At 36.3% G+C, this 243,793-nt stretch overlaps 1 protein-coding gene and 2 long non-coding RNA genes across 10 annotated transcripts; 2 read left to right on the forward strand and 1 right to left on the reverse strand.

Moving 5' to 3' along the window:
- The first annotated feature begins 17,443 nt into the window (after positions 1-17,443).
- On the forward strand, positions 17,444-191,225 carry ASXL3 (ASXL transcriptional regulator 3). 8 transcript variants are annotated; one of them, XM_009192585.3, is made up of 14 exons: positions 17,573-17,626; positions 46,763-46,845; positions 66,259-66,467; positions 66,715-66,717; positions 84,170-84,278; positions 85,552-85,660; positions 101,184-101,305; positions 110,275-110,392; positions 111,328-111,447; positions 122,648-122,811; positions 171,634-171,730; positions 173,927-174,032; positions 178,224-180,180; positions 182,893-191,225. In XM_009192585.3, exons 5-14 carry the CDS (start codon positions 84,201-84,203, stop codon positions 186,604-186,606), a joined length of 6,585 nt encoding a protein of 2,194 aa, XP_009190849.1. In that variant the 5' UTR covers positions 17,573-17,626; positions 46,763-46,845; positions 66,259-66,467; positions 66,715-66,717; positions 84,170-84,200; the 3' UTR covers positions 186,607-191,225. The 8 variants fall into 8 exon arrangements, with proteins under 8 accessions (XP_009190846.1, XP_017807145.1, XP_009190849.1 ...); XM_009192587.3 differs by having other exon boundaries at positions 17,576-17,626; positions 66,270-66,467; XM_009192584.4 differs by lacking the exon at positions 17,573-17,626 and adding an exon at positions 41,131-44,827.
- On the reverse strand, positions 189,080-197,551 carry LOC116271462. Its single transcript, XR_004180043.1, has 2 exons — positions 196,944-197,551; positions 189,080-190,314 (listed from the first exon to the last, which is right to left on the reverse strand). It is a non-coding gene; the product is annotated as an uncharacterized LOC116271462 (long non-coding RNA).
- Positions 197,552-224,863: 27,312 nt separating this feature from the next.
- On the forward strand, positions 224,864-242,472 carry LOC103879657. The gene is made up of 3 exons (XR_001897309.3): positions 224,864-228,797; positions 230,370-231,915; positions 241,123-242,472. It is a non-coding gene; the product is annotated as an uncharacterized LOC103879657 (long non-coding RNA).
- Positions 242,473-243,793: the final 1,321 nt, after the last annotated feature.

Here is a 243,793-nt window from a genome sequence, read left to right on the forward strand (position 1 = left end):
TATAGTAGAAAATTGTATTCTGTTGTGTGAAGGTGTAGTTTCTCAGAATAGGTGCAAGTAACAAACTTTGACTCGCATCACATCAAGTTTTATCTCAGCTCTGTCATTTGCAAGTTGTATGACCTTCTGCAATTTACATATCTGCAGCTTAGCTTTCTCCTCCCTAAAACAGGAAGAAAAACAGCGTTGCAGAATTTTGCTCCTTAGCTCAGCTAAAACTGAGTTTTTGTCACACAACCAGGAAAATTTAGGCACACAGACACACTGAAGAGTGAGTGGAGCAGGATTTTATTGGGCAAAAAGGGGAAAAAAAGAAAAAAACTCAGCAAAGTGAGATGGAGTCCTGCTTACAGGTCCCGCATCTCACAAATAGATTCCAGGCCACAACACAGGAACGTGCCTATGGCTCCACCTTGTTTCCCCAGTGTGCATGTGGCATGTTCAGACAAGACCCTGGGCAGTTCCCCCATCTGCACAAAAGCATCTGATGTAAACACTTGTGGGGTGGGTGAGAGATTCTCCAGGAACTTATTTTTATCTGCCTAGGAATTTGGCCGTCTCATTCCCCCCTTGAAAGATGTACATCTAACTGCTGTTGGATAAGGATAAGGACAAGGACAAGGATAAGGATAAGGATAAGGACAAAGACTGATCTTAACTGCTCCCTGCCAACAGGGGGTTCTGTTTTGGGAAAACGGCAGTTAGAGCTCCCTGAGAGGCCTATCTAAGGGTCCCCAAGAGAAGGGGCCATCGTCTGAGGCTCCAGTTGCATGACTGTTTGGAGTTTCATGGCCTGAAGGTGACAAGAGACAAACCAGGTTATTAGAAAACATGTATCAAAACAAAGTAAGTGTGGGGCAAGTACAACTCAAAAATCCTGATGCCTTTTACCGGTTTGCACAATGAAATGGAAGCCAAAAGCATGACTGGTAGAAACTAAACAAAACAAAACCATTTACCCTTTTTCTGGCATGTCAGTCTTCTGAGTTCCTTTCTCCTGAGCCCAATCCTAAGCCAATCAGTGTAAGCTTTGGGAAATTAACTCTTCCCAGTTTGGAGGATGCATTTGAGTGAAGTTTTCCATAGTACAGAGACACAATTACTTATTAGTGAAGAGGGGACAGAGGAGGAAAAAGGAAAAAAGAAGGCTTTTTTTTCAGAGGAGTCTCAGGGGTTCAGGACACATTTGAAAGTGGTACAGACTGCAGATGCATGGCTACTTATCTGGAAAGTGGGGAGCAGGCATCTCTGGTTTCATTCTCTTCCTAGCAAATACCCAGGGTACTCGAAGGAGAGAAAATGAGGCAATCTTCTTCCTTTCCTACATCCTTGTATCCCCAAGTCCTGGTGACCACAACAGGGTGCCACCCAGGGTGTCAAAGCCGATTTCACCTATGTTAACAGAAGGTACAGGGACAAGAATATCTGCTCTTACCCACATACACCCCATCTCCCCTGCTGTCAGTAGCCTTTGAATTCCCTAGACCTCATTTATGCCATGGATACTGGCATGACTTTTATCCATGAAACAGGAAGCTTGGCTTAATCGGCAGGAATTAGTCATGCTCACCTGCTATATGCCTTTTAATTTCCACTATCATCTACTTCTGGATCCCTCAAATCCAATTCTCTTTCCTAGGGCTTTCACTTGAAGCTTGGAATTCAGTTTGGGAGAAAAACGTGTTTTGCAGGTGTTGTATGGACTCCTCATAAGCTAAATGCTAAGGTGAAGCTGTGGAATTGAGTCATCCCCCAACAAGGGAGAGAAAAGGATCTCTTGTGACATGCTCAGTTAACTGGTAGCTATAGTCATGTTGTTAAGATTTGCGTGCATGGAGCTTGACTTTGGTTAGCTCCCTTGGTCTTACTTTCCCAAACAGGAAAGCTCCAGGTAATGTGCATCCTATTTATATCCATAAACCAGCAAGATTTGCAGGATAGTTGCTCAGAACTAGAATGTTGATCCAGATTTTTACATTAACAATCCCTCTTGTTCCTTTCGAGCTGCAGCTGGAAATTGCTGGTTGGTTTACAGGAATAAGCACAGTTAGTTTAAAATGTAGGCAAACATTTAAAAAACAGCTAATGAGTCTAGAATTTAATGACAAATGTATGACAAGTTGTGCAACATAATTTCTCTCTCTCTAGTCCTCATTTGTGTTAAAAACAGATCATGATAGGACTGCATTGTTTGCAAAATATAATTTAGTCTTATACTTGGCCTTTTTATTTACACAATGTGCAGCAAGAATAATTATTTCTACATAGGTCTTTTAGGTTGGCTTTGTTCTGTTCCCCAAGGAATCTCAGATAAGACCTTTTAAAGCCTAGCCCAGCCATGGGTTTGTATCTGCAAATACCTGTGTGTTCTGTAAACTCCTCTCTTCTTGAGATTCAAAGAGCATGTGGTTTCTGGGCATGTCGAAAAGTGACAATCTTTACTCACAGCAAGTTAGGAACCCTGTACAGGGACTGTGTAAACAAAGGTAGGAGGCCACTTTTTCCAATAGGCTCTTATTGGCTCTGAAAGTTGAGCTTGTCTCCTTAAAGGGAAGTATACTCTTCCAGTCAAAGCCTTGGTAAAACACCAGTTCCTCCAAATGTGCCTTGTTGCAAAAGAAAATGCATTCTTATTGCACTGCAGCAAACAACTATATTGCCATAAGTTAAAAATACTCACAGATAGTTTCCACATTCTAGAGGAACCAGGCAGAGAGAAACAAACATGCTCCAAATTTTGTTAACATAGGAGTATAGCTTTCTTAATTATTAAAGGCTATAAATAGCCCAAAATAAGTTTCCTTGACTTACTGAAAAACAAAACAAGGATCAGCAATATTCCAAGCAAAAGTCAAAAAGATTAAGTCAGTTTTCTATTAGTTCAGTCCACTCAGTTAATTCTTATTTTGATTGATATTTGTGAACATTTCAGCTCTTCATGAGTTGAGTCTGGTAGGTTTTTCCTTTATTCTAGTGTTACAGTCTCCAAAATTATCAGAAATCTGCATTTGAGAGCATCTGTAAAAGTACTATAGTTGATTACAAACCATGTTTTGAAGAGGATCAAAACAAGACAGCAATTACCTCTGAAGCATAAAATGTCCAGGGTGGTTATAGTCAGAATCACAACTGGCAAATAAATTCGTTTATCTCTATGGTATACAATAACTTAACAACCTTGCAATTTATAGCATATACTCAGCCATTAGAATTTTAGAAATGTCATTAAATTTTGGAACATATATTAGTATTATTCACCCAAAATGTAACCAAAATAAGATTGAACATCATTATGGCAATCCCATGTAACTAAACATGTCAAATAATCCTGTTTACCTCTCTTTTGGAAACTCCAGGGGTGCTCTGTAGCATCCAAAAGCCAGACATTAGGAAAGACAATTTTGAAACTGAAGTTTGATATTGAGAAACCTGTTAAATACGTGAGAAGTTTAAGTCACTTGATACTATGAAATAGAATTTCTGATGACTATAAATTATTTATTTTGCCAAAATGATGATTCAGAAATATTAAAAAGCAAAAAAACCAAAAAAAAAAACTCTTTACAAATTTTGCTAAAGAGCAGATTAGTGCCTTAAAAGTACCTAGTTGTGGCCAGGCATGGTGGCTCACGCCTGTAATCCCAGCACTTTGGGAGGCCGAGGCAGGCGGATCACGAGGTCAGGAGATCAAGACCATCCTGGTTAACACGGTGAAACCCTGTCTCTACTAAAAATACAAAAAATTAGCTGGGCATGGTGGCGGGTGCCTGTAGTCCCAGCTACTTGGGAGGCTGAGGCATGAGAATGGTGTGAACCTGGGAGGTGGAGCTTGCGGTGAGTGGAGATTGCACCACTGCACTCCAGCCTGGGTGACAGAGCGAGACTCCATCTCAAAAAAAAAAAAAAAAAAAAAACTAGTTGTGCTTTTCTTTCAATGCTCAATTTACAGAAAACCCATATTATACACTTTTAAATGTAGTCAATATATTCACAAATGGAATTTTTGCAAGATTAATTTTTACAGTCCTTCCATCACTTCTTAAACCCTCAGCTTCAACTTATGTAATTCAAAACAATCCTTCAACCAACCCAAGGCAGGAATTTACATCTTCATGCCTTCTTATAATCTTTTACTAAATACACACTTTACTGTTCTTACACACTTTATATGTAAATATGTTTCCAGTAGTCTCAATTACATATTATAATGGTAACTCCTAGCAATTTTTAACTTTAATGTAAAACCTGGTAAGTTGTTTTAATTATGTACAAGGTACAGCCAAGGTTTTACTCCTTCCAGAACAATTAAGGGTGTTGTTAATTCCATATGTCCCAGGCCTTACCAATTGTTAAGCAGGCAAGTTGAACAGTTCTCAAAAACCAAAAAAGCAGTTTATAACCTTAAACAATTTATCAAACCTAGTATCTAACCTACATAATTTAGTCCACCTATTTACATTTTGGTGACATTTGCATTTTACCAATGATCTTTAAGGTTGTTTTTATTTTTCAAAGATTAAAGTCACAGGAACTGAAAGTTACCACAGCTTTTATCTTCCCTCTAAAAATATTTGATCCAAGCACTTGTCTTCCTTTAGGCCAATTAATTAGAGCTCTTTTTATAGACATCACACACACAACACATATATAACTACACAAACAGGCAGAAAAAACACCAGTAGCCATGAGATTTTTCATTTGCCGATCTCCTGATTGGATTTTTGTCTTCTCACGCATGCATTAAGAGTGGCAAGACACAACAGAGAAAAAGAATTCAGTTGACTGAGAAAAAACCCTTTTGCCAGCAAAACAAGATTCAAGAAAAGAAAACATAAAGGCCTTTTAAATATACCTATAACTTGGATATCCACTTTTAATTAAGCTGCATGCTTCTTAAGAAAATCCTTTTAAATCCCTCGTTCCCGACATTAGCCACACCAAGTGGACAATATTTCTGGTTTTACCAAAGGTGACTCCCAGGGGCTCAGAGAAAGGAAAATGCAAAGTGGTTCATGGAGGGGAAGAGAGTAAACAGCAAAAATTATGCAGATATCAAACCAGAAAGGACTCATTCCCTGAGCCAGGATTGAACTTGGTCGCCATTGTAAAATGGTGGAGGCTAAACAAAACATTGCCACGTGTTTACGGGTCACATTCCCAAGAACATAAAACTAGATGGGAACCTGCAGCAAAGTTAACTCCTGACCATACAGAAAGTCATGCAAAGCACATCAGATTGGCTACAGCTTAAGGCCAACCTCACAAATCCATTTTCATAACTAAAATTTTACAGATAATGTCAACAGTGATTCTTATCATTCCTAGACTAGTAAAACATCTTCTAAAAGGAAAAAAAAGAAAACAAAAAACAAAAAACAAAACCCTCTCTCTTAAAAGTTAACTCCTGGCTAGGTGCAGTGGCTCACACCTGTAATCCTAGCACTTTGGGAAGCTGAGGTGGGTGGATCAAGAGGTCAGGAGATCGAGACCAGCCTGGCTAACCAGGTGAAACCCCATCTCTACTAAAAATCCAAAAACTAGCCGGGTGTGGTGGCACGCACCTGTAATCTCAGCTACTCGGGAGGCTGAGGCAGGAGAATTGTTTGAACCCAGGAGGTGGAGGTTACAGTGAGCCGAGATTGCGCCACTGCACTCCAGCCTGGTGACTGAGCAAGACTCCGTCTCAAAAAAAAAAAAAAAGTTCACTTCTGACCTGGTGTAGGAAAAAAGAAAAGCTTAAAGTGTAGGACTGTGTTAACTGCTTTCAGGGTTAGAGGAAAGGAAGAAAAAAGTGTAAAGTGCAGCCTTGAGCCTGGGGGAAGTACCTCTTATTCTTATACAAAGGGCTTCCTAGCCCCAGCTGGGAGGGGGATGGGGGAGCTGCAGGTGCCTGCAGTTATTGGGGTGGGGTGGTACACTGTTTCTTCTACCCTCAGAAGAAGTCAGAGGACAAAAAGGCTTAGAAGCAAATGAGCAAAAGATATTTTGGTTCACATTTTACTCACCCTTCCTCAAGCCCCACATTGGGCGCCAAAATGTTGCAAAATTTTTCTCCTTAGTTCAGCTAAAATCAGGTTCTTGTCACATGACCAGCAAATTTAGACACATAAACACACTGAAGGGTTAGAAGAACAGGATTTTATTGGGCAAAAAGAAGAAAAAAATAATAATACCTCAGCAAAACGAGATGGAATCCTGCTGCTAGGTCCCCCACCTCACAGATTTATTCCAGGCCACCACACAGGAACTGAAGAAGCCAGTCTCCTCTTCTAGCTTGTGGCTCCACCTCAATGGGTGCACTCCACTGCAGTGCACATGTGGGCATGCTCAGACAAGGCCCTGGGCTGGTTCCCTCATGTACACAAAAGCACCTGGTGTTAACACATGCAGGGTGGATTGGAGACTCTCTGGGGGCCCCTTTTCATCTGCCAAAGCATTTGGTTGTCTCAATAGTACATAATTTATAATATTCTTGCAAATAATAAGTAAATCAAGTACTTGTTACCATGTCAGTGGTATAGTAAGTGATCAATAAATGTTAGCTAGTATTGTTAATATAATCAGTACATTCCCAAGAAGCATCTATTTCTACATGTGTATTGTCCTTAACATGAACAAATATTTGACTATTTTGATACATAAAAATGTTAATACAATTTCTCTAAGTGTGGTATTGCAAATAATATGAAAGTCAGAAAATTTTATATTGATCATAAAAGCATTGAAAGGAAGAGTCCAACTGAATCTCCCCTCTCCTCCTTTCTCTTTACTTCTTTTTCTCTCACTTCTTCCTTTTCTGCCATGATCCTTTTATATATAGGAGTGACAATGACTTTAAAGAAATACAAGGATAAATGGAGAAGTCACATTGTAGTGTCCTGGACTGAGATGTTTGGATTTAATTTGCAAATGACTGATAATTATATTAATCCAAACTGGTGACATATAATCACTTAATTGTGTCTAACCAAAGATAGTAATATTCAGATATACACTGCCTAAGCAAAATGAGTGAGTAAAACAAATGTTATCTTTATTGCTTGGAAATGCATATATTAGTTTATTCAGATAATGGTCGACAAGTCATATGTACTAGGCTTTGGGTTAATCATGGTGTTACAGTGCTGCAATAAAGATATAATTCCTTTTCTTAGAAGGTATCCAGTTACTGGGGAGGATTGTGAGGATTAACTACTAAAAAGAAAAGACATTTGAAGAAATAATGGCTGAAACATTTCCAAATTTGGGGAGAATTATAAATTCATAGATGCAAGAAGCTCAATGAACCAAAAGCAAAAGAAACAGAAAGCAAACTATACCAAAGATTTTAAAATAAAATTGCTCAAAACTACTGATAAATAAAAAATCCCAAAAGCAGTCAGGGAGAAAAAAGACTGGTTAGGAACACAGGGACAAAGATGAGGATGACAACAGATTTCTCATCATAAATAATGCAAGTGAGAAGACAGTGGAAGGATTTGATACAGATTATATACCAGCAGCTTCACCATTCCCCTTTTTGGGTAGAAATCAATTGGCAAGTGGATTCTGACATTGATGTGAAAAATCAGTGAATCCTAAAAAGCTAAAACAACTTCAAAAAAAATAACAAAGCTCAAGATCTTATACTACCTGATTTCAATATTTATAATAATACTATACTAATTGAAATGATATGATATTGGCATAAAGAAAGTCACATATAAGAATGTAACCCAATAAACAGTACCAAAAAACACCCATATAATCATGGTTGATCAAGTTTTTGACAAATGTGCCATGATAAATCAATCAAGAAAAGGATTTTCTTTTCAACAAATGATTATGGAATAATTGGATATTCATATATTAAAACAATAAACTGATACCTGTAGCTCACAGCACACATAAAATCCAAACCCTAACTCAAAGTAAGTCATATACATAAGTTTATGAGCTAAACCTAAAAAATCTCTAGAAGAAAACATGAGAAAAAATATGTGACCTTTGGTAAGGTAAAAATTTCTTAGATACGATACTATAAACATACTCTATACACGCACACACACACATACACACAGACACACACACACAAATTTGGCTAATTGAGTTTCATCAAAATTGAGATCTTCTGCTCTTCAAAAGATACCATTAGGAAAATTAAAAGATAAGTCATATACAGGGATAAACTAGCTATAAATCACATATATGGTAAAATACTTATATGCAGTATATATGAAGAAGTCTTGAAAATCAATAGTAAGTAGATGAAAGACACAGTTTTAAAATGGATAAAATATTTGAATACACATTTCACCAAAAATACTGTGTCACTTTGTAAACACATTTAAAATAAGATAGAGCAATTTAAAAATTTGCTCATGTATTTACCATACAATACAACAATTCCATTTGTAGGCATTTACCAAGAAAAATGAAATCATGCCCACAGAAAGACTTGTACACAAATGTTCATGGCACTATTATTTATAATTGCCAAGAGCTGTAGACATTCTAAATATACTTCAGTTTGTGAATGGATAAACAAAATGTTGCTTATCCATAAAGTAGCATACTATGAAAAAGAAAGAGACAAACTACTGATAAATGCAACAAAAATGGATAAATGTAAAATAGATTTGTTAAGTGAAAGAAGCCGAACTTACAAGATTGCACATTATGTGATTCCACGTCCTGGAATTAGAAACTGGATTTCACTTCAAATGAGCATGAAGGCATTTTTGGGGGATGGTCAAACAGTTGTAAAATTAGTTTAAGGTTGTGGTTGCATAAACGTATATATTTACACAAATAAAACCTCAAATTATAAAATTACATTGGCTAAATGCAAGGCATGCAAGTTGTATAAATTTATAAATTTCAGTAAAGTTTATGAAACTTTAATAAATATAATTCAGAGAAACAAAAGAGAAAATCAATAAATAGCCTATCATACATCATAGAAATTGAATTTGCTGTAAAACCCTTTACACACTTACACACACGTGTGTACACACACAATTATAACTTCAGTCCTATGTGGTTTCAGGAATGAATTCTACAAAACATTTAAGGAAGAAATAATACTAATCTAACAACTATTCTTTCAGCATTTTGGCATACAAAGAAGGAACAAACTTTCCGATTTATTTTATGAGTTTACCAATACTATAGTAAGATATCTAGAAGATATTAAAAAATCAATAATAAAGGATTAAAATTCTTCATGAGCATAAAGACAGACATCATAACAAAATATTAGAAAAAATAAATCCAGTAATATCTAAAAGTAAACTTAAAAGGAATAAGAGTGGTATATTATAGAAATATAAGGTGTAACATGAGAAAATGAATCCATGTAACATACTACATCAGCAGAATAAAAATATCTTATGATCATATGAATAAATACAGTAAAGTGCCTATAATCCCAGCACTTTGGGAGGGTGAGGTGGGCAGATCATGAGGTTAGGAGATCGAGATCATCCTGGCTAACATGGTGAAACCCCATCTCTACTAAAAATACAAAAACAAAATTAGCCGGGCGTGGTCGCAGGCACCTGTAGTTCCAGCTACTTGGGAGGCTGAGGCGGGAGAATAGCATGAACCCAGGAGGTGGAGCTTGCTGTAAGCTGAGATCGTGCCACCGCACTGCAGCCTGGGCTACCGAGCAAGACTCCGTCTCAAAAAAAAAAAAAAAAAAAAAACCCACCGGAAAAGCTTTTGACAAAATTTAAGACCTATTCAGAAAACAGGGAAGGAACTGTGAGCTTTTTAGGAAAGGAGGAGAATTTTCTGAATCAGATAGATTGTATCTGCAAAAGTCATGTAGCCCATATGATACTTAACTGAAACATGTATCTCTTTACTTCAACTTTAAGGATGTAAATACGTAAGTGTGTTTACTCTCACCACTTGTGCTCAGAATTGCTCCTTAAGACCTAGTCAGTGCAATAAAGCAAGAAAAATAAACAAAATTTATTAAATCAGAAAGGAAATATAACTTCCCTTATTCATAGACAACATAATGATTCTACATATACATATAAAATACTACTTGAATCTATAACACCAAAAGTGAATTTAACACCATAGTATATAAGATCAACATTGAAATATCAATTTTATTTCTATATATTATTAGCTAATAAACCAAGAATCAAATTTAAATACTATTTTGAATAGCATAGAAAATATCAAAACTTGGGAATAAATGTAACAAACATGTCCCAGAGTACTACATCAAACATTTTAAAACATGGCTGATATAAATTCAAGAAATCCCTCAAAAATGAATTCAACTTTATGGATATACCAATTTTGATCCTGTGAATGTCTTTCTAAATTAGTCTACAAATTCAATGTCATCCATATAAAAATGGCTGATTCTTTAAATTTATTGTATACAGAAATGCAATAATCTAGAAAGTCCATAACAATCTTGAAAAAGAAAAATAAAATTTTAGGATTTATGTATCTCATTTCAAGGTCACTATAAAGCTACTGACATCAAAGCAGTTTGTTATTGGTATAAGTGTAACCAAACAGGTTAATACGATAAAATATAAAGGCCGGAAATAGAGTCATACATATATGGTCAATTAACATTTGATCACAGTGCCAAGTCAATTCAATTAGTAAAAGTAATAATGATAAACTGTATAGAAACATCTGGATAGCCATGTGAAAAACATTAGATCCCTGTCTCATCCTATACACAAAATTAGTTACAGTTAGATCATAGATATGAATGTAAAACCTAGACCATAGAGCTTCTAGAATAAAAGAAAGGAGAATGGCTTCTTAAATTTGGAGTAGGCAAAGATTTCTTGGGTAACACTCAAAAATCCTAACCATAAAAGAAAAAAATATATATAAATTGGACTTCATCAAATACACCTGACACCATTACAGAAATAAATAGATGGAGCTACCAATAGGGGAAATTACTAACAGTCTATTAACAGGCCAAACTTATCTACGGTGATTGAAGTCTGAGAGTGGTTGTTTCTGTAGGCATGAGGAGTGACTGGAAATGGCATAAGGAAACATTTGGGGTGATGAGAATGCTCTGTATCTTGTTTTGGATGATAGTTACTAGGTAATATACAATTATTAAAAGTTATCAGACCAAACATTTGAGACCTATACCTTTTATTTTATGTTAATTATACTTCCAGTAAAAAACAAAAGAATAGAAAATTTTCAAAACTTTAGAAATTTTATTAAAGTGAAACGCTCCTTGACTACATAGAGAACTTAGCAATAAGCCCACAAATAGAAAGGGGAGATGAGTTTTATAAAATAGAAATTAACTAGATGATTATAGGTTAGGTAGAAAAGTGATCTAGACAATCTACTATGGAGTTAATCACCTCTTGGTCTGAAAAAGGGGAGGGTCTCGAGAGAAAAGAATTTTCTACTAAAAAATGCGCATTGATTAAAATTCCTACCAGCAACTCAATCCAGATATTGTTAAAAGGCATGATTCATTATTTTGACATCTAAATGTCATAACTATATTTGATCCTTTTCCTCGGGGATACCTTGCCTAAATGTGATAGAGTGGTAGAAAGTCACGGGGAGTGGGTGAGCAAGAATCTCTTTTTCTGGATCTCTCTATTCCCACACAGAAGATAAATAGGCTTAGTTCTATCCTCACTCCCAGCCTCACTGGGGCTATGAAAATGCTGAACAGATTTCTGCCACTGCAGGGTCATTGTTCTCTTTTTTCTTAAATATAGTCCTACTGCTTTACTCACTAATAGGTGGGCCTCAGTGGGGGTGGCAATTCCTGCGCTCCCCCCCACCTTTATTTCTTTCCCCATATAAGCCAATGAACAATTGGATGACATTTCCTTGGCCACAATGGGCTCCTAAGAGATCTTCCAGTTATTCCTGCTATTTAGCTAATCAATCATGTCACCCGTTGGTTACTGGAAGTGTGTTGGCTGAGATGATCAGCCGTGTCCCCTGCAATAAAACTCAACGGGAAAGCAATAAGAATTCTTCAGTTACAAAAGGAGCCCTATCTCCCCATCACTTCAATCCATCCTTTTAAAAGTTGCAGAATAGCTTTATATCTTCCTTTGAGCTTTTGGTGCTATGCATAGAATGGAGAGGACGTTCCAGTATCAGGTTACTATCTAACGGGTATACTTCCTATGTTTTACTGTACAATTTAAAATAGCAGTTAGGTACAAAATTACTGGAATAAATTACTTGTTAATGATCCTTCTGAAGTTCTTTTTTGGGGGTCTCCATCACAAAATTTACTCCTTTGGTAAACATGAAAACGGAGGGAAACATCATAGCAGTAAATGACCAAGATTCCATTATGTCTGAGACAGTAGCTGTAATTAGAATTCTAGTCTTTAGGAACTAAGAAATTCTTTCTACATAAAGATGAATTTAGCAGCATGTAATTTTCCTTCTTATCCACTAAATGTGGGATTGAATTAGAGTTTACCTAGAAAAATCTAATTTGTAGTTTTGAAAATAAGCAAAAAGCTGTTAGACTGCAATGTTGAAATTCTGATCACATTATATATGCATAAGATAGTATCATGCAAAGCTTTATTTACATTTGCTCAGTGTGTGTGTGTTTTCATCTTGTATAAACTAATGAGTGGTGTTGTTAGGGAATATGTGTATCCCTCTTTGTGTAATGGATTAAGTGTGAGTCCTGTTAAACGCTAGGCCATAAATCAGACTGTGTTCTCTATGGCTAATTAAGGGTTTAAAGGGGAAAAAGGTAAATTCTTGAATGAAGGGCTCTACTCAGAAGGAGAGTTTGTTGTTGCACAAAGAAAGGAGAGAGATAAAACAGAAAAAAAGAGCAACTTAAGAAAGTGAAAAAGAAAACTACGGAAATACTTTTAGTTACTTTTTTCTATTTTTCCTCAGATTTAAGAACACTTTAGCTGCCAAGGGTCTGGATATATGATGAAAAATTTTATGTTTCAACTAGTGCACTGAAATATACCAACAATACAAATTGGCCAGAGAATTAAAAATGAGTCTCAAAATAGTTCTAATTTGTCTTTTTAATGATATGCTTTGACAATATAAATGAAATAACCTAAAGAAAAATTTTGAAGAAAATAAAATTTTAATTTTCTTTATAGCTACACATATCTTCATAATTAAAATATGCTGAAATCTTAAAGTATTAAACTGTTATAGATTGCAAGTAAAAATAAAAAGATCACAGTTATCCTACTCATGTCATAGTGGAAGAATTGTCCCAAGTTTAGATAAACTTACTTTCAGATAATATTTTTAAGACTTCTACATGTTCCTGAAGTGAAGCTAATTTGTTTATATTCATAGGATAAACTGACTTTAAATAGATATAATGAGGGACTCAAAAAGTAAAGGATATGTAGGAGTAGAATGAAAGGGACAAGGTCAAAATTCATTTGCCCTTAGGAGCATCACTCAGTAATACTTGACTACACATAATGAATAATAGTGATACTTAGCTTTATTTTACTTTACATTTCCTAAACTGTTCAGTAAACTACAAATAGGACAGGAAAAAATGATACTAAGTAAAATGATGAAACTCTATCTTGATTTGCTGGATGTTTGTTGTATTAAAAATAAAAGAGATCATTTTCCTTTATTTCTAGTGGTTTATTTTTTATTCAGTAAATATTTATTGCACCTTAGAGTATGACAGGGAATTTGCTTAGCACTTGAAATTTAGTGAATTGAGCAGTGGACAAAGAAGACAAGGGGATCACCTTCATGGATTTTCCAGACCAGTTAGATTCTAAATGATCATTAACAAAAGATGTTTAGAAAAATTAAAATTACTAAATGTTATTATTTGAAAATTCAGAGATTCTAAGCTTACGCACAGTCAACAAACTTACTTCAGAAATAAAACCCATGGGGCATGGCCATCAGACCAACAAAGACCTCTTCCACCTCCCCTACCACCCTGGCTTCTATTCTCATCCCTCATCTTTTATTACCCCTTCCCCACTCCAACTACTGCTCTGTGTTGTTCCTGCTGGTGGGATTTTGTGGGAGAGGAATGGAAGATATTTCTATTTAATCCAGACTTCCTCCCACAACATTCGACAGGCATGTGGATGGTAGCCCTGTACACAAGGAGTCTGAATCCGAAGGAATCCCAGCCCCCTATCCCTGCCTGAAACACCTAAAGTTTCCCATATTTGGTGAAGTCTTTGATTAGGATTCATCGTGAAAGTCTGTATCTCCTGAGGGACCACAGAAATGAATAAACAACTTCTGTCCTCAAATCCTTAGGTGTCTCTTTTCTGCTCTTGGAGCCTCACATTAACTTAGCCCATTTTCCAGTAAACCTCCATTTTGTCCAGTAAACCATTTTCCAAGGCCTCTATTTTGTCATATGTAAATTAATATTTCTTACTCTGGGTTATATACCTATTGTTTATTGATTGTTAAACATGTTGCAATAAACATTACAGGAAATGAAAAAAATCTGCTGGAATTGATGAGAGGAGATATGCACAAAAGTTTACATTGTTGAATTCAGAACTATTAGTAGGAGTGGAAATGAAGAAAGCGGTGGAAGGCAGAGAAGGTGATGCTACATGCCAATTGAACTCTGGAGGGATCTTCATTACTGTATAATTGGGACGGGGACTCAGACAATGGAGGATTTACAGACAATTCTAACTGGAGCATGTTCCCTGAGTTACTACTCTCTACTCATTTAAAACAAGAGTTCTTGAAATATATGTGATCTGATATGAATTTAATTGAATGTAAGCAGTGCTTGGTAGATGTCATCTATCTAATTTAATATTTTCCTAGGTTTCAATTGTCCTGACTGGCCTGTACTGCATTTGTGTGTGAAAAAGCTTTTCTCCATTCCTACAAATGTGAATATTCAAATCCTACCCATTCCTCAAATCCCACCTGAAAACTTCTTTATTAAAGCTTTATTTAATCTCCCCAGCAGAGTTATTTCTCCCATTAATTTTCACAGAAATTTACTTGTACATTTCTTATAATGTATTTCACTTTATGTTGAAAAGCTATTCATATAATTAACCAAATTATAAAACATCTGTAATTGATTAATCTATTCCCTGCCCCCTGCCACAAAGTCAATGTAGAAGAAAGAAATCTAACAATGGTCTCTTTGAAATGGTGGCCTACTCCTCTTCTTGTGCTCTGTAAAATACGTTATTTTGACATAGACTATTCACCAAGTCTTTAACCAGACTTACCTGCTATGGACTATTTATATTCAAGTACCCAAAAGGTGAGGTAGAATCTAAGAGTGAGTTCATAATATTGGTTCTTATACTCAACTCTCTGTCAGAGAATGAATGCATAAACAATAGCTTTTTTTAAAAAAAAAACCATCAATTTACATCTGTTTAAGTAGGACAATATATTTTCTCTTCTTTAATAACCAGAAATTGGCCTTTCTGTGAAATAACTGAATATGTATTTTTCCTTTAGCTGGCTCCAAAACTTCTTATTAGGTACTATTTCACAGAAAATAACAAATTATATGTTATGGTCTGATTGCTTAAAATGGGTATTTCTGAGTAGAAGAAAAAACAGAATGAAAATACTTTGAAAATATATCAATTACGTTAGCCATAAAGAGAATTCTGGAAAATAAAAGCAGATGTGAACGTGATTCAAATTTAATATATTTGAAATGTAAAGTAAAAATATAATACACCTGGATAGAATTATGCAAATTGCATGGATAAAATTTTCCCCTAGGGATAACTTCAGCGCGTTCTCTAAATCCATTTTAGAAAAAGAAAAAGTGGAGATAATCTTTTGATATTTTCTAAAACTGATGCATAGCCTTTTCCTCAGTCTAATCAATTAATAAAACAAATATTCTAAAAGAATTATATGCAGCTCTATATGATTATGAACTGTCTCCGCTTAAATTTTGGTAATCAAACATTTTTATTACTTCAGTCATTTGACAGTGCTCTCAAAGGAATCACCTTACTCTAATTGTTCTCATTCTCAGACATAAATCTTTTCATTAGATGTAAGCGTTCATTTTCTAGACATGAGTAGTTTTAAACAGGCAGTATGGAATTGAATAAACAACATGAGATTAGGGTCAAAAGACTTGAGTTCTTAAAAATGATTTAGCAAGAGATCTTGGATACGTTGTCATGTTTTTGAGTTTCATTTCCTCATTTGTACAGCAGAAGGGAAAATATATGTTTAACTGAGCTGTTTTGTGGATCAAACGAGATAATGTGTACGAAAAAACACAAAGTACTATTTATATGCCATTAATACCCTATTCAGGAAATAACTTCAGAAAAATAAGCCGGTAGAAGTGACCTTTTTGTTTTCAGATACTCAAGACAAATACACATAATTACTGTGTGGGTCACAGCGTCATTTTTTTCTTTGCTTAACAATAACTCTACCAACCCAAACTAGAGATGTATGAAGTTCAAAAGATTACCATCAACTTTTAAGTCTTAACATATTTTTTGGTAGTTCGCTAATAAGGATAACAATCCAACACTTCATGTATCTCAGACCTGAAAATTATAAATAATTTTAATACACAAGCGTTAGCTTTTCAGTTTTTCCCATGTGCATCATGTTTTACTCTACAGAATGTTGACTACACGCTGTTTAAAAATAATTAGCGCTACGGTACGACATTGCGTGGATCCACGATCTCGGCTCTTTGGTCCTGCATTGTTTGAGATGCTGTAGGTGGTTCAACATTGTGTTAAGTTGCACGTACATTATTAGTTCTGTATCCGAAGACATTGGCTCTGTACCCTTTCAATAAGGCTCTGGGAGTTCCCCCAACCAAGCAGAGACAGGGTTCAGGGAGTCCAACAGAGTAGAGTAGTGGGGAGTGTGTATGAGTGAGAGTGCACGCGTGAGCGCACAGGACAGAGGCGTCGAGGTGCGGGGCGGACTCCTACACAAGTTCCAAAGGCCACCGTGTCCGCGGCTTTCGGCCCGAGCGGGACAGGGGGAAGCGGGTGGAACGGCCTGCACCAAGTGGGCAGCGCCCCGGGAATTTGGCGGCAGGGTTGGAGGGAGAGGGGTCTCGCGAGGGTTTCAGGGCGTGGCTGGAGTAGGGGGCGCGCGGCGAGTGTGCGCGGGTGTGCGCGCGCGAGAGGGCGAGTGTGAGCGCGGCGAGTGTGAGCGCGGCGAGTGTGCGGCCGCGTCGCCATTCCCCGTGACGTCAGAGTGTATTGTTGTGAGCGGGGCCGAGCGGAGCATCCCCGGAGCTGTCACCGCGGCGGCCGCGGCGGTGGCGCAGCGCGAGCCCCGCACGAGCGAGCCCGGCCGGCGCCGCCCGCCCTGCCAGGCCGCAGCCGCCGCCCCGCCCGCCCCGCCCGCCCCGCTCCCGGCCCGCCCGCCGCCGCCTGCTTCGCCGCCGCCGCCGCTGCCACTCACCCACCCCTCGCTCCATCCTCCCACCGCCGCCGCCGCCGCCGCCGCCGCCGCCCGCGCACCTCCCCCCGCGGAGCGAGTGCGGGTCACCGGGTCACTGGGTCGTTGTCTCCGCGCCCGAACCCCGAGCACCCCGTGGAATCCCCCACGTCATCATCAGAACCATCAATGAGATGCAAACATGAAAGACAAGAGGAAGAAGAAGGACCGCACCTGGGCCGAGGCTGCCCGCCTGGTACGTACCGCCCCCCACCCGCCGCCCGCGCCTCCCGCCGGCCCCGCAGTTCGCCCCGCGCCGCTCCGCGGCGGCGGAGACGGCCACTTCCAGCCCGAGCCGCCGCCCGCTCGCCGGGCTCCTGCTCTTTGTTATTCTGCGGGAGTGGGCTCGCCCGGGGGCCCCTGTGTATGTGCGTGCGCGCGCGGAGGGGCGCAGCGATTATCTACGGGAGCCCCGCGTCCGGGACCGCCCGGGACACTTCTCCCGGTACTTCGCTCTCGGGGCTCGGCTGTGCCTTCTCCACGGGTGAATTTCCGAGCGCTCGGCGCCGCTAGACTTCCCTCTCTGCCGCTCCGGAGACCTTTGTGTGGCAATTACCACTCCCTCCCGGCCCCTCCACCCCCCGGAATTTCATCAATAACTCTGTGCACAGTCTGTGTGTATGTTCGGCGTTTGTGAGTTCAAACATTTTACACGTGCATGCACGGTGTGTGTCCGATACGGACTTGTGGGGCGTGTGCATGTGGGCTAGGTGGTTGCGTGTCTGTGTGCCGTGTCGTGTGCATTATGTGTGCACACTGATACGTGTATGTTTTGTGTGGTTCCAGTTCGTTTGTGTTTGTAGGTATTGTGCTCTGCTCGATGTTTGTGTGTACATTCTGTGCACGTGTGTGCAATTTGTGCGTGTGTGTCTGTGTGTATGTGTGTTTGGTGAAGTTGGGTCAGTGTCATTTATAGTGGGAGGTTATTAAGAGTGTACAGCTAGGTGTATTTTACTGCTGGCTTCCTGGGCGGTGTTACTTGGCTGCTTTTCCTTTTCTTTAACCTTTCGGAGCTTACGTTTTAATCATCGAAAGAATGTCTCTGTAGAAATGCCGGTTGGCAGAGGGGCGTCGGCGTCTTTGGTTTGATGCATGTATATGTGTGGGTTTTTCTTTTCTTTCTTTCTTTTTTCTCCCTATCTTCTTCTTTTAAAGGACAGCTGTGAAAGGATTTTTCAAAAGGATATTTCTGTACAGTGTGTCTCGGGAATGCCAGGCATTACATTTGAAGCTAAGCCTTTCAGGGTTTTGGCTGCATAAATTAAATATTTATTCACCAACTTACTATCTGGTATAAATTGGCCAAAAGAAAGCAGACTGCGTGCAGCGGGGGTTTTGGGAGGGGGGAGCAGGACGTGTTATTGGGTTGACTTTGTAAAGATTGTTTTACTGTAACTGTAGTCATTTTGAAAAGCATTTGAGTAACTACATTATGCTCAAGGAGAACATTTGTCAAAAGTAATTATCTGAGTTTGGTTGAAGGGCCTTGCTCTGGTATGTATCTGGATTCTAGCAAAGGGTTTTAGATAATTGGCCCTATTACCCAGCGAAGAAGTGACAAAGTCCTTTTTAATTGCAATCTAGTTATTGGTAGCTGGAGTGCCCAGGTCCCTTTACTTAATCTCTTAATTTCGTAGTGTTATTTCTCCCCTTATCTGTGATTATGTTAATCGCTAAATCTCTCACTCTGTGGATGAATGGGCAGGTGATAGTGATTCTTTAATGAACTGCATCTGGAAGAGGAAACTAAGTTGTCGAGAAAATGTGAGAAGTAAGCAGTAAGTGTTAAGTAGATGCCAGATTGATGTTATCACTGAGTTTTTGCTGGAGCATAGTACATTACTTATTGTTTGCTCGGCCATTAATTCAGAATTGTGTGGGGATGTGCAAAAGGCTTCTGCAAATGCATTATTCAGGTTCCGTGGAGTGGCAATCAAGTACTATTAGAGAGCTTCAGTGTGTATTTTAAGCAAGTGAGCAATGAGTTGATTTATAAATATTTAAAAATAATGATTCATGAATTAGCCATATCTGCCTGCAGAGAATTATTTAATAAATAACATTACTCTGATGGAATTTAAAGCTAGCCATTTGTATTCAATCAGTATATGTTACTGTTCTTGAAGATACTGTGTTTTATTTGATCTAATAATGATATTTCTGTATTGATAGAATTTGAAAGAGATTTCTAAGTCACAGGTTTTTGTTAAAAGTTGGGTTTTCCTCTCGAAAAGTTCATTGATGGGAAAAGACACACTAGGAGTCATCAACACAAAAGAACGATAGACCAGATGTCTCTATTTTAACCAGACATATTGAACTAGTAGTTATGGTAATTTTTCAATTTGGTTCAAGTTATTTTTCCCCTGGTAGTTGTATAAATGTGTATGTGTTCAAAATGTGACAGTTAAAATCAAATACTGAATAAAATTGCAAGGAATTGTACTGGAAATGTCATTTTCAGAAATTTATGATTTATGTAAGTAACTTATCTGATTATTATTTTGTGAAGAAAGGGGAAATTGATCCATTTGGTTAATGGTGATAACTGGTCACCATTAACCAAATTAATATTTGGTTAATTTTCATTTTCTCTTTATGATTACATGAATGCGTATGGACTTGAACTCTCTTCTAAACTTGCATGATAAATTTTACTTTTATAATTGATAGCATTTCTTTATACTCAATTAAAAGAAGATATTTTAAGCATTTCTGTGATATAGATACTATCATTTTGTATTTTACAATGCTCCTGATGATTTTGCTGTTGTTGTTAGGGACTTTTAGCCTTTTCTTCATCAAATGTTAAATGAGGTGCCTGATTTTAAAAGTAAAGACTCAGGATGGATAGAAATATATAACTCAATATGTGGTTTTTGCAATAAATGAACTAAAGAGAGAGTACTGAAATTAACATTAAGAATGATGATCTTCCAATTCATGCAGAATATGTTATATCTCTCTTGCTGGAGTGAGTGTGTGTATGTGCGCGCGCATGTGTGTGATTTTCTTGAAAGATAGGACATCAGGGGAGAGGAAATGCAAAATAGATATTTTGAACCATGACCAAAAGCTTATGTATAAATGTAGCTTTGCCTTCACTTACAGAAATATATGTGGAAGAGAATATTCCTTTCTACTGTAACTAAGACTTTCCAGTTCACAACAGAATTTCTGTTTTCTTTCTTTGTGAGAAAAAGTATATGGTTTCCAAATTTGTAAACTCTTGAGTGGCAACTCTAGGGATTTTGTTTTAGATATAGATGCAGCTATCAAGCTGTATCATTTTCCTCAAAGAAGTATGTAATGCTTATATGGGTTAGGCTTGCTTACTCTATGAAAGAAGGAGTGGTGGTATAATTTGCCTGTGTTTCAGGAATGCAGTGATTATTAACAGGCTGCCATTTTACAACAGTAATACCACATCTTTTTTTCCCCTTCTTTTTTTCTTCTGCCCTGCATCAGTTGCAGAAATTTCAGCCTTTAGCCTCCTCCCCTCCCCCACAGCCTTCTGCAGTTGTAGTTGTTACTTTGCGCATTGCCATTTAATATGGAGTCGGCTCCCAAACCAGATGCATTTTCATCTGTTTTATCTGCTCTTCTAAGGTTGTAGAGTCTCAGAGGATGCCACAATCACATGGAAGTATCTTCTGTCTTAATATTTGTAGACCACAATAAGAATAAAAATCAAAATCATAACTCATGTCGAGCTGGGGCTTTGACTTTAATCCTTTTGACTTTTATCTCAAGTCTTCACTCTGTTACTATAAATACAGTTTAAACCATTGTGAAACGATCTTCATGCTTCTTTGTAAAAAATGGGGATTTGACAGGACTTTGTTTTACTGCACTAAGGGGTTTCTTTGTTACTGGCTTAACACAGAACATACTGTTATTTATATATTTATTCTAGGTTAATTCTTTTTTTGACATGCAAAAATATTGCTTTGAGAAGTGCTTTTTGATATCTTCATCACTTTGTTCTATAGGGAATGCTGCTTTTAAGATAATAGTTTAATGTATTAATTTGTTCCCTGAGTTTCCTTTTATTTGTTTTATTCCTTACAATCTTTGTTTAGTCTCAGTGACACCTGAAAATAAATCTTAACTATTTCAATAGCTTTGTGCTTGGTAACATGGCTGATTCATTTACTTGTAGTTTAGATACATTCACACAGATAATGAACATTAGTTTGTTGGTTGGTTTCTCTCTCTCTCTCTCTCTCTCTGTGTGTGTGTGTGTGTGTGTGTGTGTGTGTTTCTTGGTAGTTCAAGGTGACCTTTGGGTAAAACATTTTTAATGACAAATTCACCTCATTGTTGGAAGAAGACAGGCACATAACCTTTTACAACACAGCAGGGTTACTGAAGGTTTTAAATCAATTAAAATTTGGTGAATCATATTGTGTTAAAAATTAATCTACACTGTGCAAAACATTCACACAGATTTCGTTTAATTAATAAAGCAAATCTATGTGAATGTTTTGCACAGTGTAGATTGTTTTGCATAATGCTTTACATTCTAAATAAACTGTTAGGGTTTCTATAAAATAAAGCTGAATGGTATTGGTAGTTGTTAAAATTTTTAAAAGGCAATTCGTAATTGTGTAATTTACTGGTTGCCTTACCTTTCGTCTTTGTATTTGAGAGATAAATACAATTTTTCAGGAGTGATAAGCATGGTGATAGGGGAGAGGGTGTGTACTGCCATTGACATTTTCTCACTGTGTTAATGGTATTTTGATTTTAGGTTATAATCAGGCATTCAAGAGCTGAAAAATTTTGGCGTGTGATTTGGGTCACCCCAAAGGTACACAAGAGCATAATTGACAATGCAGTTGGATCATGAACCTGGCGAATACAGTTTTGCAAGTGTAGTTTTATTTTTAATCACTAAAATTTCAGTGGGTTTGATTCAGCTGTTTTCTGTGGTCTGCACATAGCATCATTTCTTTATATCTATACTTCATCATCTCTTCTTTCAAACATGGAACCTAAATTTCTGTTTTACAGTTTGAAAGATAAAAAAGAGTTTAACGATCATCTCTATGCCTATTTAGAAAGAATATGAGTTTCAAGCTGAATAAAAATGTACTTGAAAGAATGAGTAATGGGAACTTCGACCTGGTGTTTAGGTTGTTAATTTTTTGTTTCCTGCTGACATGAAAGTGAATTTTAAGGATTGATTATTTCTTAAGTTTTTCTATTTTTTATTTTTATTTTTGACAAATTCCTGGGTAACAGATGATTTCTTAGATGCCAGAAATGGGCTATTTTCTAGGTGTACTGTGGTTTTTAGACTTGTAGAGTTGTACCTGGAAGGGAATTTCACTACAGAAAAGTTAACTGATAAAGGAATTGAATTCAACATTTAATAATGTATTGATTTTTAAACTTCACTGAAATGCATTGGAGAAGTGAAATATAGCCCCTAAACACGTTGCAGGCTCCTACATATATGATTCAGATGCTGTAGAGGATAAAAAGATATATCCTTAAGCAGTATAAAGTTTGGTAGAGGAACAAGAAAAAGTGGAGGATGACTGAGCTGACACCATCTGTAGGTGACACATGAATGATCAAGCAGGTGCTCATTTACAGATTTACAGAAGGCAGAAGCTATGTGGTGTGTGGTGATCGTGGAATGCTCAATGGATTAGATTAAACTTGGTTTGGCCTTGAAATATGAGTAAGTTTAAACAGGTGAAGAGAGAGCATTCTAAGAAGAGAGAATGACATGGACAGAGGTGAGGTGCAGGCAAGAGGATAGGGGTGACGAGTGGAGGGATCTAGAAATACCAGAAGACCTGGGGGCATAGGCACTGGGATAGAATTGAAAATGTAATTGTGATTAGATGGGGAGGGATTTAAAGCCATTTTAATATTCAGTGAGTTTTACTATGGGGCTGTTGTAGTTAGGTGGTGATAGAAAGGGAATTAAAGACTCACTCCCCGTTCCCCCCCCCCCCACACACACACAAAGAAGCACAAAACAAAATGAATATCACTTATGTCATAAGTCTTACGACATACATTTGTACAGTGATGGAGGGTGCACCAGTGGTCTGAGGGTGTTTCTGAGTGTTTTCATTACTTGGTACTAAAGAGTCTGAAAACAAAATTAGATGATACAATTTAATTCTGTCTCATGTCCTTTACCAAATGAGGCAAAGTGAAAAAAAAAATCAGTAAATTATATACATTACATTTGTGTAAGACTTCTTAGAGCACTCTGTTCCCTAAAATACCCTGTTGAGATTAGTCAGTAGCTAGGACTATCCCAGTAACTGTTTCTGAGAGTGGTTTAATGATATCCCCAATATCATCATCCTGTCTGTAAAAAGCAAGGCTGGGACAATATATATATGTGTGTCTGTGCATGCACACACATACACATATATACACATTTTATGTTTATATGTGTGTGTGTATGTATGTGTGTGTGTATGTGTGTCTCTGTGTGTGTACGTATGTATAATTTTCTATGTAACCTCTCATTTAAAAAAAAACAATATGGGTGTTTAAACTGATGTGAATTTAATTGATCTGTTGCATGGAAGCGTAGGGAGGGCCCAAGTCTATGTCATACTTATTCCCTGCCTTTCGGGTTGCCTACATATGTATTCTCCTCCCTCAGTCCCTTCCTCTCACTCTCTCTCCCTCCTTCCTTCCCTCTTTTCCTTCTGACATTCTGCTTGAAATTATTATCTTCCTTTACATTTTGAACTTTTCCTTTAAAGTTCATCAGTGGCAGATCCTGGCTCCTTCCTGATAGGGCCAGGAGGAGGGGCATCTGTATACAACCACTTTCAGCTATTTGCCAGCACTGAGTGCCTTGATTGTTCTGCTTTTGTCCCTGCACAGTTGGTAGCTGCCAAAATCTAGCCCTGATGGAAACTTTCCCTGAAGAGCCCTTGTGGAACAAATAGAAACATTATATGATTAGCCACATTGTTTTCATTATTAAACAAATCTACATAAAGGGGTAGCAATTAATAGCTTTATCAATCTGAACTTAGACACCTACCTCTCCTCTTCCCTCAGTATTCCCACTTGAAGTAGTAACAATTAACTGTTGCTGGTTTTAATGTCAGCAACTGACAACACTAAATTGGGAATAGGCACTTCTCCTGGTTGATTGACATATAGCCCTCTGACACATTCTTTTGTAGTTTTAAGGCAAATTTATGCCCTGGGGTTAGCGCCAAAGGGCTTGTCAGAACATTGCCTTTAATAGCTGAAATATATAACTTAAATGACATCCAAGACCTTAGCTTTGGTGGAACTTTTAGAATCTGAGGAATTCTCCAAGGCAGTGCAATTTAGACTCAGTGGACAGGCTTAGGAATTGTAAGATTTTCCTAAATATATACATGTATAATTTATGATACAATTATTTATCATTGCTTTATTTTGCATATCTGTAGCGTAAATTAGTCCAGAGAAAACTAGATTATGATTTTTTAAAACAATTGCACAATTGGTATTTTTGGCAGGTACGTGTATTCCATTTTTCCTCATGCATCTGTTTATTTAAAAAATAAAAGTCAATCATCGTAATTATTTATGACTTATAGAAGGGAACAGGATGGACCATCCTTTATTCAGAAGGTGAATGACATTTCTAAGATACTATTAACCATAATGTATTAGAACCTATTTTAATAATTTTCAGGAACTAGAAATTGAAATTGGATCTTTGGGTTTGTTTTCCAGCTCAGTCATAGAGTCATGATACAGTGAGGCTGTTGTTTATTCTTCATTTTTTTAACGTCAAAAATAAATTACTACATATGTAATCTGCACATGCATCAAATCCTTGTTGACATAGCCACAGAACTAAGTCACTGCCTGGAACATCAGGACTCTGTGACCCTCCACTCCCACCACCACCCCAAATGTCCACACAACAAATAAACCCTTATTTTCACAAGTATATATAATAAATTGCCTTCTTTTTTAAAAAAATGTATTATGTCTTCAAAACCTTGCAATTAGAAATTGTTGTAATATTTTTCTTTTCATTTCTTGTCCCTCTCATTTGTAAATCTTAGAAATTTAATTAATTTTTAAAAATCAGATTTCTTGATGGTTTTCTTGATGGTTTCATTGCTCTCTTTCCATCACTTTTAACTCTTTCCTGCTCACTTGAGTGTCCCCTTCTCTCAGTTGCCCCTTGAGTGTTGGTATATTTCAGGATGTCTCCTCCCCCTCCTCTTTGCCCCACACCCTTGGTCAGCTTGCCTAGCCCAATGGCAAGTCTCCTCTGATGAGGATGTCAGCCCTGATCTTTCCCCTGAATTTTAGGATTTTGTTAATAATTTCTTTTGTCTATCTTCATGTATTGTAGATATTTCAAATGAAATTTATCCAGTTCATTTAAACATTTATTGGATACTTTCAACAATTGTGTCATGCGTTGGGCAAAGAAGAATGTGACAGCATTCCTGTCTATTAGGGGGTTATCTATGTGTTCCTAAGCACATGGTGTCCAGAGAAAGTAGTAGATTCTGTCTTCTGAATATAGCTCACATATAACTCCTCCTCTTTTCATTCACTACATCTTACTTAGTTCTGACCTTCCAAATAGTTGTGTCTCTGGTCTCTTTTCCAAATCTTACTTACTGAAGCTGTAGTTATTTTTTAAGAACAGTTATAATCTTACCGAGTCATTCCTGTTTAAAACGTTTGTGATTACCTTTAACTGAAAGTACCTGAGGCCATAAGAAGCCCTTTTCAGTAATGACAACACTGTTTTAAAGTGATAAATCATTGCATTTTCTAATAATATACAGAATTTAGCATGTTTTATTTATTATACACCACACCACCCCTCCCATCTTGTAGCAATTTCTACAGACTTAGATTTATGTTCTATTCTTTTAAAACACATCAAATTAGTTATTTTTAACACTAGTTAATTGATTACATTTATCAGCTTATTTAATCAACTTCTATGTTCAACTTTCTTATATCACACTCCCTCTTTCTAAATTGCTTTTAACAGCTTTATAATTTTTATGTGAAAGTCTTTGGGTAGCAAACATTCTTAGTTTTTGTGTGGTGAAATGTTTTTGTTTTGCATTCACCTTTAAAAATATTTTTTATTAAACTTTTTAACTTTGAGATACAGACTCACATGAAGTTATAAAAATTAGAAAATAAAAGGATGAGTAGATGGTCACATATCCTCTCCCTGTCATTCTTCCTCTCTCCTGAAATCCTTCCTATCCTCAAAATATTGAATCTGAATACAGTCAAGATTGGGTACAAAAGTAATTAAAAGCCACCCTTTTGAAGCATTATCCCCTGAATTTGTGGATTACAATTAAAAAAATAAAAGGAGAAACTTAGTAGGAAAAAACAAAAAGATCTCATGTTACCCCCACCTTTGAATGATAATTTAGCTAGTTATAAAAGTTGGCTGATAATTTTTTATCCTTAGTACTTTGGAAATGTTCATTTGTCATGTTCATGCATCAATGGATGTGATGTCTGCTCTACTGTGAGTTAAATTGTTATTCTTAAAGAGGTATAATATACATTCTGTATCTGATAGTTGCTACAGGTTCTCTTATTTTTGAAGTTGTACAGTTTTATTACTCTGTCTTAATGTTTATGGGTGGACTTGCCTTTATTCTACTTAGTGTCTATGTGTGTGTATATATATATTTGCTTTAAAATGTGGATCATGCTGTGGTATATAACTTATTGATTGCATTTTGTCACTGTCAGTCTATGAATTATTTGAAGTATTTTAAGATTCCCCTTACTATCTAGCAAATTGTTATCTAGCTTATGGGTTGGGGATGATGCAAGAACAATGGGGAAAGGACTCCCTTAATTCTGTACATGATACAGTGATGAATGTATTGGTTTTATTATTCAGAATTGTGGATTGCAAGCAACAGAACACAACTCCTCCTAATTTGAGTAGAAAAGGAGCAGGTTTTTTGTTTTGTTTTGTTTTTTTGGAGGTCATAAAGTATATCATATAATCAAAAAGGATCTGGAGAATGAGGCCTGACAAATAGGGATCACTAGAGGCTGGGCAGTAAAAACACACAGACAAGGTCATGCTTCAAGAATAGTCTAGTTGGAATATTGCTGTGGGCACTAATACCATCAATAATAATCACCACCATGACTCCATGCTTATTGCATGAGACACTGCCAGTGTTCCCCATATGTCATGAATAGTCTCATAATTTGCTGTCTTTGCATCCCATGTTGAATATTAAAATACACATTGAGGAGAATCAAATTGGCGGACTCTAGGTCCCATGTCTGTACCTTAGCTGCTAGAGAGCGATGAGAAAGTATATATGGCCCCTTCAACTCCTGTAGTGAAATATCTCCATTCGAATTTTCATAGCAACAATAAAGTCCACAAAATTAAGGCTGAATGCCTTATCCCTTTCCCACTCCCATCAAGTTTTCTCCTCCTGTCTTTCATTTCCCAGTAAAGCCACCACCATTTCTACATTTGTTCAAGCCACAAACCCTCTTGTCAGTGTTATACCTTATTATGTTTTTTTTATACCCAGTAAATCACAGACTTCTGCCACCTTCATCTTTTTGCTTCTACTCTGAAGTCAGATCCTTGTTTTTAAATACTACACTTATATATCCATTTCCACTGTCATTTACCTTAATTCAGGCTGTATATGGGTTGTGGAGACAGTGTAGATTAATGATGGTCCTAAGAGTCAGGCAGATTTGAGTTTGAGTCCAAATTCTGCCACTTACTATGTGTTTGACCTTGAGAAAGTTACATAACATCTCTCAATTTTATTTTCATTGTGTAATAAAGTAATAATAATATCTACCTTAAAGAGTAGTTGGAGTATTTAAATAAGATAATGTGTGTAGTGTAGTTTTGTGTCTGACGTTAAAGATGCCAGTTAATGTTAGTATCTGGTAGCTTCCATCTTGCGAAGTTCCTGCAACAACTTTGTAATTAGTTTCACTGACTCTAGAGTTGCCTCCACTGAGAATGATTCTTTTTGCATTTACAATCACTTATTTAAAAGTGAAACTGGTTCATGGTACCCGCTTTGAGTCTAAGTACTGTAGGAAATAGATGGTATTACTCTGAAGGGGTGATTGAAGAAAGTTAGGGTACAGTAAGAGAAAAGAACAGGATATAGTGAGAGAAAAAAGGCTTGCTCTGACTTTCAAATCAAGATAACTGTTTTCTAGTACATTGATTACAACACAGATTGGAAATGTTTGCAAAGTAAATAATCTCCTTTATACGTGCTAGTAAACTATTCTTAAACTTAGTGTTGTAGCCTCCTTTTAAGAGTATAGGAATTCTATATGATGGAATAACCTTAGTATATCAATCATAATAACATTTTTACTAAAGGACAGTAATACCTTTATCATGAATTAATAATAGCAATAAGAACTAGTAATGATTGGGTACTTATGTGCTTGATGCTGAACTAAACTTGTTATATGCATTATATTGCTTAATCCTATGAGTAAACCTAGGAGACATTTTATAATATTATTCACATTTTTCAAATGAAGAAATTGAGATTTAGAGTGTGTGTTAGTTGAGTTTCTCCCAGTTACAAGTGGAACAAATTTAACTCAAATTAGTTTAAGGAAAAAGGCTCACATAATGGAGAAATCCAGGAATGAACTTCAGTTCTAGGTGATGTAGGGACTTAGAGAATGTCATCAAGGTATTTGCTTTCTATGGTTTTTTTTTTTTTTTTGGCTTTGTTTTTTTCTTGGCTTCATGGTGTAGGCAGGATTCTATTCAGGTATTGGACAAGATAAGATGGCCACTGGCACCACCTACGTATGTTGTCAAACCTTAACCAGGACAGCCTAAAGACAATCTCAGTCTCTTTTCCTCTCCCAAGCCCATATCTCTCTCTTATTTTTTAAATGCCAATCCCAAAGAAGATTTTACTTTATCCTTGCTTGGCTGATATGCCCATTCCTGCACCAACAGCAATGGCCAAGATCAGGTATCATGATTGATTGCTATATAAGGATCACATAGAGAAGACAAAAATTACACAAAAGAACCAATAAAAGGCAGATGGAAAGTATGCTGGAAAAACAAATTATAAATGACATTGCTTTTGCTGTATAGATGGTGAATTAACTTGCTTAGCTTGTAAGTTGTGGATGAATGATTCTAATCTAGGTTTGCCTGACTTTAGACCTTAAGTGTTCTAATGTAGGTACTCTTCGTTCATTACTTCTGGTATTATTTTTATGATATTTGTTTTATGCTAAATATATGTTAAAGCTCAGGCAGCCATTATAAAGAACCTAAATATCTCTTTGGTCTGTTTCTACTGAAGCCTACTTTCCTGATTTAGAGGCTAGAAGTTACCATGAATGATTTCTGTTCTATTTTCCCCCACAGACAAGTGTCTTTATGGTTATATAGGAATAGTCTATATATAATATTTATAATATAGTTTGACACAATTTAGAATCCAAGTACTATTTAGATCTTAACACACTAAAATATACATTTCTTCGTGGAGCTTCCAGGTACTTTCTGGATGCAAGTAAATATTTTCATTCACTATCTAAAATGCCCAAGAAGAACCTTTATTGATCATAATCCTTAGATGATATTAACTTACCAAAGAGAACAAATGTTTCTTCTCCATTGAATGAATCCTCACTCATTTTCTGAATATTGAGATTAGGTCAGCATCAGATAATGATTCCTTATTTCATGTAGAAATTTGTGGACATCAGTCTTATTGCTGCCATTTTCTGTTTATTCATTTGACATTTCTCCTTCCCTAGAGCCCAAGTGAATCAAATGTAGTGTTTCAGAAAATTTTTTTTCTCTCCTTCTACCTCTTTATAACACATTTTACTTAGCTTTGTGGAAATTTATCTCTACTTTTTCAGCTTGGAAAGTGGATGGTTCTGAGAATTGATGTTTTTCATGCTCAGTCCTGGGCAGAGTTGCTACTATTTAAAGAGAAAACACATTTAGTCTGGATCCACCAGGATCTTTAATGAGAGAATGCGAAAAAGAAACATGCTGTTGAATGTAAACAAAAATATTATCTCCTATTCTCATCCTTTCTCCAATTTTTATTTCTTTGTCATTTTTTGCTAATGCTCTGTTTACACACCACGTTCCAGTAACTAAATAGGAATAGATGGTCTGTCAGCAGGAAAAAAAAAATGAATGCATAAATCTAGATATTGCATTTCCTTTCAATCTTCTAATGACACTTTTTTTGTTTTTTTTTTGAGACAGAGTCTGGCTATGTCACCCAGACTGGAGTGCAGTGGCAGGATCTTGGCTCACTGCAAGCTCCACCTACTGGGTTCACGTCATTCTCCTGCCTCAGCCTCCTGAGTAGCTCAAGCAACAGGTACCTGCCACCTCGCCTGGCTAATTTTTTGTATTTTTAGTAGAGACGGGGTTTCACTGTGTTAGCCAGGATGGTCTCGATCTCCTGATCTCGTTGTCCGCCTGCCTCAGCCTCCCAAAGTGCTGGGATTACAGGCGACACTACTTATTTTTTTTTTGGAATTCACTGTTTTCTGAGCTCAGCTTCGTAGTAGGAAATGCACTCATGAAAGTTAAATGCATTTTTCCATTGGTTAAAAGCTTTAGTGGAGAATGAAGCCCTTAATCCGGGGAGTCTGCCCTCTCCTATCTTTGTATGAAATTTTATCTTTTATCTTCTTGGTGCTAGGTGCTAGTGGTAGGCAGTTCATTTGCTTCAGTTCAAAAGCAAATCTAAGCACATGAAAGGTATCATCTAGAGAAATGGGTAATGGGGAAACAAATAATGGGACGTTAATAAAACAGTGTTTGAAGTTTTTTCATGTGTGTTTGTACATGTTTATATTAAATAGAATCCACAACGGAAAAAAGGTATTTTAAGTTATTGAAATAAAAATCTTTCTCTGTCTTTAATACGTGAGCAAGTAGATATTACCTTATAAGCATTAGATTGATGACAGTTTTTTTCATTTTTCCTCCTTAGGGGACATGTGGTGGCATCATAGTTCTTTGCTGCCTTGAATTAGGCATAACCATTTTTGTTTTGTTACCTCTGACTTGCAGCTTTTACGGGTCAGTATTTTATTCACTTCATTGCTTTTCTGGTTGTATTGATCACAGAAGCTGGTGACAAGATGGAATTTCAGTTAACTTGGTTCTTGGCTGGAAATGTAGATGTCAGTGAGAAATAAGCATTTGTTTCACTCTGCTGAGATTTTGGGGTTGATTTTTACTGTTGCGTATCTCTGCCTATCCTGACAGAGTCAATCTTTATAAGAAAAACAGGTGTTTTTATTCCAGGCCACCCTTTACTTTTGTTTATGAGGCACTAAAATATATAATTACATGCTTCAGAGATCTGTTAGGAAAACAAAGTTAAGTCCCTTTGTTTTTTTTTCCTTCTCCATTACATTAAATTGATTTGTAAAATCTTCCTTTCCAGTATTTATGTTTTGTTATTTTAAACTTGTAAAACCAGTAAAAAAATTTTTCATTACAAGGGAAATCTTTTTGTATTCTGTCTTAAGATAATCTTGTTTATATTTTTGCCTTATAAAATAACTGTCTTTCCTCCCATTTGTCTACTGAGGAGGAAAGTTTTCTAACCGGAGAGAGTAGAACAATCATGGTTAATAAGGAATTGAATTCCAAGATTGTTGAAAAGATAGAGAAAGGGCACCTGGACATTTTAAATGAGTTTAAGTTCCCAAGTTGAGACAAATTGTGTTTCATTGAAAAGGTATGGCCAGATTTCCACACCACTGAGAAGGGGAAAGCAGACACTGTAACAATACTTCTTTCTTTCTTCCTTTCTTTTCTTTTCTTTATCCCCCTATGCCACTTTTTTTTTTTTTTTTTTTTTTTTTGACCTAGGGGAGTGCTGGGAGAGAAGTACCCCCACCAGCAGATTATATTTCCCAGCCTGTCTGTCTCAGAGATTCCAGTCTATGTTTCCCATCCATTGAGGGCTCAGTTACCCTCGGGCTGTTTCCCACCAGTTTCCACTCTTCCCTAGATATCCCATACAGAAACTCCTGGCAGCTCACAGACTCCCCATTGAGCCCAACCCCTTCATGTAGGAAAAGGGGGGAAAAATGAAGAAAACTGGTCTTGAAAGCCTGCAGACTTTCATACCACAAGGAATGTGTTGACCACATGCATCTTAAACCAGACGAATGATGTTTGTTCAATCCTTCAACTTACTGATATTCAGCCATATCTGTTTCATGCTGTAAACTAAAACCTCAAAACCAGGAGGTTTTCCCCAGTCCTTCTCACAAACAGGGATTAAGTTGTAAATACACAGTCCCTTACATACTAAATCGTAATTTTGTTTATGGCATAATTTATCTGCAGGAGGCATTGATTTTCACAGCAAATTCCTTTATCTTTAAAAATTTCAGCCTTTATATGGGTATGCAGCCACTGAAATATTATTATAGGTGAGGCTATTTCTGAATTGCTAAGGTCACAAAACTAAATCTCGCATATTTTTGTTTTAATTTCCCATAATATGGAGCTGATGTATTTTACATTTATATCCCCTATGACTGGAACACCTACAGATTATCCAGATGTTTGTATTATTATGTGTCCTCCATACCTGATGGCAGGCATAGTTATCTTTTAAACCTGAATGCAAGCGTAATTAACAGCGCTCTCAAAACTTTTTCTATAGATAACTTACATTGAGGAGACGGATTCCTTGTGAGCCTAAATCCTACTGTCTGTAGCTGAGCGAATATAAGAGAACAACATCTGGCCTAATTTATCTTTAGGCAAAATTTAATAATGCTGAATGGCAACCTCTGGGAAAAAATCTAAGCAAGACTTGATTTAGAGTTGGCTAATAGGTAACTCTTACTTTGTATTTCTTTTTTCAAAGGGATGATTGTTTTGATCACATCAGAGTTAATAATTTTTCTTCCTTCTGTCATCAAAATGAATGTGATATTATAGTATAATGAGCTCCCAGCCTGGTTGTAAGCAGAACTCAGCTTGTAAAATCAGGACTAAGGAAGGCTAGGAAGCAACAGGGACTATCTGATTTCATGCAGAATCTTTTGTTGGCAAAGGCAAGTTTTAATACTCCATTGACTTCTCAAAGAGATCCAACCCCTATTTCATACCAACAAATGCTGGCTGATTGAAACCAGTCCTGCTTGCTTATAAATATACCTTAATTCCTCTAGCACATAGTTTAAGAAGACCAGAAATGAGGGTTTGTAAACTGGGGAGGGTTGGAAAACTTGGCTCATATTAAGGTAGGTAGTACATCAAGAAGCATGTAGAAATATTTGCCCTGAATTCATTTAACATAAATCTTAAAAAAATATATATATATATATATATGGGGTCTCACTATGTTGACCAGGCCGGTCTCTCAAACTCCTGACTTCAAGTGATCTTCCATCTTGGCCTCCCAAAGTGCTGGGATTACAGGCATGAACCACCATGCCTGACCTATTTAGCACAAATCTTGATGCAGATATTTTAATTATATCATAATTGAGTATAGTAAATCAGGGTGGGAGTTCTTTGACTCGGTTTGTGGTATAAACCATTATGGTAAATATTTATGCATGACTCAAATTGGAAACAGGAACACACATTTTGCTTAAGTCTACTGGTCTGTAGAAAGCCTGTGGTCTAAAATCTAAACTCTTAGGACACCTGCTTCATATTTTTAAAATGTTAGTCCTGTTTTTGAAGGCTTGGAATCAGGAATTTCTTCACCTATTACTCATCAAAGTTCTAGGTAAAGAACTTTTACCACTAGAATTATTTATAACTTTGCCCATGGACTCCCACTGTTGTAAAATGTTTAATTTTTTAGATATTACTTCTGGATGGATCAAGTACATATTTAACAAAGAACTACAACCCGCTTCTCAGAATTTTTGTTTATTAAGAATTTGCGTTGCCAGTGATGAGGTTTTAGGAATTGCTATGGTTTTATTAATCTAAAGGAAGCGGATAAGTTAGCATCTGACTTAAAAGCATTTGTTGTATGTCCTGTATCTTTTAAAAATATCCTATGGAAGGAATCAACTATGGGCTCAATAATTAGTATAATGAGCACATTGGTTATGAACCTTTGGTCATCTAACCAATTTAATGAAAAGGAGAATTTATTGGAAGACTCATAAGTTATAAGCCATTGCGGCAAAGTGGGAGATTCTAGGTAATACTTGGAAAGTAAGAATGAAAGTAGCTAGGACTCTCCCATCCTCTCTCTGCACAGTATGCTTATTTTCTGAGCCTGGCTCACATGCCTACGAACATAGCTTCCAGCAAATTGCAGGCTCTCCTCACATGGTATCCTTACCAAAAAGTAATCAAGATGTGTTTTCTTGAGTTTTAGGGTTGTACATCCTGGAGAAGATTAATGATTGGCTCTCTTTGTGTCCCCAACTCCAGCCATCCCTCCTTCCCATCTTTAATAGGCAGCTCTTCAAGAGTTGCTTATTCCTGAAGGAATATGACAGGAATATGTGAACTGTCAGCAATATAACAGCTTCCATTGAAACCAAAATGAGAAAGGGCATTCTTCGGAAGAAGGAAGTAGGGAATTGTGCACAGACAACAATAAGCTGAGTACATCAATTCTTTCTTGTCTCCTTTTTTTTTCGTTAGGCAAGTGTTACACACCTACCACGTGCTAGTTACTAGAAATATAGCAGCAAACACATATCAAGATGATAACAATTCCATGGAATCTGAATTATAATACCACTACTAGAAACAGAGTAAGCAGGGGTCATTTCTATGTAGAGTAGATGAGCATTTTGAATGAATATGAAAGAAGACATATAGTTTAGTTCCTTCCTTTCATTTTAAATCTATTTCTAAGTAAATTAGATGCTTGCCACTCTCCCTTCCCCCGCTGTAGTAAGCCAGAGAATAAGTGTCTCTAGCGATGGTAATGGCAAATTTTATTGTATTTCATTTTGTGTATGTGTGTGCTTGGTGAGTATTTGTTAAATGAATGGATTATTGAGGTGGTGGTGCTGTTGTCCATCAATAGTCAGGAGAAAATAATTACTGTTAACTGTGACAAAATAAACATCATTGTCATTCTTCAACATTTAAGTGGACAGAATCAAATAATTTCACATAACAAAGTCATTTTATACGATTATCTAAAGATATATTTTACAACTAATTTCTTCTGGCAGATACATCTGAATGCTGTGTCATTTCAGACTAGTTTGTGGGAATAACATTGAATAATTTTTCTGACTCAGATTGAATGATGAGTAATGTTTGCTTTGGAATAATTTCAGTCTTCCTGTATTTTATTTTCTTCACTGTAATTACAGTATAAGGCACGTAACTGTTTCTGTTGTTGGTTGAGTATTCATATTTGTTTTGTTTTTGAGCTGACCTTCATTCTCTATTTCATTCATTCATTCATTCGTTTATTCATTCATTCATTCATTTGTTCATTTTGAGACAGCGTCTGGCTCTGTCACCCAGGCTGGAGTGCAGTGGCATGATCTTGACTCACTGCAATCTCCACCTCTCAGACTGAAGAGATCCTTCCACCTTAGCCTCCCAAGTAGCTGGGACTTGAGCACGTGCCACCACACCTGGCTACCTTCTGTATTTTTTGTAGAGACCAGGGTTTCACCATGTTGACCAGGCTGGTCTTGAACTCCTGAGCTCAAGCAGTCCGCCCGCCTTGGCCTCCCAGTGTGCTGGGATTAAAGACATGAGCCACTGCGCCTAGCCTTGAGCTGACTTTTAAATCAGCTGTTAACAACTATATAACTTATATAATACATGCATAAGTCATATAAATTACATAATATGTAGAGTCTCCAGGGTTACAATTGTTAACGCTAATGTTTTTATATGGTGGGGATGTGTGTGGGACTTTATGGGAACATGTATATGTATACCACAGACACTGGAATATATGCATCCTCTCTATATATTGTTCTTCAACATGTTTATTTTTACTTACCACTTTCTCATGGACATCCTCCCATGTCATTACATATTTTCTTGTTCCTTACCTTATTCTTTCTATTATTTTATGGTATGTATGTACTCTCATTTATTTAACCAGCTGCCTCTTAGACTATGTCTCATTATTTTGGAGTCATAATCTCATATAGTGCTTCATTGTATATGCAAGATAGGCTGTGGATTTTTGTAAGAAAAATACCTAAAAGTAGATGAGGTTCAGTAAGTGAGAGTGCCTGCCTTTTACATTTTAATAATACTGTTAAATTATTCTCCAAGTGAGCTTTTACCATTTGATTCAAGACAGTATATTGTGATGGTGAAACACTTGGACAAGGAGGCATGGATTTGAATCCCAGTTCTGCTTCTTACCTGGGAATAACCTGATATAAGTGAATTAAAAGTGAATTAATGTGTTGGTGTCTCAGTTCTCTCATCTACAAAACAAAAAGGAAAACAAAAAACAAACAAACAAACAGAAAACAAATCTGCCTAATTGGGTGACTGTGAAATTAAATGTCTTAATGTAAGTCAAGTTCTTAGAAAAATGCCTAGCTTATTTTGAATGCTTTCTAGCATTATGCATTAGCTGCTCTTATTAACACCAGCATCTTATAAGGATTCCCAAGATTTAAAACTTTAGGGTCTTGACTGATTGCTGCTTTTCATGTTATCCTGCAGGGAATGCTGGGTATCCCTGTTGTCTGTTTCCATAAGGACAGGGGTTTAGTATTCATATGTAGGCAAAAGTATACACTAAGCACATTAATTTTCATAATATTGTATTAATCCTGCATCTACAAATAGTTTTCAGAGTTATTATATATCTATCTATATTACTAGTAGTAAAATATAAATAAACCCCAAATTGTTAGAGTATATAATCTTGATTTAATCATATTAGATCTTGGGAAGATTGTCTACTTTAATTGTTTCATCTGATGTTCTCATTTATATTTTTGTCTTATGTTTAGATTTTTATGGGAGGTTCTATAACAAAACACCATGTGTCCTATGTTTGCTTTTACTTAACCCTCCTTGTAAATGTTGTCCATCGCCCCCCAGTGCTTCTGTATAAAAATGTCTATGTGAGACACTTCTCTTAGTTTAGAAATGAGAAAACATTTATCTGATCTGACAAACTCATGTTTCTTTCATTCAGCTAATGAGAGTTAACTAATGTCTGCCCCTACGTTTTAACTGCCATAAAATTGGGACAATGTTCAAGATCAAAGTCACAGTAACTATCGTCGGGCATGATTTCTCATTTTTGAAACATTTTGCTGGATTAGTCTCTTTTAAACTAGTGCAAGTTTCTTTCAAGGAGATGTGATAAGAAAAGTTACGAGAGAAGTTATATGGGATAAGAAATGATGACGTATGAGCCTCGATGACAAGACACTGAAAGAATCTGCAGGTATGACCAGGAAGTGTTGTGGATAACCATGGGAATAATCACAAAGAACAGGAGAGCAGTTGTCCAAAGGCCTGGGTTCGGATCTTCATTCTCCCACTTTCTAGCTGTGTAACACTGGGCAAATTAAATTAACTCCTGCGTATCTTCATTAATTCATCTATAATCTATAAAATGAGGGGGACAATAGGCCTTATGTGAGAGGGTTGTTAAAAGTATTAAATGAGCTCATATGCATGTTAGAATAATGCTTAATGCAGAATAACTGCATTTTTAAAAAGGGTAAACTTTTTAATTATAGACTATTGAGCTTCACCTCAACCTTCAATAAAATACATTGTTGAAGAGATGACTGTGAGCATATAGAAGCGGATGATCATATCCCTGCAAGGCATTATGGATTCTCTAAGTTAATTCATGTCAAACTAAATTAATTTAGTTTTGATAGGATTATTAGACTTATACATCAGGAAGATGCACATATTAGAGCTAAATTTTAGCCAGTCATTTGATGTAAGTCTATTTATTGTAAAACTCGTTTAGAAGTGATGGACATTTATAAACTGGGTGATAGTATAATTAAATGAATTTGTTTTGGATTGAACATGTATAGATAAAGTGTATAGATTGAGTAATCAGTATCAGTCTGAAAGGAGATCCTAATGGCAGCCATAACAGTTTGTTTTCCAATTGCTCAGTTCTCCTTATTTTTTTGGCCACCTATTTGACAAGCATGATTTTGATGTATTCCTCCAAGTTATTCATGACAGAGCTAAACAAAGCAATGGAAAACAATGGGGGTTACAAAAGAACTGTGTAAGCTTGAGAAAATAATGTGTAACTAAAAAGATAAAATTCACTTGAGATCACAGTGTCCTTTTATGCAGCAAGTTTTTTGGGGGCATGTAGAAATCCAGTGGAGGACGTTTCTGGGATGAGTTTAACTGTCGCTTTCAATAATCAACTGTTTGGCACTAATAGGATTTCGAGCCTAAACTACTGGATTTAAACAAACACTAGTGTATTAAAACAAATATATGCTTATGTCTGGCAGGTTTGGAAAACACACTACAGAGCTGTGGGTGCAATTTCAGAAGCAAATATTGAAAGATCTAGAACTTTTAGTTGAGTGACAATGTGAGGTGGCTGCTGGAAAAGAGCATGTGTCATATTAGGTGAATGTAGTTCTTGCAGATAGAAAAAAATGATTTCCCCATATTGTATTTGGATCAAGCTACAGTTAAAATATTTATCAGTTTTTTAGCTCATTTATTTAAATGAGTATAATTCTTAAATGTGTTTTAAAAGTGACACTGGAAAACTCAAGAATGTTCAGAGAAGGATGATTTGGGTGATTGTGTCTGCAAATTATTTTACATGAAGATTGATGAAGAAACTTAGGGATCTGTTAGTCTGGAAACAAAGGGAGACTTGGCCTGAATAGTGTTTGAAAACATGTGGCAATGTATCTTGTGTATAACTTGCTGAATCCCATAATTGTAAACTTATATAACACAATTGCCTTTTGACCTTACGTGATAAAACAGTGTTTGTAATTTAACACTAAATAATTATTGTTATATTCAAAGGCAAAAAGTAGGATAACTTGATAGAAATGAAAGGAAAGCACAATTTTTACTTGAAGTACTGAAAAAACTTTTTAATCATTACTGAGCTCTTAAGAGAATAGACTGCCTGCAAATTTCTGTAATAGAAAGATTTCCCTGTTTTTCGTTAAAGAGAAGTTTTACTTTGTAAAACAAGTTTTACATATCATTATTTAAACAATTATTCTTTTTTTGCTTTATTTTAGAACACTGTGTAAATTCTGTGTGTCTGCCACTTTGTTTTCTTTCTGTGTGAAAAAGGAATGCGAAGTGTTTTAAATGATTAGAAACTTACTGAGGTCCAAAAAAGTTGCCAAAATCCCGCAGGAAATTAGAATTCACTTCTCTATTACATAGAATTTCATCTGCAAATTCAGGGAATGACCGCTTTGTTTGAAACTCCAAAAATCATTTCTTTCAGCTGTGCTCAGGTTTTATGACCCTGGGCAACTAAAATATGTTGCTATAAAACAGAATTTCCTTCTCATGAATATTCTGTGATACCATATATCATAATTGCTTGAAAGTTTCAGTATATGTTGTTGGAAGTAAGTTGTTACTGTTGGTATTCTATATTTTTGATTTGTAACAAGCATAACAAGATAATTGGTCCTTTAGTATGCTCTTCTTCCTAGTCATCTGAACAGTATCTAAAAGCATGCCATGAGGAAACCAGGCACAGTATGGTGCAGGCTTTCCTGTGCATCATTGGTGGAATACGTTTGGAAGTGGTCAGGCAATGAGGGATGAGAATATGTGGCTAGCCTGATTTGTAGTAACTAGTGAAGTTTACTTAGGAAATCTTAGAGAGACCATTTTTAATTCCTGTGATTTTTTGGTAGCGCTCTTCTTGGTATTGAAAAAAATCTGCGTTTCTAGGCTGTGTTCAAAGGGGGCCAGTCTTTTTTTTTTCAGCCAATAATATTAGCTACTGTTTATTAGCACTCATTACTGTAGGCAGTCATTTGGCTCATTGGAATAATAAGTCCTTTACATTCATTATCTCATTTAGTCCTCACAATATTTTTATGACTAAGGAAGAGAAGAAATTATGACTCAGAGATTTCTGATGTCTTACCTAACATCAGACAGCTAGTGAGTAGGGGTTCCTGGTTCATCTGCCTCCAGAGCTCACAACCTTCATTATTATTCTATGAAAAGTTCCAAATATAGAATGACTCAAAATATTTCCCCAAATTAACTTCGTCTTTGTTTATTGGAGCCTATTTAGTAGTGCTACAATCTGGAGATATAGATGTGAATCAGGACCAAGGCCTGGGAATACATGAGGTTTAAAGTGAGCAGGAAGATCATTAAACAAGGTAACACTCATTAATGATAATTTTGACAGGTGCTATACCAAGGGAATGTATAGTTTAAACCATTATCTGAGAATTTAATATCTGATTGTTAATATATATACACACACACACACATATATACACACATACACACACACACACACATATATTTCTGTTGAGACAGGATGTTGCACTGTCATCCAGGCTGGAGTGCAGTGTTGCAATCACTACTCACTGCAGCCTCAATTTCCTAGGCTGAAGCAATCCTTCTGCTTCAGTCTACCAAGTAGCTGGGACTATAGGTATACACCACTATGCCTTGCTTATTTTTATTTATTTACTTTTAAGTTTTTAGAGACAGGGTCTCGCCATGTTGCCCCGGTTGGTCTCAAACTCCTGGGCTCAAATGATCTGCATACCTCAGCCTCCCAAATTGTTGAGATTACAGGCATGAGCCACCATGTCTGGGCTGATTGTTCTTAAGTGTGAAATTCCTGAACTGGGGTTTGTGAGAGCAATGATACCTTGACTTATGATAATGTAATGCCTGATTGTTTGAGGTGGAAGAGTTTCATCCAGAAACTATTCCCCCCTGCCATTCTGTGGAAAAATTGTCTTCTGTGAAACCGGTCCCTGGTGCCATAAAGGTGGGGGACTGCTATACAATAGCATATAATTTTACTATAAAGAACATTTAAATAGAATAGAAAATTGTTAGTATCATCTTTAACCCTTCAACCAGCAGCCACATATGCTGGGAGTGAAGAACAACCTAATTGAGCTGTGAATACTGGGCATTTGCTGAGGTGCTGTCACTTTTGATGTAATTTATTTTCTCATCTGAAGGCTATCAGTAACCCAAGTTCACGTCTCATCAAAATGACATGGACCTTTGAGGCTTTTCAAGAGTAGTAGAAATAGGGAATGTTAAATATATTAACTCTAGAGTCTTTTGTAACAATGGAAGGCCCCCAGAGAGGACTTAACATGTAGGAGTTGTCTAATAAATATTAGCTGCTCTTATTATACTTAAACATTGTCATCAGTATCATCATGCCTACAAGTCCTGTTCATCTACTCACTAGCTTTATGACCTTGAGCCAATTCAGCTTTGCACATCTCAGAGAATGTTAATAATACTTCTGTATGCATCTCACTGAATTGTTTTGAGGATCAAATAAATTAATGTATATTGTATGAAGCAAATAAAATAAAATACATTGTATAAAAGTCGTTTGTAATTGTAAAGAGGTATATAATGGTTTATTGTTGTTATAACCCCAAAATCGTTTACCTCGGACTTGAGGCCTTAAACATCTGAACACTTTAATGAACTGCCAGTATTGATTAAGGGAAGATGGCATATTAATGTTAGAAAAAGGGAAAAAGCCTGGTCACTGATACCCACGTAGAATTCCACAAATGTAAACATCTATCGTTGAAATGATACTTAAATTGTAGGGATTATTTTTTGTTTCACCATCAAATAAGTAAGCTCTCTCAGAAAGTTTTATTTAGGGCCAGAAGGGCCAAAATTTTAACCTTTAAAGGAACACTAATCTAATGTGTTTATCTTAGAGATACTTAGAATGAGTTTTCTCTTTGAGAGACACCAAGGAATTCTTGAGTAAGCCTTAATATGCTTGAGCCAGTATTCCTGGACCAAAAAGGTACTTAAGGACCAAACCTAACACACATAAAATTGCATTCTTAACTTGGCGCTAAATGATTTGGCCAATCGTCTCTCTCTTTCCTTTAACTATATTGCAGGTATTACAGGTCCTTTTTTGTATTTATTTTTTCTCCCCATCCTAGGACATGTAGAAGTCTATGGGGGGTGGAGGAATTTCTGGAATGAGACTCTTGCCTCAAAACTGTATGAATGTATAAGTCTTTGAGATAGGCCCTGATAGAGTTAGTTAGATAAGAAGGTGGCATGTAATGGTATATTTGGCAGCTCTGTACATCTGTTTACCTCCTGTGAAAAACAGATCCACAACCAGGAACGCAGCTAGTAGTGTGTATGCTTTGTGCGCCAGGCATGGAGAGTCCCGTTTGTGGAGAGCAATGTTGAATTTGAAACCTTTCATGGAGTAGAAGTGAAGAAGAAAGAAAGTAACTAGGAATTGAAAAGACTTCAGTATATGAGAGATGCAAGACATCTCAGAGATTGAGTATAGTAAGATCACAAATATAGCTTTAACACGAGAACAATTTGTTTCACAAAGAAAGAAAGGACATTTTATGTAAAGACTGAGCACTGTGACAGACTCTGATTTGTGAAGAGACAGTGATATGTGGCCAGTGGTTTGTAATTCCAATCTTCCTGGCAGTGCTAGTTCTAATAATTCTAGCTACAGATATTCTTAGTGAAACTCAGCAGTTTTAGGGGCCTGTTTTTGAGGAAATGAATTGTAAAGTGCTCAAATTTTCAGCAAAAATTTTTTGAAATGGACTAAGAAAGATTAGTTAGCCAATATAAATAATGTAGAAAAGATAAATAAAGCGTACAGCTATTATAAAGGAGAAGCAATTCACAATATTTGTAGAAAACATGATTGTATACTGTGTGCTATTAAAACTGTTAACTCAATTAACTATTCATATAGATAATAATTACCCTGATTCAGTGACTTTTATATGTATTAGCAATAGAATGTGGGAAATATTAGTTGAAAAAAGTATATTCGAAGTTGCAACTGAAAATATAAAATAATAAAATGTTTATTACAGGTTACAAAGTAAATCTTAATTGGAATGATGTATAAAATTCGTCAGAGTTTAATTAGATGTAATTAGATGTTTCGTTGAATTCCAATCTCAATTTCATCTGGAAAAAATAAAGTGGATATTTAGAAACTTAAGAAGGAATAATCAAAGCAGTGTCCTGTTCAGCGACCGAAGTGTATTATAATATTACAGCAGTTAAAACAGTGTAGTGTTGACTCAGCAATTAATGGAAAGATCAGTGGGACCTAGTGGGACCCCTGGACAAGCCCCCCAAGGACAGCGTTATGCAGTTTCCTCTGGAGACTCTTAAAAGTCCCAGAAGTGCCGTCAGCCATTAGCGGGAGTAAGTGTGGGGGTCCGAACTCTCTCATCTCCAGCTCAACTTGAACAGCTCTGCATTTGTGTGTTTTATATATTGGGTTCCCACAATTATATTTAGGTTTCACATTTTGAAACGTTTTCATTGCCCTACTCTTAACATATGGTAGAGGATGCCTCACTAGCCATGTGTGGCGTATGAAACAAATTATGTTGGGGAAGTGAGGCTTACTATGGGAGGAGGGGGCAGATGTTAATATTTCACCTTGGCAAAAAATATAAATTCCAGATGAATTAAGAAACAACTACTTGAAAGAAACACTTGTAGGTATTTGCATGCTCTCTGGATAAAAGGAATTTCTAAACATTAAAGTAGTAGAAGTTAATGGAAAAGCCTGATGAATAGTTGCTTGTGTAACAATAGAAAAAACAAAAAACAAAACAAAACAAAAAAACACAAAAAAACAGATCTCCCACCAAACATCCAAAATGTAAGCAACAACAAGACGAGGCAGTGCCTTATGGTCAAGAGATTGCTGGGGCAATGGACAGTTAGTCTAAGGTTTGGGTCTGGTAGCTTAAGATGCCATTGTGCTCTGACTGTGGCTTGCCCCACTCAGTGTATTAGAGTATGGCTGTCTGTGAGTCTGATTCATGTCTCTGCCATGTGTCACATTATTTTGATGGCATCAATGTTTTGTTCTGTGAAGATAATTTCTCCTTATCTTTTGTTCTATTAATGTTTACACAGCTCAATCAATAAAGCTTGTTCGCACCCAGGAACCTCTCCTTCTCTGTCTCTGTTCTCTGTCTTGCAGGAATTGAGGGTGGCTTCTGGTGTTTTGTGTGGCTTCATCATTTCCTTCCTGCCTCTCATCCACTTCATGATGTAATTCTTGGCACTTTTACTTCCTTTGTAGAGTAGGATGTGATGTCATAGAGAAGGGGACAGGGCTATCCAAATTCTCTCAATTGCTGGGAGGAGCTGTCCAGGTGTGCTGAGGGGCCTGTACTCAGGAAGAGAAACAGGGAATCCTCCACAGTGAGTAACCCCAATTTCAAGTGCACCCAAATTTCCGTTAAAACATTGTCCAGTACACTGGAGTTTCTTCTTTGGCCCTTTCTAGATTTAATCAGTTTGCCTTTAGACATTCCCAGTTCAGCTCAATTTTCCTCCTTTCTCACCCTCCTCCTATCTTTCTCTTCTTTCCCCATCGTATGCCTTTCCCTCCAGTTGCCCTCTTCCTTGCTTGCTTCCTGTGTGTCTGTGTCTATTGACCTCCTGCCCATATCTTTTATGAGAGACCCGTTGCCTTTCATTTGAGGCAGTGCTCACCCTATATATAGTCCATGTGAACACAGCATCTCCTTTCAGTAATTCATAATTATGTACTGTTCTACTTACAGTTCTTATTTTAAAACTTCTGTCAGCTTTTTGTTTTCATATCGGCTTCTTCCTCTTTCCCCTGTGCTCTATTTTTTCCCCCTTTTCAGCTCTATTGTGCAGTTTCCTTATTGCCTTTTTTTCCAATATATATATACTCCTCTTCCCTAAACAACTTCGCCTATGTTTCTGTTTCCCCTTTTCCAGTGTTCAGTTCAGCTCTACAGTGTCCTCCTCTGCGAGGACCACTTTCCTTCTTTCCCTTTCACGTACTTGTTGCTATACCCTTGTTGTAGTGTGGCTCATATTTCTGTATTCTTTAAAGAATTTACAACTATGAGTAAGGACGGGGCTGATCAGGATTGGGAAAAGGGGGAATTTCCTGGGAACTAGAAAGGAGAGAATAGGAAAGTATCTGAAAAGTTAGGATGGGCAGGCTGCGTGCAACACACTGAAGGGCCTCGATGAACAGAGCCTTCACTTGTGAATCAGTTGAAATTTGGTTATTGACAGTATAAGAGATCACAGAGCCGTTTTGAACAGATTTGGAAGCCTTTTCAAGTTTACATTTTCAGAATGACCCTGTTAATTCTTAATAATTATGATTCTTCGAATAATAATAGATTGGAACTCTAGTGTTTCTAAGTTACAAGAGGCCATGACTTGAGCATGAAGCTCCTGCATAGCATCTTTAATTAGGTGTCATCTACCCTTGGAGTAGGTCATTGTGAAGATGTGTGTAACTTGTTTCTTGTACCCAGATGTGGTCCCTGTAGTTCATGTTGGTGCACAGTAGGGGCACTACTGTTTATTGTTTCTACCACATGGGGTTAAGTCCCTGGAAAAATAAAGGAACCTGATTTCCAGGGCTGATGGTCTAAGACCTGTGGAAATAATCAGCTATGTCCTGTGTATTCCACACCCTTTGTTTAAAAGAACCCCTTTCACAAAAGATAGGTAGGGCAGAAGAGGAGAGAAAGAGAATGGGACTGAGTTCATATGACTGAGATAGGCTAAATGGGAAGAGGAAAGGGCTTACTTGAAATTAATTGGAAAAGGCAAAGGAAAGGAAACTGAGCTGAACTGGAAAACACACTGTAATGAGTTACTTGGGTTCCTGTATGCTTCTTTCAATATTTTGGGCATGAATCCAGTGAGGCTGTTTGTGACCACACTCTGTTCTCTTCTATTGGTAGTATTCAGGCTCCATGTTTCCAAGGACCTGGAATCTTAGGAAACATTTTAACAGCCTGAAAACATGACTTTCACCATAAAATATTAGAAACTTTTTAAATAAAGGAAATTATATACATTTGTTAACTTGTTTTCTTTAGGGTTCACATTTCTTTCTTGGTGTGTATGCCTTTGTGACATGTTTGAAGGATGGCCCCTTTTTGTTGCAGAAATTTCCGATTTAAATGTCCAAAAAAATTACGTTCTCCCTTTGGGCACCTGACCTGTATGATGGACTCTTACTTTGATGTAAAAGCCCCTTCCCCTGTAGTAAAATAAGCAGAGAATGCATGATTCACATACATTTTCATTTTGTATGCTGCCGTGCAATAATCTCGGAATCTTATGTTTATATTTTAGGCACTAGAAAAACACCCCAACTCACCAATGACAGCAAAGCAGATATTGGAAGTCATTCAGAAAGAAGGGTTAAAAGAAACAAGGTCAGTATCCATATTTAAAACATTTTCTGTTTTCATTAAATAATAATTGCCACTCGTTGCTAAGCAGTAGGTGTATCTAGATTTTGATATTGTAGTTGATTGTGAATTGGGTAACTACCCACAAATTCTTTTCTAATTGAGAAGTAGTTGGATGGTTTAAGATTTCCTTGGACTTGCCTGTTACCTTAATACATTACATTAGATGGATTGATACAGGAGGTACTTTCTTAACAAAGAACAGCACTGTGTGACTTAGCCCCTCCTTGAAGTTATTCCTGTTTCTTTTTCTTGTAAGAGGAGATCGTGTTTCTGAAACCAGGTGGTGAAAGAGAAACACTTTTACAGGTTTAATAGGTAGATCCCAGGATATAAAGATGAGCTCACTTTGATAAAATTCAGTGCCAGTAAATCTGGTTGAAAATCTAGTCCTCTTATGTTTAAGAAACTCTACTTGGTGCATCCTGTAATAACTGTTGAGCCTAATATTTACCCTTTTAAAATGTACAGTTTAGTGGATTATGTTATATTCACAAAGTTCTGCATCATCAACGTTATCAAACTTTAGAACATTTTCATCACCCTAAAATGAAACCCTACACCCATTAGCGGTCACTCCATATCCCAACTATTGCCTCTGGCAGCTGCTAGTCCACTTTCTGTCTCTATGGACTTGCTATTCTAGACATTTAATATAAGTGGAATATAGATATGTAGCCTTTTGTGAAAGGCTTATTGGACTTAGCATATAATGTTTTCAGGGTTTCCTCATGTTGTAGCATATAACAGGAATTCCTTTGGTTGCCAGATAATATTTCAGTGATGATTCTTTATTCTTAGGTATTAATTTTATGGTTTTAGATAGCAAGTTAGGGCCGTATAGATGATATTACTCAAGGAGAAAAAGGTTCACTATAGGATAAAACAACTATGATGTTGTCATATGTGTATGTAATCAGCCTTGTTACATAGAATAGATTTGTGTACATGAGTTGTCCATCTGTAAGCCACTGAGCATACAGTAATCACAACTTGATGAAATTAAACCTACCGAACTACCTTTTGAATGTTTTCATTTGATGTGGATATAGAAACTGCTAAGATAAATAAATATCCTTCTGAGGCTGAATTTTTGTGAAAAGTAGGTTTCAGCTATAACTCCTATAACTTTAACGTGTGGGTAACATCAGCCTTTAGCTGTTTAAAATGTATCTTTTGCAAGGTAGGTCCATAGACATCACAATTTACTGGGGTACAGGAAACCTATGCTCAAATTTTCATTTTTTATTTTGGAGACTTTTTTTCTGCCTGCTCTGTAGAAGTAGCCTAAGATAATATAACCACATTGTGTTTGCACTAATTGTTCCCCCACAAAGTGGAGGCAGCAGTGGGCAGGTTAGTTGCTAACAGTACCTAACAACTCTGTTAAAGGAGATCCTATTTTAACCCAGATGTCAGTTTAAGGAGTTAGGGAACAAAATCAGGAAAACAGGAGATTAATTTTCTTCTTGCCACCTGTCAGTAACCCTGGAAATATTTATGACAATTAGAAAGCACTGAAAATATTTGTGCCATAGTCAAAAGAAAAGAAGGGCTAAAAATCTAAGGATGTCAACTGTCTTATGTGGGCGTTGTTGCCAGAGGAATCTGCCAATGTGGACATAAAAAGCACCTCCTAAAAGCAGACATTTGAAATTCGTTCATTAAGATATTCTTCTCCACAGGAGTGACTCTGCTGTTATCAGTTGTTATGAAGCTGGAGATATAAAAATCCCTGTACTGTGACTCACAACAACATTTTAATTACACTTGTTATATTATAGCATTATTTCACAATTTTCAAAATGCTGGTCCTCCCAGAATGGTATATAAGAGGGCTTTCAGCATGCGTAGTTAACAAAGACAAACAAATTTTAAAAACCAACTTCTTCAAAGAGTAATTAAAGAACGCTGAAATGGGGAATGTAACTCCTTAGTCCTCTAAATTGAATCTGTCTCCCCACTTCACCCTCTGCGTCACTATTTGTCCTTCTGTAAGGAAGAAAAAAGTCCTTTGTTACAAATACTCATGAACCAGTATAGTATTAGTGAAGTACCTGCACACAGTTACCGGTTTGAATAGGAAAAGGAAAAGCAAAGAAAGAGAACACAGTTAAAGTTTTCTTCTGTAAAATCTGCTCTGCATCAAGTGGCCTCAGACTATGCATTTTGTGCTCCCATTTGTTTTTTCATTCTATTTCTTTAAATTTCCCCCTTCTTGTCAATGGTAATCCATTACTTACGACTCATGCATCTGTGCTCACTGTTCCCTTGTTTTCTAGTTCTAATTTTCTTGTTAGAGTCATCTCTAAAATAAACATACCTAGCTTTTGAGTGAGTTTAGGACTGTCTTGTATGGATGGATGTTGTTTCAAGGAGCAGATATGGACACTTATTTTGCCTCCTTAATGTACTGTTTTGCTACTTTCCAAGTTCTTAAATGTTTTCCAAATATTTAAGGTAGTTGAGTAAATGAAATGTAACTGTATGTGTTTTTCTTAAGTAAAGTTTACAAATTCCACCTTCATGAGGTCAAACATAGCTGATTGATTTCTAGGTATTTACTAATGATGTGTTTCAAGAAATGCACATTAGTAATATGCGTGATTAAATACAGGGAAGTGCTTGTAAAGTTACTAATACGGCCATAACCCTCTGGTGGTCTTTTCTATGGATGAGAGGTAATGTTTTAATGGTCCTCCCCCAAACAGTCCTCTACTGTACCTAGCATTTCTAGACAATAGAAGATAAGGTCTTCAGCCACCATCATCATTCCAACCTGTACTCAAAGCAAGGCCATTTGTGTCAGGTACTATGGGGGTCCTTCATTCTGTATGTGTCAGGCAGGTCTCCGACAGCGCTTACCTCGCTGTACTTTAATTTTGTCTTTGTATGTCTTCCCTGCCTATGTGTGAGCTCCTTAAGGGCAGGGTACCTAACGCTTCTGGCTCTCGGCAGACACTCAATAAATAGTTGTTTAGTCAATAATCTTCATTCTCAAGATGTTAATTTGCTGGTGCTTAGTAATGACTTTGGCTTGCATTCAGAGTTAGAAACTTCTTTTTAACATGTTGTGTTTTTAATGATATGTAATAGTAGTTATTTTTAACATCAAAAGAAACTTAACAGGTTTGTGGAAATCCCATTAAATATATGTATGCTGATAGTTTCCAGCAGATTATCTGTGAACAACTGAAGTTATCGTGCTGTTGCTTGTTTTCAAACACTGTGAAAGCTACTAGTTTAAACTTGTAACTTATAATAGAAAAACTACATTAGTAATTTTGGCAAAACTAATGAGGATATTTGAATGTGTTCAGTATATATGTTACTGTTATTTGAGGTGAAATTTGACATTGTATGCTGTGTTTTCCTCTTTACAAGTGACACTTTAAGTCATATAATGTTCATGTAGACATGATAAAAATAGGACTTTTTACATCATGTTCTGTGTCTCCATATTATTGATGAAATGTGTACAGTAGGATTAAATTCTATTTGGAAAAGCCGGAATGAAATAAGTACCTTCCATGTGGGCAAAAAGAAGTATGAAATATGAATATAATAAATTAGCAGAAGGACATGTGGTTTTGTTGAAAAAAAAATAGAATGATTTTTTAAGACCTGGTTTTCTTTCTTATGAAAATACTCTTGGTAATTTTTACTTCCCCTCTGTATAATAGGATAGAAGATTTTATTAATGTCATTTTATTCTGGTCCCTCTGTGTACTTGCTTCACTGATTCTGAGTGTTTTTAGGGCTTCTGTTCCTTTATGTTTATTAATTGTCAACAGTTGATCAATCAAAGTATTGGAAGGCTTTTCAGATGATTGGAATCATATAATCAAATAGCCATGCTGCTTCTATAAACGGGATTAAAATGTGAATACTCCAGTCTGCTGCTTTTGTGGATGGATATTTGATATCCCTCTTTGGACTTCTCAGCTAAACATCCCCACTTCCTTCCTCAGGGAGTTAGGGTGCTGCCGTGGAGTATGTTCTCGTCTGCAGTAAGTGAAAATATTTGTTTAGAAAAGAGGAGTAAGTCTAGTTACAGTGTTGCTTTGGATGATTTTGGGGGTCATTCCAATTCTGATTTTCTGTTTTTGATTTGCTTGTTCAGAAGTTATCATTCCTTTACCAAGAGGACTGTGGGATTTTTGATGCCTGAGGATGTGTTTTTTGATGCCATGTCTCACATAATTTTTCAAGTGATGCTTCCAAAGAAATGTGTGCTCTGTTATAGTAACATATCCAGGGGTTGCAAGGTCATGGAGTAAGGCTTACCTGACTTATGTAGTGAGAGCAAAACAACCATTCATCAGTGAGGAATAATTTTTGTATGTGCTGGACATTATCATTATAAGATACCTGTTACTAATGTAGCAGGAACTGTGATTTAGTTTTATATTATTTGGTAATAGGCAAATAGTTTATAATGAGCCTGAAGTGGTCATAAAATTAAAATATATATACACACACAAACCACACAAGGCAATTAAGAAAACCTCTGTTGGGTTGAGGGCAAGACAGTATTTATGAGGTACATTTTAACAATATTAGAGATGCCATACTTTAGATTTAAAAACTATGTTAAATTTCATCAACTGTTTACAGAGAAGCAACCTATAATTATATATTTCAGTAGGGACATTTTAAAAAGTTTTATAAACAGTATCTGTCATGTTTAGTGTTCCTCAGAATAATGGACATATTTTAGATTTTGTGATGTAGAACATGCATTGACATCCCAGATTTTGTCATTATTCTAGTATCAATGAGAATTTTTTATTCCACTGATAATTCCGGAATCTATTTTTACCTCGTTTTGTTTAAGACTTTTTATGTTTTCTGTTTTGCAATCTCTGTTATGATATGCTGAAATTAGAATCTCCACTTTGTACTGTGGTTTATTAAAGATGTTGCATTTCTTTAGGGGGATAACATGTCAGAAATTCTATTACCATGTATAGTGACAAACAATAAAATTTCTTGGCATTGCTCTTGGTGAGATTTATGTTGCTAATTAGTGCTTTAGGAGATGATTCTTTCTTGCCGCTGCAATGTTTTGCCTAGAGATAAGAAATAAACGCAAGTAATTTCTACTGCAAAATCAATTCTTATCTGCAGACTCCATGTTGGCGCCCTTCCTTTAATACTGAAATGGTGGTCTAGTTTGTTTGTGTTGGGCATTTTAGAATTACAGTGTTAGCTCACAGTGTCATCCCTGCCATTTGTTAACATCTAATTCTCTCATTGTGTAAATGGTGTGCACAGTCAGCTACTTAGAGAGGGATGTATGAGACAATGGTGTTATTAAACAGAAACACAGGGCAATTTGCATATATTTATGTGTGTACATGTGTATAAGCAAGCTTCGAGAATAATCTAGTTCTTAGTTGACATAAAATTTTACTTGTCATCATTACTCAGATTAGAAATCTCAATCAGTGCCATTCTTAACTCCCCGGACGTCATGGCCAGATGGTTCTGGGTAGTGTTAGTTTTACTTCCTAAGCACGTCTTTCTTTCTGTGTACCATACTTTTTGCAATTCTTCAGATACTTTTCATTTCTTACCTGGATTATTGCACTATCTTCTTATCTGGTCATCTTATCCCAAGTCTTCCTTCTCCCTTTACAAATCTGTTTTTTTTTTTTTTTTTCCTCAAAACTGACTTCAGTTTATAGTAGCATTTCTTAATAAGGAATCCATAATGCAGGCATTCATTGAGGATATTGCAGGTTTGATTCCAGACCATCACAATAAGCAGAATATTGCATAAAAGGGAGTCACACAAATTGGTTTCCCAGCGCATATAAAAGTCGTGTTTATATACTGTAGTCTATTGGGTGTGCAGTAGCATTATGTCTGAAAAACACTATGCATACCTTAATTAAAAAAATACTTTATGCTGGACATGGTGGCTCATGCGTGTTATCCCAGCACTTTGGGAGGCCAAGGAAGGAGGACTACTTGAGCCCAGGAGTTTGAGACCAGCCTGGACAACAACAGAAACAGTGAGACCCTGTTTCTACAAAAAATAGAATATTAGCCAGACTTGGTGGTACATACCTATAGTTCCAGATATTAATTAGGGAGGCTGAAGCAGGAGGATCACTTGAGCCGATGTGGTCAGGCTGTAGTGAGCTGAGATGGTGCCACTCCACTCCAACCTGGGTGACTGAATGAGACCCTATCTAAAAAAAATGATAACAATCATCTGAACCTTCAACAAGTCATAATCACTTTGCTGGTGGAGAGAGCCTTGTCTTGATGTTGATAGCTGCTGACTGATCAGGATAGTGGTTGCTGAAGGATGGAATGGCTGTGGCAGTTGCTTAAAGTAAGACAACAGTGAAGTATTCTGTATTGATTGACACTTCCTGTCCTGAAATATTTCTGTGGTATGCAATGCTATTTGACAATATTTTACCCATAGTAGAACTTATTTTAAAGCTGGAGTCAGCCCATGCTGTTGCTTTGTATCAACTAAATTAATGTAATATTCTAAATCATTTATTTGTATTTCAACAGTGTTCACAGTATCTTCACCAGAAGTAGATTTTATCTCAAGAAATTATCTTCATTACACATCTATAAGAAGCACCTCCCGACCTGTGAAAGTTTTATCATGATATTGAAATAATTCAGTCACAACTTTGGGCTCCACTTCAAATTCTGGTTCTCTTGTCATTTCTACCACATCTGCAGTTACTTCCTCCACTGAAGTGTTGAAGTTGATCAGAATCCACTTCTTCCATACTCTTGTTAATGTTGCTATTGTGACCACCTTCCGTGGATCATGAATGTTCTCAATGGCATCTAGAAGGGTGAACTCTTTTCTGAAGATTTTCAGTTCACTTTGCTCAGATTCATCAGAGGAATTGCTATCTATGGCTGTTATAGCCTTAGGAAATATATATATATATATATAGCCTTAGGAAATATATATATATATTTATAATATATTTATATATATTATAAATATATATATATATATATTTTTTTTTTTTTGAGATGGAGTCTTACTCTGTCGCCCAGGCTGGAGTTCAGTGGCCGGATCTCAGCTCACTGCAAGCTCCGCCTCCCGGGTTTATGCCATTCTCCTGCCTCAGCCTCCTGAGTAGCTGGGACTACAGGTGCCCACCACCACGCCCGGCTAGTTTTTTGTATTTTTTAGTAGAGACGGGGTTTTACCATGTTAGCCAGGATGGTCTCGATCTGCTGACCTCGTGATCCACCGGTCTCGGCCTCCCAAAGTGCTGGGATTACAGGCTTGAGTCACCGCACCCGGCCGGAAATATATTTCTTAAATAAGAAGACTTGAAAATCAAAATTATTCCTTGATTTATGGACTGCAGAATAGATGTTGTCTTAGCAGGTATGAAAGCAACGTTAGTCTCTTTGTGCATCTCCCTCATCTCTTGGGTGACTAGATACATTGTCAGTGAACAGTAGTATTTTGAAAGGAATCTTTTTTTTTTTTTTTTTTTTTTTTTAGCAGTAAGTCTTAACAGCTTAAAATATTCAGTAAACCATTTTGTAAACAGATGTGGTGTCATGCATGCTTTGTTTTTTCATTTATAGAGTACAGGTATAGCAGATGTAACATAATGTTTAAGTGCTCTGGGATTTCCGAAATGCTAAATGATCATTGGCTTCAACATAAAGTCATCAGTGACATTAGCCCCAAACAGGAGAGTGAGCCTGTTTTTTGAAGCATTGAACGCAAACGTTGACTTCACCTCTCTACCTATGAAAGTCCTAGATGGCATTTTCTTTCAGTAATGAATGTAGGCTGTTTTGTCTACATAGAAAATCTAGTTCGTATAGCCACCTTTGTCAATGATCTTAGCTAGATATTTTGGACAACTTGCTGGGGCTTGTACATTAGTAATTGCTGCTTCACTTTGCACTTCTATGTTATAGAGATGGCCTTTTTCCTTAAGCCTCATGAACCAAACTTTGCCAGCTTCTAACTTTTCTTCTGCAGCTTCCTCACCTCTCCTAGCCTTCATAGAATTTTGAAGCAAGTTTACCATTTTATATGGGCACTGTTCATGACACTCCAAACAATTACAGTAGTAACATCAGAGATAACTGATTACAGAACACCATAACAGATATAACAATGACAAAGTTTCAAATAGTGTGTGAATTACCAAACTGTGACATAGACAGGAAATGAGCAAATGCTGTTGGGAAAATGGCACCAATAGACTTGCTTGATGCAGGGTTGCCTCAAACTTGCAATTTGTAAAAAATGCAGTATCTGTGAAGCATAATAAAGTGAAACACACAAAACATGAGGTATCCCTAAATTCAAGAGACTGTATCACACATATTAATCACTTAAAGTGATTAATCAAAAGCTACAGCCTTTTGTATGTTTGATGATTGTTTGATTAAATTAAATATGGTACTTTTTTCTAGTTAGATGGTATCTGGATAAATCTATTATATAATATTCTGATACTATAGGGCTTATGTATGAATGGTAAAGCCTACATTACACCTTACATTTAGATAAAATTTTGAATTTCTAATCTGGCCAATTTTGTATACATTTGGTTTTACCCAAAATACGTCACTTAAAATGTTTTGGGGCATTGTATATTTTCTGTACATATTTAATTAGTTTTGAGTTAAATGGTGTAACTTGATTAAATAAGAAGTCATAGTTTGCACATGAATATCACTAATTGTTTAAAATAACTCTGTAGTATCTAATAAGTTAGGCTTCTTTTAACTTAAACTTTTTAAATGTAGGGACAAAATAAAGTAATTCTTGAGGAGAATGATAAGATTATATATTACTGTGGCAGCATTTTCTGAGTAGAAAATCATTATGTGAAATGCGACCCAGCAAGATCAGGTTTCAAGTTTTCAGCACAATTGTAATCGACTTGGGCTTGGGTAACTGTAAAGCCTTTATAATCAAACATCTGATATTGCAGCCATAGTTGAGTATTTGTGGTTCATTGTGAAATGTCTCCTGTTACTTTTTTCGTGATTTGAAAAGTAGAAGTCGAGCCCCACAAGAATTCAAATAAGTGTGTGTGTGTGTGTGTGTGCGCGCGCACATGTGCATGCACAGGCACTCACATTTCTGGTAGTTATCCCATTGTTGATGTAAGATTGGATTGCTGAATGGGAAGGAAATACTTTTTATACAGAATGCCTCAGTAATGCAGTGAGTTTGGAAGATGACTCTTAATCACTATTAAGTCCTCCCAGACTTAATTGTGATTGTCTTAGTCAGCTTAAGCTGCCATAACAAAATACCATAGAGTGGATGGCTTAAATAACAGAAATTTATTTTCTCACAGTTCTGGAAGGCAGAAAGCCCAGATTAAGGCTGGCAGTGTCCGTTTCTGGTAAGGACTTTCTTCCTGGCTTATAGTGGCTGCCTTGTTGCGTGTCATCACATTGGCCTTTCTTCCATATGTCTGCACAGAGACACAGCAAGCTGTCTACTGTTTCTTCTTATAAGGACACCAATCCTATTGGATCAGGGCTCCATCCTTAGGACCTCATTTATCCTTAATCACTTCGCTCTAGGGCCCATCTTCAAATGCAGATACACTGAGGGTTATAGTTTCAATGTATGAATTTTGAAAGTACAAAGACATTCAGTCCATAACCGTGATTCAGAATTTGGAAGATTTTTAGAATTCATAGTATAACATAATATTTGTAGAATTTTTTCGTATTTCATTTTGGAAGTTATTTATAACAATATGCTTAACACAGTACCATGCTTCCATTTTTGCCTACTCATATGTGTTTTCATATGTTATTCCTAACATATAAACCAATAAAATTAAGAAGTTTTATATTCAAATATTGGCTGGGTGCAGTGGCTCACGCCTGTATCCCTGTACTTTGGGAGGCCAGGGTGGGCGTATTGCCTAAGGTCAGGCGACCAAGACCAGCCTGGCCAACATGGTGAAATCCATCTCTACTAAAAATACAAAAATCAGCCTGAAGTGGTGACCTGCACCTGTAATCCCAGCTAATTGGGAGGCTGAGGCAGGAGAATTTCTTGAACCTGGGAGGTAGGGGTTGCAGTGAGCCGAGATCATGCCACTGCATGCCAGCCTGGACGACAGAGCGAGACTCCGTCTCGAACAAAACAAAATAAAACAAAACAAATATAATGTGTGTATTCACGTAACATAAACTTACTTGCATTTTATTTGAAGCCTTTGGTAAAAATAGCTGTGGTGACTGCATATATATCGATGCCTCAGGGCATCAATAACCACTAAGCTATGCAATTATAGCTACGAAATGGCCATTTCTTAATATATCTTTTTATGCTGTCAAACTTTCTTTCTCCATTCTTCCATATAATTGAGCAAAAAAAGGTAATTTCAGTGATTTCAGCTTTATCAAGATCTAGGTATAATTTACTCCAGAAACACTGAACACTCTATAAATATTTCAGTGCAGAAATAGGACCCAAAATGGATGTAAAATTACATTGTGTGTGAGTCTTTCAAGTATCCTATGCAGGTGAAAATCTTTGAAGAGGAATAGGCATTTAACTGGGATGATTTTATTTAATTATTTTTTCTAAGTGGTGCTCTTCATCTCTTATTTTATTGCTTGTGCCCTTAATTGCCACTCGCCAAAATGATTTTAGTTTTGCTTCATTGTTTTGAACTTGACAACATAATTCAAATGCAAAACAGTTGTTATGCTCACATGGGGACTTCTTTTTATAGTTGATTTGTTTTCAGAAGGAATAAAAATTTTATTTTTGTTGAGCCAGGTTTTCTAAAAGCAATAGCACTTAATTCCTAAAAATAAATCCTAGTTCTTTTAGGACGATGAAAAGACTATTTATCCTATGCCTTCTCACACACCCAAGCAAAAATGAAATTGGTAATTGTTGACTGGAGTTCAGGTCGTTATTCTATTGAGTTTCTTTTTTTAATAAGTTATGGACTGTGCTGGTGCAGTGCGAGATGTCTATATGATCTCTGGACTCTCTCTAGTCTGCTAGTATGCATCTCCTGGGCCTGTTCTTAGTACTTAGGTATATATATGCGGGGTGGTTAGTTGTCAAATTAGAGGAACATCACAGAAATTAGAGGACCTCAGAGAAATTAAGATAAAGTTGTGGAGATGTAGCTATTACCGTTAAGTTAATTAAATACCTACTAAGTGCCTACTCAGTGTTTACTGTGTAAGATCCTGATTACTTTTTGGAAGTTTTAAGGCATGTGTTCATTCCGTTAACATTTATTCAGCACATGCTGTGTTCTTGAGACTGTAGAAGTTGTGGGGGTTAATAGATGAATAAAATACCATTTCTGCCTTTGAGTATTTCAGACCATTTTCTGTGTTATTTAATGAGGTCTTTCAGCCTCTTCTCTGTGAAGATGTCTTAAGCCTCATACTTAATGTTATTTTTTTATTTTAAAGTTGAGAATTTCTAAATTCTCTCTTGAATTATTCATGTATATGATATTCCAACATGTTAAAAAGTGTTGTCTTTCCAACACAAATATAAGCTCTTAAAGGTAAGGAACTCATTCCTTTGTACCATTAATTTTCTTGGCATAGTGCTGAAATGCTGTGCTTTATGTAGTATGTCAAGCAAATTAATAAATAGGGACACAATAATAAAAATAATACCTAACATCTATTGATCCTTTACATTAAGCTTAATGCCAAGGACTTCACATAAATTACCTTGAAACAAAAGATTTGAGATGGGTAGATACTATATTCCCCATTTTACCGGTGAAGAATCAGAGGCAGATGAGGGTGAGTAATTTGAAAAAGTTCGTCGAGCTAGAAAATGATAAACCTGGGATTTGATGTCTGACTTAAAACCAATCGCTCTTAACCTTCTTAAACATTTGTAGCCTAAGTCTAATGAAACTGTGATTTAAAAAAGTATTGATTATAAGATTCTATTGAGTGAACACTCTCCCATTGCTGTTGGCAGTTTTTCTGCCTGATTGTTGCTGTCCTATATGATTACTCACCAAAATGAAAGTCTGGCTTGTCAAAGACAGGTATGTTGAAACTCTTTCAGTTTATAGGCTAGTTGTAAATAGTTTTGAAGAATGGAAAAAAAAAAAAAAAAAAAAAAACATTTCCACAACCCACTTACATTTGGAGGATGCAAAACCTCACACTGTTTTTGCTTGTCTAACATGAGGAGGATCATTTTGGGTAAAGATTTAGGCTTATGGACAGCAGCATGACATATTTTAAATGTAACTTTGTAGTGTTTGTTTTTAGAAGACGGTGCCTTGAGAGCGGGAAACATACTGTGGGTAATGGGAGAACTAAAGACTTCATGAGACTCTCAAGGTTTTATTGTTGATCTTGGACTTATAGATTGAAATTCTTGTTTCTTGCTAACTGTTACTAGTCAAATCATAATTGCTAACAAAATGTAGATAATCCAATGTTTGGGTGGAGGTAGAGGGAGGCTAAGTTATTAACATCATTTTTCCTTTTCTGATACGTGTCTAGGCAAAGAAAAGGAGGCCTGAATGAATGAATACCCCAGTATAGTTTCCGAAGCAGCATGACTGCATCCTTTAGGAAATGTTCTTAAGCAGAGAATAAGCAGAATATTTATCATGACCACTTGCTCAACCACTCTCCTATCACCCATTTGTTACACTCCCACTGGGAAGTCTGAAAACATCACCCTTTTCTTTTTATTTTTACAAAAGACATACGCATAATTGCCAAGCAGAGCATGTTGCAGGCCACTGTGGCTGTCTTAAATTCATAATGTAGTTATTCTCTAGCATATCTGCATGAAATACAACAATTCACACAATGATTATTCAGTTTATAGCTTAATTTGTGTTCATTGAAGATGACCTGATGCTTGCCAGAAATAGAAAATTGGCATTAATTAAGATTTGTTGGAACAGGTTGTTGTCAGTGAGGTGGTTTAAAGAATAGCTCAGATCTTAATTTCTTAAATGTTAAGATTAGCAAGGCTCACTTTGAAGCCTCCCCTCCCACTCTCCCCTACTACAAGAAGGAAAGTACTAAACAAGAATACAGGGAGTACTAGTAGGAATTGCCAAAGTTTTTATGGCTTACTCTGTTTTTATTTAACTTTTCGAAATTTTAACTTGATTGCTAAGATGAGAATTATTTATTATTTTTCAATTCTGTTCTTTTTTTATTGTATTACCAAAAATAAGTCATCCAATTATAACTTAATTCCCAAAGTTTTATAAATTACTTTTTATAGCAGGTAGAGTGGTAAAGTCTTCTCTCCTTATAAGAAGGTGATGGGGGATTATGAAATAGTCTCTGAAGCATTTTGAGTAACTTGGAGCAGATAGTTACTTAAAGTTTTAAATCCGGTCTTCCGCATACCCAACTTCCAACCACCTAGTTTCCCCAGCAATTTCTCGTCTTTATTAAAAGTGTACCTTTGTGATAAGAGGATAGGGGGATACATAATTTTTAATAGCTAAGGAGTTGTGTCCTTTGGCAAAAAGAAGGCCAGGACTAGTTTCTACATGGACCATTTACTGTTGTTTATTACTATCCCAATTTAGCTTGTGAGAATTGATCTGAGAGCAAACTTCCTTTTCAAAACAGATCATTCAAAACAGCCCCTACCGCATTAGGATGCAAACTAAGACATGAATGAGGTTTATCTGATAATTATATTTTGTTTCTGGTAAGGACATTTTAGATCATATACTTTTAGACTTTTGTTTCACAAATCAATAAACTAAGGCTTAGAAAAAGTAAGTGAGTTGTCCACAACGATAGGACTAGTGAATATCTGACTCATCTTTAAACTTAGAAGAGGCTTATTGTTTCAAAATTTAAGAAGAATGTACAAAAGCATATTCAAAAGTAAGTGAAGGCTGAACCCTGTGTAAAGAAAGAAGGATCAATGTTCTGTTCTTAGGTACTATTGAAATGGAACTATTGAAATAGTTCTCAGGTACTATTCAGTGGGTTTGGGTATTGAAAGGAATGGCAAAAACCACAATTTCTTTTGCACCTACCTAATAGTAAATAGTTGTAAAACTGTTGGCGGGAGTTAGGGATGCAAGAGAGATTGTACTATATACTTCAAATAGTGATCTAAAATGTTTGATTCTGGTCTCATTGGCTTCCTGTTGCCACCAAGACCTCACCCAAAGGAAGACTGAAAAGAACAAGGAAAGGGCTGTGACTGCCTCATATTTCCGCCATGCGTTGATGGAGAGAGCCATTGAGTTCAGTAAGGCATGGTGAGCCAATGAAGACCTCGCAGGAAGAAATCATTGAATTGAGTATTATTTTTCAGTTTTTGTTTGGAATGCATTTAACTATGGGATATGTGAGGCAAGGGCCAGTAGATTTGTCTGTAGACAATTTGATTAAGAGGGTTTGTCCAACAGCTACTCTCTTTTCAGATTTTCCCCATGGACTTACAACCTACTCTGTTTCTTTACTTACATTATATTTTATGTTTTCGGATTGAATTTCTCTTCTGTTCTCTGTAAATAATAAAATGGATAGCAATTAAATATTTAAATATAATCACAGTAAAACATAGTGGTCTGAAAAGTCCAATCAGTAAATGAAAACATTGTGAAGTAATGTGAAGTGACAGTGAAAATCAAGTTTTCATTTACTGATTATTTTTTCTGGCATTAGTAACATTTAAATTTTCTTCATGAATGGATCTTTAGTGTATCAAATGCAGTATATAATATATGTAATGATTATTTTACTGATTAAAAGTGGCTAAATCCAATATAATTCATAGTATCAAATACTTTGTGTAATTAATTCACTATGTGTTGTCTTACTCATCACATGTAAAATGGTGATATTGATCCCTGACCTTCCTATTGTCTAGGCTTGCTATGTAGACTAAAATTAAAACATGCATTTGATAGCCTGTTACAAGTGTATGCTGCTGATTTTATTAAACCCTTTGCAGTTAATTTAAATATTTTCAGATTGTTTTTCTTAGGTTTGGAGAATCGAGATCCAATAAATTAGCTATTCACTTTATAGCACAGTCTATTCTATAAGCTGATGTGTAAGTTTGCACTGGTATCATGGAGTCCCAAAATTTAAGTGACATAATCAAATAGAAGTTCACTTTGCATGTTGGAGTCTGAAGGTGGGTAGTCCTATGAGTTATGAGATAGCTGTTACTCCAGGATATCAAGGAAGCTAGGTCCTTCTATCTTGTTGCTTTGCTGTCTCTAGGATTTTGTTCTTATCTCAGTGGTCTGAGATAGCTTGCAGCTGGAAGAAAGGGCATGCATAGTCCCTTTAAAGACATGTTCTGAAAGTTGAATAAACAGTTCTCCTCATGTCCCATTGGTCAGGCATACACTTGCACTGAGCTGAAAGGTAGGCTAGAGAATAAATCTTTATTTGAGGAGGCATGTTCCAAGATAAAAAGTGGAGGAGCTTAACTGTGGGGAAGGGTCCTTCTTGGAGAACAACTACCAGCCTCTGCCATATCTGTTTTTTCATTAAATACCATGTGTGGGCTTGATTTCTATTAAAGATATATTATCACTTTTTCATTTGAAAAAAATTACCTATATAGTTTACACAGACACTCCTTATATTTTTAGGTCTCTGTGACAATGCTGAGCCTATAATGGCCTTCATCAATTTTTGCTCTCCACCCCCACCTTCAAGGCCTAATTCAAATCCACCTCCTTGTGAAGAATTCTTTCACTCCTTTAGCTTCATTACTTTATCCTTGCAATTTCATTTTAACATAATATGTGTGTTCCTCTGTTGCAGTATCTAATAAACTGTCTCAATTTTTCTTGTAATAGGACTGCAGTTTCCTTAATTGGTAGAGTTCACGTCTCATTGATCCTTCTCTTCCCCATGGTGTCCTTGTTAATACTAGACTTGTGATATTTTCAGATTGAATGAATGGAAAATTGAATTCTAGCTCTGTTTCTGCTTTGAACGTAATGTGTTATCTTGGATAAGTCACCTAGACTATTTTTCTTGTCTTTCCAGTAAAACAGGGGAAATCATAATTCTTGCATCAAACTGCTGTTATAAAAACAGAATAATTTGCAAAAACTTGAAAAAATGTTCTGTCAATTGTAAGATATTTAGTTTATGAGATGTCACTGTTTGTTGCCATTGTTAGAAATTTGGAGAAAGCTAATCAAGATAGAATGAAATCCAATTTATATTCTAAGGTATTTTATAGTAGTATTTTGGCCTACTGGTACCAAATGCTTCATGTTTCCATAAGACGTATTAAAATATATAATATTAATTCTTTATCTAAAATTTCATCAGTAGTTAGAAGAGGGAGGCTAGTTAGTGTTCTTTATTCAGATTCTATGACAAAATATAAAACTGTTACTTAATGAAGCAGAGCCTGAGTTGTTTTTAATATACATTAATGACTAATGTTGGGGCCGGGTGTGCTGGCTCATGCCTGTAGTCTCAGCACATTAGGAGGCCATGGTAGGAGGATCGCTTGAGGCCAGGAGTTTAAGACTATCCTTGGAAATATAGCAAGACCCCTTATGTACAAAATAAAAAGAAATCAACCACGTGTGATGTGCATACCTGTGGTTCTAGCTACTCGGGAGACTAAGGTGAGAGGATGGCTTGAGCCCAGGAGATGGAGGCTGCAGTGAGCTGTGATTGTGCCACTGCACTCTAGCCTAGGTGACAGAGTGAGGCCTTGTCTCAAAAATAAAATTAAAAAAAAAACTAATGTTGGGACTCCAATATCAGGGATTGGGATTTTCCTGATGTACACTCTACCTGTAAGTAAATTATCCTTTATTAACTGAGATGCTTTATTTGGATCTTATTTGTAACTCAGAGGGCATTTTTTTTTTTTACTGTAACATTAAAACTTTATTTAGCAAATTATACCTATTGATATTTCCTAATTTGCCATGTTTGGTATAATGACAGTTCATTTACAATAAATCCTAATTCATTTAACATTAGTTCTCAGGTTTGTTGTTGTTGTTGTTGTTGTATTTTGGTGGGGGCAGTGGTGTATTTCTTTAGCTGCTTAGGTCACTTCAGTCTCCTGAATGTATATCAATGTAGAATTTCCTTTACTTTCCCACCCTCCGTACTCATAAGTGTTAACAGTAGTATCCCGACAGTATCTCTGCCCATTATCTGATGGGTGTGTTTTGGGGGAAAAGGGATGTGTCTTAAAGTCCTGTGTCTGCACCGTCATCCAAATTTTGTTTGAAATGTGATTATGAAGCTTCATATACACAAGATGGAAATTTGGAGAAGAGACTTTAGGGAACAAAACAAATTTGCTGTCTCTTAGGAGGTGCATATGTATGTAGGAAATAATTCTTTGGAAAATCTGTGTCATTATTTGTGTGCTTCTGTCTGAGATCCTCAGTTTAATATTTATTGAACATTCATTGTGTGCTAGGATTTTTTCCATTATACTGCAATAACTTGCTGCCTACTAAACTAAATACAGCATATAATATATTTTAATTATGAATAGTAATCTGGTTTCTGATATCCCTGTAAATTGCACATACATACACTAATGCTTTAGCCTCTGTTGGTTATTAGGATCACTGCCACCTTAATACTCATTTATCACTTAAGATACAGATTGTTGGTGCTCCCCAAAGAAATATGGTTTCTTCTTTTGTATTCCTTGGGGGAATTTCTAGTGTATCACTATCACTTTTTTTTAATAACTCTCTCAACTAAACTATGAATTCCAAGATAGCTGGTGGTATACCTTACTCATTTGCACATCCTGTATGATTCCTAGATCATAGTGGCCATCACAGCAAATGTTTATTTGACTGAACATATATTACTTAGACAGCCAATATTTGTATAACGAATGGTTTGCGAAGATTCTTATACTTGACTGTGGTTGGAACTTCAGGTTATGCAACAAGAAGTCAGTATGTCAAACATGAGAATTTAAAATTTTAGGAAGAAAACTACATCATATTACTAAGCAACCAAGTGAACTCTCTCTTGCAAAATAATGTTTTCCGAGTTTTATGCCTAGGTGAGTCAATTCTTTGCATTATCCTTAGTGAGAGACTTATTATTCTTTATGATATACAGTAAAGTTAGTAAAGATGTCCAGAAAAACATAATGAGTATTATGTTTGCTATCTCAGGTCCAAATCTATCTAAAAGATTTCTAGGTATTTGACATCAGCAGAATAATTGACATAGGAACCAAAATATATACCAAGTAGGTAGGGGAGGCAGTATACCAAATGGGTATTTCCAAGTTTTCTTTGTTTTAATATAGATAGAAAATAACTGACAAGGATGGAATGAGTCTGGCTAGTAGAGCAAGTTAAATGGAGATAAGAAGACAGAATTCTATTAACCTTAAATGCAATTATATGTGATGAGCATTTTTATAGATAGCAGTTTGACTCAAAAATAATTTAGGATAAGTACATAGAAAATAATACTGCAGTGATTTACCCCACTTAATTTTGTTTTAGATGATTCTGGAACTAGAGGAAGTTGGTAAAATTTGGCAGTAGGACTAAAAGTTTCAGTAGTCACTATTATATTAGTTTAGGTGAAAGGGGCAAGCAAAAAGGAAATAGTCCTCAATCTTATAATAAAGGACCCAAGGGGGGGAAAAACAGTGAATTATCTGGTTAAACTTTAAATACTCTATGTAACGTCTATTACTTTGTTTCTTAAAAGCCTATTCATTAAGGAGAAGGAAAACTGAAATTCTTTTAGTTGGGTTGGATTCTTTTTGCTTTTTATGATAGCTGTTGGAGCTCCATTGATCATTTAAAAAAAAAAAAAATTCTTACCATTTCAAGTTGTTGTTCTTTCTAAGGTTCCTGGCCCTGCTCCATCATAAGCAAGTGCAATCAGTCTAGCGCTCTTTGATCAGGAGGGAGTTGGATAATGCTGTCAGGGTGATGGTAGTTAGGATTATGAAAGTGGTGGGATTCAGGAGGAGTAAAGACACATTTGATAATATCAAACAGACCTTCAAGGGTTAATCTGGCATTGCTATTCTATCTGCTGAGTCAAGGCTTTTTTTTTTTTTTTTTTTTCTCACTCTCTTTTGAATACTGATTTCTGTCCACCCTGTTTAGATTAGCCTTGGAAACCAATATTGTGTTTTCTTTCTTCCCTTCAGGACAAACTATTTTCCATTTGGGATCACCTCAACTACCTTAACAGGCAGCACCAGGTCTTCATATGCTTTAAGTTTACCTTCTGCTATGGAAAGGATCTTTCCTTAAATGTTCATATTTTCATCGTGAGAAGGCAATATATATAGGATTGGTTAAGCAGCTGTAAATAAATATGACAAAGTAGAAGAGTCATAGAAAGTGGTTTGTGGGAGTTTTACTATATATACACATATATAATATTTTCCAGTCTGGTTTCAGACCCCGGCATGGCTTGGAGACAGCGTTGGTGTGTATGAAGGATCTTCCTCCAATGAAGGATTTGGGACAACTTTCCATGATGATTATATTAGAGCCTCAGCTGCTTTCGTGTTGGTCATGAGGTGATGCTGAACCGAATGCTTGAACTAGCAGGAGTGGCTGGGATTGCATTGGAGTGGTTCCGTTCATTCCTTCCGGGTAGGTACCAGCTAGTGACGTTGGGTGAAAATGGACATTGAGGGTCTTCCCGTATGGAACCCCATAAGAGTCACTCATTCCCCTGTCATTTAGTGGGCATGAGAGGACAAATGGACACCTGAAGGCCAGGCAGTGCGATTTGAATGACTGGGTAGAAGGTTATGAGAGTGATTCCCAGATTGGTGTCGCTCACATATGTTATTTCTGTTTTGTCAGTGTGACAGTGCAGACTAGAATGGAAAGTGAGAAAGTGTGAATTGTTGGAAAGTGAAAATTCGAGAGACTCTGGTGTGCTTTCTAATTTCTCTGTCTGAATTACAGTTTGTGTAAACTGTGGCCATATTATAACCACAAATTTATCTAAACGTGAAAATCCTATGTAATACTAGATAGAAGTGTTTTATTTTCCTTTCTTGTATATATCCAGAGCCTTTTTCCCTGTGAACATTGACTGCATCTCCATGATCTTTCTTGCTGAAGTTGTAGTCTCCTTGTTCACTCTTTTGCTTGGGACCCTTCTAAACGAAGTAGCATGATGACATTAATAAATATTCTTGAGGCTGATTTTTCCCAGTGACTGTTTTATCTTCACTGAAAGCACTTCATTATTCTGATTCTGCTTTACTAAGAATCAAATTGGGTTGCAGTTTTAAGGAATTTGCAGCATAAATACTGCCTCTACTTTGCCTTAAACTGCTCATGCATTTTAAATTATTACAAGAAATATACTAGAGTTTCTCCAATTTTGAACATGTTGCTTAGAAATGTGGTGCTTCTTCTTGGTTATTTATTTATATAATATGATTTCAGTATTTTCCTTTAGAGTAATGAAAAGCTTGCTGAGTGTTGAACATGGAAGAAGTTTATTAGGTCTAAGAGTAGAATACAGGTAAAGAACTGAAAAGAAAACCCAGATGTATGTATCCGTAAATATCATTAGAACTGTCTGTTCAATGTCATTTTGGCAAAAAGGCAGGAAACTAACATTTATGTAGTAACTGATCAGTGTCAGGCACTGAGCCAAGCAGTTTCTATTTTTTTTAGCTCATTTATTCCTCATGGTAACATTGAGAAGTGGGCGCTGTTTCTTCATTTTACAGATGAGGAAATTGGTGCTGAGAGAAGCTAGGTATCTTGCCTAACTTCACACAGTGATAAGTGGAAAGATCTGTTATCTGAGCCTGAGTCTCGCCCATTCCAAAGCTCAGTGTTTCCGTCACTGTGGGCCACAGGCAAGCGTTAGACTTGAAGTGAGGTCCCTAGAGAAAAGATTTTGAAAAGAAGAAGAAAATGATGGTTAGGAGACATGAACAAACCAAGGAGGAAATGAGAGACGTAGGAATGTATTAAGATAATGTTTATTTTGAAAATTTCCAGAGTTTTCCTCACACTTAGTTTGAAAAGCCAAGTGATAAAAGGAACAATTTTAAGATTATCAAATGAACAAGTTTAGAATTTTGGATTTTCTGTCTTTGTTCTGACATTTCTTCACTGTCTGTGCTGAAAATGAAGTAAACATACCCCACGTCAGATCCTAGAAACTTACTCTAAGGATCTGTGCATGGAAGGCAATCAGGTGGTTAGTAATTATCTGAGGAAAGATAGCATTTGAAGACAAATATCAGGTGTTTGCTGTGTATAAAAGCTTTTTTGTTTTTAATGTGTCTGCAAAAATTTTTCTATGTGGAACTTTGGCTTACCACTGCTTTTAAGTACAATATGGTACATATGACAGAGATATGGTGAATTATTGTGTTCTACTTAAAGAGTAACTTGTCTGGATTTCAGTAAATAGTTGTTTTCATCTTTGGATGAAGTTTGAACTCATTCTAGTAGTTTTCATTTTATGTTGATGATCGCTGTCTCTCATCATTACAATAGATTTATTTCAGGTATAGTCAGAGAGAATGTTGTTTCTGTGCTTATAAACCGATGTTGACACTAGAAAGGTTAAAGCTGTTACTGTTATCCTAACATCATGTTGTCTTTACTGATTGTTACTGGTATCTTAGAAAACAATCCCCCTACACCCCCAAAAGACAAAGCCCTTTAACTGTAATGATTTTCAGTGTCAATGCTACATTTTATCTACTGTCAACTCCTGAAGTAACATTTATAATTGAATTCAGCACCTTAAGATTTCCTGACTTAGCTTTAGTGAAATATTGATTTCATGAAATTAGGTGGCAGGTGTATCCAGGAACTATTTCCTGAAAGCTTTAAGTGGCAATATAAAAGACCAAGAACATTAATTCAAGTTAAATGAGTTGGTTGGAGTTGTGCTTACTTAAATAAGATGCTTGCCAAATGGCCAGAAGCTGTGATATCCCAAGTTGTGTTTTTAGGAAGATTGAAAAATGAAGGGAAACAGAAGAATATTTCTCCTTTTGTTACATAAACATAGGTAGTTCTCGATAATTTTAGCAATGGTTTAATCAGTTGCCATTTCGTTAGTTGATTAAATAGGGGCCCAGGTTTAAGATAATTTTTTCTTGAACTATTACCTTGGCTCTCCAATTCTCTTTTCTACCCCGATTACATTTACATATTCTCCTTTTTCGTTATTGGAATTGTTCTCTGGAGAGTCTCTGTGTCTGGTTGGAGCATTGATATTGCTGTCAAATAATGCACAGGAAATCTTATTTTGTTTATAGATACATTTCTCCTCATGGGCAATCAAAATGCACATTTTTTCCTAAGGAAGGTATTTCTGTAAAACAAAGGTAATATTTATATAACTGATTAGTAGCATTGCTTGTGGAATTTATTAATATGTATGTATAATTTTATAAATTGTAAAAACCATTAGCTTGCAACATTGTTATTTATTCTCTTTAAACATTTACATTGATCCTAGTCATCTTGACCTTTATTTTACTGGTTTTAATGTATGGAAGAAGAGTATTAATATTGGCTTGTAGCAAGTATAAGCATTTCTGCGACCCCCTGCTCTGAACTTATGTTTCTCATGAATCATATTTCCCTGAGGGTGAAATTAAAACAAGAACTGGGTGTATTGAATTTCTTTTAGGCCTACTACTGTATTCTTAAGATGTATTTTTAAGTGTTGCATACTAAGTTTGGGGAAGGGAAGGGTGCTTAAATTCACTGCTCTTTCTATTTATACATCCTTTCCAAAGCCTCTTGTTTCCATGAGAGGACTTACTTTGAAATTGGTCCTTTTGTAAAGTTTATTTTTACTTCATAATTCTATCTGTATTTTACATATATATATTTCATACCACCTTAAATAATTATGATGTTTGAATTTCACAAAACTTACAGTTTGTTATAGAAACCTACGGCTTTTTTTTTCTAGAAAGCTATGTTTTAAAAAATATATTTCTATGGTAGCACTTCTAATCAAAATGGAAACCACCAGTGGACAAAGCACCTTGAGAATATAGGTGGATAAAGAAAGAGGAGGAAGGGACAGGAGAAAGAAGCTAAATTAAATTGGCACTTGTCTTGTGTTATGAATGCCAGTCTTAACACTAGTGGTTAGGTTAGTTATTTTTAGACATTTCCTTTATCAAACATTTAAAGGTAAAATTTTTCCCATAGCCAGAAAAAATGCTGACCTGAATTCTTTTGACATTCTGCTGATCAAGGAATTTCAGATGAGTAGTACCAGAATTTTCTGGAGAGAAAGGGGTAGGAGGGTGAATCAAAAATTAGGTAATGAACAAGGGAACTGTGCTGTTTTTTTCCTGAACCATAGAAAACAATTACAAATGATAACTTTTTCTTCAACATGTAATATGCTTTTCTTCAACATGTGATTTTTTTACACGTTGAAAATAATTTTTTCTTTAACATGTACTATGTGTTTTATGTTGAGAAAGATAGAGACGCAATTGAAATGTAAATAGGAAAAGTCATACCATTAGAAAAAAATTAGAAAAAATTTAAATGTAACATTTAAATCCACCTCTGACAGGGAAATAACTTTTCACAGTTAGAAGCTGTAAAATAAGCCACAAAGGAAAAGATGGAGATAATTGACTATATAACATTTTATATGTCTGCATATGAAAAACAAAACTTTAAGTCACAATCAAACCACAGAGAAAATATTTTTAGTTAATATGCTAGAGGTATTATATAAAGAGATTATTAAAACAACAAGAAAAAACAATAATCCTCTAGCATCATGGTCAAAGGACATGAACAGCAGAGGATCTCCAATGCATAAAACTAAGGAATAAACAAATATGTGGATAAGCATTCAGTCTTACTAATAATCCTAAAAATCAGAGTTAAAGCAACCCTTGAGAATTGTTTTATGGTTCCCTAATAAATTAATCAGTCTTTGCATTTCATTCTTGACTCCAAGTGATGCGTCTTGCTTATATACTGCTGGTGAGAATGTAAACCAAAACAACACATTGAAAAGTCAGTTGGCATTATTCACAAAGGTCATTGAATAACCCATATCTCATAAATTAATAATGCCACTCTACAAACCTAACATGAAGTATTCTTGATTATAAGAAAAGAATATAATATGCATTAAGATATTCATATCAGTACTGTTTTAATTGTAATTAAAGGACAGTTTAAATGTTCCCTACTGATATCAGTGACTCTCAAATTTGGTTGCACATTTGAATCATTTGGAATGATTTAGGAAAACACTGACACCTCAACCCCACCCAGATATTTTTACTTAATAAGTGTAAAGTTGGCCCTGAAATTTGCATTTTTAAAAATTTCCCTAAAATTGTAACATACAGCCAGGTTGAGGACCACTAACTTGAAACAAGTTCACAGAATATTTTAAACCGTTTGATGTGATATTTTTGATAGGTTTGTGATAGTATGTAAAAGGATATAATAAATATTGTTATTCAGCATTTAAATAAATTATAACTTTAGAATGGAAAGAATTAGACTGGAAGAAAGTTTACATAGTGCTTAGAGTTATATTCAGGAGTTGGTATTTTGAGTGATTTTTCTCATCTTTTCTTCAGTTTGCGTTTAGTAATGTTCTTGTTTTACCAAGAAAAAACTGTATTTAAAGGAATGGTTCCTTCTGGCCAGATCTCCCAGATAGCTTCCTACTTACAGGTTATTTCTACCTATGAGTAGAGAGATTTATTCTGGCTTATAAAACAATTATATACTGATGCTAGAGTATACATCATATTATAATAAAATTCTTATAGGATTTTTTTCCTTTCTTTGATCTTATTAATATTTTCTCATATAGTTTTCTGAAGTTTGGAATATAATGAACTCACATCAGTCATTTTTCTCTTATTACTCTACAACTGTGTTAATCACTTGTCACCATTTTCTTAATACTGTCTATACTGGTAGCTGCCCCAGTGTTTATCCTGAATACCACCATTAACTCTCTGATGCATGTACATATCTGAATTTTGGATGCATGCTTTTAAATCACTGAGTCCAGAACTAAATTCATCATACCGTCAAGCTAATCTCTTCTGTATTATCCATCTTAATTATACCACCATTCATCTCTAGTTCTCAGTCCTAAGCTCCTTCTCCTTTTATCTCACACATTTTGTCAGTGTCTTTGTCCAAAAAACAACAAGAAAAAACAGCCTACTGTTTTGTTTTGCTTTTGTCTTAGCATGTATTTCTTGATTTTATTCACATTGCTGCCTACCATTAGTTCTCTGACAAAGCTTGCTCCATCTTCCCTGCAGGCCAGTCCTGCAGACTTCTAACTGGTCTGTCTTCTAGGTGTATCTCAGTTTAAATCTATCTTTGTGCTAGTAAATGGACAAGAGCACTTTCCTTGTTAAAGTCCTCTGGGGCTGTCTGTCATCTCCTGCATGAAGAATAAGCTCTTTGCCATGGCATTTAAACTGTGGAACCAAATGTCATGCGCCATGAAGTGGTGTGGACCTTCCCTTTGGAATCTGATTCCTATCCTATTCTCTCTTTTACTCCCCACTCTGGAATCATGTTCCTGCACACCACATTCATTTCTGTCCGTTTGTGCTGCCCTCATGCTGCTCCTCCCACGTGGAATGGCCTCTTCATCTCCACCCCTCGAGTGAATTAGCAAAAATTTAAAGATTGATACTCTCCATCATTAAGTAGTTACTCTCATTAGAAGGTAATTTGGAAGTAGCTATTAAAATTTTCAAAGCACTCTTCCAACTGGAAGTACAATCTTTTTATCTATTGTAGGGAGATGGTTGTACATATACAAAGGGAACACTATATAAAAGTCTTAATTGTAGCACTTTTTTCATGGATGAAATTAAATGCAAACTAAGTGTTCTGTAATAAGGAAATACTTATACAAAATTATGATAGAGTACATATATTTTATAGACTCTTAAGAACATTACATGAATATTAAAAACATCCAAAATCTTATAATTAAACTAATTGGCATTTTTGATATGTTACTTTTTGGTAATGTCAAATTACATTAATGCCTTATACATCTTATCAATTTTCCACTATTTGTAAGCAGAATATACACTTACAAAAAAATTCATGCAGGGCGTGGTGGCTCATGCCTGTAATCCCAGCACTTTGAGAGACTGAGGAGGGTGGATCATGTGGTCAGGAGATTGGGACCATCCTGGCCAACATAGTGAAACCCCGTCTCTACTAAAATGCAAAAAAAATTAAAAAAAAAAAAAAATTAACTGGGCATGGTGGCGTGCGCCTGTAGTCCTGGCTACTCGGGAGGCTGAGGCAGGTGAATCACTTGAATCTGGGAGGCAGAGGTTGCAGTGAGCTAGGATCACGCCACTGCTTTCCAGCCTGATGACAGAGCAAGACTCCATCTCAAAAAAAAAAAAAAAAAAATTCAAGTAACAATAAAGTAAAATGTTAAAACACTAAATTCTATAGAATATTAAGAGCAAAAATTGTTTTCATTTGTATTGAAAATAAATGTAAAAATCTAAACCATAAAGTTGAGTATATGCATAGATAGGAATGTAAATACAAAAATATCTGGAAGAAATCATGATTGACCTTCTGAGGCAGTGGATGGGATTGAGGGGAGTTAGGAGGACTTTTAACTGGGTATAATGATGTACTTTTACACTTTCCATGTAATTACATTTGCTTGCATGAAAACATTAATTGAATCAAGGGAAGTATCTGATAGAATTAGAAAAAACTCACATTGTGAGGAAAAAAACAATGAAGCTTTTTTTTTCTGCTTTGAAAATACAGCAGAGTACCCATGTTCCAACAAACAGTAGCTGGAATTAGCAGTTGTGGACTGCTTGTGGCATAGTTGCTTCTTTTTTTATATATATAAAGTCTAACAGAAAAAGCTGAAGTTGCTTTGATTTCCTCTTCTTTCTCCTCAGAAGCAACAATGTCATAGATTTGCTGGGTATAGTCATAGTTCAGGATTTATACTTTTATTACAATCTATAGGAGAAGTATATCTAAATCTGTAGCCATAACCTATTGAACATTTAAGTTATTTACAGTTTATTTTTCCTATAACTAATAATGTCTTTTTGTGAAAGTATGTGTTTTTCTAGGGTCTGTACCAAAAAGTGGATTGCTGATCTGTAGAGCATGCACAGTTTTTTTAAAAACTGGATCTTGCCAAATGCCTTTCCAAATTGGTTATATCAGTTTATGCTCTCACTGGAGTATTTAATATTTCCCATTTCTGGATGTCCTCAGCCAACACATGGAATTGTCAAGCTTGAAATTTTGTTTTCTGTAAATGGTAAAATGTTAGCTTGTCAACAAGCCCCTGAATGTGTTCTGAGTGCTCAAATCTCACAAGGCACTATGAGGTGAACACAAAGAATCTTTATTTAAGTCAGAGTCCTCAAGGAGCTTGTTGCTGTCAAGCAGTGTGGTGGTAGACTGCAAAGAACTAAATGCTACAATAGTAGCATGGGCTATAATGCCTTTGGAAGTGCAGAGAACGTCATTGTGGACTGCAGAGGTGATTAGTAGCTTTTAGGAGGTGAAGGTGAGGGGATCTTGACAAATGAGTAGGAAGAGAGGAGAGCTGTGGGCATTGAGGGAGAGAGAAACATGCTGAGAGGCAGCCTGATTGGAATGGACTTCAGAAAGCTAATAGTCAAACTATTACTAATTGCCCTTAAAACCTTAACCAGAAATGGATTAATAGAGCCTCAAAACGCATGTATTTTAAACTCATTATTTTATGGCTAAGTAAATGAGGCCTAGAAAAATAGTCAGCTTGTACAAGTCATATAAGCTCTCTCTTCGGCGTCCAAAATAAAACTAGTTAGAGACTTATTGGCTTATTTAACTTGGACGTCTATCAGGTTGATCTTCAACATGACCAGACAATGCAGGAGTTCCCATGATCTTTTCTCCTGTTTTCTTTCCCTGCTTTACTCTGCTTTCCTCTGGTTAGCTTTATCCCCTTCAGACCCTGGCCTTGTGGAGGCAGAGATAGGCACCAGCTTTTCCCTTTTATGTCTTTATAGCTAATGTTATTACTGAAAGATAATTTATATTCTTTCCTTTTTTTTCTGTATCTGTTTTTGAAAAGATACTCAAACTTCCACCAGCTTACCAGTTTCTGTGACCAAGTAGATAGTTTAATCTGGCCAGCCTTACTGGTGGGGAAATCAATCCTATTTTTTCGATGGATACTGGAATCACATCATTATGAAAGGGAGAGTCCCTAAAAGAAAAGAATGCAGGGTGTGCGAATGTAAGATGGCCACTGCAGCCTTTTGGTGTGTAGAGTCCTTCACAGACATGATTGCATCTGTGAATTTAGAAAGAATTTTGGTGATGCTCATTGCATGTCTTTTATGTCTACACATCCATGATTGTAATAGCTTTTATTGCAGTGATTAAATTTATTTCAAGAAACAACTTTCGAGTACATTGGTATTGCTTGTCAGGCAATATAAAAATAAATATGTCTATCTCCTGTGGAATTTTCAAACTTATTGGAAGTAGTAAGGGCAGGAAAGTTAAAGATGTAAACAATTTTCAAAGAAAATAAACCATGAAAGATATGAAAAGTATTGTGATTGTTCTAGAGGAATGGGGATATCCTAGGTTGTAAAAGGCTTCCCCATACAGATGGTAGCCAGAGCAGACATGGGAAACTGTAGAAGCTTGGTGATTTACTGAGTTGGATTGGATTATAGGAGAGTGTTCTGAGAGTTGGAGAAGATGAAAATGAGGTAGATGGCAACTGTGTTTTTGATGACCCTAATGCTGGCCTGAGGACTTTGTGCCTCCTTTGGTGGGCAGTGAAAACCACTGATTCAACAATAGTGAATGGCATGGCTAAGAAGCAATCTGAGCAGTGTTTCTGTTGTTGTTTTAAAATAAGAAAATTATCTGGCACCGGTGTATAGGATGAATTGGACTTGGGAGTTGAAGCAGGGAGACCAGTTAGAGATTATAGAATTGTCTTGTGAATGAGGTAAATATTTTTTGAAATAGAATGTAATAAAGTAAACATGTAAGGTTTCAGGTGAACTTAGTTGGGGCTTTGTGATGCATCAGTCATGGGATGGGTACTGGAGGAGGAAGATGATACCCATGGCTGAGTGAGGCTGGTGGGGATCGGGAGGAAGATCTGCTCTGAGGAGATGTGTGAGATGATTTTCATGTTATACATGGCATCTGTTGGGTAATATAATGCAGGTTGAGTTTCCCTTATTCAGAATGTTTGGGACCAGAAGTTTCTTGGATTTTTGACTTTTTAAAATTTTTGAATATTTGTATTATACCAGTTGAGCATCCCAAACCTAAAAATTTGAAATCCTAAAAGGTCCCATGTCTGTTTCCTTTGAGCATCATGTCGATGCTCAAAAAGTTTCAGATTCTGGAGCATTTCCAATTTTCAGATTTGGGCTGCTCAACCTGTATTGCAAATACATAGTATTTTTAAGTACATAGAGATACTGTTTGTAAATTTTCAATACTATTTACACTTCCTGGATGTGTTTTTCAATTTTATACACTTATACAGGGAATATAATAATCACACTGTATTTTTCACAGAAAAAAAGAGAGCTTTTGCACACTTTTGAAGTAATCTTTTAACATTTGCTTAGTAAAATTAAACATTCCTGGGAGTGCTGACTGCTAGGCGCTTTATTCCTAGTTATCCTAATCATGTAAATATGGTATAACATTTCTCTATATTTTTTGGCATGCCATGATAGGAGATGTTGTTTAATCCTATGGTGGAGAGGATTCTTTTATTGTATATAATCAGGAAACACAGAATTAAATAGGATTTTTCAGAGACTTCAATAATACTTATTAACGTATTTGATGAGTTTGCAAAAGGAGAATGCAACATACATTTCCCAAACACATTTGAGAATGTTTCTGAGCAACACTTGGGACAGATATCCCACAGAACAGATTCTGGAAATGGTAGAGTATTAGCTATTGCTAATACAATGGGTGAGAATGAGTAGCTGCAGGTTGAATATAGAAACTTACATTTTGGTATGAAACTACCTCATACCAGATATAATTACAGTGTCTATTCTTTTAATATATGAAATTTACTGTTTTATTTTGTAAGATATAGTTTTTGACCTAATTGGAAATAACTTTTTTGAGCTTGCAGGGCTAGGGAAATAGGATAAAAGTCCTGAAGAGCCACCTATGGCCGTGGGTTGACTGCCTCTGCATAGGAGTCAATGACATGATATATTTGTACATGATCACATCTCAGTCATCTCCTTGGAATAAACTAAGGATAACATTTAAATTCCAAATGGTTTTCTCTTGTTTGGAACATGCCTCAAGGCTGCCTTTCTGCTGAGTCCCCTGTCATTTCATATGTATTCAGAAAATTTAGTTCAGTTCAGTCTACATTTCTATTATGTGCAAAACACTGTTGGAGTACAAATTTATTTCAAGATCAGCTTGACATACATACATAGTGTGCTCAATAAATGTTTGCTCAGTAGAAGGATTGTGTTTTCTCTTAATGACACAGTTTGATAAAGAGGCATCTCAATTATGGATCTGAATTCTCTACCACACATATATGTATATATGTGCATGCGTATTGTGTGTGTGTGTGTGTACCTCTTGTGTGTGTATATATCTTATTTATGGTTTATATATATATATATGTATATATATTTATCAAATACACAGATACATATATTTGTGGAGATAGGGTCTCACCGTGTTGCCCAGACTAGTCTCAAATTCCTGACCTCAAGTCAGTCTTTTTGCCTTTGCCACACATAATGTTGGGATTACGGGCATCAGCCACCATGCCCGGCCTCTATCATATTTTCTTTAAGTTTCTTCTTCCTTTGTTTTCATTGGTGACATTATCAGAGGAAGATAGTCAACAGTGTCATCTTCTGCAGCCTAGTTCTTTATATTTGAAATCTACTCTGGATAAGTCATTGCTATATGCAGTATTGAGAATGAAGTAGGTCACCTTATCATTTAGCAGCATCTGGCTTTAAAAATGTATTTCCTCAAAGTGCTAAATATTTGTGTAAGTGTTTAAGTTAGATTAAATGGAGGAGGCAGTTCTATGGAGAGAGAATGTGAGATAGTGGAAAGAGCACGGACTTTGGAATCAGATTATAATTTAGATTTCAGCTGTATCACTTAGTTGTTATCTGACTTCAGTAAGATTCCTCATCTCTGAATCTCAGTCATGTCTGTAAAACTGGGAATCATGCTTACATTTTGGGGTGGGCATGAGGAATATAGATAATAGTTGTGAAAGCCCAGGCACATTATAGATGCCCAATAAATGGTAACTATAGTGATAGATGTGTTGCTATCATTCTTCTCCCTGTCCCCTTACTAAGTTATCAGTTACTTTTAATACTATCCACATGTGAGAGACTATGGACGAGCTGTGTACACATGCCCATGTCTTCACTTATTTTTGATACTGAGATGAAAATGAAATTAGAAATTAAAATCTTTTTAAAAATTAAAATATTACCTGAGCCAATTCTTTAAACAAGCTGTGAAATATTAATTTCTTTCCATTTGTCATTCTTTTTACATTTAGATGTTGGTTACTATGGTTAGTAGTGGTAGTATTAAGAAAATAAGACACAATTTTTGAACACTTACCACATACCAGACACAGTTCTAAGTGCTTTATATGTTTTAACTCATTTAATCTTCGGATTAGTTCTCTAGGACAGAGTGAGTTTTATTCTCCACATTTTAGAGTCGAGGGACCTGTGACCTAGAGAAGTTAAGTCCAACATGACTCAGCTCGTTGAACTCAGGCTGACTGGTTCCAGAGCCTGCAGTCTTCCTCGCTGTTCGCCACTGCCTTCCCCAGCACAGGGGTGGTAATACAGCATGTCATGACATACGTCGTTGTAGAAGAACAGCTGTCAGTGTCTAGGTGTGTATGTGGCATGTTCTTTACTAGATGTCTATAATTAAAGATAACCACCTCACCTCCTATTTTAGTTAGGGTCTTTGAAAATTATGATATAGATCATATGTTTTGGTTTATACTTACATAGGGATATTTCTTAATTTCCCTCTAGATCCTGCTTTACTACTAAGCAAATTTTTGTCCTTGTATTAATGTTTTGGAATTTTTGATTCCTAAAACAGTAGGTCCATTTAGTGAGTGTGACTGTATGAATCGCTATAGTCTATCTAATGATATCTTGATGGTTTTTTAATAGGATAAGGGTTCTAAATTCAAATGTCTATCTCTTATTTGTTGTACAGAGAGACATGTTCATGCCAACCAGAGATACACACTGAGGTCTGGAGTTCAAAGTTCTTTCTCTAAATTTTTAAAGTGTACAGCATATATTATTTGATAATTATTTTTTGTCTCAACCCCTCCTGATAAAAAGAGTAACAAGGCCGCATTTGAACGTTACTCTAGAGACCTATTGAATATCGAAAACCACATGGATATCCTCACATAGCAAATCACAAAATATCTTCCTTTGAAATGTGACCCATCTCTGATTTGATGGGTTATTCCCATTTATGTTTATATTTTCTGAGTCTTTGTTATTCCTCTGTTAGTGCACAATAAAAGCTTTCATTAGTGATTGTAGAGAGACCATGAAGTCTGCGACACTGTTTCTTCACTATCCAATTTGAGGCTTAGTATAGAACATTTTGTATTGGAATTATTCAGATAACTTATATAACTACATATATTACATACATATAGATATCATTCAGGTAACATATATAAAGGACTCTAAATTTTAAAGTTTTATTTTCAGTCATTTTAGAGAGTTTCTTATTGATAGTAATATTTCCCAAGAGTAATAAGTTCATTTGGCCTTGATTTTTCTAGGGTAGTTTGTTATCATCTAGGTTACTGAGTTGTCAGTTGACATACGCTGGGTTACTATGTCTGTTTAGGAACCATCCCCATTCTTCTCCACTAGTAGGGACATGCCCATTAAATAAATAAATCTAAGGGTACATTATTAATTTTTTAATATCTAAAAAACATTTTTTGAAGTATATACAGAATTTAGTCTACAAATTCTAAATAGTTTTCACAAAGTGAACACAGATACTGTATCGAGAATTAGAATATTACCTGCACCCGAGACCCACCTAACTTACTCTTAAAATATCTTCTTTATATTTTCTCAAAGCTAACGTTGGAAGTGCTTGAAAGAAGCGATTATTAATTTTTTTGAAAGAATGAGCATATAATTGTTTATATTAATTTGTATTAATAGTACTTAGCACAGTAACTAATTATGATGTTTAATAACTGCTTGAGTTTGTTGAGTTTTTATGCTTTTGTTGCACTGGACTAATTTTTTTACATTCCCATATTTTAAAAATGAGATTAAAAGAAATGTTTGCAGGAAATAGATTACATCTGAAATTTTTATTAAGACATAACATTAATAAAATAGTTTAATATTTGTATTACTTAAATATTATAAATCATTATGTTATATGTAAAGGAATAATGGCTCACAATTATATTTTCTTTGTCATGCCTGCAAATAGTCTTCCAATTGCATTCCCCAGGTATTCTGTCTGGTTTTTAAAATTATTTAATAGATAGGCCTTTCATTCCTTTCACTAAGTATTCACAATCGGTAAAATTGTGTGTGTTTCATCAGCAATTTGATAATATAAAGCAATAGTTTTTCTGTATTTCACACAGCACTGGGCTCTGTAAAGCATCTCTAGGGGTTCTTTGATGTCTAGACAGTTTAAATTATGCCTGCTCCCTTGCCTCCAAATTCCACCCCTGTTCTGCTTCAGGGGTTGTGGGAAATGAAAACAAACCAGAAGGGTCCACAGCTTTAGAGTCCAGGGGGAAAAACAAACAAGTAGAATAAGCTGTATATCTACCCTGGCAGGTGTGTAGGAAAGGGCCCAATTATAGGGGATGGGATAAAGAAAAGAATTGGGGACAAATATTGTCCTGCTTATTTATTTCTAGTTATATTTATTATATGGAAATACATGGGCTTTGTGAACAAAATGAAAACATCATAGAAGTATTAGGGAAAAAAAATCAAAGTCACCTTTCAGCCCAGTGCCCCAGTTTTTTTTTTTTCCCAACCTCCCCATAGGCAGCCAAATTTGACTTTGGTGGGTTTCCTGTGCATTGTCCTATTTGTTGAAATGGTGAGATGAAGAATTGTGTTTTAAGTTGGAAAACTAACTTTTTGTTTTCTTCCTTTTTGTTTTCCTTCTATAAATCGGGATATCGCGGTTTTTCCAATTCATCTTGTTAGAAAGTAAGTAAATTTGAAATTTCAGAGATTTTTACATTAAAACTTTGATGTTTTATTATTGCATATATACACACATATAGTTACAGGATTTCAGACCTCTGAATTCCGACTGAGGTGATGAGCGTTTGCATTAACTGTGAAGAAAATTTTGTTGAATAAATTAAAAATAAGAACCATTACATAGAAGGCGATCAGTTCTAAGAATACAAACTTTTAAAGCATGTACATCTGCCTTGTTTTTTTACCCACAGTTTATGTTTAAGATATATATGTATATACAATATATAGTATACATGCCAGTTCTATTTTTTCTGAATATAAAAATAATAAAATGACATGAGACTTTTATTTCTGTTCAATAGCAGTTAAGACATTTCTGCAGAAAATGTAGTCTAAGTTTTCTGTAGTTTATGGAATTGCTGAGGATAACAGCAGTAAGGAAATGGTGTGAAATGTTTCTGAAATACATTTTCCTGTGTATATTTTACACTGGATGAATCAGTTACCTTTTAGCAAGCATTTAGCTCTTTTGATGTGTATTTTTCATTGTTTTTAAATAAAATGGACCTGAATAACTAGTTTTTCCATCGTAAAGTGTGCTTAAAGCTAAGTGACTAATCAGTGAGTGATTTTAGTTGTGAAATTTGCATTTGATTACAAATTGTTTTCTAATGCAAATGTATAGTTTTGAAATAAAACAAGTTTCTTTTGGGAAAGATTTATAGAAATTGCAAGTCATTGAGACTTTGGAGATGTTGTGATTGTGAATTACGTATTTTTAAATTTTTCCATAGTAAATCTTGTGTTTATTGAGTTACTAAAAAGTATCATTTAATAATGTATTCATGCTTAATAGAGCTTATTATTTGTAGAAAACTGGGTGCTTATCACATATGTTTGCAGCAAGCACAGCATTAAATTGCTATTTAATAGCCAATTTATCTTCTACAATTATCTTTAGCTTGCTATACCTTAAAAAGGAAATGTAAATTATAGTCATGTTACATTTGTTTTGTACTTAGTCGTTGCCTTTAAATCTGTATTATTATTTAACGTGCTGAATCTGAGTTCTTGGAATCATGTGCATTAGGGCCTTAGGAATAAAGAGAAGAAACAGCATTGTGAGGTTTCATATTAGGTGAACAGTTTTATTAAGTTATATTTTAAAATTCTACATTGTGTCATTTTTATGTATTGGATTCTGTTTTACTTGCCGTGTTAACATCATCTTGCCAAGTCCCTACGGAAAGTCTGTATTTCTGACAGTTCCACTAAATTAAAACTCCAAAAATCTGGCATAATCATTCTTAGCTTCAAATTTTCTATGCTTTTGTCTGAAGAGTATAATGTAAAAATATGTATTTGCAGTGTGCAGTATAACATGTATTGCGTGATTTATTTGGAATTGATTCATTTGGAATTTATTTGGAAAGACATTTCTGGGGAGATGAATATATTTTACTTTATAGGTGTATGCCTGGGCCCACTCTAAATGTGAGAAAAATCTTTTGTGAGAGAAAATAAAGAAATGAGGTCTGCAAACTTGTAGGAGCTTCATGAGGAAAGATATTACCTAAACACAACATTATTTCCATGTGTACTTTAATGTTACAACTGCATTGTTCTGTGACTGAATTTATATTGATTCTTGTTTCCTGTCAAATTCAATGGAGTCATATTTATATGTTGGCAAAGAGAAGCTGCTTCCTAAAATAATTGTCTTTGTAGGATGATAATACTTAAAAATTCTTATGACCATGATGCATATGTATGCTGCCTTGCTATTAAGTGTGTTCTGGCAATTCGGCATATTTGACTTTTGCATTTTACTGGTGAGTTTTCATATAAGAGGTTTGATAGTCTTGGTCTTTAGAAAACTTTTAATTAGGAGCACAAATTATGTTTTTACCCTCAAAATTTAAAGTTAGAATTCGGAACTTATTAATTCAAAGTTTGAAAGCTTCATATCCTAAAGGCTGTATTGTCTCAGAATATGAATTAAATACCCATAATTCCTCAGAAGCATGTGAGGGTAGTGGGGGTAGGGCTTTTAACTAAAGTTGGTTTGACCAGATATTGATGTTTTGGCATTTTAGGAAGTAAAATGCATATAGGTGTATAATTTAAAAAGGCAATAATTGTAGCTCTAAATTCTAGCTTCTAAATAATTAGTTTGCAATCAAAAATTTGTTCTGAATTCTACCCCAGGAAATATATATGTACTTTATATTTTATAAGCATCATTCAAGTATATGAACTCATTCTAATAATGTTTATACATATGTCCTTTGATATTTAGTTTAATGCTGTTTGATTTCTTTAAAAAGTGATCTTATATTTCAATCACTTGCATGTTTACTACAGAATTCTGTTAGCTGGACAGAATTTCCCAATACATATTTCTTTGACATATCTAACTGAGAAAAGGATGTCATTATAGAGGCTGTATCAGAGATCTAAACACATATGTACATTCTTATTTTGCCATGTGAGAAATGCAGTCCTGTGAGTAACTTAAATACTTATAATTTCAAATCAGTTCTTCCCTGGTTTATTATTCTTTTGTTGCTTTTAAACCTATGGGATGGAGCTGCTCTTGAACTTGGTGGGGTTTTTTTTTTTTTTTTTTTTTTTTTGATCATTCAAGTGCAACCATCAAGTTGTCTGTAATATTTAAAAGCTAAGGCCTCATGGTGTTATTTGTAAAATAACACCACGTAAGTATTTGGGCTTTGGTGTCTGTAAAATACAGTATTGGTTACTCTATGAATAAAAGCATAATTTCAATTCAAGAGACTTTTGCCTGAAGCCTTATAAGACAGATGCATCTGATTAACTTTGGTAAAACTGGACTGGCCCTTTATTGTAATGTAGATGTTTTCAGGGTTGGGAGGGTATTTTTAAAAGGCATGCAAAGAGGTCTTTTTTTTTTTTTTTTTTTTTTTTTTTGAGAGAGAGAGAGAGACTCAAGAGAACAGTTTTGCAATAGAAGCTGTACCTCAAACTGCTTCATTTTTGCACACTTTTATTTTCTAGTGGAACCTCTCCATTAGCCTGTCTGAATGCAATGCTTCACACTAACACTCGAATAGGGGATGGAACATTCTTCAAAATCCCTGGAAAGTCAGGCCTGTATGCTCTCAAAGTAAGTTGCATTGTTCTGCATATTGTTATTACTATATATCATGCATTTTTTCAGACATGTGAAGGTAAACAAAATTAGATTTGGATGAAGAGTAGAAGAATGACTCCTATGCCTTTTAAATGTTTACAGATGTCTTAAAAATGATTTCATATTAAGAATAAACAATGACATTTTTCTTTAAGTAAAGCATATCTGTGGTTTCACTCCATGACATATGGTAATGGTGAATAGTTGTGGCTTCCTTAAAATTCTTGATTCCTTAAAATTTATGGGGAGGAGTGTCATGGGTCATCGGCCAGGAGTTTAAGATGATCAGAGTTACCATGGACTCTTTGACTTAATGACCGTCAGTTGATACACAGGCTTCACACCTGTATACCCTTATCGTTTATAAAAATAAGACATTTATTCATTTTGCTTGAAAACATTGAATTGAATCTAATATTCAATTTTAAATGGGGATCTCAAGGAAGTTTTACTAATGCACACTTGTATGAGAAGAAGAGAGAAATAAAAGCTTCAGATAACTGAGTCTTAATTATTTTAGTATAATTTTTTTAAAGGCATTCCCATTTTTATCTAGGGGAAATGCCACCTGAAATGCAAAATTCCAGAAGACAAAAGCTTATAGTCTACAAATCGTTGTGTAACTTGGAATAAGTAAATTCGTTGTGTTATTTCTTAGAAATTAGAAAGAAGTTTCTGCCTTAATAAGTCATGGATTATATTTAAAGTTCATTAACTACATATAAGGTGTTTTTTTGTTTTGTTTTGTTTTGTTTTTTATGTCAAAAGTTATACCTAGACAACAAAGCAGGGATTCTTCTTTAGCTACTAAGCATCAGGCTGTGGTCCACCGTGTGTGTTTCAGAAAATAACACCGGTTAGTTAATCAGAAAGACTTGTAATTTTTCCATTGCTCTTTGTAGCAAGTTGGGTATTTAAGTAACTGATTAAAATTCTGAGTTGGTAAGCCATTTCTTTACATGAGGAAAAATGTAGAATTGAAAAAAAAATGGAAACAACATATGTCAAAAGGAAACTTTTTTTGGGTATAGATTTTAAAAGTTTATCCAAAAAAAAAATCAACAGTAGCAATGGGCTTTACCCATTTTTTTTTTAACCCAAGAATGATTTTACATTAAAAGATAAATTAGTATGGAAATGTTAAATCACAAATAACTGATCATACTTAGGATTCTGCAAGTATTTTGAATGTTTTTAGTTGCTAATACATCTTCTCCATAAATCATCACTTTTCAAAATAATATAGAAAGAGGAGTCGTCATGCCCAGCAGATGGCACGTTGGATTTAGTCTGTGAATCTGAATTGGATGGTACAGATATGGCCGAGGCAAATGCCCGTGGAGAAGAAAATGGAGGTAAGTGTGATGAATTCCAAAATATAATCCCTTGTTCTCTTAAAAATTATATAGAATGCCAATGATTCATTAATTGAATTGCCCACCGTTATCAATACAGTTGTCTTCCAAATTTTTACCCCTGAGATTTATCAAGGTGTTTTGATTCAAAAAGGATAGCATCTAAAAGAAGTATATAGTTCTTTGCTTTTGTTGTTTTTTAACAGTACATATTTCCCTGAATAATTTTCTTAAATACTTCTTTAAGTATCCGCATATTTCTCCTGCAAAGTGAGAGGGTTACTGGGGGTATCTAGTGGTTTCATTCTTACGGGAGGATTGAGAATGCTAATGTTTTATTTCTGATTGTGCTGATTTTTTCCTGTAATCACAAGTAGTTTTATAATAGCTTTGTTCCTTGGTTTGTCTTTTGCAAATGAAGCTCAGTGTTACCATTCCTCACAGTGAAAAGAGGGCCAAATAAGATATTTTCTTGTTAGACACTTTTGAGAAGCCAGTGACCCTTCCAGAATTTTAAGGGGGGGTATTTTCCACCTCTGAATTTTATCCTCTGAATTTTACATGTGAACTTATTTTTATCTTCCTCAAGACAATTATATTGTGATTCTTTTGGTGTACATAATTCTGCACTGCAATTTTGGCAAATCTTTGTCCCACAATAGCTGCAGTGCTTTCTTCTACTGTACCCACTGGTTCCACAAAGGGACCCAGATCATGATTTGAGAGAAAACTGTGTAATTAAAGTCTCTGTCGGTAGACTCATAGGAATCAGTAAATTACCTTTAAACAAACAAACCTTAAAGGATGTTTGCAGAAATATCGTATTTCAGTAATAACCCAAAGTCATTCATTTTATTAATGGCCATGGAGTCCCTTTGTTTGTCCTCTGCATGCTCACTGAATGCTCTTGCTATTTAAACTTGTGTGCTGATAGACCCTGTAAGACTGATACTGCTTCAGTTCCTTTCTGATCTGTAGCAAAGCTTGTGAATTTAATATAGGAAAAACACAGCTTATTGTCCTAAGGAAATTACAAGAATGGCTGCAGACTGCTTTATGGATGTTTTACTTTTCATCTGACTTGTTGTCCCTATTCCCAGGCTTTTTGAGCATCCCCCCAATTGTTGTGGTAATGGTGTGAACCCTGGCTGGTCCTTGTGATTAGAGAGGGGAAAAGGCAGAGAATCACAGTAATTTCTGGCTTTCAAAAAGGGGAGGTGAGTGGGGCATACTTTTCCTTTTCAGGAGGGTGAAGGAGAATCTTATTACAGTTGCTCCTAGTGTGGCGCTCTTGCCTGGGTGAGTGCTCGTGTGCTCTCTCAACATATATACGGAGCTTCTTTCACGTGCCAAGTACTATTCTTGACATTGCAGTTACAGTGGTGAAAAACAAAAGCAAATCTCTCATGAAGCTTATTTTCTTTGAGAGAGAGAAAATAAGCAAAATCAATATCTAAAATGTATAGCTTATTCAGTGGTGACAAGTGATATAGGGCAAAATAAGGGAGTGGGGGAGGAGGGGAGAGGGTTACATTTAGGAAACACCTGAGGAGCATGAGAGAACAGGCGTTCAGGGGAGAGAACTCCAGGTAGAGGGAACAGCAATATAAAGGCATTGAGGCAGGAGACTGTCTGAAATATTCCAGAGACAGCAAGAGGCTGGTGTGGCTGTGAGGCCAAAATGAACAAGGGAGAGTATGGTAAGAAACAAAGCCAGGGAAGTTATGGGGGCCAAGTTATATGGTGCCTTGATGCTGGCTTTTGTTTTGAGTGAGAAATTAAGCCATTTTAAGAGTTTTGAGCTAGAAAGGCAATGGCCACATGTAGGTTTTAGCAGGATCACTAACTATGAAAAAGATACGAGAACAAGGAAAAAAACAAGGACACCCATTAGAAAGCTATTGTCATAATCTAGAGGAGAGATGTTATTGATTTGAAGGCAGGTAGTAGCAGTGGATGAGATGAAAAGTGATTGGATTCTGGTAGATCCGACAGAAGCTGCTGACAGATAAATGTGAGTGTGAGATAGAGAAAGGAGTTGGGGATGACTCCAGAGTTTGAGTATGTGAGCAGGTTGAACAATAGCATCGTCCTTAGTTTAGATGGAAGAATCTTCAAGGGAACCAGTTAAGGGCAGGGGTGTTGTTGATCAGGAGCTCAGTTCTGGACATGAGATTATTTTTCAATATCTAGATGGATGTCTTAAGTAACTGATTTTATCTGTCTGAAATTTATGGGAAAGATCCTTGTTGGAGATACTGATTTGGAAGTGGCCAGTTTATAGATGGTAGTTAAAGACGGGAAACTGGATGACATTACCAAGGAACTGAAGGTAAATAGAAAAGAAAAAAAGCCCAAAGACTGAGCTCAGGGGCAGTTGAATTTTAAGAGCTTGGAGAGAGTGTAGAAAACAGTGAGACTGAAGGTAAATGGACACGGTAAGATTTTCTGTCCTGGAAACCGAATGAAGAAAGTATTTCTGAGGGTGAAGCGACTCAAATGTGTCAATGCTTTTGATAATGTGAATTCATGATGAAGATTAGGAAATTATCACTGGATTTACCTTTATGAGGGTATTGATGAACTTGACAATGGTAATTTTTTGTGGAATCGTAAGACCATAGCTTGAATAAAGTGGGTTCAAGAGAATGGGAGGAGATAAATTAGAGACCCCAAGTGTAGACAATTCTTTCAAGGAATTTTGAGGTCAAGGGAAGGAATGGGAAAATGACTGGAAAGGAAAGGATCAAGAGACAGTTTAAAAAATGGGAAATGATTATTAGAAAATTATTCACTAATGGGAACATTTTAGTTGAGGAAAATTGATAATGTGGCAGGGGTGTTCTGTTGTCATGCCTTGCTTAGATGTTGGAGAATGGGACCTATTCAGCAAATGGAAAGATTGGTCTTAGCAAGAGATGTAGACAGGTGCTCTAAAGGAGGCAGTAGGAAAAGCGAGGGTATTTCAGTAGAAGTGAAGGTAGGTGAGTACATGTGGAAGGGGCTTGTAGAAGTGTGCTGCTGTGTGTGTTATTTTTCTCAGCGAAATAGAAAACAAGTCCATCAGTTAAGGGTGAGAATAGGGGAGGTAGTTTTGTAGACTTAAGGAGAAGATACAAAATATTTGTCTGAGAGAGTCTGACAGCATTAAGGACATTCTTAAGGTTATTCATCCTGAATTTACTAAGAGACCAGCCTACATGGTTGTCCATTTTTCTCCAGTCATGTTCAGGACCACTCTACAAGCGCAGAGGAGGTGTATAGTGACTGATGCTGGGATTTTGCCAAATGTGAATGATGAAGCAAGAAAGAAAGAAAGGAGTTAAGGGTATATGAAGTGGAGTAATGAAGGCAAATGTCCATAGAATTTTTTTTTTTTTTTTTTGAGACAGAGTCTCGCTCTGTCACCCAGGCTGGAGTGCAGTGGCCGGATCTCAGCTCACTGCAAGCTCCGCCTCCCGGGTTTACGCCATTCTCCCGTCTCACCCTCCTGAGTAGCTGGGACTACAGGCGCCCGCCACCTCGCCCGGCTAGATTTTTGTGTTTTTTTAGTAGACATGGGGTTTCACCGTGTTAGTCAGGATGGTCTCGATCTCCTGATCTCGTGATCCGCCTGTCTCGGCCTCCCAAAGTGCTGGGATTACAGGCTTGAGCCACCGCGCCCGGCCGTCCATAGAATTTAAGCCGATGTGGAGGTGACTGAAGGATAGTGTGAAGAAGGAAGTCTCATTGGTGTGAAAAGGTTGTTTGATTTGGTGTGCTAAAGGAAGTGAGTTGGAAGTGTAAGTGATGTGAGAGTAGAATGCATGGATTGAATTTAGGATACTATTATGGGATGTATTTTCTGAGCTGATAAGAAAGAAGGGGGCTAGGTTTCAGGCTATCAAGAGAGTGTAGGCCATGTGTGCACTCAAGAGTTGCCTGGATGAGGTGGCATCAGTGGTTGAAATTCAGCACCCCTCCATTTGCCCAGCCTAGTGCTGTGGGATGGGACTGGGTCCACCTGGAAAAAAGATTGCCTTTTCCTTTTTGCACAAAGATGTTTTAAAGGCTAGTGGTGACCCTTGCATAAGATATTAGAGAATCATCAGCATGGATATTGAAACAGACAATTATAGTAGAACTAACATTGACAGGATGTCATATTAGCAGCTAACATATTCAAAAAATGAAAAATAATCAAGAATTGGCAGATAAGTACAGTAGGTTGAATAGTTAGTAATATAGTCTGATGACATGAGATACAATGCTGGGGGCATCATAGGAACCAGGGAGGGAGAATGTTTTGGAGGGAACAGTGAGGGGAATATAGGTCACTTATTCTATTTCTAGGCCCAGTGGTACAAGAGGTGTAGAAAAGAAAAAGGCTACCACCTGAGAGCATTCCAGAGGAGCCAGTGTCCTGGCTGGGAAGACAGCCAGATTTTATATATTAAGAAGTAAAGGGAGTTTTCAGAGAAAATATGGAGGCTGCAGGAGATTTTGATAATGACTAATCCTAAATTCCAGAGGAAACCATGGCAGTTTAGTAGCTGAGAAAGGGTGACAGATAGCATGAGAGCACTCAGCCAATAGTGAAGCCAAAGCAGGGATAAGCAAACTTCCCTCGTGTAAAATGTGAGTAGGCGCTTCACCAAATAACACATACCCAAACATTTCCAGCTAATGTGACACAAATTAGATTTCCTGACCTCTTCTTTGAAGTTGCATTCAGGAAATAACTTTGGGAAATCACTGAAAGAATAGTAAATAGCTTATTTCCTTGAGTATTCCTTGACTTGCTCACTTTTGCATCTTATTGCAAACCACAATTGCATCTCCATGTAAGTACCCTGTACCTCTGGGTATAGCTTATTAATCTAGCCTCAGGACACATTTTCAAACCTAGATATTGAAAATGTATTGAGTACTTTTATTTTTACGTGTGAGGGAACAAACTTAGATTAAATGTGCCATCCAAATTGCAAGCCCAGGTGTGACACCAAAGGCCAGGCTCTCCTTACTCTGATACCTTGCCTGGAACCACAGGGAACGCTTACTAGCCAGTCATCACTGGTACAGTTTGCCTTTCCAACGTTAGTACACATCTATTATGATCCTAAAATTAAGACATTGACAAAGAGGAACCCCTGGCTTATCCCAATAAAGTAGTGGCATACCACATGATTTCTTGCAATTCAGTGATAAATGTCAGGAAACTCTGCTTTAGGTGATTTCCTTGCTTACTCTGTTTCTAATATATATTTGAACCAAAAGTTAGAATGAATATACTTTCCACACTTCCCTACAGCTGTACAAATAAACTTTGAAAATGTGATCAGAGAGAGGAGGTCGGATATATGAGTGGATGTGTGTGTGAGGGAACAAGAGAGAGGGGTGTGGGAGGGAAAAGTAGGGAAGGAGGGAGAAAGGGAGTGGGGGATGACTACATCATCTGTTTTGCTATTTTGTTCATCTTTCCTTCTTATATTCATCCTTTGGGATGAAAGACTGGGGAGTATTGAGAAGAATATTAACCATCAATTTGTAACATACCCTTGATGCGTTGAAAGAATAAGCCTCTGCTACCATAGTGTTATATCAGATTGACAACTATTGGCACTTGCTGTACCATTTAGGGGATAAGCATAGAAGTATTTGAGAAGAAAGTATTTTGTAAAAACTGATAAGAAAGAAATTTTAGCAGTTCGATTCCAGTCATTAACACTTGAGTCCTTAGGCAGAATTAAGATAATGATTATAATACTTTAGTCCTCTTCTTGGAATCAAATGGGCAGGGAAATATTCTTTTAAAATGGGAGATGTGTTGCCAAGGTACTTTGTTACAAGGTTTTGTTGCAAAATTTTTCAATGTAGGAAAAGTGGTATATTATTAATTGTGGAATTTACAAGACAGAGAACTATGTTTATGTGTTTCTTTGACTTCTGAATAGTTTCTCAAGTTAATAAGAATTAGACTTGAGAATGTAAACTGTTGACATTTTAAAAGCTAAGCTTTAGAGATCAGAGAATGATTTAGGTGAATTACTTGATATATCTGTGTTGACAACCCATGACCATTTATGCCTGTATAAGTATAAATCTGTGTCACCCAAATAAAATATTATAAATTTTATGGTCTATTTTAGTCAGAGATTTATGGGTATGTTTGTGTCTGAGTTGTTTTCTGAGCATAATACATTGATATATCATGAGTTTCCTAACACATATTAAGTTGACCCACAATGTGTTGCTGGTCTGCAGAATTCATACATATTTTATGTGAAATGAACCATCAATAGGCAGTCTTCACCCTCTTCATCCTCTATAAATTGTTATTAACAATTTATTAAGTTTCTCTTTTTGTGGCCCTAATATAGTTCACGCTTAAAATCAACAGTAACCATCCTATATATTTCTTTTTAAATGAGGAAACTAGAGATTGTACACATTTCATTCACAGAGATCAAAAAAGGTTCTGCTTGCTCTTAACCCTAATGACTTTCAGGGAGGAAGCAGCACTCTAGCAAGAGAATTAGTATTTTAAAAGTCTCTGTTGGGGGGAAAAAGAAAAAAAAAGAATCTTATGTTTTAGACTTTAAATCCCAGGGCAAATAATGATTCCAACATTTGAAGAATTTTATGGAGTCCTTTTTCATTATTCTTTATGGCCAGTTTTATAAGTGGGTTTCTGATTGTGTGATTCTTGGCAGAGTTGTGTTAACTTAATGAAACGTTACTCAGCTCACTCTTTGTTTTCATTGGCTCAGAGGCTACAGTTTGAGGGGTCTTTTATCAAAAGTGAAAAGTGTGTTAAGGAGGCCTGAAGTGTGAATATAATCTCAATTGAGACATCAGTTACATGCAGATGAGAAGCTTCATGGAGAAATTGGGGCATACATTAAAAAGGTCCAGACACCCTGGGGAGTAGTCACACTGACAGCTCATGAAGCGGTTTTATACAAGACTACAAAAAAGGAAAATGAGGGTGACCGTGGAGTGGTGCAGGGAGTGTTTTGAGTAACTTTGGAAGATGTTGCTCACCTACCCAGTGTCGGTTGGTATTCCTGGTCTCGTTTTGCTGGAGGTTTTACAGTAACTTGCCTGTGAATGCTCCAGTGTAGTTTCACATTGGATGGTGTGTGTCTGCATCTTTGTGTTCAGGAGGTTGGGGGTAGGAGAGTGTCAACAGGCTTCTACATGATCGTGGAGAAACGTAACACAGCGTAACCAGCTACCCGGCAGCCATTCCTAAGAATCTTGCAGGTGACAGGAAGGATATTCCTTCTATGCCTTAACCAGTTCCCCTAATTTTGGGGGGTTAAGCTAATTTGTCTTTCATTCAACAGCTCTGCATTTTAGGCAACAGCTTTGTTAGCTCGTGGAGACACCTGCTCTACATTGGTGGTCTAGAGAAACTTAAGTGTGTGAAAATTATGTTGTTTTAGTTACACATTGAAGAAAACACAGAGGAAAGCGAATAATCTTCAGAGTCAGAAATGACCACTGGCAGGATATAGAACTTCCACTGCCCCCTCTTTCTCCTTCTCCTTTCTTTTATCCCAGCCCCCAGATTATACAGTTCACAAGAAGCATGAGGAACTTCAAAAGATCCTGAAGCCCTGGTTCCTCTCTCCTACCAGTGTTTTTCTTAAACAAGTCAATTGAAGTAGACAGTGTTCTACTAGTATATGATCAGGAAGATAGAAATCACACAGTCACCTTTATACTTCTCCCTGTGTTCTTGATAACTTTTATAGAGAAGAATTTTTTCTTTATGTTGAAATCTTTTATGCTTTTAATTAAACTAATTTCCTTCTTTTTTATTTTTTCTGTGCTCTCATGATAAACAACAGATGGTCACCCCTTCATCTTAACTTCTCTAAACGACTTATCCCAACTCTTTCAAACATTATTTACAGATACTTTTCATTTCTTTTATCTTTTAGAGACCTCTTTTTCTTACGTATTTCCTCTTGAACTGTGAACTTCATTCTTGTCTAAATGGATTTTGGTCAGTTTTAACAGTCCAGAGTCATGTAGGAAAAAGTTTTCTTTTTAAGTGCGACAAAGTGACCCATTTAAGCATACTTTCACCTCTCTTCTTGAATTGTGAGAGAAATATTTCATAATATACAGATCGAGAACAGAATATGATCTCATAATAAAACAACAAACTCCTCAAATAAAAACAGAATTGAAGGTATTCCCTCAATTATCCATCTTAACTAGCCAATACTCTGTTTGATTTATATAATCTGTCACTGTACATATGAACAAAACACTCATGTTCTTTAAAAAAAGTACTTTTTCATTGATGCCAGATAATTCACTCTCACTTTTCTTTACAGTTATATTGTATAAACATTTCTCAAACTGCCTTCTGGATAGCTAACCTGATTCCCCTTTATCGTACATTGGAGTTCATAGTTTATATGGTAAAGTATGAAGTAATTAGTAGTGATGCCCATGAATGAAACACTTCATCTTGACCTGTACCAACCTTTTGCTGATCTCCTTCCTGTCCACTTTTTTCTGTTTCTCATTTTCTAGGCTGATTGCTTTATTTCTCTGCAGATGTTTCAGAAACCTGATGCAGTGTGGAAGATCACAGGGGTTATATCAGTATAAAATAAGTAGCCTCTGATGTTATTTTTCCCACACAAACAGCATATAGTATTATTAATCTCCATTACCCTGTGAGCGAAATCCTTGTTGGTTCTATGGTAGGAGGAGGTTAGGTGGCTAAAGACTGATAACTACAATATATGCTTTTCCTACTAAATGTATTTATTTTTTGGTTTGAGTTTTCTCTCTTCTGTGTTTAAGGAGGTATTTTTATGAATATCCAGAGATAACAGTATAACTAAATTGGCCTGGCTGGTAAATTGAGTGCTTGTAGAAGAGATTCTTATAGCTACATCTTTAGTGTATACAATGGTCTTCATAGTTACCTTTGGAGCTTCAGTGTTCCAATCAAAATGTTTGTGAACCATTTGTAGCCATTGTAATGAGATGGTGGCATATCCCTTTCTGTGGCAGGTGAATGGCATTTGCACCATATGATATCAGCCACCCAAATCACTAAGGTCTCTGGCATGATGACATTTTGCAGCAGCATGTTCTCACTGATATATAGTTGGTATAATTATTATCTGATTCAACATTCCTCTTGGTTTATTTTGCTCTTTTTTTCTGAAAATCTCTTCTGAAGAAGAAGAGGCTTCATTGGGCTAATGAAGTAGGTTATAAAATATAGTAATCATTCCAGTTATATTAGGTATATTTCATTATAGAAGATATTGTTCTAAATATTATCAAGAGCATCAGTGCTTATAATTTTTAGACTCCTTGTCCCCTGAAAGGGTCTTAGGAAAAAGTTGCTGTTCCCATTATTTTATTGCTAGTATTACTAGCAATTTATTAATCTATTTAATTACTGACTTTTCTTGGCAACGTATATCCTTTGGATTTTCTTTTAATGTAACAAGGAAATTTGCTTAAACCCAAATACCTATACCTGTATTGAAACAAATGTTTTTAGAAAAGGCAATTCTACGTAGGCCGAATGCAAAAAGGATTTTTAAAATGGAGTTCAGGAATGATTTAATTGGAGTCAGATAGTTTTCCCTGCTCAAGTCTTTTTAACAATTTGTAGAATGTATTTTCTGGCTGTATATATCCGAAATATATGATTTACACAATTTCAAATGTAAATACTGTACATAAAACAAAGCATAACCCAAGCATAAACTTTTGTGATTATTTGCCATTTGGGGATATTTCTGAATTGCCTGCTTGTTGATCTTTCAAAACAAATTTGTTATTGTTTAGTTTTCATCCGTAGTTTTCCTCAGGTAGAATTACTGGTCTATTGTTCATTGAAAACAGTTTTTAAAAATTCTTATGGCCTCCAACTCAGGTATTGGATCTTTTTCACTGTTTTTCCCCCAGCATCTTATACAGTGATTGGCATGAGGGAAAGTACTCAATAAGAGTTGTGCAATTGAACGAATGATTAATCAATAAACCAATAAACTTCCTCTAAGACCCAGCCCTCTGTTCAGATTTTATTGACTTCTAACAGTGTACCACAGTGTTATTCCTAATATACTATGTATCCTTTGAGTTAAATTTTTTATTCATGTAACTTTTTTAAAGCCTATAGTGTATGTCAAGATCATTCATACAGAAAGCTGTTGTGATTTGAGAACATCTAGTCTGATTATTCACAAGAATGAAAGAGAGTGTTTGGAAAGAGAACTTACAGAAATGAAATTGGTAAAAGACTGCTCCCCTCCTTGTCTTTATTAGGTCTTTGAGCACCAGTTTCCTCAGATAGCTTGTTACTTATTGGGTGGCTCAGTGGGACAGAGAGCAATTAATAGTACACAATACCTATTTTGCAGCGACTATATAATGTGCAGATCCTGGTCTGTGTTGTGGTTCTGCACCCACACAGCTTCTGCCATTTTATGTAAGCATTGTGATTTCTAATTTTGACTTTAAATTTTATTTTTATTTCCCCATGCAAAAGCACAAAACTGTGACTTTACTCGTTAAATAAGGCAATGAGTAAAGATGGCAAAGAGAAATCTATCTATAATTAGTGGCAGGTCGTGCAACTTCCTACTGTCTTTCATAGGACATTCTGTCATTTGGCTTTCATATTATCCCTAATTGACTGTAGAATAATTTGGGAAAATAATTTAAGAAGGCTTCTATTTTCAAGTTTACAACAATTCATTTTATACATACTTTTTCATAAAAAAGAGCTCTGCTGACCTCCACTTTCATGAATTATTTTTAAAAATCATAGTGGAAAGTTAACTTCAAAAATACTGTAAACAAAATTTTTGAATTTGATATTTTAAAATTTGATTTTTAAAAAATTCAGTGAACACTAATAGATCGACTGCTCTGTGCCAATCTTTGCATATAAGCCCCTGAGTTTCTGAGCCTGTGGCTGCTGAGGCAGACAACAGCACCAGCACTGCAGGGACTGTCATGAATTCGTACACTAAATTCCAAGACAGCATGGCTAGGGGAGGAGCAAGTCTACCTCAGAAGCTGGGATAGTCAGAGAAGCTTTGGGGGAAGCTGTTTAGAATTTGGACTGCCAAGATGAGTTTGCCAGGCAGAGTGCTGGGAAAGGATATTTGGAGAAGGGACAATCAGACCAAGTACAACAAACACAGCAAGTAGATGTGTTCAGAAGACACTGAAGAGTCTCCAGATTGGCTGGATTATAGAGGGTGAGAATCGGGAGGTAGGCAGGATGTGAGACAAGAGAGACATATCAGGTTTGCCTTCTGATTGCTCCTTTATATCCTGGGTTGTAGGTCACAGTTACAATTGTGGGTGTCCTCTTGTACATCTGTCAGTGGATTAGTACTTACATTAGGAGGGAATACCAGCCATATCCCCTCCCTAGCTTGCAGCTTTAAAAATAGGAACTCTAATCTACATTTTCTAGTTCAATAGTATTTTCAAATTGAATGGTAAATTAAAAGGAGAGAGAGACAGCTTGGAGACACTGAAGCCCACAGGTTTGCTGGAGCAGTTACCACTTCTCTAGCCTTCAAGGCTGTCTCATGGTTACGTATAATCTCCCACCTCCTTTTGCTCCCAGGTCTTCTAAATAGAGTATTATGAGGGAGGGTTTGGGGAGTAAGAGTGGAGGTATTGAGAGGCAAATTTAAAATCAGCAGATTAGCTTTTAACTATCCTTTTGGCTTGCCTGTTTTTGGTAGGCAAGCAAAATGTAGACAGAAATAGTATTTTTTATACCTTTTAAAAAATGTGGAATGATAAAAATTCTAGGGAGAACTAGTCTCATTTTGTTTCCTCATCTTCAATTTGAAAAGGACAGGCTGTATTGTGTGATTTCAAGGTATAAGGTCCTGGCATTAGTTTTGTGATCATGCCAGTACACAGTTAGAAAAGATAGCTCCTGTTCTGTTCTCAATGCCAAGAAGATATCACTTTCTAAACTGCATGTCAGTGTTTGATATTTATTGGATAAAACATCTGTCCTAATTCTTCAGTTTCCTGGCTCCTGTTGTAATTTTACATGCAAGGGATTTTCCCTGATCCTTTCTTTAACATTAATTTTCCTTTGGCTTGTATTTCAGAGGCCAAAGTCAGTCTGTTAGATAAATATTCAGGCAACTGTTTAAAATGAGTCCTTCATTATTTATTTATCACATCTATTATTAAGAAAGCTGCAAGAATAAGTAGAAGTGAAAACCTTGCATTTTGTCAGAATATGAATCTGCATGAACCTGTACAGGCCAGCTGCACTCAGTGAATTAGTGTTTTTAGATTCAGCTATTTTCACGTCATATGCATGGAAAACGAATGAATAAAGCAACTTAAATGTCCATGAAAAAAGGTCCATATTTGTCAGTATTTTAAAAATGTATATGAGCACACTGAGTGAAGCCTATGCGTGAATTGCAAATATGTCCCACCCATTTTTTCTTTCCTGATTTTTTTTTTCTTAAAAATAAATTATTCAACCCAAAGGAACAATCGCATATTTTTTTTTCTGTTACATTTTGCTTTTCTTTAAGGTTCTATAGTTATTGTGTCAATAAATAATTAGGGAAGTAAATAATTAGGGAAATATGCTTTGATCTGGGGAAATAAAGTCAGGAACAACTTCCAGAAAGAGGGATTAGGGAGAAAATTGACTACCTCAGACAGGTATTCTTGATGTTTTTCTTGGGTCTAGAATGGAGTGTAAGATAAAGCAGTGAGTTAAGGAAAATGAATCATTTTTAGAACAAACTGCATGGTATTCCTTAATGCAGTTTCAGCTGTTGTCCTGCCCTCCGTCTGAAGTTCTGGGCTCTAAGTTGAATAGAATCTTTCTTTTGGATACAACATATATAAATAGATGTCAGTCACTATCAACATAGTGCCATAATAAATTTAACCGAAATTATGCAGTGTATATGCTGATACTGAAATAGGTATCCCAATTATCTGATGGTTTCTTAGGTCAGAAATAGAGCAACTGGTGAGCTATATAACAGTTACCCTCAGGAAGGACAGGTGATTGCATATTGCTTATTTTCTTATTCAGAAAATAAGAGAGATGCGAGGCCTCAGTTACATGTACACTGGGTCAGAATTTGTTATTGTTTAATCCTGCTGAAGTGAAGTTTACCTTTGAAAGACATGGGAATAATAGCATTTTCTAAACAAATTGGAAGTATATTTAGACGCCCAGTATGCAGAAGCTTTCTCATATTTTCCCTAAGTTCCTTAATATCTTTGGACTGCATTTAGTTCTCCTTTAAACGAACTAACCTGTAAGTTTCCAGTTTTCTAGGTGTAAATGCCATTATAAGAATGTGAAAGTAATAAAACATATTCACTAATGCACACTTTACATTTGGCTGGGCGTACATGGGATCTGTTCATTTGGGATCATATATTCTATCTGCCATCTCTCTGTCACCTCCTCAGTTGGTCACATTTCATAGAGACTTCAGAACATTGAAAAGACTACCTGTGTTATCAGTAAATACTATAAATTTATGTTTAGACTATAAACTGATGATTATTTATAATATTTCTTGATAAATAATAAGCTTTGGCAAGGTGTTACAAATTATTCTAGTGATTATTTTAAGGAGAGAAGCCTAGGAACCGTAGTTTATGTGATCAATGTAATAAACTGTTTCTTAACTAGAACATTTAGACAATCTTAAGGAAAAAAATCATATTAAGTGAAAAAAGTCATCTGATCTTTAATTCAGTGACTTTTCTCACTATATTCATCCACAAATCTTTTTGCTACTTCAACCATAGTATTTCCTAGACCCGTCACTTACTCACAATTCTCAATTTTTCCTTGTCGGTGGCTGAGTGACTTGTTTCCCCCTGCCTTTGTTAACTTCTAGTTTCAGTATCACGCAACTAAATTATGCTTCTTTCGATATGATATTTTCTGTATCAGATCTTGACTTTTGAAACCAAATATTGTAAGTGGAAAAATCATAGGTTCTGAAGCTAGACTAAGTTGGCCTTGAATCCCATCTCTGCAGTTTCATTGGCCCTATGACCATGGGCAAGTTATTTCACCTTTCTGAGCTCTAGTTTTCTTTCTCGAATATAGAAATATGTACCTTATTGTGTTACAAGAAAGCTGCAAGGATTAAATCAGATCACGTGCCGGAAGTGTCTGGCATTAATAACTAACAGTTATTTTAGTTTCCTAAATTTGTTCATTTGTCTGATTACTTTCTGTATTAACAAAAAAATTGATTATTTTTTTCCCAAAATTGTCTCTCACGGGCCACATGATTATTTCTAGGCAAGGTGTGTTTGAGTCTATCAAAAGCTACTTGAGTGTTCTCAAGGTGCATATGCCTGTGCTTCCCACTTTTTGCTGCAATAATTTTTACTTCTTCACCTTCTTTTAAAACTCAGGTCAGAAACCTCTCAAGTTGCCATCACTTGAAAAGTTTTCTTGAATTAGCATTAACCCTGGTGCCCTTAAAAAGTCATGTTTTGAGCTTTTTTACAATATGTTCTCAAGTTATTTTCTTCTGACTTCCTCTTGCCTCCTGCCTTTGACATATGCCTCCATTCTGTCGCTAATCATAGTACTTCCTCATTTTGATTTTCCAAACTCCTTCTCCCCCAGTGTATACAGAAAAGGGCCTGCATCTGTGCTCCTACTCAAACCATTTCAGTGTTAAAGTCTCTCAGTTTGAGGAGGAGTCAAATGAGGACTCAGAAGTCTCTCAGTTTGAGGAGAACTAAAGGTAGAGTTCTGGCTCGAACATGGGTTTCAGAGAGCAGACACTGCCTGTGGGCTCTGCTTGGTCACCCAAGTCAGTGAGACGTTGATTCTCCTAAAAAGCAGTCTTTTGGAAGAAAAAGTCTTCTATAGAATAGACAACATGCAAGCCTGACTCTGATAAAAATGGGCAGTTGTATTGTAGTCTGTGAGAGCACCCTTTTCCTCAAAATAATTATCTTGAGTTGGTAACAAGCATCTCAGATTTCTTTTTTCCTTACCCATGCTTTATGACTCAGCCCATAGGAGAAAATAAACATGTCCCATAGGTCACAGATTCTATAGTAGTAAGGCTGTGAAGTAGAAGAATCGTAATACCTGTGAGGCTGGGTAGATTTAAAACAATTGCATTAATTTAGATTTTTTTTTTTCAGAATAATGTGCATTACCCAATCTTCATATTCAAATTCAGATAGTACCTACTGACTCCCAACTCCTGAGGCAGATATTGTCTATTTTTCATGTCCATACAATAGTTCAGTGACATAGAAATTATCATCAATTTGCGGGTAAGGACAGGAAGGCTTAAAAAGGTTAAATGGAACTGTGGCCACACAGTTATTAAATGATTCCGTTTCTTCATATCTAGATACTCTTCTTTTTGCTGTGCTATTTTGCTTTATTTTAGGTATCCATTTTCAATTGGAGAAAAGCTCCAAGTGTGTAATTACAGTGGATATAAAAAAAGGAATTCAAATTAGTAATATCATTATCTCTTTCTGTTTCTAGTTTGTTCAAAGCAGGTAACTGATGAAGCATCTTCCACTCGAGATTCAAGCCTTACTAACACAGCAGTGCAAAGCAAGTTAGTGTCTTCCTTCCAGCAGCACACCAAAAAGGCTCTTAAACAGGTAAGATAGCTGCCATTTATTCTTTGTCCTTCAGTTCTGTGCACTTAAGGTAATGTTCGTTTTGCTGATCAAGTAGGTAGGAACCTAGGAATCAGAAAGCAGAATTTTCCTGAATTCAACCCCATCCGTGATATTCAGTTCAATAATTTTAATCTTTGATAAAAGAAAAAACTAGGAGAGACTTGACTGAAAATTTTAATGTAAAATAGAAGAAGGAATATGCATCCACTGAAAATACATAAAAATTTGTATTAAGATTTTGTGTGTCTATGTGTGATTTATAGTAGTAAATCTGTTGGGTTCATAAATGCATTGCATATTTGAAAAATAGCATCTCTATGTTTTTTTGTGCTTATCTGATAGTATAAAAATAAATGATAATGTATTTGTTGTTACTGAGATACATTAAGTTACAAATAAGAAAAATAGTGAGTGTTGCTTACTTATATCTGGAGTATTCATTAATGAGTGTTGTTTGGTGCTGAATGGCAGTTAAAGTTGCCATATTATTCTGCTGTCACAGAGGCAGTACGGGCCTTTGTGGCCTTGCACTGAGATGGTGCAAGGAGGGGATATTTACAAGGTTGGGCTCTGGGCGCTGACATACCCTGGTTTAAATTCTTGCTACTCACTTGCTGTCTCTAGGCAAGCTACTTCTCCTCTCTGAATCTTAAATTCCTTATATAGAAAATGTGGAAAATAATAGTATCTTGCTCCTGGGATTGATCTGAGAATTAACTGAGGTAATAGGATGAAAGCACATGGTAGAGTGAGTGGCTCATAGAAATAATAGTGACTTCTGTTATACTGGCAAATGCTAAATTGTGCAGAGAAGAAAAGGAGGAGATGTTATGGTTAGATGGAGCCATCGTATGATGATAACACAAAGAGTGTCAGTAAATGGAAGGTTCACGTATTTAGCCCTGAATTCATAGTTTCCCCTTAAGTGCTTTCCTCTTGTACATTCTATTTTGATCCTTCTATAGCAACTCCCCCTTCAGCCACCCATTGATGACCTTTACCAGATCCAGGATTAGAGGTATCAGTCTAGTGATATATTTATCACAAGGAAAAGAAAAATTGTGTTTTCTAAAATAGAGTTTTTTAAGTTCCACCAACCCCTAAAGCTTCTTAATGTGCACATCCAAACTTCTAGACTTAGAACGTTTCTACCTATCTTCTCCTGTACCTCAGACAAGAAAACACAGGAAAGAAACTTAGCATGTTTATGCTGAATTATGTCACCTTCCTATTTCATATTATTGACACTGCAGCATTGCCATTCATTGGTTATTATATTGAAGGTAGTAACAGTATATTTCACCCTGCATAGGTCAAGTACACTTTGGAGAGCTTGCCACTTACTGCATTTGAAATGTTTTAGATGCCAGAGACCAAAACTGAAATCGGTGTTGAGATCCCTTTTTAATTGATGAAATAAAAAATGGATGTAGGTAGCAAAGCCTGGGCGACTCATTCAGACAGCAAATAAGATGCAGGTAATAAAATACTAACCAGAATAGAAGAAAAGATACAAAAATGGACACTTGTGGCTGTGGCATTTAAGAAACATAAATGGGATCATAAATGAAACATACTTGTGAGGTTCAGTGACTTGAAAAATGTGCACACCATGAAATCTTCCTGTATATGAATAGAAATATAAAGGTACAACTTTCTGGATTGTTCTATATCATTAATTTGTACTTTCATCATTTTGGTTTCGTGTTATTGGAACATTTTTTGCAATTACTAAAACATTACACAATTTTAAGTGATTTTTTTTGTGTGTTTTTTGTGGAGCATATTTTCATGGGAACTGCCACTGCTTGCTTAGAGTCTAAGCTTTGTTTTAAGAATCCTGTCTTGAAAGCTTCTTAATGTCCTGAAAGAGTTATTAATTCATTTCTTAAAACTTCTATTTTATAACCTATAGCAAATTAGTAACTAGGAGAATATGGCTCAATATAGAGCAAATATGCTAATATTTGATTAATAATCAAACTTATATTGGAAAGATATTTAGAAGAAAAGCTGTTCTTGCAGAATTTTGCCCAGATTCCATGTAATTGCTGAATTTCTTAAGACAGCATTGCAAAAATTGACTGAACATGCAGCATTTTAAACTGTAGCAACCTCAGCAAATCTACAGCTTTCTTTTCTTTTGGATAACTGAATGGCTATGACCATGCAGAATTCTTTGAAAGTGTGTTATATACATATATATGTATATATTTCCATATACATGTGATCTGTGTTTGTGAATATATGTTTCACGTGTGTGTATACATGCACAAATCATAATCATATGAACCTAGGGCCAGGAGAATGATCTTAAAAATAATTACATTAGCTGATAATTAACTGTTATGGTTTCTAGACCCTGTACTCTCCATTTTACATGGGATATATTATTTAATTCTCATGCAAATGCTTGGAAGTATGTACTTATATCTCCATTTTTCAAAGAAAGAAACTAAGACCCAAGTTAGGTAACTTGCCCAAGATCACCCCGCAAGCAAGTAAATCTTAGAGATGACGTGTGAATCCAGAACCGTAGTTTAGATTCTGCCCTCTTCACAAATGCTGCCTTTCAGCATATGCTATGTAATAGTATAGATGAATTTTTGATACTATCCAAGAAAATCTACATACTTGAGTTGTTATATAGCATATGGAAAGCAATACAGCATACTTATTAAAAATAGCATTTCTGAATAGAGGCTGCTTATCTTCAGTGCCAGCCCATACTGATAACACACACTCAAATATATGTCATTATTATTTTATTAGAAATATGTTGTGATTCAGTAGGACTTTAGTAGTCTATACACTAACCAGTGTAGACTCTTAGAAAGAAGTAGATTTAAACAAATTCCTAAAACCAAATAGCTTTATAATCATAAGTGGAGTTAAAAAAAATAATTTAAAACAAACTGTCTTACAAAATATGCCAGGCATAATTTCTTAAGTCTGAAGGCACCCAGTTTCTACCCCTGCCTGAAGCACGTTGCTACAGAAAGTGGGCTCTTTGATGTCATAGCACTGTTGATTGCAGTGTAACTGTAAGCTGGACAATCTGGAAGCTATAATGTCCCTTGACTGTTGACATAGAATACTTTTATTGCTCCCAAATATTTGAGTCCCTTTTACTTTCTAATCCTCAAAATGTTAGTTAACATCATATGTGGGGTATAATTGCATGAATAATATAGTGTTATTTCAGTAGTTGTCTTTTTTTTTTTCTGCATAAGCATATTCAGAAGCCTCTGGAGAGCAGCAGATTGCTGATTATTACCTTGTTCCCTGTCTTCTTTCTGCCTGGGTATTTTAGTTATGATCCTAAAAAGTGTGAAAAGATTAGATTCTGCATTTTAAAATATAATTCAGGAAGATTAAATTTTAGAAATTTTAAACAGCCACAAGATAATGAAAGGTTAAAGAAGGATGAGTTCTCTTACGGCAAGTGACATGGTAGTGAACATAACCTTTCTATGTTGTTTGTGTTGGTTTATTTGACTTCCTTCATTATTTATTTAGGGTGGTATAGTTTATTCATAAAGTTGCAGATGCATTTTCTTTTTGATATTGCAAAGCAGATCTATTCTTGGTATTTTGCTTTAGCTTTATATGTTTGACCAATACTGTGAAATTCCAAAGGTTATATTACATGATAATAGTTTCCGAACATGGGCATTGACATTTATCACACTAGCGGCAGTGCAAGTTGTTGGTGCCTGAAACAGCCCACTGTTTTCTATATGTATTTCTAATCATTTAACTTTTAGCATTCACAGCATGTGATGTTTTCAGATTTTCAGTGGAAGAGTACTGCATTCAGTGCATTCTTAAGCTACATTGCTTGTGTTTTTGCGTTGTTAAAATAAAGCAGGCATTACTTGCTTAAAATTCCAAGTTAACACAAAAGCCTCTGATTTGAAGTTTTATTTTATTTTTCCATTAGGATAGGAATGAAAACGAATCCATATTTTTAGAACTATCTAACAGGCTTTCTGTCTGAAAAATCAAATGTTTATTTAAAGGGTTTTTTTCTCTCTCTCTCTTTTTGCAAGAAAGTATTGCAATATGTCACTGGAGAAAAGCATGCACAGTCAGCATCTTTTGATTTCTTTCCTTGCACTTAGAGCCAGAATTGAATTGATGTGAGTGTGATATGATCTTTGCTTTTCCTAGACTGGGTTAGCTATGTTGTATGTGTTTCCTTTGAAAAGTGCGTTCATTTCCAGGGTTAAGCTTGTAAATTTCTTTCATATTAAATAATGCCTGAAAGCATTAAACTTGATAAATCCAATTATACTCCTTCTCAGAACACCATCAATATTGAAATTGTACTCTGCGTGGTTTGGACAGTGGAACATTATACATGTGACTGGCTTGAAGGTACATTTCTTCATAGTAGACTGCATTTACACTCACCATCTGCTTGTTTATTTTGATTTTGATATTGCTTCTTTCTGGATTTGAAAGGACAGGATTTAAAGTTGTTCTACAAGATAGTCCATTAGCATTCCTCAGTACAGCTAAGGCTTGAGACAGTTGGAGGTGTCTCATTTATATCCTCCCCTAAAATGAATCTAGACTCAGATAGACTGATTATGTAATATCTGTCAAAATAAATCACATTATAGACAAATCAACAGGGCCACCACTAGCTAATTAAGACTCTAATGTGTAATAGAAAAAGCTGTCCCTTCTAAGTTGTCACAACAGAAAATAACATCCCCTCTTTTAGGGTACCCCTGTATAGGACACAGCATCCATAACAATCTAAAGTGATCCTCTTAATCCTATTTTCTTAATCTATTCCATGAATTTATAATATCCAGGCTGTGAGATACCCAAATACAGATAATCACAAGTTAATTTGCAGATGATTTCTATTATATATGTAGCATAATGTATAATAGGAATTTTCTTGTTTTCCTAGAATTTCAGCAAAAGCTCAAAGCTGCAGACAGTATGATACCAGTAACCCTGTTTGGAAGAGAGGTGTTAGACATAGCCGCAAAGGACTAAGAGGAGACCAGATGGTCGATTGAACAACCCCCAACAGATGTATAAAAAATAACTCAAGATTTGGGGGTGTGTGTTCTAAACCTTGTATTTTGAAGGATTATGAGATTTGTTAAATCAGAGGGCTGACCATAATGGCTCGGCTACACATTGTACAGTGGGACAAGGATGCTGACTGTGCTTGTATCCTGAGCAGGTGCTGAACAGCTAGTCAAGCATGGGGAATTTGTAAATTCCTTGCCTAGGAAAGCTGCCTACTTAGATGAGAGGAACCCGGTACGTAGAGCCTGCACTGAGGGGAAGTGCGGAGGTCAGCTAGAGAGAGCGTGGTTTATGTCAGTGTTGACCGTAGTTTCAAAGGCCTCCCAGCAAAAGCCTCTTATGTATCCACTAATGCAGGCCATACAAATCTAGCAGTTGGCCCTCTGCCTCCCAAAAGGTTATGATGTCATGGCTGTGACAACACTGGTTAAGACAACTTTGCTCTAGTCTTTCATTCCTATTCTCAATCCTAATCCTGGGGAACTCAGGAGAAAAAGAAAGAGGAAACAAAGGAATAACAAAACCAGAAAACCCTTCCCCAGTGACATTCCTGATTTGAGACATAGGCATGGTATGGGGAGGGTAGAAGGGAAGCTTTGTGTTTGACCTCATGTTTTTCATCCTGAATATAAGTCCTCCGATCTTTATAAAGCCTTGGCAACCATTTTGGAGTTCTTTGCTTTCTCTGTAAACTCCCTACTCCTTTTTTTCCATCTACTTTGTTTTGTTTTTGTTTTTGTTTTAATTTCTGTAGTAATCAAAAGTTATCCCTGCTAGTGGATATGATACCATTTTTTTTACTTATTGGAGACCCCACAATTTTCACACAACCAGTTTCTTCTTGTCATTTATGTCTCACCTCCTTTGTTGCCTCCAGAGAGGCCATTTCTGACATCCCACTCTAGATTGGTTCTCCCCACCCAAGTTACTCTACTTCCTCTTTCTGGCATAATTTTCTTAGCACTTGTATGTGAGTGAAACACTTATATTATTTCATGTATTTCCTTGTCAGTCCTTCACTAAAATGTGGAATAATGAAAACTACTCTCATGTTCACCACTATGGATCAGCAGCACTTATGCTATCGTACAGCTGAATAGGGTCTCAAAAATGCATTGGTTGCAGAAAGGATAAGTTATATAAATAACAAAAAATGACATTTGTTGAGTATTCACTATGTGAGGTAAACTCTGATAACCACTGTTGTGCAGATTTTCTGTTTAAAGCATCTTCCCTGCGCTGCTGCCTCTGTTTTGTAGGGAGATTGACCCAAGTCATTTACCCAGCAGCTAGTTAGTTAAATCTTTCTCTGACTCGACAACTCCTTAACCACTGCATCACACTGCCAATTTTTCAGAAAATTCTGAAATTCTGTAAAATTCTTCTGTAATCCCAGTACTTTGGGAGGGAGGCAGGGAGATCGCTTGAGGTCAGGAGTTCAAGACTTGCCTGGCCAACATAGTGAAACCTGTCTCTACCAAAAACAAACAAACAAAAAACTAGCCAGGGGTGGTGGTGCAAACCTGTTATCCTTGCTACTTGGGAGGATGAGGTGGGAGGATTGCTTGAACCCAGGAGGCGGAGGTTGCAGTGAGCTGAGATTGCACCATTGCACTCCAGCCTGGGCATCAGAGCGAGACTCCATCTCAAAAAAAAAAAAAAAAAAAAGGAAAAAGAAAATCTTTTTATACAGTAGGCATTTAGTTTTGTTTGCCTACAGACACATAGTGTGTGTCAGGGCTTTTAAAAAATATTGTACTGAGAAACAGTCAGGTGGTCTGATCAGGAAACATATATTCAAAAAACATCATACAAACAGACTCAGTGTTGGTCACCTTCCTTTATCCTTGCCTTGTCTTTTTAAAATTAAAAATTGCTACGGGTTTTTATTCTTACATTATTTTTATTATGGCTTTCTTCTGATTACTAATTTTTCTATAGCAGAGTCCTCTCAGCTCTAGAAATTGAGGTCAAAATTTTCGTTGCTTTAATTATTATTTACCACAAATGCTCTAAAAAGACATGCCAGCTTTGACTTAATGATTCCAGCTTCTAGTTAGTTCATCTTTTTTTCCCTAAATATTTTCTAAAATAAACTCTCTAACCACACACACACACACACACACACACACACACACACACACACACAGTATTTTTTAAATGCCTAATTTTTTTCTCCATGAGAAGTAGTTTAAATATGTGCTATAAAGGCTCCTAAAAATTGATCACTCTTTGTGCAGGCTTAATTGTTTTGTGAAGTCTTACATAATGGGGAGAGATGGACTTAATTGTAATTTAAATTGCTATGTTGCTGTGTTCTGTTTTATTATTGGATTGTTAGGTTAATTTCTATAAAGTACTTTGAATCCTTATACAGTGCTAGACAGATTGATTCAATTATGTGCAAAATTTATGTGCAATTATGTATACATCTTGAAGAAAGAGTAAATGTCTTAAATATTTTATAACACATATGTCCTCATTAAATGTATTATTGACAGCAGGCTAAAGGTGAGAAAGAAGGCATATTATTAATCTTTGTATTTTTTGCCCCTCTCCCATGTATAGTAGCTGGGTACTTTATGAAAACTTAGTAAATGTAAGAATCAAAGAAAAGATGTCTTATGTTATCATTAACAACCATATCATTTGTAATAGATTTCCCAAGCTTTTACTTTCTCATCAGGCTTTAAATCTTATCTGAATAAGTTGTATGCATAATTTAAATGCTTTCTCTCATTTAAATGGTATTTAATTTTCACTTCTGTAATTATTTGGTTGCTAAATCTTATGGTTGACAAGTTGGACATTGGCTAATACCCTTTGCAAATAAAAGGACATCGTTTTTTGACAGCAAGGGAAAATACAGTCAAGGCAGTCTTTCAGGAGATTCTGACAACTCTCAGTCGAAGAACATTAATCAAGTAACTGGGATGTTGTAAAATTGGTAGAAATTACACAGAAACTAGGAATAAAAAGGATTGAGACCATATGAAGCCAACCTTTTAACCTTTTGAGGAGTTTTAGCATTCCTATGGCTGTGAATTTAATGGCTTTTCAGTTTCGTGTGCTTAAGACCCTTTTTATTACAGGTAATTTTCTATATAAAGTGATCAGCTAGATAAGCTGTATTTCAAAACTTTTAAATGTCTTTTATTACATTATCATCACCGTGGTCGATTCATTTATGAAACACAAAGTGCTACCATTTGGAGAGATTTATTCTCATATTCATTTTTTCCTGGATTTGCTAGAACCTGTCATGTTCGTGTTCTGAAGGTTAATGCCCAAAGTCAAGCAGACAGAAGCCAAGTGCTGCAAGGTTTCCAAGATTAGGACTGATTCCCTTCACAGAAATAAATGATTCCTGCCATGTTCAGTGATTTTGTGCAGTGCTCCCCACGGCTGAGTGAGTGCATCAATACTGTAGTCCTTACATGCTGTACATACTGATGACACTCAGTGTTAACTTGATTGACTGAGCGGTGCGCTGGAGAGGACGCACCTGTGAGAGAAGTGCAGACACATATATTTTTATCCTGGTTTCGAAACATTTATTTTACATTCATTTGACTTGGGAGCCATAGTTTCAAATTCCATGGACTCTCAAGCCACAGTGCTAAGGTAGAAGAAACCATTAAGTGCTGCTTTGTTGTTAGAATTATACCGAAAATGGTCTCGGGCTTATACCCTTTGCCAAAGCCTGATTTTATGCTTTTAAGGGAAAATGACATGAAGGTAACTATTAAGAATCCTGAGAAATTAAGGGCTCTGTGGAATTTAAGTCTCTTAAGAGGTTCTGTCTAATGATGGGCAAATGAGTCATTTAATTCAATTATGAGCACTTATTTTGGCTATATTTTTATGTCATATCTTTTGATTATGTTTTGTAGGCTTTGAGGCAGCAGCAGAAAAGAAGAAATGGAGTCTCAATGATGGTAAACAAGACTGTTCCTCGTGTTGTTTTGACACCGTTGAAGGTGTCTGATGAGCAGTCGGATTCGCCTTCAGGTAAAGAGCTGAAATACCATATGCTTGGCCAGTTTCTTCCTGGAGGAGACTTCCTCACTGAGAGAGATGTCATGATTTTTTTCTGAAACTGAATAATACTTCCACTTAAGGTTTGGCTTAATTTTTTTATACCTTTGACTCAGTGATTCAAAAATATAGACTATTTCCAGTTTAGAAAAGAAAAATGTACCAGCTTCTCGTCATCAGCAAATGAAGACAGTAGGTGTAAGAAAATGTGTAGGTGAATTTTGTTGTTTCTGTTGCTTTGGCTTTTGTTTGAATGTTGAACTTTAAGGGTGGACCACATGCTGATGTATAATACCATCAAAAGCAGTTCTTTGTGAGTGTGAATTTGTTCTTCAGTCCTGTGCTGCAAAATCAGAAATCCTTTATTAGTTTTTGTGTTCTGGCAGCATTCTTCTCACCCCAGTGCAGCCCTGACCTTTTCTTCTAATTTACCTTCTGTCACTTTATCAGTTATGTACTATTCTATTTATTGTAGATTAACGTTTGTATTTTCTGTTCCTACTTCAACATAAAGTTATTTATAAAGGTATAATCTCTCCCTCTCTTCAAGATTCCTTTCTTCTTCATCTTCCTGTCTCTGTCTTGTATTGTCTCAAAATGGCATAGTATTGTTCAAGCTTATTCGTGTATTTTACAAAAGACCTGACTCTATTTCTTTTAAAAGCTATCAGATCAGTGAACGTAGTTTTGACTCCACTATTAGGCCATCTGTTCTTGCTTTTTGTTCTGTTTGATTGATTTATTGGGCTTCTTTTTTATATCCAGTAGGGGAATCAGATTGTGGCCAAAGGTAGTATATTAACTCTTAGAAAAGGAGATTATATCTACAGTTCCTCAAACAATTTTAGATTTTTCTTTTCGAGGACAGCTAGAGAAGATAATGACATAATAACTATTTCCTTTTTTAGGATCCGAATCTAAAAATGGTGAAGCAGACAGTTCAGATAAAGAAATGAAACATGGGCAAAAATCTCCCACTGGAAAACAAACAAGTCAGCACTTAAAACGATTAAAAAAGTCTGGTTTAGGTGAGTGTTTAATAGACTATGCCATTTCACATTTTAGAAATTTATGTTTCTTCAAATAAATTATCTAAAATTCTCAGAACATTTTTTTAATGATTAAACAAGGAAATTAAAATTTCCCTCCATTTATCAAAACCAAAAAGGGTGCTAAATAAGGAAACATTGTAGTTACAACTGAATGGTCTTAAGCCAATTACTAAATTTGTGAATGATAGTATTGGATGAAGCAGAGGGTAAAGATAAGAGACTTAAAATTGATACATGTAAAATAATTATCTGCCGGGTCGTGATTCTATCTAATGTGTAGTGCTTTGTCTGTGCAACGAGGTTATACTTTATTGGAATATGCTGTATTGGAAGAAAAAAATGCAACCTTTATAAAGGGTTCACTGAACTGGAGAGTACATTGTCAGTGGCGTCTGCTGCAGTAAAATTGCTCTTCCTTGCTTTTTGTCTATGCTTCTTAAAATATTTAGTAGTGGCTCTCTGAAAAAATAATGTAAAATTGCTGAGAAATGTGGGAGGCACAGGCCACAGGTCTTTCAAGTCAGCACCAGGTTTTCTTCGACATACTTCTTTCCTGATAACTTTTCATCAGGAACCCCCAACAGCATTCAGGCAGAAAAGAGCATGAGAATTAAGACAAAAATAAACCTATCCTGGTTTGAACACTAGAATTCTCAACTGCCACTGCCTTGTTGCTGCACCTGGATCCTGATGGCTTCATTTCTCTCTCTCAGTTGTTTTACCTGTGAATAGGGTCATGATAATAACCTGGATCATTATAATATTTTGTAAAATGTTTGGCAGAAACTACAGATTTATTGATGTGAACTTTATTACCTGTTCGGCCACTTACTTTCTTGGCAGCTTGAGATAATTCTTATTTGCAGAGTGTATCTGTTTATAAAATTCAAGATTTTATCTGATTTTTTTTAGTAAAGTTTTTTCAGTTGTTACTATATGACAGACATTTTGCTAAATCTTGGGACATACTTCCAATAAAAAGACTTTAAATAGGATTTATTTATATTTAAATAAGAGACCTTTAGGAAAGCAGAATCCTTTTTATTTAAAATCTTTAAATGCAGCATAATTCTCTGTTTTGCATTATTTTCAAGGCTAAATAATTTTAGTTATTCTCTAGCCCAAAATATGTGTGTTTGTGTATAACCATACTTACCTATACATTGACATATTCTTTCCTAGTACTCTGGGTGTTGTAAAGTAAGTATTTTAATGTAAGTAGCTTCTGAAATAGAAAACTATAGTGGGAGAATGATATATAAAGAATATACCAAAAATCCAAAACAGTACCACATTATCATACACTAAGGAATTTAAACGTCAGTGACCTTTAGTTAAAAAAGTCGGCTGCCAACCTTCATAAAGTTAGTGCCATGTAATGAGTGTATGAAAATTTAAGGCACAGGGGCATCCCCATTTATTTCCTTAGTTACTTCAGTACTGAAAGTTACTAAGGTGTGCCATTATCAGGATCCTCTCAGGGGCTCAGATCTTTAGTCATTCTTTTTTTATTTTTTTTTTCTTTTTTGAGACGGGGTTTTGCTCTTGTTGCCCAGGCTAGAGTACAGTGGCACCATCTCAGCTCACTGCAACCTCTGCCTCCCGGGTTCAAGTGATTCTCCTGCCTCAGCCTCCTGAATAGCTGGGATTACAGGCACTGCCACCATGCCCAGCTGATTTTTGTATTTCTGGTAGAGACAGGGTTTCACCATGTTGGCCAGGCTGGTCTCAAACTCCTGACCTCAGGTGATCCGCCTGCCTCTGCCTCTCAAAGTGCTGGGATTGGGGAGTGGGCCACCATGCCCGGCCCAGGATCTCTTGTATGCTGATTTTTGTATCTTGAAGTCCATGCTCAATGAATTAGAGAATCAGAATTTGTTTTAATACTGAAAGTCAACTGAAAGATATAAAGACTGATACACAAGTCTGCTCTTAGGAAATCCTGCATGCCACTAAACGTCTTATATGTTAGATATCGTGTTGCTGAAGGATTTTGGCAAATTGTTAGCAAATTAAAAGGTAATGAGGGAGTGCCCCCTGATATTTCAAACCTACTTTGTTCTAGACTATAAAGTAATGGAGATAATGAAACTAATGGAGGAATGGAGAAGTGAAGTCACATTCACTGGCCATATGTAATGGAATGATCTAGGTATTTTAACATAAGTTATGTCTTTTAATTTTACTTCAATTTTGTACAGTAGAATGACGTCTGTTTTACAGCCAAAGGAACTGAGATCCTGAAGGTTTAAGGAGGTTGCATGAAAATGACACAACTAAGTGATACAGGCCAAGACATATCTAACTCCAAAGTCTAAGCCGTTCATTCTGGATAGAATCTGAATGTTAAATCATCTAACCTATATTTTAGACCTGTAGGCGCCACTGAGGGAAACACAAGAAATGACATGGTGAGACTACCATAGGTGTTAAAGTGCAGGTCTAACTACACATGGAAGGAGAGCTAGCAATTGTAAGATTTCTCACCCTATTCTGCATCAAACACAAGGAGGAAGAAGGTGGGATTTAAAATAAGCCAGCTGAAGTACAATTCTGTCAAAGGTAAACTGCAGGTGTTTACTGGGTAGGAACTGTGACTGGCTGACTAACCTATCCAGCAGCTGAATGGAATGGCTTATTTTGTGTAAATGAAGTCAGTAGTATTTTCGAAGTTTCCAATAAATGCCCAGCAGTAGAAAATGAAAAAGCATGGAATGAAAGGACGGTCCTTAAATATAACCATCTCCAGAAAATAACCCTTTTTTTTGAGACGGAGTCTCGCTCTGTGGCCCCAGACTGGAATACAGTAGCACAATCTCGGCCCACTGCAAGCTCTGCCTCCCGGGCTTCACCCCGTTCTTCTGCCTCAACCTCCCGATTAGCTGGCATTACAGGCACCCGCCACCACGCCTGGCTAATTTTTTGTATTTCTAGTAGAGACAGGGTTTCACGGTGTTAGCCAGGATGGTCTCAATCTCCTGACCTCGTGGTCCGCCCACTTTGGCCTCCCAAAGTGGTGGGATTACAGGCGTGAGCCACCGTGCCTGGCCACCCGTGTCTTTTTTAGACAGTAATGTTTTTAATGCCCTGTTAGAATCAGACTGATATTTAATACTCTGTAAGGCATACTTACATACATTCTGCTCTTTGCCATTAAGTTGTTAACTCCTTGGAACAGTGGCCTTTCTGTCCTCATCTGTAGTCCTTACTACAACCATCATAGCCCTTCTGTTTAGTAGGTTCTCAATGAGTTTGGAATGAATGACTGATTCTAATTAACTGAATGACCTAGAAGTTTGGATGAATGAATGACACATTCTAGGGGGTCCAGCATAGTGAAGTTCCTCCTATCTTCTTGAATAAAAATGGTCCTGTGTTTGTGGAGAAGGTCATTCTTTGTATACCAGCGTGTAGCAGATCCAATGCAAAGGAGTGATCCCCCCTCATATCCTTTAGCCAGCCAGATAGAGACAGCCTGTATTCCCTATTCCATTTTTTTTCCACCTGAGTTAGACATCTACTTCATATGGTCTTGAAATGAGGTTTTTTACTTTACTTGCCTTCTCTAGGTAGTAATGGGTATGTATAAGTCCTAACCCGTTGAAACCATGCTGAATTAAAACAAATGCTGTAAGTCTGTTCTAATTTAAGTTAATAGTTCTGAAACAAAATCCAGTGAAAACCAGAGTTCAGGGTATAAATGTACAGTTTTTTTCTCATTGTGATATTTTCCTAAAAGGATACAAAGTTCTTCTAATTGTCCCCTAAGTGCCTCCTCTTGATTTCTAGCAATCAGTTGCTTTATCAGATTGCAAGATATTCACTCTGTGCAAGGCATGGGTTTCACTTGGGCCTTACATCTAAGGAGTGTAGCCCAAGACACAATGGACCCCAGTATGTTCTCTCAACGCTCTTCAGTACAGGAGGCACCATAGGCCCCCTCAGACTCTCTCATGCTCAGCTTCCCTAGAGAGGGTTAGAAGCACACAATAAAACAAGGCTAATAATAAGAAGCTTCAAAATTTCTCAACCTCAGTTTTAAATCTTAAGTTGAAAATAAAAGAAAAAAATTTCCTCAGTCATTCTAATTCTGATGGTAATCTCGAAGTTCTCCTGAGAAATATACCACCCAGCTTGGGAAGCTACAACTGTTGATGTAGGTTTTTGGTTTTGTTCTGTTTGTTTGCCCACGGCCAGGGTTATGCATGAAAACTATGATGATATTTCTTTGAGTAGCCCACTGATTGAATAGACTTGGTCACGGGGTGAGTGCAGTTGAAAAATATAGTGCTTCTAAAATGGTATGTATTTCTCTGATGAGGTTATAAAGAAACAAAACAAAACTTTGGTGGTCCCTTTCCTATTTCTTAATCAAGTACAGTAGAAAACACTGTTCTGATATGCATAAAACAAATGCTAACAATGTCTACAAGGACTCCTTTATTATAGACCTTGAAAATTATTATAACAGTAAATGTTAAACTACCAAATAACCAGGCAGTAGAAACTTCATCTGCTGGGATGAAGGGTAGGTGCCAGCTGCAAATGCGGTTAGAAGCATATGTTTTTCTTGCCTAATCAGTTGTTTTAATAATACCCTCTCTCCTTGCCTTACCAAAGGATAAACCACTTAAAACCCTCTCCCATGAAGATTTCTGAGACAATCCTAGTACATTATCATTTCACTGTCTTCATGGCACTTAGAACACAGATTTGTGAATACTTTAAACTTTCTTTAGTAATATACTCTTACCACTTGTTTTCTATATCTTGATATCTTACAATTTTCCCTAACTAAAATGTAAGTTCCTTGAATTCAAGGTCATTGACCTAAAGTAGTTTTAATTATACTTCTTCCTACGCAATCACGCAATCACATGGAAAGAGTTTAAAAAGTGCTTGCTAAACAAATGTAAGCTTCTAATGGATGTCTCCAAGGGGGGTTTAATACATGTCGGTGGTGGGCTTAACTTCTGGGATTCATTCCAATGTATTTTATTTGGTTTAATGTTTTCGGAGTGAAGAATTATAGCTTTGTTGGTTTTATAAAATGGTACATACTCTTCAAATAAACCAAAGCATAAATATAAAAATAAAGTTTGAATAATAACCGCACATCTTTTCATCCAAAATAATTATCTCCAGTGCATTATAAACGTTATTTGACATTTCTTACTGTGTATCTATAGCCAGAGATATTAGAAAACCTGTATTACACCATTTTAATTAAAAGTACAAAATTTAATTAATTTTATATTAAATAATAAAAAAGTAAAAGTAAAAAACAAAATTGTTAAATATTGCCACAAAAAAAGTTTTCTCCAGAGTTACTACAAATATGAGAAACTGAAATAAGAATGATTACCTTTTTAACTACTCATTTCAACTTTGGACAATATATTATAAAAAGATAGGGAAATAATTACACTACAGAGCTTCCTACCTGCGTGTTTTTGTTACAATATTTTTTGAATATCGAAGTTGATAACATTTATGTTCTATTTGTTTAACCATAATTCCTATAGTTCATTAACCCTGGTACTATATTTTAATGGACTCAGTGCTCCATGTAGACTTTTTACACAATTTCTTCATTTATGAAGACTACATTGATTCATGTTGTATATTGATTAGATTTTGCCCTCTGATAGATATTTTTCCCATTAGATTTTATTCCTTGGAAGCTGATTTTTCTTCTCTGAGCGCCACTTAATTTAATTTCATTTTAGAGACATAGTTTCGCTCTGATGTGCAAGCTGAAGTGCAATGATACCATCATAGCTTACTGCAGCCTCAAACTCCTGAGCTCAAGAAATCCTTCTGCCTCATCTTCCCAAGTAACTGGGACTACAGGCATGCGCCATTATGCTAGTGTGTGTTTGTTTGTTTGTTTGTTTTAGATACAGGGTCTTGCTGTTTTTCAGGCTAGTCTGGATCTCCTGGCCTCAAACAGTCCTCCCACCTCAGACTTTTGAGTAGCTAGGATTACAGGCGTGAGCCACTACACCTAGCAGACCTGTTTGTCAGAATCGTTCCTCTCTAATTTCTTGAGATCGTGAGGAACTCTTTGGTTTCGAACTCTGTGTTTGAGCAGTGCTTCTTGTCTGCCTGGTCTGCCTTTTGCGTGTGCTTCTCTATGTGAGTGTGTCTGTGTCGCTGTGTGTGCACACTTCATGCATAATCCTCGTATGGGCTCCCTTCTGGGAAATGTGAGTCCGGAAGCCAGCAGACTACCCAGTGATCAACAAGTGTTCTGGAGCCTGCAACTTTCACAGGTTGGTGGTCTTCGAACTCCCTGTGGCCAAATAGAGAATTTCCCTCACCCTAGTGGAACACATTCCCCATGATTTTTATCATGAGATCAGTCGGGTGTCTTCTTGGATAGCATAGATTGTGGCAATGTAGCAATTGTTGCTTCTTTTCTCCTTTGCCCTACCTCAGACCCTCTAGGCCAAGTGTCTGGGAATTAAATGCTAAAATGACTACATCTTTTTTCCTTCTCTGGGTACTGTTGGGAGATATGAGGTACCAACTTTAATGAGATAAGACAATCATATATAATTGGATTGTTCTTAAGCCAATTAAGAGTACACGTGTAAGGATAATTAAAATGGAATTAAACATCCTTTGTGGCAAGAAATTTAGTTCATCTTCTCTGTCTTTGTTCCAAAATCATAAAACATATTTTTGCTTAGGTGGACATCTTTGAAATAGTTCTTCTTTTGACTTTGTCGTAAAAGACTATGTGCCTCTCTGAAGCGTCTTTATTCTGATATTCTTAAACATTTCGAACCATACTAAATAATAGCAGTGTAAGTTCCTATTTCTCACATTGCTCATAACATGTTTCAGAAGTAGAAAATAAAAAGTTTTACATTTTTCTCAGTTTTCTAACGTTTCCTCCAATCAGAGTCACTCTCGATAAATGACCTCAACTCTGTTACATGAGAATATTTATGCCATTTAATAAGAATTAAGCAAAATTTTTTTCATATATATGTATTTTTTAACATTTTTGCCTCTAGGTTTGGCCTTTGCCTCTACTTCTGAGAAGAGAAGCTTCTTCCTAATTCTGGTGTAAGGTTTTTATTGTGAAATATTTCAGACATATAGAAAAATACACATGCTAGTAGAACAGACACCTGCGTACCCGACATCTCAACTTAACAAATATTAGATTTTTTTGAATAGAAACAACTTGTAAAATTTTATGTATTTGTGAGATTGGCTAGTACAGTCTCTCTCATATTGTCCTGCTTCTCTTTCTTTTGTAATAAATGTTATATTATTTTTATAAAGTCAGTTGAAGAGGTTTTTTTCTTTTTTTCTGAAATATGTATGTAATGAAATAGGGAGTTCCAGAGTCAAGAAAGTAAGTCTCCCTCCCCACATACAATTTATCTTTAGAGCCGTTTATAATTTGTATAATTTGTGCTTTGTGTATTTGTGGGAAAGAGGGCACAAATTCAGTTTTTAAAAAGTTTTTACACATTTAGCTTTCTCTTTTCAGGTTAAATTTGGAAATGTATAAAACTTAAAATAATTTGTCTTCAATGACATTGCAAAGAGTCATAATAATATGCTTTTTAAAATCTACTTTTAATTATAATTACATCTACCTTTAAATATGTACTCTATGAAGTATTGTGTCCTTACCTTTCATTCCTCTTCACATTTGTTTATACCATCTCAGGCCAGAGATGTCTTTTAAGAGCTTAATAAAAAATATTTTTTATTGTTGATGGTTTTCATTATTGTTTTCTGTTTAATGAATGTCTGCTTTTTTCTTTTCATCTTTCCTTCTTTCTAATTATTCTTTAGTTCATTCATTAACTTCATTATTTTTACATGTAAACTTTCAATTTTCAGTTTTTTTCTACCCTCTAATATATGCAATTTACCTTGAAAATCAGTTGAGTGGCATTTTAAAAAATTTGGTACCATTAAAAATTCAAATACTTTATAATTTCCATTACAGTTTTTTTTTTTTCTGTAACGTGTAAAGTACATACAAGTGTGCTTTTGAATGTCTAAACATATAATGGAAGTGTGGGGTATTAGATAATTGATACCTTTGTAATATGGTACTGTATTTAATTTCTTTTGGGGCAGAAAGATGAGGCTTTAGATTATTCTTCAGTATCTGTTGAGACTCACTGGACAGTTGTGTTATGTTTTGTTTTCTTGTTGCTTTTGAATGCTGGGGAAAAAACTCCTTTCTCTAATGGCTCAGTACAATGCCCTGTGTTAAATTTGTTGGTTCAAGATTGATTATTGAGTTGTAAAAGTCCTCTGTAACCGTAAGACAATTTTTTTTTGATCCAGTCTATCAGGTTTTGGTAATATGTGTTAAGACTTTCTGGTAACATTATGTGATGTTAATTTCTTTGTTATTACCTGAGTTTGACATTTTGAGGCTGTGCTATTTAAATGAATGTAGGTTCAAGGTCACTATATATTTGCAGTAGATTAATCCTTATACACTTAGGGAATGATCTTTCTCATCCCTAATAATATATTTTTTTACCTTTGTTTGTCTGGTCTGGTGTTAGTATTGCAGTTGGCTTTTTTGTTGTTTTGAATTTCTGATTAGTAGTTTTTAGTTTATTGTTCATTTTCTAATTATTATTCTTTCCATATAATTTTTATTTTAAGTGTATTTCTTCTAAGCAGCAAGTAAATGGATGTTATTTTTAAAATCTAATGTGAAAATCCAGCTACCTTTATTGTGATTGTTTTGTGCTTAATTTTATTTAATTTTTTTCCTCCTTTTCTGCCTTCCATTTGATTGAGTTTTTCCATCTATCCATTTATTTGGAAATTATAATTCTTTTTTTTTCTTCCAATAGCTATATACAGTTTTAACAAAATAAAGAACTAGTTCATATGGCTGTTCCCAAAGCATATCAGAGTTTTATAGTGCTCTCATTTCAATTACATCTTACCATGTTGCATATAGTTATTGTGAAGTATTTTATTTCCACTTTGTTTGATTCCTCCATAAGTCATTAGTATTATTTTTTACAATGAATGTTTGTTTGGATTTACTCATGTCTATTATTAGTCTCTTTGCTTATCCTTGCCTCTGCAACCATTGCATTTCTTCTTTGATAAAATTTCTTTATTTGTTAAGAACATACACTAGTGATTATTTTAGCAAGATTCTCTAAGGGATAGAGTTTCGGTTTAGGATACCAAAAACATTCTTATAATTGCCATCATTGTCATTTTTTAGAGACTTAGTTATAAATGCAATTCTAAATTGACACAATTTCTCTTGCCCTTTTGAAGAGATTTAACTGTCTTCTTTATTGATTTATTGATAATATTTCTGTTCATCTCATTGTAATTTCTTGGAGATAATCAAGTTTTTGTTAAAAATGGTTTTAAGATATTCCTTTTATTATTGATGTTTGGAGATTTCAACACTAGATGGAGGAATGGGTATTTATCTCTCTTGAGATTTGGTATGTAGCTTTTATTTAAGAACTTTAATCATTATTTCAATTCTGAAAAATATTTAGCTATTCAAATATTGCCTCTCTGCAATCTATTTTTTTAAAATTCAGAACCTTCTATAAATATGCATTTTGACTTCTTATTACATTCTTTGTATTTCTTCCCTATCACATTTTGACTCATCATTTTTACACTACCCTCTAATTATTTCCTTAAGTTTGTATCTTACTCAATAATTTTTTTCTCCACTGAAACATTTTTAAATGTCTTAATTAAATTTGTATTTCTAGAAGTATTATTTGGTTCTCTTTAAAGGTTGACTGTTTTTTATTATAGTATCCTATTTTTTCATAATTAAAAAAATTCACTCTTTTATCTTTAGTTATTTAAAACAAGGATTGGCAAACTGTTTCCGTCAAGGGCCAGTGAGTAAATGCTGTAGGCTTTACAGGCCAGATGATTTCTGTAACAACTCTTCAGCTCCACATTGTAGTGCAAAAGCAGACATACACAATATATAAACAATTGGACATGATGTTGTTCTAGTAAAACTTTATTTGGTAAAACAAGCGTTGGACCAGATAGAAATCATGAGCCATAACTTTTCTGACCTCTGATTTAAAACACACTCTTTATAATCACATTCAAGTAGTTATCGTAGCTCAAGTAATGGAATGATAATTCTTCTGTCTGTGTTTGATGCCTCAGTTGATTGTCCCTTATAGTATGTTATTTTCTTGTGTGTCATGATTTTGAGATGTGAACTCTACATTCAGCTTTCTGTTGGAGGTCAGTGTGCCTTGAGTTGTGGAATTATCCTGCAGAGCATATTTGCATTTCAGACATAGTGGCTAATTTATTTTTATTTTTTATTTTTTGAGAGTTTCACTCTGTCATTGAGGTTGAGTGCAGTGGCACAATCATGGCTCACTGCACTCCTACCTCCTGGGCTTAAGCGATCCTCCCACCTCAGATTCTGGGGTAGCTGGGAACACAGGTGCATGCCACTACACCTAGCTAATTTTTAAAAAATATTTTTTGTGGAGATGTGGTCTCACCATTTTGCCCAAACAGGCCTTAAACTCCTGAGTTCAAACAAGACTTCTGCCTCAGCCTCCCAAAGTGATGGGATTATAAGCTTGAACCACTGCGCCCAACCTAATTTTTTTTTTAAAAAAATGCTTTTTAAATTATCACCCGTGGAAATGCCTTAAATAGGAACCTTCTGAAATAATCCAGTGCTTAGTGCATTGCCTGACACATAAGGAACACACAGCTATTTTTGCTATAATTATCCCTATTAAAATTAACAGTACTGTTGTTTCTGTTATCACTAATCCTAGGTCTTATAGAACTTACATGAATGGTAGTTGTTACTGTTCATGCATTTGGAGTTTTTGAAAACTCTGATTAACTGGAAACTCACAACTAATTTTTTTTTTTTTATTGGAACCTGGTGCTACTTTGAGCTAAAAATATAGAAGATATTGAGTGAAGTATACATTATGAAAACTAAAGATAACTGAAGCCAGACAGAAACATAATGGAAGAAGCTTTGGGAATTTCTCTTCTGAAATGCCATTTGTAAAAGGGATAGAAAAAAACATATAATTGAATATACATGTTCACTAGATATACATGGCTGTATTTGTGTGTACGTACATACACATTTCCCTCTACCTGTAGTAAATTCATGCCTCTTGCTTGTTCATCACAGGGCACTTGAAATGGACCAAAGCTGAGGACATTGACATAGAAACCCCAGGATCTATTCTTGTCAACACTAACTTGAGGGCATTAATAAATAAACATACGTTTGCTTCTTTACCTCAGCATTTTCAACAATACCTCCTGCTTTTGCTCCCAGAAGTGGATAGGCAGGTAAGTAGAAGTTTTAGACATTTGATATCAGCCACTAGTTACATTATGATGAAGAGGCAGGGCTGTTATCAAAGATGACTAATATACAGATATAGTATATTTCTGTTATTTATGTGTATCTATTTATTGCTGTCATTAGCTTATTTAATCTGCTAAAACAGAACCATTTTTATTCTTAATAGTGAGCCAATTCACATTTTAAAATACGGTACATTGTGGTAGAGTGAAAACTATAAACTTACATTGGAAAGGGAAAACAAAGAAATCAAGCATTCCATTATCAAATAAATCTTTAGAGTAGCTGCTCCTTTGCCCAGAGGGAATATTGAAATGCAGCAATAAAAAGCCAGGGTTTCTAAGAAATTATGTAAATGTTTTCATCCTCAACTATTTCCAAAAGGCATTTAAAATTTATGTTTGCAATTGCTCTCTGAGAGTCTTATCAGTATGAATATGATTGCCTATAAATAATCACCTTTTACCATTTTTAAAATATATCTGGAAATGCTTTAAGTGTATTTTTATATTTTTGAAAAGCTTCTAAAATAAGGAAATACAAATATAGATGCATAATAGCAGGCATCAATCATCTTTTAAGGCTGTTTGCTTAGGAAGGAAAAGGAAAAAAATTTCATCACATAAACTTTTATTAAATTTCACAAAATTTATTAACTGCTGTCTATGAAACATTCCCTTATGATTCTTATTTCAGTAAATTCTGAAACTGTGTATCATTTTCAATTGATGGACTTAATGCATGTATATTTATGAATTTGTGTCTTGAGATGATAGGTACATCCATGAATTGAAGTGGACAAAATTCATTCAATATTTCCATATTACTTTGAATAAGTTTTCTTAGCTTTTTATTTGATTCTGTTTTCTACTGACTTACCCATCTTCTTTCATACATATTTAAATATGATAAGCAACATATATGTATCTCTTTGGTGGTGATTATTGTTCATATTTGGAAAGAGATTATTTTGATTTTGGGTACATTTTCATTTCAATAGGAGATTTTTCTCTTTCAATAACATTTACTTAATATCTACCCTGAATATGATATGTTCTGGGTGCTTTGGAGTAATAGCAAGACAGTAAATGCTTATTGAATGAGTGATTAAATGCACTGTAGTTGGATACATAAACTGTGTTTGTAAATAACCAAAATATGAGTTAGAAACAGGTAAGCTTGAGGGGAAAAGTACAAAGTATATTGCACTTTTATATGCAGAAGGGAAATATCAGAGTCAAATTTAAAATTCTTGAATTGGGCCTTGAGATACAGAGGTAGAATTTGAATTAAATGAATGGAAAAGTGCCAAGTGAGAGTCCAAGGGTACAAAATCAAAAGCTAATTTGGTGGAAGTCTGGATTGTAGGAAGAATGGTGCAAGTGATTTTGGAAGGACAGATTGGAAGTTGACTTTGGAATGTTGCTTGAATATGAAGCTGAGGAGTCTGAATGGTGTTCTCCCTGCATCTGTAATACAAAGCCATTGAGGGATTTTGAATGGAGCTATGATGTAATAAGACCATTACTTTTTAAGGAAATTATTCTAACAGTACTGAAAGAGAATGACAGGCATGGGAAACATGAAAGTAGAATAGTTTTAAAGGAATTTTAGTTGTTCCCAAAAGGTATAATGAGGGCTTGATTTTGGAGGATTGAGTTGAAATTAAAGAGGAGGAGAAAAATGCAGCTGTCATCATCCTTATCCTCATTCTCCTTCACCACCTCGTCCTCCAGTAGTAACAATTTTACATTTTGTCAGATAACACTTGAAGCAGGTATAGGAAGGAGCCACTGATGACTCTTCAGTTACAAGCTTGTGTGACTTAGAATTTAGGGGTTAGAAACTTTTGGGGGAGAGATCTGATTTATTAGCTTATACAACAACTTCCTCCACTTCAACACAGGTGTAGTTTACAAATCTGTCTCCTGCTTTAGAAATAAGGTTTGGCATCTACAGCTGTGTTAGTCCATTTGCATTGTTATAAGAATGCCTGAGGCTGGGTAATTTACAAAGAAAAAAGATTTATTTGGCTCATGGTTTTGCAGGCTATACACAAAGCATACTGTTGGCATCTGCTGATGAGGACCTCAGGAAGCTTATTCTCATGGTGGAAAGTGAAGTCATGTCATATGGCAGGGAAGGGAGCAAGAGAGAGAGGAAGGAAGTGCCAGACTCTTGTAAACAACTAGATCTCTCTTGAACTCACAGAGGGAGAACTAACTCACTGCTATGAGGACAGCACCAAGACATTCATGAGAGAGGTGCCCCCAGGAGCCAAACACCTCCCACTAGGCCCACCCCCAGTATTGGAGGTCACATTTCAACATGAGGCTTGGAGGGGACACAACCCCCAAAACATACCAACAGTGTACTCAATACATATTTTTGTAATGACGAAAGAACGGATTGTCCTAGTTTTAGTAAAATATTGGTGGCCAGAGTCTAAGCCTAATATTTTCTTCAACCTCTAGCAGTTTGTGTTACTCAGCTTTTTCTAGTCACTGTGAGAAATATAATTGAATAAGGCACGATGCTCGTCCTTGAATAACACTTAGTCCATTGAGAAACTTATTTTATTCAAAAAATATTTACAGAGCATATATTGTGTGCTGTATGCAGGAATGGATCTTGTGGAGGATACAAGAATAAATCTTGTGGAAGAATAACAGAAGGGAGGAAAACAACTTCATATGGAAATGTAATACTCTGTTCACTACTAGAAAAGAAGTTTAATAAATGGATAAGTGTTTTACCAAGTTTAGTATAAAACCAGTTAGAATCTCATAAATGTCATAATAGAAGTATAAAGAAAGTCTTTTGAAGATGTAGAGGATGAAGAAGTTTAATCTGAATGTAGTACTGGAGAAGATTTTTATAGTAGAGAGGATGGTTAAGTTGAACCTTAAAGGACTGGTAGGTGTTTCTTAAGTAGAGCCAAAGAAAAGTGAATTTTACAAAGGAAAGGCCTGCTATCTACAAAGACATATTGCTTGTGTGTTCCAGAAGATTTAGTATCTCCGTATGACTGGAGCCACCTAAAGGAGAAAATGGGGGGCTATTCTGCTGAAGGGGAATATGGTCTACAACCTTGATGGCCTGATTGTAGGCTAAACTCTTTGAACTTTTTCTGACACCAGTAGGTACCATCAAAAACTTGTCAAATGGGAAATGACATGCAAGAAATAGTTTAAACATGTATTCTCATGCCTGGGCATAGGAGAAGGGAAGAGAATCCAAAGGATACATAAAATGCAGTCCTTATTTTCTTTTTTGGGAGCAAGTATCTCTGTGAATGATGGGTTGGACAGCAAAAAGATAAGACACAGGCTGGTTAGGAGACAGTTGCAGTAGTTGAGGTATGAGATAAATGTTTGACCTTGGTATTGGAGTTGGAAATGGAAGGAATGAATTCCAGACATATTTTCTACCAGGATGAATAGGAATAAATGACAGCTATAAAATGGGATTGTTAAAGATCTAGAAGGCAACTAGAGATTTTTTCTAGAGTGACTTAAGAAAGAGAAGCTCTGTGGGCCTGTCAGCATTTTATAGCAAGAAATTTAGAGCTAGTATGCTCTTTCTGTCAAAGGTGGACTCAACCTTCTTTTCTAGCAGAAAGGGATAGATGACTTGGTTCAACAAACTAGCAAAACTGCTGCTGTTTTAGTCTAACTTATTGCAAATGTCCAAATGAAGATGAACACCATTATTTCATGGCCATAATGAGTGGAGATGGCATGGGAATGGGAATTTGATTACATAGATTTATTAGAGCCAGTGGAAGGTCCTACAATTATGGGAAATACCTAAAATTTCAATTATGTCTTCACATAGTTTACAAAATCTGAAACTCTTCGCTTTCTTGTTTTCCTCCTTTGACTACCCCAAGTTTCTCCTGTTTTCTAGTATGAAGTAGTCCTAAAAGGACCTCCTACTCTGGACCCATGTGAAACGGGTTCATTCCAGTATTACATCTTCAAAATATGGGAACTGAGTTTCACATTTATCTTGACAATGCCGGCTGTTAAGGCAGTCTTTCTGAGTGTTTTGTTTTCCTATATTTGTACTTCTCATTCTGTTTTTTAAAGTTCTGTTTATCTTAGATTATATTTTAAATTTACCCCAGTTTTATCACATTGCTGTATCTAGTTTTATACTTAAGTTTATTCTTCATACATTATACTGCAAGTAAAAGAAAGTCCAACTCAAAGATTTTTAAGTCATAAAAGGACATTTGTTGGCTCAGTTAATTAGAAGATGGAAATTTGAGTGGGCTTCTTGTTGTTGGTCCTAGGTCTCAGTTATTATTGAAGGTCTATTTAATTATTTAAATAGATACTTCCTAAAATCTTCTGCCTTGCTGATATTTTCTAAACCCAAATCTCTTTGTGTAGGATGGCTACCTGAATCAAGATGTGAGCACTTGCCTCAGTGCATGGGGAGAATACTAGTATTTCAAGCAAAAGACCTAAGATTCACACTATTGGTACCATTTAGATCACATGATCATTTCTTAAACAATGACTGTAGCCAAGGGAATGGAATATACAAATTGGCCTAAACCAAATATGCCTGTCCTTGGAGCTTAGAGAGTGTGTTCATCATCTCCTGAAGTAAAATGGTGCACTTATGGTAGAGGTCAGAGATACTGTAAAAATATGTTTTTTTACAAGTTTTACCAGGGGATATGTGGGTTGGGGTAGATGCTTGGTAGGCAATTAACAGCACCTGTTGAAGAGGAGTCGAAATTAAGTTTTATTTTTGACATGTTGGATTGAAATGCTTCCACTATTTGAAATGTCCAGAAAGTCATTATGTATGCAGGTTTTAAGACAGTAGAAGATGGAGTTAATGATAATATATTCATAGATTATTGTGTCTGCTATGGGATTTGATGAGATTGGGAGATAGCATAGTCATCACAGAGAATTACATGTATTTGTGGAGAGTGTGGATAAGAACGAGGATGGGAAAGAGCCAGAGAATAGATAGAAAATAACAAATCCATGAGAGATCATCAATGTGTCAATCATATACAAGCAATAGTGTCAAATGTACAAAGGGAAGTCACTGGAGACTAAGTAAGATATCTTTCATTTGTTCCTTCACACCCACACTTCAGTCTTTGTGCTGCTTTTCTCCAGAAGGCTAGCCTGTGTGTGGACTACTGCATCAGGAGGGCCTGTGCCCTCCATCATCTTTTTTAAAAAAATGTTGAAATAATCATAAACTTTTAGAAAATGTGAAGGCGTTTGAGAATAAGTTTATTTATTTTTTATTTGAGAATAAGTCTGCAGCCAGATGATCCAGTGTCACTTTCTCTCCCAATATATGATGACTTGAAAGGTGTATTTTCTTTTCTTTTCTTTTCTTTTTTTTTTTTTTTTTTTGACAGAGTCTTACCCTTACATCCAGATGTGCAGTGGAGTGATCTCAGCTCACTGCAACGTCCACCTCCCAAGTTCAAGCCATTCTCCTTCCTTAGCCTCCTGAGTAGCTAGGACTATGGCTGCCTGCCCCCACACGTGGCTAATTTTTTGTATTTTTAGTAGAAGTGGGATTTCGCCATGTTGGCCGTACTGGTTTTGGACTCCTGACCTCAGGTGATCCACCCGCCTCGGCCTCCCAGAGTTCTGGGATTACAGGCATTAGCCACAGCACTTGGCCGAAAGGTGTATTTTCTATAAACAAGGACGTGTTGTCTTACATAAGCACAGTGTAACCAGTGAAAATCAGGAAATTAACAGTGATGATTATCATGTAATTCTTAGATTCTATCCAAATTTAGCCAGTTGTCCCAGTAGTGTCACGTTTAGCAACAGCATCCAGTACTAAATCTGTCACTGCATTGAGTTGTTATGTCTCTGTAGTCTCCTTCATTTGGATGAGTTCTTTAGTCTTTCCATGATATTCATGACCTTGACACTTTTGAACATTATAAAGCAATTTGAGTTTGCATAATGTCTCCTACTCAGATTCAGATTATGTACCTTTGGGAGCAATAAAATAAATTATGCTGCGTTCTTCTTGCGTCCTGTTAGGTGGCACACAACTTTGATCTGACTCAATACTGGTGCTGTTCACTTGATCATTGTATTAAAGTGTATTTGCCAAGCTTTTCCAGTGTAAACTTGCTCCTTTCCCTTTTGTAATTAAATAGTATTTTGTGAGGAAGTTCTTTTAAACTGTGTAAATATCCTGTTCCTCTTCAAATTTTCAGTGTATTAATTCATATACAAACACACACAGGCACACACGTGTGTGTGCATCTATATGTATGCCTTCATTATTTCCTTTTTTCACTAGGCTATTATGCTTAAATTGTCCCACATTTGGTCCACAAGAGCCCATTAAAGCTGGCTGCTGTGCCCTCTGACATGTCTCCATTATTATTTATTTTCTTTAATTTTTTTTTAAGAGATAGGGTCTCACTATCTTGCCAAGGGTTGTCTTAAACTCCTGTCCTCAAGTGGTCCCCCCAAATTCACCTCCCAAAGCGCTGGGATTACAGGTGTGAGCCACCATGCCCAACATCAGTCATTCTTTGATCACTTCCTTATTTTGAAGCATGTTAAAGTGTTCTGATCTTATAGTATTACTTTCTCTGCCCCAGTCCAGGAATGAACCCTTTCTTCAGGAAGCCGTGGTTCCCATTAGTGGAAGATGTCTTGAAAGGTGTGCTCTTTTTTGTTAAGGATGTTGCTGCTCCTAGATCTAAGAGAGATCTCAGAAAAGTACATTTTTATATATGTATGAATACCCATGTACATGCACCTGTATATGTGTGTGTGAATGCTTCCTTAACTTCTCTGTCTTGGAGACAAGGAACATCATGTAGAAGAAAGTGTGTGAGCCTATTTACATAATATATAAACATAACACAATTTATATCTACATTTATTTCCAGATATCTCTATCTTATAATCCTGAGTTCACTAATACCTCCAATCCTAATCTAATAACCCGAATCCTAATCTAATACCCCATGGTCCATTCTAGTTTCCTCTTTCCATAGATGTCTGTTACTTCTCTGACAGTGAGAAACCAGCTTATCTTACTCTTAATATATCTAGATATTTGATTATTGCCTTCTAGGTAGCCAGTCTTCCATTTTGGCTACCATACCGCCCCCATGTGGATGATCTCCTCATTGCACACAGGCTGTGACTCGATGACAGGCCACCCACCTTGCTTGGACATTTTCTTCTTCCTGTTAGACTTCTGACACTGCACATCAGGCTACTCCTCAGTGCAGGTTCCCTCCTCACTGTGGTTGGACTCTAAAACTCCTCTCCAGGCCACCTCTCCATGCTACCTCACCCCACTTTGTTCTGTGATCCCCTCCTGGACTGTCATGATCATGGCTGCACCCCTCTCCCCTTCTCTAAACACTTACAGTGCTTTAAGCATCATACCTAAATGTTCAGAAGAGGGAAGAGAAGGCTGTCTGGATTCTAATTCGGTTCAGCTATTGGGAAGTCACAGCAATGGATTGAATAGAGAAAGAAAAGTGAGATTGAGCATCATATCCTCCCTGCAATGACAGCATAGTCTTCATTCATTGGCCAGCTCCTACCAGGATGTCCTCTCCATACAGTTCTCTCTCTGCCTGTGGTCTGATAAGCTCTGCCTCCCCTCACAATTCATGTCAAACACTAGCTCCCATTATTAGTTCTAGTTTACTGCACTGTCCTCTGGTGTTGCAGCCCCTGGGCCATACCTTTTTAAGTCATCACTTTACTCTCCTCAAATGATTCCAACTTGAAGGAGCTGTTTGTGCCTGCTGGGACTCTTGACTAGCAGACCTTGTGAGGAAGTTGAGTAATAGAGGTGTAAGAAAATTATACTGGTTTGGGGTAGGAATGGGATGTATATTTCATTTCATTTATTCAACCAAAGCGTATTTAATGCCTACAATTCACCAGAGTCTGCTAGCTCTGATGATGTAACTGCTAATAAGTTACAGTTCCTGTCCTGAAAGAGAGAATTGTTCTAGAGGGGAGAAAGAGATGTAAAAGCCTATAATTACACAACAGTGCTCTGATTGTAGTATATGTATCATGCTATGGGAACATAGAGGAGATAATTACATTGTCCGTAAGGTGGCCGGGCGCGGTGGCTCACGCCTGTAATCCCAGCACTTTGGGAGGCCGAGGCGGGTGGATCAAGAGGTCAGGAGATCGAGACCATCCTGACTAACACGGTGAAACCCCGTCTCTACTAAAAATACAAAAAATTAGCAGGGCCTGGTGGCGGCGCCTGTAGTCCCAGCTGCTACTCAGGAGGCTGAGACAGGAGAATGGCATGAACCCAGGAGGCGGAGCTTGCAGTGAGCCGAGACCACGCCACTGCACTCCAGCCTGGGCGACAGAGCGAGACTCTGTCTCAAAAAAAAAAAAAAAAAGATTTAGAGAAGGCTTGAAAGGGGAGGTGTCATTTGGGCTGGGTCTGGAAAGATACAGGAAGGTTATCAGGTAAAGAAATGTGGAGGGATTCCAGTAGAGGATATGTGCCAGTAATGATGATGAGGTATAATGCTGGGTCTTCTGCATATATTATCAGCAGTTTTTACCATAATGTTCTAAACAGTATTATCAACCCCACTTTCTATATGTAGAAGCTGAGGGTTGGGGAGGAAAAAGGTCTAACCCAACTTTCTCCAAGTAAAACCATGGGAGTGAGAATGGAAACACAGGTTTGTCCAACTCCAAGCTCATCCTTTTTCTCCACATGATGTTCCTTGTCCCCACGATGCAAAGGCAGAAAAGTACTTTTTGTCTGTCAACACATAATTTGAAATGGCTGGGATATAATGTGAATAAATTGAGGCTGCAAAGGTAGGTTAGAACAAGCGTTTTTCTAAAAGGCTTCAAATGTCAGTAAGCTATGTAGAACATACCAGGATTTTACATTGGTACATGGCATACATATATTTATGTGTTTGAAAAAGAGCTGTGATGAGGGACTGAAGCGTAGAGCAGAGGAGGAGGAGTCCCAGACTCCCCACCTTGCTCTGGGAGTTAGCCATACCCTCCTTCCTCTTTCTCAAACCCAAGCCTTTTCTGTGTCTTAGCTTCTCTGCTTCCTAATAGTTCTGCAGGGATGCTTTCCTGACAGGGATGCCTTTGGCAAGACCAGCTCCTTCTCATCCCCCGCAAGCTTTTCACAAAAAGCTTTTCTTGCCTCCCCTCCCACCTAAAACACCTTATTTAGTAGTTTCTTGACTTATTTTTCTGTTTATTTCCTTCCTGGCACTCCCTATAGTCTCTAATTAACTTGTTCATGTGTTTGTTTCCTCATTGGAATAATGGCCTCAGGACAGTCCTTTGTTTCTCCTCCTCATTTTGCCTAGCACATAGTAGGTGCTCAGTAAAGGTTTCCCAAAGTGGTGATTGAGTGAATATAGACTGGGAAATTACTTAGCAAGCTAATTTAACTTGTCTAATAAATGTAAGAACCTTAGCCACAGATACTATAGAATAGAAAATAACTGTTTATCAGTCTACTCACACTGCCATTACAAAATTCTACAGCCCCAGTGGCTTACAACAGAAGTTTATTTTCTCACAGTTCTTGAGGCTTGAAGTTTAAGATAAAGGTGCCAGTATGGTGGGATTCTCCTGAGGCCTCTCTACTTGGCCTCTTGGCCTAGGGCCTTGCTATTATGACTTCATTTAACCTTATTTACCTCTTTAAGAGCCTTATCTCCAAAGAAAATCATGTTGAGGTTAAGGCTTCAATATGTGAATTTTGTGGAGGCACAATTCAGTCCATATTGGACATTTTGGAAGTAGTCATCCAAACTTGGCAATTGAATTTGGGGGAGAAGGAGGTGCTGAATACATGTTTTTGGCATTATGTTTATTGTGCATTTGAGAATAGCAAAAGATTGGTAATATTTTAAAGCTGGGGTAGACTTAAACATGCTTTTGGCTTAAAATTGAGGCAGTTAATTGGAGAAATTTAAGATGGAAGAGAGACGATTTGATTTACTGCAAAAAGTTTTAGAATACATAAGAAAGAATTGACTTAAATTGGACATAAAGCTTATTTAAGAAAAAGAAAAAGGGTATTGATTTCTGAGATCAGAGGGAAGCAGGAAAGAAAGAGTAAAAAATAAGTAAATATGGAAAATGCAGTAGGAAGTGAAAGTTTTCACCTGCATGGTGCTGTATCTAAGCGTCTGCTAAGAAACTAGAGGATCAGGGATTTCAGGAGAGTAAAAAGGTCATGAAAAGTGGCTTGGTGGATTTTCATAGAGAATTTCATCCTGCAGAAAAAAGTGGTTGCTGAGAATCATTGAGGGCACATTTGAGAAGAGATGGCAGTGGACACAGTTGGTCTATTTATATGTTTTTCACCCCAGCAATGCTAAATCTTTATGCATTTATCTTGGCTACACATGTGCCAGAAGTTAGATTTTGCAAAAGTAGAGATTTACAAAGGCTCAAATTTGAAGGAGTTGAAGGATTTTAGGAGACTTGTAAGGTTCTTGTTGACTGATTAGATGTGGTTGATTATGAGTTTCAGGCAGCATAGGAAGGAAAGTAAGGTTGGAGGAGCTGGGCCGACTGAGCGGAGAGGAAAATATAGGTTGGAAGGAAGGAAAGTGTGTTGATAAATGAAGTGTTACGGGGTACTAGAGTAACACACTTTGGATATGATCAGGTTTAGGCAAACACATGGGTCAAAGTCATCTTCTTGACCACAGACAGCATTTTGGTTCAGTGATGAAATACAGAGAAACCAAGAAGTCAGAGCAGGATTGGTCAGTGGTAGCAGATAGGTAGAATTACAAGTGGTTCTTCCCTCAATCCCCCATATGGGAATATTGGCTTAATAAATTCACTGCTCGGGTTTGTAGCCAGACATGCCTTTGTGCATAGCTCTCTGCAAGATGTGCTTGGAGAATTTTTAGAACCTCCTCGATTATACATAGCAGATCTCTCCTTTCTTTAAGAATTTGTACTTTATAAACTGTGTCTACATAGAACAATGTTGTGACCTTTTAAAAAATATATGGCAGCTGGTGGAATAAATGTCAACTAAAGTGGAGTCCTATTAAAGTTTTTATTACACTTTCAAATTGAACCTCACTGATGAATAGGTTGTTGTCATTTCTGTCATCGATACCATTTTTGCTTGATGTTCTTCTCTGACTCCCTCTATTTGGTGCTATCAGGGCTGACGGGGCTATCTCTGGAAATATTTATAAGACTGTCCCCCACCTGCTTCTGAATAAGTTATGCCTACTATTTTTTTTTTGTCCAAATGGTAATTGCAGCATTTTAGTCAATTTTTACTAAACTCTCAATTCTTTTCGCATTTATATCTATGTTGTCTATGGTCTGTTAAATAGCCACTGAAGGGTAGGTACTGTGTAGGCTCTTTAAAATCCTATCTAGCTTTGTGTTCCTCCGATTCTGCACTCACTGGCAATAATGCACATGATTTTAACTGTGGAGAATGTCATTAAACTAAAATGGAACATTTACACAGTCCCTTTTGCGGAGAATTTTGGACTAGGAAAATGGATGTATGTGTCAGACGTTTTACAGCACAGGAGAATGTGATTTATTGATTTCTGATGGCTCTGTTGGCGTCAGTGTATATATTTAAAGAAGTCTTGCAGCCTTTATAAATGCAAATGCGAAAGGGCTTTCCGTCTTTTTCCTCTGTGGAAATAGCTCATACATTTTCGATAACTCAGGCTCCTCTTAGAGATTGCTCTATGTACTGTATATATTGATTTAAAAATTATACTGTTATTTTATTCTACCAATAGTTTATATAATGAAATGTCAATTTACTTAAAAGATTATAAAATTCAAAAGTATTAAATATATGAAAAATACTAGTATCTTAAGCCTTTAGGTAAAAGTAAGTGTGTGTTTGAAATGTAATTATTTTAATGGAGCTGACACTTTGGCTTTTTCGCTGAGTCTGAAAGCATATCTTAAAGTACTTAGAAGATCCATTATTTCTTCTTGCCTAAGTCATTTACTGGTGATAGTAAATGATACATAGCCAAAGATATTCTGGCCAATCATGCTTGGATATTTTCATTCTCACCATTGGGCTTCATGGAGGGTATGGAGGTATATATAATTTATTTAATAAGATGGAATTTCTTTATGGAGGAAAGTAATTTTACCTATATATTATTCATTTCTTAGCTAACTGATATTTAACATCAAATCCTGTTCATGGGTATCTGCTTCAGTGTGTGTAAAATAACTATAGACTCAATTAATTAGAGAGTTTCGAGTAATTGCACATAATAGGCAATCCAGCAAACAGAGCCGATTCTAGTCCATGCATAAGGCAGTTAATAGAGAAACACAAAATCACTTAACCTGAATAACATACTGTTCTGTGCATTAAACCACTTTCTTTCTCTTTTGTACAGGCTACTAAGCAGCAGCTTCATAGCCTGGAAGGGTATCTTTGGCCATGTATAATCCACTACCACTAGCATATTGGATTACTAAATACTTAATATTGCCCTCTAATATTTACATAATTCTCTTTTTGTTCTCTTACATAATTTACTTAATAATATATGTATGTGTAATTCTTAGCTGCCTGTTTATCCAGGAATGATAAATGACTTAACATTTGCTTTGTCCTAAATATGAAAGAGAGACAGTTTGAGGGAGAGAATCATGCATGTGGTAGATTACACATTAGTGCCTGTTCTTTTAGTAAGGAGCATTCTAAGGCCAGGGTCACCACTGATCATTATGAACAGGTGTCATACAGTAAGTCTTCCCTAAATTAGGGTCAAAGTTAGAGAAAAGAAAACTGATTTCACTTATAAAGTCATTTTTAGAACTCCCAGTATTTATTAAACCCTATTCAAAAAATATAGTTGCCCCAGAAAATACTGTGATTCCAGTTGTAAAATTTGTTAAAGTTCATTGTAAAGGAATAAAAGAATCAATTCTAAGCAGGAAATCAACAGTGTAATGACGTTTGAACCTCTGGATTAAAGCGTTAGTATAAATATGCATATTTAATTCCCCTCACCACTTCCAATTCCTCATTCAAGTGACATTGGCTTTTCCCCATTAATATATTTCTTTATCAGTCATGGAACCTAGGGTAAGAATGCCATCCAGATGCCAAAAACTGTGAGGAGTTTCTGCAGGAGATAATGAAGGTGAGATTAGATTAACCAGAGGGATGATGGGTGGGAGTGACTGTCTCAGGAGGAAACTCTGTGGGATCTGACTAGAAGGGACTGCTGATTTTTCCTGCCCAGAACTAGCTCTGAGTGATGGGGGCTAGAGGCAAGGGTGGAGCAGTCGGGAGGAGCACATCTCAATATCATTCTTGCTTTCTGGGAGTGTTCATCAGGATTTAGTCTCTATAACAGCAAGATCCCATTGCAGAAAATGTTTCCAGGCTGAGCTTGCTATGGAGTTGTCTTGCATTCTAGCTAAAGCCTAGCTGACCTGCTAGCCGAAGAAAGGCTCCACCTCAATGACGTATCACCAAATACATGGGTAAAATGTTATTTGTTGAAGAATCAATCTCTGCTTCTCACAACTGCCAACCTCAACTTGGACAAGTGTCATCTAGAGTAAACATAAACATGTACTTTTTCCTGATTGTTTATTTGCGAATGAAAGATTTGTGCAGGATCCAACAGAGTTTCTGATGGAAGCCGTCTCAATGTCTATGAGTCACCCAACACCTACTGACTTCACCCTCTTAGAAGGAAAGGACAGAAATCAATAACTAGACATAGGAAAGATTTGGCAGTTTAAAAAAAGAGACCCCCGTGTGACAGTTCAGAGAACATGACTCTTTATGTGTTACTAAAATAGGATGAAAATGATCGGAACAGTATCTGTTAATAAAGTTGAGTTGATTCAAAAGAATATACTTATTTTACAAATATCAATTGAAATTGTATGATGGGCTATGTCAGGTTCTAGACATTGGAGATACTATGTTACATGAGATTGTCGTGAGTCCTGCCTTCTCTGAGCTTATAGTCTAGCAAGAGAAACAACATTAGAAGTAGTGAACATGCACAAAGCTCCCTGGAAATACAAATTTGAAGAACAGAAAAAAGAGCTTCTGAGCTGGCACATGAATGAATTTGATGCAGTTGAAGTTTTGGAAACGGTTTGATACTTTGGAATCTTACGATATCTTAGACAGAACCAGATTAGTGCTCAGTCTATAGTGAAGTCTTCCCCACCACTGAGGCATGTGATTTTCCAATCTGACTAATGAGAACAGGCGCTGTTCCTGGCCTTGTATAAGCACAGGACACTGTTACCTCTATTCATTTCAGGTGGTTATTGCCCAACCTCTGGTAATTTTCTCACACTTGTGGGCTGATCAGCATTCAGCTGATGGCCCAGCACAGTGGCTCGTGCCTGTAATCCTAGCACTTTGGGAGGCCAAGGGGAAAGGATGACTTGAGCCCCATAGTTGGAGACCAGCCTGGGCAACATAATGAGACTCTGTCTCTCAAAAAAATCATAATAATTTTAAAAAACATTCAGCTTAAGAACTCCAGAATTTTCTCTCTATGATACTCTATTCTCCTATTCCCTTCCTGTGAACTATAACTACATTGTTTTCCCTGACTCAGCTTCAGTGTATTGCTAGCCCAGGAGATGGATAGTGGTGCCATTAACTGAGATAGGTAAAGCTGGAAGAATATGTACTATGGTTTGAATGTAAGTATCCCTCCAGGATTTAAATGTTGGAACTTGAACTCCAGGCTGATGTTACTAAGAGGTGTGGGGCCTTTTGACAAGTGATTAAGTCCTGAGGACTTTGCCCTTGTGAATGGGATTAAACCCTTATAGAAGAGATTTCAGAGACCTGCCTGGACTTTCTCTCTCTTATAACAAGTGAGGACACAGCAACATGGTGCCATTTTGGAATCATAGAATATCCTTTACCAGATATCAACTCTACTGGTGCCTTGATCTTGGATCTCACAGCCCCTAGAACTGTGAGAAAATATGTTTCTGTTCTCTATAAATTGCCCAGTCTTGAGTGTTTTGTTTTAGTAGCACAAATGGAGAAGACAGCATGTTTTCCATTTTGGACATGCTGGATCTGAGGTGCATTTGAGAAATCTATGTGGAAATAATGAATAAGTAATTGGCTCTACAGGTCTGGAGGTTAAACTTCTAAGGTGGAGTTAAAAGGAATTGGGAACCATTGATGTAAGCCTGTTAATTAAAACCGTGGATTTTTATAAACACAAAGGGCTATAGAATAGATTTAGAAGAGGGCTTAAGTCTGAGATTTCCAAATTTTAATGGCTGAATAAAAGAGAATGAGCTTACAGAAGAATCAGAAAAGTAATCATCAGTGAAGTGGGGTAGCATAAAACTAGAATTGTATCATTGAATACACTTCCAATGCTATTTAGGAACTGAGTATTTAGGAAGGAGGGCATGGTTTATTTTTTAGGAGAGGAAAGGAATACTCTCTGTCTCTGAGGAAAATATACTTTAAGTAATTACTACACTTCACTTAGCTATTCATAATAGTTTAACAGAGGGATCAGGGAAAAGGGGAGTTCCAGGGTGACTGTGCTCATGGCCAAGGCTGTGCCTCTTTGTGCTGTAGGGAAAGTTGTTTCACTAAAATAATATAGCCAAATCTCTAACCAAGTTAATAAAAAGACAACCATAAAACTAAGACTTGAAGAAGGCAGGGGAGGGTAACAGTATATAGAAATGCTACAAAATATAGTCTAAGATATCCACTTTTCAAAAGAGAGACAGAGAGAGGGAGAGGTACATATATATGCCAAGAAATAGGAAAGAATGACTCAGGAGTCTAGAAAACAGTCAGGCAAGAAAATCTTCTATGAAATGCTCTAATGTTAGATTGAACAGAAAAAGACTACAAAGCAGGCATTATAATTATCTTCATATATCTAAAGGAAACCATGCTTACATAAATTAAGGAATGTATAATGACAGTGTCACACCAAATACACATCATCAATAAAGAATAGTGACAATGAGAAGGAATCAAATGGAAATTCTGGGTTGAAGAGTAGAATAAAATGAAAATTTCATTAGAGCCGCAGTAATAAATTTGAACTGGCAAATGAAAGAATAGGCAAATTTGAAGATGGAGTGATAGAGATTATTGAGTATTACTCATGTATTGAGTAAGATGGTGATTGCAGGTTTACTGTCAATTTCACCTATGTGATTCACTGGTGATCTTGACAGGCACAATTTTGGTACCATTCTCGGGGTGAAAAGCTAGTTTGGAGTGGTTTCAGAATAGACTGGAAGGAGAATATTTCATAGAACTCTTTCACATTCCCCTACAAAGAACATGAAAATGTAACGTGTGACATGAACAACGAAATGGAGCATTAGATCTCAATTTTTTTGCTGAGTATTTTGACGCCACTGTTCTTTTTAAAATTGCTATAATACATGGGGTATTTTATTTTGTAATATCCTTGTGTTTTGTGTATGTGAAAGCTATTTTTTTCTTAGACCATTTTACTCAATTTTTTATAATTGTAAGTTTTTATTTGATATTATTGAGTTTTTCAGATAAATATATCACTTGTAAGAATGATAATTTTATCTCCTTTATAATTAGCCTATTTTTTGAGAACCATTTCATTTATTTGTTCAGGAGAAATCTAGGCTGGAGTTAAATAAGATGTAAGTTAGAGAAGAAAGAAGTTGAGAATGCAGACTTGTCTTTTTAGTAAATTTGCCTGAAAGTGGAGCAGGCATAGGGGTAACTGGAACAACATGTTAAGGAGAGAGATGAGGTTTTGTTTGGTTTATTTTTTCATGTGGCAAAGGATTTAATATGTTTAGAGATCAAAGTGATAGAGGCCCTATGAGAGGGAGCAATTAAGTAATTAAGATAAAAATAGAAATTGGTGGCTTACTGTAATGATCCCTGAAGGCAGGGGTGGAATAGATGGTTATTGAGGCACTGGTGGAGATATTTTTTCGTGGAAAGGAGACAGAGGACTGCTTCCAGAAAAACTGGAAGAGAGGAAGAAAGTGGGTAAATGTATGTGAAGTTTCCTAGTGCAAAATCTAGGGCATTCCTGTCTCATCACCACAGGTTCTTTTTTTTCCCCCCCACGAAAATAGATATCAGGATCATGTACTGGTAGTGATAGGTAGGATGAGGGTAGGGAGGAAGGTAAGAAGCTTGAGCAGAAGAGAATAAAGTTTGAAATAGCAACTGAGAAGAGAGTGAAGGTTGAAATAGCAACTGAAGAGTGAGAAAGCAGGTTCACTGAAAGAAGCACATCAGGCTACCTTAGAGAGTGATAAGGGCCCTGAAATTGAATGCTTTATTAACAAACCTCTCTGCTTAAATTTTTCCAAAAAATGTTGGCTGTAGAATGGAACCATCCACGACAGATTGAGCTTTAGCCATATGGATGTATTCAAAAGACAGGAAGGGCAAGAATCTTGTTGACGTGATGGACCAGAAAAGCTGAACTTGAAAAGGAGGGGAATGAAGAAAGAACAATGGACTGGGTAAAAGTAAAGGGTTGAGTAGACACAGCGGGTCACAAGTTCAAGAATGGTCATGGTAGGAGCAAGTTAACATGCTAGCGAGGTCAGAGAGAAGAGCACGATGAGGGTTAAAAGTTACAGTAATAAAGCAGTTTGGGGCATTTTACACGGTATTTTCCAAAAGGTTGTTGTCGTTTGTCTTTTTTTGAAGTTATTAGCAGCTATACAAAAAAAAAAAGTGAGCTTTTTCTTTATGATTTGGGTTTTTCAGTCTAAAGAATATATTCCCTACATTAATAATATATGAATATCCTCCAAAGTATTCTAATCTTTTTATATTTAAAATTTTTCCCTTCAGATTTTTATAAGTGTGAGTTTTGCAATTTGGCTTTTCTTTTTCAAGATGGTTTTGTCTATTCTGGGTCCCTGAATTTCCATAAGAATTTTAAGATAAGTGTGCCAATTTTTATCAAGAAGCCAGATGGAATTTTGATAGGAATTGCCTTGAATCTATAAATCTCTTTAAGGAGTATCATCATTGCTTAACAATACCAAGTCCTCTGATCTGTCCACAGAGGATGAGTTTCCACTTATTTAGATCTTTAATTTCTTTCAATAGTGGTTTTTAGTTTTCAGAGTATAAGTGTTATATTTTTATTAAATTTATTCCTTACTATTTTGTTCTTTTAATGTTATCGTATATGATTTTTTTCTTCACTGATTTTTGGGTTGATGAGAAGCAAGCTGTTAATATTATTATAGTTCTCTTATACATGATAAGTCATTTTTCTCTTGTTGTTTTCAGAATTTTCTCCTTGGCTTTCAGCATTTTTACCAGAATGTGTCTGGGTATGAATCACTTTGCATTTATCCTGCTTAACATTTGTTGAACTTTGTAGGTAGTTTTTCATCAAATTTAGAAAGTTAAACATTTTTTATTACTATTTTATTCTCCTTTTCCTCTCTCTTATCACTTCTACTACCCATAGTAGTACTTGTACCCCACATATCTATGATGTCTGTTCCTTATTTAAATTATTTCTTCCCTTCTTTGGAATGCATAATCTCTATTACTGTATATTAAAGTTTACTGATACCTTCATCTGCTAGTTCAAATTTACTGTTGTGCCCCTCTTAATGAAATTTTCAGTTTCGTTATTTTACCTTTCAATGCAGAATTTCCATCTCATTCTTTTTCGTTGTCACTCTCTCTTTATTGATGTTCTGTATTTGATGAGACACTGTCATTATACCTTCCTTAATATATGTAAACATGGTTTACTTTAGATATTTAAAGATATTTAAAATGCCTACTTCAAAAACTTTTTCTGTTAAATCCAACATCAAACATTTCATAGAAGATTTTCTTGTCTGATTGTTTTCTAGACTGAGTCATTCTTTCCAGTTTCTTTGCCTATCTGTATCTCTCTCTCTCTCATTCTTTTTGCAAGTGGGTGTTATAGGTTATATCTTATGGCATCCATGTATACTGCTACTCTCTTCCTTCAGGAATTGTTTTTATTGTTGTCTTTTTACTAACTTGGTTAGCGATTTGACTGTATTATTTTAGTGAAGCTACTTTCTCTGCAGCATGAAGAGGCACAGCCTTGGTCATCAGCACAGTCACCATGGACCTTCCCTTTTCCCTGATCTCTCTCTGTTAAGCTATTATGAATGGCTAAGTGAAATGTGGTAATTACTTAAAGTATATTTTCCTCAGAGATGGAGAGTATTTCTTTTAATTGTACCTTTATTTTATCATTATATACTATAATTTTTAGGAGTTTGTTTATATTTGGTTTGGGGAATGGGATAATTAATTTATATTAGGTTTTCAGTGGTCACAGTAAAATTACATTTGCCAGTCATAAATTAATTTATATTAGGTTTTCAGTGGTCACAGTAAAATTTCATTTGCCATTTATGAATTAGGTTTTCAATGGTCACAGTAAAATTACATTTGCCATTCACAGTAAAATTACATTTGCCATTGTGAACCTGTTTCTAAGTCTACTATTTCCTTGATAAGCAATGAGGATAAAATTATTAAGATAATAATCACTGCTCAAGATTTTATAATCTGCTTTCCTATCACACCCAGACCTTAGGTTCATTAATTGCTGCCTGATTGCTTTATTGTTTTCAACAATGTGCTGGGCATAAATTGCTCCATAGTCTGATAAAATTAAATTTCAGTTCCTTTGCAGTGTGTTTTTTAGGCCAGTTTTTGAGGTGGTTCAGGTCCCAAGGGAGCCCCTCTTATTTATCTCTTTTCCTGGTTCTCTCTGGTACGTTAGTTGATTTACTTTTTAGCTTGTTACGTTCATAAAGCTACCAGTCTCCTCTAAATTGCTCATGACCAAAATCTCCATTGGTTTCAAGATCACTCTTAGGCACAAACTTCCCTATACTCTATACTAAATGGTTGCTTTAGGGAGACTGTAGAAACTCTGTTCTTACGGTCTTCCTCTGCCTATACAAAATCTAGAGTCACTGCTCCAGATGGGGACAGAAGTAACATTTTTGCTTTAGTAGCAGAGCACTGGGTGGGGTTACTCAGCTTGCCTCTTCTGGAATGAAACATCCACCCTATGAATGAGCTGGGGCAAGGGCCCTAGTATTCTTGGCCTGTCACTTATAGGGTGGAGCCACCACCCTAGAGTGGCCACTGCCCAAAAGAAAGGAGCCCTTGACCTCTTGGTTGTACTTGCCAGGTATTTAGCCTTTGGAATTCGAAGCTGGAAGGAATGAGAAATGCTGCAGACCTGCCTTTGCCTCTCCCATTGATTACTGTGTCAATTAACTGGGAATTGAGAGAGGAGAAATCATGCCCCCACAACTCCCACTCCTGTCCCTCTCCATACTTTGTGGCCAAAATTGCCTGGAGAGGAGCTTCCCTCACATGAATCTATAGGATGGAATGTATGGATCAGAACCTAAGTGACACGGATTCTTGCAGTAGTTTCCAAGATTTAGCAGAATTTTTGAATAACTGTTTCTTCATTTGTTATATGCCCTTGGGGCGAATTTCCAGATACTCTTACCTGGGTAATTTTTAAAATATTTTTTGCCATTATGATTGATTCTCCAGGGAACAGTTGCACAGAGCTCCCCACACCACCATTCTGTAAGAATAACTATTACCTTTAGATTTTTTTATGTAACTTTTTTATATGGTAATAAATTTTTGTTTAAAGTTGTTTTCTTCTGCTAGATTTCCAAGTATGCCAAAGGCACTTGTTAAATAAACTGCTCTTTTCCAAAAAGTGACATAGTAGTAGTGTATGTATATTTCAATATGTGCTATAATGTAGTAGGTACTCAATAACTGTTTTTAAATGAAATTCATATTAACATCTTATTTCTGTTAGTAAAAACACCTCATAGAAACTCCTTTATATTCTTTCCTATTATCTTAAGTTACACTTCACATTCAAGAAAAGTTGCAGTTTGCCAAGCTTTTTGATATTACAGATGCCTCTAAAGAGAGTATTATATTACATGTTGTCATTAACACAGGGAGGTTGACAGTTTCTGTTATAAATACCTATTTTAATAAGTAATTGTTTAAAGTACTGTTTCCTCAAAGAAGACCATTTCTTTGATTTTTACCTTTATTTTGTCATTATTTTGGTAGGTTTTCAGTGATCACAATAACATAAATTGCATTTTGCTACTCGTAAGTGTCCCATTTCTTTGACAGCCATTGGGGATAAAAATGAGTAGATACAGTGCCTGTGCTCAACATTTTATAATCTAGAAGCAGTCAGATACACAAACTTAGAAAATGGTACAGTACTTTAAAACAGAAGCATTGCCATTGATAATGTGTGAAGTCAAAGGTGTTAATGATATTTATAATATGATTTCCTTGCCTAGAGCAATGTTGTATTAAGCCTTTACGGATTAGTTTTTATTCATTGATACTTTAGTACCAAAATCCTGATTATTCAAATACTGTATTTTATACATTAGAAATATCATTAAATAAATGGTGAATATAGAAAGTCTGTTTCAATGGAGGGTTGAGGAAATGTTTTAAGTGATTCAGTTTACCCAGTTTCTTTAATCTCCTTTTGGGATAGTTTCCAGAGTGTTACTTTCTGTCATCTGTGTTCTTAAATTTTTCTTCTAATATTTTATCCATTCAGAAATTCTGTTGACAGGAAAGGAACAAAGCCAAGAAAAATTGGTTAAAATTGAATATGCTATTATTTTCAGATATTATTTGACATATTTAATAGCTTAGGTATATTTATCATGTTAATATATTTTAATACTTCAATATACAGTTGATTCTTAAGAGATAAATATTTTTGTTTTCTGGATATCTTAAAATGTACATGCATAAAATTTATATTACAGAAGATAGCATAACGATGAAGCTACCATTTATTATGTTTTCAATATCTACTACATATTTATTTCACTGGGGAAGAATAAGTACTGGGATACCAGCCCACCAATTTTATATAGACTCATTTCCAAATGAGGATATTATGTTTTTTTTAAATTTAACTGAAAATATTTTCCTTATATCTAATGTGTGTGACAGTTTATTAAATTTTAAAGCATGATCAGTTAACTACTACAAACTTCTAATTTATATCAAAAGAGACATTTTCAGCAGCAAAATCAAGTATGAACTCTATTTTTTTTTTTATTTTTAAATACATACCAAGCTGCAGGTAACTGCAGAAAAATATTAGACCCACATTATATTCAACAAGCTCCAAATTTTCCCACCAAATATCCCTCCATGATACTATGGATGCCAGATGTTCCTCAACTACTGTATTTATCTTTCTTGTTCTACAGATCAGTTATAAAATTGAAGAAATTATGGAAGGAAAAATATTCATTAATTTTTGTGTGAAAGTTTTATTGGAACGCAGCATGCATACAGATAAGTGCCCACCTGATAGCTGTACAGCTTAATGATTTTTTCTAAAAAGGGAGCATAGCCTTATAATGCATCCAGATTTTTTAAAAAGAGAGAACATACCCTAGCATCTTGGAAACTCCTGTTGCCCTTTTGGTTAATACCCACACAAAATGACCTACTTTCCTGACTTTTTTCACCATCAGCTACTTTTGTCTGTGTTTGAACTTTATATACTGGAATCATTCGGTATGTACTCTGTTGTATTTAGCTAATTTTGTTGTATGTAGCAACAGTTCTCATTGCTGTGTAGTATTTCCATTGAGTGACATCATAATTCCTTATTCTCTTGATGGACATTTTTGTTTTTGTTTTTGTCTTTTTCATTTTGGAGTTACTTTTAATAGCTGTACTTTTAGGAACATTGATATTATTATTCTAAAATTTCTATGAAAATACAAAGGGCTTCTAATAACCAAGGAAAAAGATCAAAGATAGTGAGCTACCTCTACAAGTTATCAAGCTACCAATAATCAAGATAACATGGGCATTTTGGTATCTATGATTTTGCTTCTATGGACATTTTAGTATCTATGATTTTGGTCCACCTAAATATAAAATTTTTTGAGATACATGCCTACAAGTCTAATTGTTGAGTCATAGAGTATGCATAGATTCAGCTTTTGAAGATACTATGAAACTAAAACAGTTTCTCAAAATAATTACACCAGTTCACATTGCCACCAGTGATATGTGAACATTCATGGTATTCAGCATCCTTACCAGGACTGGATATTATCAAACTTTACAATTGTTCACAGTGGTTTAGTTTGCATTTATCTGATGACTAATGAGGTTGAGCAACACTTGACGCATTTTTGGATACTTGGATATTCCAGTCTTTAGTGTGCTTTTTTTTATTGGGTCACCTTTTTCTTGTTGATTTGTGTCAGTTCTTATAAATTCAGAGTATAAGTCCTTTGTCAAATATATTGTGGATATCTTCTTACATTGTGGTTTGTCTTTTGATTCTCTTAAGTGTTGTCATTTGATGAAGAGAAGTTCTTAATTTTAATGTACTCCAATTTGCTTATTTGTCTTAATATATTAAGTCTATTTGCATCTTGTAAAGAGATGTACTTCTGCTACATTTAGATTTATATCTCCAAACCACCTGAGAATGACATGAGATAGAGATTAATTTGTTTTAGGTGCATATCCAGTTGACCAAACATATCTTATTAAAAAAGCCATTCTTTCCCCCGCCCACAGTGTAATGTTACATTTGTCATAACAACTGACCTGATATGTGAGCAACTATTTATAGACACTGTTCCTTTGCATTGGTCTTTTTGTCTGTCTTACACCAAAACCATGTTATCTTGATCATTGGTGGCTTGATATCTTGTAGAGATAGCTCACTATCTTTGTTCTTTTTCCTTGTTTAGAAGCCCTTTGTATTTTCATAGAAATTTTAGAATAATAATATCAATGTTCCTAAAAGCACAGGAATTTTGGTTATGGATTGCATCTAATATATAGAACAATTTAAGGAAGAATTGAAACTTTCACCACATTGAATCTTCTAAGCCATGACCGTAACTTGTCTTTCCATTTATTTAGGTCTTCCTTAATTTCTCTCAATATTTCATAGTTCCCTTAGGAAAGGTAATACATCATTTGATCAATTTGTTCCTGTGTCTTTGCTCATTTTTGCTGGTATTATAAATTGTTGCTATTTTTGTTAATATACAAATCAATTTTTACATATTGATTTTTTCCAGTGAATGTGCTAATTTACTTATTAATTTTAATAGTGTATAGTTTTTTATCCTCTCAGTCAATACCCAGAGTTATGTTGTTTATAATAATTACAGTTTTACTTATTATTTTTAAATGCTTATACCTTTCTTACCTTACTTCACTGGATAACATCTTTGGTATAGTGTTGAAGAGAAGTGATAGGTGGCATCTATATCTTGTTTTTAAACTTGGGTTTAAAGATTTTATTTCATCTTTATGCAAGATGCTTAAAACAGATATATTTTGTAGATGCTTTTTGTCATATTAAGGAAATTTCCTTCCATTCCTAGTTTTCTCAGTTTTAATCACAAACAATACTTTCTGTATCTATTAGGATGATTATTTTCTTCTTTATTATGTTAATGTGATAGATGACCAATTGTTTTAGATATTAAGTGATCCTTTTATTCCTAGAATGAACTTATATACACATGCCCGTGCGTGCACATGTAAATGCAGTTTGCTAATATTTTGTTGTTTACAGTTTTGATCAAGTGGAGATTGGCCTGTAAAATTCCTTTTTAAAAATGTCCTTGACAGTTTTTGGTAATACAATTAATGATGCTCTGTTAAAATTAGCTAGTGAATATTCTATTTGATGCCAAAGTTTCTGTAAGATTTATATTATGTCTTTTCAACATGTTAGAAAAACTATACTTGTAAAGTTAACTGAACTAGAGATCTTGTTGGGAAAACTTTTAATTACAGACTCAATTTGTTTAATAGTTGTAGAACTTTTCTGTCATCTCAGTTTTCATAAGTTGTTTCTGAGAATAAAAAAATTAACAGCTCTATTGATGTAAAATAACACTCATATTGAACATGTACATGTTGATAAACTTTGACATATAAACACACCGATGGAACCATAATCAAAATCAAAATAATGAACATTATCTTTCACCCCAGAGAGTTTCTGTGTACACTCTGACATGTATACAATATTGAGTCTTCCAGTCCGTAAGTTCTATATAACACTGTCTCCCATCTACTGATTTTGTACTGGATAATCCTCTGTCGTGGGGGATGGACTTGGGGATGGTTACCTCTCCTTATAGGATATTTACCTGCATACCTGGCCTCTATCTACTAGATATACCTAGCATCCCCTGCCTACAGTCCCTAACAATCAAAAGTATTCTCTAGAAATTGCCAAATGGTTCCAGGAGGACAAATTCCCCAAGGCTAAGAGATTGAAGAACCACTTATGTGGAGTGGTTCTCCACATCATTCATTTGAATTTGTTTATTCCAAGGTATTTTTCATGTGGTTATGTATAATTTTCCAAAATTTAATTTTATATTTGGTGCTAACATTTAGCAATGACATTGACTTTAATCAATCAGTGATATTTTGATTCAACAATTTTGCTGCAGTTGCTCATTAATGCTAATAATTCCTATCAGTTGGGAAAACATACATGAGGTAGCTCTTCATATAATGTCTAAATGGCCGATAAACATATGAAAATTTGCTTAGCTTCATTAGTCATCAAATAAACATAAATGAAATCACAGTGTAATACAACTGCTTGACCAGGAGGATGAAAAACACACATTCATAAATATAAAAAGCAAATATTGACAATAACAAATGTTGATGAGGAAGTGAAATAGAACTCTTATATTGGTGGGAGTGAACTGCTTCTTTGAAAAATGGTTTGACAGTATTAATTAAAGTTGGCCTAGCATATGAACTCTTCCCTATGTTTATACCTAATGGAAATCATTGATATGTTTACAAAAAAAAAAAAAAAAGAGCAAAAAAGTTATAGCTATAGTGTTGACAATGGCCAAAACCTGGAAACTACCAAAATGCCTATCAACAGCATAATGGATAAGTAAATTGCTGTATAGTATTCCAGTGTTTGAATTTACAATGAGAATGAATAAATGACGTCTACATGCAACACCAGGGATGAATCTCACAATATTGAGCATAACTGCCCAATACAAAATATATGTACTGTGTAATTCCATTTTTGTAAAGGTCAAAAAAAGCAAAACTAATCTGTGGTGTTAGATTACCCTTAGTGATTAGTACCTGGGAGGGAGCACTTCTGAGTGTTGTTAATGTTCTGTTTCTTAATCTGGTTGCTGATAACAAAAAAGTATTCATTTTGTAAAAGTGATTCGAGCTATGCTTATGATTCATTTGCTTTCTATATATGTTACACTTCAAGTAAAATATGTCGCATGTGCAGAAATTAAAGAAAATGACTATTCTTCCGCCCTAACTTGTTTGGCTCTGCAGTGAACTGTCTGTTCTGTCACACATGCAACTGGAGTTATGTTTCTCCCCACTCTGACCACCGCTTCCTAATCACTTCCACTCCCACCATGACATCTAGCTCCTTGTCAGGACGTACAGTAAGTCTAACTTAAAAGCTGACTGATGGGCTGGGTGCAGTGGCTCACACCTGTCACCCCAGCACTTTGGGAGGCTGAGGTGGGTGGATCACCTGAGGTTGGGAGTTTGAGACCAGCCTAACCAGCATGGAGAAACCCTGGCTCTACTAAAAATACAAAAATTAGCCAGGCGTAGTGGCACATGCCTGTAATCCCAGCTACTCAGGAGGCTGAGGCAGGAGAATTGCTTGAACCTGGGAGGTGGAGGTTGCGGTGAGCTGAGATAGCACCACTGCACGCCAGCCTGGGCAACAAGAGCGAAACTCTGTCTCAAACAAAACAAAACTGACTGATGGTCACTGATCAATGTGTTATTTTTCCCCCACTTGTACCTTATTTCTTTGGCACTTTACTAAGGCTAGCTAGGAAACTGTAATTAGCAATAGTTTTAGCTTAAGAAACTATGACAGCAGAATGTATGGGCTAGAAATAATTGTCCATAATTAACTTCATTTTTCCATTTGAGTTTTCTCTTTCAGTGGATCATAGTTCACGTAAAGGAATGCTTTCTGAACATGTTCTTCTGAATGTGTGCTTCTGAATATGCTCAAAGACATAAAAATTAGACCATTTCTTTTTATCTTATTAAAGACATATATCTTTCTGGGCACTCTTTTAAATAGGATCGATTCCAACCAATATCAATTTTTTCTTGAATTTTTGTCCTTAATGATCTAATTTAAAATTTCCTACTTATTTAGATGTAAATCTATTGGTGAAGATGAACAGTTTTTACTTTCTCTTCTTTCAAACAAGAAAGAAGTGTACATCAAGCTATCATCTTTAAACATATAGTTAAAATATATGCATTTTCATTTCACTTGGTCGTATTAAACTTCTAATTTTATTTCTTTACTGAATTTTTATGAGTTTTTGTTCGGGGGAAAAACAAGGCCTTTATTTTATACAATGCTTGAAAAATGTTATGATAAAATAAATTTGCATACAAAACACTGTTGTCTTATGAATATAATTGTACTCTTTTCTCTAAGGTTGATTTTAAAATGTTATCACTTTTTTATTTTGCCAGATTAATTATTTCATTTAGATTTTCTATTTAGTTTCCTATACTTTAGCCCCAGAGTCCAATTTTGTCATTTTAGAATGAATGTAGATACCATGGTTATTCTTGCATTGATTTCAAAATAACCAAATTACATCTTCCTTTGTAAACAGATGTTTGTATTTGTTTTATTGCCATAATTTCTCTCTTCCTTTTGGTGAAATAGACAATTTTTTATTTTTAATGTCCATGGCATTCACATTTGCTGTCTCTTTTTTATGCCTTTATGTGCAAATTTGATGAATGTTCTTCTCATTTAATTTTATATTTGATTTTGTGCAATATGCCTTAAACTTGCTTTCAAAATATATGTGATCTTCTTCCAAAATTTGGTTGGACTCCTCTTGTCCACATTTTTACAACATTTATATTAACTGCATTTTATTCCTCTTTATGAGGTGGGAATCATATTATGGAAAATCTAAATTCCCAAATGACTAATTGTTAACTTCTCAGTGTATGGTTATTATTTAATTAAATGGAAACATTTTTCAGTTATGATAATGAATTGTGTCACTGGTAACTGATTTTTAAACAGCTTGGAAATTTAAAAGCCATTCCTCCCCTTTATCATTTGAATAAATTAGATGGTTGATTGTTTGTGCATAGATCCTATGAGTCCTGTGGGTGAGACCATATGGTGTGATTAGATCACTCTGTGTCTAGGAGAGCCTATGGGGATCCCTTGCAGAGCCAAGGCTGTATTGTCATAGCAATTGCCTCCCTGCAAATTTATCTCAGGGGCTCACACTCTTACATTTTTGGTCTAATCACTTATATATCACTCAGCAATAAAAAAAACTGCATCAAAAAGATAAAAATGTTAGACATTCCTGCAATTGCTGGAAAAAAATGGTGATAATGTCATAAAATATGCAATCTTTATTTCTTAAATGTTCATGCTATATGAAAATAGTTTCATGTACTCCTCCAATTTCTGGTTTACAGACAATAGATTATATTTTAGGTGTTATTTGTTTAAGATGAGATATAGAATTAAAGGGAAACTAGATAACATATTGGCAGAAATTTGAGAACTGTTGTTGATCCTCTAGTTGCTATTATTTTGCAAAAATTCTTTTGTATTTGTTTATAGTAGTTAATCATAAAGTATGATTTTGGCTGTTTGTTTTCCACCTGATATATTTATTTATTTATTGCAGAATATATTTGTTTTAAAATTTCATCTTTCATTGCTGACGGAGAGAGTACATGAGTGATGGTATTTTAATGCTTTCTGTCGTTTAAAAAAGAATTGTATTATAGTTTTAGAGTCTAAGTGATTGTTGCTCCTGGCATTAACATTAACGTACTTAAATAGATTTTGACACTCATTGAGATTACTTGCTTGCAGGCCTGAAAATAAAGATGAGATATGAAAGAATTTAGGTTATTAGGGAAGGAGCCAGTCATTTAATCTGTTTCGTATTTCAGACTGCTCTCTTATTTCACCTGTAGTTTACAATACTGGCTGATAAGGTGAGTATTCCTGTGGTTGTTCTGAAACAAAAGTTCGTCTGATGATTTTAAAGCTAGTTTTCCTAAGATGCTTTTTAGCTACCCCAATTACTATAAAATATTTAGCTCAGAATACCAAGAAAGGCTTCAGGGATTCAGGATACTCCTGAAACTTTCTGCAGTATTTTGCGTGTGTGTATGTCTATATGTTTGTGTGTATGTGTGCTTTTGTTAGTTGGTTTTCAGGGTGCGTTAGTCAAGGTAGAAGCTATATTACTGTAAGAAAGAGTCCCAGAAAATGGTGGCTTAGACCTGATAGTGGTTTTTCTCTCAAATAACAGTCTGCAAGTAGCCAGTGCATCCATGAGAGTTTGGCAGTTAGTTGCATAGTACTTCTGTTTCTTCTTTTTATCCCATCTGCTGCTAGGCTGTTGCACTCCTTCCCAGTGGTTGAAGCTGGCTAATCCATGTTTTAGCTAAATGACTGGGGATATACCAGGAGTGCACAAGTTACATACATCACATGTGCTCACATTCCTTTGTCAAGAAGTTGGACACATAGCCACCAGTAACCTCAAGGGAGTCTGGGAAAGATCATCTCTAGTGCAGCTCAAAATCAGAGGTGGGGTTTGTTACTATACAAGAATGAGGCAGAGAATACAGAGAGGCAGTTAGCAATCTACCACATCGAGGGTTTTGTTTGTTTGTTTTGTTTTTGTTTTTTGAGACAGGGTCTCACTGTCGCCCAGGCTGGAGTGCAGTGGCACAATCTTGGCTCACTGCAACCTCCACCCCCTGGGTTCAAGCGATTCTCCTGCCTCAGTCTCCTGAGTGACTGAGATTACAGGCACCTGCCACCACACCTGGCTAATTTTTTGTATTCTTTATAGAGATGGCCCATGTTGGCCAGGCTGGTCTTGAACTCTTGACTTCAAGTGGTCCACCACCCTCAGCCTCCCAAAGTGCTGGGATTACAGGCATGAGTCGCTATGCCCAGCCTGAGTTTTCATTCATTGTCTTCATCAAATATATGTCATATATTATATAAAAGGAAATGTTTAATATCCAAACCTTAAGTGTTCTAGGATGTCAGTGGTCAGGCATGAGCATCCATGTTGACATAATAGGGAGCAGGCCATCTGGATAACTGCATGCATATATCAACTGACCATGATTGCAAGAGCTGCAGTTAGAGACTGATACATATATGTAGAATATTAATGGAAATACCACAAGTGGTAACTTCCATAACATAAATTTCCATGAACAACAGTTATAAAAGTTCTAACAGCAAAGTGCAGTGTTCTACCAAAATTCAGGTTAGGTACGTTCCTAGAAAGAAAATTCTGTATGTGTTAAAACCCATGCAAAACTTCGGTGTTACATGCTGGTCTCAAGTCATCATAGTGGGTGTTTAACTTGCATGTGTGTCGGTGGAGGCATTTGTATGGCATAAGAGGTGCTGGCAGTTCCTACTGGTGGGTGAATATGTGCACATGACAAGGCCTCTGTATCTTTCCTTTTTGCCCACAAAAGGCCAGCAATCCACCTTAATTGTGGAAACTGCACCTCCTTCCAAGACACATTTCAAGTGGTATTTCTTATTTTTATAAAATTTTTCTCCAGGAAGTCATCACTGTCTTTTGCTTTTTCTGCAGTGAAGAAAATATTTAAACTGTGTGTTCATACTTTGTGTTGCTTTGCATCTCAACAGTGTCTCTTTGTTACATTTCAGCACAGCACATTGCCAAGGGCTCAGATTGAATTCAATATAGGCAGGTCCCAGGATGATGGAATCACCCCTCATCCAGCAGCACTTAGGTCCTTCCTAGCTCCATTTCACCCTCTTTCCATTAACTGCTGCTTCTTTGAACCTAGTTATTGTCATTTTTTCCTTTGTTCTACCTATGCCATAGAACATTAGATCTTGAAGGAACATTAAAAGATCTTCTATTTTAATCACTTTCACATTAACACTAACTTGCCCCAAAACACATGGTTCTTTCTAACTCTAAAACAGGCCATGGGTATTTCTTATTGTTCTCATATTTCCCATAAGAAGCAAGCTCCTTTTTCTTTCTGTCCAAGTTTTCCCCAACTCAGCTTTAGACCATCACTCCTTTCTTGAGTTGATGACATCCTCTAGACCTGTGGGGTACGTGTTCCACCAGGCCCCCAACTGTTCCCCCATTCTCCACCCCAGGTCTTTCTCTCCATGTGACACACATGAATTCATACTAGGGCAAGAACCTGTGCCTGCTTTCCTCTGTTACTCTGCTTAAATTGGCTTATTAGTGTTATCTGGAATCCATTTTGGGGTGGGAACCTTTTCATACCCCTTGTCCACTTTTTCTTGTGGACTGGTTTAATTCAATTTGTAATTGGTAAAGTTACCTATCTAAGGACAGCTGATTGCAAAGCTTCAAATCACACTGAGAGTGAATGAAGGTGTAGGTTGCTTCTAGTTGGTAGAAGGCCCCGCTTCTCCCTCAGTTCAACCCCTTCAGTAACCGACTCAGGACAATGGACATGAAGGTCACATGAGGCCTCTGCATTTTAGTTTCTGTTTTACTTTATTCTTGCTTTGTGTCATTGTGTCCACACTCTGGGGCTGAATATTATGACTAGGTTGTGCATGTGTAGATGTGTTAATTTATCTTGAGTCTACTTGACCTTTTTGAAACTTCCCAAATTCCCTGTTCCTTCAAGAATGTTGTTCATTTACCTGCTTCCAAACTAGCAAGTTCTCCAAAAATTCAACAAATTCATTCTTTACAGTCTAAAGCCAATCTGGCATGTGCAGATCTACTATATATGTTACCATATTAAAAAAATAGTAGGCTACATATTCTGCTGCTGTATCATCACTTTGCTTTTCACATTAGCCTTTTTTATTTTATTTTTTTGAAACAGAGTCCCACTCTCTTGCCCAGGCTGGAGTGCAGTGGCGTGATCTCGGCTCACTGTAAGCTCCGCCTCCTGGTTTCACGCCATTCTTCTGCCTCAGCCTCCTGAGTAGCTGGGACTACAGGCGCCCACCACCACGCCCAGCTAATTTTTTGTATGTTTAGTAGAGACAGGGTTTCAACATGTTAGCCAGCATGGTCTCGATCTCCTGACCTCATGATCCGCCTGCCTCAGACTCCCAAAGTGCTGGGATTACAGGCATGAGCCACCGTGCCCAGCCCACATTAGCCTTTTTAAATGTCACTTACACATTATACACATTCATCTTAGCTTTCTGTTATCCCTCAAGCCACAGTAACTGGAAGGAAGGGTGATTTTTCTGTAGAAAGTGGGCCCAATGATGATTTGTAATTATTGAAAAACTCAATGTGATTACTGTCTAAAACATCATATTTGTGTGACTGATATTTTTGTCACTAACAATGATGTTTCTAATTTTTATCTTAGTTTTGGGAAGGGTAATGTTTTAAATCAAATATCTGCAGAAAACCTGAGAGTATTCAAATTTGCTTTTGTTACTTATGATCTCTTTACATTTAAAAATTGAGGGGGCACATATCAAAAAATAAAATTTTTGGCACATAGGTAAAGAGACAAGTGGTGAGTAATAAAGAGAAGGGGATAGAATGTACCCATTATGTCAGAAATGCTCTTGAATGGGGGCCCTGGATGTGAACACACACTTATTTCAGAGGTTACAGACAGCAAAGGTAAAAGACAAACACAGTAAGTCACATAGACCTCATTTTTTAGTAAAAGGAGTTATTGGTTTGAGTGTCAGTCATGCCAAGCAACATTTGAATAAAGTCTCAATGGCAATTTTGTTAAAAGGGCAAAGACCTTGTTCATAAAGGCCAATTCTTACTCTGGCCCTTAACGGTAAGTTGAGAGTTCATTAAACTGAGTTTAGCAAGACGTGTCAATTCAGGGATAGAGTGCAAAAGTAGATTATAGGTTTATAATTCTCCAGTGCTCTGACCTATAGATACTGTACAGCAACATTTCTTACAGTGAACACAATCTGTAGAAAAGCAGACCCATCGAATATAGAGAGCAGTGTTCTGAGCTTTCGTGAGTTTGGGAAATGCTGATTCATTTGCATAGTAAAAGTCCCAGAGCTCTGCAGTGAAGAAAACATTTCAACTTTGTATAAATAGTGTTTCCCAAACTTAATTGATCTTTAAATCCTTTATTTCCTTAGGAACTTCTCATCAGTTGCTATGATAGAATCTATTTTGGGAAACAAGGAAGTAGAAGTATGAAGGTTTGACATGTTGCTAATTGTGGCATAGGTGTTTCGAAAATCAGATGACTGGCTTTCTCTATTACTAATGAAAGAGGAGAGTTGTATGTTTTAGGATTTTTGTCTAGGTGTTTGGGATTGGTGTAATTTAGGTGGCATGTTTGGCATTTTGTTAGGAAAATTTAAAGGTTGGTTTGCAGTCTTTATGAAACCTTACTCGTATAGGGTTCTATAAAGTGAACTGTTGGCTTGTAATTACTTTGCAGTCCAACTTTTTTCATGGTCTTAGGCTTTCTTTGCAAATGGAATTCCTTTCTTCAATGAACTGTATACTGTCTTCAAGGTGGAAAATGTATAATAGATTACTCAGTGTAATACTTTCTGGTTGTGTTACTTTGGCCTTGCTCAGATTGTAAGAAATGGAGATTTGCTGGTTTGAAAAAAAAAACAGTAATTGAGTGGGAAGGTGATGTTAAACATGCATTTACATTTACCTCTGTTCTTTTGTTATATATTTCTAGGGTATCTGTTCATGTCACAGTGTCTCTTCTGGTATCCCAGATTCTCTTTCCCTGTATATCGAGGAGGTGATTAATTAATTAAGTTATGTAATATGTCTCTGGCCCAGCTTTGGCTCCAATTCTGATCTCTAGGTCAATCAGCTATAGCCTGAGTAATGGGACTGATCTTGCTCAAGGCTAGAGAGCTGATATCTCAGTAGAATAACAGTGACAGTAGAGGTCGGGTGACCAGCCAGCACTAGAGCAACAAAACATTAAACTCTCCAGTTGTGATACCTAGTTTCAAAGTAGAGTCACTTCTGATTGTTGCTTCTTAAATATCATGATATCTGCCTTCCATTTTAATGGCATATTTGAGAATGCTATGATTTAAAGGATCACAAGCTAAGCACTTAGTATTATTATATATTAATTTTTTTAATGTTTACTCCTCATATGTTAGTATATTAGGTTATCTGCATTTATTATTTCTAATTCATGTAACAGCTTTGCAAGTATGCTTACTTCCTCATTTGAATAATGAGACAAACTGCCACTCAAAGCTGTTAAGAAATTGGAGCATCTTCAGACAGCTGTGAAGATACAGAACTGGGCTTAGTAGACCAATTTGCTAACTTTAAATCAAGCTCTCTTTCCACTGTGACTTGCTGGGTTACTTAAGGAGACTACCATGGAATGTCTTGAATACATCAGAAGGATGCTTTGTGGGTTGGGAGAGGCTGGGCGTTGGTTTGTTGTTTTTGTTTTGGTTTGGTTTGGTTTAGTTTTTTTGGCCTTAGAGGATGTTAGAGGAACCAGAATATGTAGAAATTTAAATCATACCAAATTAAATGAAAGGAATTTACCTCCCATTTTCTCGTTTGTGCACAGCTAATTGATTTAATAAGAAGCCATAAATTGCACTTTGGAAGGTTGTGTTACAGTAACATAACTGTAGCATTGATAACCCCTAGGCAAAAGCTAAAATCTATTGTCTTCTTTCTCTATCTCTTTGTTACTTTACATCAAAGATTAAAAGTAGCTCCTACTACCTGTATGTTCCTTATAAAATCTGTTGTTTTTACACCTTAACAAAAGTATCACAAACTGGGTTGGGTTAAGTAGAGGCACCAAATAGTGATACAACTAAATCATGGCAAAACGAGTTCCTTCAACATTAATTAAGTTTCTAATCTGTCATGCTGTGCAAATCCCTGCCTTCATGGAGATTATAGTCTGCTCTTTCTAATCTGTCTTCTTTGGCTTTTAGTACTGTGGGAAGTCCCTTATTATGTATCCCATAGACCCATATCCCACACACTCAAACACACCCAGCTCATGTACGCATATAATTTTGTCTCTCAACTGATAAAGAAAGGAGTAGCAACCAAGTGAGTTGTTCTCACCTTCCCTGTATTAGTTTTCTGTGCTGTGTAACAAATTACCACACATCTATCAGCTTAAAGTAGCATGCCGTTGTTATCTCTATAGGTTGAGAGTGAGTTAGGTTAGTTTTCATGGTCAGGAGTCTGGGCACAGCTTTGCTGATTCTTCTGCTCTGGGTGTTAACATGATGAAATCAAGGCACTGACATCTATATTCTTAACTGCAGCATGGGGTCCTCTTCCCAGCTCATGCAAGTTGCTGGCAGAATTCATTTTCTTACAGTGGTGGGGCTGAAGCCCCCAGCTCTTAAAGGCTACCCACTTAGGCAGTTTACAGTCTGTTTTTTTTGTTGTTGTTGTTTTTTGGTTTTTGGTTTTTGGTTTTTGGTTTTGTTTTTTTTTTTTTTTTTTGCTTCTTCAAGGCCAGCAGGAGAATATTTCTGCCCCTTTTGGCTAAGATGACATTTCATATAATATAAAAAAATCAAGGGAGTGATAGCCCATTACCTCCTCCATTTTCTATTGGCTATAAGAAATTCTACAAGTGTGTGACTCATCAGGGGCTCCTAGAGTATGTCTGCTACACCTCCTACCAAATAATAAATATTATATCTCAGCTTATTGAGAATTTTGTGTAAGCTAGCACTATTCAAAATATTTTACATATATTTATTCATTTAATCCTCCCAAAAAGCTCTGGGAAGGTAGGTAGTTTGTTATTCATAGTTCACAAATGAAACTGAACCATGGAGAGTGGATTTTTGTTAGCTAGGAATATCCATCCAAAAAATAAAACAGGAGGAAACAGCAGCAACAATTGTGATGCCACAGAGTCCTTCAGCTACCACAGTCTCGCATCATTTCCCTTCATAACAAGACTTCTTACTTCCCTTTTCAGAGCTGTGGTTGCTTTTCCTTCTGCCCTTACCCTAAGGCTCTTTCCTGCCCTCCCTTCACATACAACTCTGCTTAAAAGTAAATGCCTTGGAGAGTCCTTCCTCCACACGCATGCACCCAGAATTTTCCCTTCTTGTACTTCTGTTTTCTTCAGAGACCTTAACACAATTTATAGTTACAACTTGATAAAACGGGAGCATGCCTTTCTTTGTTCATTGTTGTATTTCCAACATCTAGCACATAAATTTTTTCAATGGAAGAATGAATGCCTGCATGTGAGCTAAAGAAAGTCATGTGGTATAATGGAAAAGGTATTATTTTAGGGAGTCAAATCCTACTTTGCTGCTTACCTACTGCTAGAGTCTGAAGGTTTGTGTTTCCTCATAATTTATATGTTGAAATCCTAACTCCCATAGTGATGTTATTGGACGGTGGAACTTTGGGAGATGATTAGATCATGAGGACAGAGTCTTCATGAAAGGGATTAATTCTCTTATAAGAAACACCAGAAATCTAGCTAGTCCCTTCCACCATGGAGGCAACAGCAAGAAGACATCATCTGTGAATCGAGAAACAGGCCCTCCCCAGACACTGAATGTGCTGATACCTTAATCTTGAATTTTCTGGCCTCTATAGGAGTGAGAAATAAATTTTTGTTGTTTATAAGCTGCCCAGTCTATGGTACTTTTTTTATTGCAGACCAGACAGACTAAGGTACCCATCTTTAGGGTTGTTGAAGGCACTCAGTTAATGATAGTCTTTATTATTGTTGTTATCGTTTTTATGGAAGAAGAAGTAGATCAGGGCTAATGTTAAAGGGGAGGAGAGGATAAGACAGTTACCTTTGGGCATAGATATTACCAGGCTACAAGGGGGAATTAAAGATATGTTAGATACCCTGACTTGGGGACTCTCATAGCATCCTTTCCTTCTCTAGGTATGCCCCATGCCATTAAAAAGGACATTTTACCCTTTACCACTCTAGGTGCAAGGCTCTTGGAGCAGCAGAAGCTGTCTATCTGTTTCACAGTTCCTGGCACATAGTAGATGCTGTGAAATGTTTGTTAAAGAAAGGAATGACTAATAGATAGTCACTTAAACACAGCTGTTCAGTGTATTACAAATGGAAACAGTGATTCATCGATTCCCACTACATTATAACATAACCTTATTTTATCTATACAAGAACATGAGCTTGAGTTTCACTAAATAAAACATTAGTATTCATGACTGGGTACATTGGAAGTCCCTCCCCTCCCCCACCCCCCCGCTCTGCTACACACAGAGGGAACATTAAAGAAAATACAATTATAAAAGGTTCTCTTTTAAAACATACACATTCTCATATTTGCTACAACTTGTTCCCATTTTGAAAACATCACTTCTCATCGAGGCCCAGCAGAATGTCCCAAGATGTGGCCAAAGGTCCTCCACAAGTTTGTCATAAAGTAGATATACTGTGAACATCAAACACTTCTCTAATTGTGGAGAAGCTGATGAAAGCGTGATCTGTCAGAGGCTTTATTTTTGCCTTCAGATGTCTTTATTTCAGTTATTTTTACTGATTTTGCCACAGGCTACATCTCTTCTGAGCAGGCTGCTGAAGAATCAGAAATTATAGCCCTTTAATAGCAATTCCTGCCTTTGGAATATGAAAACAGATTGATTCTTAGAAAAGGTGTCAGAATTTTAAACTGTAGAATAGTATCATTGGAAAATAGTTATTGTTTTAACTAATATTGCATGAAAGCTTAAGGGAAATCCCATGTAAGCACAGTAGTTGAAACTGAATACCTGAAACCTTTCAAGAATCAATATTAATATTCTCCTTGTTTCATTTGCTTTTAACATTGCATACATCCCTCAAATATGGCTTTCCTGATTATATATGCTGAAATCCTTAGCAGCAATTATAAGAAAACCCTTTTGTCTTAGAACAAGAGAATTTTGTTTTCTTTCCTTAATTGGGGCCTAAGAAATTGCTTTCCTACAGTCTTATTCTAAGGAATAGCCTCCCCAACATCTGATAGATTATCTCCTCTGCTGATTTGGAAATGTAGACAGGTCATGTGGTGGGATCGGGAGGATAGTTCTCATTCTCTTGAGAACAGCAAAAGGTTCCACTTGAAAGGAGACCATTGTTTTGGCCAAGTGGTTGGATTGGCTAAAAATTCTATTTGCAAAGGAAAAAGAAAAAATTATATGTACTCATATACGTATATGTACGTGTGTATATAGATAATTGCATAAATGTGTATGCGTGTTCCATGTATGTATATTAAAGTACATGTGTATATATATGTATAGATGGATATAGAGAGGTACATATATACACATATCACAAAAGCAGTAAGTAGTAGAAAAGGACAGCTTAGAGGAAGACAGGCTTTTATTATGACATCTTCTTTAAAACTCCATCGTAACAATAATGACAAAAAGCCTTCCACATTTCCATGTAAGCGCTGCTTTGTTCAGTAATATTTTCTCTCTAAAATTTACTTTGTGTTTACTTTTGCCTGATTCCACGCATACCTTTAAAACTTACTTGGAGGAAGGATGAAAGCTATGTAGGCTTCCCTTGTTTTAATTTGCTTTATTGCACTTCACAAATACTGTGTTTTTTGGTAAATTGAAAGTTGGAGGCGACTCTGCACTGAGCAAGTCTATGGGCACCATTCCATTTTTCCAACAGCATGTGTTCATTTTGTGTGTCTGTGTCACATTTTGGTAATCTCATAATATTTCAAGCATTTTTATTATAATTATATATTTCAATATTAAAATATGATCATGTATTATTATATATATGGCGATATATCATCAGTGATCTTTTTTACTATTGTATTTGTTTTGGGGTATCACAAACCATGCCCTTATAAGACAGTGAACTTAATCCATAAATGTGTTCTGACTGTTCACTGAGCAACTGTCTCCCATTTCTCTCCCTTTCTTCAGGCCTCCCTATTTCCTAAGACAGAGCAGTATTAAAATTAGGCCAATTAATAACCCCACAATGGCCTCTAAGAGTTCAGGTGGAAGGAAAAGTTGCATACGTCTCACTTTTCAATCGAAAACTAGAAATGATTACATTTAGTGAGGAAGGCATGTTGAAAGCTGAGATAGGCCGAAAGCTAGGCCTCTTGCACCAAATAATTAACTGAGTTGTGAATGGAAAGGTAAAGTTCTTGAGGGGAATTAAAAGTGCTACTCCTCTGAACACACAAATGATGAGAAAGGGAAAAAGCTTTATTGTTGATATGGAGGAAGTTTTAGTGGTCTGAACAGAAGATCAAATCAGCCGCAATATTCCTTTAAGCCAGAGCCTAATATAGAACAAGCCCCTAACTCTTTTTTATTCTCTGAAAGCTTGGAGAGGTGAAGATGTGCTAGAAGGGAACTTGGAAGCTAACAGAGATCTACTCATGAGGTTTAAGGAAAGAAGCCATCTCTATAATCTAAAAGTGCAAGGTGAAACAGCAGTGGTTGATGTAGAAGCCGCAGCAAGTTATTCAGAAGACCTAGCTGAGATTATTGATGAAGGTGGCTGTGTTAAACAACAGATTTTCAATGTAGATGGAATTGGAAAAAGATGTCATCGGGCTTTTATAGCTAGAGAGGAGAAGTCAATGCCTGGCTTGAAAGGATAGACCTACCCTTCTGTTAGGTGCTAATGCAGCTGGTGGCTTTAAGTGGAAGCCAGTGCTCATTTACCATTCCAAAAATCCTATGGCCCTTTAGAATTATGCAAAATCTATTCTGCCTTTGCTCTGTAAATGGAACAGTAAAGCCTGAATGACAGCACATCTGTTTACAACATGGCTTACTGAATATTTTAAGTCCACTGTTGAGACTTACTGCTCAGAAAAAATATCCTTTTCAAAACATACTGCTGATTGACAATGCACTGGCTCACTGAAGAAGCTGATGGAGATATAAAAGGAGATTAATGTTGTTTTCATATTACTAATGCAATACATATTTTGCAGCATATGGATCAAGGAGTGATTTCGACTTCCAAGTCTTATTATTTAATAAATGCATTTTCTATGGCTGCCATCGATAGTGATTCCTCTGATGGTTCTGCACAAGGTGAACTGAAAGTCTTTTGGAAATAATTCACCGTTCTGGATGCCATTAAGAACATTTCTGATTTATGGGAGGAGTTTAAAATAGCAACATTAACAGGAGTTTGGAAGAAGTTGATTCTGATATTCATAGATGACTTTGAGGAGTTCAAGACTTCAGTGGAGGAAGTCACTGCAGATGTGGTGCAAATAGCAAGAGAACTAGAATTAGAAGTATAGCCTGAAGATGTGAGTGAATTGTTGCAATCTTAGGATAAAACTTTCATAAGTGAGGAGTTGCTTCTTATGTGTAAAGAAAGTGGTTTCTTGAGATGCAGTTGACTCTGGGTTAACATGCTATGAACATCGTTGAAGTAAAAACAAAGGACTTCTAATATTCCATAAACTTAGTTGATAAAGCAGCGGCAGGGTTTAAGAGGATTGACTCCCATTTTGAAAGATGTTCTGCTATGGGCAAAATGCTATCAAACAGCATCACATACTACAGATAAGTTTTTTTGGGAAAGGAAGAGTCAATCAATGCAGCAAATTTTGTTGCCAGCTTATTTTAAGCAATTACCGTAGCCATTCAAGCCTTCAGCAGCCACCAACGACCCTGATCAGTTAGCTGCCACCAACATCCATGCAAGACCCTCCACCAGCAAAAAAATTATGACTCACTGAAAGCTCAGATTATTGTTAGCATTTTAAGAAATAATGTATTTTTAATTAAGGTATGTAAATTGATTTTTAGCATAATGCTATTGTACAGTTAATAGACTACAGTATAGTGATAGCTTTTATATGTACCGGGAAACCAAAAAATTTATGTGACTTATTTTTTTGCAACATTCACTTTATTGTTGTAGTTTGGAACTGAATTTGCAGTGTCTTTGTGGTATGCCTGTATAACAGTTTTTATTTAGCCCTCATATGACTAGATACAGTCTTGATTACAGCATTATAATCACAATACTTAAAAATTTATTACATATATTAGGACTTTTTTGACAGTGGTTGCAAAGAATTGTTTCCTTCGGTGGCTTTGAGTTGAGGTTTTCAAGCTTGTAGGTTAAGGTTTATTACATTATCTTTAATATTTTTTCACTATTTATTCTGAATACTTAGTTCTCACAGTATTCTCAGAATAGAAACTTATATCCATTTGTTAAAGAGGGACATAATCTCTAGCATGGGGAAATTCATTGTCCCATGTTTATCACGTTTGGCTGTTTCTGTCAATGATACTTTTACAACGCTTATTGCATCAGTTCCCAAACTATATTCTGGGGAATAGTTGTTCCATGAGATACTGCTGGTGGTTCTGTGAGATGATTATAAAGTTTAAAAGTTTGGGAAATACTGTATAATTTATTCTTCAGGATTTAAAATAAATTTTAGCATACTAGATCATACAGTAAATGAAACTACTTAACCATATTTAGTACATGCAGGCTCTGTTTATTGTATGGAAGAATGCATTTCTTTTAGATGGATTTATCTATTAAACTACCTGTTTTTCAAAACACAATTTTGGTAATACTGTCTTACTGCAATTTTGGAAATAACTTTGAAAACTTATTTGCAAAATTGTCTTTGGCGTACTGCTGATCTATCTCCTTTAGGGAATCCATCCCTCTTAACAGCCTTCTTTCATTTTTATGCCTATCTTTATGTTATTCTAAAGGATAACATTTTCCCTTGTGGATAAATCTTGAGCATATCATTCAGATCTCCTGGGCCATCTGAATTATACTTAGTGGTAAGGAAAAAATTAAAATTTACCTTTTAAAGAGAGTCAATACCCTGGCTTTTATTCGTACTGGGATGTAGACTACAAGGGCATTGGGTGCTTGATCATGCAGGGTATAAGTGGCTCAATGATAACAACATATGATAGTTCATATGCTCATTACTCTCTTATATTGTATTGGACTCCTGATTAGTGTCTCACTGTCTAGGTTGTCTTTGCTCTAAAGATCCTATTGATTTTTGTATTGGACACAACAGCTAACATAGTGTACTGCACACACTGTTTACCTTAGTAATGCTAAAAGGCTTGATAGATATTAGCACATCTACAATACAGATCACCTTCTGCAAGCACATTCTTCCCTTACACCTATCAATATGATGCCACCTGCTCTGATTTTCTTCCTACCTCTTTCTGCTTTTTCTTAGTCTTCCTAACAGGATCTACTTTACCTCCTCATTCCTTTTACATTAGTATTCCTCGGGACTCTGCTTTAAGCCATCTTCTCTTTTGGTAAATATTCTTCGAATGTTCTCATCTATACCCATGTTTCCAACTACACTTTATTTGCTAATCGTTCCTATTTGGAAAAATATTTACCATTGAGCATGTTGCCCTATTCTCAGTTAATGACATCAACATATCCAAAGCCTTCATTTCTTATTTCTAAATACTGTTTCCCCCTTGTGCCTTTTCCTGTCGTGGTGTTTGGTGCCAGCCTCTACCCAGTTAGCAAGCCTTATTCCTGGGAATCATCTTCCACATCTTTGTCTCATCTTTCTTAACCCCAGTTATCTCTCAGTACCATCAATTCTGGTTTTTATACTTCTCTTGAATGTTCTCCTTCCTCTCTGTTTCCACTGCCTGGACAATCTGAAAACTTTTCATCGTTGGTTCTGCTGGCTCTTGATGCTAGTTAACAGAAATACCTGTCTTAGTCTTGCCTTTTTCCAGGGCATCCTCTACACTGTAGTAGGAGTAACATATCGAAGACATCTACTGGGAATTATAATCAGCATCTCAACCTGATATAGTGCTAAAACAAACCTCGTCTGCCTATAGTCTTGTCTTTCTAAAACTAATTAGCAGTTTTCTACTTTTCATTCCTAAGTCCAAAATTCTTGATATCATCCTCACCTGCCCTCTTTCATACCACACATTTAATCTATCATCAAATTATGCTGGCTCAATCTTCGGGATGTAATCAGAACCTAACCATTTCACGCTGCCTCCAGTGCTGTTACCCCAGTCCAAGCTACTATCATTTTATTCCTGGATTATTGAAAACCCTATATACTAGTGTGCCCAGTAGATCTTTATCTGCTAAAGCTATGCTGTCTAGTACAGTAGCCACTAGCCACTTGAGGCTTTTGAGCACTAGAAATATGGCTCACTAGAATATGAAGTGAGATGTGCTATTAAAAAGATACACTGGATATTGAAGAATTCGTTTTCAAAGAGAATGTAAAACAATTAACAATATTTTATATTGAATATATGTTGAAATAATATTTTAGATAGTTTGGATTAAAGAAAATGCATTATTGAAATTAATTACCTATTTCTTTTATTTTTTCCAACACGATTAGTAGAAAAAATTGAAATCACGTATGTGACTCACCTTTATATTGCTATTAGACAGCAGTACTCTAAATATTTTTCTAAACACAGCAATCAGAGCTAACCTTTGGAAATGTCAGATCTTATCATTCTTTGAACCAACACCCTCCAAAGGCTTTCCAGCCCCCCCCGAGGGAGAAGGCAGTCTGTACAGTGGGTGACAAGGCCCAGGGTGATCCTGTCCCCTCCGCTCCTCTTCCTCCCACTTTCTGCTCTCTCGCTCCAAGGGCCTCCTTGCAAGCCCCACCTGAGGGCCTTTGTATTTACATTCTCTTCGCTTGGCTAACTCTTTCCCAGCTGGCTGTGTGGCTGGCTTTTGCATTTCTTTCTGCTCAAATGTCTCTCATTAATTCTATTAGAGAGGCTCATCCTGCTACCCTCTCTAGAGCAGCAATCATCTTACCTGCACATACTCAATGTGAATGTTTTCTTCATGTTTTGGCTTTACTTTGAATGACTCGTCGTTGCCTGTAGAATGAAGTCCAGATTACTTAGTATTTCTCGGTGCACCATTATTATTTAGACACTTTCTAACTCCAAAACTCACTGTTCTCAGCAACTCTCATACCATGCAGTTAGAATCACTTGCAAGAAACACAAAATAAGAAAACAGTGGTTTAGAAAGTAGAGGTTTAAAGGATTATTATCAAATGTAAATCTATTCTTGCACCGAATTAACATGCATTCTTCTTCAAACGTATGATACGCAAGGAGGACAGTTTATTTAACCCTTTGAATTCAAGTTGGCACCCATTCCTTAAAATGTATGTTAATAGTATCCATACCAAAGACACATGATATACTTACCAAGAAAGAGTGTACACCTTTGTAAAAGGATCTCTATGTGAGTAAGTTTTCTTTTAGTGTTTATTTTCCTTTGGAACAAAGATTATGTTCAGAATTTTTCTCCTGCTAATGAAATAGGAACTATAACTTATAATAGTTAGATACTTCATTATAAGAGAGTTAGGTGATTTGGGGAATGAACATTTCTATTTTGGGTAATCAGGAAAACACATTATAGCTTAGGAATAAATCTTTCAGAAATGTTTATCGTTCCAGTTCATTCAAATATATCTTTCGGACAGTATTTCTTAAAACCCATAAAATTAATGGTGTATTTAAAACATTTCATTGGCATTTATTTCCTAAATCAAATTCAGCACTAGTATTTAATTGTACTGTCTGTCACAGCCTGGAGATCTGGCAGTTAAAATAATTTTCCCTTTTAAAATAAAAATATTTTCCTCCAGGGCTAGCTTTCATATTCTTGAGTGTGTTTATGTCACACTGCCTTGCATTTCCATGTGCTGAGATCTGGAGAATCTGTCAGAACTAATCTGGATCTGGTATTTATTTGTATCTTAAAATTATGCTGAAATTTTAATTACTCACCATGCCCCTGGCTTCGTAGGATATATGGAACTCAACTTCTGTATGTCAGCTCCTGGAGTTAAATTTTAAATCCTTCACTACCCAAAGCAAGGGCAGTACAATAAACTTACTTACTCTCTGCAAGATGCTAAATGTTACACTGACTATAGAAGTTTATAAGGCAAAGTCTAAGTCCTCAAATGCAGAATAATTCTAATCCACCGTGCCTTCTATACATGTGCTCCAGAGTGAGTAACTTTCTCTCCCTCTTCAGAGAACTTGCCTTCCACCTGTTAGTCTTAATTGAAATCTGTCTTTACAATATGAATACCTTTTCCCTTTTAATCTTTCTAAATTGAGTTGCCATTTTCTCAAGGCTCTGGAATCACAAGGACATCTATTCAAAGTTAATATTTGTAGAAAAATTTCAGACTTCATAGAGGCATATCATTTATATGACTATCTTGTCCTCACCTTTATTGGCTTTACTAAAACTCCTTTATAACATTTCTCGAAGACTTGTACTCAAGGTTGGCCATCATTTCATCCACCCCATCTCCCAGAATCATCCTGAGCAACTTCGATGTCTCCTGAAATGTTCTCCCAATGACTTTACCTTCTTAATCCTGAAGACCTTCATCCAGTCATAAATATATCTCAGATTTGTTTTTCTTTCATAGCCTTTTACTGAAATGCTCCAATACCCTTTCTAGCAATGTCTCAGTTTCATTTTTCCTTCTCTCTTCTGTTACACAGCTACCAAAGTCATCTTTTTAAACACATACCTTTTAGGTTTTTTCCTTGGCTTCAAAAATTTGATGTTTCCCATTGCCTAGAGTGGCGCTTCACAACTTTCCACCATCATGGCTTACTTTGAAAAAGGTAATAAATATGCGTGAGTAAACTGAGGGGGAAACTTGGACTAACCTGGGGCCTATGGTATATTTACTGGGCTGCTCCCATGTAAAGCATAAAGCCCAAGCTCTTTAGGTTTGGTGTCTTACTTAGGAACCTCCTCACCTTTTCCCTCCTGAAACAGGACTGGAACAAGAACTGGAGGACAGGTCATTTTAGAGCCAAAGCCAGGTGTTAAATAGGGTGAGACAGGGAGGAGAGAAGCCCTTTGGACCACTGTGGCTCATTTATTGGAGAAAATGTGTAGAATGAGCCACAAAACTGTTCCACAGGAGGACAGCAGGAGAATGAAGCATTTTTCTACAGTCTGTTGTCTCTAATAAATTGGGAGTTGCACCCAGGGACAAACTCTGCATCTCCAGGCTGTACCTGCAGGGGAACTTGAAGTTCTTTTTGTTTCAGAGAAAGTCTTAGAGTGTTACAGGCTTAGGTTGGACCTAAGTGGATTCAACTGTAGTGGATTCAACTGTTTACCCTCTTTACTCTGTACTCATGTAGCCAAGATGATATAAAGTGGAGTATCAGAAATGTCTGGTGTAGACTTCCTCTTGTACCACTCAGATCTTGTGCCTCATATTAAGCTCCCTCTGTCTTTAACTCTTTAAAAAGTAACTGGTCGTAATACTAATGTATTGGAAAGAAGAAAAAAATGAAAATAACAAGACTTATGACCAGAGGGTTAGTGGATCAGCTATAGGCTGTGCCAGTCTCAAGCTGGTTTTAAGGATGTGGTTGGAGCTCATCATCTCCCTCCTTTGATACTCATTTCTGATTTTCTCACTCTTAGCACTTCTAGAAGTGACCCCGACCACCATCCCTGAGGAGTTTGAGCCATTGGTTGTCTTGCCCTGTCAGGATGTCAATCACGAGGCACGAATAACACCAAGAGATATCCCAGGGAATCCCCGGCATTCCCAACACCCTTCTGTTCATCCCTTCCCTGTTGCAGCAGTCTTATTTCCTCATGATGGTTAGGGCTGATTGATTATCCTATCTCCTTTCTTTGCCTACTTGTCCAACAGCATGAGTAATACAAAGTAACCAGACAAAGCTTTGGCTACAATGGGGCCCTTACATTATCCACTAGTGCAGTGGTTCTCAACTAGGGATGATTTTGCCTCGCGGGACATTTGGCAGTGTTTGGAGATGTTTTTTGTTGTTACGTCTGATAGGGAATTGCTCCTGGGATCTACTGGGTAGAGTCCAGGGATGGTGCCAAACATCCGACATTGCACAGGACATGCCCCCACTAAAAAGAATTATCTAGTCCCAAATGACAACAGTGCCAATCTTGAGAAACTCTGCTCTAATAGAAGTGATTTCCTGCTGGGAACCTGGACTTCTAATCCCACAGAGGCTAGAGCTATGGGGACAGAATGCATGCAGTCTGCAAGTGGTTGTTTGGGAATAATAGTGCAAAGGTTTTTTCATTCTATCCCTTAGTTCCCAGATCCATGTATTCTAGCCATTGGGAACATAGCACCAAACAGCATCCATTTGGTTGAGTGCATAAACCACACTGCAGAGGATAGTGTCCGCGAGTTGTCCAGTCAAAGGATGGGGAAGCTGAGACATTTATTCATTCATATGTCAGAGCTTTGGTAAACCTGTGAGGTGGGACATTGACATGGTGATGTAACTGTACATCAGTCATGCTGAACCCAGGTGGGTAAAAAGGGCGTACAAGGACCAAAAGTATCTGTTCTATGTAGAATATATTCAGAATATAAATACAGGGTATTTTTCTTTATTGCCAGTGAATTTCCAGTACCCATACATGTGCCCTGCACAGAGGTTCATATGAGTGGCTTAACAAGTTTCTGTTGAATAAGATGAAATAATTGAGCATGAATAAACAATAAATCAATGAATAAATGAAATGTTGCCTGAAAATTTTCAAGTGTATTGAATATTTTAGTGTGGTTACCAGTGCCATCTTAAATGAAGACCCTCACGGTCTCGAATCTGTGGCCTCCCTGTAGATGTCACAGCGTCAACAATCAGCGTATCTTGCATTTGTTCTCAGTGTCTCTCTTTGCTGGCTTTGATTAGCTATTATCCACCTTAAGATAATACACTTGCTTTTTATGTTCAATATTCTCCTTTGCTCCTGAATGATGATTCCGCTGAAACATTCATGAAGGCATTATTTGAGTTAAATTTTAAAAGAGTGATAGTATTTCAATAGGTGAAAACGGAGTGTAGAGAAGATCAAAAACAAATAAAAAAATGAGGATAAGAAATCTCTAAGTGTGTTTTCAGGTAATTATAATCAGTGCTTAGGATACATGAATTCTATATGTGGAAGTAAGAGGAAATCTTTGAAGATCTAGTTGGGTTTACAGTTTGCCAGGCCTTTTAGTACCAGATGAAAGCATCTTCACACCTTCATAAATGCCCCAGTTACTGATAGTTTATTATGTTCTGCTTCTACAGTAATGCTCATGCTCGTTGACAGTATACGTTATGCTTTTATCTCTAACCATTCTGTCCAGATCCTCTTAGACTCTCATGAGGCTGCATCAGGTTCTTCCTACACTCTCATATCCACATACATATATTCTCCGAGCTTTTACATTTTGAGCTTCTTAATTCTCACTCACCTAATGCTTGACATTGTTTAACTTGTTATGTGTTTTAAATTCACTCACCAACTACATAAGAAGCCAGCCAAGGACAACACTAATTATTTCTGTCTCCTACACATCAGCAAGCAGAATGCATACATCTAATCTCCTAGTATTCATCCCAGGAGACCAATCTTTTGTTGGGTCGCTTTCCTGTCTTCCTCCTACCCTGCACATGCTCTCACTGGAGCTCCTGCTTACTCTCCCTTCTCCTTTCTCTGTCTCCTTCCCCCGTCCTCCCCCTCACACATACACCGCCAAGCACCACTCAATTTTTGATTCTTTCCTGCATACTTTTGCTTTGAGTTATTCCTGATGGAACCTTGTTTTTGTCGGCTTATTTTCCTAGATGGGAAGTGATGGAATTTTACGCCTCAGTACTTCAGCTCTAAATAATGAATTCTTTGCATATGCAGCACAAGGGTGGAAACAGCGACTGGCAGAAGGTAAATTTGTATTTTCTATTATTATGTGACCTATCAGAGTACACATACTGTACTGAGCTTTGTACCTTTCTCTGATTTCCCAGTCTTTTTCCCCCCACAGTACACTTTAATTTAGTAAAAACTCATATCCCTTTCCAAATGAGTTCACGAATTCTTTTGTTATACTTGACATTATTGATGTCAGATATTTTTGAAGAAAGCGTAATTTTATCTTGAACATCGTAAAATTTTTGATGCAGCAACATTTTCTTGGGGATGGTAATTTTAATGACACTGTTTGATCCGTTATGCATTCTCTTAAGCATCCTGGCACCTAAAGAAAATTCATTGAATGATCTCTTCCCCGGATGTTACTGCTTCACCTTATTCTTGCTTTAGTCACCAAGTTTCTTGAAAGACTAAAAAGTGCCCAATGCTACTGTATTTTTCCTCTTTACACACTCACACTGTTACAGTCAGGGTGGGCCCACTCTGTATAACTGAAATATTCCTCCTAGAGAAGAATACTAGCCAGGCGTGGTGGCTTATGCCTATTATCCCAGGACTCTGGGAGGCCTTGGCAGGCAGATCGCTTGAGCTCAGGAGTGAAGACCAGTCTGAGCAACATGGTGAAACTCCATCTCTACAGAAAATACAAAAATCAGCCGGGCGTGGTGGTGCATACCTATAGTCTCAGCAACTCAAGAGTCTACAGTGGATGGATCACTTAGGCTCAGGAGGTGGAGGCTGCAGTGATTGACCTACTGATCATGCTACTGCACTCCAGCCAAAGCAACAGAGTGACACCCTGTCTCAAAAAAAAAAAAAAAATTACTAATGGCAAATTCCAATTTACTGTTCTCAGTCCTTACATTTCAAGTTCCTTCACCAATATCTCATTTGTTTTTTCACCCCATCTGACTTGAAACCATCTACTTTAGATTTTAAAAACAGAATTTAAATTATTTTTCTGGGGCTGCATTTCTGCCAGCCCTTGCTCAGCTTTCATCATGATCTCCTATTCTTCCATCTGATGCCTCCAACATTTTCTTTTCTAATCATAGTATTCCCTAAGCTGCCTCATTCACCACCTTGGTTTTAGCTATTGCGAGCAAGCCAAGAATTTTCAAATCTGGCCTTCACCCCGTTACCTAATCCCCCCCCCACTCCTTCCCCAGTGTTTTATTTTCAAGTGCTTAGCAGATCTCATTAGCTGATAACAGGCAGTTTAAACCAAAATGCCCAATATTAAATTCACTAGCTTCTCTTCCCTCTCTACTCCTCCTTCTGTTTCCTCTATTTCTATAATGTCACAACTGTCCTCATAGTTCCTCAGTTTGAAACCTTACCGATGTCTCTGATCCTCTTCCTTTTCTCCATGCCTATCTGGTCATGAACTGTTACTTGATTGTACTTGATTCCTCTTCAACATTCCTGCTGCTACTGGCCCAACGGTATCTCCACCTCTCCTGTGTGCTATTCAGTAGCCCTATAAGCTGCAGTCCTCCAGTTCTTCACCCTGTTGTCAGACCTGTTTTTCTAGACAGCTTATTTGGCCATGTTCCTTCTACACTGAATGCCACCAGAACCTCCCCCTGTCTCTCATAGAAAAGTGAAGAACATTCTTTAGAACATCTATTGGGTAACTGACCTCAGCTTTTATTTCCCATTTTATTTCTTCATATGTTTTACTCACAATTGGCCATTCAAAAGATCATAAATATATGGATTCGTACCTCTGGCCTTGTGATTTAATTACTTTATAAAAGCCTGAGTAACCTTCAAAATTTAACTCAAGAATCAGCTCCTATATGTGGTCCTCCTTAATCAACGTAGGCAGAATTAAGCGCTTTACTTTCTATATTTCACTACATTTATTATTATGGCCTATACAGGGCTTTATACATTATAGTATAGTCTATTTCCAGCAGACTGATTTCCTTAAGGACGGTGAATATACTCTCTCTTATTTGTAGCCCCTAGCATGTAATACATTTGCTAAATTCTTTAGCGTTCTTCTAAAGCATTTAGCTTTAGCATTTTTATGAACATCTTGAGTGATGTTCATAAAAAGGGAAGCTGTAGAAATGTTATCATTATTTGTCCTAGTGCTTTTCAAGATCCATAAAAGTTTACTCAGATGAATTATATGTTTTCTTTATTAATTGGCAAAAGATGTGACCACATTTACTCAATACATTAGCATTTTCTTTTTAGGAGAGTTTACCCCAGAAATGCAATTGCGGATAAGGCAAGAAATTGAGAAGGAAAAGAAAACAGAACCTTGGAAAGAAAAATTCTTTGAGAGGTTTTATGGAGAAAAGTAAGTACTAGAGTATTTTTTCTCATTTCTCTGAGAAGGGAATGAAAATGTAATTCTCTGCTTCACGTAGCACACTCATATGCTGTAAAACTTAATAAACCTGTGATAAAAGGCAATAGTCCCTCAGTGTAAGAAATTGCAGATGAAATTATAGTGGTATATCAGCACTTACATTTTTAAAAAATGCATTTTCAAGGGTTTATAACTTGTTCATGAAATTTTATTTTGGTCTGAAAGTAGCACATGAAATCTTAAAGAAGTCACTTTTGAATTTCTTAACAGATTTGAGTAAAATTCTCCTGTTTTCAAGTATGTTCATGGATTAATGCTTTATAGATAAGTAATTTTAAGCACGTGTTTAATTCTCACATTTTTCTAAAAATATTGACTGTGCCTAATGCATTTTAATCTTTGTTTAGTCCTTGTTTTGGGGAGAGCCTGAGATATTATCTTTTGCTTTATCTTCCTCTTCAAATGTAATCTGTCTTTAATTTATGTGTGTGTGTGAGCTTCTTTTTTAAGTAACACGAGCCTTTACATCATAGTGTGGTAGCAGATGAACTAACCCTGAGAGCAGTTTCACCTTTGCCTCATGTTTAGCAGAGACACATTCTGCTTTGGCAATATTAGTGTCTTAGAAAATCAGATCCCTAAAAAAGGAGGGGTTTAAGAACTTACTATTGACGGTCACTTCAGATCCCCCTTAGAGGAACTTACGCTCCACCTCCCACATACAAATCAATGCTTGAAAGTTGTTATTTTGTGTAAAGGACACAGGTGGTTGCAGGTAACAAGACCTATGTCATGTGATCTCATTTCACACAATTACACCTGTAAATGGGGGAAAGACAGACATGCCAGAAGGAGTCTCACGTGAGAGCTCTTCATGTAAAGAAATTAGATACTTAACAGACCACTTGGAGTAGGGTGCTCAGAGTATGCTGGCCTTCATGAATTGTCCTAAATGGCACTCCGTAGTCCTCTTGAGTAGGAAGGCCTGTTTTTAATTGCTGTGCCAGGATTTCTGTGTGTGTGTGTGTGTGTGTGTGTGTGTATTTATTTATATACTATATATGTATATATTTTTATATATACGTATATATACACACATATATATTAAGCAAAACCAAATAAAGATAATTAATGTCTTTTCTCAAACATTAAAAATGTGACAAGCTAGTTATATGTCTTCACATGAAGTCATCAGCAGTATCACTCAAGCCTGGCTAAATCAAAATCTAGGAGTTGTGCCCAGGAGTCTGTGTTTTAGAAGCTTGCCAGGAGTCATGCTGTTGCCCAGCAGGATTAAGAACCCTGGAGGATAAGATTAAAGACCGCTTAGGAGCCTTCTTCCCTCTCCTTTTGCCTGTGAAAGAAAATGCTGCGAGCGCTCTTTTTAGTAATGGCAGAAGCCTAACTGAGATAGTACCTCCAAAGCATTGGTTCTTAATTTTTAGTGATAGATCCATTCTTTTATTAAATTAATGTATTTATCTAACATCTCCTCTGTGCCAGACACTCTCCTGGATGCCAGGGATGCAGTTGTTTGTAGGACTACCTAAGCTCTACTCCCAGAGAACCTCAGTTCAAGGGACTTACATTACAGAGAACTTTCTTTCATGTAACAAATAATCATTGAGTATACACTGGCTCTGATATGCTTCTAAGAGCTTTGCAAATGTTTCACTTAATCCTCCCAACAATTTCATAAGATGGATACCATTATTCATAATTTTTTTTAATTAGGAAACTGAGGGAAAGTGAGGCTAAGTAATTTTCCCAGGTTTATAACAGTGAGGTTAAGTAACTTGCTTGGGGTCTTAATCCTGCAAATCCTTCTCAGAAAAATTCACGCACAGGCATATTTTTTGCATGAAATTTAGAGGCTTTCCAGATTCCCTTAGATATCAGATCTAGGGCCCCTTCCCTAGAAGGTGACAGCTATGATATTGTTAATAAACATTAACAATTAAGCTCTTGCCATCATTAAGCTCTGAATACAAAACATACTTCTACTTAGCCTTTTTTTTTTTTTTTTTTTTTTGCTGTAGTTTGTCAGTAGCTTTTGTCCTCTCACATCACTGGACTTGTCTCTTGATCTTTTCTGTCTTTCATTACATATTGCATGCAGATATATTTTGAATATTTCATTGACTGCCCTTCTCATTTTGTTGCTCCCAGGTTACCTTTATTCCCCTACCACCAGACAGTTTGTAGTTGACTGACACCATGTGCCTTTTCATTGCTCTAAGTTTTTTTTTCAAAAATGTGTCTAAACATTTATACTAGTGTCCAGTTAAGATCTGTCTTAGTTTTCAATTTTTTTAGGTATTTATTATGATTCTCACTTGCCTAATTTCTTTATAATATAGTATTATTCTATATTTGTTTTACATCATTTGTATAAATGCTAAGTATTACAGGGCTTGGCTTGTGAATTTGTGTCTAGATTTCTGGAGGCCAGGGTTTTCCTTTGCGTAGTATGAGGAACTGTGAATATCTTCCTCCTCCTATGCCTTATGCAACCTTAAATCTGTTTTTCTGTGAAAATAAGAAAATGTTGACATGGGCATATTTTATACAGTGCTGTTGTGTATATAAACTTACCTATCTGCATGTTTAATAATAATATTAACCACCTAGCAGAAATTTGGCTGCCAGTGGATAGATTTCTGTATGTTACGCACTTATTCTAGTATCAGTGGTACCTCTGCTTGACCTAGTCCCAGGGAACCTTATTTCTTGAAGATTATTCTGCTTTAAATTTATCCGTAATGTTGTTTTTCTGATCTTCTCAGTATATAGTATAGTTATAAATTGTAGCTTAGTTTGAATTCATCTTAGAGAACATTGAAAGGAAAGAGAATATTTATGAAGGCAGTATTTTCTACCTTTTCAGAGATTTCTCAATTTAAGTAAAGAAGGCAATGGCCAAATACCCAAAAACTGTATTCAACGTTATTTCTCTTTCACATTGAGGATTTTTAAAAAGCAAAGGTTAAAGTGGTTTTCACTGAGGTGTTGTTTGCATCAATGTTACTATGACTATATTTCTTCACTTAAATGTGCTTTTTCCTCTGGAAATGTTCTCTCTCCTGCTTATCTTTCTCATTGCCTGTACCCCAATTTAACTTCATTTAGAGCAGCATGTTTCTCTACTATCTGATGCTGACAATGTAAATTATATGACAGAAAACAGTGATTTACAGTACCCTTGACTGTAACTCTGTTTAGATTTGCCTTAAGACCTGAACATCATGCTCAATTATTTCTTGATTTTTCGGTACCTGTCATGTATGGAATATCTTCACAGTAAGAGATCTGCATGAAAGAATTTAAAAGTCTTGCTTCACACAAATGTAAGCTGATAGAATAACTTTGATAACCCCAAATATGTTCTGTTATTCTTTAATGAAATGTCCATGTTGTCTTAGGTTAGACAGTTAGATGCCAAAATAAGGTGATTGAGTAATACTTCTTAGATTAGTTTAAGAAAACCAATCTTTGGAACTCATTTCAATTTCAGAATTTGATGAATTTCATTCATCTTCCATTGATCTTAATTTCTTGGTTCTCTTGTATCCTCCAAAAACTATATAATTTCCTATTATAAGAGCATCTTTCTACTTCTGTATTTGAAAAATATATATCCTATATGTTATTTTGCTTTTCTGCTCATATTTTCTAATACTTTGTTGTGTGTAATTTTCTTATTCCTTTATTAACACTTGGTAAGGCTCATTTCTCCTTATTTCACAAAATAAAAATCTGGACTGTTCTTAACCAGAAGTAGAATTTTAGTTGAGATTATAAAAGCAGCAAAGAAGTATCATCATTATAAACTGGTTTACATAAATTAAGCATGTTAGTGATTATAAATATTTTCTGATACTTCGTTGTATGTAATTTTCTTATTCCTTTACTGACACTTGATAAGGTTCATATCTCCTTGCTTTACAAAATAAAAATCTAGACTGCTCTTAACCAGAAGCAGAGTATTAGTTGAGATTATAAAAGCAGCAAAGAAACATCATCATTATAAACTGGTTTACATAAATTAAGCATGTTAGTGATTATAAATGTAATTTGATGCACTTACTTCTATTGAATACTGCATTCCTGAGAGATCCCAGTTGTACCTTTCATGTTTTGTGGTTGAGCAATAATTTCTTATCTCTAATTTCTGTACAGGCTGGGCATGTCAAGAGAGGAATCTGTGAAGCTCACTACTGGACCAAACAATGCCGGAGCTCAGAGTAGTTCTTCATGTGGGACTTCTGGCCTTCCAGTTTCTGCACAGACACCCTTGGCAGAACAACAGTCAAAAAGCATGAAAAGCCCAGCTTCTCCAGAGCCCGGTTTCTGTGCTACTCTTTGCCCTATGGTAGAAATTCCAGCTAAAGATATAATGGCAGAATCGGAGTCAGAGGATATCTTGATCCCTGAAGAATCTGTAATTCAGGAGGAAATTACAGAAGAGGTAGAGACTAGTATCTGTGAGTGCCAGGATGAAAATCATAAGACGATACCTGAATTTTCTGAGGAGTCTGAAAGTCCAACCAATTCTCATGAAGAACCCCAAACAGCACCTCCTGAAGATAACTTGGAGTCCTGTGTTATGATGAATGATGTTTTAGAAACTTTGCCTCATATTGAAATTAAGATAGAAGAGAAGTCAGAATCGCCCCAGGAAGAAATGACAGTTGTTATCGATCAGTTAGAAGTCTGTGATTCTCTTGTTCCTTCCACTTCATCTGTGACTCATGTCAGTGACACAGAACGTAAGGAGTCAGAAACTGCGATAGAGACCAGTACCCCCAAAATAAAAACAGGGTCATCTTCTCTAGAAGGCCGGTTTCCAAATGAAGGAATTTCTGTAGATATGGAGCTACAGAGTGACCCTGAAGAACAGCTTTCAGAAAATGCCTGCATCTCTGAAACGTCCTTTTCTTCGGAGAGCCCAGAGGGAGCCTGTACCAGCCTGCCTTCCCCAGGAGGGGAAACACAGTCCACATCAGAAGAATCATGTACTCCAGCCTCCCTTGAGACAACATTTTGTTCTGAGGTGTCTAGCACTGAAAATACAGACAAATACAACCAGAGAAATTCCACTGATGAAAACCTTCATGCATCTTTGATGTCAGAAATCTCTCCAATATCCACTTCACCTGAACTATCAGAAGCATCTCTTATGTCCAATTTACCATTAACATCTGAAGCATCACCAATATCCAACTTACCTTTAACATCAGAAACCTCACCGATGTCCGACTTACCTTTAACATCAGAAACTTCTTCAGTGTCTTCCATGCTTCTCACCTCTGAGACCACTTTTGTATCCAGTTTGCCACTTCCTTCAGAAGCGTCTCCAATTTCTAACTCTTCCATAAATGAGAGAATGGCACATCAGCAAAGAAAGTCACCTTCTGTATCTGAAGAGCCGCTCTCCCCACAGAAAGATGAGTCTTCCGCCGCTGCCAAACCTGTGGGAGAGAACCTTACCTCACAGCAGAAGAATCTATCTAATACTCCCGAACCCATCATAATGAGTTCTTCTTCCATTACTCCTGAAGCATTTCCGTCTGAAGATTTGCACAATAAAACCCTGAGTCAGCAAACTTGTAAATCCCATGTTGACACTGAGAAGCCCTACCCTGCTTCGATTCCAGAACTGGCTTCTGCGGAAATGATAAAAGTTAAAAATCATAGCGTCCTGCAAAGAACAGAAAAAAAAGTGTTATCTTCACCATTGGAATTATCTGTCTTTTCTGAAGAGACAGAGAATAAGGGAAATGAGCTTCCATCTGCTAAATTACAGGACAAGCAGTATATCTCATCAGTGGATAAGACTTCATTTTCAGAAGGCTCTAGAAATAAGACACATAAGCAAGGGAGTACACAGAGTCGGTTGGAAACCTCACATACTTCCAAGTCCTCAGAGCCCTCCAAGTCACCTGATGGGATGAGAAATGAAAGTAGAGATTCAGAGATCTCAAAGAGGAAAACTGCAGAGCAGCACAGCTTTGGAATCTGTAAGGAAAAGAGAGCTAGGATAGAAGATGATCAGTCAACCCGGAACATATCATCTAGCAGCCCATCTGAGAAAGAACAGCCTCCAAGAGAGGAACCAAGGGTTCCCCCTCTCAAGGTATGGTATTAAACAAAAGACAATTCCGTAGATAGGCTTTTCCTATTTAGAAGCCTAATTTTTCAAGAATAATTAGATTTTCTTCCTTCTAGGTTTTATGCAGCAATTTATAATATCATCCTCTAATAGTAAATGATCTTCTTTATGACCTTGTGTTGAATTCATAAAAGCAGTTTAGATACATGCATATGTTTAGACCCAGCATTAAAGAAAAGCGAATAAAAGAAAGAGAATAGGGCTGGAAATGTCTCCAGGCCACTGAGGCCCCTGGGTTTATGGGGATTTCCCGGTGTAGGGCAGAGACCTGTGTGAACCTGGGAACATGTGAAAGATAACGTAGCGTCCTATGAACGTTCTGGAGAGAACTTACGGCATAAACCCAGTGTAATTTTTTTTTTGAGTTTCTACCCTCTGTCATTTATACTGACTTGATGCTTTTATCTAAGTGCATTTATACTGTTGTACTGTAAAGTGGATTATTCCATCATAGCATTGGTCTAGAATTATAAACATCTCAAGCTTCTTGAATAAAAAAATATGCTCTATCTGTAGATATAAAATCTATGAAATTTTCATTTTATATATGACTCATGTTCTCCACAGGCTGACTTTAAAAGTATGGTTGTACTTACTCTTCTTAATAAAGCAATCTCTAGTAAGCAAGATTCTAGAGGTGTAAAAGATGAGCATTAAGTTCAATTAAAAACTCACTATGCATTTTAATTTCTGAGGCAATAGAAATAATAATAGCAACTTTTCATAGGAGATATTTTTAAACATGCCAGTCTGTCAAAAGCTAATTTTCAAAGTCATATGGACTTTATGTAAAGAAAGAAAGAAAGAAAGAAAGAAAGAAAGAAAGAAAGAAAGAAAGAAAGATAGATAGACAGACAGACAGACAGACAGATAGATAGATAGATAGATAGATAACAACATGAGGGAAATTTGTAGTCATGGAAATGTTCTGTATCTTAATTGTATCAATGTCAGTATCCTGGTTGTGATATGTCAGAATCTTGCCAGATGTTACCATCTTGCCATATTATTGAGCACATAGTTAATAAATTAAGCACTGTGAAGAAAAGGTAAATACTACAAGAATATTTGATGTTTGGTCTTAAGAGCTCTTTTTTTAAGGATATTTAAGTTTAATTATTTAAAATATGTTTAATTTTTTATACTAGGAAAAATATTAAAAGAGCAAATTGAATCTTCTCCCCAAAATTATCCTTTCTTTTCTTGGCCTTTGGAATAGAAGAGAGACTTCACAAGCAGTTTGAAAATGAGACACAAATGGGTGCAGCACAGCAACATGGCACAAGTACACATATGTAACAAACCTGCACGTTGTGCACATGTACCCTAGAACTTAAAGTATAATTTAAAAAAAAAAAAGGAAAATGAGAAACAAGATAGCTCAGGATGACAATTTCATCTATCAAAGTTCCAAAGCATAATTCTAAATTGATATGTATAATCTGGAAAAAAGGGAAACAGAATACATGGAAATAGCACCGAATGGGAAGCCCAAAGGCTCTAGTCACTCACTGGTTATATGACCGCAGGACAAACTGCTTTACCTGCACAGCCTCAGTTTCCTGAACTGTGAAATGAGGGATGTCAACTAGAGTCTTTCCAGCTCTACACAGCCATGTCTAAGAATGCTTTTAGTGACTAGAGCAACACAGCCTTGCTATGGAATGCTGGCTGTTAGACCTTGTGCCTCATGAATTTGGTGATGAATCTGTGAGTCTCTTAATTACCGAGAATTGGTAAACAGCATGGGTTGGGACATTTACAAAATTCAGCAGATTGTGGATTACCAATATCAAAAGAAACTGCCCAATGCATAAATTCTTTAGAGGCAGAAAATCAGAGTTTCCCTTGCTTTTATGCAAATGTAATGATAATACAATCCCTTTGGAAAACAGAACACTCTGACAAATGTAGTCTCATTCCATCTTTGAAACAGCTCTTTGAAGGAAATAGACCAGAAATAACTAGTCTCATTTTACAACTGAGTTTACAAACTTCTCTTGTGTTCTTATCATACATGCATAAAGCAGCATGCAAGGTAGCATGGGAGTGCATAAAAATCATACAACATGGCACATGTATACATATGTAACAAACCTGCACGTTGTGCACATGTACCCTAGACCATAAAATATAATTTTAAAAAAAGGAAAAATCATAGAGTTATTGGCTCAGAGAGGTTATTGGAGAAACTGAGGTACACAGTGATTAGCCTAGGATCACAGTTCCTTTGTGTAAAGTCAAAATGAGAATTCTAATTGTATCTCAGTCAGGGCTTTTTTCTTTGGGTCAAATTAAGACAGACAAATAGAGTTGAAGTTCCAGTTTTTTATGCCACTAAAAAAGATAATTTCAAAATGAAATATCTTGAAGTCTTTTTAGCCTACTGTAATTCTAGAAGCATGAATTTTGTATCCATTTATATGACGCATTAAGAAGATGCTTCATTTCCATTCCAAATGAAGTTACAATGGATGTTTTTGTAGATTAAAAACTTAATATTTTATATTCATGCTACATTTCTTGTTGCTTTATACCCTAAAGGCACATCCAGGGATTTAGGTGTAGTTCATGGCACATTTTGAGATTATCTTTTCCCTTGCATTATCACATTCTACGTGCCTCCTCTGTGATCGTATATGAAGCACATTATATATATTTTTTCTCTCCTTTTAGATTCAGCTTTCCAAAATTGGGCCACCTTTTATAATCAAGAGCCAACCAGTCTCCAAACCCGAGTCTCGAGCATCCACTAGCACATCCGTCAGTGGCGGGAGGAACACAGGAGCCAGGACCCTCGCAGATATCAAGGCCCGGGCCCAACAAGCTCGGGCCCAGCGAGAGGCTGCTGCAGCTGCTGCCGTAGCTGCTGCAGCGAGCATTGTCTCTGGAGCCATGGGAAGCCCAGGAGAGGGTGGAAAGGCGAGAACCCTGGCACACATCAAAGAACAGACAAAGGCTAAGCTCTTTGCAAAGCATCAAGCTCGAGCCCATCTCTTCCAGACCTCTAAAGAGACCCGGTTGCCTCCGCTCAGCTCAAAGGAAGGGCCTTCAAACTTAGAAGTCTCTTCTACCCCTGAAACAAAAATGGAAGGTTCGACTGGTGTCATTATTGTCAATCCAAACTGTAGATCTCCTAGCAACAAGTCTGCCCACCTCCGGGAGACCACCACTGTACTACAGCAGTCTCTTCACCCAAGTAAACTTCCAGAAACTGCCACTGACTTATCTCTGCATAGTTCTGATGAAAACATACCTGTGTCACATTTATCTGAGAAAATTGTTTCATCTACCTCTTCTGAAAATAGCAGTGTGCCCATGCTTTTTAATAAAAATTCTGTCCCTGTATCTGTTTGCAGCACTGCTATATCGGGAGCAATTAAAGAACATCCCTTTGTGAGTTCTGTTGATAAATCCTCTGTCCTAATGTCTGTTGACAGTGCAAACACTACGATTTCTGCTTGTAATATAAGCATGTTAAAAACCATCCAGGGAACTGACACTCCATGTATAGCCATTATACCAAAATGTATTGAAAGCACTCCCATTTCAGCCACTACAGAGGGCTCCAGCATATCAAGCTCCATGGATGATAAGCAGTTACTAATATCAAGCAGCAGTGCTAGTAACTTAGTCTCCACTCAGTACACCTCTGTGCCAACTCCCTCCATCGGAAACAATTTGCCAAACCACCTCTCCGCTAGCTCTGTCTTGATTCCCCCGACGGGAATTAACAACAGATTTCCTCCTGAGAAGATAGCCATACCTGGGAGTGAAGAACAGGCCACTGTATCCATGGGTACCACTGTGAGAGCAGCCCTCAGCTGCAGTGATTCCGTAGCGGTCACAGACTCTCTGGTTGCACACTCAACCGTTGCAATGTTTAGTGGAAACATGCTGACAATAAACTCTTATGATAGTCCTCCCAAGTTAAGTGCTGAAAGCCTGGACAAAAATTCAGGGCCTCGAAACAGGGCAGATAATTCTGGAAAACCTCAGCAACCACAAGGGGGCTTTGCACCAGCAGCCATAAACCGATCAATTCCGTGTAAAGTCATCGTTGACCACAGCACCACGCTGACCTCCAGTTTGTCTCTGACTGTCTCCGTTGAAAGTTCAGAAGCCAACTTGGACCTGCAGGGCAGGCCAGTGAGGACAGAGGCATCCATACAGCCCATGGCGTGTCCTCAGGTCTCTGTGATTAGCAGGCCTGAGCCAATTGCCAGTGAAGGTGTAGATCACAGTTCCACTTTCATTGCTGCTTCGGCAGCAAAACAAGAGTGTAAAATATTGCAGGCCACCTGCTCAAGTCTCCGAGAATTACCCCTTGTTCCAGATAAATTAAATGAGCCGACTGCTCCCAGTCATAACTTTGCTGAGCAGGCACGTGGCCCAGCTACGTTCAAAAGCGAGGCAGACACAACCTGTAGCAATCAGTATAACCCAAGTAACCGGATTTGCTGGAGTGATGATGGGATGAGGAGCACAGGACAGCCTCTGGTTACTCACTCGGGTTCCAGTAAACAAAAGGAATATCTAGAGCAAAATTGTCCAAAGGCTATCAAAACTGAACATGCCAGCTACTTGAACGTGTCCGAACTTCATCCCAGGAATCTCATAACAAATGTCGCTCTTCCTGTGAAATCTGAACTTCATGAAGCAGACAAGGGCTTTAGAATGGACACTGAAGACTTCCCCGGCCCTGAGCTGCCTCCTCCAGCTGCAGAGGTAGCCTCTAGTGTACAACAAACACAGAACGTGAAAGCTTCCACCTCGAGCCCCATGGAAGAGGCTATTTCCTTGGCTACCGACACCCTGAAAAGAGTCCCTGGTGCAGGGAGCTCAAGCTGTCGTCTGTCCTCTGTGGAAGCTAACAACCCGCTGGTGACGCAGTTACTACAGGGCAACCTGCCTTTGGAAAAAGTGTTGCCGCAACCCAGATTGGGAGCCAAGCTTGAAATCAACAGGCTTCCGTTGCCTCTTCAAACTACCTCAGTGGGTAAAACAGCGCCAGAGAGAAACGTTGAAATTCCGCCCAGCTCTCCAAATGCAGATGGTAAGGGCTACTTGGCAGGGACTCTTGCACCACTCCAAATGAGAAAGCGAGAAAACCACCCCAAAAAGAGAGTAGCTAGGACTGTAGGAGAACACACTCAAGTTAAATGTGAACCAGGAAAATTGTTGGTGGAGCCAGATGTTAAAGGGGTGCCTTGTGTCATCAATTCTGGCATGAGTCAGCTGGGACACAGCCAGACATTTAAGCAAGAATGGCTAAACAAGCACTCCATGCAGAACAGAATTGTTCACAGCCCTGAGGTCAAACAGCAAAAGAGACTGCTCCCCTCGTGTAGCTTCCAGCAGAACCTATTTCATGTTGACAAGAATGGCGGCTTCCACCCTGACGCTGGTACCTCACACAGACAGCAGTTTTACCAAATGCCTATGGCTGCCAGGGGCCCCATTCCTACTGCAGCTCTATTACAGGCCTCTTCCAAGACCCCAGTGGGGTGTAATGCATTTGCCTTCAACAGGCATCTTGAACAGAAGGGATTGGGGGAGGTTAGTCTTTCCTCAGCACCTCACCAGCTAAGGTTAGCCAACATGTTATCTCCCAATATGTCCATGAAAGAAGGTGATGAGGTGGGAGGCACTGCACATGCAATGCCAAACAAAGCACTAGTACATCCGCCGCCGCCACCGCCTCCCCCTCCCCCTCCGCCTCCACCCTTGGCTTTGCCCCCGCCTCCCCCCCCACCACCTCCACTACCTCCACCTCTCCCTAATGCAGAAGTCCCATCCGATCCAAAACAACCTCCAGTTACCATGGAAACCACTAAGAGACTTAGTTGGCCACAGTCCACGGGCATATGTAGCAATATAAAATCGGAACCTCTTTCTTTTGAGGAAGGTTTAAGCAGCAGCTGTGAACTGGGCATGAAACAAGTTTCCTATGACCAGAATGAAATGAAAGAACAGTTAAAAGCATTCGCACTAAAAAATGCAGATTTATCTTCCTATTTGCTTTCTGAGCCACAAAAGCCTTTTACCCAATTAGCTGCTCAGAAAATGCAGGTGCAGCAACAACAGCAGCTCTGTGGAAATTATCCAACAATACACTTTGGTAGCACGAGTTTCAAAAGGGCAGCATCTGCAATTGAAAAGTCCATTGGGATTTTGGGAAGTGGCTCCAATCCTGCCACGGGCTTGCCTGGTCAGAACGCTCAGATGCCCGTTCAGAACTTTGCCGACAGCAGCAATGCAGATGAATTGGAACTGAAATGCTCTTGCCGGCTGAAAGCCATGATTGTGTGCAAAGGCTGTGGGGCCTTCTGCCATGATGACTGCATAGGTCCTTCAAAACTCTGTGTAGCATGCCTGGTTGTACGATAAGAGCTGAGTGAAAGATGCAGTATCCCTTTTCCACACGGAAAAGCCAAATAGCATCAGCAGCAACACATCGAATAATGCAGTGGTTTCTATCATGCTAATTTATTTTGCTTTGAAGCAGGTACCTTTTCTCTATGGCATTATTTTCTTGCATTTCTCATAAAGGGGAGGATGCATTCCCAACTGAATGGCTCACTGGCATGTCTTTTACATGTTCAGCTGCCATTCCTAGCTTTGGAAAGTTTCTTTCTGTCCATGTGTATACAAGTCAATGCCCCATTTTTGTTTTTCTTTTAACCCCGGTGTAGATAGGAAAAGGAAATTTTTAATTACTTAATAACCAGAAATGCAGATATATAAAGAGAATGAGAGGAATGATTTAAAGTGGTTATGCATTTTTCTATAGATGAGCCATTACAGCAAGGAATTTTACAGTTGACTTTTCTGGACCTAGCTTTACCACAGTGATTAAATCCTATTTAGAAAGGGGAGTCTGATTTAAATGTGTGATTCCTTGTATTTACTCCTATCACAAAAGATATATGAAAGGAGGTATGCCATTGATGAAATCCACTATCCTGAGTATTACCTTTCCTCCTGTTTTACTCTTTCTCAAAGACTATGGCAGAATATCTGGATCTTCCTTGGATTTTGTACACATATTGTAATGAAATGTGTCCTACATCTGAAATTGCAGCATGGGACTCATGCCCAGCAATCTGGTTCTAGCCCTTTGACACCTGATCATATGAAATCAATTGGTCAGCCAATAGCCATAAGCCCAGAGGATTTTAGAGCTTCATGTATGGCTTTTAAGAGTAGGTTTGAGAAAAAAAAAAAAAAAGGCCCTAAAATTCAAAGCAAGGAAATTAAATGCTGTATATGAACACATAAATGTGTTGATAATGTAAATATCCTATTCATGGTAATCAATTACTAGATATTAAAATGGGGGGGTGGAAATCATTGTAGCCCTTTATTGATGACACCCGTGCATTCTGGCTTCAGACCTTGCAGAGGTTGGCCATCTCCTTTTAAAAGTGTCATTGATGATAAGAGGGACTACCCAAGGCTAAAGCATCAACATTTTTCAGAACAATTATTTTTCTCATTATTTACAACCTATATAATTCAACCCTTATTTCAAAAAAAAGAAAAAAAACTGTTCTAGGTATGGCATGTTTTGTTTTTCCGTCAGGTATATTCAATACATTCTTCATATTTAGGGGAACTGCTTTTGAAAAAGGGATACTGCATCTTAACAGTTATCTTCTGTGTGCATCCAGTAAAATCTGCGTGTTGAGTATTTGAGCTACATTCCATATACTTTGGCCACCCTCAAACCAGAGGACAGCCGTAGTTCAGGAGGCTCTGTTTTCAAAAGCAAGTTCAGAAGCACATGCACATTGAGGAAAGATGAAAGAAAACAAAAACCAACCACGCCCATTTAACTTCAGATTACAGAGCACAAAATGTGGAGTGCCATTAACCCATTGATTGATTGTGGCTGTAGAATTTGAAAAACAAACGTGGGGGGGTGGGGAATCATCTGTATCCAGGGTAAGAATGACCGATATTTTCACATGGGATCATCCTAGTCACTGTAAACTTTTTGACATTCCCGTAAAACACGTCTTAAAAGTTGACTGGAATGAGCAGAAATTACATTCCTGAAAACAAGAACACTTGTGATTTTTTATAATAACAAACTATATGATATGTTTTTTTCTCCATATTTATTGTGATGTTGCCAAATTTCTTTAGGTGATAGAGACATCATTTCGAATAACAAATTGCTGATAGTGAGAGGTACTTTATCTTAGAAAGAAAAGAAAGGCCTGCTGCTGTAGCCATGATTTTGGTGCTTCAGTACTGTCATTTGTTTTTCACAGTAAAATTGGCAAAACTAATGACTGAGAACGTTAGCAATGCACTTAACCAGCCTTTCCCAAGGAATGCAGCATAAGTTCCAGCGGATCCTTAGTTTTCTCTTCACTGCACGCCAGGTTGTGTTGGGGTGGCATCCTTATCAGTGGTGTCTTTTGTCTGCCTGGCTCTGATATCATCCTGATTTCAAAGATCATGCTCTTAGTCTCACAGCGGGGCACCCCTATAATATAGACACTTGCATGCCAACTCCTTCCAAATTCAATCACTGCTTTACCAGTGTCAGATACTGTCTACACCAGCAAATTGAAGCCCATCACATCAGTAACTGACGTGGTGTTGGAAGAAACTCCAGTCTACAGAACCTTTGCACTCGGTATGTGAGGTACAATTGAGGCTGATGAGGTACTGAGCTCATTATCAGTTCCTTCATTATTGAATACTGCCTGCAAGTTGCTTATTGGGAATAAGGAAAAGTGTCCTTCTGTATGTTTGATTTTTCACATAACAGGCTTGGAGAATCAGTTGTTGATAGTGCATGGATTCTATCATCCAGGTCCGATTAGCATAATTTTTCTGTGCCCTTGCCTTTTTTTTTTTTTTTTTTTTTTTTTTTTTTTTTTTTTGCTCCAGTTCAAATTCCTAGTGTTCTCACATGGTTTATATTACTGAAAAATTAGTATCTTTAAGCTAAAATATAAGGGAAAGGAAGAAGAGAAATTTAGATGTAAAATGTGGGTCAGATATTTTATAGGTTTCCATTTGAGATATATATACACACAAAAGCCAGTATATTTGAATTGACTGAGTAGGTTCTTAGTTTTCTGATTTCTACATGTGTCTGCTATGTGCAAATGGAGTATGTTATTTACTACATGGTTATTGTGGTGTCGTGTGCAAATGTTAGCACGTGCATTATCCTGATTACTGGACACAGTTTTATTCTTATCAGGAATAGAACTTGCACATGTACCATACAATTTTTTTTTTTACTCACAAAGGATGTATTTCCCTAAGTAGCACTTTTGGAGCAGGGGGAAGGAAGAAAACTGCTATTCCCTAATCCTCCTCCTATAAGATATGCATATGCCTGAGGTGTATAAAGACATTTAGGTTAGTTCATGGGCATGTTAATAAGAGCATTCTGATGCAAATTCATTTTCAAAATGAAAACATTTTTTTCTTCCCCAAAGTGAGAATAGCAGAAATTTTGGTGAACTGAGCACCATAGTTATATATTTCCCTGCGAAGGTCTAGTTTGAAGAAAGCAAAACTTGAAAACAAACCTATGAGGTTGAGCCTGGTTGCTATAAAGACTTTGGGGTGGTGTGTGTTTCTGGGATGAGCTATATAGAAGGTTTAGTTGACTGCTGGACCTTGGATATTCTTATTTGGTTCAAAATAAACACACAAAAACAAGCTGGTGCATATGGTGCTTTATAATGCAGTGGAGAGTAAGAATACACATTGCTGTAGCCCCATTTCATTTACAAACCCTCGCACAATCTCAAAAGTGGAAGTTACCGTGGCCTCTGGTTTCCCAGTTCCTCCGTGGTATAATGAAGTCCCAGGTTTTAGAAGCTGAAGCCAAGCCTAGGGTAGCATCGTCTGTATGGTGGTGAGGCCCAGCACAGCGGTAGCTGCCTAGTGGGAATGACCCCTTCTGAGCACGCAGAGCCCAGAGTCACTGTCCACCTCCGTTCCCAGAGAACAATTGTGAAGAGTCCTAGAACAGGAACTCGGAATCAGACTGTCAGGGGCCTATGCAGCCAAAATGTTACTAAATATAAAATTCCTGTCGTCTTCAGTCTTCATGCTTTGTCACTGTAAAGCGAACAAAAAGCATTTTTACTATAATTTAAAGGAGCTGCTTTTTTATAGCACATACTATTTCGCTTTGTACTATATTTGATAGTTGCAGAATAATTTAGACTGTAGAAAAACTTTGTTGTATTTGTACTGTTCTTGAATGTTTCAAAGAAAGTGCTTTACTTGGTTGCCATAATTTTCTTGTACTGCTGTATTCCCCTCCGTCCCCTACTTCATGGAAACCTGATATGGTACATATTTTCAGTAGTTGTTTTTTTTTTTTAATGTGTGTTCGTTTGTACTTTTTTTTTGGTCAGTATTCTGAATGTTTACATCTGTTTGACATTAGCCATTTAATGCCTTTTTTAAAGGCGGTATTACTCCTACAGTGTAACAGCAAAATGTGAAATCAACCCAAACATAACATGCATGACAAACACAGATTGGGGGCGAAGGCCCTGAACCTACATAGACATTTTATATCAGCATACAGAAAAGTAAAATCCTCCTTCAGTCCTCTACCAAAGAATATATTATTCCCACAGGAAAAACTCAGAAAAGGTGTGTAAAATCCTCAGAAGGGGGAGCAGTTGATTCAGTAAGACTGCAACAATTTAATACTGTTACGCTTGCTTTGATACCTGACTAAATGTGACTGAGTGCAACAAGCATTTAAAAAAATTTTTAGACAGTGTTTTGTTTAGAATTCAGGGATCATGCATTCTTTAATGGTGCTGTTTGTTTTTTATTTCTTTTCTACAAAGAAAACAAGTGTTGCCTACAAAAGTGACTGCTCACAATACCATAAGTTAAATGAAATGAAGTGTTTGTCTCTTCATGTTTCTCTGTCTTTCCCTTTCTCAAAGTAACAACTTGGGTTTCAATATTAAGATATTCTGGAGAAAATAAAGAAATTAAACATGAAATAATTGTCATTTTAATTTTTTAATAAAATGAAGTAATTTATATATGTTAAATGTACTAACAATTGAAAATTCTATTTTTAAAAAGTATAGGGACAACTTAAACCATATACTGTTAAATTACTCATGCTGCTTTTTGGTAATGGTGACTTGTCAACATATAGTTATAACTATGTTTAAAACAGGAAAAGCTAAAACTGGAACTTCAGAAATGAATGGTAGCTGTTAATGCTTATCATTTAAGACTATATTTGAACTTTCTGTTTTCATTAAGGTCTTCATTTTTTATACCAAAAAGCATTCAGTTAAACAAATTGTTACTATCACATGTATTTTTAACTTTCAAAATGAATAATTCAGAAAATGATCTCTTAAAAGAATTGCTTTGGTTAATTTTTAAAAATCCTACATGAAATATTATAGCTAGAGTTATTTGAATGAAATGCTGTGAGCCATTAAAATAAAATTGGCTCAGTTATATTTACCTAGGTTAAAGAAATATGCATATCTTTTCAGTAAGATGAATCAAAGCATTAAACACAGTTGGCTATTAAATCTGCTGTTTTTTCATCTACACAGAAAATGTTGTGTTTAGCCACCAGATGGCGAAAGAGGATATTTACTTTTGTAGGGGAAAAAAAATACTTTTTCCTCCTCCAAAAACCAAATTTAATAGTAATACTAAAAGTCCAATTTATTCACGTCAGTAGAGGATGGGTATTTCTAGGTTAATTACATTATTTTCACTACAATGATGATGCTTTTTCCACGATTTTTTCTACTAACATATTTACAAAATGCTTTCTTAATTTTATTTTGAATTGCAGAGTTTGTTTTTAGAATTTTTTCTCATTGCATTACCCCACAGGCATTATCTAGTCCAAAACCTATTAGGATAAAACTGAACAGCTCAGCATTCTCTAAGCTGACATTTAGTGAAACTTATCCGAATGCTCTGTGCGTTTTTATTTTAATAAAAGTACAATCACACAATTTTTGTATAAATGTCCCATTATTTTTAATACAATAATGTAGCCTAATTTAAATAATAATTTATGTTAGAATCTAAAGTATTTATTTGTATCCATCATAGCACTTATCAAAGAACAAGTGATTTATCCGGTATTTACCACATAAATACTATTGTAATAGAACATAATTATGTTATTTAGAAGGATCCCAGCTAGCATGTAGTTGATACAACAGTTTTGGCCTTCTTTCTACAGAAGACAATTGAACAGAAATCCTAGAAAGTGTTTCACATCCCATAAAATTATTTGAAGTCTATAGATCGCCTAGACTGAATATTTCAAGCGAAGATCACACACAGTGCTTCACAGTGATCTGCAAAAATGATAAGTTGAAATAATCAAATGTCACAACTAATTTAGAAGTCTAAATTGAGTAATGAACCCAGTCCTCATCCCTATAGAAACTTTTACCCAAGTTGCCAATGTAATGACCATAGACTCTCACTACTTAGAGGAAAATCGCTTGAGTTAAGAAAACAAAGGTTGAAGTATTGACCATTTTATTTAACCAGTTTTAAGTTTTGCAACTATAGTAAATATCCCATTGTGCTATCTATTTAAGTAAAGCATGTATTAAAAATATTTGACAATCTTTGAAGGGTCAACCAACCAATCTAAGCACATGCTACACAAAAGCAATGGCCCTATAAAAACACATCAGCGAAGACTGGCTGAATGGCAGTTCTGTGAATGAAGGAACCCCTGAGTCTGCTTTTATCAGCAGTTAGGATTTTTACTTAGTACCTTCATTGTATTTATGGGAAAGTCTGTTTCAGAGGTACTTTGTTTAAGCTAAAATTACCATCTAAAGTCTCATTTTAAAATTTTTATTTCTTCATTGTAAATTCACAAATTATAGTTGTACATATTTATGGGTTAAAAAGTGATGTTACAATTTATGAATACAATATGGAGTAGTTAAATCAAGCTAGTGAACATAGTCATCATCTCAAATACTTGTTTTTTTGTGGTGAGAATATTTGAAATGTACTCAGTAGTTTTGAAGTGTACAGGTCCTCATTTACTAAACTCACCATGCTGTGCAAATGGACACTCCTCATAAATAACAACTTGGCCCAAGAGTAGGGGCACCAGCTCCTTTAAAACAAGGTCTCGGACACTTGAAGTTATATACGTTCCATCTCATTTTCTATAGGGTCATCACAAAGTATTTTGTCAGAAGTTTTTAAATTGAAAATATATTTCACTGTTGATTCAACTTATATCTGTAGTTTCATATTATGATTTTCTTTCAGGAAAACAGTGTGTCCAGAATCTTCATTCTTCAATGAAGAAGGGACACAGAGGGACCTCAGAGGAGTTCCATTTTCCTTGATTCATTTCAGTGAGCAATGCTGGGATGTTATAGCATCGTCCCAAATATAGCAAAGTATGACTGACCTCAGTAACGGTAGGAAATGTGAGCTTTTCCTGGGTTTCTCTCTCCTCCTATAGAAGTGACAACATTTATGTGTATCCATTTATATATAAATGAAACATTTCCTAGTGTAATATGAACATCATTTGCAAATCAGTTTGTCTTAAAATGAGGATTTGAAAGGATTGGCGTAGGAATAGGGACAGTATTCTATAGTGGTTTCTAAGTGGAAGCCACTAACACATTTTATACCCCTTCTTCCTTTAACCTGTAAGTTCAATGTAGATTTCTTTGTTTCTTTTGGTGCATATTTTTGATAAAATATTTACATCTCCAGGAAGAATAGTAAAAGCTATGAAAAATTAGCTGGTAGCTTAGAAAACGTCAACAAATTTAAAAACTTTTACAAACTATATTCAGAGTAGGACTTTATGAATAATCTGTTACCTCTCCTGGATAAATACTGAATGTCCTCACCTTTTGTTCATCAGAAAGACTGTGAGATTGGTAGCAGCCAGTTTCTTTCTTTTTCTTCTTCATATGCTGATATTGGAAAGAGTCTTTGGTAGAAACTTTTGTATCCAAAAAGATTTGCTTGGCAGCAACTGGGAATAATCAAAGCTACCAGTCCTTACAATTCCAGTTTTATAATTGTGACTTTCAGTAATATTATTACCTTAAAAAAAAGCCTAAAGAAGACATTATGATCTGAATATGGAGGAGATTTGACAAATTCCCTTCATATCGATAAACTTTTAAGAGTTTTCAGTGTATACTACAGCGATTTTCCAGAGCTGTTCCAAAAAGGCCTTATTAAAAAAATATAGCATTCATTTAGAAATAATTGATAACATTAAAAATAATTTATTAAATTATTTAAAATAACAGTTAAGATAGCATGATTTTAAAATTTCTATTAAAAATAAAGATTAAAAAGTCATAGTTGATAACATTATTAAATGTATTAATTTTAAAATAATAATTGATAATATTAGTGAAATGCAGTGTAACAAGTGCCACAAAGCATTTTACAGGTATTATCACATTTATTTTTTAAAAACCTATAAAGAAAGCACCATTTTTGTATCTATAATAAATAAGGAATCTGAGGCTTAGAGAGCTTAAAGTTAAGGACACTCAGCTAAGATTTGGGGTATAAAGATTTATCAGAAACAAAAGCTCATCCTCTTATTTGCTAGAAGATGCAATGACTGCTACACAGATTTTGCTAACTCCTGAGGATTCCTAGAAAAATCAGAGGGTCTCAGACCTTGAAAAAATATATAGGTTAGTGGGAAAGACAATAAAATAATTTAGTCTGACAAAAATATAACCAAGATATGTGCAAGGTTCAATGAGGAAGGAAGCAACCAAGTGGGTGAAACTATGTAGGGTTGCCAGTGGCTGAGAATGAGACCTCTAGAAGGACACATATTCCCCTCATCTGCCATGGTTTAAGGGCAGTACCACGGGGCAGGAGAGCAAGTTTTTCCCCATCAGTATACCAATTGCTTTCCTGGAACAGGGTTCATCAATAAAGAGACTGTTTTTTTCTGATAATGATCTTTTTAAGTTTTTTGACTGTCCACTAGAGAAAAAAAAAAATCAAGCTTGTAAAGAATTAAAAGTTAGTTTTCTTCAGAAGTCTTACTGGGGGCTATAGACTCCGGACTATAGCCTTGGAGAGATCTTTCAGAGAGGTGCCATAAGACTATTCCAAAACTGTTTTGGCTCATCGCTTTTATACAGGCAGTGAAGGTTCAGTACGTGCAAAATCATATCAAATTCTGGGTGCAAGAGTACATCTGGTTATAGATTGTAGAGGCATAATCACTGACCCTGCAGGCATTATCTTATTGTAGGAATAGGCAAGGCCTAGGGTCATTTATCCTTTAAGGAATATAGTGACTCATTCAAGAGATGTGGGAACCGTGTGCTCTATCCAGTTTTGTCTTCAAAGCATTCTTCCAGAGAACTGCATCTTGTCACAGAGTCAGGGGCTTTGTGAAATTATGCTGGCAGGCAGACATGAGCAAGCATGGCTTTCTATATTTACTACTTGATCCTTTACATAGTTCAGAGCTCTGTCCCTAAAGCCTTCTTTCATGAATCTAGGAATTTGTTCAGATGTTGGTAATGTTAATAATTGACATTTTAGAAGTTAACATATTGAAACAATATTTATGGTGCCTGATGTCCGTGGTGGTCATTGACTCTTTAATACTTTTTTAAAAATATAAAACATATTCCTGTATGTAAAAGTCAACTAGTGTTACAGAGACTACTACAGAAACCAATGGCCAAAAAATGGAGTATCTTGATATAAATTGCAAAGTGAGCAATTAATTTTTTTAAAGGAGAAGAAATTGCTTCTGACTATTCTTATTACTTAATAGGATTCAAATAAGAAAACAAAGAGTTACACATGCAAGCTGCAAGTTTGGATTGAAGTCAAGGAACTTATAAATGTGTCATCCAGTACTTTTGAGAAATAAAAGCTCCCCACTCTGCTGGTGATCACAGAAGGAAAATATTTTCATCATTGGAGAAAATGAAAGCATACAAGAGTCATCCAGCTGATAACACCAAGATATATATAGTGCCAGAGATTAGCTTCACCTGTGTCAGTATTTTTCCAAGACACGCTTGCCTGGTTAAGTGAATCCTACCACTCTCTTAATTCCACGCTGGTGACTGAGGACACAAGCGATGACTGTCACTCCACAGAGAAGCCTAGTCTGTAGCACCAAGTGGTCCATGCTGCGTTGTCATCCTGCCTCAGCTGTGAGAGCGTGACGTTGGGTGATTCACATTCCTGCTTCGTGTCTGACTCATCATCTTGCCCACAGGCCAAACCCATCTTTTATCACCTCTTGCTTGCAAATATTTATCTTAAAGCCATCTGGCAACCTAATGTTTTAAGTATCTTAATAAGTATTTATTTGAAGATAATGTGAAACTAAGAAATTTATAACTTTACATTTAGTGAGAAATTGCATTTTCCTATTTTCAAAAAGAGATTTTAACTTCCTTTTCTACTTAAGTAAAACATGTCATCTCACTGAATATAAAAAGACCTCACTCCTTGACCTTTAATAGTTGTCAAGGGATTCTAAAGATGAAGGCACTTTCGGTGCCAAAATTCATCCAACATTCAATAAGCAAAATTTTTTTTATCACCATCTCTATGCTAGGCCCTGAATTACACGGAATACAGCGTTTTTCTGGTGACTTGATTTTTCAAGAAAATTTGTACCATAAAACATTATCATAAGGCGGAAGAAATTTATCAGAAATGCTATTCAAACATACCTTTCTGGGTCATCCTATTTCCCAGAACAGCTTGCGTATGGATGGAGAGAATAATTGAGGAATGCAAGTTCTGAAAAGATGTCTCTTTTGAAGTTATGTTTAATTTCCAGACTGCTTTATCCAGGCTCAGAGTCAAAATATTTAGCAATATAGTAGAAGATGCAAAATAGTTTTCTGCATCTTCTATTGGAGAAACTATACTTTCTAATATAAAATGGGGAGAAAGAAAGAAAGAAAAACTCCCATATATGGAGAATGGTTTGTCATCAAATTTGGCTCATCTGGAGAAAACAGCACAGATGGTCTAGCTTGCTTCAGGATTGCAGTTTCGTGCCATGCATGATTCACCAGAGAAGGTAAATCAGCATCTGTTCATTTCATTTTGTGTTCACTGTTGTAGCAATAGGTAGTAATGTGCATTAACATTCTTTTGTTGCTAGACCTTAGCAAGCAAATCAGTGTTATTTTCTAGCTAAATTAGACATTATTTTTTCTATAGTTTTACATTCAGATTAATGAAGTGATGCTGAAAAAAAATAAAACCACCTTTCCAGGTTACTAAGATTTGGGAACTCTTCGCTTGGAACACCCTTTCGTCAAGACCTAAAAGTAATTTCCTTCTTTTTTTTTTTAAAGACTATCAAAGTAATTTATCAGAAAGAAAAAACTGGACTCTGTAATCAGTTATTCTTACACGTGGTTGTTTATTAAAATATGGTCATGGGACATTTCTGTTTATGACTGTGAAGGTGGATTTTAAAACATCCTTCCACACACAGATTTGACCTGTTTTTATGTTTCAGAGTAGGCTAATATATTACCAAAAATGAATGATAACTTTAATAATGGAAAAATCTGATTTCCTGACTCATAGTTTAGCAAATAGATTTATGCAAATCTGATGAAGTTAGTTTCTGTGTGGAAAGCAAATGTCTTTCTGGACTGTGCACAACACAGATCCCTATATTCCTTTTTGGTCATTCCCTGAGTGATATCTTATGGTTACAGGGAGCTATAGTTCATTTATGGTGAGCCTTATGTATCTCTGGGCTAAAATTTACTGAAGAGAAGGTGTAATATCTCTTCTACTTTGGTATCTGTAGTTGCTTCCATCGTGCATAACATGGGGATAATTCATTAATACACAAAATAAATATTTGTGTCATAGATTTCTCTTTGCCAGGGCATGGCAGAGATGCTATGGGTACCACAATGAACAAATTGTCAACATTCTTGAGCTTTTGTTCCAGTGGATGGAGACAGGTAACAAAGAGATAAATACAAAACACATATAGTATATTTGAAAGTGGTAAGTGCTATGAAGGAAAACAAAGCATCATAAGTATATAAAAAATATCAGAACATGGAGGTTGTAATGTATAAAGGGTTCCCAGAGAAGGCCTAGCTGAAAAGGTGCTATGAACTGAAATGTGGCCCCCCTACCAAATTCGTAAGTTGAACCTCTAAACCCAATGTAACTGTATGTGGAAATAAGACCTATAATGAGGTAATTAAACTTAAATAAGGTCATAAGGGTGGGACTGTAATCCAAGAAAATTGATGTCCTTATAAGAAGAGCGAGACACCAGATCTCTGTCTGTCCATGTGAACACAGAGGAAAGACCATGTGAGGACACAGCAAGAAGGCTGCCATCTGCAAGCCTGGAAGAGAGACCTCTCCAGAAACCAACCCTGCTGTCACTTTGATTTTGGACTTCCAGCGTCCAGAACTATAAGAAAATAAGTTTCTATTGTTGAAGCCACCAGTCCATGGTATTCTGTTGTGCAGCCCAAAACAACCGAGAGGGAAAGAATATTTGCATAGAGAATGGAAGATGTGAAAGTGTGGGACCACGTCAAGTGGACAACAAGCGGAGAGGCCTCCTATGCAGAGGCAGAAACAAATGTAAGGCTCTGGATCTCAGTGTACGATGGTAGGTAATTAAAATAAAATTATCTCTCATTCTCAGAATCTCCTATTAAGAAGAGGAGGCTCCTATACAAGGTAAGATAATGAACTTGTAAGGCTTTCTGTTTATCAAGGTTCTTGCATGAGTGATGAGATCAGCTATTTTTGAAGACCCAACTTGACAAAAAGTGTAACTTTTTCAGTAAATGATTTAAATTATTTATTTTTCCTTTGCCCATGTCCTTAGACTTCTAAGAAAAAGTAGGATTATTTATTCACCAAGCAAGATAATAAAGGGTCTTATGTATTAATCACTTTATCTCAGGCTTTGCTAGATCTAAAGCCACCTATGAGAACTAAGAAGGTGGTTTTCTCATTTTCAGATAAGGAAAGTAAGAGTCAAAGTTAATTAAGTCAGCTGAAAGAACCCACTTTCTCCAAAGGTGCTGCCCTTTTAAACTATGCAGTTTTAGGTAAATTTCAGTGTGCGTGGACTGCTCCAGTCTTCTTTGTTGTGAATAGCTGTACTTTTTTTTTTCTTTTTTCTTTTTTATTATTATACTTTAAGTTCTAGGGTACATGTGCATAACATGCAGGTTTGTTACCTAAGTATACTTGTGCCATGTTGCTGTGCTGCACCCATCAACTCGTCAGCACCCATCAACTCGTCATTTACATCAGGTATAACTCCCAATGCAATCCCTCCCCCCTCCCCCCTCCCCATGATAGGCCCCGGTGTGTGATGTTCCCCTTCCCGAGTCCAAGTGATCTGATTGTTCAGTTCCCACCTATGAGTGAGAACATGCGGTGTTTGGTTTTCTGTTCTTGTGATAGTTTGCTAAGAATGATGGTTTCCAGCTGCATCCATGTCCCTACAAAGGACACAAACTCATCCTTTTTTATGGCTGCATAGTATTCCATGGTGTATATGTGCCACATTTTCTTAATCCAGTCTGTCACTGATGGACATTTGGGTTGATTCCAAGTCTTTGCTATTGTGAATAGTGCCTCAATAAACATACGTGTGCATGTGTCTTTATAGCAGCATGATTTATAATCCTTTGGGTATATACCTAGCAATGGGATGGCTGGGTCATATGGTACATCTAGTTCTAGATCCTTGAGGAATCGCCATACTGTTTTCCGTAATGGTTGAACTAGTTTACAATCCCACCAACAGTGTAAAAGTGTTCCTATTTCTCCACATCCTCTCCAGCACCTGTTGTTTCCCCATTCTGTCACTCAGGCCGGAATGCAGTAGTGTATCATGGCTCACTGCAACCTCAAACTCCAGGGCACAATTGATCCTCTCACCACAACCTCCAGAGTTGCTGTGATTATAGGCATGAGCCACTGCACCTGGCTAGCTGTAAATTTTAAGAAAACTGTCAGTAGAGATATGTTTTTGTTTAGTGGAGTATTTTGTTACTTTTTTTCAAAACTTCTGAACACTGTATACACCACTTGACCTGTACTTGACAATTAAAAATGCAAAGGCTTAAAAAATCCAAAAAACATAAATTCAAGGTTTACCTTTCAATAAACTCTAAAAGCATCCGCTCTGAATACTCACTTGCCATATTTAAGTACCATGGGGAAGAGAGAAACCAGTAAGCATACAATAACTGTATACTGAACCAGGAAGAAACTTCTTCTGGCTGGCTATACATCTACCTTTCTGTATATAGCCTGACAGAATACTAGAGTTGAAAGAACACAGACCATAGGACCAGAAAGTCTTGTTTGAATTCAGATTTTGACATTTACAAACAATGTAATCTGGGTTACTTAACCCATCTGACCGTCCAAGCTTACCTATAAGATGGAATTACGGTAACCTGCAAGATTGTTGTGAGGGTAGAATACATATATACTGCTTAGCATAATGTTTGTTGTTTGTTATGATCACAATATATGATCTCTAGTATTCAAAGAGTCATATTCTTCCTAACAGAGTCTTCAAAGCCTGCATTTTGAAATTGGAAATGAACTCTTGATAAACACCATTGTTCCCTTAGTATTACCCTAACGTTAGGATATATCATCATTTCCACTTAATAAAGGAAGAAATTGAGACAAATGAAAGCTAAATGTTCTTCCCAGTTTGTGCATTTTCTAGTAATGTTATTGTTGAGGTCCTCAGCCTATATAATTTTATTCAGATTGCTAATGGTTCTGAAACTTCAAAGTGCATTGAAATGGATGCTGAATTCTGGCCCTCACCCTTGAGGTTTTATGTTGGATCACTCTAAGTGATTCTAATCAGAAAGTTCTAATCAGAAAGCAACAAACACATTGTACCAGAATCTTTCTCTATATGAACTATTAATTTACCACTTAATATTGGAAGGCTGAAAATCATTGGCTACCTAGCCTTCAAATTTCACAACAGTTATCTGTAAGAGTAAATATTAGAAAAATTGGCAAATATTTAACAAAAGAGAACTGATTATATAAATTGGTCTAGCCATGTGGGAATAATATGCAATCACCATATATAATATTGAGAAAAATAACCAATGATATGATATGTAATTTGTACTATGTTGAGTGAAAAATAGCACTTAAAATGTTATGTAAAAATGACCTGTTTATTTATTCTCTTTTTTGAGACAAACTCTCCCTCTGTCACCCAGGATAGAGTGCAGTGGTGAGATCTGGGCTCACTACAACCTCCACCTCCCATCAAGCAATTCTCATGCTTCAGCCTCCCAAGTAACTGGGATTACAGGCGCCCACCACCATGCCTGGCTAATTTTTGTATTTTTAGTAGAGTCAGGGTTTCACCATGTTGGCCGGGCTGGTCTCAAATTCCTGACCCCAGGTGATCCTCCTGCCTCAGCCTCCCAAAAGTGTGGGATTGCAGGCATAAGCCATGACACCCAGCCAATTGTTATTGCTGAGAAAACAACTCTACATCAAAAAAGAGAATATATATAATTGCAAGTGACTATTAATGTTTAATTCTAGGTGTGAAGATTGTGAGTAATTTTATTTATCTTTTCTGAATTCTTCAACATTTCTTCTCTGAATATGTGTGACTTCTGTTATCAGATTTCTATGGCTATTAAAAGTAATAGCAACTTTTAAGTATTGGAAAAGCAACTATGCAACTTCACAAAGCCATTCTAGGTAATATTAAAAATTATATTCATAGAATATTAGGTAGTTAAGTTAGTTTTAAATGTTTATTTTTCTCATAGTTGAATATGCTACTTTATATTAGAGAAATTAATTAGTTGAATATTATCTATCATATAAAATAATACTGTCTTACAGCATGCTAAATGATAAGTGATAGGATTAAACAATAAGATAGTACATTGATACAGGGTGTTTATTACATTTCTGCTGCCACCCAGTGGCTGCTCCATCTGTTTTATATATATTGCTCATCTAGCTAATTGTCCAGTAAAGTTGCTCACAAAGAGCTCTCTTGTAGGTAGAATCAATTTGCTCTGAAGCAGCAGTGATTTTGCAGGTCTAGGAATGACCAGTTAAAGCGTGTCAAGTCAGAGAGAAATCTTTCCACAGAACAACACTAAGATGTTTTGGGCCCACATGACTAATCTGCTAACGGACATTATTTGTTCCACAGATTCTAGAATCTTTTTCTTGCTATAACAGGGTCCTTCTTAAGCTAATTTTTCATAAGTCCTGTGCAAAGGACAGTTGCCCCACAGTAGCAATCGCTAACACCTGCTTGCCGAATTAGATCCAATCACCTTTAACTCAGAGAAGACAAAAGCTGTGGATGAAGCCAAATTATAATAGTTGGACATCCCTCCGGACCAGCAAGAGAGGACAGCCAGCTGCAGTTCATCAGGAGCACAGCCACACAAAGTCTTTCAGGTCTTCTAATAGCTGAGGCAAGGCCCCCAGAGTTTGATTTAAATGAAAATATATAAAACCATGAAGGAAAAATAAGAAAATACGTATCTGAACAAGTTCCAATTCTAAGAAATTCTCCAATTTACTAAGATATTTTAGAAAACAAACCACATCTAGAAAACCAAATGAGAAATACAAAGATTAGCTATGTAAGTCAATGTTTGCATAGATTTGCAAAAGCCTTGACATAAGAATGAAGAAATACACACCCAAATATCATCAGTGGTGGTGGCATATGTGTGGGATAGACAGGAAAACTACCTTCCTGCTCCTCTCTAGTTTTTGAATTGTTACAGAGCATACACAACAATAAATATAATATTTAAAGCCTATGAAATATGTATTGTGAGATAGAAGGAAAAGATAATTAAGCACTGGGCTAGTGGCTCCTTTTTGCATTCCTTTGGGTAGAAGGTAAAATCCCAACGACCTGGAATAGTCTTCAGGCCTCTATAGGGGACAGTTTTCCAAAAGAAGACATGAATTTCAGAAGGGATGAAGATTGAGATTCCTCAACACAAAACAAGACAATTTGAGGCCCAAAGAGCAACCAGGTCAGACAAATGTAAAACAGAGACATCTTTTGCTTGAAAATACAACTCACAAAGTTGAAGCCAATCTTAAATCAAAATTTTGAAAAGCCACTGTCAAAAGGTAATTTTGGAGCTAAAGAAAATGAATACAAAAGCACTAGCATGAAACAATAGCAAATTTCAAATTCTGATTAAGCCATGGTTGTCTACTATGGTTGTTCTGAATACAGAAGACTGGAAGACCCTTCAGTAATTGTGAAAATCACACTCATGAATGTTGCCTTATAGGTTATTAATTCTAAACTAGGGAAGCAGGCTTTGGAGGATTTGAAGGTAGGGCAAAGAAAGGTCAGTTATAAAGACTTGGATCTCAGGATCATTCATTTCTGCAGAGATCTTTCTTTGGGACCAGCCTGTCATTTTAAGGTCATAGGGATAGGCATAATTTTCACTTTTTTGTGAAAAAACACTTTTTGTTTTTCCTTTGGTCACAGGGCTCTTACCTTTGTGTCACCCTTTTGGTATGGCTTGCTGTGTCAGATTTTGACTTTGGAAGATTGTTACCCTAATGGCAAATTGAGATCTGTCATTTATTTCTATCTCCTTAGAGAATTAGTGCCTTATAAACCTGAAAAGAATAAATTCTTGGTTGCACTCTATTAATTTAGAAACATAGTGATTTATATTGTGTTAAGAATGTGTAAAATGACTTGATGCATGTTTGTTCTAATTATGCTTCTGAACTCTTATTAAAATCAATCAAAATTTTTCTTTGTAGTTTCAAAACAATAACAGTTGATATACATTTCTATTACTGATGAAACTGTAAATATTGAGTAACCAAGACAGGAAATACATTAAGACCCATTAAAGTATTTGTTTCTATGTCTTTATAAGATTAAGTGCCTGCTGACCACTGGTATACAGTAGGCTTCCCCATTCACTTCTCTCTCTTTCACTTTCCCTGCTTCATTTTTCTCTGTAAAATTTTAACTGTTAAATACAAAGCTTGAAGAGTGACTTGGACAAATATTAAAACACAGTAATCATTTAAACAGCATAGATACGATACTTTTTTATTTTTCAAATCTCAAAGTCAGCATAATAAGTGATTGTTTCACTTTTTCTTAAGAAAGAAAAGGAGGAAAGAAGTGTTATTTTCCAATACAAATTATCTTCAAACAGTAGTGAAATCCATTTGTAATGTATCCATATTACTATTATTTAATTTATATTGTGATATTCTTAAAAATATTTTTATTTAACTTTGTAAACAAATTCAAGTGTTAGCTCATTAAACTTTTGTATCTTATGTTTCCATTTTTAGTTCTTATTCGGTAATTATATATCTTATACTGTAATCAATTTTGTTAGTCTGGAACAAAGATTCTCAAGTATTAGTGTGCCAATAATTCATACAGATACTTGTCAAAAATGTAGATTCTGGGTATCCGCCATCAGAATTGGTATATGAGAATGGGACCCAAGAATCTACATATGTAATAGGCAACTCAGGTGGTTCTGATATACATAGTCTAGAGATTTAAAGTATGTGATTGTCATCTGTCATTACAGTATCCTTACATGTAATATAACTGTAATAATCCCTTAAGAACTTAATATATCCTGGAGAGGAGTGGACAGTGAAAGCCCTATTATGAATGCCTCTAGAGAGGTGACCTTACATTGAGAAGAAGAATTTATTCATTTTGTGGGAAAAAGATATGAGCTGGGACTCAGTAAACACATAAAATGAGCTCAGCATCCAGTATAGCACAAAGGCAAATGCTATTTCTCCTTTCCTTTGCCTTTTTAATTTAGTGTCAGCTCCAGGGTTTCTATTTCTTCCATTTTACCTTTTACATTTATTTGACTGTTTTCCACATAGGCTATTTGAGTAGGGGGATAAAAGCAAGTTTTTGACAAATTAAAATCCACTCCATGAATTTTAATGTACTTACTAATTATACTTTATTAGCCTTTTCACTAAAGAGCATTTCACTTGAAAAGAAAATGTGTCCTGCTGGTTAAAATGAAGGCTTTTTGCTTTAATTTATTTTCTAACTTGTTATCAGCCCTTATGCTGAATAAACTAGAGTTATGTAATTATTTATTTCTTCTTGCAAAAACCAGAAGGGTACATTTCTTGAAGGAAATTTCCATCACTGAACAAGTATATATTATTCTAAATATCTTGTAGCGTACTTGTTATATATACGTGAAATCAGATATTACAAATTTAATATGGAGTTAACTTTATTGCATTTCATTCATAGGATTAATCTATTTATATTCTTAATGTTCTTAAAGTAACTTCTGAATTTTCACACAGTTGATCACTAAAGATTTTGGCTAATCGTGTAACACTTGCCTTCATGAATATTTTGCTAATGTACAATTTTACAGTATTAAGTTTCTCTTCTGTAGCTTTCCTAATCATGCTGTGGAAATAAGTACTTGTGGTTAGAATTTTAAAAGAGGATACTTCAGATATTGGATAAATAACTACTGCAATGTTAAAATGTGACTGTTGTAAAGTGAACTAATTACATTTTTTACCCTCTAGATTATCAAATAGTAATAAACCATAAAACATTAGATGACAGGTGAGGCCTTTAAGCTTTTGATCCACATCAACCAAAAGACCTTGGACAAAGCTCATGAAAGACACAGTAATATTTTTTTAATGTAGATAATTGAGTTTACTGTGTTCTCTTTTATTTCCTGAGTGTGGATCTTTCAATCATTACAGAAGTGAATTTGACTCATTTTTTTCACTATACATCTTACGTATTCTATGTCCATAATATGGTTCTGTCTGTACCATCCTCCTGAAATATACTGCCTGGGTTTCTCAGATCACCTGAAATTTACTCTTTAACATATTTAAATGGATCTGTGATAAGTATAATGTAGCTTCTTTGAAAGAAAGACTGTTTTATTTTTGGTTAACTTCCTATGGTGCTTTGTACAGGTAAAGTTTAAATAATCTGGACTTTACAGTCTGGGATCAGAGGTTCAAGTAAGAGCTCTACCATTAGCAGCTTTGTGATTCTTAAGTCTCTGATTCTTAATTTCCTTGGTTAATTTGCACATACTCCATCTAAAAGTGTAAATAAAATGCTTCCTTATGTTCTAGCTAAAGCTCACTAACATGAGGGAAATTCAAAAATTAAATTTAGCCAAGTCTGGTAACCTCAGTCTGATCCAATAACTGTTACTTTTAAAGTAACACCCATATATATATATAAAAACTGTTCTCTATATATAGTAATATAATCTATATGTAATGTATAATATAAACTGGTCTAATAGATATTATATTCTAATATATGTTAGAACAGTTTATATTATATATAATACATATTAGAATATAATATCTATTAGACCAGTTTATATTATATGTATCTAATATATATATAAGATACATATATATTAACACAGTTTTAGATTTAAGTAAAATTGAAGAGATAATACAAAGAGCTCCCATATGTAGTTTTCTCTGTCATTAACAAATTGCATTAGTATGGTATATTTAGTATAATTAATGAAACAATATCGATGCATTATTTTTAATTAAAGTCCCTATTTTATTCAGATTTACTTAGTGTCACCTAATGTCTTTTTCTGTTCCAGGATCCCATCTGGGATATTACATTACTTTAGTAATCATATCTTCATAGGCTCCTGTTGCCTGTGGAGTTTCCAAGACTTTCTAGTTATTGATGACTATAAGTTTTGAGGAGTACTTTTGAGGTATCTTCTCAGATGCATCTTTATTGGAATTTATCTGATGTCTTTTTCATGATTAGACTGCAGATATGGGGCTTTGGGAGGAAGGGAGATAAAGTGAAATCCTCATCACGTCAACATGATTTGTCACTGCTGATACTGACATGGATTACCTGACTGAAGTGGTATTTATTAACAACAGGTTTCTCTACTGCAAAGTTACTCCTTTTTCCCCATTCCATCCTGTACTCTTTGAAAGGAGTATCACTAGACACATTCCACATTAAAGAGTGGGAATGTGCACTCCCTCTCCGTAATAGTTTCTTAGGGCCACTGTAACATATTTCCACAAACTTTGTGGTTAAATGACAGAAATATATTTTCTCACAGTTCTGTAGACCAGAAGTCTGGAATTAAGGGGTCAGTAGAATCATGCTCAGAAAGTTCTAGGGAGAATCCATTTTTGTGTCTTCCACCTTCTGGTAGCTTCAGGCATTCCTTGGCTTGTTGCTGCAAAACTCTCTCTGCTGTTTTCAAAAGGCCCCTGTCAGTCTTTCCCTCTTCTTATAAGAACACTTGCTACTGGATTTGGGCCCACTTGGATAACCCAGGATGATTGCATGTTAAGATCCTTAACATCACTGCATCTGCAAAGACCCTTTTTCAAAATAAAGTCAAATTAACAGGTTCCAGGTAGACGTATCTTTTGGAGAGCCACGCTTCAATTCACTATATGTTCCTTGAGAACAGGGTATCTACATAAATTATTTCAAGACAGATTGCTTATCTTCCCCCTCATTTATTGATATGTTTATTCAGTAATTCATTTATACCAGTATGGACTCATGGATATTTATCTTGTATTTTAAAGTATAATCCGATACTTCATTTTCTTGCTCAAATTGTTCTGCTTTTGGCCATTGGGATCTCCTTCAGTTAGCTCTTGTGTTTCTTTGGAATATCCACATCAATGTAGAGTGTTTGGGCAATTTTTAATTTCTTTTTTTTTTTTTTTTTGGTCTTTAAAAAAATTTTTTAACACTTAATTTTCTGTAATAGCAACACAGGATACTCGAGGTTCCTAGTGTATAATTCGAAGACTTTCTAGTTATTGATGACTAATTTTTGAGGAGTTACTTTTGAGGTATTTTCACAGATGCATCTTGTTCATCTTGTATAATTTCTGCCCTGGTTTTAAAATCAGCTGTTTATCCAAGGAGCCCTATTATTTTTAATTGGAAAATGGTATTAGAAACCAATGGTATTAGAAATCAACATCTGGGTACTAGATGGGTTTCTTGTTGTTGAGTTGTCCTTCTTGGCCTTTTCAGTTGAGAGAATAAGGCAGTATATGTGGGTCTACTTATCTATGTTTACACACCTGTTTATATAAGTAAGCATCTATGTCTCTAGGAAGTTAAACATGAATTCATAATGTCTTCAACTCTGATCCATTACTATATAGAGGTCATCCACCTGTCCTTACCTTGCTTATCTCCAAATTCCCACTCCATAGTGAGAAAGCTTGCTTCCACCATCCACCATCCATTTATTTAATTGTTCAAGATCAGTATAAATGTGTAGCAATATCAGAAGGTCAACCTATACCACAATGGGAAATAATTTGTATCAACTATGGTACAGTACTAACGTGGAGTTCCTCTTGCTTTTAGTTTAATGAATTTCAGCCACTCCCAAAGTTACTGAAGTCAGCACATATTCCCACAACTCCCATCATTGAGATTATTTATAAATTTATATACAGATAGGTTCTCTTGATATGTCTGTATTCCACCCTGCAATCTCCTGGCCTCCTAAACAATTGTTTTTAAATTTGCCTATATTAATGTTATCCTCTGTGCTGGAAAGTTCTTTGGGTTTTGACAAATACATAATGTCGTGTAACTACCATTATGGTATTATACAGAATAATTTCACTCCTCTAAATACATCCCGTACTTTACCTATTCGATCCTTCCTTCTCTCCCCAAGCTCCTGGTGACTGCCAACGTGTTTACTGTCTCCAGAGTCTTTCCTTTTTCCAGATGTTGTATAATTGAAATAATAGAGTATGTAGACTTTCCAGAATGGCTTCTTTCACTTAGCTAGATACAGGGTCATCCATGTCTTCACTTAGCTTTGTAGCTCATTTATTTTTATCATTCAATAATATTCCATTGTTTGGAAGTACTACAGTCTATCAGTTTATCTACTGAAGATCATCTTGGGTGATTCAAGTTTTGGTAATTATGAATAAAGCTGCTATAAACATTCATGTTCAGGTTTTTTTGTAGGCCTAAATTTAAAATCAATTAGGTAAATACCTTGGGGCCTGATTATTGGGTTGTATGGTAAGACTGTGTTTAGCTTTATAAAAACTGCCAAACTGTATTCCAAGACAACTGTGACATTTTGCATTACCACTTGCAGAATGAGAATTCTTGTTGCTCTCCATCCTCACCAGTATTTAGCATAAAGTTGAGCCATTCTAACATTTGTAGTGGTATCTTATTGTTCTTTAAATTTGTAATTCTCTTATGACATTTTCTGTTGAGTATATTTTCCTGTGCTGCTTTGTGATTTGTATATTTCTTTGGCAAGTCCTTTATCTTTGGCCCATTTTTAAATTGAGTTGTTTGTTTTTTTATTGTTGAGGTTTGAAAGTTGTTTGTATATTTTGTAAAAGGTGAAAGATTTCTATTATCTGAAGAGAAACCAGGGTTGCTTGTATATTTTGGATATATATACTTTATCAAATTTGTATTTTGCAAATATTTTCTCCAAAACCATCACCTGTATTTTAATTATCTTATAGTGCATTTTTACAAGGTAGAAAATTTTGATTTTAATAAAGTTTAACATTTTTTTACTTTCATGGACTATGTTACTGATGTTGTATCTGAAAACTTATATGCAAACCAAAGGTCACATAGATTTTCTTTTAAGTTTTTTTCTGGAAGTTTTATACTTTTATATTTTACATTTAGGCTTTGATTAATTTTAAGTTAATTTTTGTGAAAGAAATGGAGTCTATATCTAGTTTATTTTTGTACATGAACATCCAGTTGTTACAGTGCCACTGTCCTTTCTCTATTGACTTTCCTTTGCTCCTTTGTTGAAGACCATTGAAGATATTTGTGTTGGTAAATTTCTGGGCTCTTTATTTTGTTCTACTGATCAATGTGTCTCTTATTTTGCCAATACCATGCTGCCTTGATTGCTGCAATTTTACAGACAGTCTTAAAGTCAGGTCATATCAGTCCTGTAATTTTGTTCTTCTTCCTCGGTGTTGTGTTGTTTCTTCAGGTTTTTTGTTTTGTTTTGTATTATTTTTTTGCCTTCCCATATAAACTTTAGAATTAGTTTGTCAATAGCTACAAAATAGTATGCTAAAATATTGACTGGGCTTGCGTTGACTCTATAAATGAAGTTAAGAATTGATAACAATATTGAAACTTCTAATCCATGAACATGGGATAGCTCCATTTATGTAGTTTTTTATTTTTTAGAAGTCAGAGTTGTACAGTTATCTGCATATAGATAACGCTCATATTTTCTTAGATTTATACTTAAGTATTTCACTTTTTGTTCCTATTATGAATGATTTTTGTGTTTTTAATTTTTTAATTCTACATTTCAGTTGCTCATTGATGGTATATAAGAAAGCAGTCGGCTTTGTATGGTGACCTTGTATGCTAACTATGATATAGTTGTAGGTTTTTTTGTAGAATTTTCTTTTTAATAAAATTGAGGAAGTTGCCCCTTATTCCTGGTTTTCTTGAGTGTTTGTATTGTGAATATGTACTGGATTTTGTTAAGTGCTTTTTATGTATTAATGTGATTGTATGCTTTTTTTTTTCCTTTAGCCTACTGATATGATGGATTATATTAATTAATTTTTAAATGTTGAACCAGACTTGTGTACCTGGGATAAATGCCACTTGATCTCTATGCATAGTTCTTTTTACATACTGTTGGATTAAATTTGCCATCATTTTCTTAAGGAACTTCCCATTTATGTTCATGAGAGATATTCATCTATAGTTTTCTTCTAATACTGTATTTATCTGATTTTGGTATTAGAATAATTCTGGGCTCATGAAATGAGAAAGTGTTTCCTCTGCTTTTATTTTCTGACAGATATTGTAGGGAATGGGAATTACTTCTTTAAGTGATTGGTAGAATTTAGCAGTAAAATCATCTGGGGCCTCATAATTTCTCTTTTAGATTCAAGTTCTAGTGATTCAATTTCAGGTAATAGGAAGTGAGATAGAAAGGACTTTAAACTGAGATTTTATGTTAGCCTGGCTAGGCGTTGGGTTGAGCTTAATGTTTTCTAGAGTTATGGTGACTAGATGCTTAATATTTCCCTAAACTACAGTCCTTATTTTCTTTTTTCTTATGGTCTTTGGGTTTCCCTAAGAACTTTTTAAACACAGTCTGTGCTTCAACTCTAAACCACTGTTTTTATACTGCAGCCTTGTTTATGTGGTGGTAAGAAGTCATGGAGAGGAAACATTCTATAATCTTATAATTAAAATCTCATTTTTTCTTGGGCCTGAGTCCCTGGACTATAACTTCTTAAGTGTTTCATAATTTTTTTTTTCTTCCCCACTGCTTAGGTGAGACAGGAATTAGGTGGGTAGCATTGTTTAATTGTCCTCCTGTTTCCTAGGTAAGATAAGGCTCTGGTAAATTCTTTTCTCCAGGAAATTAGGCATTTATTATGGAGAATTTACTGAGAATATTTCAAAGTAACTACTTTTCTCTTTTCCCACTAGATACATGAAGTGTTTTTTGTTTGTTTGTTTGTTTTGGCTATTTTCAGTCATAATCTGGTCCCTCTTTGTACAATTTATGAAACTGTGGGTACCCCAAAGACTCTGGCCCCCAGGAGTTTCTCACTTTGAAGCTAACCCAACTTCCAGCAGTGTTTAAAAATTACCATTTAAGTATCCCTGTAAGCTTCTGGTTCCAGTCACTTGTGCTTCACATAAGTAGACCTTGACTATGTTTTCCTGTGATGTCAGTCCTCTCATTGATCCAAGAAAATTCATTGATTTTTAGTTTGTTCAGCTTTGTTGCTGTTGTTGTTGTAGGACAGTAATCATGACTTACCGGTTTTTTAGATGTGGGAGCTAAATACAAAAATGCAGTTACATCCTCTTTTAAGTAACTGTCCCCATCTCAGATTTCCCTTCTCTGTCTCCTGTTCTTCTCTAAGATGACATCTGATAATCTGAGAGAAAGGGTACATGTGATCTTATGGTGGAGGTGTAGAAGCTATCCCTTCCATATGTCCCCAGGTTCCTGTTCTGCTCTTTGTCTTATTGGGTCTTTTCAGAGGTGTTGCTGGTTAACACTTGCTCAGCAAGTGTCCACAGCTGAGTCCATGAACTTTTCTCTCCTGGCTCTGATAGTTCCCTCTGCTTATCCAGCCTCACTTTGACCTTGCTAAAACTGCAGTCCCCACAGTTATAGCAATGCATCCCATTTAATTTACCTCTGATCATCCTTTGTGTACCTCCTCACCAGGGTAGGGGCCATTCTGAGAGACAGGTCTCTCTCAGAGTCCCAACTAGTCAATAGTACAAAAGCCCCTTTACTTTTAACTCTGCTCTCAACAAATGTTTTCCTTTGGAATTTTAGCTCCAAAGGAAGGGAGGCCATGACAACCTTGTGTCTCCACCAGCTGTTGAACTTAATTTCCTTCTTCATCTCACTAACCACTCAAGGCCAAGAAGGAAGGACTCCTTGCTCGTCCTCGTTTGCCATGGCTTCACTAAACATCATGGCCTCTTCTTTCCCATCCCCTTTATTTTTCATCCCCTTCCTTTTTCAGAGGCTATGATGGCAAAAACAGTGTGCAGAAACATGACTACATGCAGGGAATAAAATGCATTGATTTAATATTCTCAATGGATTCTCATCTTTACATATACAATATAAAATTGGTATATTAATACTTATCATAAGGGCTTTTCTAAAGATTGGGATAATATATATGTAAACCATTCGCAAAACTGTACTCATTGTACAAATGTGGTATTTTAATATATGATACTGCTAATCACTGTCCTGTAAGCTAACACTAATACTTTAATTCAGAGGGATATACTATGTCGATTTGAATAATAAACTTTTAGCAAGGAAGAAGCTGCCATCTTGAACTATGAAGATTCTTGGCTAATTTAATGATCAAGGAAAAAAAATGGTAGTAAATATGAGAAAATAATTTCAAAAAAATTTAGCTTATTACTCATTATAAAGTTCTTTGTTTTCCCTTAAAACATTAATATGGATGAACATATATGGTTATTTTATTTCTCTCTTGGAGAAGTATGCATTGGGCATCATTGGGGGCATCTCAAAATAAACCTAAGAGGAGAAACAAGAGATCCCAAATAGGAAGCCCATAGCAATTTATTCATGATTTGTTTAATTATTCCAAAAGTAATCAAAGGAACAGTATGTTGTTTTGGGAATATTGTGAATTGCCCATCTGGTTCAGCTAAACTACAGAACTAGACTCATTTTTAACACAAACACACAGAACATATTCCTCAAGACCAAATCTGTAATGGATATTTCAGCAAAAATTTACTGTGTCTGTCTGACACAGGCCTTGTGGTAGGTTTTGGAGATAAATAATTAATTAACAATGGTTGCTGTGCTCAAATATCCTTTAGTTTCAATGGGAAGATGACATCTAAATGGAAATTTCAAAATAATGTGACAAATGTTATGACGTAGGTAGCTATGAAAGCACAGAGAAGCATCTCTTAGTTCAGATTAGGGATTGAAAGAAGGCTTTTAGAAGAGCCATGCTGAATCTATACCTTGAATATTCATTGAGTAGGACTTATCCAAGCAAAATGAATAACGATAAATATTTCAAGCAGAGGGGGAGTAGAAGATATATGAGTATGGCATAGACAGGAAATTTTAAGCAATGTATTGTTGCTGGAGCACAGAGTGTGAGTAGGGCATCGTGGCATGGTAGACACTGGAGGAGGTATATCGGGGCAGGTTTAGAGGGCCTCCTGTCCCACAAAAAGTGTTTGGGCTTCGTGCCATAGGTGATAGCGAGCCACTGAGGGAATTTTAGCAGGGCTGATATATGGTTAGTTTTATATTTTGTATAAACAACCCTAATGCCACTGTAGAGAACAAGGAGAACAAGGAAAGCCAGACACAGAGGTATTTGTAAGGAGACTATTGCAGTAGGTCAAGAAAGAGATGTTGAGAATCTGATCCATAAGGGCAGAGATGATAGAAGATGGATTTTGGAGATGTATAAGAGCAAGAATAAAGAGGATTTGGGAATCCCCTTACAGTGTGTATAGCAGGGAGGGAATAGATAAATGACGGGGTAATATTAAGATAACCCTAGTTTTCAATGTTGGGTGTATAACAGTACCTATATCTAAGTTAACAAGCAAAGGAAGAGAATACCATTAGGAAAACTCTGTAAAACTCAATTTGTGATATATTGACTTTGATATGCTAGTGAGACATCAAAATTGTAATTGTAGTAGGAAATTAAATAAATGATTCTGAAGCTTTGGGAAAAGATGTGAGCCAAAGATAAATATTAGAGTGTTATAAGCTTATACATGCTACTTCAACGATTGGAATTAAGGAGAGTGTTCAAGGATAGTGTGTAGAGAGAATGAAACAATGGACAGAGGACAGAACTCCAGGATAACCCTATATAATGGGACAAGATGCACAAGTGCATTCAACTGTGACTAAGAAACAATACTTGAGAGAGAAAAAGAGTAAGAGGAAATACAATGAAAGGCAAGCATCAACAGTATCGTGTGCAGCTAAAAGTGCTTATAAAATTCAGGGACTAAGGGATCCTGTGTATTTGAAATCATGGACTTCAGAACTTCCAAGGCATGTTGTGATGCTTAATAAATATGCTAAATAACTAAATGAGTAGAAAAATTAAGTACTGCAGTAATTCAGATTCTTTGAGGAGTCAGAGACCACCACACATGCAGTTAAAAAGAGAATTCGACTGGGCATGATGGCTCACACCTGTAATCCCAGCACTTTGGGAGGCCGAGGCAGGTGGATCACGAGGTCAGGCGTTCAAGACCAGCCTGGCCAATATAGTGAAACCTCGTCTCTACTAAAAATACAAAAATTAGGCAGGTGCAATGGCGCGCATCTGTAATCCCAGCTACTCGGGAGACTGAGGCAGGAGAATTGCTTGAACCCAGGAGGTGGAGGTTGAAGTGAGCCGAGATCGTGCCACTGCACTCCAGCCTGGGCAATAGAGCAAGACTCCATCTAACAAAAAAAAAAATTAAAACTGAGAAATTGGACACAATAAATACAGACAAAACTCGGAACACTAAGAAAGGTGAGGAGACAAAAAGCAATAAAGAAAGGGTGATGCAGAGTTAGGCTGTATATTCTTTCTGTTTTGCTGTTTTTTATTTTAGAGTAGAAGAGACTTTCACATATGTGTGAATTGAATTTTCTTCAGCCAGGACAGAGAGACGTTAAAAATATAGGAAAGTGAGGAAAATACTGGAGGAGCAAAGAACTGGAGAAAGTGCCTTCAAATTGTACTGAGAACACTGGACTTTGAAGGGACTAGATTTGAGAAAAAGGAGTTGGGATAAGTGCAAATATGGACAGAATGTTGGGCCACAGTTAAATCAGTCAGTTCCCCCACGGTAGGAAAAACATGATTTGCTGAGAGCGAGGGGGTTGGCCATTGAGTGTCTATGTACATTTTTCATAAATCTTGCATTAAACCATTTAATTAGAAGTGCTACTGAATCAATGCTTCAGAGCTCTGAGACTTTTTGCTCTCAAAGATACCCCAGATTGAAGCCTTGTATATGAATTGTCAGGCAGAAATATAAAAACAAGCAGTCGCAATATTGACTTTGCTTCCGATTAACAGCCCATAACATTAGAGGGAGGAAGAAAAATAGAATTATTTGGGGAAGCTCTTTGTCCATTGCTCCCTGGGCTGTATTGTATCATCTGTTTACTTTTCCTGGCTCTCCCACTATAGACCGTGTGTTATAGTGGGAAGAACCTGTGCTTTGGAGCCATAGAGACTGGGTTTCCTTTTACTTTTTCCGTTTAGTAGCTGAATGCCCTTGGGTAAATTATATCTCTGAGCCTCAGTATCCTCATTTATAAAATATAATTCATGAACCTACCATAAAGGCTTGGTGTAAGACACAAATGAGGTAACTCTGAACCTAGTGCTTGGAATTCAGCTATCAGTTCCCTTCCCAGACTGAACTTCTAAAAGGCCGGAAAAATCTTAATCCCTGTTTCCCCAGTTCTTTGCACGGTCCTGGACATGCACACACAAACGCACACCCCACATTTAGTAAAGGTTGGTTGATTATTTAAATAAATAAATGAAGAAAGTTCTACAACACATAGTAATTTATAATTAAAAAGAAAATCTTAATGAGAACACAATATATGCTAATATATGCTGATTCACTTGCGAAGCCATTTAGCAGTAGCTTTTCAGACTCCTGACCTCCTCCCATGCCTAGTATGGGAAACTTATACCAAAGGGCCTTTGGCACCTGCCAAAAAATAATTGGCCATTGCCTTCTTTTATGATTTTTGTATATTCTCTGGTAGAGTAGATAGTGTATAATGCAAAGAAGAAAAGCAAAGACATGCAAAGAAGAAAAGATACAGTATAATGCAAAGAAGAAAAGCAAAACAGGTACAGTATGTCTCTCTAAATAAAAGTTGACTACTGTATTATGTCATTCTTGCATTGCTACAAATCCCTGAGACTGGGTAATTTATAAAGAAAAGATATTTCATTGGCTCATGGTTCTGCAGGCTTTACATGAAGCATGGTGCTGGCACTTACCAGCTTCTGGTGAAGGCTCAGGGAGCTTTCAGTCCTGGTGGAAGGTGAAGTGGGAGCAAGCACCGTCACATAGCGAAAGTAGGAGCAAGTGAGAGTTGGGGCTAGGGAAGGGGCCACATACTTTTAAATGACCAGCTTTCATGAGAACTCACTATTGGCAAGACAGCACCAGGCCATGAGGGATCCGCCACTGTGATCCAAACACCTCCCATCAGGCCTCAGCTCTAGCATTGGCAATTACAATTCAACAAGAGATTTGGTTGGGGCCAAATATCTAAACTATTTAAACTATACATATGTCTGTCTCTTTTTCTGTGTAATTTTTGTTATTATGAATTTTCCTTCCTGTCCTACAAGATGATGCACAGTTCTCTGCTGGCTTTGTTTTAAAAGTTTCTCAAACCACTGTAAGTTAGGGCTTCCAAAATAAGCTGATTAAAATCTAGCTGTGTTAAAAGCTCCTGTTCCTGGATTATCAGAAAACAGATGGGGTAGGAGGCCTTTCACATACGGAGAGATCCTTTTTCATAGCAATATAAAGCACCAACCCTTGCAGAGAACAAACAGATTTTATGTATTGGCTTCCTTTTCCATAATCACAGCTGATTTATTTATCCCTTACGCACAGAGAAATCCGGTAGCTATACGGTCACCTTCTGAATGGTCGTTAACTGTGTTTTCCGTGCACAGAATGAGGCTGAACAGGAGAGACCATGGCATTAACTTGTAATGGCCATGTCTGGATCTGCTTCCCAATGTTTGGCCACACAAGAGAAATCTGACGAAAACTGAAGTTTGGGTTCCGATACCCTTTTTCTGCTCCCACTAAAGGAAGCTGGGTGGATTTGGCACATACATCTAATTTTCCATAGCCTCTGCTCGGTCTGTTGCCTCAGTTTGTAGTTAATTAACCTGTTCATGAAATGTAAATGATAATAGACATTCTGTGTGCAACATAGGTGCTGGTGGAAGAGAGCTGTCAGTGTGTAATACTTGCTCAGGAAGCCTCTCTCCCTTCAGGCTTGGCAGGAACATTTGAGCAATATGGGCTTTGGTGGGCAGGAGTGGCCAGCTGAAAACATAAGGTGTTTTCCCCACCTAATAGGGGACTACTAGTAGGTTATTTAGGATTCCTCCAACCACTCTGTCTTGTGTGGTATCCAAGGGAGCGTTACCACGTGGCCTTATTTTAGGAAATTTTCTTTCACTAGTCATTATGACTCTGTTCTCTACAGGGAGAAAGTTGCTGCATCACTGTTCAAAGAGTTAGGATTTTGTAAGAAAATTTTTTTGAATCTTTTTAAAGATAATACTATGTTAGAAAAAGAGACAAACTGTAATTGATTTGTTTGGTTTTATTTTCTGTAGCTTAATTGGCCAGTACAGTATGAAACTGCGATATGCGGTTTTTTGGTATTTGGAGAACAAAATGACCTCTGTACATAAGAACATCATTTATTTTAAGATGTCTCACTATTTTGCCAGTCATCCCCCTTTTCTGCCTATGAGACAAAAAGCTTAATGATCCTCTTTGGAATGCACTTATCCCCAAAACTCCTTTTCTTTACGTACGAGTTTTTATTTATTTTAAATGTTCCTCTCCATCAACAAAAAATGATTATGCAATATTTCAATTCACCTTCTTTGGTATTGATGTTGACCACCTCAGAAATGTAAAACTGGCATTTCATTCTCCTGGAGTTTTTTTCTTTTTCCATATGATTGCTCTGATTTTTATCTGCAGACATTATATTAGTTGTTAACGACTAATTTTTGTTAATTTGATTTTTTTCTAGTCTCTGTTTTCTTTTCATTGTGATCAATATTTCCAGAATGAGAATGATAGTAGCTAGGAACTGCTGTGTATATACCTACTGTCTAAATGCCTAAATTCTCATTTAATCCTCACAACAACTATAAAGCACAGAATTGCTACTGTGCTTACTTCACACCCTGAAAGATGTTACACGTGGCCACTACACGGCAGACCTGGGCTTCACGGCCGCACATGGCTAACAAAACCCCTTTCCTTCCCTCTGTGTTTTACTGAAGTGTTTCAAGTGTTTATGATTCTGTATTAAATATTTTAAAAACCAAACACTTTGGCCAAAAATAAAGATTAATCACAGTCATATCTATAATGACAAGTACATTTATATAAATCGCTACTAGGTAGAAAATATAAAAGCTAAACCATGAAATCAAATACAATAGCTTTACTTTTATTCTTGAATGTTAAAAGCTGTCTTTCGTCTACTGAAATCTATATTTCTTAGGAAACATTACTTTAGGAATGTATAAAGATATAACTATAAGAATATTGTCTGTACAAAATATTGAAGAAACCTAAATGGCTATCAGTAGAGGACTGTTGCTTAATACTGGCTTGGCAGTACAAGAGTATTCTCTATATCAATGAAAAAGAACAAGAACTTATGTATTTTGATTTGGAAAGATGACTGTGAGCCAAACGTATTACAGTGCAGTATGTGTTGAATTAATCAATTTTTTGAATAAAAATATATATGTAATTATATGTATATAGGGCTCTGCCTCTATAAGTATAGCAAAATATCCAATGGGGAATCGTATTAAATTGTATTCACCAAAATGGTAACAAGTAACTCTGGAGTCAAATCAGAGAGGCGTAGTGGTAATTGTGCTTTTTAATATAAATAATTAAAAAGGAACAATGAGATTAATGGGTATTTTAATATTTTTGTTTTAAAAATTAACTTTTATTAATTTGTTATCTGACCCTTTTCTTAATAAAGGTATTTCTCTGTGCTTAGACATGGATATTCTCTCTCTGTAGGCCATATATAATCTTCACATATACACCTTATTCCCATTGAAACAACAAATCACCAGGTTAGAAAAAGTATACTTTCTTCAAAGCAAATGAAAGGCTGTGGATGTTTAAAAATCTAAAAGAACTAAACTTCAGAGGGATGAGTCTTTCTGAGAAACAGCTCAGGGACAGCTGATGTTTTCATACTTGGATCCAATTGTTGTGGGAGGCAGCAGGGCTGGTAGAGAATAGATTCCGAACAGTATTGGCTTGGAGAGAGGCAACTCAGCCACCTTTTAACAAGCCCATGGATTGGAATGCTGCAGGACCCTCAAAAACAAAGACAATTCTTTCTGTGAAGTAATTCTCTTACATAGGAATTTTAGTGAGTAACAGAACCTGAGTGTAGGGTGGGAAAGCAGAAAGAAAACTCAGATTCTCCAAGTCAATGTCTGCAGCCTTGTTATCTGTATTCCTACAGTCTTGAAGTCTCATAGTCCCACAGTCTCATGCTTTCACAGATGGGCAGTTCTGAGGTCCAGCAGTCTTGTGATTTGATCCCAGGGTCCCAGTCTAGGGAGAAGGTAACTTCAAACCATTCAAAGACAGACATGAGTTGAGTCTTACCAAAGTCATAACTGAACTCCCACCCAATTCAACTTCTGATGAGATCAAATATATCAATACTGAGGTGGTATACAAAGGTGGGGCTAAAGAGCAAGGACAGATTTACGAAACTCCCTGTATTCTAATTCCAAAGCGCTCCTAGAGGAATGGAAACCACAGCCTCTGTCCGAATCAGCTCAATCATTGATTGAATCAAACCGAACAGCCTCTCACCCTAATTCAGCCTAGTGACCTAACACTGATAGAGGAAAGTGTATTCCTTATTTTTAGAAAGAAACAAATAATACACACATATTTTAGACATAGTATCCAATATGCGACAGAAAATAATAAAGAGGGCAAAAAGGCAGGATGACTCATGGTTAAAAAGAAAATCATGCATTAGATACAAATGCACAGATGATGAAGATATAGGAATTATTAAACAAGATCTTTAAAATAGCTATAACACACATAATAATAAATGTGTTAAAGAATATACAGAAAAACATGATATAATGAGTGAAAAGATGGAGAGTTTCAGGAAATAAGTTGAAGCCCCAGAAAGGACCAAATGGAAGCCAAGAACTGAAACTGATTAATATAGTTTTTGCAATAACAACATTTAATTGGGGTGGGGGGTAACACCGGACTGGACAGAGGAAGGATCATTAAAATTGAAAACAAGTTAATAGAAATCATACAAATTGAGAGACAAAGATTGAAAACATAAGAACAGAACCATGGTAGGATAACACCAAATAGTTTATTATTCATATAATTGGAATACTAGGCAAAAGGAAAAAAAGAATGAAAAATAAAGCAATACTTGAAAAAATTGGATAACATTTAAATTAATTTAAAAAGAAAGCGGTAAATCATGTGTTCAGAATAAATACAAAAAACAACCACCACAAAAACAAACATATCTAGGCACATTGTAATGATACTGCTGAAAAATCAACAATATAGAATTTTAGAATTTTTTTCTGGTGCTAATTCTATCTCAGCAAAAGTTAAAGCAGAAGAGAGAAATCACACAGTAATTTTAACAGGGAAAGTTTCATATTCATAATTATTATTTTTAACAGAGGACCAGAGAAATGAAGGTTGGACTAGGGAGATACAAAAAGAATTATTTTTACTTATCTCACTACATCTAGGGCAGAGAGAGTGGTCAAAAAAGAGACACCCATTCTCAAAGCCCAGCCCCAAACCTTTGTGGATGTGGGCAACTGTGGCTCACTGAATGGTAGAGAAGTCACTGAGATGCTGAACCAGTGGGACCTGATGGAAATATATCCTCTGTGGTTTTGGGGTATGCTGTTCACAAACAAGTACTTACTATTGAATGTACTGCAAGGCCTCCTATTATTGCCAGGGCAGACTGCTGACTGCTGGACACTGGAAAAGCCACATCATGCAGGCATGTAGAGAGAGGAGCACTGTCTTTTCAGTACTTTCTATTGCCTAAACTTAACATTGTGTGTGTCAGCTGTAATAAGAAAAATATTAACAGATCCAGCTATGCTATCACAGAGCAGTCAAAGAAAGGTGAGTCTGGAACCAAGAGAGTCAATAAATTGATAAGTGGCGCAGGAGAAAATCGAAGTGAATTCTCATTTTGTATACAAAGTAGGGTACTCCATGACAGTGGACTGTGACAGTTTCCTCCTCTGGTGCCTTCCTCTGCTTGAAAACCCTTTGGTAACTTTAACTGGAGCAAATGGTTTGGAAATGTAAATGCTTGTTCATGCACAAAACTAAATACGTAAATAAACCAGAGAAGAGATAAAATGGAATCATAATAGTGCTGAATTAACTCAAAAATAAGCAGGAAAACAAGAAGTAGGGAATATTATGAATATTATATATAACATTATGCCAAAAAGCTTGACATCTTAAATGTAAATGTAGTCCACAAGTATTTGCATTTAAATGTTTCTGGCATCTTATTCACAGTAGCCATACAATTGATAACAACCTAAATGTCTTTTAACTGATGAATAAATGAACAACTTATGATACATTAACATGGTGAAACACTAGTCAGCAATAAGGATGAATGAACTGCTGTACACAGAATCACGTGGATGACTCTCACAAACATTCTTGGACAAAACAGCCTGAAAAAAGTATATATGCTGTATGCTTCCATTTCTATGAATTTGTATAACAGATGAAATTAAATATAGTTTCTGAATTTAGATCAGTGGTTGCCCGCTGGACAAGAAAGGAGAAGTGAGGATTATTGGCGTGAGAGAACTTTCTCTTGTGGAACGAAAATATTGCATATCTTAAGATGGTAGTTATATAAGTATATACATTTTTTGAAATGCATTCAGCTATATATTTAAAACCCATGCATTTTCTCATAGGTAAATTATACCTCATTGAACCTGACTAAATTTTTAATGCAACAATTATTTAGGCTCTGTTATATATAAGGCAAAAAGCCTTAACATAACATCATTTCATGGAACTTACAAAAGTTCTTTCTTTTCCATGTAGATGTTGGCCTCCCCTATCAGTTATCTTTAAAAAAATATTTGAAACTGGTTTTGATTTAAGGAAGAGTAATATCTTTACAGAGATTTGTTCTTTTGTTGGTTTTGAAAATATGTAGCCTCAACTATGTTTAAGAGAATTGGCACATGCAGAGATGGACAATAAGCCTCGAGCATTCACTCTCATCCTTCTCAGATATTTCACACAGTAGTCTCTTGAATGTCAATTTATTTTCTTTGTACAGATGAAAACTTTGAAGCTCAGAAGGCTATATAATGTTCTCGGACTCACATACAAAGGCACAAAAACTCTGGGATTCAGGGCGGACTCACATACAAAGGCACAAAAACTCTGGGATTCAGGTGTAGTAATGCCCCCCTTTCATTTTTATGAATAACTAGTTTTCCTTGTATGATTCTATTTATATACCTCAAGCACTTGTCCATATATTTCAGGAACAGAGAGTGTACTCCTGCCCTACTCCTTCAGAAAACTCCCTAGAGTTAGGTATGTTTTAAATCCTACTTTATTGCCGATTATAGATAGATTTAGAGGATAGCAAGAAGCTCTTCAGTTTTTAATATACCTAAGATTTTTTAAATGATATCAGCAACAATAAATTGAAAGACACCTCAATTTTCTAATTGTACACAAAACTATTTTAGCCTATTTGTTCTTTATTTTAAAATGTATACTTCCATAGGATAAAATAAAAGGGACATTACATAACACAAATAAAATATTTTAATGCTTATAAGCTCCAAAGACTCCTGAATCTTGATATAATCCAGATCATGATACTGGCCTCTTCTTTCAACCTTAAAAAAATGTTTTTCTCGTGATATTGCTGCAGATGTTAAAAGAGAGGATGGAGGAAGAGGAAAAGTTGGAATGATTTTTGCTATTTTCTTAACATGTCATTTATATAATCCATAGATCTTGGCTAAAAGCATCTAATTGTTCTTTGGAAATTTGACAGGCTGGATTCAATGAGCCACTAGAGATTTCCCCATCAACTTCTTAGTACATTTCTCTCAGTGTGTATATTTTGGTCTTTTAGTGGTGGGTATGACTCAAGAGATAGTCTAAAATGGAAAATTTACATTTTTATCATTTTTCTTCAATTATTAAGTATGAGGCACATAACTTATATGTTACTTTGTTTAAAACATATGAATATATAAGCTTGATGTATAAAATTGATCAGCTGCATCAAGAATCATATAAAATATAGTTATTAGGTTTAATAACAACTTTGGAGAGTTGTTACATAATTCTTAGAAATGTTAAAGTGGAAAAAGAAATATACTTTGATTTTGCAGAAACACTCTAGCAAATCAATATTAATAAATAATTAACTTATTTCATTGGAAAAATTCCTCAACCTCAGACTAACTCACAATTGCATTATTCTTTTTGATCAAATGGTATAAATAAGCCATAGGCAAAACATTCTGTTGGCTTTAGGATTTGAAACAGATTTTTGATCGTTTGCCTGCAGGCCTATCCAATCTTTGTTCTACTGGGTTAAGAAATCAGTGTGCTTATGATGAAAATGAAAGAACCTAAAACATATTCGAGTACATTTTCACCCATGGTTCACAATATTCCATTTATCTCTCTCTATCTCAAGGCTCAGTTTATACTGTTTGCATGTTTTTCTTTGTTGAAAATATACCTTCTCTCTGATAAACCAAACCCTCTGTTGTATCACTTTTATAAACCAGCCAAGTCACAAGAAGACTTGTTCTGGGAATTAAACAACACACAAATAAATGCATGCTAAAACCCAGTTGTATTAGCCTGTTCTCACCCTGCTAATAAAGACATACCAAAAACTGGGTAATTTATAAAGCAAAGGAGGTTTAAAGGATTCACAGTCCCATGTTGCTTGGGAGGCCTCACAATTATGGCAGAAGGCGAAGGAGGAGCAAAGGCACATCTTTCATGGTGGCAGGAAAGAGAGCATGTGTAGGGGAACTGCCCTTTATCAAACCATCAGATTTCATGAGACTTATTCACTATCAGGAGAACAGCATAGGAAAACACACCCCCATGATTCAATTACCTCCCACTGGGGCCCTCCCACAACACATAGAGATTATGGGAGCTACAATTCAAGATGAGATTTGGGTGGGGACACAGCCAAACCACATCACCAGTTAATTGTCATCTGATGTCATTGAGACTATTACGTCATTTGCTCTATAAAATCACCTTATAATTTGTCTTTCCCCACCTAGAAGTTGTGATATGCTTGTGTGTGTTCCAGTCAAATCCAATGCTTTATCCACTAGGAAGGACTTCTACAGTTTGTAGAAGTTATGAACAAGGGGGAGAATGGTCATGAATGCTCTGGGGCTGTATTTCTCCATTGCCCCTTGCTTCTCCATTTTTCTGGCCTATATTCCCTAAAGCCTGAACTGTGTTTCTTACTGTGCCTAGGAACTGATCCTGCTAAATAAGAACATCATATGTATGTATGTGGAGGGTGAGAAGGACTTTCCAGTGAGAGTCAGAGTTAAATTTGACTTCACTGTTGCTTGGCTGTTATAACTGAGTTTCCTGGTCTCAGTACACAGTGAGGAAATACCCATCCAAGGCCATGAAACACTGAAAATTATATTTTTGAAAAACCCAGCTGTTACATTGTATATAAAAATATTTTGTTTTATCTTCTCATTTTTTCTGTTCATGGAGGCTAAAAGGTTGGGTCTTTGGTCAGTAGTAGAAAGTTTATTTGCTCTAGTCCCATTCTTCATTGTGGGCCTCTAAAAAGGAATCACTGATAACACAGATTACGGGAAGTTAGAGCCAAGTCATCTTTTCTCATTAGCATTCTGAAAAGAAGACAGAGGAGGGAAAGAGAAAGAACTAGAATGAAGTGGCCATAAGAAAAATTTAACTCTTCAAATTTTCATATAAAGGGGCTGAATTCAATGCCCTCAAAAGGCAACTAAGGGGCAGATATTACATATCTGGGGGAAGGATCAATACTGAGGGACTACTGCTCATCTCCTAGGCCACTCGCATTAGGACAAGCTGTCTAAGTTACACGGGGGTCACCTGATTGGCCAATATTAAGGTCAGGATTTTGTTCCAGCAGGTGCAAAACCTGTTGTTTACTTAACAATGTTGGTAGCAGCTGCTGCTGCTGCTTGTGCTGTTTCAAAGCAATTAAAGAGTGTGCTGTTTTTGAGGAGGTTGCCAGGTGCTGGCTGCCCTGTGTGCTGTGACAGGCGGGGTGAAATTTCATGGAAACACCTGCCAGCCTCCAAGACAGACCTGTACTAACTGGCTATTATGTACATAGCATTTAATCTTTTGTGGGTTTAGCTGACAGAGCAGGAAGTATGGCTACACCGTCCTCCACCAAGGACTGAAGTGATACGATATGTAAGCACTTTCTTACTTGCCATTGTTGACAAGCATATTTTGAGTAATAAGAGAATTTTATGGCTTTACATTTATCACCTATGTTTGGAGAACATAGAAACACCTCAAATAGAAAAATAGTGTTATTTAAAGACATGTTAGTTATTAATTATCAATTACCAAACTGATTTATAAAACACTGCTATCAAACAATTTTCTCCCAATGCTGAAAAGCTTCTCACTGTCTTTCCCTTTATTAACAACTTTCTTCTTAGAATAGCTGACTTGGGAAAAATACCTTAATTCTCATACTAGAAATAAAATAAATAAAAAGAATCACCACAGCTTTTGACTTTATTTGTTTTGGGAAATATATATGTGACTTGGGACCTTTAGTTTCCTTTTCACAAGCAATAGAGAAGTCCTTGTGGAAGAAATAGAAACTTAAAACTTTTCTGAAGGTTAGATCACAACTTTCTTTTTGGTACAGTCATCCCAGATGAACTCAGGAGACACATATAGACTTCCTTTTAAAACATACTTGCCAAGCCTTAGCCATCTACCATGAAAATGCTTTTCCATCAATTTTAGAATTATAGTAACTCAATGAATTCAAAAAAGAGGCCCAACGATGCTATCTTAAAGCTGTGTCCTATTTTTTTTTTAAAGTTTTTTACTGAAAATGTGCTTGATATTCTGGTCACAAACCAGGGAGCCATGCAGGGCTAACAGTTTGAAGTATTTGAAATGTATCTTCAACCTACCTACCCTGTATATACCCCTTTCTCCCATTTACTTTCCTCTATTAAAACTGCCCCCCCCAGAAAGAAGTATAATAATTTATTCATACTAAAGCATCAATCTGTTACCACTCCCTAAAACATTTGCATTTTTCGGAGAAAATAATATATATTAATTCAAGGGTAAATATTTTTTTAAAAAAGAAACATAATTCCGAAATGCTAAGGAGAGTGCAGAGAAAGGAGGTATTTGGGAAGCAAAGGTATTTGTGGTTTGCATGCACATTATTCATAACTGGCCCGTGTGTATCAATCTCCTTGATGAAGTCAATATGTCTTGCCTTGGGAGAGACTGTGTGTTGCATAGAGGAGCAGTAACTTGAATCCCAGTTTGTCCAGTTGCCAACTGAGTCAAGCTTCTTAAGCCTCCATTCCTTCATCTGTAAAGATAGAAGTAACAATATCAACACTTTCAACAGAAGGCTGTTGAGGGAATTTCAATTAAATGACAGTATATGAAAACATCCAGGATAGTACCTCTTACAAGTAAGGCACTAGAAAAAAACTGGGATATTTTTTCCTTTAGTTAAATTCAAATATTTTTGGGCAGACCAAGTTCATTCTAGGAGCACCTTTGTTGGTTCACATTCACTGAGGTGGAAAATGGCCACATCTTGGCATTTATAGTTGTAGGTGACCACACAGAATATGATTTATTACTTTATGTGGAAAAGGCTTTTGTGTGAAACGTCTTTTATGCCCTCCTCCCCATCGTTCAAGGAAATAGTTCATAACCATCTGATTTAATGCTCATGAAACTCAAAGTTAGTTTTATTAACTATATCAAGCTTCATGTAACCTTCAGCTTCCCGTTTCATCAGGCAGAAACCTTTGTTACTGTTCACCATTGTATTTAGGTAGCATTTTAAGACTGTCACAAAATAATTCAGAGATTATTATACCTGAGGAAAAAAATGTGCTACTATTTCTAAGTTTCTGCTAGGATTCTGAATTGCCTTTATCAAAAAATTTTAAAACATGTTGAGAAGCTGATTTTTTTAATCAGGAAAAGTACCACGTGGCAAATACACATTTTATATAAAATAGAACTGACCTTTTGCGTTGCTGAACACAGAAAGAGAAGGATAAAAGGATATGGAGCTGAAGAAGATAGAATGCATACGGGAAAAGATAATTCTCTCCTCTTGCAGTCTGATGATATACCCCCTTAGGGGTACTATAAGGAGTTAATGTTATCAATATGGGATCGTTGATGTATGGAAAAAGCAGAACGGTGTTTTTATAAGAAATAACATAGCCAAATAAAAGTCATTTTCTTTGTAGGAGGTCAGAAGGAAAAAGAATAACAAACTAACTACATGGTGAGTAAAAATATTGTAAAGAAAATATAGAACATGTATGTCAAGAAAAATATTTTAAAATGCATTTAGAAGACTCCTACACTATATTCACCAGTGCTGGGAACAATGGAGAAGTTGTTCCTGGTTTATTTTAGGTTTTAGAAAAACTCAAGGACGTGGGTTTGGCATATGTCTGTTTTTGATGATCATATTACAATTTGAGGGTTTTGCTTTGTTGTTTCATTGGTATCAGCTGCAGGTAAACAAGTATACTGGATGTGAACTGGATAATACAGTATACTTGATGGAAATAGGATATTGGATGGTTTAAAGGTAAGATTAAAAGGGCAGACTTGAGCCAAACGGTCTAGCTTTTATTTGTTTCAATTCCAGCTGTGTGCTCTGAGTGAGTTACTTACTTTTTCTGTTTATAGGTTTTGTCCTTACCAAAATGATATGAAATATTATACCTCCCAGCGTTACTGAAAAGATTAAATAGATAATGCAGAAAAACTCCCTAAAGCCTGGCTCTCAGTAAGTAAACTCTAATTACTGTCTATTGCTGATAGCTATTAAGATTAGATTATTACTCATTTGTTTCCTTTTAGTGGGTAATTTTCTTTAAAGAAATGATTTCTTTAAAAATGTAGAACAGTTATTTTCTTTTTTCCCAAGACAGTCTTGCTCTGTCACCCAGGCTGGAGTGCAGTGGCGCGATCTCGGGTCACTGCAACCTCTGCCTCCCGGTTCAAGCCATTTTCCTGCCTCAGTCTCCCAAGTAGCTGGGATTACAAGTACCCACCACTGTGCCCAACTAATTTTTGTATTTTTAGTAAAGATGGGGTTTCACCATGTTGGCCAGTCTGGTCTCGAACTTCTGACCTCATGATCTGCCCGCCTCAGCCTCCCAAAGTCCTGGGATTACAGGAGTGAGCCACTGTGCCCGGCCTTTCTTTCTTGCTTACTCTCTGAACTCCAAAATCCTGTATTTTTAGATATAAATTTGAAAACTTCATATTACAAATGTATAATAGTTGTATCATGGTTGTTTTCTCTTCATGTACTAACCAATGAAGATGAAACCTAAATTTATATTTGAATATTAATATCTTAATGTTTGTGAACTTTCCATGTCAGGTAGTCAACAATAAAAAGAAATCAATGTTGAGAAAAGTGATTATAATAGCTAAAAGACTGATAGTAGTAATGATTAAGAACATGTGTGCATGGGTGAAAAAGAACAGCTAATTAGACTAGATATAGTACATCTTCATAAGGAAATTACCATCCAAGTTATCTCAACTATTTTTGATTTGCAGAAGAAAAAATTCAAGATTGTGACAAAAAAACACAGAGTGTGATTTTGTATATGACAGTGAAAACATTTTGCATTGAAATGGGATTGTGGTCTGCTAGAGGCACTATTATATTTTGTTTGTAATATATAGACCCAGGGCTCTGAGTGTTCTTCTAACAGAGTAGCCCACATAATTTATCTGTTGATACATAAGGCTGGTCAGTTTATTTTCAGTTTAAATGAAAATTTTTCATTTCCTCTAACAAGTATATTCTGTATACTAAATTAAAAATACAATGTTTGCATGCCCTATGAAGTTTGAGTGTTCTCTTCCCAGGAGATGAACAAGAACTATTTAATGTCTCAAGAAAAACAAACACCAAACTAACTTGCAACTCCCACTGAGTATCTCCCGAAGATTAGTGTTCTGTTTGTAGTATTATGACTAAGACATAGCAAGAGACAGAGCCTTCATAAATTTAAATAGGACCTTTATCCTTTCCATCTTGTGTCTTAGCATGTACATTGCTTACTCTATGATCACTGAATGTAATATAAATATTATAACCTTGCAATCATAAAAATGTGAAATACAAAGGAATTGGAAAATAATATTCTTTCCTACCAAGCTTATAAAATACTTTTGTGACTTATAGTTTGCTTTAATTTTAACAACACTGGATCAAAATTTTAAGACTGTAATTTTATTCTACAAGATGTGAATATTAAACCCTTGTAAAACTTTAAATGTTATGCAATCACTCAAGTGCATAACCAACCATCTAAGAAAATCTCTCTCCTTCTTCTAGAGAAACCCAAAATACGGAATCAAAGCCAAGAGTTTACAACTTTGGATCACAAGGGAAGAGTTAGGAAGCTCCTCTTTAAGATTGTTAAGTAATTCCAAAACAAGCCAATCTTTTTCAGACGTCAGATTCCCTCCTTGGTGAATCTTTCTGCATGAGGTTTATTGGGTGATATTTATGATTATACTGGATAAATATACATAGGAAAGAAAATCATGAGACTTTAAAAAGGGTGCTATAATGCTATTCCAGGAATTACTTTTTCTAAGAGTTCAGGTTCTTGGGTAGCTGAACCATCATTTTGTCCACCTCTTCTATTTACTGCCCACAGATTCTTTAGTCCTGTCTATATCAACAAGTCAATCAAAATGAATTATAAAGAAGAAGGTGTTCCTCACCTTACTTCAGTGTTGCAGTTTTGGAGCGTTGAGTTTCTTTGTTTCCCTGATTAGTCCTCTCACTTTCTCCTTTTATCCTTCTTCCTTACTAGCTCTCTCTCCCCAGTTATATACTATTAACATATATAGAGTATAAGCATTTTAGGAGAGAGGAACAATGCCATTTAGTTTTATTGCATAAATAGTAAATACTTCTTGTAAAATAATCAAACAATACAAAAATAGGCAGAGTTGAACCTAATTTAAAAAAATTCTTTCTCCCCCAAACTGTAACTGTCCTCCCAAGAGGTAACGATCACTAAAAGTAAAGTTTGCTATGGAAACTTGTTGTTCTTTATGTATATTATATCCACATATATGAGAACATGCTCGTACCATTCACATGATTGCATGACTTGTTTTTTTTAAATGATACTTTAGTGATCTTTCCAAGTCTTTATATATTATTTCACTTTCTTCATTTTGCTAGCTCAATACTATCACAAGGTATGGATATACATTTATTTGACAATATTTAAGGTAAAAGGTATAAAGAATAATGGTTATAAAATCACTGTCCAGTTTAAGAAATAGCATATTACCAACATTTTTGGAACTGTGTAACCCTCCCTGATTCCATCACACTCCCGCCCTGTCCTCTTCCCTCCTCTATTAACTCCAATCCTGAATATGTAATGTATTATTCCTTTGCATTTCTTTATATTTTCTTTATATTTTTATTACATATTTATGCATCCTTAAACACAATTTAATATTGATCTGACAGTTTCTAGCCTTTATATAAATAGTATCAAAATGAGTTTACTTTTTCCCTCAGAAAAATATTTATGATATTTATCATTATTGAGATAGAAAGTTCTAGTTCATTAATTTTTAAATTTACTAATGTCAAATAATTTATTACATAAGTATAACACAGATGTATTATTTATTCACATTGCTGGTAATGAACATTCATGGATTTTCAGCTTTTAGAACTAAAAATAACATGCTGAGAACTTCCAGTTTCTGTTCCAGCATGTGAAAGGTTTGGAAGTTGTCATTCTCATCTTCACAAAAGAAGATCAAATTGAAGACCCACAACTCTTCTTAGATTCATCAAAGAATTGAGGCCACAAAATCAATCACTGCCACCAAAATTGGAGAGAGAGGTAAATATGGAATATCATAGCCCATTGGAGCAGAAATTTTGGTGCTGAAACATCCTCAGAAACAAGTATCAAGGTAGAAAAGTTAAACTGTAATTGATGAATTGCTGGAGATTCGGTATTGACATATATTGAAAGTTAGAAACTCAAGAGGGAGCCAGGCTTGGGTCGGGAGGGGGGGTCCTATGCTTTTGTGACTTTTACCTCCAAAAGCCCTACCAGATTTTCAAAGTAAAGATTAAACAAATACTCTTATGTTTATGGCAGGAGAAGGGGAAAATTGGCCATATTAAAATATGCCCAAAGCATTCTGTTCTTAACAAAATCTTCCCTTGAAAGAAATTATTTTACCAAAGGCAAACTAACAGGATTTTTTTTCAGAGTCTAACTGACCAAGGGTAGGATAAATTCCTAACTCTAACCCCTCTAGACTTTCTGTCTCATATAGGGCGGCACAAAATTGAAAGCACTGGTTAAGGTTACAGACTAGGGGCACAAGTTCATTAAAAGACTGAGACTTAATTTTAACCCTGTAGAATAGTTCTGTGCTCCCTGTGCCTTTCCACCACATCAATAGCACTTCAGTATAATAACAGGAACAACAAGGAAGAACTGTATGTCTCAAACTTTATTTAAGAAGAAGTCTCTAGGGAAAAACCAAAGGCAATAGTGGAGACAGAAACAAGGACACCCATGAGAAATTTTAGCCTTTGACATCACAACTGCAGCAAACAGGAAGTATAGCCTGTTAGCCTGATCATCATAAAACCTAATGCTAAAGACCTATTTACCTGAGTTCATTTTACTCAATACATTATGTCTGGCTATCAATAAGAAAGCAATGTCAATGGAAATTTCAAAAACTAAAATGCAGAGATAAAAAAGAACGAAATAGAACAGAATATCCAAAAACCATGGGACAATTACAAAAAGTGTAAATATGTACAATGAGACTAACAGAAGGAGAAAAAAGAGAGGAAGAAATATTTGAAGCAATTTCTGAAATTTAAAAAAGTAATAGACAGCAAACCACAATCCAGATAGCTCAGAGCACAGCAGGATAAATGCAAAACAAACAAACAAAACCACCTACGAATATCACGTTCAAGCTGCAGAAAAACAATTAAGCCAGGTGCAGTGGAGACTGAGGTGGACGGACCACTTGAGGCCAGGAATTTGAGACCAGTCTGGGCAACACAACAGAATCCTGTCTCCACACAAAACAAACAAACAAACAAAACAAATAAACAGAAAATATTAACCTGGTGTGGTGGCATGTTTCTGTAGTCCCAGCTACTAGGGAGGCTGAGATGGGAGCACTACCTGAGCCCAGGGAGGTTGAGGCTGTAGTGACCGATCATCGCACCATTGCACTCCATCCTGGGTGACAAAGTGAGACACTGCCTATAAAATAGAAAAGAAAAAAAGGACTGAAATATTTAAAGTGCTGAAATTAAAAAAAAAAAAGAAAAAAAAAAACCCTACCAACCTATAGGTTATCCCTCAAAACTGAAGAAAGAAGGAATAAAGGATTTTTCAGACAAAAATTTCTCCAGGACTTTATTGCCAATAAACCTGCCTTGCAAGAAATGTTTAGAAAGAATTTCTTTAGAAAAATAGAAAATGATATATATAATATATATCATCTCAAATCCGCATAAAGATGGAAAGAGTTTTAGCGAAGAAATAGAGAAATAGAGTATTATATTTTTCTGATTCTTAGCTGCTTTAAAAAGCCAATATTTTGCTCAAAATAATAGCAATGATGTAGAGCTTATGGAGAAGTGAGATTAATGTCAATGATGTTATAAGATACAGGAAAGGGGATTGGGATGCTACTGTTTGAAGGAGGAGCTGGATTCATTGCAAGTGTATATTGCACACTCAAAGGCAATGACTAAAAATTTTTTTGAATAAATTATTTGGTATGCTAAGATGGGGAAAAATAGAATTACATAAAGTATCAGTTAACATCAGAAAGGGCAGAAAAAAGTAAAAGGCAACAACAACAACAAAAAATCCCACAAGGAACAAAGACAACAAATAGAAAACAATAAAAGCATGATAGATGTAAAACCAACTATATCCATAATCACTTTAAATATCAATGGTTTAAATATGCCAATGAAAAGACAGAGACTGCCAGAGTGAATAAAGAAGATATAACTATAGGTTTTCTACAAGAAAACCACCTTAAATATAAAGTCACAGGCAGATTAAAAGTAAAGCGGGTAGAGAAAGTTATATAATGCTAACACTGAAAGACAGCTGGAGTAACTATATTAATTTCAGATTAAGCAGACGTCAGAGCAAGGAAATTTTCAGGGATAAAGAGAGGCATTACATAATGATAAAGTGGTCAGTACTTTAAAAGGCATAACAGTTTTTAATATGTATGTACCTAACAGTACGGTGTCAAAATATATGGGGCAAAAAATGATACAAGTGCAAGGAGAAATAGATCAATCCATTACTATATTTGGAGACCTTATCACCCCTCTATCAGAAATGGACAGATTAATCAGGCAGAAAATCAGTAAGGACATAGTTTAACTGAATAATATTAATTAACTGGATCTAATTGACATCTATAAAATATTTCATCCAGCAACAGAAAAACACCCATTCTTCTCAAGCTCACACATAACATTCGCCAAGATAGACCATATTCTGGTCCATAAAACACATCTTAACATATTTAAAAAATATATATCATATAAAGTATACACTCAGACCATTTGTTAGTCCATTTTTGTCTTGCTACAACATAATATCTGAGGCTGAGTAATTTATAGGGAAAGGAGGTTTATTTAGCTAATGATTCTGGCCCCTGGCAAGTCCAAGAGGATGACGCCAGCATGTGCACAGCTTCGGGTGAATGCCTTGTGCTGTATCACAATATAGCAGAGAAGCAGAAAGGTGAACAGGTGTGTGCAAAGAGCCAGGGAACAAGGAGGCAGACCTGCCTTATAGCTACCTGTTCTTGTGGGTAGGTCATCATAAAGTCATAAAACAAGTCCATTCCTGTGAGAACTAATCCAGCTTCAGGAGAGCAAAAACTGACTCACTACCCAGAGCGTGGCATCAATCTATTCATGCAGGACCTAAACATCTCTCACTAGGCTCCACCTGCCAGCATGCCAAGCTCCATGGCACTGTATCTCTAGGGTGACTGAGGAAAAAAAGAGAAGGTACAAATTCACAAATTTACAAATTTCTAATATTCAAAATAAAGGGAGGGGCATCACTACGAATCCCATGAACATTAAAATACTATGAACCACTCTAAGTCCGCAAATTTAATAACTTAGATGAAATAGACCAATTCCTTGAAATATACAATCTACCAAAAGTCACACAAGAAATAATCTCAATAAGTCTGTGTAAATTAAATAAATCAACTCTATACTTAATAACCTTCCAAAACAGAAAGCAACCAGGACCAAATGGATACCCTGGTGAATTCTGTCAAACACTTAGAGAACAAAGTATACCAATTTTCTACATTTTTTTCCAGCTAAAAGCAGAGGGAGTACTTACAACACATTCTATGAGTCCAACATTACCCTAATGCCAAAATCAGAAAAAAAAGATACAAAAAGGAAAACTACAAACCAGTATCGTTCATGAACATTGATGCAAAAATGCTCAGCAAAGTAGTAGCAAACCAAATCTAATAATGTATAAAAATATTTATACACCATGACCAAGTGGAATTTACTCCAGATATAGAGGGCTAGTCTAACATTTGAAAAAATCGGTTAATGTAATCCACCACATTAATATGCTAAAGAAAAAATGTTATAATCATATCAACAGATGCAAAAAATGGACAACATCTAATATCCATTCAATATAAAAATTCTGAGCATATAAAACTGGAAGTAAACACCCTCACTTGACAATGAATACCTACAAAAACCTAAACGTCAGCTGTTTTTGGATGATGGGGTTCATGGTAAGGCAAGTGAAATTTGAGGTGGTTGCATTGCCAAACATCTTTTGCCATTAAAATGTCCCAAGGATAAAGCTGATGTAATAGTTTGGGATGTCATAGCAAAAATATCATGAATTGCATAACTTATGAACAACAGAAATTTATTTCTCACAGTTCTGAGAACTGGGACATCCAGATCAAGGCTCCTGCAGATTTTGTGTCTGGTGAGGGCTCATTCCTTATAGACAGTGCCTTTCAGCTGGGTCCTCATACGGTGGAAGTAGTGAAGAAGCTTTCTTAGGTCTGTTATATAAGGGCATTAATCCCATTTATTTGGGCTCCGCCTTCATGATCTAATCACCACCCCTCAAAGACCCCACCTCATAACACCATCACCTTGGGGTCTAGGATTTCATCATGTGAATTTGGAAGAAAGGGGGACAAAGAATCAGACCATAACAGATGATGTTGTGTGGGACACCATGGCAATACATAATACGTTTAGTCACTTTACGTGCAAAGGTCTGGCAAGAGCATATTGGAAAGGAGAGGCAAATTCATGTCTAGAATATATATTTATTCTCATGAGAAATGCAACCACTGCCAAAAGTGTTGCAAGGCAGGGGGAAATACCCTGATCTCTCTCTCCTTGCAACTCTCCATTTCTTCCTGTGACTGGCACTAGCCAAACCCACATGGAAGTCAGAAAGTAGAGCTACCAGTCTGCACAGAGCAATGCAGAGAAGGGGAACATGGTTCAGGAGGGGTGGAAAACAGAATAATTAAACATGTTCACATTCCTATAGTCTTCTACCTTCATAAAGAATACATGTTGCATTCTGAATCTGTTGATTCAGTTTCTAGTACTATATTGGGACAAGTAAAACATTACTTCAAAGAGGAAAAGGGATCAGGTTTCCTGGGTATAAATTGTATGCCAGGCAAACCAAGGGAAAGAAACATGTCTTCCCTGATTGTTGTAGTCAACTGTCAACAAGCGTGTTGCCAACTGGAGCTGGCCATAATAAATACAAATAGATCCTTCATGTAAAGAAGTAGTTATCATGGACCCAATATGGTTATTGATACTTGTTGCCTCTTTCAGAATAACCAAGTGCTAGAAGTCAAGTGATCGCTGTGAATGGAAATGTGTTTTATTCACAATCAAATGAAGTGTGGTAGGCCCAAAGCCAGAGAATATTCTCTGATTAGACTCACTTAATTGCTCTAAATTTAGCTAGTTGAATTTTGTTAAGTATCATCATTTTCAATTTTTGAAATGGAGGCTTTGAGGTTTATCATAAAATCTCAGTTTTATTGCAGAGATATCATAAGGCTCTATAAATATTTTCACCAAAAGCATTCTTTTTTCTTTCAATACACTTAGCATATTGTGGATTCCCAGATTATGTTATTATCAACAAGTTTCCCTGGCTGACAGAAATATTTGGAACCTTGAGAGGAAGTGGGAAAAGCAGTCACAAGTTGCCAGCAGTTCTTCTCTAGACAGAGGCTTCAACTCCCACTTTGGATAGACTTTTCTTGTTAAGAAATCCTAGGAATTATCCTTTTAGTTAAAGAAATATAAAACATACATCTATAGACTATGAGGCAGAATATCATTTCTGGCACAAGCATAATACAGTTATACATTTATCTTGGCAATATATCATTTAGTGTTGAACCGACACTGAGGAATAAAGTGTTTTTGATGTTTATTAGTCAAGTCCCTATTTTCCATAACTCCTGCGGTCTTCTAAGGTGATTAAAAGCACCAAAAGCTTTATATTTTGAACTAATTTTAGACTTAGATAAAAGTTGGAAAATAGTAAAGAATTCCTGTGTATCCTTCTAGCAGTTTTCTCTAATGTTAGTATCTTGTGTAATTATAGCACAGGTATCAAAATTAAGAAATGAACCTTGGTATAATAATGGGTAAGCTACAATCTCATTTGGACCTGGATTTACCAATTTCCTTATGAACATCCTTTTCCTTTTCCACTATCCAATCCAGAATCCAGAATCCAACATTGTGTTTTGTTGTTATGCCTACTTAGTTTTCTCCAATCTGACATTTTCTGAGTCTTTTCTCTATATGTTTGAAGAATATTGGTCTGTTTTTTAATAGAGTATACCTCAATTTGAGTTTGATGTGTTCTGATTATCAGATTGAGGTTACACATTTTTAGGAAGAGTATCACAGAAGTAATGTGACTTTCTCAGTGCCTCGTCACATCACAAGTCATATAAGGTTGATATATGTTATAAATGGTGATAATTAACCTTGGTCACTAGATGAAGGTTATGTCTGTCACATTTCCCACTTCCTAGTTTGCCACAATATCCTTTTTTCTCGAACTTTCAACCTATTATGGGATCTTGCCTATAATAATTACCATTGCTGTGTTACGTTAGTGATTGTCCATTTCTCTTAAACTTTTTACATTTATCAATTGGCCTGCTAACGAACATTAATAGAGACTGAATGCTTAGCCATGGGCCATCAAGCTACCATGTGAGCTGAGCTGCCCACATAAACTGGGTATCATATGGTTACCAACCCTTGAAACTGGGCACATATAACAGCATTCTATCATCAAATCAAAGTGGTGTATATGTAACCAGGCCAAAGCTGGCCCTGAAGGCACATGTACATTAAAGAGTGGCACAAATACCCATGGTCCCCGCCTCTGCAACATGGCATTCTCTCTCCCATCCTGCCCCTATGGCCTCATGGACATTCCCTATGATCAGCTGACAGGTAGAGACAAGACTTGGGCCTGGTTTGTGGATGGTTCTGCATGATATGCAGGCATCACCTGAAGCTGGACAGCTGCAGCACTACAGCCCCTTTTGGGAACATCCCTGCAGGACAGTGGTGAAGGGAAATCCTCCTCATGAGCAGAAATTTGATCAGTGTCCCTGGTTATTCACTTCATTTGGAAAGAGAAATGGCCAGACATGTGATTAAATACTGATTAGTGGGCTGTGATCAATGGTGTGCCTGGATGGTCAGGGACTTGGGAGAAATATGATTAAAAAGTTAGTAACAAAGAACTCTGGGGGAGGGTTGTGTGAATTGACCTCTCTGAATGGGAAAAAAAAACCATGAAGATATTTATGTGCCATGTGCAAGTTCAACAAAGGGTGACCTCAGCAAAGGATAATTTTAGTAATCAAGTTGATCAAATAACCTATTGTGTGGATATTAGGCTTTTTCCCTCAGTAACTTTGCTATGGACCAATGGGCTCATGAACAAAATAGCCATGATGGCAGGGATGGAGATTATGCATGGGCTCAGCAATATGGACTTCTACTCAACCAGGCTGACCTAGCTATAGCCACTGCTGAGTGCCCAGTCTACCAGCAGCACAGACCAACACTGAGTCCCCAGTATGACACCCTTCCCCAGCCAGCTACAAATCAACAGGTTGATTTCACTGGACTTCTACCATCATGGAAAGGGCAGTGTTTTATCCTTACTGAGATAGATACTTAGTCTGGATTTAGATTAGCCTTTCCTGCATAGTGTTTCTGCCCAAACCACCATTCATGGGACTCACAGAATGCCTTGTCCACCACCATGTTTTTCCCCATAGCATTGCTTCTATCAAGAAACTCACTCCACAGCAAAGGAAGTGTGGCAATGAACCCATGCTCGTGAAATTCACCGGTCTTACTGTGTTCCCCACCATCCTGAAGCAGCTGACTTAATAGAGGGCTGTAATTGCCTTTTGAAGACTGAGTTACAGTGTCAGTTAGGTGGCAATACCTTGCAGGGCTGGTGCAAGGTTCTTCAGAAGACTGTAGATGCTCTGAATCAGTGTCCAATATATGCTCTGAATCAGCATCTAATATATCAGCTTTCTCTGATAGCCAGGCTTCATGGATCCAGGAATTAAGGGGTGGAAATGACAATGGTACCACTCACTATTACCCCAGTGACCCCTAGGACCCACAGAGGGTAGTTAAATTTTTGCTTCCTGTTTCCAGAACTTTATGTTCTGCTGGTTTAAATGCCAGAGGCAAGAATGCCTTCACCAGAAGACACAACAGTGATTCCATTGAGCTGGAAGTTGAGACTGCCACCTGGCCACTTTGGAATCCTCATGCCTTTGAATCAACAGCCAAAGAAGGGAGTTACTGTGCTGGTTGGGATGATTGATCCTGACTACCAAGGAAAAATTGCACTGCTACTCCACAACCGAGATAATAAAAAGTTTGTTTGGAATACAGTGATCCCTTAGGACATCTCTTATTATTACCAGGCCCTGTGATTAAGGTCAATGGAAAAACTACAAAATCTAATCAGCACTAACAATGGCCCAGACCCTTCAGATATAAAGGTGGTTATATCTGAAGGATCTCCCTACCAGGTAACAAACCAGAACCAGCTGAGCTACTTGCTGAAGATAAGGGAGTAAATAAGGGGTAGTAGAAGAAGGTAGTTATAAATACAAGCTCTGGTCATGTGACCAGTTACAGAATTGAGGAGAGTAAATCATCATGAGTATTTCCTACATATTTTGCTACAAATATATATTTGTGTGTATATATTTATATGTACAAAGAGATACCTCTATCTAGTTATAGAGCAAAATCTATATATAGAGATACCTCTATCTAGTTATAGAGCAAAATCTATATATAGAGATACCTCTATCTAGTTATAGAGCAAAATCTATATATATAAAATCTATATGTATATAGATAGATACAGAGGTAGAGCAAAATATTTTATTTCCTGTTTCCTTATTATGTAACATGTGATGTATTAACTTTATGTTATAATATTTAAATATTGTCAATTTTACATAATAATATTTAAGTTACAGGATATCAAGGATAAGAAAGAGTAAACCACTCAAGGACATTGCTTCCTGTTTGGGGTAGGGTATTAGTGGGTTTTATGTAGTAAGTAGGATACTCATACAATGCTAGGAGAAATTAGGACCTTGTTTGTGTCTTCATTTGAGGCTAAAGTATGGTTTAAGTAGATGTGTATGGGTGCCAAATTGACAAGGGGTAGACTTGGGGTGGTTATATTAATGTGTTAACTTGACTGGACCATGGGGTGGCCAGATATCTGATCAACATTATTTCTGGATGTGACTGTGAGAGTGTTTCTGAATGAGATTCGTATTTGAGTCCATAGACTGAGTGAAGCCAATTGCCCTCCCCTTATGGTGGGCATCATCCAACCTGTTGAAGGCCTGAATTGAACAACAGGTAGGATAAGGGATAATTTACTCTCTCTCTGTCTGTTTTCAAGCTGAGACATTGCTCTTCTGCACTTGGACTGGAACCTAAACAACTGGCTGTCCTGGTTCTCAGCCCTTGGGACCACAAATGACTGGCAGTCCTGGGTGTCCAGCTTGCAGAAGGTAGATGATGCAACTTTTCAGCTTCCGGAATCAAATAAGCCTGCATCCTATGGAGCTGTTGACAGCCTAGGCTCAGTTCCTGAAGTCAGAAATGGAAAAGCTGGGGTATCAGAGATCTCTCTGATTTCTGCTTCCCAACTGAGCTCACAGGGAACAGTCTTGAGCCTTAGAGAAGGTGAAAAGTTTTAATTTTAAGTAAAAATTTTAAAAAATATACCAAAAATAGAAAACAAAAGAAGTTACAGGACTGTTTCCACCAAGGACATTTGGCATACATTTTGCTACTTCAGATTCTAGTAGACAACAATGCAGCTGGAGTTGATGAGAGGCCCAAACTCTCCCACTGCGTATAGAATGTAATGTGGCTCTGGGACAATAAAGAGTGAAAGAAAGGCAATGCCACACAAGGAACTCTGCATCTTTGGGTCAGCAAACCAGGCACCAAGCATGGACATGATGAGAATGAGAATGAGCACCTCTCTCGTGGACTTTGAAGGCAGCCAGCACAATGTGACTTAAAGTGGACAATGAGGAACTCTCCACCTCATTAAACACATTTGAAACGTCCTCAGGCTCCCCTGGGAGTTGTCAGTGTGGTCCTGTAGTGAGGGAGGCATCAGCTTAGTGTCATCCTCATATGACCTCCCTCTCATACCCAGCAGCTGAAGAATCTGGTGAAACCTGGGTTAAACCTGGATAACCTGGGTTACTCTCCACTAGTAGAGACATTGGCTTCTCACTGGAGACCTTGATAGAAATATGTAATGATTAATTGTACATGTCAACTTGACTGAGTGTGTTTGTGAGTATGTTTCCCGAACAGAGTAGCATTTGAATCAATAGACTGTGTAAAGAAGATCTGCACTCACCAGTGTAGGTCAGCATCGTCCAATCCATTGAAGGCCTGTATAGAACAAAACTTTACCCTTTCTTTCTGAGCTAGGCCATTTGTCTTCTGCTCTCAGACATCAGCACACCTGGTTCTCAAACATTTGACTTGATCTGGGACTTACTTCTGTCTCTCCCCTTCCCCCTCCCCCATCTCACCTTCAGACTTGACTGAATTATACCACTGTTTTTTCTGGTTCTCCAACTTGCAGATGGCAAATCATGGGATTTCTCCACCTCGATAATTCCCATAATAAATTATAACATGAGTCAATTTCCAAAGTAAATTTCTGCACACACACACACACACACACACACACACATACACATAGATTTATGTCCTATTGGTTTTGTTTTTCGGAAAAATACGCCTAATGAAAAGTGTGTGTGTGTGTGTGTGTGTGTGTGTGTGTTTAAATAAATTGTAAAGGCCAGGTTCAGGAATTAATTGAAGAACATTTCGGAAGTTTCTACTTTATATATATAAAAAATTTAAAAACACTCAACTTCCCAATTTATTTACATAAGCCATATCTCAATGACCTTCCATTTTCCGTGGTAGGTATGTTTCCATACCTCAGATCCTTACACACAAAGCTTTTTGCTCTTTCTGTAACAGCATAATCTTTCTCTCCAGGATATGATCGTAAAGTTGTTATGAAGGTCATGTGACCTCACACAATTTGCATAGGCCAAGACTAAATATGGCCAAATGTCTTCATTACAACAAGTCAGAAAGTAAAGCTTTCATTAGTCATGTCTTGTGTAATTACAGGGAACAGAGAAATGATTGGCAACATAAATATGAGGCATGAGTGTTTTGTTTTTACTTTTTCAATCTGAACTTATTCCAACGAGAAAGCTATAACAAAAGCCTCAGATTCAAATATCCATGCATCAGAAAGAAAAGCCTCCTTTCCGGTTGCTTTCCTAATAATGCATGTCAGCAGCAAGTGACTGCGGTTTAGCCCCAGCCTATGCTCCGAGGGCTGCTTTCATAAGCTGATGCTCTGAGTTGACAAGAATCAGCTGTTCGTCTCCTCTTCTGCCATTTTTCCCCTTTCCCCTACCAATATCCAAAGAAAAGAAGTCCAAGTTCCTTATCTGGCTGGATAAACTGAAGGCTCTTATGTTTCACTGGGGAGTACAGTACTGGGGAGGGATACATTGCCCTACTTTAAAAAGTTAGTTCATTATAAAAGCCCATTTCAAATGTGTCACATGGCTCTCATGGATGCCTGTGCCACTAAGGAATATAATTAATTTCAATCAGAAGGATGACACAGAGTAGCAACGATGATTTCCATTCTTTGACTTCCTTTCTGTTATAAAGTAACAACATGGTTCAAGTAACTATGTCTGGGACATTAACAAAGCCAAAATCTTGAGTATTAGCAAGATGTAATGTTGAACGTACTGGTTGCAAGCTCCCTGAAATAATGGAGAAATGACAAAATAGAAAGTTTAATAGAAAAGTATAATTAATGGTAAGAATAGAAGCAGTTTATATTTCTTGACTATTAATCAATGCCAAGGATGTATATTCAGTCTAGAATTTATAGCCCTCAATATCTGAAACTCACCCTACCTTTCACCCTACCTCACCCTACCCTACCACACCCTACCTTATTTCCCAAGAGATTTCCTTCCCCATAGCTAAACTTTCCATGC

This window comes from Papio anubis, chromosome 19, assembly GCF_008728515.1.
Source record: "Papio anubis isolate 15944 chromosome 19, Panubis1.0, whole genome shotgun sequence".
Classification (NCBI taxonomy): domain Eukaryota; kingdom Metazoa; phylum Chordata; class Mammalia; order Primates; family Cercopithecidae; genus Papio; species Papio anubis.

Bases quoted from the DNA above. Each gene is read 5' to 3' on its own strand.
- ASXL3 (XM_009192582.3), top strand. From the start codon at position 17,573: ATGAAAGACAAGAGGAAGAAGAAGGACCGCACCTGGGCCGAGGCTGCC. The intron at 101,306-110,274 runs GTAAGATAGCTG...TATGTTTTGTAG, and splicing joins CCAAAAAGGCTCTTAAACAG to GCTTTGAGGCAGCAGCAGAA. The intron at 111,448-122,647 runs GTGAGTGTTTAA...TGTTCATCACAG, and splicing joins ATTAAAAAAGTCTGGTTTAG to GGCACTTGAAATGGACCAAA.